The sequence below is a fragment of the Camelina sativa genome, chromosome 1, assembly GCF_030686135.1.
Source record: "Camelina sativa cultivar CO46 ecotype springtype chromosome 1, ASM3068613v1".
Lineage (NCBI taxonomy): Eukaryota > Viridiplantae > Streptophyta > Magnoliopsida > Brassicales > Brassicaceae > Camelina > Camelina sativa.
The window spans coordinates 9671529-9951534 of record NC_141880.1 but is presented as its reverse complement, the minus strand read 5'-3'; the positions used below and the strand labels follow the sequence as shown (position 1 = coordinate 9951534).

Genomic DNA, 280006 nt, shown 5'->3' with positions numbered 1-280006 from the left:
GAAAAAATCTCTCCACCCGAGCAACCCAACCGTAAACGCCAGCTCCATCAAAGATTGGCATTTCCACATTCTTGATCAAGTTTTCTCTAAGTCCTGGCCTAATGTTGCTAAGGCATGGTTCCGAGTTCAAGGAACGTACCTGATTGCGAAGATCTTGTGTTTGTAAATGCATCGATTGACTCGTACTTCCCACCTCACGAGTTGTTGCGATTCCTGGTAACGAGTTGAGCACCAAATCTAATTTCCTCGTCAATTCTTCCAACTTCTGGTCTTGCGATCGCATTTCGTTGCCCAAAGATTCCATCTTTGATTCGATTCGAGATTCGAATTTGGTCTCCGATTTACGCATCTCACCTAATTGATCGTAGACGTCAGCTAGGGATTCTTGGCGCTGCTCCGCCTCTGATAATTCACGAACCGGCGATAGTCCGATCTCCATCACCATCATTATACTCGTCTTCTCCGATGACTGTAAAATCCTCAATCTCCAATGAAACTTCTCACCGCGGCGTTAGATTCAACCCAGATTCACGACGCACCAATTGATAAGAACCTGAATACTCCTTTATTGATATGAACAGAATCAATTACAAACTGTAACCGAGAGGTATCTAGTCGCAGCTAGATAACAACCTCCTCTCTCCAAGAAATCTCATACGACTATCTTTTTACAACAAACAATATAACAGCCTCATTCTCTTTTCTCTGTTTATATACAAAATCTCCTTTCTTTTTACTCGCATGTGTCTTTATTCTTCCACACGTGCTGCAGCTACCTTGTTATTCCTCCTGGTATAAACCTGAAGAGGCTTATCAGAAAAACTACTGTTTGAAGTTTGGTGACTACGTTAAATATATCGACAAGTTTGATGCACTAACTAGGGCACTAAAGAAGTGGGGAGGTCAATGTGTCTAGGTAAAAAATTGGAAGAAAATATGCAATTGAAACAAGTTGACAGAGAATGACTCCATCCTATGCGAAATTCTTCAAGACAGCGACAAACTCGTTTATGCAATCAAGATTCACATCATCCCTGATGGAGGTCATACCTAACTATGTTTCAGATTTGTAAGGATCAAACTCTACTATGTTTCAGCTAAGATAAGATTAAAGAGTTTTGATATAGACTACAATAACCACCTCTATATTCAATTTTAAAAATTCCGGTTTAGAAAACAAACCGGGAAATCACACTAAACACAATACGTTACTTTGAATTATTGGTAAAGAGTTTTAAACTTTTAATGGACCAAAAAAAACTCAGTCTAGTAGAATAAACTCGTTTTCAATTATGAAGCCAAGGGATTTTAGTAATCAATCGGTCGTAGCTACTACATATACCAGCTTAATTTTTTTTTTTTTTTTCCTTCTTCTCGGCATGTATCTATCATTTTTTCATCACCAATTTAAACAAGCAACTTTATGATTTCAAAATTAGAATAAATTCAGTCGCATCGGTGGAGAAAATATCCAGTTTCAGTAAACATCTGCGGTATTTTGTAAACAATAAAAGAAATGTGGTTTCTTCAAATCCTCAAAAAGTTGTCATACTTGGTAAATAACAAAAGTTCTGAGCTTAGGTCAAAAAACAAACTAAAACCGACCATGCAAATTAAACTTAACTTTTTGTTGGTGTTAAGATATATCTTAGTATCATAATTAGTTTTGTTTGTAATCTTAACACCAACAAAAAGTTAAGTTTAATTTGCATGATCGGTTTTAGTTTGTTTTTTGACCTAAGCTCAGAACTTTTGTGAAGACATCATCGCATAATCATATTTATGATATATTTTTAGTGATTGTTTAGTTTGTTTTGTTGAAAAACAGGCATGTGATAATGTGATAAACGAAACAGTTTTAAATGTTTTTAAATTATGAATGAGCGTTAAGATGAATATTTGGAATGATATTTTTACTTTTCTAATAGAATCTTCATTTCACTTAAAAATTATGACCTCCATGATTCACCTTTTTGGCTCTGCTAGCTGAAAAGAATTACAAGTTTAATGAGATTTTTTCCCTTCAAAACACTTAATCGGTTTAAAATCGATTTGTTTTTTATTATAATATAATTGAGGACAATCATATATATTTAGATATAATTCTTATAAAAAAAAAGAGTTGGAATAATCATAAAATTTGTTTTCACATCATTTATACTTACGACAATTCATTTATTTTAAATATAATTTTTAATAAAAAGTAAAATAAAATTTGATATTAATCAACATTTAATTTAGATACATAATCCCAATATTAGAAGAAAACAAAACTCATAAGAATGTGTATTTGATAAACTCACACCAAGTTGGCAAGTTAAAAAATATAAGAAAATATTAAAATTATAGCTTACGAAGGAAAAAGATAGTAACCTACAGTTTTATAATTTCTCATGTCCTACTCTTTTTCTTTTATTTCACAACTATTGTATTATGAGGTGTTATTGGTTTGTGATTTAAAAAAAATATTAATAACTTTAATGTTATGTAAAATTTGTTGTTATTCAATCTAGACTTTGTTAAATTCTGTTTGGTGTTATTAGTTTGTGACTTGTGAAAAACCATTTAAATAAAATTATTAGGTTCAGAATTTTATAAAATGAGTAAAAGTTTTGTGTTATTCAACTAAAAAATATATATATAATTGTTAATAAATTCAATTATTATGTTATTAGTTTATGATTTTATATGCTTTTAAATAAAAATAAAATGATGAAAAATATTATTGAACTAGAGAGATTGTTTGGGATACTTTACAAAATTATAAAAAAACTAATCAACAAAAAATTCGGAGGAGACACTCCTTATAGATGCTTTAAATGGCTTTTTACAGCAAATATCCTAGTGTACAACATGCTATTGTATAGCAAATTGGCTCATGACCGAGCTAACCCAATTACCAAAACATCATCAAAAACAAAAATTCAGATTCAGATTCAAAAAACCTCATCCCAAATAAATAAATTGAAGAATCTATCTTTCTTTACCAAAATGTGAGAATGACAATTCTTCCTCCTTCCTCTAGGCACCACGTCTCATTCATATTCATCACAGTAAAGACTCGCATTAAAGAAGAACAAACCTTCCTCTCTGGGTAAAGGCCCAAGATGCTAGCCGTCGATCCTTGAAAAGAGCAGAGGATGGCGCAGAGGATGGCGCAGGTAGAAGCGGTATATCTTCAGAACTTCACTGGCAGTCAGAAATCTTCGAATAGATCATTGGATGACGTGTCTTATTGTAATTCCTAAATCTTGAAGATTCACCATAGTTTCCGAAGTAGAACCAAACCCCTAATTTTTTAAACTCTTTAGCAAATTTTTAAAATTTTTCACTTATTCGCTTTCTATGATATTATTGAAATCATCAAAATTCTTTAAATTAGAATCCAATAAAAGTAAGGGTAAAAATTACAATATTCTCAAACTTATAAGAGTAAGCTACCTCTATACACTGTAATTACTAATTATTACAAAACAACTGAGTTTTACAATTTTAGTACATAACAAATATGCATGGAAAGGGAAAATATGATCTCCTTCTTTAACTATCTATTATGTATATTTGATAGATGCTTCTACCAAAAAAGTATATATATTTGATAGATGCAGAACTTGTAACTAAGAAAGAGGAGAAAGATTATGTAGTTCCTATTATACGTATAACCTATCACCACGACGTCAAATCAGATTATGGTTTTCTTTGAAATTTCTCATTAGCTTCCTCTTCGGTCGTCTCTTAATTCAAAAGTCACCTACCCATCAATTAATTATATATATAGTGCGTAAATGATACTTGTCAATTATGCAAACACTAGTAGTAATTTCCTTAGTTTATCATCACAGTGGATTTAAAGAATCATTATCTTAACTACTCAATCTCCCCATAAGAGGATTAAGAAAAGCATATATCATACTAAACGTACTTGTACCTCATACGACATATCTTGAATTTCCTACGAAACTTAATATTAGAGACACTTTTCTTTACATCATATGGTTACATTTTAACCATTATTAGCTGCAAGTTCTTGAAACTTTATTTTATAATGACCTTATATAAGTTATAATGTCTTGACTATCATAGAAATTATTCCTTAATAATCGGCTAATCATTTTCGCTGATTAAAAACAGTCTATGTAGACTTCCCATATGTTATATATGGGCTGAACGAAACATTCAGTGTATCATATTTTATTTTACGTCGATCGATATTTAAATATTATACACATGTATATTATAGTTTATAACAAATGTCATGTAAACCATTATTATTATCGTACGACAGTCGTTATTTTTAATTCATGCCATATAATACGGCTACTACACTAACTCACTAAGCATACATTAAGTATCTAGTGTGCTATATAAAACGGCTACTACACTATTTAGCACTAACCAGGCAAGAGGCAACGTGATTATGAATATCTTTAACGTTTCATTTGGAAATCTATGCCGTCACCTTTGTGACGATTATATAAAGTGAGGGACTTGTTAAGTATTTAATAAAAGAATAATACACACAGTGAAATGGGCCAATGTCGTCAACTTCTTGAGAAAGTAGCCAATACCAAACTAAACTCTAGTTTATTGGTAATTCAACTAACTGTAACTTCGTAAGGCCAATTATTATTACTTTTTATATTTATGATATTATCGAATCATATCAAACCTTATTAATAAAAGTACCTAAGGAATTACAATTTTTTTTTTGTTTTTGCAATTTTAGGAGGAATGAAATGTAAAGCCAAACAAATCCACGTGTAATTAGAAAAATAAACGGTCATGATTGATTTAGAATAGTCTTCCTTTGACTAAGTCTTAATCAAAAAACACAATCAAATAAATATATAAAGAACTAAACGAAGGCAAATGCTTTTTTCTTTCTTACAATCCTTGAGAGTCTTGTCTTTAGACACGGAAATGGCTAACCCCAACGAGTGGTCTCAGTTCTACAACACCAACCAAACCTTCTTCACAACTTCCACCACCGTTTCAACCGCTGTCACAACCACCACCACCGGTGGTGATACCACCTCTATAGACTCTCGTCTGAGTCCAGAGACCGGCCGTGTAACCAAGCCAGCACGTAGAAGATCAAGAGCCTCACGTAGAACACCAACAACGCTTCTCAACACCGACACTTCCAACTTCCGTGCCATGGTTCAGCAATACACTGGCGGTCCATCCGCTATGGCTTTCGGGTCTGGTAATACTACTTCTGGTTTCAGCCTCACTTCTTCGTCTGATCCATCCGCTGGATCTTCTCAACAAGTTCCTTGGCAATACAATTTTCAGCCTCACGCGCCGTTGCAACAGCAGCCTCAACGGCCTTATATGTTCTCGTTGAACAACGTGAACCCTATGGTCGGGTATAGTAACATGAACAACCCTAATACGGTTGTTTCGGGTATGTTTGGGACGGTGGATGGTTCTAGTGGAGGAGGTTCTGCTCCGTCGCTTAAGGAGGCTACGAATAGTAATACTTCTTCGTCGAGGTTGCAATGAGAAAACGATTGGATTCTTTTTGAATTTTTTCTTCTTCTTTTTTTTTTGGGTTTTCGCATAAAGGCAGAAATGTTAGGTACTGACTTTCTTTGTCATAGAATGAAAACTTTGACTTTTTTTTTTTTTTGTATATTTCAGTTTTAATTTTTCTTTCATATTTGAGATTTATCTTTCTCTTAGGCTTTTAGATAAGTTTATGGCATTATCATGGACCTTGCATAGACAAATATTCAATTCTGAAGTTGCTCCCTTGCAATTCAAATTGCAAACTGTCATATAGAAAAAGTATGTTTTCCAAACAAATCCATATATGTTTAACAAATTATCATATTCATAAACTTTTACTAGACTTAATTAGAACAATATGCTCGAATGCCAATATTATCACATATACCAGACATCAAATATTTTCACGTGTAAAGTTCTCACGTGCATGTGTAAAGAAGCTAGAATTCTCAAGTTTTCTTGGTCAAAGAATGCATATAAAACGTGCATAGAATGGAGAAAATAGCCAACTAGCTTAACTCCAACATTTGGATAGTATACATTCGAACATGAAACCAATGTTGGATTTAACTATACCAAATTAGCGCTAATAATTGAGAATATGAATCCTTTTAATATATTTTTCTTATGGCTCTTAATAGATAGTTTCATTTCATCATTTCATATGACTTGTCGAAAGGAGAAAACAGTGGATAGCTGTTTCCTTTGCACAATTTGATCGGCTTAAAGTTTTAAAACTTGTTTGCCTTTTAATATTTTTATATTAAGATTATAATTGAAATATAGTGACGGATAACTTTCTTAAAGACCAGAATAAATCTATAACAATAAAATATGGAGAAAAGAGTCGCATTGTATCATATAGAGACCCGAACTTGCAATTCGTTCGGAAACAAAGAGAATAGTGTTTTGGTGAAGGTAGGCTACCAACATGCCTAGATTCTTACGTTATCGTTTTTTCCTATTTTTTTTCCAACCCGTCGCGTTAATATTAATTACGATTGTAATTTGTAATTATGACTTAGACGGTTCTTTTGACGTAGATCGATCGATGTAATATATAGAGTTAGGCTAATATACCAAAGCCTCGCATTCACAAGAGATGATAACTTAGATTTTAGATTCTTACGATAAATCCTTATTTTTAATGAAAGAGAATAATTTATCATGCCGTAGGCGTGTTTCTTTTAGACCAAAAACAAAAACAAAAAAAAATCTTATTATATAAAAGGGAATAATACATTGACGATTGTGACAAATATGAGTGAGAAATGGTTTGGGAAGAGGGGATGAATCTAAACACATTGTGGGTCCAATTTATATTCTGCCTAACAGTGAAATTTCACTTCTTTTTTTATTTTCTTAATATTGTATACATTTTCTTAGTTCAATCACCAACTTACAAAGAGCAAGTCCAATAAAATAATATAATTTTGAGATTCTTATATTTTTTTAATATTAAATTATGTATTTTTTTAAATAAGAACTTTTAGAAAATTAACTAAAATTATCCTCCTCTAATAGAATTTTAATTGGGGTTCTTATTTTTTTTTAAAAATATTTTTCTAAATAAAATTATCCTCCTCTAGTAGTAGAACATAATTAGTTTAAATCATTTAGATTTTATAAAAATAGGAAATTATTGCATTTCATAAATTTTTAAACATACAAAACATAAAAAATATATTAAAAATAGAAGTACAAATCATAAATAGGGAAAAAAATTAGTTGTAATCTTGAGTTATGCCAATTTTTTTCCAAATATATTTCAACCAAATCAGCTTTCAAATGTTGATGCAAAAAGACAGAATTATATTAAACCGTTCATCTCGTCACAACCTCTTATACACTAACACTACTGAGCTTACTAAATAAAAGGCAACTCTTATTAATTACACAATTTTTTAATTTGTTTTTTTTCCTTCTTTTCTATTCGGAGCTTAAAATCTACTTTTGGAGATGGTCTAAGTATATTTATATATATAATTAAGTTCTATCTCTATCCACATCATATATGTTTTTTTTTTTTTGATATATTTTTTTTTTTTTCAATAAAAAGGGAAATATATTATTCTGGTTTCAATTGCAATCATTTTTTCCATATGAGAGGGAGATATTGGATAGCAGCCTTTCAAAACCGAATTTTAATGCACTAAAATGAAAGAGAAACTAGGAAGAGAAGAGACCGACATCGAAACAAAAGTAAGAAAATAACCCTGAGTAGCTCCACAATTTTTCTCTGCATATATAGACTTCAGGGCTACGCAATGAGAGACACCTTATGAACTACTTGCACTAGAAGAATTGTCAACACCTTGTGAACTTTCGCTTTGGGCAGCATCAAGATGGTCTCCTTCAGTTGATAGGCTTTTCCAAAGCCATTTCGTTACCGCATAATCCATCACTACAGACTTTTGAGGCTGTGCCAAGAGACACGTGTAACGTTTCAAGGTGACAAATGCCCTGACGAACTCCCTGTAATCATTATCTCCCACGAAGATGTCCCCAAGGATAAGCATATAATTTGCAGGTGGACGATTTTTAAGGTCCACTAGAAGCATCTCAAGTCTAGCATCTCTATCTCCTGAATATATATATATATATATATATATATATAAACCGATCGATATCAAGAAGAAGCGAGTATTAAAAGAGATTCAAGGAATTAACAACCTGGTGGAGCAAGTATGATCTTGAATCCCGGGTCGGTAGAAGCATACTCGTTAAAATCATCATTGGTCTGATTCACATGAGCATTGATGGATACCTCACCCTTGTAACCGGATTTCTTAAGGGACTGTCTAATGTTGTGCGAAACATCCCTCACACCACCGTAACCTTCAGGCATCCGGCAATCCACGACGTCCCAGAAAACACATGTCTTCTTACTGTCTGCGTTCTTACAGGACAAGTCGATATGCCTCGCAAGGCCCACATTTGGAAAGGGAGAGAAAAAACGAGGAGTTCCTCCCAGCGATAGGCTTTTTCCAAAGCCAAAACCCACTTACTGTATCAAGGACCTCCTCGATCGGATGATGGAACATGAGGCAGTGCCAAAAAAACATTGTGGAAATTCTGATTTTTCAAAAAGATGAGAGCCCTTCTGAACTGGTGATGTTCTGAGATGTCTCCAACGATGAGCATTATGTTTACTGGTGTGTAATAGCATCTGACTACAAATCCTAACAATTCCACTAAAATCTTTTTACGTCTCTCATCTTTAGCTTCTGAAGGTACGTGTATAATTTCTACAGTACTACCTCCAATTTCACCAATGAACTTAAAAAAGTCCAAGTATGCCCTGATTAGAACATAACCCTCACCCTGATGAAGCGACTCATTTACGTTTTCTACAAACATCGGAAGCATCTAGACCTTCTGGGATCGGGCATTCCTCCAAGTCCCAGATGACTACTGTTGAACTGGAGAGCTTGACGGGGACATCAGACATGGTTTCGATCTGAGAGAGAAAGGAAAATTTAGGTTTTAGATCTGTTTGGAGCGGCGGAGAGACGTTTAGGTGTCACATCATATATGTTATTAGTTAATGTTTTTTGAATGGTTTAATGAATCCCGTAAAAATAAATTTAATTCTAAATATTCTTAGAAATAGAAATTTCATATATTCTCAAATCTCAATGATAACAATGCTTTTATAAATTAAATTATGTATGTCTTAAACGTAAAATTAGTTTATAAATATTTTGAAGTTACGAATTTTGTTTTTAACTCAATTTTTTATATATATAATTTGACTAAAGGTAATTTAAAACACATGGACAGATTGAATTGAACTTTCTAATATTCTTTCACCTACCAGTTTTTGTAGTAATATTAAAAATGTAGTGGTGGACTAGTGGTTGAGTTATAGTGTTTTAGATGATCATGTAATTTTCAAAACTCCATGCATATATGGGTATGACTGTTTCTCATATCTAATGACTAAACAATTTTTTTTTTGATAGACCTCATCGGCTGATCCGGTCAGCGTTGGGGGAACACACCAAAATGCTATCATGTGGACTCATCGCCAACACCTAGATGTTAGGACTACCACACTGCCTAACCCAAGTTTGGAATGCTTTCCGACTAATACCCGAGGGTAATCAGACCGCCTGTATTTCTGACTACCAGATAAACCAAGTGGGCTTGACAGACTTCCCAACAAAGTGTTGATAACAGCAACAGAGGAAGATAGAACTTGGGTATGGGAGTTTCACCCATTCCCCACGCTGGTCCTACCACTCGCCCACCACTTCTTGGGCACATGTAAACAAATTAAAAACTCTCATTTCACCATAGTATAATGAATATAAATATATATCTATATAAATATATTAAGTATAAGTTTTAGATTTGGCCAAAAAACTGTTTGTATATATATTTAATATGATTATTTCATGAAAATAAAGCAGGTAACAAATATTAGCTCTAGTTTTTTTACATGAAATTTTAGATAAACATGACATTCATGATTTGTTTTAATTATGAAAATAAAAATAATTATACCAATAAAGTTTTACAAGTGAAGAGGCCTAGAATGAAGATGAGAGCAAGGAAACTACAATGATCTTGGTTTAAATATACATCTTTGTTTCCCCCAGTTTCTCCTATGCTGTCTTCATGATCGGCTTGTAACACAATCAGTATTATACCAAAAACAAAACTGCACAGTGTCTGTCTTTTTGAATATTACAGGGTTTGGATCCAGACATGGCTAATGGTGTTAGAAAATTTGCAGAAGACAATGATTAACAAGCGTGTTTATGACAAAAGATTTGCTTCAATGTCACCAACAAAGAGCTTCAGAAAGCAAAGAAATGAGAATTTTGCGCCGCTTACTCACTTTTATTCATCTCTTGCTTTGATTTCCATGTGTCTGTGAGAGTTACTGGCATTCTTTTTCACTCATCCAATTCTAAACTTGGCGTTACATTTGGCAATGTCGTCAGAAACGAATCGCCTCTCATATCTTTAGCCAAACCGTCGATTACATCATAAATCTCACCAGACTGAGGATGCTCTTGATCTCTAGACACAAAACAGTTTACATAACCTGCAACCTCAATATCACTACGACCAACTTCTTTCCTTAAACCCTTTTCTCTCATTCCTCTCCTCACCCTATCAACGCTCTTCCAATTTTGTTCCTCAGCATACATATTCGAGAGCAAAACCTGATACCCGGAAAAGTTCTTTCCTTTATCTAATTCAGCTAACCTCTCTGAAACAGTTTCAGCAAGCTCAAGCTCACCGTGCAGTCTACAAGCCCCAAGAAGTGAACCCCATAGCTCAGCTATGTTTCCATCTTCACCAAGTTCTTTAACAAACTCATATGCTTCATTGACCCGTCCAACTCTCCCCAACATGTCTGTAATGCAGCAATAGTGCTCACTTGAAGGCTGAATGTTATAAAGTTCTCTCATCTCCTCGAATATTTTGAGACCTTCGTCCACTAGACCTGAGTAGCTGCAAGCTGATAACACTGCAACAAAGGTGATAGCGTCGGGTTTGATTCCAGAATCTTGCATTGAGCGAAACAGCGAGATAGCTCTCTCTCCCATCCCATGTTGACCATACCCCAATATCATTGTGGTGTATGTCACAGAGTTTCTCTCTTTCGTTTGAGAAAACATGTTTTCTGCATACTTTATGGCTCCTGACTTTGAATACATATCAACTAACGCAGAAGCGAAAAATACGTTATCATCCAAGTATTGCCTAATAGAAAAACCATGGAGCTGTTTACCTAAGTCAACACTACCTATATGGCTACAAGCAGGGAGAATTGATGCCACAGTTACAGCATTGGGTTGAATACTCTGTTCTAACATCCTCCTGAACACAACAAATGTTTCCTCTGTGAGTCCATTCTGTGTGAACCCCGAAATCATTGAATTCCAGGTAGCTTGGTCTCTTTCAGCATAACCACTTCTTTCAAAAAGTTTCTGTGATATCCTAATTAGACCTGCCTTAGCATACATGTCGATAAGGTAACTGTTCATTCCCTCGAACTGAATTCCATGCCTGATAAGAAAACCATGAGTCTGCTTCCCGATCTCCTTGTTTCTAAGATTTGATGCAGCTGAAAGCAAACACGTCACAGTTATGTAATCAACCTTAAACCCTTGCTTCTGCATCTCGTAAACCAGCATCAATCCTTCATCATCTAGGCCATTTTGGACAAATGCAGAGATCATACTGTTCCACGATACAACATCTCTCTCTTGCATTGAATGAAAGACTCCAAACGACTCGTGCACAGAACCACACCTTGAGTACATCACCATCAACGAATTAAATATCACAACCGGTAGCTCTCGGAATTTTTTACTTACAAAACCATGAAACTGCCTTCCTAGTTCCACTTGCTGCAGTGCTGAAACTGCACTGGCTGCTAAAAGAAACGTTACTTCATCAGACACTATCTCTTTCGACCCTACTGCTTCAAGAAAAAGCTCAATACTTTCAACCAGGAATTCATTCTGAACATAGACACCTATCATTGTATTCCACACCTCAATGTTTCTCTCAACACAAGAATCAAACACTCTCCGTGATGATACAAAATCGCCAAGCTCAGCATACATAGAAATAGCCGAACTAACCACAAACAAGTCCTTAACATATTCATCTCCCAATTTAAGCATCAAACCATAAAAAACATTAGCTTTCTTAATACTTTTAGAAGTCGACACCGCAGGGAAAACATTGACAAAGCTAACAGGGCTCGGCTTTATCTCCATTCTCATCATTATAGAGAACTGCCTACATGCTTCAGCATTTCTCCCTGTTCTCACGTACCAAGAAATCAAAGTATTCCAAGCCACAACGTTCTTCCTACGCATATGATCGAAAACTTTACGGACCACATCATACTCATAAGAATCCAATTCACTACCAGGACCGTTCAAGCAAGAAACATACATATTCATCAGAGAGTTATGCACAACCCTGCTTGAGTTCTGTAAACAACGGATCAAATGACAATGCACAGCTTTACCAGCTTTCAAGTTCTTAGTCTCAGCACACGCCTTGAGTGTAGAAGAGTAAGTGTAAGGATCACATTTGGTGAAAGGTGCAGTCTTTTTCATCCGGGAATAGAAAAGAAGAGCTTCGTGTGGCAGATTGTTGCAAATAAACCCAATGATGATGGTGTTCCAAAGAACAGTTGTTGGTTTAGGAATTGCGTCGAACAGTTGGCGTGCGAGTTGTGGGTTTCCATCTTGGCAGATTTTGCTGAGACGGGAACGGATTGAAGGTGTTTGAGGAGTGAGGGTTGGTGGAGAAAAGGTGGAAGAAGGACGGGTTTGATTTTGTGACGGAGATTGTAATGATAATGGTGGAGGTGGTGGTAGTGGTAGAGCTGATCCAGCCATTAACAAGGAGTTGATGATGAAGAAGAAGAAAAAAAGAAAGGAAGAGCCTTTATTGGCTCTGTTCTCTCTATCTATATGCTTATCATCTTTTAAGGTTTAGTGATAACTGATAAGTGTTTGTTTTGTTTGTTTCGTTTTTTTTTTTTTTTAATCTCTCTTTACAAAAATTTCTCTTATATTATCCGGAAAATGTCAAATCTTGAAGTAATTTGATTGTATATATGCATATTTGAAGAAATTAAATCACAAAAAAAATTGGTAGAGACAGAAAAAAATCAGTGTATACAAAATAAAAATATGATGGGAAAAATTTTCTTGGCACTGAAAATTCATAAATTGATAAAAAAACATATTCTTATTACGAAAGTAAATTTACTCAACCAAACACGCATACAAATTAAAGTTTTTATGACTTTAAGAAAAAGATAGCTTTTATTGTATATTCAATACTAATTTAACTAAGTGTGTTTATACTTCAGCGAGTAAAAATTTCAGGTAAAACGTAAAAATCGTTGGTCATAGTTGCATTTGAGAAAGAACCATATACTAAACGTAGATTCTAATGTTGATCTGATTATAAGAACATTGCATGTCATATTTGATTATTAACGTTGCTTTTAAGACCGAACTAGGTGATACCGTGTTACAGTATAGATTATATATTTTGTTAGTTAGTTTTTTTTTGTAATTTGCATTTTTGTAAGTTAGTTTTTTATTTTGACTTATTTTCTTTGTTTATATAGTGTTTATTTGTATATTTGGGGTTATACAGTAAATTGGAAATCCTAATAGAGTAAGTAGTTTGTAGAATGTAGTTTGTAAAATGTAGTTTTTCACAAAAACAGACACACCGCAATATTGGATAGTATTTTTGTAAGAAAATAGACACTCCGCAATATCAGATAGTAGTTTTGTAAAAGGATAGACACACGCAATATCAGATAGTAGTTTTGTAAAAGAACGAGTTTTTCTTTATTTTGGTTTGTTGTCAAAAGAGGAGAAGTTGCTTGTTAAATTTTAGTCTGAGATATTTCAATGGTTAAGAAACCATTGTATTTATAGTGAGATTAAATATATTTATGTTATTATTTAGAAGTTAATATTTGATATATCAAATCTCAGCAAAATTGTAAAAAACCCAATTTAATTTATAGTTTGATAAAAATACCTGTTTTAACGGGTTTAACTCAAACTTTTTAAATATTTTAAAATTTTTAAGAGTAAAATATTAATATTACTTAAATATTTTATAGACTTTCAATATATTATAATATTTAAAAATTTCAACGGAGTTCAAATATTTATAATAATTTAAACATTCTATAAAATTTAAATATTTATAATATCTTAAAAAAATTTTAAAAAACGTAAATATCTTATTTTATGTTTACTTTTAAAAGTTTAAATATGCTCAAATATAGAACCAAATTAAATTGTTAAATTTGGATACCTGATAAATCAAACTTCCTGCTCATTTGTACTCAAAACATATTAGTCATATATTTATAGTGATTATCAACCATATTCCAAAATAATTCGTCGATGTGGGATATACAATACACTTTTTCTGTAAATTAGTTTACAATTTTACATATATATAATTTCTGTGTTTTTTATTCTTTCCATCTATACTAATCATAATTAATTACTATAATTTCATTAAGTAAATATTGAAAATCTAAACTAAATGATGATTTGTTTTTATTTAATTGTATTAAGTTGATTTGTTGTTTCCGTAATATCTCACAATATAAAAGCAAATCAAATTAGTTTACATATATATACAATTTCGTATTTAATCTATTGATTATTTTGGAAGCAACAAAGTCACAATTGATAAGTATTAAAGATTTATCATTATTATTAATTTTCGTAATAATTATAGGGATTAAGTATGGTAATAGTTAATATTTGATATTACTGAAGCCATTAAATAATCTAATACCAGTTTCCTTATTTATAGGGATTATACTTCTGTTTGATTGTGTGTTTAACTATTCTTGAATCAAATAATATACAGGATCCAAAATTATTAATCTGGAGAACAAACAGATCCGCAAATTTTTTTTCTTCTATTTTCGGGTCAGAGAGGATCCGCGTCCCGACCCGGTTAGTTTTAAGTGATCGACCCAATGGTATAATGGTCATTTAGATAAATCGAAACTATAGATTAATTTAATTAAATTAAATGATTCTCTAATTATTTTTAATGAAAAACGTACCAAAACAAAGTCATGATATAATTTGAGTCTAGTGACTACTTCAACTTTAATAATAGAATAGATTCTTCAAATCTACAGATTTAAGTCCTATTCATTGTCGTGTTCAACTGTTCAAGTTCAATTAAAGCTTTCTTCTATCTCTAAAGAACTTGTTTATCTATTTGAATTAAGGCCCTCAATTGAATTTACAAGACTAAAAAGAAAGTAAAAAACCATAAGGAAAAAAAAAGAAGCTCTGTCCTCTATTTTGGGCCTCTGGAATGGCGTATCTAAAGCCATAAATTGCAAAATTAATGGGCTTTAAGTTGCTTCCTTTTCTCAACGGCCTAATAGGTTGCTTTAACTTCTTTGATTCGACCATTAAAAAAAAATTCTTAAGACTTAAAGGGAAGCTTTTAACCCTAACAAAATTTATCTACTACAATAGATCAATAAATTTTAAAAATAATTACATAAATGATTAGATGTTAACTAAAACATCATTAACTATATAACGGCATGAGTTCATTTTGTTAGTGTCTGTTGATACATATGTGATATGTCATGATGTTAAAGCAAAAAAGTTTGTCTCATCCAAAACGACTTGTTTTTGCCGTCTATATATAGATAATAGTATATGTATATATATAATCATAGCAATGTTTTTTTTAGTTGGTGGATTTTACTAAAATGTATGGGTTGTTATAATTATAGTGGAATATAGAGGATATGCACTGATTTTTTTTACTATTCAAAGAAGAATTAATTCAATTTGTTTTAAGAGTTGATTAATGCTTCGACACCGGGAAATTTGGGGTTCGAATTCCAAGTAATGCAATTTGTTAATTATGCAGACAATTATAATCGTTCGTCAGGATTATACATACAATGGAAGATGAAGGATGGAGAATAAACATAGAAAAAAATATGTGTTTGTAGTGAAAATCTAATCAGGCCCAAAAGAATTTTAAATTTTCCATAATAAAATTTTATTTATAACCGTACTCATAATTTGCAATAAATAATAATCTAGACGATTGAAAAAAAGAAAAGTGAATAATGTTATTATGAAATCCATTTAATGGTTTTGAGTGAGTTTTTCACGTAAATAACATGTTATACTATATATACATATAGTTCGATCACATTTGTTTCTATAGGTTTGATAGTTTGTTCGATACATTTAACATTTGTACAAGTTATATTAGAAGACGCCATTATATACGAAAAACTAACATTTTTAAGCATACAAATTGAAGAGAAAAATATTCAGCAAGAATACTGAAAACAACACTCTTTGTATTATGCTTTCTATTATTATGTCGAAGTCAATCATGATAATTCACAATGGGATTAATGATTGTATATATTCGTATATACGATGACAAAATGTACCATACATAGTGATTATAGGCTCCACGTTAATGCAAGTGTGAACTGTATTCAGTTCTTGAACATGAACTACATTGTATTTTCTTTGTTTGTCAACAAACAGCTAGCGTATGCCAACAAACAGTGTATGTGTATTATTTCATCTCTATATGAAACGTACAGATGGATTGTGACAAAAATATAACTTGGATATGTTACTTTTATGCTGGAAATATAGCTAACGTTATTTAGCCAGTCTGTAGACATTGCAATTTCAAAACACTACACCGTTATGATTACGAAAAGAAAAAAACTAAATAAATATGTGTTTGTCGGGTTATCTGTTATCAAACCCTAATTTCGAAGTTTTAACTAAATAAAGCAAAGTAAATTTCAGTCGAGAAAAATCATGTAGCAGAAAATATACGTCAAAGGATCATTTTCCAAAAAATGATTAAGACTTGATAGATATATAGTTTCTTTACATACAAGCATGTCACAATTATAGAGATATTTTTGTGCTTTGCAAAAATAAGATTCGGAGTATATTATACTAGTAATGCTTTTTTGGCATTTTCAGACGCTACACGATTATATTGGGATCCCTTGCAGAGTTGTAGAATAGACGTCTCGAATTCAATAATACAGTACTAAGAAATAAGACAAAAGATCAGTAAAACTGATTGATAAAGATCTTGAAAATCAATAATACATTACTAAGAGATAAATAAATTTATTAAAGCAGAAAATATTTTTATCTTCTTTATTTTAAATTATGTGTCGTTTTATCATTAGTTTTATTTTCAAAACCAATGTAATTTTGAATTTTTAATATAAAAATTTGGCCAAGTTTCTAATAACTTCACATTAAGATTAATAACATGTAAAACATGAAATCTAAAGTCAATGTGCCATTGTAGAGCATGTATACTAGAATTTTTCTACTTTTTAAATTTGTGTGAAAAATATAAAATGATATGTATCATTTATCATAAAATGTTGGGAGTACAATATTAAATCATGCATTCTGCAATGCTAATATCCAAAAACCATCACAATCATAATGAACGTAACTAAGCAAAGTAAATGCCCTCTCTATCAAATTCAGCAGGTAGAATAATATCTCTTTGTAGAGTTTTGAATAATATCAAACTAATTCGAAAACTGATTCGTTCAACCGATTAGAGATGAATAGTTTTGGTTCTGCCAAATCCAAATTCGAATACTACATATAATGTTTGAGAATAATTAAATTTTTCAAAATATGTTAAAACTGATAATATTGTTTAAGCATGATGTCATTTTCACTCGCAAAATTATGTATTAGAATAATCACTTGCTCATACACAAATTACGTCAATATTTTGGATAATTTTGGTTGTGATAAGATTTACTTTTTTTTTTCATAACCAAAGCAATTGTCTCAACGTAAATATTTTGAAAGTACAATATAAATAATTTGGTATGCTTACTACGATCGTTATGTTTAAAGTGTTATGTGTTATTTTCTTTGTTATTGTTAATCGAGAAGTTCTTGTCCAACCACATGCATCGATCTCTTCGTTATATCTAAACAGTTTCTCTCAAACAAGAATCAAACTAAGAAAACCAGACTTCACTACTCTCACCACTATTCCAACTATATATTTTGACCATAAATTTTTTTAAATATACTATAGCATGCAATAGTCTTTAAAAGTTTCAAACAATCTTTTTTCCATATGATGTCCGAATCTAAACAAAAGATAATTAATTGCCACATTGAAAACTAAACAGTTAGGTTAGTCAACCTTTTGTCTTCCCAGTAAATATATAAAATCGCTAATATAGGACCAAACCAAAATTAATGAGCAAAATAGATTCTGATTAACTCTTATTTGTTCCGACTCGTAAATATGGCAAGTCGGCAACATTTTAGAAGTGGAATGGAAATATCCAAACGATGATCGTTGTCTGATGTTCTAGTTTTTTGCTCTCTTCTGCTGGTGATGGACCGACGTGTCTAAACGACAATGTGCTCATGAGTATCCCGACGACCACTAGTTTTTTTTAATTCTTGTCGCGGTTTGGGGAGGAATCAAATGAGACGAATGGTGGAGTCACATGGAAGCATGAGATTCTATCACAAAGTCACATTATCTATCTCTCTTTTTATTTAATTTTTGAAGGGCAATTAAATTCTAAAAGTGACATATACTTCACGGGTTACATTATTCTAACTATTCAGCTGAATCGTACACGCGACCTTGTAACCGCGTCCAACGAAGGGCAGATGTGAAGATGTTCTTTTCATTTGGATCCCAAGAACTTCGAGTAGGTCGGCTGATATATATGTTAGCTAAATGCCTAAAAAGGCTAAATTCCAACTATCAAGGTTTTATTTTCAACTTTTATATCTCCCCTTTCCTAATTCACCTTCACTCTGTACATTAATTGTTTAAATTAATAAAGTTGCGTATGTTAAGCTAGAAAATGATGATCGGAAGTACCTAATTTTGATTTTTTAGGTTTATGGTTTTATCAGACAACAGGTTAATAGCTCTGAACATGTTAGTTTTGGTTGGACAGTATATTTTTGAACAAAATTTAGAAGGTAAATGTAGGATATCTAACATGTTCCCTCGAAATGATATCTTGATTATGAATTATTGTTTCAGCTCAAGAAACGGATATACTGCGTGTACTTACAAAACTTGAACTCAAGAGACCAATATTTTTTTCATCATTAATCAGTGTAACTTTTATCTGTAAACAAATTTATAACCATTGGAAACCTAACAAATTGCTTTAGTATGATGTAATTCTTGTATATTCGTTAATTGCCATAGAACTTGATCAACTTCAGCTTCTTGATCTCTTTCTTACACTCAATATCTTTTGTCCCATTCATGAAATCAACCGGAAGAACTTGAAAGAAGAAACAAAATGAATGATGAAAAAGAAGAAAAATAATGTATTGCGAATCACGTTCACGAGTTTAGATTCGATGTAGAATGCCTATGTTTCAGCTAGGCAACACTAGCTAGTACGTACTTAAAGTTACAGATAGTGCACAAGCTTGATCTCACTCTAACAACCCGAAAGATCAATCCTAGCTTTGCTTTTATAGACCTCTCTATTAAAACAATCCTTGTTTCACTTTTGACCGCTAAACAAATATTTAACCAAACCAATGCTTGAACTCTCAATTAATTTGATTCAAGGCTCAATTACCATGAACCAGTCCTAGAGATTTATTGGTTTTAATAATATAAAAAAAAATCAACAAATACAAAACTTCAACGATATCATACATTTACAATGGAGGAAGTATTTCATTAATTAGTGAAACTTTCACACATGTACACATATTTATCTAGCTAGCTAGCTAGTAGCCACTGAAACCTAATAACATGGTTCTATACTTATCAACGAATAGATTTGTGTCAACTCAAATTGATGATCCATTTCTATAGGTAGAGACACAAACTAAAACACAAAAAAGTTGCAAAGAATCCTTATAAGAAAAGTGGACCTAAATGAGAGAAAAGGATGGGTTAATTATATCTTCCAACTTTAAAAAATAGAGAATGAGAGATGCCTCTGAAGTCATATAAAATAATGATAAAATAGAGAATGGGAGATGCCTCTACGTTACACTGTCTGCACACTGGCCATTACCCTACAAAAACCTTCGCTTGCTCCCATCGTTTTCATTTCACCCCAATAATTACAAAATATGATTGATTAATTCCAAGTTTTTTTTAAAATATTTTCTATGTCGATCACCCTATAGCAAACGTTAATTTCGTAACTTCTAAAAATTTACGGACTAGGTCTTATCTTAGGTTAATAGACTTATGCAACGCGATCGATCTGGAATTTAGAATAAAAGATAGGATGCAGGACATGATTCCTTAAACTATATTGCACTCTTTTGACCATGATATTTTAATGATAGTGGATATCGTTTAATCGCTTATATATTACAATTTACAAACCATTCATATGTAGAACAATATTTTTATAAAGCGTTAAAATGTTCAAATATGTTTAGAAAAAAACTAATAATTACAGCAGAAAATCTATTGGTTTTTAAAACCCACAAATGAGTCCTAATCAACCTAAGTAGCGAATGTTTTTTTTTTTTTTTTTTTTTTTTTTTTTTTTTTTTTTTTATTATAGTAGCGAATGTTATTCCTAATATTTCCGAAAGAAGATAAGAATCTACAACACATAATATAGGCCAATTTAGGAAAAGTGAGACAAAAACCTTTACTGTCTTTTAGTAATTAAGTGACCTGATGCGTGTGCTTTAATCAAATCAAGTTTCAATTGCCTAATCCCAACTTGTCCTTGCACCATGATATGAACAAAAATATCCTAGAATATTTTTCTATAAATGGGAACATACTCATTCATATTCCTACGTACTCACTGAACTCCACTCGTTCTCAAAAAATGAGGTTTCGCACTCGAAACCACTCCTTTCTAATTCTCATCCTCCTTGGCTTCCTTGCTGCCTCATACGCTCGTGAATGTAGCCCTCCAAAACCATCACCTAACCCCCACAAACCACCAAAACATTCTGTCGTCCCACCTACACCACCGGCAGTAAAACCGCCTAAACCACCCACCGTGAAACCACATCCCTACCCTAAACCCCCCACCAAACCTCACCCTCACCCGAAACCTCCCACTACAAAACCAACTCCGCCATCCCACAAACCACCTAAACCACACCCCCACCCTAAACCCCCCACCAAACCTCACCCTCACCCTAAACCTCCCACTAAAAAACCACCACCGCCAGCCCACAAACCGCCTAAACCACACCCCCACCCTAAACCACCCACCGTCAAACCACACCCTCACCCTAAACCCCCTAAAAAACATCACTCCCCACCGAAACCTCCCACCATAAAACCACCTCCGTCCACTCCAAAACCACCCCCGATGAAGCCTCCGCCATCGACTCCTAAACCTCCTACCACGACGCCTCCTCCGTCAACTCCCAAACCACCTACCCTTAAGCCTCCACCATGTGCACCAACACCGCCAGTCGCAACGCCACCAGTGGCAGCCCCACCAGTCGCAACACCACCCGTTGCAACTCCGCCTATTGCAACACCTCCTATCCCAACACCACCTATCACAACACCACCTGTAGCAACTCCGCCGGTTGCAACACCTCCTATCGCAAAACCACCAGTTGCAACTCCACCAATCGCAAAACCCCCAGTTGCAACTCCACCTGTGGCAACACCACCAGCTGCTGCCCCACCCATTGCCACACCACCTGTGGCAACTCCTCCTATTGCAACACCGCCCATTGCAACTCCACCAGTCACAACACCTCCTGTCGCAACACCACCCATCGCTAAACCACCAGTTGCTACCCCACCCGTTGCCACACCACCTGTGACAACTCCTCCTATTGCAACACCGCCCGCGGCAACACCTCCTATTGCAACACCACCTCCAGTTGCAACACCACCCGTTGCCACACCACCAGTTGCAACTCCTCCTATTGCAACACCACCTGTTACAACTCCGCCAGTTGCAACTCCCCCTATTACAACTCCGCCTGTCTCAACACCTCCTATTGCAACACCACCAATCGCAAAACAACCAGTTACAACACCACCAGTTGCTTCCCCACCAGTTGCCACACCACCAGTGGCAACACCACCTGTCGCAACACCACCTGTTGCAACTCCGCCCATTGCAACGCCTCCTATCGCTACACCACCCATCGCAAAACCACCAGTTGCAGCACCACCAGTGGCAACTCCTCCTATTGCAAAACCACCAGTGGCAACTCCTCCTATTTCAACTCCACCGTTGCAACGCCACCAATAGCTTCCCCACCCGTTGCTACACCACCAGTGGCAACTCCTCCTATTGCAACTCCCCCAATCGCAAAACCACCCGTCGCAACGCCACCTATTGCAACTCCACCCGTCGCAACGCCCCCTATTGCAATACCACCAGTGGCAACACCTCCTATTGCAACTCCACCCATTGCAATGCCACCAGTAGCTTCCCCACCTGTTGCCACACCACCAGTGGCAACTCCTCCAATTGCAACACCACCAGTGGCAACTCCTCCTATTGCAACTCCACCCGCTGCAACGCCACCAGTAGCTTTCCCACCCGTTGCCACACCACCAGTGACAACTCCTCCAATTGCAACACCACCAATCGCAAAACCACCTGTTGCAGCACCACCAATGGCAACTCCTCCTATTGCAACACCACCAGTGGCAACTCCTCCTATTACAACTCCTCCTATTACAACTCCACCCGTTGCAACGCCACCCGTTGCCACACCACCAATGGCAACTCCTCCAATTGCAACACCACCAATTGCAAAACCACCCGCAACGCCACCTGTTGCAACTCCACCCGTCGCAACACCTCCTGTTGCAACACCACCCACCAAAAAACCACCAGTTGCTGCACCACCAGTGGTAACTCCTCCTATTGCAACACCACCAGTGGCAACTCCTCCTATTGCAACTCCACCCGTTGCAACGCCACCAATAGCTTTCCCACCCATTGCCACACCACCAGTGGCAACTCCTCCTATTGCAACACCACCAATTGCAAAACCACCAGTCGCAACGCCACCTATTGCAACTCCACCCGTCGCAACGCCCCCTATTGCAACTCCTCCCATCGCAACACCCCCTGTTGCAACTCCTCCTGTTGCCACACCACCAGTGGCAACTCCTCCTATTGCAACACCACCCATCGCAAAACCGCCAGTTGCAACACCACCTGTTGCAACCCCGCCAATTGCAAAACCACCAGTGGCAACACCTCCCACAACCACACCACCAGTAGCAACTCCTCCTATCGCTAAGCCGCCAGTCGCAACACCACCTATAGCAAAACCACCTGTAGCATCCCCACCTATTGTATAACCGCCCATCGCAACTCCTCCTGTCGTAATCCCACCTATTGCAAAGCCACCCGTTGCAACACCACCTGTTGCATCACCGCCTGTTGCAACACCGCCTGTTGCATCACCGCCTGTTGCAACACCGCCTGTTGCATCACCTCCTGTTGCAACACCGCCTGTCGCAACTCCGCCTATCGCAAAACCACCGGTTGCAACACCGCCTACCGTAACTCCTCCAGTTGCAACACCACCTATAGCAAAACCACCAGTAGCAATGCCTCCAATCGCCACTCCTCCGATTTCAAAGCCACCCATCGCAGCTCCTCCCACATCAAAACCGCCCGTTGCAACTCCACCGGTATCAAAGCCACCAGTAGCATCTCCTCCTATTGCAATTCCTCCTATCGCAAAGCCGCCCGTCACAACACCACCTATTGCAACTCCACCTGTTGCAAAACCACCAGTAGCAACGCCGCCCATTGCATCTCCGCCTATAGCAAAGCCACCCATATCTACCCCGCCCGTTGCAACCCCGCCTATAGCAAAGCCACCTGTAACAACTCCGCCTGTCGCCACTCCACCTGTTGCATCTCCACCTATGGCAAAGCCCCCAACCGCAACTCCTCCTGTCGCAAAACCACCTGTTGCAACTCCTCCTACTGCAACTCCTCCCACTGCAATGCCGCCCACTGCAACACCTCCCACATCTATGTCTAAACCAAAGACTTGTCCAATTGACACTTTGAAGCTAGGTGCATGCGTTGACGTTCTTGGAGGTTTGGTTCACATTGGAATCGGAAAAAGTGCCAAAGAAAAGTGTTGTCCACTTTTAGAAGGTTTAGTTGACCTAGACGCAGCTGTTTGTCTATGTACCACTATTAAAGCTAAGCTTCTCAACGTTGAACTCGTTTTCCCCATAGCTCTTGAGGTTCTCCTTGGTTGTGGAAAGAAACCACCACCTGGATTTCAGTGTCCTGCCGAAATGTCGCCTGCCGCATCACCTCCCGTAGCAAAGCCTCCTATGGCAAGTCCACCCATGGAAAAGCCCCCAACCGCAACTCCTCCTGTCGCAAAACCACCTGTTGCAACTCCTCCTACTGCAACTCCTCCCACTACAATGCCGCCCATTGCAACACCGCCCACATCTATGTCTAATCCAAAGACTTGTCCAATTGACACTTTGAAGCTAGGCGCATGCGTTGACGTTCTTGGAGGTTTGGTTCACATCGGAATCGGAAAAAGTGCCAAAGAAAAGTGTTGTCCACTTTTAGAAGGTTTAGTTGACCTAGACGCAGCTGCTTGTCTATGTACCACTATTAAAGCTAAGCTTCTCAACATCGAACTCGTTTTCCCCATAGCTCTTGAGGTTCTCCTTGGTTGTGGAAAGAAACCACCACCTGGCTTTCAGTGTCCCGCCGAAATGTCTCCTGTCGCATCACCTCCCGTAGGAAAGCCTCCTATGGCAACTCCACCCATGACAAAACCGCCAACCGCATCACCGCCGGTTGCAAAACCTCCTACGGCAACTCCACCTATTGCAAAACCGCCAGGCGCAACACCTCCTATCGCAAAGCCACCTAGTGCAACTCCTCCCATTGCGACACCTCCAACATCTATGCCTAAGCCAAATACTTGTCCAATTAACCCACTAAAGCTAGGCGCGTGCGTTGACGTTCTTGGGGGTTTGATTCACATTGGAATCGGGAATAACGCTAAAGAGAAGTGTTGTCCTGTTTTGGAAGGTTTAGTTGATCTAGACGCAGCCGTTTGTTTATGTACTACTATTAAAGCCAAACTTCTCAACATCAACCTCATTCTTCCTATAGCTCTTGAGGTTCTCCTAGATTGTGGTAAAAAGCCACCATCTGGCTTCAAATGTCCTGCCTGATCAATATAGAGTGATGAGTCTGTCAGTGAGTCTAAAGTTTCGTTATTTAAGAATTTGTTGGTTTCATATTTTCTTTGGTAACAGGGGTTACTTGCATGTGTGCAACCTTTAATTACTTGTATCATTTACTACAATAAAAGGTTCGTTTGTGTTTGAGATCTCAAATTCTTTGGGTTTTCATATTGTATCTCTAAGAAAGAAGAAAAAGCTATAGAACGAGATAGCTCTTATTATCAAAGAAAAGGTTTATCTGCACAAGCTTATTTTAGTGACACAACCTCATTTATTTGTTCGCATCACTTGTTTATATCATCGTGAATGATGTTTTCGAATTATTTGATATTTGTAGTATGACACTAAAAATTAACACAATTTAAGCAAATTATAAAGAAATCTATATTAGTTATGTAATACATCGCTACAAGCTTCTGGTCATACGATGTATGTACTTCGTTATAAACATGACAAACCTTTCAGTGGAACGGACTCTGATTATGTTTTCTGTTTCTCTAAATCTGCTCTGTTTTTTTTTTCTAATTATTATTATGGTTACTAGTTTGTAAATAAAACTCCTTTTGGTCTGAATAATAAATGTAATAATTTACCAAATCATACACACACATATATATATATATATGTATATTCTATAGTATCTAACGATTGCTAGTTTTATTGTGTATCACTATCATGGTCCTGGACGTTTTGGGTCCTGTTACTGTATGGCTATCATATAACTCATTTCTTTTAAAAAACAAAACAGACACGAAAAATTATTCGTTCATTTTATGAGATATAACTATAAATGACGACGTTCACTTGTGAATTAGTTGGCTTTGGTATATTGCCTAGATCATTAATTTTAAATATACAGTGTTACATATGTTATTATAACTTAACTTAAAAATAAATTAATTATGTAACTTACATAATCATGATCTTATACTACTGTACGTGTAATTAGTCATAATATATGCTTGTTAAATATGTCTAGATCCGACCAATTATCATACCAAAAAGAAACATTTTTACTCTGTATCTCATACCTGACAAGACCATAAGCTAGAACCCCGATACTTGAGCAACTTTCTCCACATCCATAGCCTAATGTGGTATTTTCCTTTAGACCAGAATGAGCCCTTTTGTAGCAAGTAAACTCGAAGCCATTTGACCCATAGACAATTTGATGAGAGGATTCTCCATATGAGTTTTAAGCAGCTCACCTTGTTTGCCTCTTTTAGAGAACGAAACCCAAGACTTCCTTCTTCATTAGGTAGACAAACATCGTTCCATGACACGTAAGCTTTTTTTTGTGTTCGAAGTAGGGACTGACCACAAGAAAGCAGAGCATATACTGTCTATCTCTTTAATACAAGCATTCAGCAAACAAATTGCAGACATCAAAAAATTTGTACGACTACGGATTACTAAGTTAATGATTTATAGGTGCCCCACAAACGACAAATGTCGAGCCGTCCCACTTCCTATTCTCTCACGAATTCGTTCAATAAGTGGTGTATAATCATTTCTCGTCATTCTCTTAGTGAGAATCGGCAAACCAAGGTAGCACACATGAAGAGTTCCCGCTGAAAACGGAAAATTTCTCAGTATAAAATCCTTTTCAATCTCTTGTATCCCTACCATGTATAGTGTTGGTTTTTGAAGTCTAATATTCAGTGCAAAAACTCTGAAAAAGTTTAAAAAATCTGAACATCTACCTCAATAGATCTTTTGGTGCCATCGGTAAATACCAGCAAGTCATCTGCAAAACACAAATGGATTGAGGTGTTATCACTTAGGGTGATCGCCTATCCTTCTTTCCATAGCAGCTTTGTTAAGCATTTCCGACAACACTTGCATACAAACAACCAAAAGATAGGGCAATAGTGAGCAAAATTGCCGTAATATTCGATTACTATGAAATAAACCAGATAACTCTCTGTTGAATTGAACCGAGAAAGAAGCCATTGTAAATACTAGTTCAATCCATCTCACGAATTGGGGTGGGAAATTTAGCACTGAGAGTAAGGTAAGGATAAAAGGAATTGTACAAAGTCGAACGCTTTCAAAATATGAATCTTTATTGCACTTAGAGAAGAAACTACATATTTGTGATAATCTTTAACTAGCTCGGATGCCAAAAAAACATTTTTCATCAGCAGCCGATCCTTAACAAAAGCAGATTGATTTGGAGAGATGAAATCCGGAAGAAGACGTGTGAACCTATGAGCAATAAGCTTGGAGATAGCCTTATAAGTGACATTACTGTAGAAGGATATTATATATTTGCAATTATTATAGTTTAGGAAACTCTTGTACTATATAATTCTATGTAACCTAAAGTTTATCATTATGAGAGTCAATATACTATTTCCTAAACACTAAGGTGTTCTTCACTCATCACATCTCTTACATGGTATCAAAGCTACAATGATCTAACGATCGGCTCCGTTGCTGTTTCTAAGCTATATGCTTCTTTCTTTTATATAGTTTTTTTTTGTTAAGCCAAATGCTTCCACATTCAAGTTCATCATGAACCTTTGAATCTAAGCCATCGAGCTTCTCTTATTCAAATCTATTATCTTAGACCTCTGAATCTATAGCCAAATGCTTCTCTTTTATAATTTTTATTTTCAAGCCAAAAGTGCTTATATTATTCAAGCTTTTTATGAGCCTCTGAATCAAAGCCATAGTGCTTCTTTAAATTATTAAATTAAAAAAAAAACCATCTTATTTTCCAATTTTCAAGCCATGGATGCTTCTTCAAAATTTTTATTTGTTCTTTTTCATCAAAAAAAAAAAACATCTGCTTACAGCCATCTAACATACATATGTTCATCGAATCTATCCAAGATATGAATTAGTCACCACCAAGACGTCGGAGCAAGCTTCGATATTGTTGTTCAAGCACGAGCTCTACCATTCTCCTGAGATCAATCTCAAGCCATTAATTCCACATTTGCTCCATTACCACCTTGAGATTGAGGGGGCGTGTAGAAGGATATTATATATTTGCAATTATTATAGTTTAGGAAACTCTTGTACTATATAATTATATGTAACCTAAAGTTTATGATTATGAGAGTCAATATACTATTTCCTAAATACTAACGTGTTCTTCTCTCATCACATCTCTTACAATTACAACATGAGATCAGGCGCTAATCTTTCATCTCCTTTACGTCTTCTTTTTTTGGTATAAGCGCTAGAATTTTTGTGTTAACTACTTTGGGAATAAAGCAATATTGAAAGAAAGATTGAATTTTGACTACGGAATCTTTCTTTACAATTGGCCATATCTTCTTTAAGAACTCCATAGTGTATCAATTAGGTCTCGGGATTTTATCCTTTAGCATTGAGAATATCACGTTTTATATTTTTGCCTCGGTGACCTCATGTTCTAATTGTGCTATATCCAGGTCTGAACAGCGATACGTCACTACTTTTGCAGCTCCTCATCTGATATACTTTGATAGTGAGCTGGTTTGTGACCAAGAAAGTTATGAAAAAACCTTTCAGACTCTTTCTTTATCTCCTCTTGAGGATCTACTATGGAACCATCTGGACATTTAAATTCCTTTATCGCATTCTTTACCTCCCAAAACTTTGCAACTTTAAAGAAAACTTTATTATTACTATCTCCCTCCCGTAACAAATGGAGCTTGGATTTCTGCTTCAAATTTTTTTCTTTGACTCTCGAAACCAGCAACCATCGACTATAAGGTACAGACTCTCTACTCATCAACAAACCCAAGGGATTGTTGAGTGTTTACATTTGACATTGACACAAATGTGCAAAAGCTTCTCTCGTTATTTTTATAGATCACCTAGCTTATCACGAAGTGTTTTATTTTTGGCTTCAGAGCTTTCAACTTCTTTGAGAATCGGAACATTGCAGAAGTAGAGAGATATAGACTCTCAATACCTTCACAGTAATCCTTCACCATGGGCAGGAAGTTGGTGTCCTGAATCAAAGCATTTGTCAATTTGAAAGGCTTGCACAAACAAGGTGAAAAAGGATATATGCGATTACATGAAATATACTAATGGATGCGATCATACCAGCACTAATGCACCAGATCACATCAGAAATCCACAGTTAAGTGTGCTTGGGCGAGAGTAGTACTTGGATTGGTGGCCTCCAAAGAAGCCCTCATGTTGCATCCCTCCTTTTTTCTATTTTTGGTTGATTCGCAAGACGATATTTACATACACAACGTCATAATTTTCACATTGTAAGGACCTATGCGACCCATAATACCTTTTTGAAACTCTCCAAGAGAAATTTTGGCAAGATAAAATCTCCATAATACCGTAACGTTGGACTATTTTTGTGACCAAAATTTTGGCAATTAAATACTTTAAGGGTTTTTTGTGATAGCGACACGATTACAAGAAAAAAATGTTCTGAAACATGATTATGGATTGTTTATCTAGTTTGGAAGCACGTCCAAGGTGACTTAACCGGTCCACATATCAAGTGGGAGCTACATTGAATGATCTTTTGAGTCTTCGTAAAAGGATATATGCGATTGCATGGGATATACTAAGAGATGCGATCATACTAGCAATAATGCACATGATACCATCAGAACTCTACAGTTAAGTGCGCTTGGACGAGAGTAGTACTAGGATGGGTGACCTCCCAGGAAGTCCTTGTGGTGCATCTCTCCCCTTTTTTTTCTTTTTTTTTGTTGTTGTTTTGCAAGACGATACGACATTGTTGTTTCACACCGTTAGGACCTACGCGACCCATAATACTTTTTTGAAAAGCCGCAAGAGAGCTTCTGGCAAAGCAATGGATCACCGTACCATTAGACTATTTTCGGGACTAAATTTCCAAGCTTAAAGGCTTTTCGGGTTATTTTGTGATTGCGACATGATTTCAAGCAAAAAATCATTTTGGGACATGGTTATGGCTTGCTTTTCTATTTTCGAAGCATGTCCAATGTGACTTAACCGGTCCACATATCAATTGGGACCCACATTAAATGATCCTCTGAGTCTTCAGAAAAAGATATATGTTATTGCATAAAATATACTAATTGATGTGATCATACCAGCACTAATGCACCATATCCCATCAGAAATTTGCAGTTAATTGTGCTTGGGCGAAAGTAGTACTACGATGGGTGGCCTCCGGGGAAGTCCTTGTGTTGCATCCCTCCCTTTTTTTCTCTGATTGGGCGACACAATTTTGGGATAAAAAAATGTGTTCAGACATGGTTATAACTTGTTTTTCGTGTTTGGAAGCACATCCAATGTGATTTAACCGGTCTACATATCAAGTGGGACCTACATCGAATGATCCTTTGAGTCTTTGTAAAATGATATATGCGTTTGCATGGGATATAATGAAAATAGTACTAAGATGGGTGACCTCCCAGGAAATTCTCGTGTTGCATCCCTCCATTTTTTTTTGTGGTTGTTTCGCATGATGCTAGGACATACACAACGTCATAACTTTTACATTGTGAGGATCTACACGACCGAGAATACTTTTTTGAAATGCCCTAAGAGAGCTTCTGGCAAGGCAATGGGCCTTCGTACCATTGGATTATTTTTGGAACCAAATTTTGACGTTTAAAGGCTTTTAGGGTTTTTTTATCCCGACAAAATTTCGGGATCAAAAAATGTTTCGAACATGGTTATGGTTTGTTTTTCAAATTTGGAAACACTTCTAAGGTGACTAAACCGGTACACATATGATATAGGAACCCAGATGAGGAGAACCTATGTGGATAGATGGGAATAGGAAAATGGTTGATAACACTGTTCTGCCTACTTGTTGGATGATAGATGCAATGCAGTGAAGAGATGGTGAATAGAAAAATGGTTGAAAACACTGTTCTGTCTATTCGGTAGCAGTGGAAGATGAAGAGATAGATGGGTGGATTGAAGGACGCCACACAGATCTGTGAAATGATCTATGATAAGTCAAATCTCAGTCTTCAAGGATTCAATCACAAGAAGAGAGAGAAAATGGTGGTTGCTTCTATCTTAGAAGAAAACCTAAGAAAACTCTCATATTATTTCATAAAAACTTGAAAGGTTACAATTCTGAGAAGGGACATTATATAACGATCCAGCAGCGGGAGACCTTCTAAGGTTGAAATTATTACAAATAAAAAGGACTAAACTTGCAAAATAACAGACTCAATTTTAGGACCTAAATAAAATAAAAGACTCAATAAAGACCCAACGGTCGATTCCTGCAAAACAAGAAAAGAGACATCATTTATTATTTGAATTCAAACACTTACCTTGGTCATAGCTCTCATGCACGCTCCAGCCCTTCATTGATTGCTTCGGAAATGATGAAAAGAACGGGTTATTTAATTCCTTGTAAAACCAGTAGAAATGATGCTTTTGGAGTCTTCTCTTTGGAATCTTCTAGCTCAATGAGAGTAATCAGACTTTCAATGGACTTGTTGAATTGTTCCCTTAAGGTCCTTGCTCCCAACCTTGTCATAGGTTTGTGTAACATTGTTGGCAGAACGGGTTCTTCAGGAAATGGTAGAACGGGTTCTTCCAGAAATGGTAGAACGGGTTCTTCCGGAAATGGCAGAACGGGTTCTTCTGGAAGTTGAATACTGATGTCCTCATCATTCCCTCCCTCTTGAGAAAGTTCTGTCTGCAGAACTATTTCATCTGCATGGAAAGGAGATAAATCAGCAACATTAAAGGTTGGAGAAATGTTCAACTCACCTGGTAGCTCAATCTTGTAGGCATTGTCAATGATTTTCTCTAAGACCTGAAATGGTCCATATCCTCTTAGTAACAGCTTGGACTTTCTTTCCTTGGAAAATCTTTCTTTTCTCTGTGTCACCAGATCCAATCACCGAGTTCAAACTTCAGCTCCTTGCGGTGCTTATCCGCATGCTCTTTGTTCTTTGCGCTTTTCTTCTCAAGATTCTGTTTAACTCTTTGGTGAAGTTTCTTGATGTGCGTGGTTTTTCACTTCAATCTTTTACCTTAAAAAGACCACACAATGGCTACAAGTTCACAGCTAATCGGTAGTAGTATTTAAGGATCGATCCCACAGAGAGAGAGTTGTTGTTCAGAGAATCCGTCGGAAGAGATGTAAGGCTAGGACTCAATAAAAAGGAGGTTTTGGTTGTCACGGTTGTAGCAAGCAAATAAACGTAAATAAAAGCAAGTAAAAATCATAAAACAAGCGTTTGGCATCAAGGGGAATCGCAGGGGTTCAATGATCTATCTATCTAGGAAAGTTTAGGGTTAGTTTGTTTATCTATAACTCGGACTATGAAACACTAATGAACCGTTAACTTAAAGTTCTCAAGCTAGCTGTCTAAGATCACTACACTCCGTTACTCAACTGTCGCAGGCAATGACGCATAGATCAAAGCTTTTAAAACTAGTTCGATTCTAATCCATAGAATTCCATAGGTAAGGGGTATGTGCTTCCTATGTCTCCCCACACATCTAATCTAGGTCAAGCACACACACTTTAGATCATAGTTAGTTCATGAGGCTAACTTAAAGCATTAAGAAAAGACTTAGAATTAAAGCATAGAATAAACAGAATTTAAATCTAACAAACCCTAAAAATTGCCACCTAAACTAAGATCATCTCCCCCCTTTGATAATCCCTTTAAACCCAACTAGAAAACGACTCTAGCATGTTTAAGGGAATCATCAAAGCAAGGTTTAAACAATTCATAAACATAAAAGAATAAATAGAGAAAAGAGATTTAGATATTACTTCAATGGTTGTCAAACAAAGTTGTAAGATCTTCTTCCTTTAGAAAACTAGAACAAAATAAATAGAATAGAAAAGAGTTTGGTGAACTTCAAAGCTTCAAGAGATGGACGAGAGAGGGCTGCTGTTCGTGGCTGCTCTTCTGGTCGTGATCTCCTTGGAGGCAGGTGAAGGCACATTCTAAACCCTAAGGCTTAGAAGAGTATTTATAGGGTTTTGTCTAGGTTTAGGGTTTTGTAAGGATAGAAACGTCTTCTCTTGTTAAGTGCATGGCAAGGGGCGGCGTAGAAAACTTCTAGAACGTGGTGAAGACTTGAAATGGGCCGCCATGGTGGTAGCTGGTCTGGACTTCAATAAAAAGCCCATTGGCTTGATGATTCTCCTTACGTCGGTTTAAGATACGTCTCAGAATATCGAGAATAACTTCCAGATGAGTGAATTGATTGACTTGATTCCACTTCAAGGAGAAAGATAACTCTTCCAGCTTTCCATAGACACTAAGTACGTCGAAATGTGAGTTCTGGAAGTTCTTCAAATGTTGCCCGTACTGTAAAGCTGTGAATCTTTCCTAAAACATATTTTCCTTGCCTTTTGGTCCTTTTTGCTATAAAACCTGTAAAACCTTCTTGAAACCTAAAATACTTGATAATAGATATTAAAGCATTGAAATTATACTAAACTCTTCCTAAATGCATAGTAAAACTATAGCTAAAATGGGTAAAATAATGATGTTATCATTTCTTCACAAAGTCAGCTTTGGTGACTCCTTCTGCACTAGAATAAACAGCTTGGGGCAGAGGTGTGATGTCTAATGGGGTTAGAGGATTAAAACCATAGACAACTTCAAATGGAGAGAATTTGGTACCAGAATGCTTAGCATGATTTTAAGCAAATTCAATATAGGGTAAACAAGATAACCAGTTTCAGAGCTTCTTACCTATCGTAGCTCTCAAAAGAGTGGAGAGAGTACGATTAACTACCTCAGTTTGGCCATCAGTTTGAGGATGACAAATGGTGGAGAAGAGTAGCTTAGTGCCTAGCTTTTTCCACAAAGTCTTCCAAAAGTGGCTAAAAAATTTGGTGTCTCGATCTGAAACAATGGTCCTTGAGATTCCATGCAAACGCACAACTTCTTTGAAAAAGAGTCAGCAGTTTGAGAAGCATCATTTGTCTTGTTACATGGAATGAAATGCGCCATTTTGGAGAACCGATCAACCACAGCAAAGATAAAATCTCGGTTGTTGATCTTAGGCAGCCCTAAAACAAAATCCATAGAAATATCTACCCATGGTAGGTTAGGGATACAAAGGCATATATGGATGTGACCTGGATTTTTCTTTCAAGCAGGTGATGCGCTTTCCGCAGAACCTTTCCACATCTCTTTTCAAATGCGGCCAAAAGAAATGTTCTATAAGAACACTTAGAGTTTTGTCTCGCCCAAAATGTCTCATAAGTCCTCTTCCATGTGCTTCTCCTATCAGCAGCTCTCTCATGGATCCTTGAGGAATGCACAGCCTTTTGTCCTTAAAGAGAAATCCATCATGTTGGTAGTATGACCCATAACGGCTTTGCTTGTTTCCTTAAAAGCTTCTTTGAAATCTGGATCCTCCACATATAGACCTTTGATATGATCAAATCCCATGAATTTGGCCTCCATTGTGGTGATTAAAGCATGTCTCCTTGATAAAGCATCATCTACAATGTTCTCTTTTCCCTTCTTGTACTTAATCACATATGGAAATGTCTCCACAAATTCAAGCCACCGTGCATGTCTCTTCTTAAGTGTAGTTTGTCCTCTTAGGTGCTTGAGTGTCTCATGATCTGTATGAATAACAAACTCTTTAGATAACAAATAATGTTGCCAAGTTTCTAAAGATCTTACCAAAGTATAGAGCTCTTTATCATAGGTTGGATAATTAAGTGCAGCTCCACTGAGTTTCTCACTGAAGTATGCTACTGGTTTTCCTCCTTGAGTTAGAACAGCACCTATTCCTGTACCAGAAGCATCACATTCAATCTCAAACATTTTATCAAAGTTAGGAAGTACCAAAACGAATGCATTTGTGCTGCTATTTTTGAGCAGCTTGAATGCATCCTCTTGTGCTTGACCCCATTTGAATTCCACATGTTTTTTAATCACCGATGTCAAGAGTGCAGCAATGGTACTGAAATCCTTCGCAAATCTCCTATAGAAGCTAGCCAGCCCATGGAAGCTCCTAACATGTCCAATGGTTGTTGGAGTTGGTCAGTCTTGTATAGCCTTGATTTTTTCCTCATCGACCTTTAGTTCCTGCGAACTCACAACAAATCCTAGAAACACAACTTGATCAGTGCAAAACGTGCATTTCTTAAGATTAGAATAGAGATGTTCAGCCTTAAGCGCTTTTATCACCATTTCAAGATGCTTTACCTGATCTGCAAGACTTGTGCTATAAATCAAGATATCATCAAAATAAACAACCACAAACTTACAGATGTACTCCCTTAAGACTTGATTTATTAACCTCATGAAGGTGCTTGGAGCGTTGGTGAGTCCGAATGGCATGACTAACCACTCATATAGTCCTTGTTTTGTCTTGAAAGCCGTTTTCCATTCATCACATTCTTTCATCCTCACTTGATGATAACCACTGCTTAGATCAATTTTGGAAAAGATAGTAGCTCCATTAAGCTCATCTAGCATGTCATCAAGCCTTGGAATGAGATGTCTATATTTGACAGTGATGTTGTTGATTGCTCTGCAGTCTACACACATTCTCCAAGTTCCATCTTTCTTAGGCACTAGAAGAACCGGTGCAGCACAAGGGCTTAGGCTTTCACGAATGTAGCCCTTTGACATTAGATCTTGAACTTGCTTTTCCAGCTCTTTTGCTTCCTCGGGGTTTACTCAGTAGGCTGGTCTATTAGGCAGTGGTGCTCCCAGAACTAGATCAATATCATGTTCGATTCCTCTTATAGGCGGTAGTCCAGGTGGTATCTCCTCAGGAAAGACTTCTTTAAACCTTCCTAATAGTTCAATCACTTCTGGTGGTAAGTCTTTCTCTTCTTGACCTGAAAACAAACCTTCCTTAAAGATCATTAGTAGCACCTTTTTCTATGAATTAATTGATTTCAAAACAGTAGAAGGTGTTATGTAGAGATTAGTTTTGTTTGACTTAGCTCCCTTTGACATGGTTTGTTGCATTTTATGCACTTCTTGAGGGGTGAGTGGAGCTAGAGTATGCTTCTTGTTGTTGTGTAAGAAAGTGTAGTAGTTGATGCTTCTTGTTGTTGTGTAAGAAAGTGTAGTAGTTGGTTCGGCCATTGTGTAAAGTCTCCTTATCAAATTGCCATGGTCGTCCTAGAAGAAGGTGTCCAGCTTGCATAGGAACCACATCACACACAACTTGATTTGAATATTTAGCTATGGTGAATGGTATGGTGACTTGCTCAGAGATCCTTAATTCAGCCTCGTCATTGAGCCACTTAAGTCGATATGGATAGGGATGCTTTGTCTTTTGGAGACCTAGCTTATCAACCAAATACTTGCTGGCTACATTAGTACATGAACCCATCAATGATTAAGCTACATACCTTGGAGTTTATGGAGCAGCGAGAGTGGAAGATATTTTCTCTTTGAATTGTTTCAGGATTAAAAAGAGTGCTAAGAGCCCTCCTTATGACTAGAACCTCTCCCATCTCTAGATAGTCCACAATATCCTCCTCAGATTCATCACGTTCTTCTTCCTCATCTTGTGATTCATACTCTCCATTGGCTTTAAGGATCATTACTAGCTGGTTTGGGCACTCCCTTGCATAGTGTCCTTTTCCCTGACATTTAAAGCAAGTAATATCACGAGCTCTTTGGTTAGTAGGCTTACCTTGCTCTGGTTTGGTTATTTTTGATGCCTCAGGTGCAGCTCTTTTAAATCTCTGGTCCACATCAAGAGATTTTCCTTTGTCTAAAGCTTTTTGAGGTGGTGGTGTCCATGGAGCCTTACTGCGGTTAGTAGAAGCTGTCTTCCTCTTGATGTGTTGTTCGGCTTGGACTGCTAGGTGCAACAAATCTTCAACATCATGATATGTTTGTCTTTCCACCTTTCTAGCAATCCGATCATGAAGAACATCTAGAAACTGTGCCATCAAGTTCTCCTCAGACTCTTCTACCTCCAATATGTTCTTAAAAGATTCAAACTCTTCAAAGTACTCCTCAATAGATTTGGTTCCTTGTGAGAGCTTGTGGAACTTCTTTTGTAGCTCCCGGTGGTAATAAGCTGGGACATATCTCATTCTTAGCTGAAACCTCATATCATCCCAAGTGGTCATTGGTATATGTCTATGCCTCCTCCTCTCAGACACATCTCTATCCCACCAAGCTAAGGCATTGTCGGTAAGTTGAGCAGCAGCTAGGGATACCTTTCTCTGTTCAGAATAGTTGTAGTAGCCAAAGATATGCTCCATACGTCTTTCCCAATCAATGTAAGCTTCAAGATTAACCTTTCCAGCAACTGTTGGTGGATTGAGCTTAAGATCATAGCCTCCTTCTCTTATGTTGCCTTCATCTCGTCCCCTACCTTGTTGGTAGTGTCTCCTTGGCCTTTGGTGTTGATTAAGATATATCAACCTCATTGTTTCCTCTTGGCAAGTTACGAACTGGTGCTCTTGGTGCAAGTGGGGGTTGTTCAATTCGTGTCATGCGATCACCAAGCGTTTGGAGCTGGGCTTGAATAGTTGTAATCATCTCAGCCATGTTCACCTCTCCTCCTTGTTCTCCCATGGTTCAAAACGTTTCTGTAAAAATAAGGACAAGAGATCAAGTGCACAGGAAGTCGAAAGGTCCAAATATGGAAAACTTCCCAAAACTGACAGATCTAGAATTGGGGGGGGGGGGGTTTAAGGCAAACAAATAAACAGATCTGAAACGAAATTTTTTTAGGGTTTTCTTTTTAGAAGATGAACAATCAAAATAGAGCAAAGACACACGAAAATAGCAGATCTACAAGGGGTGAAACGAAAAGAAACAAAACAAACTGAAACAGACACAAACTGAAGCAAACAAAGGGAAACAAACTGAAACAAAAGGGATAGATAAAACTTGATTTGGAGTGTTTAGCTCTGATACCACATGATATAGGAACACAGATGAGGGGAACCTATGTGAATAGGCAAATGGTTGATAACACTGTTCTTCCTACTCGTTGGATGATAGATGGAATGCAGTGAAGAGATGATGAATAGACAAATGGTTAAAAACATTGTTCTGTCTATTCGGTAGCAGTGGAAGATGAAGAGATAGATGGGTGGATTGAAGGATGCCACACAGATCTGTGAAAGGATCTATGATAAGTCAAATCTCAGTCTTCCAGGATTCACACACAAGAAGAAGGAGAAAAGGGTGGTTGCTTCTATCTCAAAAAAAAACCTAAGAAAACTCTCATTTTATTTCATAAAAACTTGAAAGGTTACAATGCTGTGAATGGACCTTATATAACGATCCAACAGCGGGGGACCTTCTAGGGTCGAAATTATTACAAATAAAAAGGACTAAACTTGCAAAATAACAGACTCAATTTTAGGACCTAAATAAAATAAAAGACTCAATAAAGATCCAACGGTCGATTCCTGCAAAACAAGAAAAGAACCATCATTTATTATTTGAATTCAAACACTTACCTTGGTCATAGCTCTCATACACGCTCCAGCCCTTCATTGCTTCGGAAATGATGAAAAGAACGGGTTCTTTAATTCCTTGTAAAACCGACAGAAATGATGCTTTTGGAGTCTTCTCTTTGGAATCTTCTAGCTCAATGAGAGTAATCAGACTTTCAATGGACTTGTTGAATTGTTCCCTTAAGGTCATTGCTTCCAACTTTGTCATAGATTTGTGTACCATTGTTGGCATAACGGGTTCTTCAGGAAATGGTAGAACGGGTTCTTCGGAAAATGGTAGAACGGATTCTTCCGGAAATGGCAGAATGTGTTCTTCTGGAAGTTGAATACTGATGTCCTCATCAACATATCAAGTGAGACCCACATCAAATGATCCTCGAGTTCGGAAAATGGTATATGCGGTTTTATGGGATATATTAATGGATATGATCATAGCAGCACTAATGCACTAGATCTTGTCAGAATTCTTCAATTAAGCGTATTTAGACAAGAATAGTAAGTATTAGGATGAGGGACCTCCCACAAAAGTACTAGATCTTGTCAGAATTCTTCAATTAAACGTATTTAGACAAGAATAGTAAGTATTAGGATAAGGGACCTCCCACAAAATTCTTTTGTTGCATCCCTACATAAATGACCAATCTCATGCGCAAATTCACTCTAAAGCATATCGAATTAGATTCAGGCCCAACTTTAACATCTCATCAAGCCCAAACAATCAGCAATACAAAGACAAAACCCAAGCAAATGCTCAGCAACGTCACTTTCCTCTATGTCGCCTCACACCTCAAAGCATGTGAAGTTCTGATTGCCCCTTAGAAGAAAAGATTTAAGAAAACTAAACCTCGTGCTTAGCAATCGATTTGATTCTTTGCAATACCTAGCCCTATGATATGATGACAAGGTAGACAAGTTTCGAATTCGAATATCGATCGTGTTGCATAAAATAAGCCCATGGGCAGACGTTGTAAATGTGTGAAAAAGGAGAAATACAAAGAAGAAAGTTTATTCTCGTCTTCTTTCTCTACTACTCAGTACGCAGACGACCATTAGTATATATTTTCTTTTTACAATTATTGTCGTGGTTGTGAGAGGAAACAAAGAGACAAATGGTGAGAGTCACATGCATGCATGAGATTCATTCATAACGTCACATTATCCATTCCTTTTTTTTTTTTCTTTTAAGACTAAATCTTCAAAAGTGACAGAGTTCACGGGTTACACTGTTTTTACTACCAGCCAAATTCTACCCGCCAGCTTATAATTTGCGTCCCATAACTTTATTTTGTTTTCTTCACCATATATAAAAATAAATTTGAAGGAAAAAATTATGGTACATTTAGTTTTATTATTTAATCATACAATAATAATATGAACAAAACTACAAAGAGAATCATCTATCACATTCACACGTGATTCAATCATTTCAAGAGTTGATAATTACAGCACTAAGTTAATATCTTCTATACATATAGTTTCGGTCGGAAAGTATGGGTATAGTTTTTTTCCATCAGTTAGTGAAAACTTACCAGCATACTAATGATATTTACAGTTTAGCAAAAAAACACGTAATCTAATATATCTAATGAAACCCAACAACTTGGTTGAAGATTTATCAATCTTTTATATATTTTTGGGGATTTTTACCAAAACTGATTCTCTTTTCTTATTTGTATAGGTAGAGACACAAACTAGCACCCAAAAGAAATTGCCTAAAATCCTTATTAAAAAAAAATGGACCTACCTCGCAAGGAACAAGAAAAAAAGAGTGAGAACGATGTGTTTAATTATATCTTGTCTTGTTTCAAAAGAAAAAATATATATATATATATATATATATATATATCTTGTGACTACAGAAATTATCAAAATTGAGAAATGGGAGGTGTCTTTTAAGTCAAATAATAATGACAAAGTCCCTTCTTAAATTGTCGACCCAATTGGCCATTACATTACAAAAACCTTTGGTTGTTCCCATTGTTTTCATCAATTAATTACAAATATGACTATGTCTAAGTTTTCTAAAACATTTGTATATCAATAATAATGTACTGACTATACTAAACGCTTAATTATAGAGTAGGCATTCTCTAATGTTAATAGACTAGAGCTTATGTACGTATGTCGGGACAGTTCTCTAGCTGATTCACGCGTTGATTTCACGATGTTTTATATTTTAGCCAAATTTGATCTGAGATGTAGGAGGAAAAAAAAAAATAGGTGCAAGATATGATTCTTAAAAATTGATTGCAGTTTTCAAAAAAAGCTAACTTTTGACCATATAGGCAAATACGAACAATATTTTTTTTTGGTATACATGAGATTATCACAATCGAGATCTTTCTGTCGTTAACATGCACTATATTGATAAATGCTTCTTTCGAAACAAATAATTATATGAGCCAATAATTAAACAAATAATTATTGACTTAATTAACCATACAGTATATGAGTATGCCGCGAAGAAATTCAAATAAAACTAACACTTAGTATGAAATTATCTATGGTGGATGGACAAAGCGTGAATTTTCTTTTTCTAAACAAAAGGTTATGGATTCGAAGGTATAGTAGAGCTGAACTTGCACACTTCTGACTAGCTACTTGATTAATTACGTACCGGAGTATTACACTAAATGATCATTGTGACATGTGTAAGTGGACGAAGCATATAAAACTATCTTTAAAACATTAACACAGCACTTTGTATTTATAAATTTACAATGCAAAACAATTCCCTGACAAAAATCAAATTTTTGTAGGAAAGAATACTGTTGAGTATATAAATTCATCTTTCGTTAAAGCCCAACAGAAATTTAAAAATATGGAGAAGACAAATATAATGCCAATTGAGGAATGTGATGAGTACAACCCTTTGTTTTCTTTTTGTAACCAAGTGACATAACGTGCTTAATCAGATTTAATATCAATCAACTAAATCACAGTTGCTTACATACAGTATTATTTGTAAAAATAAATATCTTATATGAGATTTTCTATAAAAGAGTACACGTACACTCATGTATCTTACTTACTCACTCCTTTCACAAACCCAAACCCTCATTCTAAAAAAAATGGGGTCTCGCACTCAGAACCTCTCCTTTCTCGTTCTCCTCCTCCTCGGCTTCGTTGCCGTCTCCTATGCTTGCGACTGTAGCCCTCCTAAACCATCACCAGCTCCTCACAAACCGCCAAAACATCCCGTCAAACCTCCTAAACCACCTGCCGTCAAGCCACCTAAACCACCGGCAGTGAAACCGCCCACCGTTAAACCCCACCCTAAACCACCAACCGTCAAACCCCATCCTAAACCCCCGACCGTCAAACCCCATCCTAAACCACCGGCAGTAAAACCACCTACCCCAAAACCGCCCACCGTCAAACCCCACCCCCACCCTAAACCGCCCACCAAACCTCACCCTTACCCGAAACCTCCCATCGTGAAACCACCTACCAAGCCTCCTCCGTCCACTCCTAAACCGCCCACCAAGCCTCCTCCGTCCACACCTAAACCGCCTACGACCAAGCCTCCTCCGTCCACACCTAAACCTCCTACGACCAAGCCTCCACCCGTTGTAACGCCACCGTGCCCGCCAACACCGACTCCACCTGTCGTAACGCCACCAACACCAACCCCACCCGTCGTAACACCACCAACACCAACTCCACCAGTCGTAACACCGCCAACACCAACTCCACCCGTTGTAACACCGCCAACACCAACTCCACCAGTCGTAACACCGCCAACACCAACTCCACCTGTTGTAACACCGCCAACACCAACACCACCCGTCGTGACACCACCAATACCAACACCACCCGTCGTGACACCGCCAACACCAACCCCACCTGTGGTAACGCCGCCAACACCAACTCCTCCTATTCCCGAGACTTGCCCAATTGACACGTTGAAGCTAGGAGCGTGTGTGGACGTTCTTGGAGGTTTGATTCACATCGGGCTAGGGAAAAGCCACGCCAAGGAAGAGTGTTGTCCAGTTTTGGGAGGCTTACTTGACCTAGACGCAGCCGTTTGTTTATGTACCACTATTAAAGCCAAACTTCTCAACATCAACCTCATTCTCCCCATTGCTCTTGAGCTTCTTCTCGACTGTGGAAAAACTCCACCCCCTGGCTTCAAGTGTCCCGCTTAATCAATGTAAAGAGTTGAATCTCAGAAGGTTTCGTTTTTTTTTCAAAAATTTGTTTCATTATCTCTTTTGGTAATGGGAGATTTAAATGCGTGTGTGCGACCTTGAGTTTCATGTTTCATTTGATACAATAAAATTAGGGGTTTGTAATTTGGGTTTGAGATCTCAATTTCTTTGCGTTTTCATGTTATGTTATGCTGTACTTTTAAGAAGAAGAAAAAAACTGTAAAACGATATAACTTTTTTTCTAATATAAACGAGTTTGTATCTGTGAGTCTGTCTAATTTTGTTTTATATACATATGTACGTACGTAGTAGAGTACGTAGAAAAATGTGATTTTTATTGACATGATCCATACTCCATACGCATTGCACTGATGCATAGGCGCCGCACAGCGCAGCTACTGACCAAGTACACATGTACGTATAAATAGAGACACGTATATTTCATGCTAATAAAAATATATATCATAGTTTTGTTTTCAAAACATTTGATAAATAAGATGAACCGTGAAAAAAAAAAAAAAAGATAAAGAAAAGCTTAAAATTTCGAGTTTATAATATCTTGGACAAATTGTAACATGTATTGTCGACAATTATTATCATACATAACAAAATTCAATATGATAAAACGATACAGCATATTTTACGTATTTTTATACAAAACAAAAACTACTTAGAGTGCAGCCTTTCTTGAGGTAACTAATTCAATACATTTATGCCATTTCAGTCTTTCTATGTACTTCTTGATTGACTTGGATAACATAAAGTTCGATGATGCCAGAGGATAACAAGGTTGGAGTCCCCACGTCTACTCGATCCAGTTCGTGTTCAAGTCGAACTCATCAGGCAAGAAGAAGAAGACTTCAATGTAAATTAATCTCCTCCCCACTCTCTCTCTCTCTCTCTCTCTCTCTGATCTCTCTCTCTCTCTAATGTTTTGATGAAGTGAGGTAGTAGAGTGAAAGCTCTTGTTCTTGTATCTTATATCAAACAAGAACAAGATACAGCTCTTGCAGGATCACAAGCTTTAGCCGGCTCATTATCACCATCCGAGGCGTCTCGGTCTCTCCTACACCACTACCTGCCTTTGACCAAACCATTGAGAAAGCTGGCATCGCCAACTCTGTGTCATCCAAATCTCTACTTTTTTGTCCGAAGTAACAAAGAAAATGACTTTTATTACATTTGGTAACTAAAAGAGGGGTATTGTGATTCACAAGATTTTAGAAATTTCTTATTATTCTCTCTCAGATAAAGTGAAGAGGTTTATTCGATTTCGATCACCTGAACTGTTTCTATTTATATAGTTTTACATTAAGCCTAACCGTTTGTAATTACCATACGATAGATCCCGCAGAGTATCTAGCTATTGTTTTCGATATGTATGAAATCTTTACACTATATATTCCCATACCAAGGTTAAAAAACATGGAATTATTCAAACAAAAACTTAAATGATAGAAGAAATATGGAATTATTCAAACAAAAACTAGAATGATAGAAGAAACATGGAATTATTCAAACAAAAACTAGAATGATAGAACAAAGATAGAATGTTGATATAATTGACGACGGCTCAAACGACGGCTCGGCGGTAGTGGACCAACACCAACCAGCCAAACCTGTAAAAAATTTCCGTATATATTAATAGAAAAACACACTCTTAAAAAAGCAGATGTGTCGCCACCAGAGAGCTTTGTGCACCTTTTAACAAAATACCTTTAAATTTTCTATTTAATTACATTAACATGCCATTATATTTAAAAAACAATTAACTGAATAATTATTTCTCACACAAATTTAAATATCACATATTAAAACTGATTAAATAATTACATACTATTTTCAGACAAAATTTCACTAAAAATTATTTACAAATATACAAGTCAACGTTATATTAATTTCTTAAAATCAATATAAATATTAATTTCTTAAAATCAATATAAATATTGATTTCTTAAAATCGATATAAGTAAAATATTCCAAAAAAGCTATAAAACATATCAATTAATATAAAATTAATAAAAATAAAGAACATATAACTTATTAACATAATCATATAAACACAAAATGTTATTTTTTATGTTAGTATTATTACCATAGTAATATAAATAACAAACTTTCAATAATTATTATAATTGATAATAAAAAGATGTATATTACCCCAGAATTATCTCCAACTTATTGAAAGAAACTTAATTCCCAATAAATGAGTTGGAGATAATTCAGGGGTAATATGGGATATCATGATATGTGATTATTTATATATCTAAGTATGTAAAATTAATTAATCTCAACATTTAGTGTGATTATTCATTTAAAAATGAAAATATTGATAATTGAATAGGAATGTAAGTTCTAATTCTATATTCATTTATTTGCTATTAAAAAAGAATGAGACAATAACCCTTATCATTATAAATAAACTTAGTACCTAACAAATATTATAATATATTTAAAATGAATGATTATTAGATTATACAAAATTGTTATAGTTACTCGATAAACCATAAATATAAATTTGATTTTTAAAACACACAAAAATATATATTACCATAAATTGTAACATTTTATAAATATTTAATATATTCTTTAACACGTTCACATATTTCAAGGGTGCAACAAATACGTTGATTTTGGAATTTCATTAAATTTTTCAAAATGTTTTTTGGGTAATAATCCCTCATTTATAGAAAATATTAACCTAACTCAAAAAAAAAATAGCCTAATCAAAAATATTAAATCAATAAATTAGATTAACTTCAGAAAATTTAGTTTAGAATCCGATTGTTACTAAAATATAATATTATTAAATAATTAAACTACAAAATAATTTAATATATGTTGTTATGGTTACATAAAAAACATGCAAAACTGTTATGATTACAAAATAAAAATAGAAATTACTCACTTGTAATCATAGTATAGGCTCACAATAATAAAGATAAAGACCCACTGAACCGTTGGGTGGAATGGTAATCGAGACTGTGAGCTGATCCCAAACATTCATGATCTGGATAATCTCCGGGCCCTGAAGCCACCTAGTGGTGAACTGAAAAATAGAAGTGCCAACCAAATCTTAATTTGGTTGGTGGAAATAAGAAGCTAATAAATCAAACAAACCAGAGCAATTTCAAATTATCTTCAAATTAAGCTTTCACATGCAATTGAAATTACTTACTTCGGTATCACGGTACTGGCTCACGCTGTAGAGATAGAGTCATGTAATGGGAATAGAGAGAGTAAGTTGTGATTAGAGAGAATTCACAAAACTAAGAAGTTTAAGTTCTGCACAAATCTAGAAACCTGATAAGAACTAAATCATATTCTCCCTAATTAGCCTAAAAGAATTCACAAACTAATTAGAGAGAATTCATAAAACTAATAAGAGAGAAGTTCAAGTTCTTTACAAATCCAGAAACTTAATAAAAGCTAAATCACATTTTCCCTAATTAGCCTAAAATAATTCACAAACTAATAAGAGAGAACTCACATGTCAACCAAAAAAAAAACCATTTAGTCTAATTCAATACATTTATGACTTGCACGTATATTTCATGCTAATAAATATATATATATATATATATCATGTTTTGTCTTCAAACATTTGATTAATAAGATGAAACCGTAAAAAAAAAGACAAAGAAAAGCTTAAAATTTCGAGTTTATAATATCTTGTACAAATTGTAACATGTAGTGTCGACAATTATTATCATACATACCAAAATTCAATATGATATAACTATACAGCATATTTTACGTATTTTTATACAAAACAAAAAGTACTTAAGAGTGTATACTGTATGTATCGGGAATTTTAAGGTTTTTTGTTTGTTTTGTTTTGTTTCAAGGTATATATTCTTTAACGATGCGTATATAATTGGAATTTGTGTTGAATATCAAAATAAGACAAATAAAAATACAAATATATCATCAGCATATGAAGATAAATAAAGTATTTTTAAAGTATCATCAGCATATGTATCAGTATTTTTGTTTTGTTTTTTTGTTTTGCCACCAAGCTAACGTGGATATGAAGTGATGTATCTTATATTGGGCTTAATTTTCTAAATTTGGGTTTGATCCTTATCCATTAAGTATATATGGGCCTAATCGAAAAGGCCCAAACCAATTTTTTTTTTTTTTTTCTGTCTTGTCGAACAAGCTCGCATCTCAGAGGTCGTGTGTATTTTGTTCTAGAGAGAGAGCAAAGTTCTCAGCAAAGATCAAAGAAGAACCCAAAACGAGAGAGAAGCTAATTCTTCTCAGGTAAGAAATTTCTCTCAAGTTCCAATTTCTTTGATTCTTCTTTTACTTACTCATTAGTTTCTCGGAATCTGCGTATCTTCGTTACCTGTATGAATTTGAGTTTGCTGGATCTGTACTGAGCGAAGTATTTTTGCTACGAAATCTTCAAAATTTCGATGGAATTAGATAAAACCCTAACTAGATGCGATTCCTAGGCATGAGATTCTGTTTAGTTTTTTGGGTTTTCATAGATGGGCATCAGTGATTGTCTTTGATTTTGCCTCATCGTTCCTTTGATTTCATTTCTAAGGGTTGTGGTTGATCTTAAAGGAACAGAGATTGATAAAGCTAGTTCTTTTTTAACGATTCTATAGTAGAAACTTGACCTATGATTAGTCTAGTTTTATTCTGAATTTGATCTGTTGAGCTGATCGTTGTGATGTCAAAAACCCTAATTTTGGGGTACTTAGAACAGGCCCTGTGTCTAAGGGAGTATGAATTAGTGTTAAAGCTTCTTGTTTTCCTCAGTTTTGTTTATTCGAAACCATTGAGTTTATTGCTTTCTGTTCAGTTAACTAGTAGGCTCAGAGTCTTGTGAGAACGGGATTTGACCATTGCTTTTGTTGTTCTTACTGGTGTAGTTGTTAGAAGATGTCTCGGAGATATGATAGCCGTACTACAATCTTCTCGCCTGAAGGTCGTCTCTACCAAGTTGAGTATGCTATGGAGGCCATTGGAAACGCTGGTTCTGCAATTGGAATCTTATCCAAAGACGGAGTTGTGTTGATTGGTGAGAAGAAAGTCACCTCAAAACTTCTTCAAACCTCAACCTCTGCTGAAAAAATGTACAAGATTGATGACCATGTTGCTTGTGCCGTGGCTGGTATAATGTCTGATGCCAACATTCTCATCAACACGGCTCGAGTCCAAGCTCAACGCTACACCTTCATGTACCAAGAGCCCATGCCTGTTGAGCAGCTGGTTCAGTCTCTTTGTGACACGAAGCAGGGCTACACACAATTCGGTGGTCTTCGTCCGTTTGGAGTCTCTTTTCTTTTTGCAGGATGGGACAAGAACTTTGGGTTCCAACTATATATGAGTGACCCGAGTGGCAACTATGGTGGTTGGAAAGCTGCAGCTGTTGGAGCAAACAATCAGGCTGCTCAGTCGATTCTGAAACAAGACTACAAGGATGATGCAACTAGGGAAGAGGCTGTCGAGCTTGCATTGAAGGTTCTGACCAAGACAATGGACAGCACGAGCTTAACATCTGAGAAGCTAGAGCTTGCTGAGGTGTATCTGACTCCATCTGGGAACGTCAAGTACCATGTTCACTCTCCTGAGTCTCTCACCAAGCTGTTGGTCAAGCATGGTGTGACTCAACCCGCTGCTGAAACATCCTGAGCCCAAAAGTATCTCTAGTGTTATTCGCTTGGTATGGTGTCTCGGGTCTTATGTTTGTAGTAAGTCTGTTTTACAGCTTTCCTTTTGAGTTTGAACTTTGAAGTTAACTATGGCGATGAAAATTTGGCAATGTTATGAATTTATCTTCAATGCGTTTAGAGAAGTTTTATCGTTTTACTAGTGACTGACGACGAGCAAAGGAACAAATATATTATAGGTTAGTCTTAATTTCTTCAATTCATTACTTGAATACTAAGCATTCATTATTGTCGTGCAATGTTTTACACGTAACGGCAATGCCTCGGGTTCAACTGTTAAATTGAAGTTTTGATTTCGTCCAAAAAAAACTGTTTTCTTTTCTAAGTACACGCAACTTCACATTGAGAATCTTGGAATCACAAAAGAGTAACGTTTAAGGAAGATTAAAATCAAATCTTGAGTTTTCTTGGATTTAATACAAGTAAACTTTATAAACTAAGTTTGTATAAGAACCCATAGAAAACGAATCTTTTCTTTACTTTTCGTTACGCACAACTTTGTGACAGTAAACAACACTAGGAAAGATACATACTTTGAAACATGAGAAACAGATTGTAACTATAATTGACTCCTTATGCTCTCTATCACTATATGTACATATATCATTGTAAGCTACAGCTTCAGTAATCAAGAACAGAGCTTAGGAAGCAATCTGTTGCTTCCTTTGCTAGTGTTCTTGGATCTCTTCTTGATAACTTCCATTTGATTCTGCATTTTCAAACATGCTCTCTCTAACTCCATAACCCTCCACTGAATCCCTTCAATATGTTCTTTCAGCTTCTCGTTATCTCCTGAAACCTCAACCTTCTCCATTCTTAGTATGAGCTGCTTCTGTTCTCGTTGTTCATCTGGTGTCTCAATCACCTGAAACTTCGGGTTACGTGAAATTTTACTTCTTGATTCTCCAGAAAGCTTCTCATAACTTAATGTTCGTATCACGCTGAGTTTTTCACCATTGGTTAATCCAGTATGGGCCTGAACAAGCCATAAAAACCGTTCATTCGTGTGACAAAGATTGAAACTTTCTTTTTTACACTTTGAGTTTGAGATGAGTATTGAAAACGTACCTCGAGATACATATCGATAGCACGGTATATTTCTTCGTGTGATTCTCTGGCTGAATCTGGAACAAGTGTGAGGAGAGACAGAAACTTTGAAGGTTTCAAGGAATGATCAGGTGCTACTTCAGCTGTGTACTGATCAATCAAGCTTGCCACTTTCTTCAACTGCAATCCTCCTCTTGCTCCGTCGAGGAAAGCTTTTGTGAATCTAATAACAAGATTCACATAGTACAAGTGACTAGACTTCGATGGAGATGGAACAAGAAGATTGTCTAGTGTTGCTTGATCCAGTTGGTTACCTATCATCAGCTCCAGTTTGTTCATGCTGCTATTGTTTATATTCAATCCAAGAGCAACCTCAAAAATCCGAAAAGGCCCTTGCAAGGGACACAGCTTTGATCTAAGACGCAAAGAGTATCAATGATGGTTTCAAGAATCTTTCTTTTCTCATGAGAAGACGCTGAGCAAAACTTGACCTTCTGGTAATAGAACAAGAACCTACTTATGATGAGATTATCAAATTTCCTCGATACCATCAGCTTCAAGAACGTCTGAACCAAACCAGGACTTAAAACAAGAACCTCATCAAACCACCAGGTTAACCGAATAGAGCTGTTCTTGAAACTCTCTGTGCTTTTACTATCACAAGAAAACCGAAACAAGCTGCTATCTGGTGAACAAGCAGAAGCAGCACTAGAAGGACTCATTTCAACGGCTAAACACAGCTTCTCCACTAACGCATTCATCAGTTTCGCGGCTAAAGACTCAGCTTCAGACGATGTTTCAACTTCTTGACACTGTTTTAGACTTAGAAGAAGCTCTGGCCAAGACCAATACCTAATCTCTTCCATACACTTCTCTGTTCGTTCCAAGACTTTAGAGACTTCCATGAACTTAGCAGCACAATGCATAAGGACTACATTCGAGGGCATCACAGCGAATCGACCTTTACCGTAGCAAAACCTCGATACAAGCTCGAAACTCTCCGCTCCACCGGGGAAATCATTAAAGATCACCTTGAGATTCCCATTGGAAGAAGTTGATTTCCCAAGAAGCTTCCTGAACGTTGCAGAGTAAGCACATATGATTTGCTGCAGATGAAAATTACAAACAAACTCATAAGTCATATATAACACAAAACAGATTTGAGTAAGTTGAAACTTTAAGCCATGTTACTGTTTTGTGATATAGAATAGGGTAAGGTAACAGTTATTACAACTTAATTACAAGAGAGTAAAGGAATTAAATATCAACTACACAGAGAGGTCTCTCTGTGTGTCTCCCAATCATTAAAGATCAACTCATAAATCAGTCACACAGAACAAAAAGGGAAGTGAATAGTAACCAAGAAAAATCCAAACTGAGCCTCTTATCTTCTTCCCTCTCTAGAGGTGCAGTGCAACAAACATCTCGTTTGATTTAACAGAGAGAGGAACATGGGAGAAAGTCAAAGAGGAAAGGTAAAGAACAAGAAAAAATGCAAGAAATGGTGATGGAGACATCATGCTTCATTACTCTCTTTAAGTCTTAACTAAATAAGATTTGAATCTAGTGAGATTAATGTTAACTCAGACAAATCAGTTTACTGAAACAAAAAAGAGAGATTTGTGGTTCCCTCATTTTAAGGTAATTCCTTGAGTGGAACATTAAATGCTGGATGTAGCAGAGTCACACACAATACGTGAGCCGTCATAATGTTATCACAAGCTCAAAAACAAAACACACACACCCAAAAAAAACAAAAAAGAAGTTGTTTTTTTCAAGTCACAGTTTTGATTCAAGTTAGAACATTTGAAATGAAAGAACGAGAATTTAACTATACCCAGATAAGAAAAAGTGGAAATTAACACTGAGAAACGGTTAAAGTTTGGATTTTTGGTCTTACCTTATTAAGAAAGAGAGATTCTTCTCCATTGATGTCAACTTCAAGATCAGAGCAACAAGCTTCCATAGTAGCCACCTCTCGGTAACCAAATATACTCTCTAGCTTTTCTTGATTTTTTCCCCCCAAAAGGTAACGAAGTGAGGAAACAGTAGAGAGAGAGAGAGATGTGGATTTTATGCTGAGAAGTGAAAGAAGACAAAGAGCAAAGAAGCAAGAAAACTTTTGTTGGTTTTCTGATTGTCAGATTTCTGATAGATAAGTAAAGTCTTCTCTTCTCTTTAGATGTGTCTGTCAAGTCAATCGGTGAAGCACCCACGAAATTAGTGGTGGGTTCTTTTAGAGAGAGTTAATAAAAAAAGAAAGAGACCAAGAGCAACAAAGGCGTGTTCAAACAAACACCACTCTGTTCACTGTGTGTTATAATGTACAAAGACCAAAGATAGAGAGAGAGAGAGAGAGGGAGACCTATTCTGACACATTCTTGCTAATAAATTTGTTAGTAAAAGAGAGTAATGACAACGCATTTTATTACCTTTTTGATCATCAGCTGATCAATCAGTAATTAATCATGTATTTTATTTTTCATGTATTTGTTTAATCAAAAATAATGAAGCTTTTGAGGGTACTGTATGTTCTTCCCCTTTTTCTCATCATGCTGTATTTTTTAATCTACCTCTAATCAACTTAATAAATTTTGATTATTTTACTTCATTGACCATCGTGGACCAAGACTTTAGCAAGAATCGTTCAGTGGTTTAAGTATATTGGATTCGATAGAAATCAGAATTAATTATTTATATAAGATGCATCCAATCAAAGTTATCTTTTTAATTAAAACACTAATACTTTGTTTTAGTTCTACAATCAAAAAGATAATAATAGTTTCCAAGAAAGGTTATTTATTTGGTGGTGTATAATCGAGCGTCTAGAGGAATATGATTCGGTGATATATAACTTTGTAAAGATTAGTAGTTCTCAAATCTCTCATTCAGCATAATCTTTTATTTCCGTTAAATACCAATATAGAAAAAATATTAATTATTGGACCCCGACCATAACAAAATTGGTACTATGTGGACCAAGCTAAAAATTGATTTATCTATCCTACTACTATTTCTTGATTTTAATAATTAAAAAGGAAAACCAAATTGGTTACATCGAGACGTTTATCAAAAAAGATACAAAAAATCATGGATATATATAATTATTATCTTTGTTGATGATGACATGCAATGCAACTATGTATGACAATCAATAATTCTTTATATATATATATACTATAATACTACTAATATAATGTATATACAAATGATGTAATATCAATTTCCATAGATAAAATAAAAATCATGTATTATTACGTTAGATGGCATAACAAATAGTTGAAAAATACTAGTCAGAAAAATACAAGAAAAAGTCGTTAATAAACGAGGCACCGCCACAGTAGAAAAAGATATAAGACTAAAAATAGCATTCGTTAGACGTGACATACAATAATATAAAAGAGACTCAAAATGTGAGGTGTTTTTAATGAAAAATAAAATGATAAACAAATACTCTATAAATTAAAAGTGTGATTTGGTTTCAACTGCTCATGCACTAAGCTATCCTAACGTGGTGGGCAAAAAAGCCATGGAACGGGGCTCACGTGACTTACACACTCTGCAGAGACAGTTTTATCCCTCATATCAAATGGTATTTATATCTACACAATATGTAAATTACTGTTGTAAATTAGAGAAATCGATGAAAGTTTCTTTTATCTTATTGATTCAATCGAACAGAGGTTACATATATATAGTAAAGACATATGTTAAACCTAAAACGATAAGGAAATAGGAAATAGGCCACGGGCCATTGGTCATGGGCCTTACACACCATGACAAGTAATGGGCTGGTTATAGAAGTCCACTCCATGTCTTTTACAACACTCCTCCTTGGATGACATAACCGTGCCAATGCTAAGGGATCAATACAATACGCTTGGGGGAACTGCCTCATTAAAAACTTATTAGGAAAACCCATTGGGACAAAACCATAGTGAAGGAAAAAGAGTACAACACGCATTGCTCCCCCTGTTCTAAGCATCACTGTAAATCCTTAAGCCTCTGCATTCCAATCTGGTGCGCGAGCTTCTTGAACGTTGATGTCGGTAATGACTTGGTGAAGAAATCGGCTGAGTTGTCGCATAATTGAACTTGTACCACTTAAACTTCTCTGACCTTCTGTAACTCGTGTGTGAAGAAGAACTTGGGTAAAATATGCTTCGTCCGATCTCTCTTGATGTAGCCTTCCTTAAGTTGTGCGATTCAAGCTGTATTATCTTCATATATCACGGTTGGTTCCTTTTCATCGACCATACCGCAGTCCGACCTGATATGTTGAGTCATCGACCTCAACCATACGCATTCTCTGCTGGCTTCATGCATGGCTAGGATCTCCGCATGGTTAGATGATGTGGCCGCAATAGTCTGCTTCATAGAACGCCAAGAAATTGCTGTACCATCTTGTGTAAACACATAACCGGTTTGAGACCTAGCATTATGTGGATCGGACAAATAACCTGCATCAGCAAAACCAACTAAACCTTCTTTGTTACGGTTAGTATAAAATAAACCCAAATCTAATGTTCCTTGTAGGTAACGTAGTACATGCTTAATACCGTCCCAGTGCCTTTGAGTTGGACAAGAGCTAAATCTAGCTAGGAGGTTCATGACAAAACATATGTCTGGTCTAGTGTGGCTAGCCAAGAACATTAACGCTCCTATTGCACTGAGATATGACACTTCCGGATCGAGAACTTCTTCATCGGCCTTCTTAGGACCAAATGGATCTTTATCCAAATCAAGGCTCCTCACAACCATCAGGCTAGTCAATGGGTGAGCTTGGTCCATATTAAATCTCTTGAGTACCTTTTCTGTATATGCCATTTGATGCACAAGGATTCCATCATTAATGTACTCAAGTTGCAACCCCAAACAGAATCTTGTCTTGCCTAGGTCTTTCATCTCGAATTCTTTCTTTAGATATTCGACTGTTTGGGCGATTTCCCCAGAGGTTCCTAGGATGTTCAAATCATCCACATATACTGCTATTATGACAAACCCTTTGTTTGCAAACTTCTTTATAAATATACATGGACTGATGGGATCATTCTTATAGCCCTCTTTGGCTAGGTATTCACTTAACCTATTGTACCACATTCGCCCACTTTGTTTCAGTCTATAAAGGGATTTGTTTAGCCTTATGCAGTATTGTTCTCGAGAACCGCTCTTATCCTTGAGCTCAATACCCTCTGGTAATCTCATATAAATCTCATTATCCAGTGGACCATATAAGTATGCAAGTACAACATCCATTAACCGCAAATCCAGTTTTTCTCTTATAGCCAGACTTATTAGATATCTAAAAGTCGTTGCATCCATCACAGGGGAGTAAGTCTCCTTATAATCTATTCCTGGTCTTTGAGAGAATCCTTGTGCTACAAGCCGGGCCTTATATCTCACGATTTCATTATTCTCATTTCTCTTCCTTACAAAGACCCATTTTTGTCCAACTGGCTTTATATTGAATGGTGTCCTTAAGATCGGACCAAACACATTCCTCTTCTTTAAAGAGTTTAACTACACGTCAATGGCTTCTTTCCATTTTAACCAATCTTTACTTTGAGTGCACTCTAATATAGACGTGGGTTCATGATCCTCATTTATCTCAAGTGCTACCTTATATGCAAATATTTCATCAATGTCGACATCTTTACGGTTCCATTGTATTCCAGACATGATATAATTGATTGAGATCTCATTATTATCAATACCTTCAGGACCTTGAGGTTCGGCGTCACAAACCTCATTCGGTGCCTTAGGATTTGCCGCGGCCATGTCTATTATTTCCCTATCCTCGGTTTGATTTGCACCTTTCTTAGATTTCCGAGGGTTCTTATCTTTGTAACCTAATGGTCTACCTCGTTTCAAACGGGTCTTAGACTTTGTAGCAACTTGCTTATTGTGTTCCTTCTGAACATCAATACGTACTGGTGCATTACAAGTTGGTATGTACGATTTAGTTACTCTCTTTGGGTCAGCAAAGGAATCTGACAATTGTATAGCTAGCTTTTGCAAATGTATAATCTTTTGGACCTCTGCATCACAGGCTAGAGTCCGAGGATCTTGCCAATTCAAGGATGTTTGATTCCAAGTTATTTCTTTAACCAGCTTTTTATTCTCTCCACCTAACATAGGAAATTCGGATTCAGCAAACTGACAATCCGCGTATCTGGCCTTAAATAAACCACCCGTAATTGGCTCAGGATACTTAATAATGGTGGAAGAATCATATCCAACATATATTCCCATCCTCCTTTGAGGTCCCATCTTAGTTCTCTGTGGTGGAGAAATCGGTACATAAACGGCACACCCGAATGTTTTGAGATGGGATATGTCTGGCTCATGACCCGTTAATAGTTGGGATGGTGAATACTTATGTTCACTAGATGGCCTGATGTGTATTAATTCAGCTGCATGTAATACTGTGTGTCCCCAAGCCGACACAGGAAGCTTCGACCTCATAAGCAATGGTCGAGCAATCAATTGTAGGCCTGAGCATTCGGGTATCCGATCGGATTCGGGTTCGGATGTTCGGGTTTTCGGATTTTTGGATGTAGATATATAAAACCCGATCGGGTATTTTCTAATATCGGGTCGGGTTCGGATCGGGTGTCTTCGGGTTCGGGTAATTTCGGGTTACCCGAAGTCATAAAAAAAAAATACTTTCTATCTTCCTCTTCTTGTCTCCTTCTTCTTCATCTCTCTTTTCCAACAAAAAAACCCTAGATTTGATTATCCATAGCCATTACTTCAAAAATTAAATCATTAAAATTCCCTACCAAATCTAATATTTATAGCAAATTATATGATATGATTCATATTTATCTTTTAACCTCACTCACTCTTCAAACCCCACAAACTATATTTTTTTTTGTAGATTTGCTTGTCATGTTTCTACTAAAATTGATCTGGGTAATAAAAAAAATAAAACAATTATGGGTTCTGTTGATTGAGAAAGAAAAAATAAATCAATTTTAGAATACATAATTATATATATATATATATATAAATAATTAACGTTTTCATACTATGACATAAAACTAAGGTGGCAAAATGGTTTATGATAAACTTGTAAATGCCTAAGGTACTGGGTTCAAATACCCGAACCCGATCGAATATCCGAATTTCAAAGAAACTAAATCCGATCGGATATTTAGTACTATCCGAATCCGAACCGAACTGCCTATTTTGGGTCAGGTTCGGGTTCGGGTTTCGGATTCGGTTAAAATGCCTAGGCATAATCAATTGAATACGTTTAATGAAGGATTCAGCTAATCCATTTTGTGTATGGACATGTGCCAAAGGATGTTCCACACTTATCCCCATGGACATACAGTATTCATTAAATGCTTGGGATGTTAATTCACCAGCATTATCTAGACGTATAGTCTTAAGTGGAAAATCTGGATAGTGGACTCTTAGCCGTATTATCTGGGCCAGCAATCTAGCAAACACAAGGTTTCTAGTTGACAATAGACAAACATGCGACCATCTGGTCGATGCGTTGATTAGAACCATAAAGTATCTAAACGTCCCACATGGTGGGTGTATTTGTCCACAGATATCTCCTTGTATCCTTTCCAGAAAATGCAAAGTTTCTTTATTTACTTTTGCTGGTGATGGCCTTATAATAAGTTTCCCTTGTGCACATGCTACACACGTGAGATGTTTAGGGATAACTTTCCTCTCTTTAAGAGTGTGCCCATTAGAATTCATTATTAATTTACGCATCATGTTCGAACCCGGATGGCCAAGCCGATCATGCCATAAGGTGAACTGTTCATTGAACATCTTGTTCATTGCCAAGTTAGCTTCTATCATATCAATCTTAGCATGGTAAATACCAGTAGCTAGTGCAGGTATAGTTTCTAGGACTTTCTTATGTCCTTGGGTGATTTCTGTAATTTCTAGAAACTCTTTGTCTCCTTCACCCTTTGTCTCAACATGGTAACCATTCAAACGAATGTCCTTAAAGCTCAATAAATTTGTCCTTGAGCTGGGTGAATACAAGGCATCACATATTTCAAGATGTGTGTCGTTAGGTAGCAAAATATTAGCATGGCTGTAGCCTTCAATTAGGCTTGCTATACCCGCAATTGAACCAACATTGGCACTTTTCATAATGAGATTAATAAAATATCTCTTATCCTTCAAAATTGTGTGGCTGGATCCACTATCCACCACAAGTTTGTTCTTGTCCTCAGCCATTTCTAATATAGACAAGAATTTATGTTTTAAACTTTAAAGTAATAAAACAAGCAAATATATTGAAGGAAATAAATAATTTGAATTTAAACCAAAATAATTATCCAAAATAATAATCCAATCAAATGCAAAACATAAAACACAAAATTAAATTAAAACAACATTTGAGTTTAATTATCCTCCCCTAAACAATCAGAAGTCTCATAATCTAGTCGGTCATCATTCTCATAGTCGAAATCCCCTTCACCATCGAGATGAACCAAGTTAGCTTCCAGATTTTTCTTTAGACTTTCTTGATAGAGATCAACAAGGTGCTTAGGAGTTCTGCATGTCTTAAGCCAGTGGTTCTCCATACAACATCTATGGCAAGTGGACTTGGTCTTAAATTAGGGTTTAAATTGCCCACAGCCTCTTCCCCGACCACGGCCGAAACCGAATCGGTTTCCACGGCCAGGACCACCACGTCCTTGATAGGTCCCACGACCAGGACCACCACGTCCACCTCCTCCACGGCCACGGCCATACTTGTCCCTGGACATAGTTGGACTCTTTAGTCTCTTTCTGCTCTTTAGGCTCTTGAGGGTTTTTCTTTGCCAAGTCAACTTTGTGAGCTTCTGGTAGTGGAGCAGTACTAGGAGGTCTCAATGCACTATTCATCATCAATAGCTCATTGTTCTGCTCAGCAAGCAGCAAACAATAGATGAGGTCCGCATATGTCTTAAACCCCTTTTCACGATACTGTTGTTGAAGCAGTATGTTATTGGAGTGAAAGATAGAGAATGTCTTCTCTAGCAGATCCTTCTCCGTAACCTCAGTACCACACAACCTTAAAATCGAGACTATCTTAAATAGTGCTGAATTATACTCGTCCACGGATTTAAAATCCTGGATCCTTAGGTTTTTCCAATCAAATTGAGCCTTTGGTAGGAGCACCGTCTTTTGGTGTCCATATCTGCTTTTCAGCTCTGTCCAAAGGTCAAGAGGATCTTCAATAGTGAGGTACTGGTCCTTGAGACTCTCAGCAAGGTGGTGGCGTATATGCATAATCGCCTTATACTTGTTCTTCTCAGAACACTCAACATCTTCCTCAATGCATTCACATAAATCTTTTGATTTTAGATGGATCTTAGTATCCAAAGCCCATCGCAAGTAGTTGTCTCCAGAAACATTAAGGGCAGCATAGGAGAGATTTTTGAGCTTTGCCATCTACAAAACAGAACATGCAACCGTTTATTAGCATGCGGTATTTAAGACCGAACTATGCAACATATTTTAGAGCATGCGGTATTTGAGACCGAACCATGTCAATCACTTAAGAGCATGCGATATTTGAGACCGAACCATGCAACAATAATTTTAGGACATGCGGTATTTGAGATCGAACCATGTCAATCACTTAAGGCCATGCGGTATTTGAGACCGATCCATGCCATTCAATTTATACTCAAATTTTCATGGTTTGTATCTTTTTTTATCTCTTAATTTTGTGGATTAATATGCATGAGATAACAATCCTAGACAACAATTTTAATCTAGCATGCAATGATTTCCTTTTACTAAATTTTCCTTTTCCTTAAATTTCCTTTTTTCTAGATTTAGGATTAAGACAAAGTTTTAGGAAATACTTTTCTAGAATTTTAGGATAATTTCTAGAATTAATTTAGGGGTTATCCTAATTTTATTTTCTCATGCAAACATGCTATAATTTCCGATTTTAATTTCTTAGTTTTAGGGTTTGAATTTCTTAAACACCTAAATTGGATTTAACAACCTAGAACAATTGGTTTAATATTCTCTCTAAGAAATTCGGATTTTTGGTTTCTAGTTTTAGGGTTCTCATGCAACATGTAAACAATAATCAACCAGATTTTAAACATATCATGATTAGTTCAATTGCAATCAATCTAAGCAATCCTAAACCTCAATCAACCGAATTTTAAAGTTTTAGGATTTTAGGGTTATAGGAAAAACATAGCTTAGGGATTTGTTTGTTGGTTGTGTACTTGTAGATTTTAGGGTTCCGATAGGGTTTAAGTTTAGTTTCGGTACATGTGTTCTTATAAGGATTGATCGTTTACCTTAACACCTTTGGGGGTTGACTGGATATGAACCGAGAGCTAAAGACCTCGGTTTTACTCTTCTCTCGATCACGAACCTCGGCATAGATAGCAGGAAGGACCGATCACGAACTTGGACTGCTGCTCCGAACAGAACTCACCCCGGACAAAGTCAGACCACGAACTCGGACTGGTTGCAGACGAGAATCTGGTCACGAACGGTAGCCGTCGACGAACTTGGACGAACTCGGACGGATCTCGCCGATCTTGGACGAACAAGGAATTTTGTGCGGCGGCGGTTTAGGGGTTTTCTCAGTTGGAGTTTTAGGGCAAACTTGTGCTGATAACGTGTTGTAAACTAGAGAAATCGAAGGAAGTTTCTCTTGTCATATTGATTCAATCGAATAGAGGTTACATATATATAGTAAAGACAAAGGCTAAACCTAAAACGATTAGGAAATAGGAAATAGGCCATGGGCCATCGGCTATGGACCATCGACTATGGGCCTTCGATTATGGGCCTTACACACCAAGACAAGTAATTGGCCGGTTATGGAAGTCCACTCCAAGTGTTTTACAACAATTACTTCTTTTTTTTTCTTTTTTTTCAATATTGGTTTGGTTCGAATTGAATGTATATGTTATCAACTAATTCACATTAACCAAGAGGCTAAACGAAAACCAAACTGATGATATCTAAATACAATAAGGTATTAAGGTTACTAGGTATAGTAGACAGAGTGGAGTTTAAAATGTTTAAGGTGCTTAATTACGTGAGACACCAATATTGCTCCCGTGGTGTGGAACCTAATAAAGTAACTGCAATCATACCATTTTTACGTTAGAGAAAAAGGTTCATCAACAAATATATATACTTTATAAATTCATTTAACAAAACTATTAATTCACTTGGTCACTTGGTAAGGTTATATAGCACTATACACAATAATGCCAACATAAATATATATATATATATATATATATATATATATATATATATATATATGGAACCACGACAACCACCAATGCATTGCAAATGACTCACAATTCACAAAGTTTTCTGCCTAACTAAACTAATGAACCATTGCGTTGTATGTAATTCACTACCATATGTGTGTGTTGCGGGCTAAATTGGTCGATCGGTCCATATGCATTATATTTTTTTTATGGTATAAACAAATCCCTGAGTTTTGGGTCATGTGGTCATCTCCTACCTTTTGCTTGAATATGCTTTGGAGGGATTCCTACTTTTGTTTTCTTTTCTTTTTTAAGGTTATAAAATTGTACGTATGATCATTTCTCGAACGATCACTTGTAAGATTTAAAACACACCTTCACTAACTTATATGTTATTGTATTAAAACATTGATAGTAAAAACATGCGACATTGAGAATCTTCCCCCTCCATGTATTGCTCATGAATCATGTGAAATTGTGACATGGTATAACTCGATCGGTATTGAAGAAGTCAAGCTGATTTTGGATAGCATCATAGAAAAAACCATTTGAGTTAGTTATTAGTTTCCGTCGAGCATATTTGCAGTAGATATAGTCGTGTACTTAACATCTCCTAATATGTCATGATCACACTTTACTTGGTTTAAGAATGTTACATGGATCGAATATTCTTTAAAAAAATTTTGTCAAAGGTTTTGGGATATGCGACAAAAAAATAAAATGTTTTGGGGAAATGTATTTCTTTCTCCTTTTAAACCGGCGGAAATGGACGACACGGACAAAAAAAGAAACCCGGAGAAAATGCTTTTAGTAACGCTCAAAATACAAATTTGAAAAACGTCTAGATTTAATGGGCCTTTTGGCCCAAAAAAACATTATTACTCGGATTAAAATTTATTTTTACCGCCAAGGTAGAATTGTTACTCGGGTCAAGTTCTTCTGTTGAAGACATTTCTTCGTTTCCAATCCAAACTCTGTCCAAAGCTCTTTTCAACCAAAAAAAAAAAAAGGAACAACCCGTAACCTCAACCTGTGAAAAGACACATGACTCTAATAAGTATGACGCATCTAAAGCTCACACACAATCTTTAAATAAAGAAAGAAGTAAACATCGGGTCCAAAATAACAAGAATGTAAATAACATTACAGACGCCTAAGCTAAAGAAAATGCATCGAGTACATTGAAAATAACATTGTCAATCTCAAAGCCAAAGGTTTTGAAATATTTTTCATCATCGTGCATAGATATATTTTGTGGGCCTCTTCGCCCAAATAGAAACAACCTACACATTCGGGTTTCATATATCAAATTTTGCCATCATATCGTGTGTCATACCTTTTAATATGTGTGCAACTTGCACATTCACGTCAATCTTGAACACACACACACACATGTGCAATCGCTTTCTCCAAATTATTGTGTTACATGCCTAGTTTTTAAATGTAGCATCTCATAACGTTCAAGAGTAACGCTTTTAACAAAGGTTCATTCTATAATTCTTTCCATTCTCTATAACACACTCAAGATATTTTGTTTTTTAATGCAACAAACAAAAAAAAACATTTCAAATTTGATTTACCAGAAACTTTGGCATTCACGGTTAAAGAAACAGTACACGTGCCTTTGCCTCCCAAAAAAAAAGAAAAAAAAAAGCTTTACAAAAACATCATTACGAATGGCACAAATCCGTAGATCATGTTTCACTACCTGACAAAAATCCCTGTCCCTAGGATCAGAGTCTCATCTGATCTAACGGTTCATATTTTATTCAGTACAATACCCTGAAACCGCCTGACCATTTTGTACCACAGCGACAAACAGTCGACAATAAAAACATATAACAGAATCGCCTTCGTTCCTCGTGTCGCCGCCTATTCCAATTAACCCAATCAATTAACGTCACGTGGATAACTCTCTTTTTTATTTTCTCCTTCTCACCCAATCATAAAAAGCCACGTGGATATCTCTCTGTTCTTATTCCCACACACGCTTCGTTCTCATCTTCTCCTCCTCTCTCACATTTTTTTTTGCTTCCACCGGCGAAAAAAAAAAAATGGAGTCTTCAGCTTACGAGTTCGACTCGCTCACTGACTTACCACCGCTTCCAGAAGAGTACAAACCAACCGTCGTGGACTACTCACCAAGCTTCGATTCCTTACCACCGTTCCCACCTTCCGATTTTACTTTCTCCGACCACCACCACCAACACTACCTCGACTCGTCTCTCTCGCTTTCAGACTCGTTATTCCTCGACTCAACTCTCTCTCTCCTCAACCTTCACCACCTCTCTGAGTCACCTCGTTTGGAGCAGAACCTCTTTTACGAGCAGCTCTTTCCCAACAACGACTCCGCCGCCGCACCGTTTCTTCACTTGCCAGATCTCAAATCCATCGAACAGACAACAACCACCGTGGAAGAGCCGACACTAAAGACGATGAAGCTCTTTCCATCTCTCTCTCCTCCTCCTCCCGCGAAACGTCACAAGAAGCTTCACTCTTCTACTTCGTCAACAGCCTCCGGTTCTCCGACGGCGTCTTCGTCACACAACACCAACTACGGCGGTCACAACCAACGTAAGAAGATCTCTAACAAGATCAGAACACTGGAGAAACTCATGCCGTGGGAGAGAAAAATGAGTTTAGCGGTGATTCTAGAAGAAGCTCACAAGTACATTAAGTTTCTCCAATCTCAAATCGATTCACTACTTTGGATGCCTCTTGACTCAGTCTACAACACCGCCGGAGAAGTTGGAGAATCCGATCTGCTTAAATCACTGACACGTCAACAGATTCTACAGGTTCTCGCGAACTCGCCAGGTTCACGAAACGTGCTCTCCACTCACGGTCTTTGCGTCTTCTCTTACGAACAGCTTCTTAAGGCTATGTCCAGAAACCTCTGAACACACACCAAAAAAAAACTCTGTTTTTGTTTTCATTTTCTTCTAGAATGATCATAGAAAGCTACATAGCGTTTTTAATGGCGATGGAACTCAAGAGTTTTGATATAGAAAGTTTAGTATTACGCGATTGTTTTGAGTAAATGAAAACTTTAGCTGAATGTTTCATAATTAAAAAAGTTCATAAACCAAAACATAAACGAACATGTCAAAAGATCAAAGTTGTCACACAGATCACAAAAACAGATAATTTAAAACCAAAGTTGCTTCATTTCATGGTGGAAGCAAGTAGAGCAAGCATCTCGTTACCCAAATCTTGCTCGATACACAAAGCTTTCCACCCATCATTCAACTCTTTAGCCTTGTCATCACCAATAAGCTTCACTCTCTCAAAAGCATCGTCTTCAGAAATCAAACCTTGAGATACAATGATCTCCACTAACTCCTTCAGATACGGATACTTAACCCAAAACTCATCTTCCTCAATACTACCACCGTTAGCCTCAGTTTCTGTAAAAAAAACGCGTACTCAAAAAAACATTGATACGAACAGATTACACAAGATTCCCAATATCAAATCTACCAAAAATAGTATCAGTTTACGATACAACAACCTCACAGAACTCGACATAACCAGACTCGATCGAGGTTTTTTTTTTTTTTTTTCCTAAGAGTAGAAACAGAATGATGAGTGTAAGTACCTTCGTCATGTTCGAGGTTGGAGAGAGGAGAAGAGAGAGATCCTGCGTTTGTGTTGACTAACTCGGACGATTCGACTTCTTCCATGGACTCGTCGTCATCAGATGAATAGGAAATCTCGGAAAGGTTGAACTCGTCGTCAGATGATTCATGTGGAGAGTTGATGAGGAAGTGAATCGGAACCGCCATTTTTGTTTGAGATTTGAGCTTAGAAAAGACTCGATTTTTTTTTTGTGAAGAAGGAGAAGCAAAAGGTGCGTGCTTGTGTTGTTGTGTGTGTCTCGTCAATTTTTATATACTTGTCAATTTTATTTTAAAGGGAGTAATTTTCTATAATGAAAAATACATAATATGAAATTTTTTGTTGAGCTGACGTGGGTTTGATAACCGGTTCTAGAAGAATATGGAAACCCAATAACCAAACTGAACCGAAAATGGCTAAATCCACAAAGAAAGAAGTGGTCTCATACGTAGTAATGCTCTTCCAACATAGAGAATTTGTTGACCGTCTAAGAGAACTTTGGATCAAAGGGTTCATGAGAGAAAGAGACAACTTCCCAATCAATTGGTAAGTGGAACCATCACCATCAATAACAAACTCACATATTTGTATGGGTTTGTTTGCATACTAGTACATTTTCGAAACTTAATTGGCAAACTAATATATTTACTATTTAAAATTGGAAAACTAGGTGTTGTGTAATAGATAATGTGTGAGATAGGAGAGATTGTGAGATATAGGCTTAGATAAGAAGATTACCAAAAGGTGTATGTGTGTGTTGGTGTGAAATAAAGTTTTTTTTTTCTTTCAATCATAATTATTCAAATAATTGTTAAAATAATTTTTTTTAGAAATTTTTTAGATACAAAAAAATCTATATTTTTTCTTTACAATTTGATAAGAATTTTATTTCATAATTTTTATATATATTATATGCATCTTATGTATCCGTACACTTTATTAAGTTTACAAACACACAATATTAAGTGTACATATGTAATTTGAACAAAACCATTGTGATACAAATATCTCAAACCCTAAGAATTAAACAAATTACACAAATTACATATGTACACTTAATAATGTGTACGGACATCTGTACACTTAATTATGTGTACGGACATATGTACACTTAATAATGTATACATACATCTGTATACTTATTAATGTGTACGGATACAAAATTTGTAAAAAATATTTAACGTTATCAAATAAAATTATCAAACAGAAAATATATCAAATTATAAAGAAAAAAAAACAGATATTTTTATACATTTTTAAAATTTTCAAAAATCAATTTTAACTACCCAGCATTTTGTTTTTAAGATTGTAGGGAGCATATATTAAAAAAAAAAAAAATCAAAGACTCAATGGCATTGTTGTAAATATAAAATATTGATGAGGGTTGAAATGTCATGTGAACAGTAGAAAACAGTAAAAATGTGGAATTTGCTAATTGTAAATAGTGATTGTACTAATTTTACAATTATGTTTTGAAAAGTGTCTGTTTTTCCAAATAACTCTATTTGTATTCGGATTTGGGGAAGAGTTTCTTGAGTTGAGAGAGTGAAAGGCTTTGGATCTTCATGGTATAGGTGAGAGGGATCCTTGATTTTTTATACATCAAAATCAGGTTTTAAAGTGTTAAACTCTATGGTGAAAAATGGAAGCCACCAGACCAAGGATGGGTTAAATGTAACTACGACACCTCCCACCATGAAGGTGACAGAGATTCAGGCTTAGGTTGGATCCTCCGCAATACAGCTGGTGCATTCCTTGAAGCTGGTATGGAAAATTTTCAGGGACGCGCTACCATTGAAGAATGAGAATGTAAAGCACTTATTTGGTCAATTCAATCATCATGGGGTCTGGGATATCGTACTGTAGAATTCGAAGGCGATAATTCCACTATTATCAGGTTAATCAACACTGAGATGACAAATCCTCGCCTGCAACACTATCTGGCTACAATTATGGAGTGGTGTTCAAGTTTTACCGCCATACATTTCTCCTTCAAATATCGAGAGCAGACTATATGTGCAGATATTCTAAGTAAAGCGACAGTCGCTAGTAACCAACTATATGCTCTGTATAATGTATGTCCAATGTTTTTGTATTCAGTTGTAAACTCAAACCTTAATTTTGGTCCTTAATAAAGTCATTGGAAGGAAAAAAAAGTGTTAAACTCTAATTGTTGTGTAATTGGGCTCATGGCCGCCAGCCATAAAAGCCCGTTTCTGTAACCAATTTTATATGCACGTCATCAACGATTTGAATTTCAATACGCCTTTTCTTCGTTTTGTTTTTTCTCTGTTAAATGTGAGATTAATGAATGTAGGAGATATTTGGTTATCCCCTGTTGATTTCGTTAAATGTAAATGTGAATTTGTGTTCAAATATTTTTATATGAAATTGTGTTGTCTTTCTTAGATTTCCTAATTAAGTGGTGAATTGTTTTTGTGTTCGTAGTTGTATTTTTTTTCCGTTTGTCCTCTGAGTGATTTTTTCGATTCGATGTGAGTTGTGTTTTGGGAAAAATTAATTTTCTTGTTTATCTATCTGTTATTTTATACAGTCCGGATTGTTTTTTGTTGGCTCAGTTTTTATTTTCATATAATTTAGTGCTACGGTTATCTGATTTGGGCATTCGTATTTCTAAATCTCTTTAGTTTACTAAAGGTGTGTGCATCTCTTACCTTCTTTGTCTTTGGTGATGGTTTTGTGAAGTGCTGCCAAATAATGCTAATTGGTTTCTAGTTGTGTTTCCCTGATCCTCTAAAAGTGTTGCTTGTGTTGCCTTGCTGTGATTCGGTTATTCTTTTTGATTTTTGTATAGCCCAGTTTTTCTAAGCCGAGTTTTTCTATGATGTAGTTGTCCCTGAAGGTAAAGACCTCTTCGCATATATCTATGTCTTGTTGGTCGTAATACTTGAAGACGTTTTTCTTGAGATGGATTGTGGGAAGTTTTTTCAACATATTTTGATATTCTATGTTCTGATTTTGATGTGATAGTAAGCAGCGGACTTTAACTTTTTTTTTTTATTATATATCTTTAGTTTAATTGCTATACTTTCATGTTTGTTCCTTGTTTCTCTTGTTTTCATTCTTTTGGAGGCGTCGCTATTGTTTAAGAAGGAGAAAAACATAGATTTCTATTTTGAATTGTGGAATTTATTTAAGGTTGATAACATTGGTAAACCATATTGTTGTTCCTTAAGCTAAATGAAAAAGACAAACTTGAGCATTTGTTTGTAGTAGTAGTAGTGTGCGCATCTATTTTCCATGTCATTGACGGTGCAATAAATAGTTGGTCTGATTGTTCCCAATGTAGTGTAGTAGCATTGTAGGCTTTGTACATTGACTCTGTGTAACGCCTTTTTGATATCTTTCCAGCATTGGTCACCATTTGCTTTGTTTTGTTTCCAACCGAGCTTGTCGAGCCAAAATTTTCCTTCCGTTGTGTCACCCCCGCACAACTTCACAATTCCGTAAAGGTACATACCATTCTCATAACTACCTTCTGCCGCCTTCTTCAAGTGTTCCTGCTCTGTTTCTGTGTTGTTCGTTTGAAAATAATCTTGGATCCGTTTGATATAGTGAGCCTGAACATTTCCACTTGCAATGCATTTTTCCATGAGGTCTTGGTATCTCGTTAGTGCTGCTAGTGGATTCATCGCCAGGGGCCTTAGGTTGATATTCTTGTAGACTCGGTGATCTTGGGCTGCCTTGGCTAGATGTGGTGATGATTGCATAACATGTCTCACGGTTGTGCGTGAAATCTTAGCAACTTGAGAGATTATATGTCCGAGGACGTCGTTTGGTAGTTCTTCAAGGGAATAGTGTGTGTTTCGCAGCATTTTTTGCAAGTTGTGTGTGATTTTTAGGTTCATACTTATTTCTACTGTTGTTTATAGGCTGGACGATATGCCGCGCTACGCGCGGATTAATTTTTCAAATTTATAAGACAATGCTAAAGTGTTAATAAATTTTTCTGTAGCTATTTTATTTTGTAGATTTTTTTTTGAACAATATCTAATGTAGTTTGAATATTTTCTTTTACTTTTGTTAATGATATTAGTTAGGTGAGTTTTTGAATTGTTAATCTTGATGTCTATATTCATTCTAGATGTTCGTAAGAAAATATTCTTTATAAGCTTATATATAGAGTGAAGATATTTTTTTTAATGATAAGAAATGGCAGCAAATTCATGTTTTATTTTCTTTGGATAGTACTGTGAATGAATTAAAAGTATAAGTAACATAAATCATTATGATGAAATTTTAAAGTATGAAATCTTAACTTTGTACAATAAAACTATAATTTGTCGGCCTGAAATGCTATTATCTATCTTTCATGACAACAATTAGTCAGTAATACATGTTTTCACGCGATAATTTATAGCTAAGCGTGTTTGTTACTTGTCAATTATTTTCCATCAAAGTAAAAGTTGATTTGATTTTGTATCTAGAACTGGTAGAGCACACAAAAGATTACGCGACAGAATTCATGCCAATCACTTAAGCTTTTCCACTTATTATATGCAATGGATTATGGACACATACACACCCATATACATACCCATTTACATTATTTGCATTGGAGGTGCAACAATCTAAGCGAAAACAGAATTTTGGCCTCTACTTTAACTGGTTTTTCCGACCAAACTACAAACAGAACTTACAACACTTTCATTCTCTCCACTCTTGCACTAACACACCACCTCCCTCACATTCTTCGTCTCTTTATGTGAACAACGAATTGATCATCATCAGCATAGACATCATGGTGTTGTATTTTCTCCTGTCAATGCATCTTCAAGGGATGATACTTTGGGATTCTTGAGAAATATGTATAGTGAGGATATACTATGTTCAATGTAGTACGTATATATGTTCCAATCATGCAATAGCAGGAAGTTTATAAAATAGCTAATATACAAAAGTGTAAGTTCTATACCTTTGACAAAAATAAAAATTTTAAACTGATCAGATTTGTATTTAATTGCCATGACAGTCTTACAAATTATATTAGAGTATTGAATAAGAGAATGTCTATTAGCCTAACCTTAATTTGAGGCAGTTACGTTGTGGAAGCTTAGCATTTATAACTTTCAAACTCTTTCGCAGTGACGTTTCTTTTTCTTAACTTCCTAAATGAAAAACGCAAACAAAAGTACAGAAAATAATCAAATCATGATATGTAGTTCAATTATTTTAACCCCATATATAGATGAAGCATATTATTAATAAGAGTACATACGAACAGTTAAATAAACACAAAATGGTTTGACCAACGAAGAAAAAAAGTGTTTGATCGGCATAGGAAAAGCCCAACAAAATCACTCTTCCTAATGTAAGTCGTACCTATGATTTAGCAATTGGAGGAGTCTTCGTATGTAGGTCTCTGGATTTTTCTCCTCATCCAAAGCTTTTCACCTGCAAGAAATCAACAAATTTACTATATCTAAAAAGGTTTAGATAAGCAACATAAGTTTTTATAGATTGGACATATTCCACATGCGTCAGACTATATCCATATCAAACGAAGATAATACTAAACTTTAATATAAGTTCTCCAAATACAAAATTTTACTATAAATTCTTAAGAAAGAGCAGCTACTTGACGTTTTTGGCTACGTGATTGATAAATCAAACTGAAACCATCAGTCAAGGTATTTAAATCTGGGAAAAAAGATCAGAAACCTAATCATCATAAAATAGATATATAAATCTATTGTGAGAAGTTAATCTATTATAAAGGATAGAAAATATAAAGAAAATGAATCACCAATCGGAGGAAGCAAAAGAAATACGGAGTGGATGTTTTTTTTTTTGGTTAGACACTTACATTCCGAAATGAGTTACACTTCCCCGAACAATATGTCATTATCACCATGATTTGAATCGTTTAAGCCCTAATTCTAATTAACGTCCATGAGACCAGTTTCATCTCTGGAACTTGCACATACCCGAGAAAACAATGAAATAAGAAAGGGTGAAACCCTCAGATAGGATGTGAAGCGATTGGAAGTAGAAGAAGGGACGTTTCGTTTTTAAATGTGAAGAAAGAGCCTTCAAGAAGGTGAGGTCAAACTTCTCTCGAAATCCTACATATATATATATATATAGTCATAGAAAGCAACCTAAAATCAAGCTGACGTGTCATAGAGTGGCTTTAAGAGTCTCAAATAATTAAGGGCTTCAAAGAAATTTGGTCAAAAAAACAATAGAAAATTGTTAGTTGGTAGTTTATAAAATTTGGCCTCATTACATAGAAGGAGTAGCTGAGGAGGAATGAGAAAATGGAACTTTATATATATATAGATTTATTTTATTTTTGTTTTTATTCCCTTTATTTCTTTTTTTTGGGTTCCTTACAGTTTGAAATAATAATATATATAAATCGAAGATTGATATCGTTATCAAGGAACCCTAATTAAGTTTGTAAGTCTTTTTTCTTTTAAGATTCCCTTGTGGTTTATCAAAAGGATGGGCAACGCAGTACTGGACGCAAAAACGTCATCGTTAAGAGAACGTCCTCCTACTTCATATTCCATCAAGTTTGAGAATCTCACAGAACTCAACGATGACAAATACGAATCAAGTCTTTTCGCGGTGGGCGGGTACAACTGGTATGTATGGTCACCAAAAAAGTTCTTCTCTTTTCACTTCTTGTATACTTAACTAATTGTATAGTTTCCAAGAAACATGAAGAAGAGCTGGATATACAAAAGAGTTCACTTTAGTGAGTAGTTTGGAGATAAGAATTTGACTGAAATTGTGGTTTGTGTTTTTATTGATATACTTGTAAAACATATATAGAACTCTAAATATTCATGTATATGTGATGATATGTATTCACATATTTCATGAAGCACAGAGAATTATTTGCCCTATATATAATTTTGTTCGAATTGTTTTTAGGAGATTGGTCATATATCCAAAAGGAAACGCAAAAGACGAATGAAGTGGATTTATTTCAATGTATGTGGAGATTGATAGCACAAAACTCTTGGCAACACCACTAACTGATGTGTTTGCATATTTCATATTCTTTGTCTACAACAAGAAAGCAGACAAATACTTTACTATTAAAGGTATCTAATTAATACTCCATGTTTCACATATACATTGGTCATTCGCTTCTCTTTTACTTTACTCATCAACAACAGATATGATCTCACTAGTATTATAGATACAGAATTGAAGCGGTTCAATGCATTGCGAACGGTGTGGGGAATGTCTCAAGTGCTTTCTCTTGAAACTTTCAACGACCCTAAAGCCGGATATATCTTCGAGGGAGAACAATGTGAATTTGGTGTTGATGTCTTGGTTACTCCATCCCTTGCTAAATGGGAAGTCGTGTCCTTTAATCAGAAAATCCGTAATCCCAAGTTCTCGTGGACTCTCAAGAAATTTAAAGAGTTGAAAGAGGATTTTTACAACTCAGATAAGTTTTTGGTAGGAGGAAGAGAATGGTGAGGAGTCTAAGAAAAATTTGGTTGCTTTTTCCATATTATTAATTTGTACACATACATATGCATCTGTGCATGTTAACAAGGGCAGCAAATTGTTATATAGGTTTCTAAAACTGTACCCGAACGGCGATGCTAGAGCCAAAGGCAAGTCCACATCCATTTATTTGACTCTAAGGGATGCTGAGACACTCAACGCAGAGGAGAAAATCTACACGCGAGCACATCTCGGAATTGTAGATTCTCGTGGAACCACTCATCACATGTCTTGGACTTGTATGTTGAACACTATTTACATCATCATCTTCTAGTTTCTTTGATTTTTTTTTTGTTTACTCTTCGTTGATTCATGAAACTAATTAATAATGTTCATTCATTATTCTTTTTCGTCCCTTGTTGACTATTTTTATTAATAAGCCTGCTTATATATATTCTAACTATATTTGCAGTGAACTACTGGTACACAAAGCTAAACCCAAGCGTTGGTTGGTCTACATATGCGTCTTTAGATAAACTTCGGGAGGCGTACTTGGACAACGAGGGCTCTTTGAATGTAGAAATTGAATTTGCAGTTGTTTCTTCCACCAAATACTGTCCCAGTATCTAAATTCTGCTTTAGAAAAACATGTGTTAACTTATTTTATTGATATTTTTTTTAGGTTTTATATTAGTTTATTTTTTTTAGGTTTTATATTAGTTTATTTTATTGATATTTTTTTTAGGTTTTATATTAGTTTATTTTATTTTTCGTACCTATATATGGCCAAATACAAATTGAAGAAAGAGAACTTGAATACATACTTCATAAAAGAAACTAGTGGTGAAATATATATCATTTACAACAAGATGAGCTTACCTTTGGTAAGAATTACTGCTTTTTGTGTCCAAAAACGCAAAGACCCGCTCCCTTTAATAAAGATTCACTATAAGGTTATTGGCGGACTATGCTGTGCAAAAAGAATCGAACCAAACCAACTAAACCAAAATTATTCACTCTATATTTAAAAGCGAATTATCTAATATAACTCGCATTAGAATTTTTTATACCATTGCTCATGTTTACCCAAATATGTCGCAACAAAACCATCAAACAGTTATGGAAAGCATCATTTAAGAAAAGGGTCGAGTATATATAACTACGATGTAAGTTACCTGCAAAATAACTAAAAGTTGATGCAGAACAGACCACCCGGGATCACTAGATCTTTTAAATGCATTAATTACATACAGTATTGAGATTTCTCGGTGCTTAAAGAGAAATTTTACTTGTCAAATAGCTTTCAATCTGAGAAAGAAAATGGTGAGCCCAATTTTTTATTTTTTATTTGGAATGCATACACATGTCCATCAGTGGTAACCGGGCACAATAATGTTTTTTAGGCGTCTTCAGTTGCATCCAAAGGGAGACGATAGAGCAAATAATTGTGGCAAGTGGCTATCCATTTTTTTGTATTTAGATGGCACTGAAGTAGTTAAGGCGGATGAGAAGATTTACGTGCGAGCGCTTGTGAAGGTTATAGATCCCCGTGGATCCAATCATGTCACAAAAACAAGTATGTCAAATTTTTTCAGTAGATGCTGATAGGTGATCAATAGCCGTTCGTTTATGATGAATATAAATTTCCTACTAAGTCATTAACTAATTTGCTTTACATACACTCCTTGTTCTTGTAGTTGACAATTGGTTCACGAAACCGGGCAGTGGGTGGGGTGTTTTAAAGTTCTTGACTTTAGCTAAACTTCGGGAGGCATACTTGGACGTAGAAGATATATACATTGATCGTAGAAGTCGAATTTAAAGTTCTCTCTGTCACTAAACACTCAGATTAAATCTAAGGTCGACCTATTTAGGATCATCTGTTCCATGTGTACTACTGTTTTCTACGTCTATTAGTTACTCGTTTTAGAAGTTGAGTTTTGTTACAAATCATTTGTTATTTTCTGTCTTCAATACAGTTTTTTTTACAAGTTTTCCAATTTTATCCATATTCTTTTAGCTTATGAATTGATGATATCAAATAAAATATTATATTAATTAAAGATAAAAAAAATTAAACATCTTTTTTAATATGTGCGAAAAAAACTTAAATAAGAACTAATTTAAAAGGGAGAGAATATCGTATTAACTACTTAATTTTGCTACGATTTGTGTTTATTTCCTAATTTGATTTGTTACAGAAAAATATTTTCTGTTTGTCAACGTTAGCACTCAGCAAATAACTATAGATAAAAAATATTACTTTTGTTATATTGTATTATCTATAATATGGTAAGAGTAACTATGTCACTTTATTAAATATATAATACGATTAGTAAAAATATCCTAACCTACCACAAAAAAAAAAGTGTAAGAAATATAATTTAATTGTACTATTATATTTTAACCCGCGGTACACCGTGTGCATATAATTTTTATTATTATTTATATTTTATATTTTATTTGTTGGTTAAATATTATATGTTTTCCAAATAGACGAATAACTAAATATTATGATCGTTTGTGCGGCTGAATGTTTATATTAAATATTTGTTTGTTATATTTAGTTTGAGATTCTATTTTGATTTTTAATTATTATAACAAAATATAAGGGATCTAAATACATAGTAAGTCATTTTATACGATATGATTAAGTCACATTTTTCCTGACGATTTAATTATTTTACATAATTTTAGTTAAATCAACTTAATTTTTATATGTCAAATATTCTAATATTAATAGTGATGACAAATAATAAAATGAGGATTTAATCCGTGTTAGCATAAATTTAATGATATTTTATTAATTCCAACATCTCCTCTTTATAATTCATCTACTATATAACCATATTTTATAGTATTTTAAAAAATTTTAGTTTACATATTTGTAATATTTTAAAAAAAATTTAAGTTTATAGATATTAGTTATAACATTTAAATAAATGTGAATCGAAGTTCTTTTTACATTAAGAATTAAAGCTCACACGTTTTCGAAAACAAAATAGGAATCAAATTGTTGTTTCTTTTGTTTGTAAAGAATTGAGAGATAGAATATCTTCAATATACAATAGAAAGTGTGGTTAAATATATCATAGTTTTGGTTTCCATATTGATTATGCTGTATTTTTTAAGTTGGAATGATATGTAAAATATTTAGGAAACAAAATATGAAGTAGTGTTATTTTTGTAAATTATTTAGGGATTAACTTTGTAAATAAGTACAAATAAAAGGGTAAAACCCAAAATGTACTTCAAAAATGTATATATATATATATTGTGTGGGGGTCTCCTTGTTAGTATAATTATCCAACTTTTGTGATGATAATTTTAAAAAATAAACATAAAAATGTGGTACTTTGACAATTGCCCATACAGTATGATACTTGTTTAGGATAGAAAAACAAATAATCAAATATACATAAGGGCCAAAAACAAATATACACTAGGGAATGGTTTACTTGTTGTGATTCTTGTGAGTCTTGTGACACTTGATATAACCTGCCAAAATTAAAAAGAAATAAATAATAAATAATTAAGCCGTAGTTCGAACCTATTAACCCGTGCATTAGTACATATTTTTGTCCTACTAAGTTAAGGATTAGCTAGAGATGTGTATGGGAATATTTATTTATATGCTTGTAGTTATCTCTCCTTCTCTTGTTAGGAGTCCTTCCTATATCTAACAGAGAGGGGACATTAATTTGGCAGTTCCCTAATTTTATCTCTGTCACATACGTTTCTTGGGATAGATTCTTCTGTTCTCTACTCGCTTCAGATTCCATAATGAGGTCAAACGTATCGTCAACAACCATGCAAAGCTGGAGAGAACGTAGTCCTTCTTCCTACTCACTCAAGATCCGAAATTTCTCCCAATTCGAGAACTCAAGTCTCTCCTCTAAATCTAATGGAAAATATTCAACTAGTGCCAAATATTCGCACCTTCCTCATTATTCATAATTAAAATAATCTATAGTTCAAATCGTTTATTTTTCTTTTTCTTTTAATAGTATAAAGATTGTATCATATTAACTTATGCAGTATTGAAAAATTCAGGTCAATGATCATATATCTAAAGGGAACGACAAGGACAACGGTAGCGGGTTTTTTTATCAATGTATGTGGAAATAGATAGCACAAGCCTCATGTCCAAACCCCAAACTGAGGTGTTTGAAAATGTTCGGTTTTTCGTCTTCAACAAAAACGTAAACAAATACATTACTATTCAAGGTACGTATCTAAATGTCTTAAACTACATATATATTTGTTTGTTTTCTAGATATTTTAGTCATTAATATGTGTATATGTAAATATCCAGAATCAAAGCGGTTCAATACACTTAAAACGGTGTGGGGTTTGCCGCAAGTGCTACCGCTTGATACATTCAATAATGGATATGTCTTTGAAGGAGATCAATGCGAGTTTGGTGTTGATATCATTGTTTCTCCAACCCCTGCCAATGGGGATATCCTATCTTTTAATGAAAAATTCCCTTGTCCTAAGTTCCATTGGATTCTTAAGAATTTCTCTGAGCTGAAAGAACTTGTTTACACATCAAGCATTTTACCAGTGGGAGGAAGGAAATATGTATGTGTGCATTCACGCGTTTAGTTGAATGTTAACATGTGCGAATTTATTGATAACTAGGTCTTTAAGTTTGTATCCCAATGGCGAAAGTGCAAAAACAGATGGCGAAAGTGCAAAAACAGATGGCGAAAGTGCAAAAGTAGATGACGAAAGGGTATCCATTTATCTGATTTTGGCTGACAATGAAACACTAAGAGAAGATGAGAAGGTCTTTGCACAAGCTCAACTACGACTTCTATACCCATTTGGGCACGATCACGTCACAGTGGAACGTAATTAAGTCATAACGCTGTTTATATTATATTGTTATTTGTCTTAACAGTGTTTATATTAACCTGATTATTTGTAGAGATATATATTCATTTGGAATTCAGCAGCCTCAAAATAACCATGCTTGGATTTTCTTGTTGTGTTCTGTACGCAGTTAAGGATTGGCACATCAATGAGTTGATTTTGCAAGTATTAAAACAAAGTGCAGAATTTTATGTAACATACCTTGGCAACTCAAAATTCAACCCAAACAACCTTGACTTGATCGAAATTTGTTTCAAATTTGACCATAACAAACTCTAAATAGAAAACCCCCAAATCTGGCATTTAGAATCTTAATCTTGATACTTAGAGTTAGAGGGCAGCTCAAGATTATTTTCTGAGAGGTCTGGTCGATTTACTTAGAGAGTCAAGTCAGTCGTGTCTGATCTGTTTCATTGTTTTGGTTTTGGTTTTTGTTCAAACTATTTAAATTACAATATATATAAACCCTTAATTATCGAAATCTATTAATAAATGACTGAAAAGAAGTACAAAACATAATATGAAGTTCTTTGGGTATGTCACTATGCATTATTCGTTTTTGGGTGTTGTTGGTGTAGTTAAAATGACATTTGGGTAGTTTGTATATGTTGCTATGTAGTTAGAAATCATGTATATTAACATTTTCAAAATATATTTTAAAGAGAATCTTTATTTTCTAAGATATTATATAAAATACAGTACTATTGATTTAAATAATAGATTAGGAAGTTTATCAGATGTAAATATGGAATATGAAAAATACTTATATACAGTACATATATGTAAACAATATCTTCAATTAATTATCTACTATCCTCATAACAAAACATAACTAAAAGATTTTGTTTGAAATATAAAATAATATTTTTTAATTATAATAACGATTTTCCTATCATCTTTGTTTGATTTATTTAGTTTACTTGCTTTAAATCATCATAAAACTAATGTAACTACATTTTTTTTTGTATGTTTTGTTATTTGGATTTTGAAAAACGTGCATATAGTACTTAAGCAAAAAATAAAAATTGTGTTTAGATATCTTGCGAGATGGATTTGGGTATTAAAATAAATTGAAAATTATATCATTGACTGTTTGTAAATCATCAGTTCATTATTTTGTTAACACCATCGACATTAGAATATTAGGCTTATCTAATTGAATTTAGGGCAATTGTCATAAATAACACTAAAATAGATTTTTATTCCAAAAATACCACAATTTAGTTTTTTTCCAAAAATACCACTAAAATGTATTTTTTTCCAAAAATACCACATAATTGAATTAAAGTTCTAATACTAAAAACTAATTCCTAAATACTAAATACTAAACCCTACCCCTAAAAACTATACCCTAAAACTAAATGTGTCAACCCAAACCTAAAAAAAAAGAATTCTACATCCTTAAAAATCAATTTTTTGTGTTTGTGGTAATTTTGGAAAAAAAAAACTTTTGTGGTATTTTTGGAAAAAAAAAACTAAAATGTGGTATTTTTGGGAAAAAAAACTTTTTAGTGGTATTTAAAGGAATTTTTCTTGCGGTTATTAAATTACGATTATTTAAAATAAACAAACAATACTACTGTATAATACATGTAATATTCTGAATTTAACAATTTAAACCGGTAAACCTAAATAATCTATAGATATAAGGGATATATATTTAAAATTACATTAGTCATATATATAATTAATTTACTAAAAATTATATTTTTAAAAATATAGTCCCGTATCGTGGGTTAATATCTAATTGGTTTTAATAATCAATACTAATAAAAAGTAGGAGCTATAAAATATTAACCCACGATACGGGACTATATTTTTAAATCACCAATAGGGATTAGACACTTCACTAATTAACTTTTTAAAAATTTCCAGAATTTTCTATATTAAAAATTATTTTAAACAACATATCAGGATTTGACATGTCATTCACTAACATTTTTTAAATTTCCAGAATTTTTTAGAAAAAGGAAAATTTTAAATTTATGAAAACAAACGAACTATGTGCAATATCCCACATCCGCTATAAAAATTTTAGACAATGATTCAGAACCAGTATAAATAAGATTAATATGCTTCCAACAACGAATGAGCAGGAAAACTTGATTTATCAGGAGTCCAAGTTTAAAAGTATACTCGGTTTGATCCAGTTTTTTATTTAATCAAATTAAAAATTTAAAAAGTTTCAAAAAAATATATTATAATATTTAAAAATTTTAAAAGTTTTAATATTATAAAAAGTTTTTAAATATGATAATTTTTAAATTTTAAAAGTTTAAAATATTGAAACTTTTTAAAAGTTTAAATATTGAAACTTTATAAATATTGAAACATTTAAAAGTTCTAAGCTTTTAAAAAGTTTTTAAATATTATAATTTTTAAATTTTAAAAGTTTAAAATATTAGAAATATTGAAACTTTTTAGAAGGTTCAAATTTTATATTTCGAAACCTTTTAAAAGTTTAAAATATTATAAGTATTGATGTAAAACATAAATTATCTTATTTATTTACGTTTGTGCTTTTTATTTCTTATGAGCTGTAAAACATATTTTTGTGTATGATTTTAAAGATGAGTTGATATTTTTTCATTAATTTTTTATTTTTTTATCTTATTTTTTATTTTTATGAGAAAATAAATGATTTTGTTCTTGGAGTTTGATGGATTAACAAGTTGTGTGGTAGTCTAAAAAAGGTTTTTTAGTGGAAGAATGTGAAGAAGTTGATGAGGATGAAGAAGAAAAAGAGTATAGCGAAGAACCAGATGATAAAAGTAATGATGACGATTACCACAAAATTTGACAATAGAAATGACAAGAAAAAATATGAAGAATAAGAAAACATTGAATAAAAAACACGAAAACATAGGTGGTAGCGATCAATTAAATATGAAAACGAGTTAAATTCATGATGATAAAATTGTTTTGTTTTTCTGGTGGTCAAAGAAATGGTTTAGGATATGTGAGGTCATCAGTTTTAATCGCCTCGCCTGGATGTCGAGTTAAATTTATGATTTTTTTTATCAGATTTGATTTTATAACACAACTGATTTTTATATTTCAAAAAATTGTGTATCTGAAATTTATCTTTTTCTTAATACTAATTTAAATTTTTATAAGATAATATTTTACTATCATCATCAATCATATATAGTTTTTATCAAAATATATCAAATATACCTACACATAACGTGGGTTCAAAACCTAGTTATATTAAAAATAGATGGTATAACCTTTCATTATATTCCCTCTGTTTCAAAATATAAGATGTTTTGGCTAAAAGTACGCATAATAATGAATGTCTACTTTTAAAAATTTTAACCAATGAAAAACAAGACTGCATAAAACAACTAATAAATAAATATAAAATTAATCTAAAAGTTGCCTATAAACTTGAAAACATCTTATATTATGAAACAAACCAAAACCTCTAAAACATTTTATATTTTGAAACGGAAGAAGTATCGTATTAATAACCAACTCAAAAATTAGCCGGACCAAAGATAAAAATTAATTAACCCAGGGGCCACGGGTTGACTTTTTGTTTTTGTCAATTAGGGTTTACTACTTTGTTTCTTTTCTTTTATGTACGTGTTCATCTTAGGGATGTAGATTAGCAACAAATATTTTCCTATGATGATAAAGATTAGGTATATAGAAATATTCCATTACGAAAAGATATACAGAATATTCTATTATGCTTGCAGTTTATATAATATCTTTACGACTTCAGCCTACATATCTTCCCTTCTGTCATATACATTTTCTAGGGTAAATTCTTCTGCTTGTCTTTCTACTCGCTTCAGCTTCAATAATATGTGTTCAAGCGTATCTTCTACAACTGTGCAAAGCTGGAGACAACGTACTCCTTCTTCTTTCTCACTCAAGATCCAAAACTTCTCCCATGTCGAGAAATCAACTCTCTTCTCTGATGGAAAGTATGAATCCAGTCTTTTCTCCTCTGGTGGATACAACTGGTACGGATTGCATATTCACTTCTACACGATCCAAAAGACTCGCACCTTCCTGATTCCTCATCATTCCATATTTCCATCAAAATAATCAATATTTTAATCCTTTTTTTTTGTACTTATGCGGTACTGTTTATAAACAATGCAGGAGAATGATCCTATACCCCAAAGGGAACAACAAAGACGATGGAAACGGATTTATTTCAATGTATGTTGAAATAGATGGCACAAGCCTTTCGACTACACCCCCTTATGAGGTGTTTGCAGATCTACGGTTTTTCGTCTTTAACATAACAGAAAACAAGTACTATACCATTCAATGTACGTGTCTCTACATGTCTTGCTATACACGTATGCCTGCTTTTTTTCCTATATACATAATTAAATAATGTGTACATATATATATATATATATATATATCTAGATGTAGAGTCGAAGCTATTCAATACAATCAGAACAGTATGGGGATTGGCTCAAGTGCTTCCGCTTGATACATTCAATGATCCTAACAACGGATATATTTTTGGAGGAGATCAATGCGAGTTTCTACACCCCCTACTAATTGGGAAATCCACTCTTTACATGAAGAACTATCTCAACCCAAGTTTTCTTGGACGATCAAAAATTTCTCAAAGCTGAATGAAAGTTGTAAGGAATCATGCAATTTTTCGATGGGAGGACGGAAATGGTGAGTACATCATCATCTGACACAAGATTTTTTTTCTGACACAAGATTTAATTTTTGTTTTTTTGGTTTTGTTTTCGGATTAATGAATATGTGTGTGTTTACATGTGCAAGTTATTGATATCTATAGGGTTCTGAAGTTGTATCCCAAAGGGGACGCAAGTGCAGAAGGCAAATGGTTATCCCTTTATCTGCATCTCGCTCAGTGTGAAAAACTAAGGGAAACTGAAAAGATTTTTGTGCAAGCTCAATTGCGAATTTTAGACCCACGTGGATCTAATCACGTTACAAACACAAGTGTTATAACAAACATTTTATAATACGTAGTATAGATTCTAATTTCCTAACGTTTTGTTAAATGACGAGCTTGGACGTTTTCTATACATATACTGAGCTATATAACCATGCTTGCATATATCTTGGTTGCAGTTGCGTATTGGCACATCAGCTCAAATTTGGATTGGGGATACCGGAAATTTGTGTCTCTAGCTGAACTTCCAAACGCATACTTGGACAAGGACACTTTAAATGTAGAGATCGAGTTTGAAGTTGTTTCTGAAGCAGAGTACTCTTCTTCCATGATTTAAGCTTTACTTTTAAAACTTCAGTAGTGATCTGCTTCACACGCTTCTTAATTATCTTTTATGATCTCTAGAGATTCTATTAATTAGAGACTGAGATTTTCATTTTTCCTACCTTTGATCCAAATGCATGCATGCTTATTTGCTAGCACGATAAATAAAAAAAGGTCTAATGCCTACCATCACAATTTCAAGATGCAGCATTTAAAAGAGCTAGAGTGTCTCTGTTTCAACTTTCAAGGACATGCATGGTCAAAAGACAAGATTAACATATGTCTCCGTGTGACATTAGTTGCAACAAAAAAAATTAATGGATTCTTTTTTTTTTTTTTTTTTTTTTACTCAACCGATTTAGGTTCAAGGATACTACTACTGATCAAGTGATCATAAAGTTGTTGCACATCCGATTAGGTTTTTAAAAACCCGTGACAAATTGGCGTCCAGTGATTTGGTCTAAGTCTGTTTTCTGTGCATGTTTTTAACAATTTACCACCTTTTAGAGAGGAATACTATTAACCTTGTAAATTAAATTAGCCGAATGTTTGTTGAAAAAAAAAATGGTTGTTGCACATTTATGCAGAGCTGGCCTTGAGAAAAACTAGTTGAAACAATATTGGTCTGTGACCCACTAATTTTTGTTGGCCCTCTTTACTAAAAAAAAAAAAGACTCCAAGCCGACAATAAAATTTAATTTTCGCAAAAGATTAACAATGGGAAGAAAAAATAATCCGGCACTACTAAATTACACCGTTTAAAGTAAAGAAAAAATACATTTTAAAATAGCTAAACTAATTATCTTATATGAATTCTAACAAACTATACATTTTATGGACTCAAACCAGTTAAAATAACAAATATTTTTTTTAATGAAAATATGATACAGTATAGATATAATATTTTAATGAAAATATACTAGAGTTTAACTTGCCCACCCGCGAAACTATAATGTTTTAGAGGAATTTAAAAAAAAAAACTTTTTTTAATATCACTTTTTAAAAAGTACTTTTTTATGGTGTCTATTTTTTTTAAATACCCCTTTCGAATATATAAAATAACAAAATTCTAAACCCTAAACCCCAAATACTAAATCCTAACCCATAAAACTGTACCCTAAATATAAAATAGAGAATCCAAATCTAAAAAAATATTCTAAAAATTAATTTATTGTGTAAAATAGGACAAAAATGAAAACTGTTCAAAAAGAGTATTTGTGAAAATGGGTATCTCAAAAAGAGCAGGATTTAATTCTCTTGTGTCTCTATACCAGAAAAAAATTTCTGCACTACCCCCACTTATTCTCACTACCCACTTAGTCTTTCTTTATTTTCCAGTATACACTCGTCATCTCTTCTCTTGCATCTACTCTTTTTTCACATTCTTTTAGCTCACTTACATTATATTGATTATGAAGGCAGATCATCACTATTTTCATATTTAATTACTAACATAAAAGTAAAAAACTCTTAGGGAATGTACCCACTCTTTGTTGTGAAGTTTCTTTGAGAGTGTTGTATTACACGTAAAGTTTGCTTCATATTAATGAATCTCATAATTGAACTCATTTCTATCCATAAACATCACATTATACATCAAATAGTACATTTTATCTTAATTGTTTGACAAAAAAAAATTTATGTTCAGGTATATCAAATTTTTCTACTTAAATATGTATAGTCTACTATGTTTCTACACAATGTTTTTTTTTGTTTTGGTTTTTCCTAAATCTACAAACTCCTAAGATTATTCTAACTTTTAAATATGTGTATTTATCCAAAAATAGAATACTTTATAAATTTTTAATTAAAATTCTACAATCTACCAACTACATTTGTAATTATTTCTATTACAAATGGATTTCTCCAATTTCTTCTTAGTATGTTTTCACTATTTTTTTTTGGTATTTGTGATGTTCAGAATAAGTTTCTTTAATATGTTTTATTTCAAGTAACCTTATACATTTCTCTTAAATATATACATTATTTTAATTTTTGAGCACTTGACTAATATATATATATATATATATATATATGGAAATAACTTTGCTTAACAAATTTTACCATTTTGAAAACGATAAGTGACATAGATCAACTTTAATTATTTATATTATTTATAATTCAAAATAATAACATGCACAAAATCGTTCTATTTTTAATCGGTAACATGAATTTATAATTTAACATTAACAATCATAATCTCAAATTTATATTACTAATTATATTATACTATAAATGAAAATAATAAACTGACTTTTAATCGATAACATGAATTTATATTTTAACACCAAGAATTGAATAATCTTTTGATTTGAAAACCTTTAAATTTCTGTGTTTTTTTTATTATAAAACTCTTATTTTCTTTACCCTAATAGTTGTAACTATTGATAGTAATTGTTGTTCTATTAAATATATGATAGCTTTATTTTTCTCCTATTTCTAGTCATTTTACAAATATTTACACAATTATTATATGTTATGCTAAAAGTATCTAATTTTTTATTTATTTAATTTTTATTCATATTTTCCTTTGATATTTTTTTCATTTAGTTTTGGGTTTATATTTTAGTTTAAATGGTAAATTATTATTTTTAATAATCATAAAACTGTTATAAAATGAGTGAATTATTGATGCATTAAATTTAGATTTTATGTTTCTTTAATGATGTAAATTAATTTGTTAAAATTGAAAATAAGAAGTGATGAGGTGGAGAAAAGAAAATAGAGAAAAACCAACTTTATATATATATATATATATATAAAGACTTCAGTTGTCTTGGTAAGAGATTTATTATTATTATTATTTTTGCAGTTTCCTTTAGAACGATCCTAGCATATATGAAACTAATCATATACTACTTTTGTAGTTTGCTATATGGCATCCATGATCCATACAAAAAAATATTGCTAATGGCAAAAAAAAACTACTAAAGATACAACAAAACAAATGTTATAATAATTACGTGCCAATGTTGGCTTTCACGTGGCCCATCCTAGCTTTTCATTACCACCACCATCCTCATCATGTCTCTCTCATTATACCCCCGAAGTTAAAAAAAAAAGTAATTATCTTTAAAACACACAAATAAAAAACAAATTCACTGTGTAAACTAAAGAAGACGAAAGAGAAGAGATCCAAATCTCTCATCTCATCTTGTTATCTAAAAAAAATTCAGTTCACACCAAAATAAAATAAAAGATAAAAAAACCCAAAAACATCCAAAAAAAAAAAAAAACAATGCTCTGCTATGTCGGTAAAGCCACCAAGATTTTCATTTTCATCGTTACCGTCGCCGTCGTCATTGGCCTCGTCGTAGTCTTCGGTGTTCTCCGACGTCACTCTCACCATTGCTCCGGTGACTATTGCTCATCCGATCCTCCTCCTTCTTCTTCTTCCTCTTCACCTTCCTCCCCTTTTATAACTCCATTCCCAAACCCAAACCCGAACCCGAACACGCCTGTTCTCGGATCTTCACCTCCCACTCCACCAGATTCATCATCAACACCAAACCCATCTACTCCAATCTCCCCAAATCCGCCTGCACCGATCGTAACAAACCCGAATCCACCTCCTCCGCCTGATTCTGATACAACCACCACCGCTCCTCCTCCACCAACAACGGAAACAGCAATCCCACCACCGCCTCCAGCACCAGTATCGGCATCTCCGCCTTTAACTCCGCCGAGCGCCGTCGTCAACACTCCTGCTCCCGTGCATGCTAAACTGGTCAACGACTAAAAAGACCAAACCTTTGTACATTCCGACCATTTTTTCCAGTTTCTTCAACTTTGATTCGTTTGTTTCTTTTTTGATTCTAATTAGATATTTTTTTTAAAATTTTTATTCGCATTTTCATTAATATTTATGTTATACACTTCACTATATAGCAAGAGATCTCGATCGAATGTTATAAACAGATTTTTTTTTTTGTGTTCTTGTTAATTGCAATGATCTTATAAGGGTGAGTGAGTTGTCTATATCTATCGATATCAAAGGCTTTTAATGATTACATTTTGTTTTAAGTTAAGTCTTTTGTGTGTGTTTTAACTTTGAAGTTAATTAAAAGAGTATCATTGTCTTAATGCTCACCAGTCAAATCTACTTTTTTTTTTTTTTTTTGCTGGCACACTATGCATATAATTGTTACATTGAAATAATTAAAATGTGTGATATTGTGAAAACACTAGTGAAGACGGAGCAGAGGAGACATGAGGTGGGTCAATGAGTTAAGAATCCCATGAATTTTGCCTGACTAATTTTGACTACTTGAATCTCTTGCAAAATTTTGAGGTCTTTGCTCCGTACCATACTTAATTTTGGTTAATTCTTGCTTTACCAGTATACTTTATCTTTACTGATGTTGTTTCGGTTTCCATAATTTATTAAGAACTAGTTGGGTACTTGGTGTTACTTTTTGACGTTTATGAGTTATATATATTACAGCCACATGTTAATTGTACATCAAAAAATATTTTCGTATTTGGCAATCCCATTTATTTATGATTATGCAGAGGCATCTGGTTGATGTTAATGCAATAATACATTTAACTATTATGCAAAATTGTCTCTCAAAGCCATTTATTTCGTGAAACTAACATTTTCTGGTAAACGAAGCAAACACTTTTTTTGGTAAATGTAGCGAACATTAATGGTTTATCCTCATTTTGTGTGCAGGTGTATAAAAATACTAAATTATACTTTACATCCAGGTTAAGAGGGAGTATTAAATTTAGATTTTAAAGAATTTGGTAGGATTTTAAAACTTTAGAATTTTAAAAGATTTGAGTGAGTTTTTAGCAGATATGATTATTTTTTAGAGTTTTTATATTTAAAAAAAGAAAATGAAATGGGATTGTGGGAGATTTTATCATTAAACTTTGGATGATTTTATTAGAATATTTATCAACAAAGGATTTAACTTCTTTACATGGTAGTTGGTTGCTTAATTGTTCTCTATCGTGACTTTTACTTGGTCCTTCTAATGCCATACCTCTTTCAATTGCACTAATGTTTGAACGTAGGAGTTACTGTATGTTTTCAACTTTTAGTAGTTAAAAGGTTCATCAAAACTGTTGTGTTTTTCTTGGCAATGAAGTTCGTGGAGTTGTTGAATGCCCTGGAATGGACTTTTCTGAACCGAAAGACTCTTTCTTTGTTGCTAAGGTATCGTTCTGTGCCCATTCGTATGCCTAATTGTGACTATAGACAACTCTGCACTGCAGTCATATTGATTCTTTTCCCCGTCCTCTTAAACTTCTCTCATTATAAAAACATACATCAGATATACATCTTTTTCATACAAGCTTATATTCAAAAGCAAGCTAACAACTCTATGACACACGACATGTCTTTCTTACACACTAAAAAGGCACTTCTACTAGACAAGTTTACCTTCATATAGTCAAGTTTCACACCTAAAGCAAAAGGTTTAATCATGAATTTTACCAACCACATTGACTTGTAACTACTAGTTTTCTCACTTGGTTTCTCAAATTCCTTTAGTTTGGTTTGCGTTGAAAAAGGCATCATTCCCCATTAAGAGCTGTGTTTGCTGGAAAGAAGAAAACTTGTTCAATGAATTGATCAAGCGAAAACAACAGAGGGAGATTGCAAAGAAAACATGTCATGAATTGACGAAGAAATTCGCAAAAGCAGAAGCTGAGTCTGCAGGAGATTCAAATTAAGAGGGAGGAGCGAGCTTACCAAACTTTGAGGTCTCTAAGTTCATTATTATACAGATTCAAACTGAACCAAACTGTGTCTAAGCAAAACCATATCCACTCAACATCACTTTCATTTTATTTAAATGATATATGTACCTCTATAGTACGATGCCAATCCGACCCGTGGTGGCAGAGCGAGGATCAGTTCTCTGGCCTCGGGTTTGTGTTACCTAGACGGCGTGGCGTCACACATGTTTGGTTTAAAAGGTATCCTTCGACTCACGTCTCTGTTTCATGCTGAATTTGAAGCTCTCTCATGGACGATGGAAACTGATCTTTTTATAGGCTATACTTCTATCCGTTTTGAAACAGATTGTTCGGAAATCTTGAAAGTGACAGATGCGAAGAAGGACGAAAAGTGCTCAAGTACGAGTTAATATATTCTCCCATGTACGCTATCAGGTTTTAGAGTGACTGCCTCGTAAGGCAAGCATTTCCGAACAAGCTTGATATAATATATGGTGTTTTTAACGTAAAAAAGAAAAAAAAAATCGAAAAAGATAACTGTGGAAAAAAAAAGATCGAACTTGAAAAGCTTATCTTTGCTGATCATGGCGCATATCCTTATATGATGATGGTGGTGGTTTGATTCACAGGAGACTTAAGGTTCGTGGGAAAGGAGACTGAGATCAAGTTTCAGATTGATTGCTGATGGAGAAAGAGATGCTGGCTCGAGAAGGAGGATGAGATCACCAAATAGGTCCTCCTGGTTGAAATCGGCGGCAGAGACTTCACCGGTGGAGAAGTGGCTGGTGATCAGCGAGAGTTGTGGCATTGAGGTATCTCTTGCCCTTTCTATCCGATGGTTTTTTTTGTTTTTCTAAAATCTTTCAAAATTCTACCGTATACCCTATGATTTTACTAGTCATATTTTTCAACTAAAAAATCAAAAAAAGTCTTCTAAAATCATTTAAAGTAGCATTCTAAAAATATTTCTAAAAATCCTATGTTTTATAAATTGTTGATTGAATAACAAGAGATTCTGAATTATTTTAAAGGATTTTACATAAATCTTAAATTTGATAACATAGGATTTCATAAGATTTTTTAAAATTGAATAACAAGTAATTTTAAAAACACTCTAAAATCTTCTAAAATATCTGTCTCTAATTGTGTAGTTGTTTTGAATATGGGCCGTTCCATGTCAAAGAAAATAATTTATTATGGGCTTTAAATTAAATGGGTCCAAGTCAAAACTCTACTTTAGTTTACAAGTACAAGCGCATCCTACGATGATGTGATACTGATTAATGTGGGACACCGCTCAGTGCACACTCACTGTTAGTAGAGTACAATGAACTGAACTGTTATCATAGAAATGGAAACGAAACTGCAGAAAAGTAAAGACAAAAGTTTAAAGAATTATACCTGTTGTCGATGTGCGGACGCTTTTATCGTTAGAATCGGTATACTGTATACACATGGACTATTCGTAACACTCTGAATCTTCATCCTAATTCCTCCAAACAATTTTTTTTTTTTACAAAGTTCTTACAAACATTTGAGGCTTTGAGCTGACCTTTATTACATTGTTGTCACGTGTAATTCCTAACTATATAATATTCACACTAACGTTTCTTTCTCGTATAATATTCTTCTTGTCCCTATGGTTTATATGTATTATCTGTGAGTCCAAATTATATATATTTAATCGGTTTCCTTATAATATCTTTAATTTTTAAAAATTTGCTAATCACTAATCATTATATAAAATTATTCTCTTAACTTGAACTTTTAATCTTCTAATTCAAAATCCAAGATAGGTTATTAGTTTAAAGTTTGAACAATATCAATAATTAGATATTAAACGAATTATTTATATTATTTTAGTTATATCTATGAAAATTTACGTACATAATTGATGAAGATATAGAATAAAAATACATACATATAATATAATTGGCGCTCGATAAATTTGCTTTAAATCTTTAAAACAGTTGAACTGTCTATAGCTATGAGTTCTAGGAGGGAGAAAAGACTAATAAATATAATAACTTCCTCTGATCTCTAACTTGAGATTATGGTTCAGACATTAAGAAAAGAAAATAGTCTGCCTCTCTAAACCACTTAAAATATATAGCTCTAGAGAACAAATCATTGAGTTTTTAATTCGATGGATACTAATCATACGATTTTACCTTCTATAAGAGTTTTACATCTGATTATCACTAGCCCTGTTGACCGATCCATATGCTTCTGACCCGCGGGGTGGCATCAACCATATTAGTTGAACATGATTGTATAGTTATCAAGTCAAACTTTTAGTATATGAAAGTGCGTATATATATGATTATCTTTGATTTGACCAATAATAGGGAACAAACATTTGTTTTTTCCTTTAGTTTTATTTGAGCAAAAATCTGAATGAGAAGTCCTTTAAACGCCATTCATCTTATGTGAAACACTTACAACATATGTCCTTGATCTCGATACAGTTAGAATGAATTTTAAGTTTGCTTTGATTATATATAGTTTCTAACTTTGTATCTTGTATCTCGACACAGTTAAAATTACTAGTGTATTATTTTATCCGAAAACTATGAGATTTTTTTTCAAGCTATTTTATTATGCATATATAGGATTGGGGTGGTGGTGGACCTGGTGGTGGTCGCCGCTTACGCCAAACAAAGGAGTTGGGAGAAAGCGAAGAAGCGACGTGGTTCTCCTCCTTCGTTGACTTGTCTTCATCACACTGACTCAGCATACCACATGATGTGACCACTATGCAATATCTACTCCTAGTTATCCGTTGACGTTTCAAATCCTTAGTCAACAAACCAATCAGCACCTCATAATTTATCGTATAAATTGTTTTGATCCAATAATTGATAAATTTTACATTTTTTATCCGAAAACATATATACATCTAGGATATATATGTCACCTGCTGTACATCTTGAGATATATATGTAATATAATTCTTACAATTTCCATTTGAAAACGCTTAAATCTTTCATCTCATGTGCACAAAGTCTTATTGGTTTAGACTTTATTATAGTGCTTGCAATCAGATTCTAAATGAAATCGGCTTCTGTAGGTTGAAAACCATTACATAAAGTGGCAATAATATGTAAGCCTACATGTGATATATCCTCAAGTCTAGAACCGTTAGAAGAAGCTTTAAATACATTGGCGAACCGAATGTTTTATTATAGTAGTCGAACAAGCCTCTATATATGCCCATTGTACAAAACAATCAGCAAAGAGAAGATTACAATTTATTGGCTCAACACATTATAGAAACAACAACATACAATACATTTTCATACATATATATCACATAGACTCTAATAACAAACTAAATAAGACCATGTTTGGCTCTGGACCCGTTTCAACTTGGACCTCTAATCAAGCAGTGTTCACAAAAGGGTAAATCTCATACCTAAAGTTACAGCTCCCACCCACAACTCTCCCTCCTTCTTTACCATCACAACAGTTAGGAAGCTCCCCAATAATCCCATTTAAACACGCCTTACAACTCTCACTCCTCAAGTCTCTCGTACACTGCACTAGTCCGTACAACTTCTTCTTTCCGATATTTTTCTCTCCTGTCGCAAACAGCTTCTGGTTGCCTCTAGTAGTCGCATTCTTAGTCAGCTCGATTAAAAGAGCTCTCGTCTGCGTGTTGAAGGATGTTGGATCGCTCACATTGTTGACGTTGTACAAGTAAAACCTGTTCTCGTAATCGATTTTCCCAAAGAATTTGGTCGAGGAATACTTGAGAAGACAGTTGTCGTACCATATTATTCCCGCCTTGTTGTTCGGACATCTTTGACGTATCTGTTACATAACAACGACGTTAAGAACAATCCTCGAGCTTGATACTATTTATAATACACTCTTTCCATTTCAAACTTAAATTGTTTTTTATTTCTATCAATAGAAATGATAGAATAGTGTTTTTCCAAGTATTAATTAAATATCTGCATTAGAAATGTAGAGTATATCCTATGCCGTTCAATATACATCTCTAAGATAGAGAAATATTTGGTATATGATATATGTAAATATTAATTGTGTGGTTACCTCGGGGATGGCGGTTGCAAGACAGGAGCTACAGTCAGAAGATGAGGCATCGCCGCGGCAAAGGGCCAAACCGTTGACGTTGTCTAGAGTGTTACCAGAGGAGGAGGCGGCGAAACCGGTGGATGGAACTATGTAAGAGAGCTGAGGAAAGAGATTGTTGAGATTTGACTGGTAGAGACTTTTCGAGGTGAAGCTTCCTTCAATGTCAGAGCACTTGTGGTAGAGAAACGCATTGTTCTGGCTTTGTGACAAAACGCTATGTATAGATAGAAGTTGTATGGCTAATGCCAAGATGGGGAACCAAACCGTGCGTTTTGATGAAAAGAGTGAAGACATTGTTAATTTGATATTTTTTTTTGGAGGGTGTCTTTCTTTGGTAGAAGAAGTGTTGAGGTAGGGATGTTTTTATAGAGGCTAGCTGATTTTGGTCTTCGGGTTGTTTATTTATTTAATATGTTTATTACAAGAGTTGAAATTTTCATTTTTATACGGTCCAGATTTGGGTATTTTCAAATGTTGAATGTTTCATTTCATTACAAAAAAGAAGTCAATTTAGCTGATTGGCTAAGATTAAGTCAATTATATCAAAACAGCATTTCTTTTGTCCCTTTCGTTTATTGGTCATTTTCATTTAAAGGCTTCAAGATGAAATTAGAATGTAACGGTGAGGGGGAGAAGAGTTGGGAGACTTGGTATTGCGGGTTGCGGCGAGAGATAAGCCAGTGAAAAAGTCAACATTCAAAGGTTTGACTGAGTGAAACTTTTAAGATCCAATGAAAAAGTCAACATGAAAATGATTGCATTTATTAATATAAGATGTTTGTAAAAAACGTCCTATATTTAAAAACTTACAAGATAAAAGAATAGAGATATTGATTAAATAATTAATAGGCTTTAAAACGTACAAATATTAGCTAAAAATATCAAAAAACTATATCTTATCAAGATCATGGGTTAAGCATAATTATCAAACAACATTTTAACTCCTAAGAAAAGGGTATAGTTCATACCTTAGATTACACTCTGTTCCCAAGACTCTTGCTCCTTGTTTACCATCACAACACTTGGGAAGCTCCCTGATACTCCATTCCAAACAACCTTTACAATCCAATATGTCTTGTGCACACTGCACCAATGCATACAATTTTTTTTTCGCCCCGAGCCTTTTCTCCCCCGCTGCGTAAAGGTACATGTTTTTGTTTGGCCTGTTGGGTGTATTGGCTTCCAACATTAGCTCGTTGAGGAAATCTCTTGTTTTCTTATTGAACGATTCCATGCCCTCAATCATGTTTATTGGGTTGTGCATGGAGAAAACGTTCTTGTAGTCATTTCTCCTTGGGCCTGGGGCTCATTTGGCCGAAGTAATAAAGAGAAAACATTGGCCGTACCATACTTTTCCTCCTTTGTTCCTCTGACATCTCCTACGAAGCTGTCATACACACATACATTAACGTTATGTTTCATTTTGAACTAGGATTTAATTTTTAAACGATAAAATACGTTAAGATACCAATTTGATACCATATAGTAATCTCATTCAACATAATTGACTACTAGGCTCTTAAGGATTAAAATCAAATTAAATATTATTATATTCCAATGGGGTTTTAGATATGTGACGGCTAATTAATTATGTTGAAGTGACATTACTTACCCCGGAAAGGGCTGTGTTAAAGCAGGAGAGGCACTTGCAATCGTAGGAGTCCCCACGGCACTGTAATATTATGGTTACGAGATTGGGAACGTCGCCATGAGAGATGTGTATGAAACCGCTGGGATAATCATAGGTTAAGACTTGTCGGATGAGAAAGTTGAGGTTTTCCTCGTACTCACCTCCAGTCCTATATTTCCCTTCACTGACGAGGCATTTGTGGTTGAGATAGTCATTGGTAAGGTTCAGAGACGAAACGCTGCATATGAGAAGGAGTTGTATAGCCAAGATAGGGATAGAAACTAGGCGTTTGGATAGAGAATAGGAAGAGTGCATTCTCTTAAATTTTGATTCCTTATCCGGAGGTGGTCTCTTTTTGATAGATGAAACGTTGAGATTGAGATGTTTATATAGGAGAATATCGGAAGAATGTTAGCTGATTGGTCTCATTAGTAACTAGCTAGATGATTAACTATTTGTCTCAAAACAGTATTCTTATTTGGCTACCTTATACAAAAATTTGATTTATCACTTCAGATTGTAGAAGAAATGTTTTTCCTTGTTTGTAACAGACATGAGAGAGGGGTTATGTATTTTTCGGCAAAAGATGGGGAAGGGCCATTGAAAAAGTCAAAGTTCAAATGTTTACTAAGTTAAGATTCAAAGAAAATAGAATCACATGCAAGATACAAACCTTGTCGTACACGGTACACCACTTGTTTTTGAGCAAAGAGCAAGATGATTTTGGCTCTCGAGATTTGTCAAAAATGTATCATACATTGGGCACTCTCTGGAAAAGGGTATGACAATCCATAGCAAAATGTATCATGCCCTTCACTGAGATTGTAGAGAACAAGCGCTTCTTCGATGTTTTCCCATCAAGACCTCATAAATATTGAGCTCCAATAGTAACAGTTTCATTAGCTTTTGACTGCTGGCAAAAATCACCAGGCAAAAAAGTATATAAGTTAAGCTGCTCTTAAACATTACAAAAGTAAAGCAACCAACAACAGATGGAAAAACGTCATTCATCTTACCCCTCTAATGGCATTGCTTGTGTTGTTAGTGCCCAAATCAATACCGATGACATCACTACCACCAGAACCAGAAACATAAGCAAGATATTGGCAGCGCTGGCAAATAGATGGATGGAGAAATCAATACCTAAATGCTCTGGCTAAATTCTGACAGATATATGAATTTTTCAACGACGTTTTCCCACTGCTCGACAGCTGCAAAAAAAATGGTGTAGACCAGATCAGGACGACGAGATTCCAGAAAGTAATTACCAAACACTCTCCATATATATAACCCTCTTCCCAATTTGATCTTGCAAGCTTTATTGAATTTCAGCACTTTACTTTTATCATCAGTAAGCCAAGATGAAGAATACAAATTCCCATAAGCAATGAGATCAGCCGAACACATTCTTAACAATTGTAATATAAAGACAACGACCAAGTGTTGATAGCTCAACTGGTAATGACTCTCTGGCAAAGTCTAGAAGTCGCTGGTTCGAAAGACGGTCTTTGAAAGGAGACCATATAAAATGTTCTGGTTTCTGTCACGAGGGAATATACGGACGTAGGCCCGTAATTTCTTAGTAATTCAAAATATATATATATAGAGACAATGAAATCATTCACTGATGAATGGCATGAGGGACATGCTCAGATTAAACCTAGGCGTTTTGACCGAGAGAACATGAAGAATGAGGGGGTTTCTTTTTGATAGATAAAGCGTTAGATTGAGATGTTTATATATATAGGAGAGTCGGAAGAATGTTAGCTGATTGGTCTCATGAAAGGGGATGTACGGTCCTAGAGCCGGAACTTCTTAGTTATATATATATATATATATATATATATATATATATATATATATATATAGAAACAATGAAATCATTCACTAATGAATGGTATAAGGGACATGCTCAGATTAAAACTAGGCTTGATCGAGAATAGGAAGAATGAGGGGGTTTCTTTTTGATAGATAAAGCGTTGAGATTGAGATGTTTTTATATATAAGAGAGTCGGAAGAATGTTAGCTGATTGGTCTCATTACATGAATTTGTGTATTATATTTTTTGGGTGATAGAAAGACTCTCTATAAGGGGTAAATACAAATTAAGGGGTAAATACAAAAGCTGAATTAGTTGTATTTTATTTTTTCCTAAAATATTTTAATGAATGCAACAGCTAAAATGAACTGAAACTTAATATATTATATGTAAATAAGGTTTTTTTTGGCAAAATATCCAAAATACTAATATGGTTCATGCATGTCACATACATCAGAAAAATTTCTAAATTTTTTGTTTTTGTTTTTTTATACAGTGAAAGAGACACATAAACAAACCAATAGTCAGAGGAAACTGAAGCTAAAAAAGAAGCAATCATAGAATAAGTAAAAGCTCAGAAAAGCAGAATAAGAAAGTAAATAAAACCAAAATGAAAATTGTAAAATGGTCAGGAGACTGTCCTCATCATCAAATAGTCTTAAGTCCGTAGAAAAGGGTATAGCTCATACCTAATATTACAGCTCGTACCCAAAAATCTTGCTCCTTGTTTACTGTAGCAGCACTTGGAGAGCTCATTAATACTCCATTCCAAACAAACTTTACATTGAAATATGTCTAGAGCGCACTGTACCATTGCATACAATTTTTTTGCCCCAAGCCTCATCTCACCCGCCGCATAACTACCCGCTTTGGGTTTATCAGCTCTCAGCATCAGATTGTAAAGGAAATCCCTAGTCTTTTTGTTGAACGACTCTGCATCCTCGTCCACGGTCTTTTGGTTGTGCACAGCGAAAGTATTCTTGTAATCAATCATCGTTGGGGATGAATCGAACGAACTAACATCGAGAAAACATTGGTCGTACCATATTATTGCTCCTTTGTATCTCTGACATCTCTTGCGAAGTTGTCACATACATATCCATATACTTTTTGTTTCATTTTAAACGTTGATTCATTTTTTCAATACATCTATGCTATGCGTTTCATTAAAAATTAAAAAAACTAAGGTTTTCGTTTCTTAAATGTTTATAGTAAAACTTCAATGTTTTAATATTTAACATATGTTATATATGTAATTATATGACCACTAATTAATAATGTTGAAGTGACATTACCCCAGCGACCGCGGTGGCATAGCAAGAACTGCACTTAGACCCGTAGGAGTCGCCACGACATTGAAATACAATGGTAATGAAAGTCGGAGCATCGCCACGAGATGTGTGTGTGAAACCGTCCGGAAATTTTTGAGTAGAGATATGATTGATGAGATAGTTAAGGTTTTCCTCGTACTCACTTCCCGGTTTATATTTCCCTTGATCGACAAGGCAATTGTGGTGCAAATATGCATTGGTAAGATTCAGGGATGAAACGTAGCGCACGAAGAGTTGTATAGCCAAGATCTGGAAACAAACGAGGTATTTGGATAAAGAATATAATGAGTGCATTTCTTCGTATTTATTTCTTTCTCTGTCTCCGATGAATACTCAGGATTCAGGAAGTATTTTAGCTGGTTGGCTCCACCAGTAACTAGATTAATTAACTGTTTATCTCAAAAACGATATTCTTTTGTGGTGACCTAATTACAATATTTTTTTTGGTGTTTGTACTGAGAAAAAGAGAGAGAGAGAGAGAGAGGAGTTTGAGTATTTTCGGCGAGGGATGGGGAGGGCCAATGAAAAAGTCAAAAGTTTAAATGTTTTACTAAGCTGAAACAAAATAATCTAATCACAAGGTTCGTACACCACTTGTTTTGAGCAAGATGCCATTGGATTTTTGGCTCTCAAGATTTTGCTATAAACTGTATGATATATGGATCCCCTCTGGAAAAGGACTGATATCCCATGCATGGCAATTTAGCGTCATGCACTGTGATAGATTTGTGGTCATGGCCTGAAAACCGCGGATCGAACGAGGTAATAATGTGAAATTACGTGTTCAATATGCTATAAATAAATTGTTTTCAAACGGCTGACTCGTTTAGTTTTAACTGTGGGAAAATGTTTTAGTCTAAATTCTTTTCTTTCAAAAACGATGAATGATATGGTTACCAACTGGTTAAGTTCTTTATTATTAGATAGCGCGACTGTGATATCAATCTAGTAAAGGAGACACTAATGATTGAGTAGTACAGCTAGAACACAACATCGTTCTTTTACCAAGAGGGAAATATGGAGGGCCACCTCGATCGAGCTATATTCTTATTAAATGATGTTGCAAACGAATTAATAATGTGGGTGAATATTGTATATATATATATATTTTTTTTTTTTTCTATATGATTTTAATTAGTATTTTACTAGTAGAGTATATTATATATCTGTTTGTCAAAAAAAAAGAAGAGTATATTATATATCTTAAAAGATTATATGAAAATGAGAAAGAGAAGAGAGGAGAAGAAACCATGAGTCTCATTATTTATAAATCAAGTCAAAAGATGAGGGAGAATGAGGTTTCAGACTTTCCTCGTCATAATTCATAGGTATATATTGCTTGGACCTTAGAAAAAAACAAATAAAGAAAACAAAGGTAAAAGTTCAAAAACAGAATTGGAAAAAAACAAAGTGTGTGCAACATCATCTTCAAACAGTCTTTAAAGTCCTAAGAAAAGGGTACAGCTCATACCTAACATTACAACTCGTACTCAAAAACCTCGCTCCTTGTTTACCGTTACAGCACTTGGGAAGTTCCATGATATTCCATTCCAAACATTTTCGACATTGCAATGTGTCTTGGGCACACTGCACCATTGCATATAATTTCTTCGTCCCAAGAATCTTCTCCCCCGAAGCATAATATACAAGGTTGACGCCATCTGGTTTAATGGCTTTCAGCACCAACTCGTTGAGGAAATCCCTTGTCTTCTTGTTGAACGACTCTGAATCCTCGTTTCACGTTTTTTGGGTTGTGCATAGAGAAACTATTCTTGTAATCTATCTTCCTTGAATTTTCATTATTGATCGAAGAAATAATGAGTAAACATTGGTCGTACCATATTATTCCCCCTTTGTGTCTGTGACATTTCCTTCGAAACTGTTATATAAATATACTGAATTTAGTTACGGTAACTTCAGGTTTCTATGTGCATAATATATTGATGTGTTGACGTTTTTTAAAATATATACTGCGATTGCGATATTGTGTTTATCGTTTTATTTCACATTTTTGTAAATCATATAATTACGTCGACATTAGTAAGAGTATGTATTAAATCTATTTGACCATGATATATGTGTATATTTGAAAACTATACCTACTAAAATCGAAATATTATGTTTTACCAATGGTCGATTAGATTGTGACGTCACGACCAATTAATAATGTTGAAGTGAAATTACCCCAGCAAGGGCGGTGACAAAGCAGGAGCGGCACTTAGACTCGTAGGAGTCGCCACGGCACTGTAATATGATGGTGACGGAATCGGGAGCATCGCCACGTGATATGCGTATGAAACCGTCCGGCAATCATAGGTAGACACGGATTTGGTGAGAAAATTGAGGTTTTCCTCGTACTTACCTCCAGGCTTATAGTTCCCTTCACTGACAACGCATTTGTGGTTGAGATAGTCATTGGTAAGGTTCAGGGACGAAACACTGTGTATGAGGAGGAGTTGTATGACGAAAATAGGAACAGAAACAAGGCGTTTGGGTAAAGAAAATGAAGAGGACATTGTTTTTGATTTGTATCCTCTTTCAAGAAAAGAGGGATTTAGAGAAAAGAAAAATATGAAGCATTTGAGACTCTGAAGAATTTTATCTTTTTGGTCTTATTGTGTACTGGATTAACTAATTATCTCAAAACGATTTTCTTTTTTTCGGTTACTTAAGGAAGTATTCAACTGATCATCTGAGTTTGTAAAAGAAAAGTTATTTTTTATCTTTTGATTAATGTTTCTTCTTTATTTGTAACAAATATGAGAGAGGGGTTGTGTATTTTTCGGCTAGGGATGGGGAGGGCCAGTGAAAAATTCAATATATACTAAGTTAAAACTCTTAGAATACATAATCACACGTTTCGGACCTTGTAATTTTGTTAAACTGTATTATTCATGGATTTCTTAATATTCTCTATGCAATTTAGCTCATCGTCCATGCAATGTGCATTTGTGATTGGGGTTGTTGTTGTGAATATGAAAAGCGCAGGTCTAAACGAGCTAATAATGATGTGGACATTTTTTTGAACATTTTTACTATTACCTTTTTTTTTACACAAATTCAATAAATTAAATTAATTTTTAGAATTTTTATTTTAAGTTTGAGTTCTCTATTTTACGTATAGGATATAATTTTGAGGGGTTAGGGTTTAGTATTTTGAGTTTATGGTTTAGAATTTAGTGATTTTATATATAGAAAAAGGATATTTTTGAAAATGACAAACATGGAAAAGTATTTTTAAAAACTAACATAGGAAAAGATGTAATTTTTAAAATCCCTCTAGTTTCAATACTAAAAATAACATATTATAAAAAGGTATAGTCCACAAAATGACATATTACGCAGGGGATTTTATTTTTCCTTGGAGTAAACATTGTTGGTATTGTTTACTGATTTGTGAGTGTGAGAGAGACTGCAATGCTTGTACGTATTTTTTACTTATTGTAGCAGTCTTTTCTTGTCTTGGTTAGAAAGATTTCTTGTCTTGGTTAGAAAGAATAAATGTTGTGTACATTGTAAAACTAAATCGGAATGGTAATGACACGTAAACTTGAAAAAGAAAGAGATACAGTAAAACCTCTATAAATTAATAATGTTGGGACTAAGACATTTTATTAATTTATAGTGATATTAATTTATCTATAAATTAATAATTATTATTTTATAGTGTAAATTAATAATTATTAATTTATAGATATATTTTTAATTGTTTATTTTTTAAAAAATTCTGAATTGGAACAACTATAGCAAAATAAGATTAAACTTTCGGATGTTATAAATTTTATGGTTTAGGAATTGAATTTGTAATATTTAGAAAGCACTATTTACAATAAATTACAAATATTATAGACAAATTGACTTATACACATGAGACACATAAATTCAAATCTATGAATAATAATATCAATTCTCCTATTTTAATAATCTGTTAAATTATCAAATTGTAAATGATGCATATCTAAAAATTAAACTTTAAATTTTAATTATTTGTATGACATGTTATAAAATATTTTAGAGATATTATTATAGGTTGAAAATACAACATTACAATTGTTCTATAGAATTGAGCTTTAGGAGAAACATACACTATTATATCAGTATATATATATATATATATATATTTACATAATTATTAATTTATGATATTATTGGGATCATATTTTATAAGGAGATTTCGAAAAAATTATTATCTTATTATCTTATCGAATATTGTTAATTTTTACACTGGCCCGACTTGGGACCAGCAAAATTTATTAATTTATAGTGTTTATTAATTTATAGAGTATTAATTTATAGAGGTTTTACTGTATTTTTGTTATACCAATTTCTCAAATATTATAGAACGGATAATAATATTAATTAGTTGTTATTTACTAACTTATTTTGTTATACTAACGTCTCAATTATTATATTAGACTAAGATAAAAGTTCATTAATGGCTGCAGATCAAAACAAGATTTTCTCTACGAAAGCAAAATACATAATAATGAAGCAAACAAAACAATTTTTTGGTTTGAAAGATATCAAGAGATCATGTGTTTCGCATTAACATCAAAACGGTCTGTTAATTCCTAAGAAAAGGGTATAGCTCATACCTAAGATTACAGCTCATACCTAAAACTCTCTCTTCTTGTTTACCATTGCAGCACTTTGGAAGCTCTCTGATACACCATTCCAAACAAACCTTACATTGCAATATGTCTGATGCACATTGCATCATTGCACAAATTTTATTCGCCCCGAGCTTTTTCTCCCCCGCAGCATAATATGTAGACTGGTGTTCGACCACAGTGGGATAAGAGGGTTTCCGCACCAGCTCGTAAAGGAAATCCCTTGTCATCTTGTCAAACGATCTTGCTTCCTTGCTCACATTTTTTGGATTGTGCATTGAAAAAGTGTTTTTGAAATCTATCTTTCTTGGGACTTGGGGTTTGATCTTAGAAATAACGAGAAAACATTGGTCGTACCATATTATTCCTGCCTTGTCTCCCTGGCATCTCCTGTGAAACTGTCAAATGTGCATAGATGTTTTGTTACATTTTATATGATGATTTAATTTCTCAATGAAAGATATGTTTTATTTTTCCTGGTTATATATATTTTTCACCTGATGATTTTAGAAATAGAATGTACGTAGAGAGATTCTATAATTTTTACAATTTAGAAAAAGACATTAGTTACTATGTATAGAAACTGACATGTATATGCGTACTGGCACGTAGCCCTATTAAATTAAATAAGATGTTTGCATTTTTTTTCTTTTATGCTGAAGTGTTGTAATGAAAATAAGTTTGAAAGGTTTTTTTTTCTAATGCTAATTTATATTTATTATGACTAAAAATCTTAAGATTTTACTTGATATGAAACTGGACTAATATTCAATCACTATGACAAACTTTGTAATCATATAAATTATAGATACACAAATTAAACAATTGTTTTTAAATTATCTTACCAAAAATAAAGATATATTTCATACCACAAATAAATAAAATTAATAATGTCATCTTCAATATATATTTTTTTTAATTAGCCAAAAAAATAAAATAATAATAAAGATATATATCAGATGGTATTATTAGTTAACTTATGTTTCGTGCCATTACCTCGTCGACGGCGGTGGCATAGCAAGAGTGGCAATTGGACCTGAAGGAGTCGCCACGACATTGTAATATGATGGTGACAGAATCTGGAGCCTGGCCATGAGAAACATGCACGTATCCGCTCGCAAGATCATTATCAGAGACATAACGGTTGAGAACGTTGAGGTTTTTCTCATATTTACCACCATGCTTATATTTCCCTTCACTAACGAAGCATTTGTGGTTGAGATACTCATTAGTAAGGTTTAGTGATGAAACGCTGCGTACGAGGAGTAGGATTGCCAAGATAGGGACATAGACTAGGTGTTTGGATAGATAATATATGAAGAATACATTGTTTTGGATTTGATTCTTTTTCAAGAGGTTGTATTTTTTTTTTTGTTTTTTTTGATAAATGAAATGTTGGAGACTCGGAAGGATTTTAGCTGATTGGTCTCATTAGTAACTTGATTAACTAATATTCTATCTCAAAACGATATTCTTTTCTAGCACCCTAATTTCTTGAGGGAGATAAAACAATTAAGATATGATACCATTTTTTTAGTACATATGTTTTAAAGACAGTCAAATTGTAGCTTATAGAATACTATTAAAAACAAATTTGAGTTGTGTCTTAAATAAATTATATTTGATTATTGAATATAATATGATTTATATATATATATATATATATAGTTAAAAATCTTCTATATTTTTAAATTAGTCTATCATAAATTAATTTGGTTTCAATTTTTACTTTAAAACTATGAAACCATTTTCTATTTTTATTTGGCTTCAATTTGTTTATATTTTTTAGTTGGGTTGATCAGTATTTTTTTAGGTTCTATGGTGTATGATTTCATTATGAAATATATAAGATGCTAAAACTAAAAAAATAGAAGGAAGATATTTTTGTAACAATGTTGAAATTCAAAAAGCAAACTATACAACAATTATCTTTTTTTTTAACAAACTCTACACCATATAAGATACAAATAAAATAAAGTCAAATAAAAAAATAAAATGTTAAATTTAAAATTAATGAGAATGACATGTATCACAAAAGTAGAGTGCCAAATGTCACATAGTTAGGTAAAGTAAAAAAAACATTCTCTTATCAAAAGTAGAGTGCCAAATGTCACATTATTAGGCAAAGTAAAAAAAACCTTTTCTTATTATATAATATAAGATTATATAAAGCTTTACTTTATAATAAAAACTTCATCCCATAGTTTCATCCCATAGTTTCATTTGTTCTGTGTTGATGGATATGCTTCTACATGGTGTCGACTGACACCCACCAGGTGTCGATCGACATTGACTCCGCAGTAGCCGAGAGTCAAACCTCGCTTCTCATAACTTCCAATCCGTCCAAAACTCGATCAAAATTCATAAGAAACCATATGAACCCTATATCAATTATAACAAGCAGGAAAACACCACAACAACACAAAACAAGCAAGACAAAAGGAAATATCAAGCTTAGATCAGACATGGTCATGCACTCACCTCTTTGCAGGAAGTTTCTGACCCAAACTGACGCCCAAACACTCCTAGCAAGCTTCTATCACCCTCCTAGCTTCAGATCTCTTAAGAATATCCAGCAATGTTTGCAAAAAAGCACTAAACTCTCAAGCCATTTTTCTTTGTCTCTCTTTCTCTATGGAACGATGACAAAATAAGCTATCCAAAACCTTTTTCGTCGACTTCCCACTTAAATAGTCCGGTTATAAGGTTTTCCTTAAACCAAACCGACCCAAATCGATACTTAAAACAATCTTGTTGAACCAGAAATTTTTGGTGTCGACCAACACCACCCTTGGGTTTTTCCTGCTCTGGCAATGGCAATACTGACGTAGTAGTCAACATCTCCTTTAGACTCGTGAAACCCTACTCACACTCCCGTGAAAAAACAAAAGGAACCTCCTTCCCTGTCAACTTAATCATCGGTCGTGCCTTGCTCGCAAAGCCCTGCACAAATCTCCTGTAATAACCTGCCAACAAAAGAAAACTCCTGATCTCTGTAGCATTTTGCGGTCTAGGCCAATCTCTGATAGCCTAAATCTTCTCTGGATCTATAGAAACTCCCTCTGCATAAACAATATGACCTAGAAATCCCATTTCCCGCTGCCATAAACTACACTTGCTCAACTTAGCAAATAACTTCTGCTCCTGCAGCTTCTCCAGAACTGCCCTCAAACGCATTGCATGCTCCTCTGGACTCTTGCAATAAACCAGGATATCGTCGATGAAGATGATGACTGATATATCATAGTTTTTAGGTGTTTTTAGCCATGATATAAGTCATATTTCTAGAGTATTTTTGGTATTTTTAGAGTCTTTTGAGTCTTTATAGGATTTTGGCACGGCTGTGGCGAAATGGAGCAATTTGGACTGTTTTGGAGCATTTAACCAGAGGAAATCAATTTGGAGTCTGATTTTATGAAGAGCGTCGATCGACACCACATGAGCATCGGTCAACACCCATGCAAGTCGAGACAAGTCTTCAAATTTGGAAGTTTTACAAATCTGCCCCACAGTTTTCCATATTTGCATCATTAGTCCCTGGATGTGTTTTAGGAATATAAATAGGATTTTTATGGTCATTGTTTAAACCTAAGCTTTATTTTTCCCTACAAATTTTGAGAGAAAACCCTGAGATATTTTTAGAGAGCTTTTGGAGAGAAGAATCAAGACTGCTTCAAAGAAGATTCAGAACTCCTTTACTTCTTCCTTTAATCTCTTAATGATATCTATTTTATTCATGATTTTTGTTTCATTGATCATGTCTGAGTAGATCTCTTGTTAGGTTCAGGATTTTTCATAGGGTCTTTATGGTTTATTAGGTCTGTTATTATTTACGATTCATTATCTTCTTTGATCTTCATCTTTGGTTGTTCTTAATGCTAGATCTTTGATTAATCATCTGGATTTAGATATTAGGATTATTGATTGATATGAGAACATAATTGATTTTCCTGATAAAACCTTTTGATGAGCAAAATTACTTCTTGCAAAGAGATTTGATTTAGTAATTTTGTGAACTTATCTAAACTTGATTTTATTGCTGGTTTTTAACTTGAATTTTGCAAAGAGATTTGGATTTTCGGGTTTTGCAACTTAGATAATATTTCCAGTGAAAACTGATTTATTTTACAAAATTGTTTAGAGTTCTAGATCTGATCTTAATTGCTTGAATCCTAATTAATTTATTGATTTAATATTCCATAATTTCCTGAGAAATTCCCTAGGCCTATCGTTTTTAATTCCTGAATTTACAACACTTCTTAATTCTGTTTCTGCATTGTTTTTAAATTAATATTTTGATTTAGCATAATTAAAAGATTAGTAAGTCTACTGTGTGATCTAGAGTTTCTGTGGATTCGACCCTTAAAATACTACAACTGCAAAGACTGTTAGTACCATTAGGGTATTACAATTTGAGCATATCAATGACAGACACGTCCAGAAACTCCTAAAACACAATGTTCATCAACCTCATAAACGCTGCTGGAGTGTTATTAACCCCAAACGACATCACCACGAACTCATAAAGCCGATACTTTGTCCTGAATGCAGTCTTTCTCACATCTGTCTCATCTATCAGAATCTGATGGTAATCCGACGCCAGATCTATCTTAGAGAACCAAGTAGCACCTTTCAGCTGATCCAACAACTCATCGATCTTAGGAAGAGGGCACTTGTTCTTTAGAATGACCCGGTTCAACCCCCGACGATCAATATACAAGCAGAAACTCTCATCCTTCTTCTTCACAAACAACACCAGCGCCCCCCACGGTGATACACTAGGACGAATAACTCCCTTGTTTAATAGATCTTCTAACTGCTTCTTCAGCTCTGCCATCTCTGCTGGAGCCATCTTGTATGGAGCCTTAGATAACGGCGCTATCCCTAGTTCCAGTTCAATCGTAAAAGGATAACACTGAGATGGTGCTAACCCCTCCTATGACTGGAACACATCCTCAAACTCATCAACAACCTGAATACCACTAACCGTAGACTGGCCTATTGACTTTGGCATCGATATCATAACCAAGTAAGCCTCTAGTCCCTTCTTGATCATCATCCCAGCCTGCATGGCCGAGATCACGAGACTCCCCGAAGTTGCTCTAACTCCCTTAAAAACCAACTTCCCTCTTGGACGCTCAAACTACACTCTACCCCGATGACAATCCATATGAACCATGTGACGGTGTAACCAATCCATCCCCAAGATAACATCATACAACTCTACCATGCTGATAAGCAAATCTGTTGGCCATGACTCTCCTATGATATTAATATAAACTCCCCTCGCCCGTCCAATGACTCTCAGAAACTTGCCTCCCGCAACTCTGACAACTCCCGCTCGCTCTCTCGGGTATCCTTTGATATTAGCGCTCTCCGCGCACTCCAGGGTAATGAAGCTATGAGTTTCTCCAGAATCAAACATAATGTGGGACTTAAACCCGTCTACCAACAAGGTCCCTACAAAAATCTCATGTGCTAAGAACCCTAACGCTCATCATAGGCAATTTATAAAATTTGAAACTACTAAAAATTCACAAAGCTTTGTTTCCAAAAATTATACTTGTGATCGCCCTGACACTAGTTACACCAGTCCACAGTCATGTACACCTGTGGCGCCTACTCAATTCACTGCCATCTGCTGCAACTTGGGACACTTGCGCTTGATGTGCCCAGGCTTCCTGCAATAATATCATACACAAACCGCTGACTGTGCCGCTGCCGTAGCACTCCTCTGGGGACAGCTAGCAACCTTGTGATCCATGCTCCCACACCCGAAGCACCCTGCACCACTTGGCCTCTGCGTAGCCTCCCACTTCCTCTTGCTTTCCTGCGCAGGCTTGCCCCCCTTGCCAAAACCTCCAGGATGCTCTGCCTTCCTAGTCTGAACTGATGGACTAACCGTCACTACATGTTCCTGAATGTCCTGTTCAATCTCTGTTGCAGTCTCAACTAGCTCTGCACGCATCACATAACTCCCCCTGTGCAGTGGACCCTCAAATCATCACGAAGGACCCTTATAAACTTCCTAATCTGAGCCTTCTAAGACTCCATCGGCCAACCCCTATACATCAGAAGTCGACTGAATACAAGACTAGCTCCCGCACTGACCAAGTCTCCTGAGATAATTGTAGGAATTGCACCTCCAACCGGTCTAATGCCTCTCTAGAAAAATACTTGCGGTTGAACTCCTCGACGAAGTCAGCCCAAGACATCTCCCTCTGCACCCTCCTAGCAGCCATTGATCTCCACCACAACTAAGCATCACAACCAAAAAATCCTGAGGATACCTGAGAGACTAAAAGTTACGTTCCATTCTTGTTCTCCATGCATCTACCATAGTAGAGTAAGTACCACCCGAAAAACACTTAGTACCGATGTAGTTCATCTCCCTCAGCAGACTGAAATAACGAGAATGAGCTCCCACATCCGCAGCCACTGGCAGATGCACCTCCGCTGCCACTGGCTGATGCACCTCCGCTGCCACTGGCGATACTACATGTGCTTGAGACAGTACCACTGCTGGCAACCGTTCCAGCACCCGCGCCAACAAGTCCACAAGGTCAACACCTCCCCAAGGTCTCCACCTCCCCAGGGGCTCTAACCGTTCCTGCACCCGAAACCCTAGCATCACCGGACAACCATGCACCGAGCCCGCCCACACCGACTCCCTCAGCGCATGTGGTCCTATAAATACCCTCACCGGACACACTCACATACTCCTGCTGAAAGTCCTGCGAATAACCAACACCCTCTGCTGTCACACTATGATCCACGGTATCACTAACCTTTGGGCCTCTGCCCTTACCACGATCATGTCCACGTCCACGACCAGCAACAACACCACTTCTAACCATCTGCACTACCATGAACATAAGGCTAAGCAAACAATCTAAACCGAAACACAAAAAAATAACTCACTCTGGAATCATGTTGTAGGCTCGAGGAGGATGTTCTAGGAATCCATGCCACACACAATTGACTGTGATACATGCTGTAGACCGACACCCACCTGGTGTCGATCGACTCTGACTCCGCAGACGCGATCTGCTCCAAGTCGAGAGTCGAATCTCGCTTCTCATCACCTCCAATCCATCCAAAACTCGATCAAAAGTCATAAAGAAACCGTAGGAGCCCTATAACAACCATAAGAAGCAAGAAAAACACCACAATAACACAAATTAAGCAAGACAAAAGGAAATCTCAGGCTTAGATCATCCATGGTAATGCACTCACCTCTTTGCAGGAAGTTTCTGACCAAACTGACGCCCAAAGACTCCTAGCAAGCTTCTATCACCCTCCTAGCTTCAGATTGCTCAAGAATAGCCAGAAATCTTCCCAAAAAATCACCAAACTCTCAAGCCTTTCTTTTGTTCTCTCTTTTTCTCTATGGAACAGCGACAAAATAAGCTATCCAAAACCTTTTTTTTCGACTTCCTACTTAAATATCCATGTTATAATGTTTTCCTCGATAATTAAAACAATCTCGTCGAACTAGAAGTTGCTGGTGTCGACCGACACAACCCTTGGTGTCGACCGACACAACCCTTGGTGTCGATCAACATCCATCCCCAAAACCCATTATTTGGTTCGCGGATGTTACAAAAACAAGCTGCTATGAGAGGAGTACGTTATGGATTGATCAATCCATAAACTGGATATGTTGATTAAAAGAGGTCAACCAATCACCATGCTTTTGTTGGTTACGCTCCATCCAAATCTTATTAACCGCTGCTTAAAAGAGTAGTTGGAGCAGCTAGTGAGTTGTACTATTGATGATGGAGCTTGAGAGAAGGTATAAATTATGAGTGAAACAGGTAGTGAAGTGTCTGTGAACATAACTTGTTATTTTTCACATTAAGTTTCAGCTCCGGCCAGAGAAATGGAGTGCAAATCCTCTCCAACTCCGTAATGTAACACTCGGTAGCCTAAATGCTGAAATTCAAAAGTTGGTTAAGCTCTCAAAGACCGAAACAAGGAGCTGCAGCTGCTCTGCAAATCATTGAAACCAATGCTGTCAAGCAGAGGGAGACAATCATGCATCGTCATCCCCTTGGTGAGCAAAGGTAAAATCAATTAGCAAACAGGAAGGGAGCCAATTGCAAAAGGAATTCTTGAGAGTATCGTGTCACGTATGGGATCCGAGATGCCTACCATGGAAAAAGTAGACTTCTCCAAGCTTAAACTGAGTCCAGAGTCTTTAAAAACCTCTAAGATCCCTTCCATCGAGGCTGGTTTACCATTCGAAAATACCATGATGTCATCCGCAAAACAGAGACGGTGAGCTGCAAGATTTTGCATCGAGGGTGGTAACCAAACCTCCGTGATACAGCAGCTTTGTCAAGAAGATCCGAGAGAACATTCATATAAATGACAAAGAGATACATGGAGAGTGAACAACCTTGTCGCAAGTCTTTTTCACTCTTAAAAAACCAGCTAATTCCCCATTCACTTTCACCGAAAACGTGGTTGTTGATATACACAAACTTATCCAATGAATGAACTTATCCGATAAATTCAACACTGCAAGCACATTTAACAAGAACGAACACTGTAAAGAATCAAAAGCCTTGGAGATGTTAATCTTCATGGCACATGAAGAAGAGTCGCCCTCTTTGTGATACTCTTTAACAAATTTCGTGACCAACAATAAGTTCTCCATTAGTAACAAGTCCTTGATAAAAGTAGATTGATTTGGAGAAACAAACTCAGGTAAAATAGTTTTAAGATGATCTTTTATAAAATATTACAGCAGGAGATAAGCCTATAATCCTTCATGGCCTGTGCATTAGCAATCTTACATATGAGAATGACAATCATGGCATTCACCCTCGTAGGCTAGAAACCAAACCAGAAAAATGATTGAATAGATGTGACAAGATCATTACCAACTATAGACCATGCGCTCTAGAAAAACTCAATTGTGTAACCATCGGGTCTCGACGATTTATTCAATGGCATAGACAAAAGAATTTTTTCACTTATGTCCCTAAGAATACGAGTGTGCTCCTGCAAAGTACACCAGTAAGGGAGCAACTCCCGCAAACTATCAACAGAGATGCAAATAAACTCTAGGTGATGTATGTGTTAACAAGTGCGAGAAGAACCAAACCCTCTTAGCTTTGATGTCCTCCAACATTGTAATTTTGTTCCCATTTTGATCATTGATGGCAGGAATAAAATTTTGAGATTTTCTTTCTTTAATAGCATTATGAATAACCCGATTGTAAAATTCTGAGAGTGTTGTTCATGAAATCACCCACTTTAAACCATTGCAACTTAGCCTTTGGCTTCAAATATTTCTCCTCTAACCCTGAAACTCTCTTCCATTGAGCATAAGCCAACGCTTCAACTTGCAATTTCTAGAGGAGAAGGACTCGAACGTGTGGCAAGCTGCTTAGCACATAGAACCGTATAAGCTTCAGAGGCTCTCCGAGAAATATTCGATAGCTTACTGCGGCTGAGTGCGCGTAGCCCCCCCCCCCCCCCCCCCCCTCTTCCATAACATATAGTATGATTGTGCATATAAGAATTAGGCCAATCCACATTCTGCAGCACTCTATCCAGCTTATTGCATATGAGGCCAGTTTCTTACTTATTAGACCATGTAAAAAGCGGCCCTAGTACCCACATATCCAAAAGAGAACAATATCTCATAACCTCGTGAAAGTCCCTCATACCACAAGAGACCAACAATGCAGCATCGAAATTTGAATGCTCCTCCACATCAATTGTCTCATTAAAGTCACCAAATATGGCCCATGGTTTTTCCCCGTATAGATGAAAGATCATGCTGCTGTTTAATATCTTGCCATAGTTCTTTATGCGTATTGAGTGCATAGACAAAGGAGCACCAAAACTCTTCATCAGCGTTCGCTAGCTTTACAAAACAAGTGATCAGCTGACAGCTCTTAAACACCACCTGCTTATTCCAGGTAACCCAAATCCTACCCAAGTCATAGTTAAATACCAAAATCCAATCTCCAGATATCTTATGCATCACTCTACCAACATTTTTCTCTTTTACCTTTGTTTAGAAAACACAACCAGACTGAAAATTGTTCTGCCGCATCCATTCTCTAATTACATCGTGCTTATTCGATCTACTCAAGCCTCTAATATTTCAAAAAAAAAAATCTGTTATTAATATTTTGGCTAAGGGGCCTTCTTGCTAATCTTGCTAGGGAGAGAGTCCTTAACTTTCTGAGAATAGTCTGATAGGAATTTGTGGGCATTTTGGCTTATTGTCCTTCTTACATTTACTTTTAACATGTGTAAAAAATGTTTTTTCGGAAAACTTATAACTAAATTAACTAACTTTAAAATATCAACTGTCAAGTATAAATCGGCGGTTGTCCGAACTAATTCTTAGGAAATGAAAAAAAAAATATTTTTTAGTAAACACATATACAAGACCAAAAAGTAATTTATAAACATTTGTGGGCCAAATATTTGTTATGAATTATAAAATTGTACACTTAGAGGGGGTATTGAAGTTGACATTTTAAAAGGTTTGGTAAGATTTTAATATTTTAGAATTTTGAAAGATTTCGGAGATTTTTAGGAGCTTTGATTGTGTTTTAGATTTTTATTTTATTTTTCTTTTTAGAAAATGAAATGTGATTCTACGAGATTCTATGAGATTTTATTAGTAAATTTTGTGATTTTAAAATATTTTACAACACAAAAGAAAGAAAGAAAATCTGTCGCTTATTTTGTGAAGTTGTAGGAGAAGACATAAATTTGTGGAGACACCATCACGCCACCATGGAGCCTAAATCATGCAAGAAAGAAAAATAAGCTTTTGAGTGAGAAGAAGAACAAAGGAAGAAACTAAGCGAAGAAGATGAGCAAAAGGAAGAAGAAGAAGGTGAATGACACTTGAGGAGAAGAAGGAACAAGTCAACAAGGAAGTTGGAGTTAATGGTTTTCTATGTGTTGTAAGAAAAAATCCACGTGATCCTATATTTCAATGGTTCTTCGTAGACAATAACCAAGAAAGAGTGAGAGAGAGAGAGAGAGAAGCAAAGTTGAATGTGAGAAAAAAATAGAAACAAAGAGTTGATCTGCGGAGACTAGAGTTGATGGGGTTGACGGAATTGTCGGAGTTGATCTGCAAGAAAACTTACCGAAGAGATAGTGGTGGTTTTATGACTGTGTTTTTTTTTTGTTTTTTTTTTATTGAAATCCTTTAAGATTCTACCTCAAAGGGTATGATTTTGATATGAGTATTTTTTAACTATAAAAACAAAAAAAAAGTCTCTTAGAATCATTCAAAGTAGCATTCTAAAAGAAAGTTGTGATATTTGAATAACAAGAGATTTAAATTTGGTTTTATAAACTATTGATTGAATAATAAGAGATTCTTGATCTCGATCCTTGATTTCCCCTTGATTTGCTTATTTTTAACAATTTATGTAGATGATTACGGGGATGGAAACAGAGATCGAAGATGCAACTGAGCAAGTGATGGCTGGGGCTGTTCCTGAGGTCGCAGGTCGACTCCAAAGGGAGATTGAGCTAAAGGTCAACTGATAGTTGTCTACAAAAACAGGTAGCTAGTAATTTTCTTTGTCTAATTTTTTTTGGAGACCGAAGATAATGGTAAATTATTTCATTTTTTATTAAAAAATTACGTCAATGAAATTATTCCTAAAATAACTTTTAATGCAGATTAGGCAGATGAACGCTGGAGGTACATCAAATGAAATTGTATACACGATGAACGTGGCTAGGAATGTAAAAAATGTAGGAAGGAATTAAAACTTATTATGAAAGGGTGTAAATGATTGAAGCTCTGTAATTCTTTGTCTTATTCTGCTGTAGTATGAATTAGTCTAATCTTCTTTTAACCTTTCATGTTTAAGAGAATAAAAACACAGTTTTTATTAGTTTTCTAATCAACACTTGTGTAATTGATAAGAAAATCTTCAAGACTCAAAGTTCTCTAATTACCTCCAATGCCTTGGTAGATTTTATTTAACATCTTTTCATAACCTTTGAGTCCAATATTCACACCAAAACCACATGTTTGTTCATCAAGTTAAGTTGGAAATATTAGAGGAGGATCAAGAAAAGTATAAACTATTAATTGAATAACAAGAGATTTTGAACTATTTTAAAGTATTTTATATAAATCTTAGTCGAATAACATAGGATTTTATAAGATTTTTAAAAATTCTCAATTGAAAAACAGATACTCTAAAAATCCTTTAAAATGTAAGGTTCAATACCGCCCCCCCTCCCGCCTCTTATTTTTCGGTTATGTGATGGGTCAAAATTATTCAGTAGTGCAAATTATGTTCAGCCGTAACGATAAGATCCATAATTATAAACATGAAAATACCAAACTGAGAGACGCATAACATATGCTATAGACTAATTCCTAGTCTAGTCTTCTTTTAACCTAGGTACATTTATTGCCTAAGCTTAGTAATCAAAGTTAAAAATGAGAAGTAATACAAAAAAATGAAAATTGAGGAAAATAGTGGGTATAAGGCAATGCATAAAATGATGTTATTGTTTCAAATCAAAACATAACTGCTTATGTTCATAATTTATTTTGAAATTCCTAATATGAAAACTTATAAATTTTATTGTATTCAAAAATACCATGACGTTTGAAATAATAAGTGTGAATCGACCAAAATAATTATAGAATTAGATCAAAACCATCTCACAATCTTACATAATTTTCCAGAAAGTAAGCTCAAAACTTTAATTTTATATAAACAATTTTTTAAAAATTTAAACTAATTTACTTAAATAATACCTACCCACCATCTTACTTAACTTTGATTTTGTTTGTGCCCATGAAAATTATATAAGATTTAAACACAGAAATTAAACGCAACAATTCAAACTTATAAATTTAATTTAATGTTGGTATTGTTCTGAAATGAATCTAACCACAACTAATATAAGGTTGCTTTAGATTTTTAGGAGGATGCATATATTTCTGTTTAAAGAAGGGAGGAAGAAAATGTAGATGATTTTTTTTTTTATGGGTCTGTAGTTAATTAGGTCTAAATTATATTAAATTAGGTCCAAACAAAACAAATAAAAAAAAGTAGAAGTGTAAGAAATATAGTAAGCCAAATGTCATCTTCTTAGCAAAAATTGAGAAAAACCTTCTTATATTATATAAAATATTATGATTCAATGTTTATGTCTAGTAAAATTTCTCTTTCAACTCCAAAAACACGAATTCACGTTTTCTTTTTTGGTTTTTTTGGCAAAATGCCAAAACCATAAAATCGTATTTTCACCAATTTGTGGATTCACTTTTCTTTTTGCCGAAGCCACATAACCCGCCAACATATTTGTCTAGTCAAAATTGTAAAATTACTTCTTCTTTTTTTTTTGTTGCCAAAATTACAAAATCATGCTTTCCAATCAAAACTGTAAATCAAAATTTCCCACTAAAACCACAAAATCACCGGTTCTTGCCAAATTTATGGATACACAATTTTTCTCACAAACACCGCCATCAAGCATTTTTAGCTAAACTCATAAAATGCGTTTTTCATTGACCCTTAAGATATAATCACAGTTATTTATTTATTTATTTATAAATTTTACTCATTCATCCTGAGTTTCTTGCAATTTATTTTCGTATGTAGCCTTAACCCAAGTTTTGGAACTATTTGTTGTGAATTTGGCGCAACCTAAAAGTTGATCTTTTAGGTGAATGGTTTTTTAGTTAACTAACAACCTAGTCTATTTGGATATTTCATGATAATGAAACAGCTTTCATGACTCAAAAGACCATACATATAAATACATACTGTGAATTAATTAAGATTTTTATCAATGTAGATCACATCAAATGACGTTGCGGCAAAGTACTGCGGGAAAATGTTAAGCTTGCCATATTTTCAAAAGTTATCAGGAAATAATAAAGAAAAAGTGGAGAAGATAGCTATTGTTTCTTAATCACTAATTTTAAAAACAATTAAAATGTGAAGTTTTGGTCCCCTATTCTCATATGTATAGGTGTATAGCTGAGACTTAAACAAACACATGTGAAGTGCATACAGCGGATAGATAAATTCTTTTTTTTTTTTGGTTGTAAAAATGTTAAAATGAAAGCATTATAAAATATATATAACCAAAACAAAATAGAAAGTTGTCAAAATAATGTTGTTCGATCAGCACCAACATATATAAGAATCATTTAAGTCCTAAGAAAAGGATATAGCTCATACCTAAGATTACAACTCGTACCCAAAACTCTTGCTCCTTTTTTACCATCACAACACTTCGAAAGTTGATTGATACTCCATTCCAAACAAGGCTGGCAGTCAGCTACGTCTTTTGCACACTGCACCATTGCATACACTTTTTGTGTCCCGATTCTCTCCTCTGCTGCCGCATAATATAAAAACTCGACGCCGTCCGGGCCCGTTTTATCAGCTTTCACAACCAGCTGTTGTAGGAATTCCTTCGTCTTCTTGTTGAACAACTTTGTATCCCCCCTCACATTGTTTGGATTATGCATTGAGAAAGCATTCTTGTAATTCATCTTCCTTGGGGCTTGGTCATTGATCATACTAATATCGAGAAAACACTGGTCGTACCATATTATCCCCCCTTTATTTCTCGGACATCTCTTACGAAACTGTCAAATAAATATACGTACATGTTATGGTTCATCTCAAATGATACTTTAAACTTTCAATACAAAGAATGACTCAATAATGCTTTGCAACTTTATATAATTATTTTCGTAAGATAATAAACTAGAATATTTCGATAATAAGATGTAAATATGTGACCCCGGCTCAAAACTTTTTTTTTTTTTAAACTCCAATCTGAGTTTTGGTTTCCAGTTATCATTTATCTTTTAGCTCTAATGCGATGTTATACTTATACACGACACCGCAATATATATCGTATATGCAATAATGTTGAAGTGGCCTTACCCCGGCAACGGCTGTGTCGTAGCAGTCGCCACGACACTGGAATATGATGGTAGTGGAATTGCGACCCTCAGTATTAGAGCTGTGTACGAACCCCTGTCTAGTATCGTCGGCGACGAAACGGATGAGAGAGTTGAGGTCTTTCTCGTATTTACTTCCCGGCTGGTATTTTCCTTGGTTAACCCGACATTTGTGGTTGAGATACTCATTCGTAATATTCAGGGATGAAACGCTGCATATGAGGAGTTGTATAGCCAATATATAAAAAGAAATGAGGCATTTGCATAGGGAATATGACGAGTACATTGTATTGTATTCTTTTAGTGGGTGTTTTTTTGAGTATCAAGGGTTGGGATTAAGATGTTTTTAGGAGACTCAGAACGATTTTAGCTTATTGACACACATCAGTAACAATATTCTCTCTTTTGGCTACTTTATACAAAATGCTATTGTATCATTTGAGTTTGTAGAAGAAATGTTTTTTTCTCCCCCTCAAAAGTAGAAGAAATGTCCTTTCTTCCTTTTTTTTGGTCTGTAACAGACAGAAGAGAGGGGTCGGGTATTTTACGGCGAAGGGTGAGGATGGCCAATGGAAAAGTCAAAATTTTACTTCAAGTTAAATTTTTTTAGGGAAAAAGAATCACCACAAGTTTTGATGAAGGAACAAAGGGATTTCGGGATTGGGGATTTGTTAAAGTGAGGTAGACTGTATCATCTTGTTGAAATATCTCTATCTAATTATTTAATCAATGTTGTTAGAAGTTTAACCTTACTATCATGTGACATATTAAAGAAAATGTCATTACATTTAAATTATATTTAAATTAATTTAATAACTAACAAAATAAAAGTTTATATTAACTTATAGAATAATAAAACAATAATTTTAAAAATTATTTAACAATTTGTTTCAGAAATCTTAGGAAACAATAAAATTAAGAATAATTATAAAATTTAATTTTATTTATAAAAATTATTTTTATAAAATATATGCAATCGTTTAATAAAGACATATATATTTTAACACTAACATGCAACATTGCTTATATTTTAAAAACATAAAATAATATATCTTATTTATTAATATTTTTTTGCACCAAGATTATAAAATATAAAAAGTACACCAAAGCAAACTTTTACTATTACTAGGTTTTTGAACCCACGCTACGCGTCGATGTATTTGATATAGTTTGGTTAAAAATATATATGATTGATAATAATTATTATATATTATCTTTAAAAAATTAAAATTACTATTAAGGTAAAAAATTCAATTCAAATATACAATTTTTAAAATTATTAAAGTCAATAGTATCTAAGAATCAAATATGATGAAAAGAATCATGAATCAATCTTTTTTTCTCATATTCAATTGGAAGCCAACACACATATATCTACGTTCACCGTCTCAATATATTCTTTCTCGTCGATCATATTCAATTTTTCATGGTCATTGTCATTGTTACTTTTACAATCTAATTATTCGTAATACTCTTCTTCTTCCTCTTCCTTACGTTCTTCCTAATCCTCTCCATCTTTTTCTATGTAAAATATTCCTTATTATGTGGTTGAAAACAGAGCAAGAAATTTATAGCTCTAACTAAACATAGCTTCATAAGCCTATGAATTAACTACCCAAAACAACATTGTTCATTTGATATATTGAACTCGAAATTCAGTTCTCTTCTACCATAACTTAGTCTTCAATGACTCTTGTTGTCGATATTCTTCTTAATACCCAAAATTCTTACACAGGCAACATCAAATCATCTACAACGTCATACACAAACAAATGTTTTAGGCTATAAGCTCATATAATGTATGAAATAGTGGCAAAAGAAAAATTGATTCATAGAATAAAAAGGTGTAATATTTCAAATATTAAATATAAAATTATAGCTGCTTGAAAGATACGTACTTGCTTGTTATCAAAATACAAATATAAAATAGTATACAATACAACAAAGAATGTACTTGCTTGTTATCAAAATATAAATATAAAATAAGGAGCTGCTTGAAAGTTTTTTTTTGTTTGTCTTGTTTGCATTAAGTTTTGGACTTGTTTGCCATATAACCAAATTTAGTCAAAACTGACTAAAACATGATGTAAACACGTACATAACTGATGTGTGTTCTTCTATTACCAATGCAATTGGACGATCACAATCACTATTACTTCCTCCGTTTATTTTTTTGTCCTCTTTGCAACAAAGGGTTCCTGGAAGAATACATAGACCCTAACTCTAATCCAACCCTAATCTAATTCTTTAGATGTCAGATCCAATCTCATCTTGAAATCAATAAAGCCACAATCTACTACTCAGCAATAGCTTGATGCGTATGATCCGGTTAGAATTATTCATAACCATCTCCTCCAACTAATCAACTTTCGAACGAATTGATCAAAACTGTGAGTTTTTTTCACTGAACGACAATAGTGCTTCCAAAAACCTATGAATACCAATAAAGCATATACATAATATTTATAGTAAATTAAGAGGCGCCTAGGTTTCATAAAGAATAGCAAGTTGACAATAATATATTACAATATAAATAGAAATATTACATTATCATACGTTATAAACAAATTTCACTGTTTAGATTTAGAAAATATACATATCAATCGATTTTTGGTATTTAAAAAATAGCCAAAATTATGTCTCAAGATTTAACGTTTATTTCCAAATTTTCTTAAGGAACTTAATATAGAAAATTTTGAAAATTGTTAATTAATGAGATTTCTAATTACTATTGGTTCTTTAAAATCCTATGTGGACAGACTTATAAGCTTATAGCTTCTACTTTTATTTAGTATAGATTTTATAACTAACAAATTACACGAAAATTTATGTAAATATTTCTCCAAACAGGAATAACTATCTAGTTGCATAATTATTTGGTCAATGATCTAATTATCACTTGTAGGGCCAAATTCAAAAGTTGATGAAAGTTGTAGAGTTTTTTTAGAAATATTTTTCCGATTTCTCTACCTCTTTAAATATTTCAGAGGATAAAAACTAAGTCGTGGTCGGATTTGGGCCAATCGTTTTTGTTCGGTTTGTTTGAAATCTGTTTGTCTTCCTTTAAAGGTAAAAATGTTTGTGCTTTACACGCATAGTCGTTGAACCTTTCAAGATGGGACTGAATTAAGACTTTTGTTCTTCCCCCTTCCTTACAAAATTAGGGCTGCCCACTTTTACTATAATTATTTCTAATTAATTTTCTAATCTATATAATAATAGTAATATGAATAAATTCAAAAAACAGTTACTTCTTTTTGTTGTATTTTTTATAAAAGATTTTATTTTTAATTTTTTTAACAGAAAATTGTTACATTGTGTATGTTGAATATAGAGGTGTGTCTCTTAGAAACAACTATGTCTATTCAAATATTCACATAGTGTGGATCTGGCGACTCCACATCAAAAAGTTTGTTGCGGTGAGTTTCGTCACATTTGACATGTTGACATTCACGAGAGAAGAGTCATCAGATTAGACAATGACTTCATTGGGAGCAGCCATGGCTAAGGAGAAGACGAACAAAAAGAAGAAGAGGAAGAAAAAGAAGAACGTAGAAGGCGGTCGAAAAAAAAAAATTTAGGTCTTTTGGATCTTTATCTACTCTGCTACCATATACCAGAATACTGAATGTTGTATTAAGGTAAATGATTACAAAGTATATATACAGCTAAGTAGTAGGGTTTAGGTAAATACTAATTACAAGTATACCCTCATTATATACATATCCTAATACACATATGTAAGAATTTATATATTTGTTCTTCTTTTTAGAAATTTTGAAACTTTCTTTTCATTTCAAATGTAAACATCTTTAGAAATCTAGCTATATATTTTTTATTCTTTTGGAAATTTTTCAAACTTTATTTTCAACACAGATTTTTCATAATCGAACGAATGAAATAGTTTTAGGTTCAGTTTTCAAGGTCACAATTTTAACATTGTGATGTTAAAATGACTTCTCACCACTGTAAAAAATCTATTGCAGTTTTGATTTATTTTATAAATTGTTTTAATATTTAAGTATATTCAGTCTTTGAGTATAATTCTTTCATAATATTATTTTATTTATTAAATATAATTAACGAATGTTTTCTGACCATTTAATTGAACCGCTGCAACATTTAGCATATTTAATATGTAAAATCACATCACTTGGATGAACTCTTCATAAATTATTCTTTATTAGTTTTTAATTATTAAATATATTTAAATGAATTGTTGTAACCTTTTAGTTAATTAAACCACGGAAATTTTAATTTATTGATGAACCATTAAAACTTTTGATTTATTATATGAACCATTGCAACTTTTGGTAAATTTGATATGATTGTTTCTACAATACGAAAATATATTTAATAATTTTTTTTTAATTAAATTTGATTTATTTGTCGAATCATTGTAAGTTTGTAACTTTTGACTTTTTTTTATCGTATCTTTTGGTTGTGTATTGTTTATATTTACATCCATTAAAACAGTTTCTAAATGTCATATTTTTCATTACAACTCTTCTTTATATATATATATATATATATATATATATATATATTTTCATTTAGTATTACACTCTTTACCATATTTTCCCTTTTCTAGTTTTTACTATATTTTTTTTTTCCAATCATCTCTCCATTTCATATAGTTGTATATTTTACTTACAGTTGTGTATGTCTAACATTTATAGATTTATAATTTTCTTTAAATAGATAACTATCAATTTTTTTATCAATTTCTTTTCAAGATATAGATGAAAAATGTTTTCAAAGGCCAAATTTTTTTATTAACTTTTTATTTTGTATTTTTCACTATGGGTTATATATATATATATATATTTTAAGTCTTCTTTATGTACATTTTCACTAACATATATATAGATATATATATATATATACCACTCATGTCCTTACAAATATATTTGTTTCTTTAAAAACTTTCAGGATTCCACACTTTATTCCATAGGCATCCAACTCGGAGGATATACCCAAAGAAAAAACTGTTCAGGTTCTTTCACCAGGTGGCCTTTCATTTGCTTACATGTGAAGAAGGTAAGAATGCTCCTAACGGTTGCTTGGAGCTTGATCCAACAGTTATGTCACATGAACCTTTAGGAGCCTTCTTAACTTCCTCACCTGTAAGTAAATAAGGAGCAACCTGATGCTATTACCCGAACAGTTTCTTCCTTGGAGTATATTCTCAAAGTTGGATGCCGACGAAATATAGTTTAAAATTATCGTACCTAAACTAGTGGTGCAACCATCACACCTCCTTCATCAAAATCTTGGGCACTTTTACCACTTCATACTTGTTCATAACTTCTAATGAAGTGAAAAATATCCTAAGGTGGTGATCAGATTGCAAATAGACCCCAAATTATGTCTTGTCAGTCTAACAACCGGTGAAAAAAAATTTAGTCACGAAAAACTAGAAATATAGCAAAACCAAGCAGTAAAGAAAAAAAAAATGGAAAATAGCTCAGAAAAGAAAACTAGAAATATAGCAAAACCAAATCATATTTGGAAAGTCGTCAAGATTCTGCATCATCATCAAAGAGTCTTTTAAGTCCTAAGAAAAGGGTATAGCTCATACCTAAGATTACAATTCGTACTTAAAACTCTCCCTCCTTGTTTACCATCACAGCACTTAGAAAGCTCCCTGATACTCCACTCCAAACAATTCTTACAACTTAATATGTCTTATGTTAAACATATTTTGTTAAACATATCTTTTGACATAATTATATATATATAATGTTTTATGTTGTAAACGCCTAAACCGCCTAAAAACTGTATAGGTCCCGACTAAGCGTTCTAGGCGCTAGGCGCTAGGTCACCGCCCATATACCCCTTAGCGCTTTCTTGAACACTGACACTAGTTAGCTAATTAGTTCAATCATATTTCAACTAACTTACAAGGATTAAATATATTTTTTCAAACATAATAATGCAATATATTTCTTTTTTACTTATGGTTTCCTTGATTACTATCTATAAATTTCATTAGATTTTAGAAATTTACAGAAAATTAATTTTACACGTTCAAAAATACATTATTAGAATATATCTCTAGAGCATTATAAAAATATTTCAACTACATAATATTGTTTTTTCTAAACAACTAAAAAGAATGACCATATCAAATAAAATTTAAAGTATACAGAAAAAAAAAAAAAAAAAAATTATATTTCCTTAGATTTGAAGATTAGGACCGGACTTGATACTACTTACAAAAGGGTAAAGCTCAAACCTAAAGTTACAGCTACTACCCAAAACTCTAGCTCCTTGTTTACCATGCCAGCAATCTTGAAATTTCACAGCTAAATATCCAACACATTTGGCACAAGTATTATTATATAAGTCACTCCTACACTGCACCATCCCGTACAACTTCTTCGTCCCGAACCTTATATCCCCAGCCCCATACAGATACTTATCGTTGTTGGCTTTACCTACCAGCTTTGCGAGGAAAGACAGCCACTTCTCACCAAACGAATCTACTTTCATTTTCTTCGCGTTGGACATACAGAAGTCGTTATCTTTCTCGATCTTCCCTGGAGTATCGAACGAAGAAATCTCGAGAGTACATTGGTCGTACCATATCATTGCCCCCTTATTACGCGGACATCTCCTACGAAGCTGTCATATACTACATTATTACATGTATAAATGGTGCACACACACATACATGCCAAGTTCGTTAGAGAGAATATATGCGTATCTTATATTTATGTATATCCTATGTAGATTTGACCTTATCTCGTGTAAACATTATATATACATCATGAATGCATAACTCTCCTTTCACGGAGTTTTACATAATTACATGGTATCAGAGCTAAGCTAATCTCGAAAAGCTTTCGTCGATCCTACTCCGCTCTCTTTCATATCTTCGTCATTAGCTCCTCTGTTTTTTGTTTTTTTTTTCTCTTTTCTTCCGTTGTTTATTGAAACACTCGTGATTGGTGAAGATGACTGGCTCCTCTCTAACCGCCGTTATTCCCAACACCGATAAGCCCTTTGGAATCACACAGATTCGAGGCTACATCCCCATCCAGCTTGACATGAACAAGCTGAACTACGACGTCTGGCGCGAGCTGTTCGAGACCCACTGCAGCAGCTTTGGTGTTTTGGGACATCTCGATGGCTCTTCCGTGCCAACTGCTGATGATGAAAAGCAGTGGAAAGAACGTGATGGGCTTGTAAAAATGTGGATCTATGGCACCGTGTCGAAACAACTCCTCGACACCATCCTCAAGGCCAAGTCCAAAGCGCGTGACATATGGCTCACGCTTGAAGAGTTATTTCGTGACAACAAGGAGGCACGGTCACTTCAGTATGACAACGAACTCCGTACTCTTGAGATCGGTGATATGAGTATCACCGACTACAGTCACAAATTGAAATCCCTATCCGATCTGCTGGCCAACCATGACTCACCCGTCACCGATCGCGCGTTGGTGATGCATATGCTGAATGGCTTGTCCGACAAGTTTGACAGCATTATCAATGTCATTCAACACCAGACTCCCTTTCCGTCATTCACCAAGGCCCGCTCAATGCTACTGATGGAAGAAAAGCGACCTGACAAGCAAGTTCGCCCTGCTCCACAACACACCACCAACCTCACCAACAGTCCTGTTCACCAACTCGGATCACCAACAACATTCCAACTCGCAGAACTATCACCATAACAACACCAACAACAACAACTCGGGACGCGGCTACAACACCAACAACCAGAACAGAGGACGTGGTCAAACCAACCGTGGTCGTGGTCGTAACAACTGGAACTCCAATCAGTTTGGTTATCCACCTCCATGGGGGTACAACCTGCCTCCTTGGGCGTACCAACCACCATATGGCAGACAACCATCGTATGCACCTCCACCATTACACCATGTCTACTCCACACTGTATGCTGCACCGGGAGGATCTCCGGTTCACTACTCTCCTTCCCCTTGCTCACATAATGAAGCTCACTTCCTTCAACCAGCTTCCACGCCACAACTCACTGCTTTGCCGCAGGATTCGACGGGTCAGTCATGGATTATGGACACCAGTGCTACTGATCATGTTGCCACAAAGCCAGGTATGCTATGTTCCCTTTTTAATAAAAGCATTGTACCTTCTCTTATTGTTGGAAATGGATCCTCTGCCCCTGTTACCCATACTGGTTCGACAACCCTACCATCCTCCTCTCGTCCCCTTCATTTGAAAAATGTTCTCGTAAGCCCGTCCATAATCAAGAACCTTATCTCGGTTCGCCGTTTTGTTACTGACAACATGTGTTCTGTGGAATTTGATCCATTTGGGTTTTATGTTAAGGATCTATGGACCCGGACCAAGCTCCTGCGCTGCAACAGTGATGGCCCGTTGTACACCATCACGCCACCAGTTTCACCTGCTTACGCCTTCTCCATTCAAGCGCCTACAGGGGACTTGTGGCATCGCCGTCTCGGCCACACGGGCATCTCTGCTCTGCAATCTCTTGCTTCTTCGGGTTTTATTTCTTTTTCAAAGACAAACCTGACGAATTTGTGTCATGCGTGTCAACTAGGAAAACACGTCCGTTTACCGTTTTTTAATTCAAATTCGATTGTCTCCACCCCTTTTGAGTTGATTCATTCCGATTTGTGGACATCCCCTGTTTCGAGTATTAGTGGTGTTAAATACAATCTTATTTTTCTTGATGATTTTAGTCATTATGTGTGGGTCTACCCTCTCAAACGAAAGAGTGATGCGTTCAGTCGGTTTCTTCATTTCTCGGCTATCGTCCGCACACAGTTTCACCGCGGCATCTCCTTCTTGCAATGTGACAACGGTGGTGAGTTCAACAACCGCCACTTTCGTGACCATCTTGCTGCTACCGGTACTGGTTTCCGGTTCTCGTGTCCTCACACATCTCAACAGAATGGCAAGGCTGAACGGATGCTACGTACGATCAATAATCTCATTCGCAGTCTCCTTATTCATGCTCACATGCCACTCGGTTACTGGGTGGAAGCACTACACACCGCGACACACATCCTCAACCTATTACAATCCGCTGCCATCAATAATGAGATCCCATTTACTCGCATTTTCAATCAAACACCTCGCTACGACCACCTCCGCGTGTTCGGGTCTCTTTGCTACCCTAACCTTCTCGCCACCTCCGTCCACAAACTAGCTCCACGGTCTACTGCATGTGTCTTCCTCGGCTATCCCTCTGATCATTGCGGGTTTCGTTGCCTTGATATACACTCCAAGCGTATTATCCTATCCCGCCATGTGGTGTTTGACGAGAATGTTTTCCCATTCGCTCACTCTCCGGCACCGCGACCACCAGAGGAAATCTTTGTCCACATGACACCAATTCCTCGGATTCCTCCACTTCCTCTCTCTCTCTGTCGTCTCCCTCGGTGGTCACTCCGCCCGTTGAACCACCTCCTGCTCCCGCTCCTTCTCATCCCATGCAGACACGCGGCAAATCTGGCATTACGAAACCGGTTCATAAACTTTGTCTCCACACCTCTACCGTATCCCCTCTACCTTTGAATCATATACAGGCGGCTCGGGATCCTAATTGGAATCCGGCAATGGGAGAGGAATATAGTGCTCTTACTAAAACGGGGACGTGGTGCCTTGTGCCACGGCCCAAGAATACTAATATCATTCGCTCCATGTGGTTATACAGGCACAAGTTTGACTCAAACGGCAGATTGTCTCGCTACAAGGCTCGCCTGGTTGCGAATGGCAAGTCTCAACTCCCTGGCGTTGACTGTGATGAGACTTTTAGTCCGGTGGTCAAACCAGCAACAATCCGCGCTGTCTTACACATGGCTACGGCGTATGATTGACCGCTCCGTCAGCTTGATGTGAAGAATGCATTCCTCCATGGTGATCTCAAGGAAACGGTGTACATGCATCAACCTCCGGGATTCAAGGACCACACCAAACCTGATCATGTATGTCTCTTACGACGTTCCCTCTATGGCCTTAAACAAGCACCATGGGCTTGGTACACTCGGTTCTCCGCGTTTGCAACACGGTTTGGCTTCTTTCAGAGTCTCTCGGACTCATCGTTGTTCATATGTCATCGCGGCAAGGATGTGGCTTATCTCCTTCTTTATGTCGACGATATTGGTCTCACGGCATCCTCGATGAGTCTTCTTAATGATATCATTGTGGCGTTGCACTCTGCCTTTGCCATGACCGATCTTGGGCCGCTTCACCATTTTCTTGGCATCTCTATTGTCCGCAATGCCAAAGGCACATTTCTTCATCAGCAGAACTATGCGGCGGACATTCTCCATCGCGCAAACATGACCGAGTGCAACCCCTGTCTTACTCCGGTGGATACCAAGCCAAAGCTTGCTGAGCTTCCCTCCGACAGTCCTCCTGTTAAGGATCCCACTCTCTACCGGAGTCTTGCTGGGGCATTGCAATATCTTACATTTACTCGGCCGGATATCTCGTACGCTGTTCAGCAGGTGTGTCTTTTTATGCATGATCCATGTGAGGTTCACTTCAATGCCTTGAAGCGCATTCTTCGCTACGTCAAGGCTACCATTTCTCATGGTCTCCAGCTCTATCGGTCCTCTCCTACGGCTATGGTTGCTTATTCTGATGCAGATTGGGCGGGATGTCCTTCGACACGTCGTTCCACGTCCGGATATTGTGTGTTTATCGGTCCCAACCTCATCTCCTGGTTTGCGAAACGACAACACACTGTCTCCCAGTCCAGTGCTGAGGCTGAGTACAGAGGTGTCGCCAATGTCATTGCCGAGCTTGCGTGGCTACGTAATCTGTTTGTGGAAATGCGGGTTCCGATACCAAAGACTTCCCTTGTCTTTTGTGACAACGTCAGTGCCGTCTATCTTGCGACCAACCCGGTCCAGCATCAATGCACCAAACATGTCGAGATCGATATTCATTTTGTTCGCGAACGTGTTGCCCTTGGATACATTAAGGTCTTTCATGTTCCTTCTACCCTCCAGTACGCAGATATCTTCACCAAAGGCCTTCCTACTACACTATTTCAAGAATTTCGTTCCAGCCTGAGCGTTCGGTCACCTCCGGCTCTGATTGGGGGTGTTAGAGAGAATATATGCGTATCTTATATTTATGTATATCCTATGTAGATTTGACCTTATCTCGTGTAAACATTATATATACATCATGAATGCATAACTCTCCTTTCACGAAGTTTTATATAATTACAAAGTTTTGGTTACATCTTAGTGATAAATGTATAATAGACAAGAAAAACTATATCTTATATGTAAATTAGTCCATTGAACGTTGATATTGGTTTTGGCGTTAATATAAAATCAATAATGAAATGGCGTTACCCCTGCAATGGCGGTGGCAAAGCAGGAGCGGCACTTAGACCCGAAGGAGTCGCCACGGCACTGGTTGGTGACGCCGACGTAATCAGAATCAGAATCCTTACTAAGGGCCATCATGTCGTAACCGTGGATAAAACCATCACCGCTCGCGATGGACTCCATGATTTTTTCAAGTTGTCTCTCATACCAACTTCCCGGGTTGTACTTCCCTTGTTTGGTTAAGCATTTGTGGTTCAAATAGGCATTGGTCATGTTCAAGGACAAAACAGTGCGCATAAGAAGCAGTTGTGTGGCCACCACGACCAAAATAGGAATCAAAAAGAAGCATGTTGATACCCCGGATGAAGAGTACATTGTTTTGGATTTTTGTGTGAGACTCGGAGGGATTTGAATATTGAATGGAGATAAGTTTCAGAAAATATATGTAGTTTACACTTTTTGGTTACCTTATACGAAAATCTATTTGATAAAATTCAGTTTTTAGAAGAGATGTTTAGAGTTTGTAACGGAGATGAGAGAGATGTTTGGTATATGCGACAAGAGAGCCGAAGAAAAAGTAAAAGTTCAAAAGTGTGACTGAGTTCAAACTCTTTTCAATCACAGGATTTGTACGTTGACGACCTGAAATGAAGGCATTACTCATTACTTTCTAATTTTCTAATTACAAGATTCTCTGTAATTATAAACAAGTCTCCGCAATTAGGTCATATTTATAAAAAATTTAACTTTCATGTTCATCTACAATTAAAATTTATACATATAAATAGATTAATAGTTTAACTTGGAAAGCTTAATAACAAGAGAAGAAAAGCCATACTGCTTAAACGTGATTGCATACTACACAACAACGACCAAACCCATCGACAAATATTGTCACTATGTCAAGAGAGTTCCGGATACAAACTGATTGATTTGGAGGGAACTAAACCATGCATCAAGATTCATCTGTCAGCATTCATCTACATGTGTACGTTGATGCGTGAAGCGGAAGGGACGTTAAGAAAGAGATTATTAAGCTTTTAATAATAAATGAATAAAAATTTAAAGTTTTGATTCCAATTATTTCAGACCTGTGTCTCTGCCCAAACTAATTATTAGATACTCAGAAACACCTAACTTGTCAATACTGAATTTGTTTCATTTTTTTTTTTTGGCCCTTTTTCTTCATTTGCTTCCATTTCTCTCGATACATACAAGGAACACACTCTGCTTCGCAAATCGATTTCTTAAAATCAATTTCTAGATTTTGAATAATCAACATCGACGAGAACAAACCAATCGACATTCTGATTGGAAATTGCAGCCGAAGGCACTGTAGTTAAGCAAAGAAACATCTTCTTTTCGTCATATTCATTGGTAGTTTTCTTATTTGAGAAAAGCCCTTTGTTAATTGGATCGAGGGTTCCAATCTGTGGTCGAATTTGATTATGTGAACAAAATCTAGGATTGGATATCTTGGCCTAATGTTCTTCTCGATGAGAGACAAGAAGCGTTGATGCATGTCACCAATTCATTAAAACAGTATCCTTACTAACTCTTTAGTATTAATCTTAATACCTTGTCCTTTGTATGGATTATTTTCCATTGTTTAGCGGAAAAAGATAAAACAATTGTTTTTTAATCCAGTTTCGTGACCCTAAAATCCGAAAGAAGGTGAAGTGTTTTCTAGTTCATATACAGTTTCTGCTGGAGACGGAGTTTAGTAGCTGTTGTTTTTGTTCCTTCCTCGCTTTTACCATGCATATATGTTGTATTATTATATGCAGGCAGCGCTTTGCTCTACTACAATAGTAAGGAAAGTTCCAGATCTTGTAGAAAATTATGTTAACACTGCTGCTTCCTAGCTTAAAGAAAAGCACCATGGGGTTCTTATAACAGGAGTTCAAAGTGTTATTTTGACGAACAAAAACAGTGTTAATATATTAACTCATTAAATAAAAAACTTTGTTGTTAAGTCCTAAATGGAGGTTTCTAATGTTAAAAGTGTTATTTTAACTAACAAAAACACTTGATAAATAAAGTAAAAAAAGGAAACTTTGGGTAGGATTTATATATATTAACTTATAGGTTTATGTTTATTGAAGTACTTGTGCCGTCCCCGTTTCTATAAATTTTTGCTTTGCCATTTCCCGTCCCCGTACTTGTACCAGTTTCTAGTCCCCGTACAAGTTTCAGTGCTGCTTAGATTATGAATTATGGTTGATTAATGAAGAAGCCTTAATTAATGAAGAAGCCTTAGAGCATTTTCATCCCACATCTTTAATTGAGTATCAGTATATTAAAAAATTAAAAATAATAAAAGGTTTGAAACAGTTTAGATATTTGTATTTCTGCCCAAATAATTTAGGATACTATGGTAATGGGTGTCAACCACGTCTTTTTTTAGGATACTATGGTAATTGGGTCATGTCTTTTTTTATTAGTTAAAACTTAAACAAATCATTTATTTACTATAAAAATTATTTAATTAATGTTTTCAAATACTCATATACAGTAATGTCCAATGGGAATGCCCTTAGAGTACTTCAGAAAGGTACTACACAAACCAATTAACTTATGCATACAGGAGCATCGGCTTTATGTAATTGAATATGCTTCATTGAACTTGCGTACATGAGCTTGCTATGTTACATGTATGAAGCTTTTGTCTATTATATTTCTCTTGTAATAAAGTTAGATATCTGTGGTAATCACTTATAAATAGATCACTATGCTAAAATATGGCTGATAGTCAGATTGTTTTTTTTGTTTTTTGTTTTCAGACAGTCAGTTTTTGAAAAACCCTTTTCTTTGTTTTGTCTCTGCAGAAATGCACGGAGGGAATGATAAAAACTTTGAGGATATTACTAATAGGGCATATCAGCCTGAGTATGATGTTGCAGGGATCACAGACTCTTTTCTTCACATACAGATACAGTTATTCAGACGTGTGTTATAGGCCAAGGTGGCGATGATGCTAGTGATTTGATGACAGATATACTTGCCCAGGTTAGTCATAGTTTAGCACGTGATTCTGGATATGGTTGACTATCTTCACATCTGCGATGTAATTATTTTGTTAAACATCAAAGTTTTTTGTTTTTTTTTTTGTTTCAGTTGCCTTACATATACTTTTTTGAAAAAAATGTCGTAATAAAACTATACTCATGTGTTGTGATCTCCTTGCTGTTATGCTGAAAGATATCTTTATTCTAGTTGGTTTCATGCTATTATAGGTGGCAACAAAAACGCATGGAATGTTGTAATCTATATGTGGCATGCACTTATTGTAGTCATACGTAATGCATCAGAGCTTCATGGATACACAGTTAGGGCATACAAAGTAGTCTTGATATATTCGGAACAGGTAGCTACTATCAAATCCTTCAAAAATATCAAAAGATTAGCTCTTGTTTTGGTTCTCTTTTAAGTCTTGTTTGGTAATGTTTTAAGTCTTCTAAAAATATATTTTTGATATAAATTATATCATACATGGTGAAAACATCCATGTTTGAGGATGATTAATGGAAGGAAAAAAAATAAAAACAAGCTAGTAGAGATCTAAAACTAGACAGACTCGACTTTATATCCTCATAAGTTCAGACGGAATTCTGGACTTTATTTGCGACATGTCCTCATAAGTTCAGACGGAATTCTGGAGAGAACGGTCTTCCCGGGTCGATAAGCCATGGAACTATCTTCTTCAATTTACAAGAATTGGGTTTTCACCGATCAAGCTCTCCCTAAAGATCTCCTCAAAAGGTAAGAAGCATCTAGTCTCCTACACGATTCTTGAGTCATAAGTAAACCTAGATTCTTGTGGGACACGTAACCTTAACATGCCCTGTTTCTGCAGAGGACTTGCCGTGGAAGATCCAAACATCGACAATGGTGTTAAGCTTTTGATCGAGGATTACCCTTATGCGGTCGACGGTTTAGAGATTTGGTCAGCGATCAAAACTTGGGTCACTGAGTACTGCTCATTCTATTACAAGAATGACAAAACCGTTCAAACCGATATAGAGATCCAGTCATGGTGGACCGAGCTCCGAACAAAAGGCCACGGGGACAAACAACACGAATCATGGTGGCCATCGATGCAAACCCGCGACGACCTCATCGAATCCTGCACGATCATCATTTGGATCGCCTCTGCTCTTCACGCAGCAGTCAATTTTGGACAGTATCCTTACGCCGGGTTTCTCCTTAACCGACCTACGATCAACCGCCGATTTATGCCTGAGCCAGGCACCGTTGAGTACACTGAGCTGGCTGAAGACACTGACGTAGCGTTCTTGAAGACGATCACGCCGCAGTTACAGACTCTTCTTGGGATCTCCATCATAGAGACCTTGTCTATGCATTCAACGGATGAGATCTACTTAGGGCAAAGAGAGTCACCGAACTGGACAGCTGATGATGAGGCTTTGGAGGCGTTTAAACGGTTTGGTAAAGAACTGGAGCTGATAGAGAACAATATTATAAAAAGAAACAATGACAAGAGATTCAAGAACAGGACCGGACCAGTTAACATACCATACACTCTGTTATACCCAAATACTACGAATTACAGAAGAGAAGGTGAGTTTACTGGGAAGGGAATCCCTAACAGTGTCTCAATCTAGAATTTCTTTTCTTGGTTATGTGAGTATTTACTTTAACTTAATATTTTCTTTTCTTTTGGGTTTTGCTTGATATTTTCATATGATTTACATTGTCGCTCAAAGTGAATATATTATATGATTCGTACATATAAGTAGAAACGTTTATAAAATGATGTAGAAACGTTTATAAAAATTTTTGTCGATTACAATATGTTCCATTACAAAGAAACCAATTAAAAAAGTACATATTATATGATTCGTATTCAAGTATAAAATGATTCCAAGAGACAGAAATCGTACCCCGGATATTCTGGCTAAAAGGGCACTTCTGCTTTGTAATAAACCCATCCGGGTTTAATGAAAGTAGTTGGTTGTTAAAAAAAAAATATATATTCGTATATAAGTATAAAATTACATAATCCAATAGAGGCTCTCTTATACATATTAGATGATTCATATATAAGTATAAAATTACATAATCTAAAAGAGTTCTCTTATAATAGGCACAAAAACATTGACAACTTCGGGTGTCCCCTAATCCAATAGAGGTTATATTATAAGAATTAAATGGGTTAATTTTATCTTTAGTTAACTAATTGACTTCGTATGTTCAAAAGCTACATAAATGTTGGACTGTCGATCATTAATTAAGGTAATCTGCAAAATCTTTGACTATCTATAGTATTTTTAAGCAAGTTCATTAGTAAATTAATTTACTCCATAAGTTCAAAGGCTATATGTTAAACGCAAAGGGTGCCAATACGATCGAGTAGGTGAGTATGTATGTTATACGGGGTTAAACATTTTCTATTCGATTTATACAGTAATATGTACCTGCAAAAGCAAATTGAACCATGTCTTTCCAATTAATAGGTTCAAAAAAAAAATGCATACGAGAGCTTCCACGCAAAATGTACACTGAACGAAATTTACATTTCAATGTCGTAAAAATGGAAGCATATATTCAGTTATATTGATTAATGCGAAGTAGTACATTTAAACTTCAGAGCGAACATCGTAAAAATCTAATAGTATGCATATGTTTGTAGTTAATATTCACAAAAAGAACATACTTAAAAATGTTCTATCAACTGTTTCAACGTAACGACTACGCTGTCTTAATTCTAACAACTGACTTCGAATTCCTAACAAGCGTCGCACGTCCGCATTTTTCAGGTTTTAAATTTTTTTTTGTTATGCAAGTTGAGATTCTACATGAAGTTAATGATTCTTGGGAGCAGAATTTGATCTCCACAAAGTTAATGATCCTTCGTCAGAATCAACGTCAATGCCCTAACCCATAAAATGTACTACTAGTACATTATAAGATTGAAATAACTAGTTTTCATAAGCTTATTTATTGGTTAATATCACGGTAATTACAAAACTGCTAAGGGCTAACAGTCTAGAAAAAGAGTATTCATAACAGGTCCAATCATCAATGATGTTATATACTCTCAGTTCAATTTATAATCTAGAAAGTTGAGATAAATACATGTGACGACATCTTCAGTGCGAAGACACGACTGACACAAACCCACATCAATATGTATGTTGTTGATAATAAGATAAAGGGTCTGATTCGTAACGTAGCCAAAACTGTATAGAAAAGCCGTAAGCTTTTAATGAATAGTGCAAAACTGTAAGAAAAAACTGTAAACGAAAACTGTACAAAAAAGCTGAAAATAAAGTTTTTGTAAAGGTTTTGTGATTGGTAAACTTTAAAACTGTATGTTGGTACATCTTTGTACCACTTTGTAAAGTGGTTACCAATCACTCCCAAAGTTTGATATATGTTTTACATATATATAACCACATAGTTTTTTTTTTTTTTTGGGTCAAATATAACCACATCGTTTTATGAAGTAGGTATAGAAGACTAGAACCACATCGTTTTATGGAGTCTATGTGAAGAAGATAATAAGTACTTTTATGACCTTGACTTAGGAAAAAGGCATGCAATATGCAAAGATAGGAATGACTGTACTTGAGACAGGAAATTGCTAAATATAATTAATTTGGAGCACCTGCACCGTACGGATCATGTTATTCCAGATGTATGTTCTAAGTTGTAACATTTTTACGTAGATGATAGACATAATCGATTCTCAGACCATTAGCTATTTAGTGTGTACGTACGATATATACGACTGATTTATTCGTAAGATTATTGCAGTATATTTTTGTATATTGTTTTCATTAAATTTGAATTAAGGGGGGAAAACATGCAAACAGACCAAATATTAATATATTGAAACCAAAAATTACATTACTCCCAAATAAATTTATCATCTTAGTTCTATTACTCGGTTTTGATCATTTATTATAATTGACTAAAACTAGTAAATGAACCTAGATAGTCTCATTAAAAAATCGTAAAAGGCTAATTCAAATTGAAATGCATTTGACTAAAACTATTGAATGAATCTATATAGACTAATATATATTCATGAATAACATGAATATTTATGTCAATACACAGTACTTGGTGTAATTCCGAGAAACGCTTTTACCGAAATTGAATAAATAATTTATTGTAGAACAAGAATGTAAAACTAAAACCCTATCGTATTCAGTCTTAGATTCAATATAAATATGCCAAAAAGAAGAACATTCTGATAATCTCATACATCTTTCTCTATTATCTTCATTCCATAACCCTAAGCTTAGAATCTCTCTACTCTCTCTCTCTCTCTCTTCACCTTTTCTTCAACCTCACTCTAAGACGATGGAGATACAAGGAGAAGTGGTTGTGATGAAGAAGAACCTTCTTGATTTCAAAGACGTCATGGCTTCTCTTCTTGATCGAATCCATGAACTTGTTGGTCGTCGCGTCTCTCTTCACCTTATCAGCTCTCTCCAACCCGACCCGGGTATTCATTCTTTCTTTTACCCGACCCGTTTACATTTTGCATTCAGTTCCACCTCTTAAAGTTATCCTCTCATTTTTTTCGATGACACTAAAGTTTCCATCTTTTATTAAAATAGTTGGCTCGATTCTTAAAACAGAGGATTACTCGAATTTGAGAATAAACTAAGACTAGTAGTCATTATAGTAGTTTCATTGTTCTTATAAACCAAAGTTTCTGTGTGTTTTACTTAAAAATAAAATAATATTTTGGTTATTATGTATCAGCCAATGAGAAGAGAGGTAGACTTGGGAAAGCAGCACATCTGGAGAATTGGGTAACAAAAATAAAAACGTCAGTAACCGCTGAGGAAACCACGTTTGGAGTCACGTTTGATTGGGATGAGTCAATGGGACCACCGGCTGCGTTTGTGATCAAGAACCACCACCATAGCCAATTCTACCTTAAGTCTCTCACCCTTCGCGGCTTCCCTGAAGGCGAAGGCGGTCCGATACATTTCCTATGCAATTCTTGGATCTACCCGAGTCACCGATACCGTTCCGACCGCGTTTTCTTCTCTAACAAGGTAACACGCTAAAACGAATTGGGACAAGTGGGCAAGTCATAATATTACAATACACAAACTGACCTAGAAGTACTAACTTTTTGGTTTTTTACATTCGACTTGGAACTCTATATAATTATATTCTATAACTAATACTGATAATATTCTTGAACCGCATCTCATCCTTTCTAACTAATATTTGAGAATCTAATCTGATAAGTAGAGGGGATCAAATTAACTATTTAAGGGGGTACTGTGAAGTAATAGGAAACATCTGAATCCATATGACATTATATATCTTTATAGTTAAAAATTTATTTTAGCTAGAGTTTTGGAATATTCAGTGTACTTGTGTGTATAACAACAAAACATATTATTGTACAAAAGAATGAAACCGGATTTACAAATCACCTTCTTCCTTTATTCCTAATAATTTTCTGTAACGTGATAACGACAACTATATTATTATGTTATTGATATTTACATTTTTTTCTCGTTTTTTAATTCTTACCACACAACCTTGATTTGGTAGTATATTAAATTTGATTTTATCTTTAGTATTCAACCAAATTACTAAACTTTTTTTTGTTTTTTTGAATTGCATTTAAAAAAGGCATATCTTCCAAGTAATATGCCGGAGCTACTAAAAGAACTGAGAGAAGAAGAGCTAATGAATCTAAGAGGTAACCAGAAAGAAGGAGAACTCAAAGAATGGGACAGAGTTTACGACTACGCTTATTACAACGACTTAGGTGCTCCGGAGAAAGGTCCTAACTCAGTCCGTCCGGTTCTCGGTGGTTCATCTGATCTTCCTTATCCCCGTCGTGGAAAAACTGGCCGTAAACCAAATATAGCAGGTTAGTCAACTCAAACTTTTTAATTAATATATATATATGTTTACTTGACATATACGCATTGTTTGATTAGACCCTAAGTCGGAGAGCAGGCTCGCTCTCCTCAACCTTAACATATACGTGCCACGGGATGAGCGGTTTAGCCATGTGAAGTTCTCTGATGTCCTCGTTTACGCACTTAAAGCGGTGACTCAAGTGCTTGTCCCTGAGATCGCCTCTGTTTGCAACAAGACCATCAACGAGTTTGACTCCTATGAAGATGTTTTTCATCTCTATGACGGTGGTATTAAGCTTGCCAATGGTCACACAATTTTTAAGCTTCGTGACATTATTCCATGGGAGATATTTAGAGAGCTCATTCGTAATGATGGAGAACGATTCTTGAAGTTTCCATTGCCTGACATCCTTAAAGGTAACGTATAAACAGTTAGATAATCGATTTAGACCTAAACTTTTTTATAGATTTTGACATACAATGATCCTATATTTGTTACAGAGAGTAGGTCTGCCTGGAGAACTGATGAAGAGTTTGCAAGGGAAATGTTGGCTGGTCTCAATCCAGTGGTGATTAGTCGTCTCCAGGTTTATATGTTATCATTTAACTTCTTCTTAATTTGAAATAATTGAAATTCATCGATTGATCTCGCTTGATTACTAAATAATATATACAAAAATGCAGGAGTTTCCACCAAAGAGCAATCTGGACTTTGCGAAGTATGGAAATCAAGATAGCTCAATACGCGAAGAGCACATAGAAGCAAACATGAACGGCCTCAATGTCCAAGACGTAAGTATATATAATATACATGTACTTGTTTGACAAGTAACAGCTCTATAGTCATTGTAGTTAACTGCAATTGGTTCTATTTGGTTTTGTGTTTGTATAAAAAATAGGCTTTGGAACAGAATAAGCTATACATATTGGATCACCATGACGCATTAATGCCTTACTTGGTGCGGATAAACACAACAAACACTAAAACCTACGCGACTCGAACCCTTTTGTTGCTTCAAGAAGACGGAACTTTGAAGCCTCTTGCAATAGAGCTGAGTCTTCCACACGCACAAGGTGAAGCACATGGATCCGTGAGCAAAGTTTTCACACCAGCAGAGACAGGAGTAGAGGGATCGATTTGGCAGCTTGCAAAGGCTTATGCGGCGGTTAATGATTCTGGTTATCACCAGCTTATAAGCCATTGGTAAATAAATGGTGACAACATTGTGGACTAGCTAGAAAGATTTGGTTTTTTGGTTTGAAGTAACTGGTTTGTTTATGGTTTCTGCAGGTTGCAGACGCATGCGGTGATTGAACCGTTTATAATAGCGTCGAATAGGCAACTCAGTGTGGTCCATCCGATCTATAAGCTTCTACATCCTCATTTCCGTGACACGATGAACATCAATGCTTTGGCGCGACATGTCCTCATAAACTCAGACGGGATTCTGGAGATAACGGTCTTTCCTGGTCGATATGCCATGGAGCTGTCTTCTTCAATTTACAAGAATTGGGTTTTCACCGATCAAGCTCTCCCCAAAGATCTTGTCAAAAGGTAAAACATCAAGTCTTTTCTACACAATTCTTGAGTCATAAGTAAACCTAGAGTCTTTTGGGACACGTAACCTTAAAATGCTTTGTTTCCGCAGAGGAGTTGCCGTGGAAGATCCAAATAGTGATAGTGGTGTTAAGCTTTTGATCGAGGATTATCCTTATGCTGTTGACGGTTTAGAGATTTGGTCAGCGATCAAAAAGTGGGTCACAGAGTACTGCTCATTCTATTACAAGAACGACAAAACCGTCCAAACCGATACAGAGATCCAGTCATGGTGGACCGAGCTCCGAACCAAAGGCCACGGGGACAAACAACACGAATCATGGTGGCCATCGATGCAAACCCGCGACGACCTCATCGAATCCTGCACGATTATCATTTGGATCGCTTCTGCTCTTCACGCAGCTGTCAACTTTGGACAGTATCCTTATGCCGGATTTCTCCCTAACCGGCCTACGGTCAGTCGTCGGTATATGCCAGAGCCAGGAACTGTTGAATACACTGAGTTGGCAGAAGACACTGATGTAGCGTTCTTGAAGACGATAACGCCGCAGCTACAAACTCTTCTTGGGATCTCAATCATAGAGACCTTGTCTCTGCATTCAACGGACGAGGTCTACTTAGGGCAGAGAGAATCACTGAATTGGACGGCTGATGATGAGGCTTTGGAGGCGTTTAAACGGTTTGGGAAAGAACTGGAGCTGATAAAGAACAACATTATAAAGAGAAACAATAACAAGAGATTCAAGAACAGGACCGGACCGGTTAACATACCGTACACTCTCTTATACCCGAATACTACGGATTACACAAAAGAAGGTGGGCTTACTGGAAAAGGGATCCCCAACAGTGTCTCAATCTAGAGTTGCTCTTCTTGATTTCGTGATATGTCTCTTTTTATAACTTATTATCATTTTTTTGGGTTTTGCTTGCTATTATGAACTCTTCTACGTTACTATCCATTCTTTTGGGTCGTTCAAATTTAATATATTTTCCCCCTTGGTTTTATTTACTTCTCTAACTATAAGTATTTATATAACTATTTAGTCTATTTTTCTCTAACTATATGGATCTTGATTGATCTCCACCTATTTTGTGTGCTAGTATTATATAAAAAAGTTTTGGAAATGTATGTCAAGTTTATAGTGGAGGATTAAAATATGTTCCACTACAACGAAACCAATTAAAGAGTACATATTAGATGATTGGAATATAACACAGAATTATTTATTTTCTATCAATGTTCAGATTACCACAGAATTAAAACACATATCACTCCGAAGTCCTAAATAAAGAAGAAGCTAAAAAGCTGTGTAAATTCAACATTTATCTATGATCAATCACGTTTTCACCAAGTTATATAACATATACCGCAGCCACTACCGCTTGTTTTGTGTCATAAACAAAAATGATAGACGAAGTCGTTAATTAAAATAATAAACAAGCGTCATAAAAATATAAATAAAAATTTTTATCAAGGTAAACGGCCTTGACCATATTCATTCGTGATCTTCTTCTTTACCCTGTTCTTGTGGGATACCCAAAGTCAACAAGATAGTACTTTCCACTAGGCAGATGTTGGAAAAAAGGTTCATATCTCGCACAATGAGTCAGGACCTTTGTATCATGTGCTCTACCAAGTACACTGACATATGCGTATATGAACTTCATATCGAGGTTATATATAGCAAGAACCTTTATTGTTGGTTCTTGCTTTCTACCTTTATATGCTTCAGCAGATCGATTTGGAGGGCGAACCGGGATATGAATTCCATCGAGTGTTCCAACACAAACTTTAAAAAATGGCCAATATCAATCATCATTCCTCAAAGCAGGGTTTACTCTTGTAAATTCACCTTCTTGTGGCTTTAGTGTATCTGCTGCAAACTTGATGAGAGCACTCAAAACATCATCAACCTTCCTTTTCACTGTATCCAATGACCGTTGATAACTTGCAGCTATATCTCGGATAGTTTTATCCTGACCAACGACCTCAAGAAACATGGCAATAGATTCCTCAATGTAGACATTTTGGGACTCTTGTAATCCATGTCGCGTATTTAGCATCTTACATAAAGCCTCAAAAGTTCTTTGGTTCATTCGGAGAATTTCATAACAACGAATCTTAACCCACTGGGTATCGATTGATTTTAGTGGTCTCAGGAGATAATTGGTGACTGAACGGTGAAAGTGAACTAAATCATGCTAACCCAATGAATCTTAACCCTTATCATGCTAACCCAACAATTCAAATCCCAAATTAAGTCGTGTAGTGAAGCAAAAAACCAATATATATGGAGAGGAATTAGGGAGAGACAAAGAAACTCACAGATTGGGAGAGAGATATGGAGACTGGAGAGAGTTAGAGCAGATTATAGTTTTGTCGTAAAGAAGGAGCTCACGTTGAGCTTTGCTGAGCTTCGCCGTGTAGAGAGACAGAGAAGGAGCTTCGCCGTCACCGTGAAGAGAGACTGAGAAAAAGGAGCGATGAAGATTAAAATTTAGGATTAGGTTTATTTGTGATTTCTCAAAAATAATAAGGATATGCATTTTTCCGTTGCGTTTTGACGTAAGTACTTGCGGCTACAAAACGAACAACGATACATGCGTTTAGAGCAGCCGCAAATACTTGCGGCAACAAAACCAACAACCCCAGAGTCATGGACGGGAAGTCAAAAATATACTGATAGAGATGAGAGGGAGGACACACAATTGTAAACAAGAGAAAATACAACCACTTGTCAAGCATTTTATTCATTTGATCAATATTAATCCGTTTCGTTAATCGATCTAATCGTGCAAACTTTTCTTAGCTAGCTAAGAGCGTAACCCGAAGTCCTCATGTTTTTGTAGTTAATTTTCACAAAAGAACTTAGGAGTAGTATTTAAAAAATGTTCTATAAACTAGATTTTAACCTGTGGTGTACCGCGGGATAATTTTTTATAATTAAAATATTTAAATTGTAAGTTACATTTGTTTTTTTTGGTCGACTTATATTTGTTTGTTTGTTAATATTGTTTGTTTTGTTTAGTGTCTAAGATTGTAAAAATTTATTTTGATTATTAAACTCTAGAATTTCACCTATTGTTTAATATTTGTTTACATAATCGTAATTAATCAACTTAATTAGATATGTCTAATATTCTAAAATTGATTATACTAATAAAAATAATCAGATGACGATTTAACCCGTGTAGTGTAGGACTAATGATATTTTTAAAATTTATACTAATGCTAATCTAAACCGTCTTTTCTTATAATCCGTTATGCAAAATAACTCCGTTTTATAATATTTTTAACATATATTAGTTTACATATACATAATATTCTATTTTTTATTAATTTTAATTATATCAATAATCATACTCAAAAAATTTTGAAATGATGTTAAAATATATATTTTTTTTTAATGATAAACCAAGTAAAATATAGAAAATATTATTTTTGAAAAGATAATGTTACTGTAAAAAAAAAGATAAGTGTTTTTTTTTCCTTGGTGATCTTAGTTATTTTGTTGTCTTTTTAAAGAAAAAAAATGTATAAGAATCTCATATAACTTGATTAGTATCGACATGTATGTATTATAGAGCTCAAATGTCTTTCCACTTAGAGATAACATGTTTTAAACAGTAAATCAAGTTAATCAATAGCTGTAAAAAAATTAGTTAATAATATAAAAAATGATAATAAAAGATAAATTAACAAAGTCTATCAAAAGTTGTTTATAAGTGGGTGAGATTGAATTCTATGTGTCTACTATGTCCTCTAAGTGAGTCTTCGGCGGAAAGCTGTGCTCATGAATCATCTTGTCTCTTATATGGTTGTGACTTGTGAGTATGTGACTTATTATCTTAATCGTTGTTGCTCTATTATTTGTTAGTCATCCGTCATCCTCTTCGTCTTTTCGTGTGGCCAATTCATTGGTTAGTTTTCTAGAGAGTCTTGGCTAGATTTGAATCTAGGTTAGCAGAGTTTTAGTGAAATAATTAATTTTAAAGGGATTCATACAATCACATGTATGTTTAAAATAAAACTTATGCAACGTTTCCGTAAAACTGGGAGAGATGAAGGGAGTTATCAACGAAACAATTGGCATATAGTGCATATTAGTTAATGAAAAACATAGACATGAGAAAAGAGACGGTGGTTAGTCATGAGTGGAAACTGAAAACTTAATTTTATTGATATGATAAGCAAAACAATATATAATACGATGAAAACATACACATTGAATCGTTAGTGATGAGTAGGATTCATGTCTTAAAGCAGAGTGACTAATTTACAACGGAAAATAAACATCAAAAGCAAGAGAAGAAATCAAGAAAATATAAAGCAATTTCCATCGATTTTAATATAGTTTTTTTGCTGGTTGTAAGTATGTTTGGTGCATTCATTTAGCTAGCGAGAGGTTATTTATACTGCTTTAAGGCTGATTGAATTAGGTATAATATGAAATTGAGAATAAATTGGTGATCAAGCAAAAAAATCTTTAAAAATATGACATTTACGTTTCAAAGTAAAAGGATTTATGATTTAGGTAAAGAATATTCCAATAATCTCTTTTTTTTTTTACAACAATAGAATCAAACAAAACATGTTGTGCTGACAAAACATGTTGTGCTGACAGTCGCGCTTGGCGTGCCAGAGAATCCGCTTTGACATTCGCATTACGTGGAACCAGAGATAGAGAGAAGGAAGAGAACTCCGCTTGATCTATCTTGATGTCGTCGAGGTAGGGTGTGAAAGCCGGCCATTCATGAGGAGAAAACACCATCTTCACCAAATCAGAACAGTCCATATGTCATCGAGGTAGGGTGTAATAATCTCATATGTATAGTTATTTAGTTTCCATTAGATATATTATCACGATTTCATCTATATTAATTAGTAGAGATAATTTAGGAATCTAAATAATTTCTCGATTTTTAAGATATATTATTAGAGTAATTAGTTTTGTTTTACCATATATTACTTATTGTTTTTTATGCAATATTTTAGGGATTAGTTTTGTAAATACCTTTTTAAATTACTGTTACTAAAAAGGTAAAATTCAAAATGTACTTAAAAATGTATATATTTATATATAGATATTTCACTTTCTTTTGTTTGTATTCTACGAATTATCTAGCATGGACCATGGTGGGCACACTTTAACAAAGCAAAATACTATCATTAGATTTCAACTGTTTATTCTTATTTCAAAGACCAATGTGGATATTATTTTTTGAAAAAATATTTAAAATCTTAAGGAATATTTATTTCTTTAGGCTGCCAAAAATACTTAATAAAAAATATCTTCTTAGCAAAAAAACTTAATTCGAAGAGCAAGTTGTACGCTACAAAATTATTGCGAAGGAACAGCGCACAAAGACTTTGTCGCGCGCTTATTCATTGTCGTCATTTTCTGGGTCGTATTTTGCGTCTTGAAATCTTCCATAGCGCAACTAGGCCCAAACCTCTTAGGCCAAGCAACATCACCAGTAGCTTTGATCTTGGGGAACCACATGGGTGGTCCATCTTCCAGCGAGTTATGCGTGAGCCTCGTCAAACCAGAGCCGTCCAAATTCACAGTGAAGATCTCACTACTCGGGACGTTGAAATGAGGAGTTCCAATTGGCTCCGCGGAGAGTCCAGCATAAATAGAAGTAAACACGATTCTCTTACTGTCGGGACTAAACATAGGATGCATTGACACCCCACCGGTCAAGTTCTGCGCCAGCTTCCTTAAACCGGTTCCATCCGGGTGAACCACATACAAATTCATCAACAACGTACCGGGAAATTCCCGGTTCGATGCAAACACAATCCAATTGTTATCTGGTGACCAAGTAGCAATCGTGTCGTTCCAGTTCCCATTAGTTAACCGGAACAAACCACCAGCTTCACCTTTCTCCGCGTCCATAATATAAAGGTTTTTAGTACCGGACCGAGCAGAACGGAACACGATCCTTTTCCCGTCAGGTGACGGCCATGGAAACGCGTTGTTCTCTCCCTTAGTCGTGAGCTTCTTAACGGCGGTTAACGGGTTCGTTGCGTCGACGTTAATGGCGAGAACATCGATTTGAGATTTCCCTGGTGCTAAAGCCGGACCTGAGCTTGTGTACAGTATCCCACGTCGAACTGGATCCCAAACTGTTCCAAATCCCATCTGCGGAAGCACTTGACGTAGACCTGAACCGTCTTGTTTCACCACGAACACGCCTGTGAAGGAGAGAAACGCGAACCGATCACCTTCCGGCGAGATTGTCGGAAACGCGCCGTCGAATCTGAAGAGAGAGAGGTCGTCGGAAGTTGTTTTGATGTTCTGGAGGAGATTCCGGGGAGTGTTACGGCCAGTTGCGTCGCCTCTGCAAGTATGGTACCCAACCCGGGACGAGTCAGGGGAAAGAAACGGGTTAAAATGATGACTCATCGGCGATACGAGACGAGTCAAATCGACGAACGCGTTCTTCTTCAAATCGAAGAGCTCCACGTGGCGGATGTCTGATCCTGGCCTCCTTGTGGCAACAGCGATGAAGTTGGTGTTGTTCGGTGACGCGGCGGGTGTGAACGCATGAATACCCGGTGGTGTGACTCGTTGAACCGTAACAGATTTGATGTCAACCGGACCGGTTTTGGGTAAAACCGCTCGGTACACGCTGATCCAACCGTCGTCGCTTTCCCGGTGGAAATAAAGAGTAGAATCATCGACCCAACTCGGCCAGCCGCCTTGCTCAACGACCTTGACTCGCTGAGTCCCGTCACGAGTTAGGAAAACGTAGATGTCTGTACTAATCGGTTTCGCAACCAAGCTCCAAGCCGATCCTTTCTCTCCGAACGAAGCCACGGCGGTCCATTTTCCAGACGGAGACACCGCCGGAGAAAAATCAGCGATTCCAGGTGGTGTCAAACGCCGAGTCGACTTAGATCGTAACTCGGTAGAGTAAACAGCGGCCCAGCTCGCCATCGGCTTACCCGGATCCTCATGTGTTGACACGTAGACGAGATACTCGTTAGTCAAAACAGGCTTATCTTGCATCCAGTTCACAGCCATGCCACTCTTATCGCCGGAAAATAACTGAGCACGAACTCTTGACCCGGAGTTAGAAACGACGTCGTAGTTTAAGCTAGGTGTTCCGTCTCTCTCGGTGACGTAGATGAGATGTACAAGAGACGAGTCTTGTAGTTGAATACGAGAGTTGTTGGGAAGAAGTGAGATAAGCGCCGGAGAAGGAGAAGCGAAATGGCCGTTGAAATTAATGGACGTGCCATCGGTGAGACGGTGCTCATCGGCGGGAGAAGGTGGACGTTTGTTTGTTGGGAGGGTGAAGATGTCGAATTCAAAAGTGGGTCTCCCTATCGTCGTGAACAAGATGGTCGAGCCATTGCTCGATGAAGCTGACGACGATAAAGAGAAAAGAGAGATGAGAAAGAAGAAGAAGACGAGATTGGTGTTGCTTAATTTCATGGTGGACTCCTCTGTTGTTTTTGGGACTTTGCTAGTGGTGGCGGGGACATTTTATAGGTGCAAGTAGTGATGTGGATGATGATATTGATTTGTTTACCATTTTGGGAAGTTTCTTTTTTTCTTTATTAATTAAAAGCAAAATTATCAAGCTATATGATATGGTTTGTTTCCATTTTGTTAATTGTTTTTATAATTGATCTTAATTTGTTTACCATTTTGGGAAGTTTCTTTTTTTTTCTTTATTAATTAAAGGGAAAATTATAAATAAAGGATATTTTTCTAAAAATTTGGCCATCTACATTTTTTTTTTAAGATTGTCAATTGTGACGAAAATGCCCCTACTAATAGAAATAGTGAAGTTTTTAGGAGTTTGAACCAATAAACAAACAGAAAACCCATGTTAGTATACAACTGTGTAAAAAAAAAAAATTTTAAAATGTTTTGGATGTCAAAAAACAGTTTGTAATTTGCTGATTTCTGGTCTAAATTGTTTAGAATAGACTTTCTACGATTTTTTCTCTTTCTGAAACATTTAGATTGTTCATTCTACAGTTTGTACATGTTCTACGAAGTTTAGACGGAAAATTTGTTCTAAAAATTTCAGATTCTGAATTTTGTATGTTCTACAAAATTTAGAATATGAATTCTACGTTTTTCTTCATTCTACTTCAATTCAGAATTCGTTTTCTACGTTTTACCCTATATACTAAAAGAAGTAGAAGATATATCATAGAAATTTTAGAATTTGTAATCTGTAAACCTTAGAATATCCTTAAAATAGAAAGAAAATAAATTAAATAAGGAAAGTGAATATTTTTTAAATATTTTTTAAATATTCTTAATTTATGGTTAAGATTTCGTAATTATTGTTTAGATTTGTTCTAATAAATTTTAGAATACATATTCTAAATTATTTAGAAGCTAAACAAATTAAGAAAAATCGACATTATACCTTAACGTGATCGGTCACTATCTCTTCCACCTTCCACAAAAGCTTTCACTTACCTCTTTATGATGCAAATCTATGTTACTTGTGGTGTATGGACACTGGATGCCAAGAAGGAGTGGAGATTTATTGATGATGAAGAAAAACATGCTAGATTACTGACTTTGCAACCCACTACATCTCTTGAAGAGTTGAAGGTGATGGTTTCAGAAGACTATGAAATAGAGCAAAATATGTTTGATGTGGAATTCAGTTATCTACCCATAGAGGTTAAAGTTGATTGTCCTCCTGTTGTATTGACAAATAATAGAGGTATGAATAACTTTCTTGCATATCTGAAAAAGATAAACATGATTCGGTTGTGTGTTACATTCAAAAGAGTAGTTGATGGCGATAGGAGTAAAGTCCAGTTCGATCTGAATAAGTTGTCAGTTGATAGTAGCGATGGTTGTAATGTGGAAGTTGATGTGGGAAAATCAGTAGGTATTATTTCAAGGAATTCACCTAAGCCGACTAATGATGTATTAGAAAAGGAAGATTCAATGGTAAAAAATGGTGAATATTTCAGCAGTAAGGAAGCTTACAGGCTACTATGGAAATGTATGCAATGAAATATAACTGCGACTATAGGATTACAAAATCTGATAAGAGATGGTGGTGTATAAGCTGCATTGATAGTGCTTGTAATTGGCGTCTCCGGGCTGAGTGTTTACAAGCGTCTACATATTTCAAAATCAACAAGTTTGTGGGTAACCATACATGTGCACCTTCAAAAAAAAACTCATTTTGTAGGACTCCATCTGCAAGAACAATTGGACATCTCATTAAGCAAAGCTATGAGGGCGTAAAGGAAGGTCCTAAACCGAATGATATAGTTAATATTATTCGTTCAAGGTACGGCTGCGAGCTAACATATCACCAAGCTTGGGAGTCTCGGGAGTATGCAGTTAACGAAGTTAGAGGAATTCCTGAGAAAAGTTATGCTAAGATTCCAAAATACTTGCACATGCTACAAGAAGCGAATCCTCGTACGTTCACGAATTATGAAATTGACTTTGATGGAAGATTTAAATATCTATTTATTTATTTTGGTCAATCAACAAGAGGGTTTTACAAGTCAATGCGGAAAGTGATAGTAGTTGATGGTACATTTTTGAAGAATAAATACAAAGAGGTTCTCCTAGTTGCTACAGCTGTAGATGGTAACTCCAATTTGTATCCAATCGCATTTGGAATTGCTGATTCTGAGAATGATTGTTCATGGGAGTGGTTTTTTATGCAACTTAAGATGGTTATAGCTGATGAAGAAGGTTTATCATTTGTGTCAGATAGACATACATCGATTGCTAAATCAATTGGAAACATCTATCCATTGGCTAAACATGGTATTTGCATCCACCACTTGCTTAGCAATGTGATAACATATCATAAGGGAAGAGGTGTCACTGGTAAGGTTGCAAAAGCATCAAAAGCTTATAGAGTTGCTGAGTTTGAGAAAGAGTTTGGGCAAATTAACAATATTAGTCCTGCTATTGGAAGTTATCTAGAGGAAGCCGATGTGACAAAATGGGCTCGCTGTCATTTTCCGGGTTATAGGTATGATATTAACACCAACAATGCAGCTGAATCAATTAATGCTGCTTTGAGGACACCCAGAGAGTATCCAATAATTCCTTTGTTAGACAGCATCAGAGAAATGATGACACGCTGGTTTTATGAGAGTAGAGAGTTAAGTGCAAAGCATAAAGATCCTTTAACTGTTGAGGTGGAGAAAAAGATTTCAAGAAGAATAGAGAAAGGTAAATTCATGAACGGTTTTTTGATGAGCAGATCGCAGATCCAGGTTAAAGGTAATGGAGTAGACTACATTGTTGACTTAGAAAGAAGGACTTGTTCATGTGGAAAGTTCAGCATCCAAAAACTCCCTTGTAGACATGCTATAAAAGGAGCTTTTGATATAGGCAAGGATCTATATCCTTATGCTGATGATGTGTATACCACTACTGCATGGAGATCGCAATATGAGGAAACTGTTAATCCAATAGGTGTTCCTGAAGAAGAATGGCGAGTCCCACAGTATGTTGAAGATGCAAAAGTTCGACCACCTGAAACAAGAAGACATCCAGGACGGCGAAGTAAAAGAAGATATGAATCCGCTGAAGACAAGATAAAATCATCACAAAACTCACAAGGGTCAAAGAGACATAAGTGTGCGCGGTGTGGCAAAAAAGGGCATAACAGAACGACCTGTGATATCGTGATATAACAATGGTTTGTGCATCAACTTAAATTCCTGTTTTTGAATTTTTGATTTCACGGCAGCTGCTTTGTGATGAATGATGGTGTTTGATGGTTTTTATTTTCGATTAATAGACTCATTTTTTTTGAAATTCGTTGATGGTGTTGATTTAAGACTTTTGAAGTACTCATGTGTTTTGAAATTCCTTGATGGTGTTTTCTTTCAATCAAACTTTCATTAAAACCAGAGTACAAAAAACAAGACTAACAAAAAGTGTTAAGCATAACAACAAAATACAGAAAGCAAAGACATCATATCATCTTCTTATAAAGCCATGCCATTGAAACTGCCAATACGAATAGTACACAAATCCTCTGCTTGTTCGACTTCTCCATACTCTCTTTCGCAACCATTAGCTCTTGCCTGATGATCTCAATCATATTCTTCTCCATCTTTTCTTCCATCTCCTTCACCATCTCCTTTTGGAGCTCCACATTGTTTGTTACCATCTTTTTTAGGTCCTCTAAGAGTTGGTTTTGTTTGCTTTCAACCATCCTAATCTCCTCTAGAACAACATCATCAACCCAACGGAACATGTGTTTCTCCTTCTTCTCCTAAAATCATTGTTTCGATAACAATATTTAATAAATTTCAGCTATTGTGATGAATAAGGACTGATAAAAGTAAATTACCTTCACGCCAACAACACATCTGTAAAATCTCCTACAGGGATTCTCTTCCGTCTTTGAGGTGTAGGTTCTAATCTCTCCACCACACCAGCATCTACACGGAACTCCAACCTGAGAACTTCTCGATGGTAACCCTGACGATCCAGCCGAAGAACGTTGGCTCATGGCTCCTATCAGTTTTTACGATGAAGAAGAAGAAAGTATCGGGAAAGAAGAAGAAGAGAGTATTGGAGAGGAAGATCAATTATTGGAAAAGAAGATCCCTAATTTTAAGAAGAAGAAAGTATCGGGAAAGAAGAAGAAGAGTGTATTGGAGAGGAAGATCAATTATTGGAAAAGAAGATCCCTAATTTTAAGAAGAAGAAAGTATCGGGAAAGAAGAAGAAGAGAGTATTGGAGAGGAAGATCAATTATTGGAAAAGAAGATCCCTAATTTTATTTTTTTTCCTTAATATTGAATTAAAAACCGGGTCATCGGTATGCTTACATCGGGTCAACATTTAAATTTCGGTCAATAGCTGGTTTAAATCTGATATGTTTAAATTATGGCAAATCGGATATGTTTTTGTGTTGTTATGTTAACATTTAAATCGGATATGTTTTTGTGTTCTTTGTGTACTTATGCTTATGACCTTATGTTATTGAGTCTCATATTAGTCAGTCCTAAATCAACACCATCGAGGATTAATACTAATGAGTCTAATATTGGTCTGACAAGCAAAAGCATCAAAAACCATCATTTACAAAACAATCATAAAGACACTTAAAAATTAGGCAAGGTCTACAAACTCAGCCGCATACACTGGACGCACATAAGTTTTCATTCGTTCCACTAGCACAGGATCCTTTGCTGCTGACCAAAGATCGACTGCCAACTTCAAACGAGCTTGCTTGATGTTTTCATCGTCAATCAACTCATAAGATAGATCACGCATGTGACACTCGATATACTTCAGGGCATAAACTCCACAATCACAACTTGACCGATTTAATTTAGGTGGCATACGAACCTGGATGATCTCGTATGGAGTCAACAAGGGAGCTTTTCCATCAACCTTTTTGTGAATCTCCTTCACAAGACGAGGGATGACATTAGCGAATGGCTCAACGTGTCTTCTGTTTTGGTATTGATTACAGTCGAAGACTTCAATTGTTCTTAGTCTGAAGTTAATGCAAACTGAGATCCAGTGATTACTGTTAATGAAGACCGGTGCATAAATTCTATCCAAATCTACAGTCCAACTTTTTCCTGTCTTTCCATGAGATGGCAGTTCACCTTTGGCATACTCTAACAAAAGGTGATTCCAAGTGTGGGTTCGTCCTGCCGATCTAAACTTATTGTAGTCGGCCTTGACGTGCTCGCTAAACTGACAATTCATGAAACCTACACGATCCAACTCTGTGCGGCCTAAAGATGTATGCTCCCGAAAAATATACATCATTGCATCCATTTCCTCTATATATTTAAAGACTCAGGTTTGTCTTACTTTAAGAAAATATGGTTATAATATTTAAAAAGATTGACACGTACCTCGTTTCCAAGCCATTTGAAGCCCATCATGACTCGGTTAAACAATTCTTGATCAAGTAAAGTTGGACCCAGTTGAATGCTTTTGTAAACGTAAAACAATTGTAAGATTACAAAAGAAAAATTGATAAATCATAACATGTATATAAAAATATTTGAACCACCTACTCGAGATGCCTACTCCACTCTTCGAAACCATTCCATAGATCATCAGAAACTAAAGTCAACACCGCATCCGGTTCATCTTTACCCGCGACTTTGGGACTAAGTGTAGGATCAAATTAGGTCACAACAGACTTTTGAGATAAGTGTCCTACTGTGTTCTTTAGATAGTCTTGTGTATCTACATTGAGGTCTATCAACAGATTATCTAAATCAAACAGTTCAACCTGTCAAAAAAAAAAATTATGAAAGGCTTTAGTTAAAGTTACAACACATAAATTATGACACATAAGTTTACGACACATAAGTTACAACACATAATTTATGTTTACAACATACACATACAAACAAGGATACAACAAAAAGGAAAGACCACACAACATATTACAATCGAACAAGTCATTGAGCTACTTCTTACGTACCGAAGTTTTGGGCTTCACTCGTGATGGACTAGGATCCACTACTGCTGGCTTAGGATCCACTTCTGCTGGCTTAGGATCCACTTCTGCTGGTCTGGATATCAAGGCCTTGATATCTGATACATCTTTCTCCATTGTTAGCAATCGTTCCCCAAAGGTCTCTGTGAAGCTCTTGAAAGAAGAGTCAATCAACTCCTTAAAGAACCGCTTCATATCATCTCCACATGAACAATGTGAAGTTGATGCTCTCTGAGATAGCACCATTCTTTTTCGTGTCTCTGCTCCATGGTCAACTTGCTTCTTCTTCCTCTTCTTCAAGCTAGACACTTCTGGGATATTAGCTTGCTTCTCATCACTCTCCTCTCCAACCGAAACTTCATTGTCCCCTCCAATAGTCTGAGATTGTTCCACACCAACATCCTCAATGTTATCATCTTCCACACCATATCCTTCGCCACTCTCCCAAATATGATCTCCAAGATCAAAAAAAGAAATCAAGTTTTTTAAAAATTACATAACCTGTTAAACGATAAAACTTGAAAAGAAATTTGTAATAGAATTCTACGTACCTGTTAAGCGGTGAAGATGCAAAATATGTTATGATGTGACAAGCTAAGAAGCAGTGAGAGAAGGAAACACCTCTGAAATCATAACAACAATCAACAAAGACATGAGAAAATTATATACTAAAAGTTCAATTTCGAAATGAAATTAATACAGATTCTAGAAACTATGACTTAAGAGCAAAAATACTTAGATCATTAATCATTTAGATGCAAAACAAGAATTTAAAGTATGCAATGATGAAAAAAGGTCCCAAAGAAAGAGATGATGATTACACGTACTGTTCTGGAAGACACTTTAGTTTCTTAATAGCAACCTAACTCAACCAACCATATGTATATGCCAAACTGTTTGTTTAAAAGATGATGAGAAAAAAATATATCCTAGATTCCTCTGATCCGATTTTCGAAAAAAAAATCTACAAACAAGAAGGGATTAGATGCAAAACGGATCTAAAACTTTGATTCTTTTGAATTCTGGATTGAAATCGAGTTTACAAAAGAATAAAAGTTAAACACTCCCAAAAAAATTCCACAATTATACATACCAAATTCTATAAACATGGATAAATGGTTAAGAGAAATCCCAAACTGAAAATTTGATAATTAACTTATAATTATACAATTCTAGGTTGAAATCGAGATTAAACAAGGAAAAAATTTAAACATGCAAAAAAAAATACACAAATTAAAATACCTAATTCGATTGACAAGGAGCAATGGAGAAGAGAAATCCAACCGGATTTTCCTTGAGCTAGTGAAGAGGAGACCACCTACTAAGCCGCCGATGGATAGAAGGCGGAAGACAATGAAGATGGAAAAACGGCGGAAGACGGTGAACAAATCGAACCGGCGGAAGATGGTGAAGATGGAGAGAGATGTCGACGATGGAGAGAGCCGACGGTGAGATGCTGACGATGGTGAGAGACGAGAGATGGTGACGACGAGATGGTGACGACGGTGAGATACGGCGGAAGGGTTTTTCTCGATTAACCCTATCAGAAATTTCTCGATCCCTTTTGTTTTTTTACTTTGTCGGGACAAAGTCACAATTTCCTTATTTTCTCAAGACCTATTACGGAAAATTAGGCCCACTAGATTGACATAATAATTTTACTTATTTTCTCAGTTTTCCTTAATTCGATTTAATTTTACTGTTTTAAAAATTTCAGGAGACAAAAAATCAACAAATTTAATCTGAAAATATAACTAAGGGTATAATTGGCTATTTTTATATCCTAAATCCTATTTAACCAAACTTTAAAAAAAAAAGTGTAGATGGCCAAATTTTTGAAAAAATATCCTTTATTTATAATTTTCCCGTTAATTAAAAGCAAAAATATCAAGCTATGATATGGTTTGTTTCCATTTTGTTAATTGTTTTTATAATTGATATTAATTGATAAACATATTGTCTTTCTTTTTTCTTTTTTGGAAATGGGAAAATATCAATCAGAATTGAAGGTGATGGATGAGAGAATACACTTGTCTAACCATTCCGAGACAGTAGTATCTTGACACTATCTTGATATGATTTGAGGCAAATAAATAAAATCTTGGACTCTTGATGGAAATTAGATATTTGCATTTTTAATATGGCTAATAACTGATCATCAGATTGTTGGAAAGTAGATCTTAGCATTTTCAATATCACTTTCTCAAGTAATATAAGATTTTAGGAGATATGTTACTTCCTGACTTCTAGTATATCTCGTTCCTCACAATCTAGTACTTGGTTATCATTTTCCTTGTTGGTTTCTTTATTAAGGATCTGTTCTCACATTATTCATCAAAATTGGCATATTTTTACTTCTTTAATCATTTCCTACTATATTAATTGGGAAGTATAAATATGAAACTAACTTTAAAAAATAAAAAAATTACAAATACTTAATTAAGATTAATTAATTAATTTAATAAAGATAATTAATTAAAAATTAAAGATTTATGACAGATCACATAAAATAAAATTATCTAATCAAATAAAATCTAATCGAATCAAATCTAATTCGTATTTGATAAAAAAAAATAATGAAAAACTAACAGCTTAGATTTTAAAAATATAATCGAATAAAATCTAGAGTTAAAAATTTTCTTAATTTTTTTTCAGCACAGGCTACAAATTTTATCAAAAATTTAATTGAAATTTTTTTTATCAGTTCTGTTTAACCGTTTAGATTTTAAAAATTAATAAATAAAAAAATAAAATATATAGATATAATATCATATCTATTTTAAAAAGTTATATTTATCTTTTAACCACCTTTCTTTATGAAAATAAAAATAAATTACGAGTATAAAGTAAGTTACGAAAATAAAAATATATTATGAAAATAAAATAAATTATGAAAATAAAAATAAGTTGTCAAAACACCATGAAAACCTAAATTTTGGTGCAAGATTGGTAACAACTACTCTAAGTTTGTTGCTCCTAAGTAAATCATCAAATATTTTCTAGAACTATAGCAAGCCTAGCTATATTTAATTGTTGTTTTTACATGTTAGTTATATATTTTTACTTATTTCGTAGTTATACGTTTAATAGACAAAAGTTTAAACCATTTTATTCATTACATGCAAATGTTTTATTGACAGGTTTTCAATAAACATTTTTATAATATAAAAATTATTATATAAACAAACTGAATTTTTAATCATATACAATTATAAATTCATAATAACAAAATAATTTATTACAAATTTCTATTAAAAAAAGTTCAGTTTACTGTTTACTGTGGATTAGTACCTAGTTGCTTAACATAAAAAAAAGTACCACATTATTCAGTTACGAGTTATCCTTTTTTAGTTATATTTATTTTTGAACAAAGTTACGAGTTATATCCTAATTTTTTTATTCATAATTTGGGGCCCAATTATAAGGTAAGACTTCACTCTTACGTGCATTTTATTAGTGCATTTTATTAATTTGTGTGAAAATAAGTTTCGTTGTGAATAGCTATGATCTTTGTGAAATTTTTATATTCCTAAATATCTTTTTCTCCAATTATTAGTGTCTGATGCGGCGAAGTCGTACTTGTCTACTTGGTTTCATGGACTTTTATGGTTTGGTTATATTATTATCTTCTAAACTACTTGTCACAGTTTGGAGTTGTCTTGCTGCTACTTCTCTTTATGTTTTTTTATGCCTTTATCGATCTTAAGGTCCTTTCAAACCTACCCTCAAAACATTTCTTTTTTGCATAAGATTGTTTATCATGTTCGATCCAACCAAAATAATTATGGACTAACAAGCTATAAAGATAATTATGAACCAACATATTCATATCCATGAAGATACCAACAAAAGCATTTTGGTAAGTTATGAGAAATTGGGAATGAAATAAAACATCAGTGGATCATCTCGACGGTATAGCTATTATAATATAAGAACACTAGGGATCCAACCCGTACGTACCTGGATGTTTTTTCTAAATATTTTTTTTCAAGATTTTGGATCTGCACTTATGTGTTTTGATTTATAACACATGAGTCTTATAGTAGCTTTATATTTTAAATTTAGTATAGTATTTATAATCCAAATTTATATTGGTTTGATTTTAATATAGTTTGCAAATGTTTGAAATAAGACTGATTTCACATGGAACTTAGAGTGACATAATGATGAATCTGGATGAGTTGTTAACCAGAATGACCATTTAAATTTCTATCATACTTATAAACTATCAAACGGGAAAAAAACAATCGCGAAAATGAATTAAAACATCGTGAACAAAAATAACCTAAATAGAGATATAAAAGGGATAAACTCCAACATGTTATACCGGTCGGGTTTAAAATCTTTTGACCTTATAAAAACCCGTTCCGCGAGATTTACAGGAGTAAATAGTTCCACATACTTGAATTGAAGACATGATTATAATATCGACTTTTGTTCGGACCGTAACCCGTTTTTCAAGTAGCTACGAATATCTTTTTTTTTTTAAAACAAAATACTCGAATTTAGAGTCAAAATTAGGCCTGAGCAATATATATGGATCCAAAAATCTGATCCGAACCCGATCCAACAAAATTAGGCATGAACAAATCTGATTCAAATCCGTATTCAAAATGTTAGAATATCCCAACGGGTTCCAAATCTCTAAATTTGAAAAACTCGAACCCAAACCGATCCAAACCGGAATCTAAACGGATATCCAAATATACCCGATCCAAACCCAAAGTTTAGATATACCCGAACGGATCCTATACCTCTAAATCTAAAAATCCGAAATATCCGATCCGAACTCGAACGGTACCCGAACGCCCGGGCGTAGTGAAAATTAGGCTTGGACATTCAGTTAACTGTTTGGTTTTGGTTTGCTTTCATTTGGTTTCGGTTGGTTTGGATATACAGTAATATAATAAATATTCATATATTTTGGAAGTTTTGGTTTGGTTTGGTTATTTAGTAGATAACCATAACTAACCAAAGTTAACCAAATATAGCAAAAAAAATAGTTTTCGTGTAGGTGTAATTGTTCAAACCTGTCACGTTACTCTCGTCCTGCAACAGATTTAAAAAAATTTAAACCTGCATAAAACCATCCTATAGTAGTACAGTAAAACCTCTATAAATTAATAATATTGGAACCAGAAAAATCTATTAATTTATAGAGGTTTTAATTTCTAGATAAATTAATAATTATTAATTTATAGAGAGACTTTCCTAATTTGGTAAAAAACATTAAAAATAAGATTTAATGGTTATAACTAATATTTTTATAAAATCAATTACAATGAAAATAACAATTATCATGTTTTGACAATAGCACTCAAAGATTTTTATATAGTAAAAATATCAAAACTGAACTCTAATAAAAATTAATGTGTCGATATATACATATAGTTGGATAATTCTATATAATTATTAATTTATATTATTGATGGGACTATATATTTACAAAAGATTTTCAAAAAAAATATTCTTTTATTATATTATCGAATAGTGTCTAAAATTACACTAATCCCAATTTGGGACCGAAGAAATTTATTAATTTATAGAGGTTATTAATTTATCGAGTATTAATTTATAGAGGTTCTACTGTATATAGTATATTTGCATCTGCCATGTTTGACTTTATATGATTACTCACGTTTTACTAGATCACTTTCTCTTAATTTGTTTGAACAGTATCACTCTTATAATTTATAAAATATATTTAACGCCAAAAAAATCTAATATTAATAATAAATAAATTTAATCATAAACAAACTTTTCTTAGAGAAACTTAAATTTTGATAATTAATTTACATATATTGTAAACTATATAACATGTTAATACTATATATAAGATACTTTTGTAATTAGCAGTGTTCAAGAAAGCGGTCTAGGCGGCCGTCTAGGCGCTAGGCGCTCAGCAAAAGCCTAGATGACCGCCTAACCCGCTTAAAATTACATACATTTTATTTTAATATTTATTTTTGATTTTTAAATTACATATAATTAAATTATTATGTTTTATATCTATATACGTAATTATAAACATTTATATGTTGTTAATATAACTTAAATAAATGTATTTTTCTTACCGTTGTTTATAATTTTTTATTTTTATAACATATATTTTAATATAATTATATATATATAATGTTTTTTTGTTGTAAACGCCTAAACCGCCTCAAAACCGTCTAGACCCCGACTAAGCGTTCTAGGCGCTAGGCGTTGGTCACCGCCCAGATACCGCCTAGCGTTTTCTTGAACATTGATAATTAATTGTTAAATATTTTCCAAAAAATAGAAATAACTCATAAATCCGTTATATTTACTAAAAACCTTCGGATTTGTGAACCATCATGATAATATCATACAAACTAAAAACCCTTGGTCGCATATGTTAAGCGAGTTTTGGGTTTTTTTGATAAGCCAAAATATAGATACTAATAAACCTGCGATACATTACAACAATTTTTTTTGGTTAAAACATAATTTATTACTTAAATGTTTAATTTAATTTATAATTTATTAGACAAAACAATTTAATATGATCAGCGGAAAACAACATTCCTACATGCTAAAGAGTCATATAATTTATATGATTATAATATATGATTTATTATATTTTGTGTTGGGAAAAAAAAAATCACCCAAACAGAATTGTAACCTCCGTCATTGTAAAAGTCATTTGTCTTTTTTTTTTTTCCTCCTCCTCCGCCTCCTCACTTCCTCCTCAGTAGCCTCAAAATTGGTACCTTAACCAATCTCCTCCTCTGATTTTGTCTCATCTCATCACGAAGACTGCTTAGTCCTCTGGTTCTAATTCTATTTAGGAAAGCGATTTCTTATGGGTTTTTCAGATTACCGACCAGAATTTCTTGGGTAAATTGTAAATTTATCTCTTTAAACATTTCGTAGGTTCTCTTCCATTCCTTGATTGATTTTGCATTCCTTTGTCAAAGTGGTGGTGCAGAATACAAAGTCAGTTTTATCTTTTCTTGAAGAAATCAATTTTTTTGGGTTTTCGTCGATTTGATCTGGTTTTTTTTTTTTTTTTTTTTGACTTGATCGGTTTCGTATCGTCGATAACCTTCAATCTTTTTTATATCTTAAGATCTTGTGTTGAATTTCTCTCACCTCAAATCCCTAGCTGCCTATGTCACCGATGCTTCACCTTGTCAATTGATTCTCCACCGCCAAACCCATCGGATTCTATCTCGCGCGGCAATTGGGAGACCCAATTGGCTTCAATATTGCCACTGATTGATCAGCTGGGCTTCTTCTATCGTTGTCCCTCTCAATTTCATCTCCAGATCAGGTGATAGATTAGTTGCTATATATTTTTGGGACTCTTTGATTTAGATTCAAAAAAATAATTGAATAATTTTTTTAGCTTCTCAGAGTAGTTCACTAGCACAAGAGTCTATCAAGTGTGGGAGTTGATGTTTTCGTACTATAAGGTGAGTTTGTAATGTTTCCAAACACCTTGTTGCATAGTGTTCTGAATGCCCCTTTGCATAGTGTTCTAAATAAAACGATCACCACTCATACGCCGCTGTTTTGGTGAATTGTGAGATTTTCTAAGTTACAGAAACAAAAATACACAGTTAGTTTTATACGTTTAAAAACTGTTGAAGGAAGAACTGAACGTACGTGTAAACGGTATTAATCTATTTGACCCACGAAGTTTACACATTTCAGTTTTAAAAATAAAACAAAACAAAAATCTGGTATAAGTTATTTCTTATAACGAAGAAAAAGTAACATGTTAGAATTAGGACCAGTGAAAACGTATCAATCCTATGTAAATGTTGAAAGAATAATTAGATTCTTAGATTAAGATGTAAATAAATCCTTACCAGTTGTTGATTGTTTGAAGAACTTGTAGTGGAGAATTCTGATTTATAGAATTATCAATTGCTCTAGATGGTTGTCTTTCACCTGCAAAATTATTAGAAGTAAAAATTAGAAAACTTGTTGATGTTCCACATATGAAATCAACAAACATTAGTAGCGCATCTATACTATATTTTTAGAGATTTAATGATTCATATAAATTATGTTTTGTGAATTGCTTCCATGTTTGGAGGAACTTGTAATTGTGATCTGTTTATAATAGAAGAACTCTATTAGAAAGCTAAAATCATAAAAACTTAAGGATTAGTTCAAAAACGAACAGAAATTACTTATATGAAATAAACAAACATTAGTAGCTCAACTATAATATATTTTTAGAGACTTACATATTCATATCTGGTATGTTTTGTTAATTGCTTCCATGACTGGAGGATCTTATAATTTTGATATGTAAGAACACTTTTAGAATGCTAAAATATAAAATTTAAAGATTAGTTCAAAACCAAACATAAACGACTTATAAGCATAGATTTTTGAACCCTGTAAAAATACATGCAAACACAAATTAGTTCCATATTAAGAAGAAACTTTTACAAATAGAAAAACGTAAGGATACTGAAAATCTACTTACTGTTAAAACCTTAGCATTGTTTATAAGTGATGATCTACTTACTTTTGAGTGATATTGCTTGTAGGAATGCAGAATCTTCACTTGGATGCACATGCACTCACTGGTTCGAAAAGCTTCACATCACCAAGGTTAGTGATTTGATTCGGAGCTGCTTATAACGTTTTATGAACTTTTAGGTTTTATGACTTTTTTATAAGCTAAAGAGAGTCGGTAGAAATTTTAGATTTGGTAAAATGAAATCTAAAATATTTATTTTCAAATTAAAATTTTAATCAAATATTCGTGGAATATGCTAAAATTTAAACGATGATAATATTTAATGAAGATCACGTTTGGATAGTATCCATATTGTTTTCGTACTATATGCATAAACTAATTATATATGGTAATATGATAAATATTGTCTAAAATAAATTCTTAACTTAAAAGTATCCATATTCCGTTGTTCTATATTTTGAAAGTTTTGAACGATGATTCGGAGATTATGGAGATGATAGAGTCTAATTTGTTGTTAGTTTTGGAAAGGTTTAAGTTTAGGGTTTTTAATATTCTTGATTTGGGATTTTAATATAATGATTAATGATTGATATTTTATTTAAAGACCGGTTAGTTGCTGTAAACGGCATTTTTCTAGTAATCAGATTTTTTGGGGTTTTAATGTCAAAGAGTGTTAATATGGTTGTTTCCTAATTTTCCGTAATACAATATTTATTATGATAAATTAGCATATTTTATCTTTCTAATTATTGTATTTACTAATTTTGCTCGCAGGTATAAGAGGAAAAATATGTTTGGATACACTTGTATCTTAAAGGTAATACCAAGTTTTTAAAGATCCGCGTGTTTTTGTTTAGTTAGTTTACCTTTTTGTCCTTGATTTGGTTTTTTTTTGTCTTCGTTTTCTGTTTTCGTGGGAGTATGTAATGGTTAAACTAGCAAGAGAAGAGAAGCCACCTGGTTAAACCGTTATTGCATATTACACAAAAACGACCAATCACCTATTTCAGGCTTTGATCATAAGATCTCAAAACCTGTGGCATATTCACAATTTTCTATTTCAAAACAATAAGAGAAGCCACCTTTGGGCTATGAATCAATGCATCGCCCAACATAGCCGTTTCTCAGGTGACTCCCATTGGAAACATCGGTTGATCGAGAAGTGGGTGCTCATAATGTTTTAAAAGGCTTTAATTTAACGAGGATGAGGCCCATTCAAATATTGTAGCCTAGGCATATCTAAAGTTTTTTTAATTTTTTTTTTTTACAAGTTTTTTAAATTTAAAATCGGTTAAAAAACTGATTTTCAAGCGTGATCGGTCAACAACTAACTAGACTGATTTGCTCAACCGTGGCGGGTGTATCCCGATCAACGACTAAGTGACCGTCTAGGTGGTTAGGCTGCCACGTTGTTAACAAGGAATACTCCTAAACAGAACTATACAATAATACACATTTAAGTTTGAAAGTCAATTGGGTAAAAGCCCAACCAAAGAAAAAATAAAACTAGTCTTCAAACAACAGTTCAGCTAGGAGGGTGGGTGTGGACAGCGGAGGCATTAACGTCATTCACTTGTTGCATTTTTCTTTTTCTTTTTTTCCTATAAGCTATATATATCTAATCAGTAGAAGTACTTTAGTTAAATTATGATCATTTAAGCAGTGGTTAACCATTTGGTCCATCCGTAGCCACACGTTCGTAATTCGTCATTTTGAAACTTATAGTTTAACTAACGCAATCGTCTAGACTCCCAACAAAATGCTTTAAACATAATAGACCATCGATCGTACCACCGTCCAAAGTAACTTCTCCTACATTTTCTTCAACAACGGGTCAAAAGACTCAAAAACTCTCGAAAAGATATTTTATAAAACTAGCCAAGGTTTGTAGTGACGCGTATACATGCATAAGTATGGTAATAATATATCCTACGTACCAACTATATAATAAATAAATAGAAAAATATCTGAATAATAAAACTCCCAAAAAAATAATGGTCACATACTTCGGGAAGATTGGACGGCTAAGGTCTCGTACCAACAGGCAACAATAGACATTAGCAGACAGAAAAATCTGAGGACAAAATTAGAAAATCAAAAAAGCTTCGGATTTTGAATCAATATGATCCACACAAGTGGACTTACGCATCAACACTGAATCAACTTGTGGACAACAACATCTCTTTTTCTCTATAACGTATCAAACACACAAAATATAATATTCTACGTCCGTCATTATTATATCAGTCCGTCTAATAAGTGTTCATAATTTTTGATATTACATACCACCCAAGTTATCTTATAATATTTAGTAGATGAATATCGTGGCGTTTGTCTAATTTAGTAGCGTGACCGTAGATATGAGATATTATTTGTAGATGTAGAAAGTTTTTCAAAAACTATATATTCTTGTCATTCACTATATTACCATCTTATTGCGATTTGTGAATGTGAATCTGGTCATATTTTTGAGCTATGTGCGTCAAATGCCGATCCCAACATTTTATTCTTACATCGCATATATGTGAATTATTTGTTTAAGGTAAAGTTATGGACTGTTTGGATTATTTTATTCAATTATGTCATTCTGCATTAGTATTGCTTTTGGCACTATGAATGTGGTTGTGAGCCGTTGATGGGGAAAAAAGAAATTAAACGGTTATATTAAAGGGAACCTCTGTTTTAAAAGATTAGAAGAATAAAAAGGCTTTTATTTCTCTTCTATATGTCATTTTTCCTTTTTTGTTCAAAGGCTTTATATATTATATATTTTGTATAATGTATTCTCATTGTTTTGTTGCTAAATAATAGATCGTTTTGGTCTTTCCCTTATGTTTGAGAGATTTCTAAGCATTCTTCCTTCAGACCATCTAAAAAACTCAAGATTTCAAGGTGGGAACATATGTTTTTGTATTTTTGCTTCACCTAAAATTTATTTTATTTTTGCCTCGGTCATAAAATATCATTTGTCAAAAAAAACGCCGTCAATTTGATTCATTATTTCCAAAATTTAACCGTATCAAAGCAAGATTAAAGGCATAAAAACAAACAGTTGAACAAGCATGGGAAATACCCACCGCACTATATGGTCCGTCTCTAATTAATAATCAACGTTTTGATTTGTTCGGATTAGTCTTTAATATCGAACATGTGGTGTGGAAGAATCTAAATAACATTAAATATCATTCAAGATATTTAATTTGTGATTATTATATACTTTACACTTATCTCTATCTTCACGTAAAAATTTTAGTAGTTTATAGAATTTAAGTTAACGAAATGTATAACTCCGTCGTCAGTACATGTGTACACGATGGCGACGGATATCATATGTTGCCTATGTTTCATATTTAAACGATAAAATATATTTTAGCAAGCTAATTTATGTTAACACTAAACATTTGTAATAGCTATCTTATTATTTTGATTAGAGAGATGTAATGATATATATTTCGAAAATGGATGAACTCTCACTACTTTGCCTAATGAAGGATTCAAACGAGTGGTCTTCAAATAATTATTTTATCTTCTCTTTTAAGAATTGTCGTATGTGTTAGTTAAGTTGTTTTCACAGTGGATTAATAAACTTACTATATATGAGATGCAACAAAGGGGACTTCACTTGTATGGTTCACATCCAAAGCTTTTTCAGGATGTATATTGTAGTACAATTTTAACCCAAAAAAAAAGGTAACATTTTTGTGGTGTATAATTCACACGCACACATCTAAATTTGAATACAAGCCATACCATAGTATACAAAAGCATGGTTTACGAATAATGTGATGTTAACTACAAAACCGAACATTGTGATGTTAAAATGCTTTTTGAGTACTAACTTATATATATACATACTTTAAATCCTTACTCTCCATTGGTAACTTTTTTAACAAGTTTGTTAGAAATATTATAATCACCAAAAATACAAATTTACTTACTAAAACTTTTTAAAGATTTTGTAAAATTTATCCCTCCAATGGTAAGTTTCTTAACAAGTTTCTTAGCATTACATTTAAAAAAAACAGAACTTGTTTTACAAGCAAAACAGAATTTGAAAGGCGAAATGGACAGAAGTGAGGCTTTCCCCTTCTGTTTGTGAATGGGATCGTCCTCCTAATGTGAATGAGAAGAGCATTGTTTGCCTTCTCTTGGGACATAAACGAACCTGCACGTATATAGATGTGGACTCATATATAAATTGATGAAACCAAACTTTCAATTTCTCTAATAAACACAATTCGCTGCAAACTAAAAAAGACACCGAAACAAAAACATAACACAGACTTAAAAGAAGAACTCAAACCAAACTCAAACTGAAACAAGAACACAACACAAACTAAAACAAGAACATATTCATTCAAGAACACACAAACATACAACCGATCTTGTCAAAGTACAAAAACTGAAAGAAACAACATACTATAGTGACTCTAAACTGATTAGTGTGACAACATGTCATTAATTAACTTGTCCTTTAGAGCCTTTTCTGTTTCACTTAGTGTTTCTGTTTTTGAAATTAGGTTTTCAAGCATAGTATGCTTGGTTTTCTTCTCATGCATAGCAAAAGCCTTCTTTTGCAAAGCAAAATCCTTTTATCTCATACATCCTTTGGAGCTCCAACATCTGAAATTCCAAGAGAGCCTTCTGTTCATCGCAAGTGTTTGTTGTGCTTGTTGTGTTGTTTTTTTTTTTTCCTTTTCCCTTTGCAGCCTTAACACCAGGAGAACGACTAAGCGATTCATCCTCTCCATGAGTTTTCCCTTTGGAGCTTGTATCTTGTGCAGAACCGTCGTTGCACTTCCTTCTTTTTGTCCCTGCAGTACCTTTAGTCAAAGATGCAATCCATTTCTGATCATGTCGAAACTCTCTCCAAGCATGCTCAAGGGTGAACTTTATCTTGTAATCATTAGAGAAGATTTGGTATGCCAATTTCATGACATCATCCTCATTCTGGCCAGAAGCTCTCTGTCTTGTTGGAGCCTCATAGCTTCCTACAAACTTGCAAACGTGTTCATTGATCTTCTGCCACCTTTGCTTACAGTGAGTAGATTCTCTTTTGTCTGCACCAGCTAGCTTAAGACTTGCAGCATAATAAGCTGCAATGTGCGCCCAAAAACGACCACCTTTTTGATCATTTGCAGTTATAGCATCCTTACTAGTATTGAGCGAAGCGCTGATCTTGTGCTCTCATACATTGGATTCTCATCTTCTCACCTTTAAGATCAAATTTGATATCATTTGTGGGGTTAATAATCCAAAAAGTCAAAACAAAAATAATACTACAAGAATCGAACAAATAAACCAGATTTATGCATCAATCAATCCACAACAACATCGAGCAAAAAAATCCTACAAAATTTACAGAGGAACCCCTAAAAATAAAAACTCCTTAGCTAAGGATTGATTCTACGCTTAATTAACATTTTTGATTTTTTTTTTTTTTTGCTTTATACCCTAAGAAATTTATTAACATCTCCCCAATGGAGATGACCTAAATCAATCACACGCAATGTATAGCACTTCTAATAAATTAATAATAATCCAACCATTTAAAATTAACAGTATTATTTGGAATTCGTGGGGTAGCTTTCACTAATTAAAAAAAAATCAAAAAAATCTTTAAATGTGAACCATACAAGATAAGTGAAGTCCTTTTGCTTCTTGTGATAGTAAGCTAATATAATTAAATAAACGTTGACTGATTAACCACCACACAATGGCCCCCAAAGACAACTAATAACACAGATATTGATACCACCCCTAAATTCTAGCCGTTTCTTATGCTTTACCCCCTTATCCTCCACTAATCTCACTTGTACTATCTTTAATTTTTCTTCTTACATCTTTTTTGATAAAATTTTCTCACAATTCTTAAACATAAGAACAGATGGTGCACAAAAATAACAGCAGATTTTTGGTCAGACTATTTTTTTTTAATATAATGTTAAATTAGATTCAAAGAAAAATAACCTTGGTATGCATAATTTATTTGATTGCAAAAGCTAAATGATTAAAAAGAAAAAAAAAATCGTAAATCACAGTCTAGTGTTCAGCTATAACCCATAGTAGTAAGCCTTTGTCATAAAGTCTGTCTCCCATCTAATTCTAGAACCTTAAATATAATGCAAATGCCTCAAATTGTATATTGTTTACCTTGGAAAAAGAAAAAACTGAGATAACTACACGATTAGCTATGTTTTGGCTTTGGAAATCATAATAGATTGATGGTTAGTCAACTTTTTTGTACCTTTCGGTGCTTCTATTTAAATTTATAAATCCTCAATAACTTGGTTTTTCTCGTACATCGTAATCATTTTACAGACATTACAATATAATACTACAAACTAACATCATATCAATGATTCATATTGAAGTGGTGGGTGATGAGAGAGTACATGAGTTTTGTTTCGAAACTTGAATATGCATGATGCATCCAAAAAAAATATGAGGACGATAAAATTGCTTGGAGGAGAAACGTTTTCATCATGACTATGTTACCCCTATTAAGGGCATTTACGTCAAAATAAAAGGGCAATATTCATCCACGTGTACAACAAACAACAACAACACCACATTACAAACCATTTAATCCCCTATATAAAATGTGCAACGTTTCTCCTACTTACAAATCTTTCCTTCCACAACCACAAGAACAAACAAGAGAGAGAGAGAGAAAGAGCAAAGGTTGAGAAAAAAATGTGTAGAGGTTTGAATGAAGAAGAGAGCAGAAGAAGAAGCGACGGAGGAGGAGGAGGTTGCCGGAATCTATGCACGACACCGAGTGTTCCGGTTAGGTGTGAGCTTTGTAGCGGAGACGCCTACGTGTTCTGTGAGGCTGACTCGGCGTTTCTTTGTAGGAAATGTGACCGGTGGGTTCACGGAGCGAATTTTCTAGCTTGGAGACACGTGAGGCGCGTGCTATGTACTTCTTGTCAGAAACTCACGCGCCGGTGCCTTGTCGGAGATCACGACATCCACGTTGTTTTAACGTCGGCGACGACAACCCTGGAGGATAATAGAAGTGAACAAGTTAGTAGCAATCATGATGAGGTTCCGTTTGTGTTTCTCTAATTTTTAGTTTTTTTTTTTTGGTGTAAGATATAAATATTCCTAGGGTTTTAATGCAATTTTCTATAAGAAAAAGTCTCGGAAATTTATAATTTATGAAGCTTAGAATTTTATGAAAAATGGGTATTGGCTAAAAATAGCAACAAAAAAAATCTGCAATAGAAAGGAAAGAAAGAAGGATCGTTAGTTATTGAGTTTATTCTTCGAATCTTTTGTTATTTCTGTATGCAAGTGTTTGTAACCAAAAATAACAAAACTGTTCCATACAAAATTGCTGCAAAAAAAAATAATTATAATAATCAGAGCGGCATATGGAATCACTTGTTAGAATTAAGGAAGGATATATATATATATACAAGAACTATAATAACTAAACTTTTTTGCAAGGGAAACATCTTCTTAATACAATGATAGAAATTGGTGTTATGGCTTCTTTGATCAGCCTTCAGGCTAACTCACTAATCAAGTAATTTTAGGAAAGATTGGACAAAGATGATGCGATTAAGAACTAGTTTCCCTTATAGCCTTGAAGCACGGTAAGCGCGTGCTATGTATACAGCCTTTATACAGACAAAAGAATGAAGCAGGTTGTAATCACTGCTACTTTATTCATGAAAAAAATCATCTGGGGAACTTATTTGTAAAATATGAACTAGGACTTTTCCTATTATTAAAGGGCAAAAAAAAATCCCATAAACGGGTAAAAGATTCAAAAAAACAGAAGAGATTTGTTATTTACGATATATTAACCATCTTCGTTCTGTTTCTTCTCCAACGTTCCCATGCCTCAACATGTTGATTTCTTCGATTAATAAAACTGTACACAATAAGACAAAATGTTACATTACTTTACCGACAAGAAACTGTTTTTACCAACCTTATCATCATCATGATGAAGCATGATTTGCTCTGTTTGAGGAAAGAAGTAGCAACTTTACATTTCTATTTTTGTATAGTATTCATTTGGTTATTAGACGGGAGATGATGGGTCATAGTCATAATTGTCGCCAGCTTTCACAAATCTTCCTTTCACTCTTTTTCTCGTGTCAGCTCTAGCTTTGCGAGATGCATATCGAATCTGTTTCCCAAAACTACAATTCAAAACAAATATATAAAACATGATTTAAAAAACATCCTATCTAATTAAGTTTGGTATGAACTCTGTTTTTGTAACCATTTTTTAATAAATGAATAAAACTTACGTGCGCTTTAATCTCTTCTCCTTGTATCTTAACTTAGCCTGGTTTCTTGCTTGTGGACAACGAAGTTCAAGATTTGATTCCCATGGCGCTTCAGTCATTATAAACCCTGGATTCATCCCACAATCCTGGTAATCCGCTGCGCTGGTTTCACCTGTGACGTTGGAGATGGTAAGAGACATGGTCGGATGGATTTGTCCGAACAAGACAGGTGATGGAGGAAGAGGAAGTCCAGTAGTGTTGATGTTCATTTGAAACGGACCTGTCTGATAGCTCGTGTAATCTTGTTGTCCTGGTGATGTTGTCTGAAAACAGAATATAACTCAATTTTCATAAGAAAGTTTTCTTGAGGTATTCGAAACTCCAACAACAAAATGCTAAAGAGACCTCTAAAGCCTTGTCTATAGTAGTAAAGTTTGAGGCGGTAAGGGATGTGTTATCCTTGTCGATCAATAAGCAATTTGGTACCGTATGGTCTGGTTCAATGTGTTCTTCTGATGAGCATCCGATGATATCATCTCCAACGTCAAAGTTTAACGGCGCATTATCCAGGTTTAGATCTTCGCATAGATCTTCTTCAAGTTTAAGAAACAAATCAGGACATCCCTGGAAACACACACACATAAATGAGAACTGCATTGTCCATCAAGAACCTATAAAACGAGTTCAATTCCTCTATATAGTACCTTAGATTCCATGCAAAAGAAAGATGACTGATCACTGAGATTCTCAGTGTAACTGATGTTGTGTGGCACCATGGAATAAGAGGAAGCGATCAAACCATCTAATTCGTTGATTTTCGCCATTCCAAACACGTCATTGTTGGGGCCATTCAAGGGAAAAGAACCAACGAAAGGACTAACCAAACCAGACACAGAAGGTTCAAGAATTGAAGACCACATTCTGACAAAATCTGTCGGAGAAGGACAACCAGAGAAAGGGTTCAAGGTCTGAAGTTTAGGTCCTAACGCGGAGCAGTTGCTTGCATGCCAGTGACATCCTTGGCAGTACGAAACCTTATCGTCAAGACAGCGAATCACGGCTGGCTGTGAGTAGCATTTCTGGCAGATCAAAGAGCGTGTGTGCCTGTGAGACAGAGGATTCGCAGAGTGTATGTGGACGTCGCAGTTTAGGCATAGTTTAGCCAAATCGGATTTGCAGTAAATCACTGCTTGTGCGGTTGCACAGTGGTCACACTTTGGCTCCATACTTAGAGACATGATGATTGATGAACAAAATAATTTTTTTAAATTAAGGAAAATGTATAGAGAATCAGACGTTTATTTTTTTTTTGGTATTTACCGATCAGCAAACACACGTAAGATCCTGCACGTACGATAAAGATTATTCATGAAACATTTCAGAGCTAGCTCAGAATTAAATCTTGGAAAAAAAATGATCAATTTGGGATTTTAGGTCGTAGCAATATGGATGCATGATGGGGTTTTGTGTTTTAAATTTAACAATAAATGTCGTATAATAATTTGTTACGTTTCAAAGATAAGCACATGTAAAGTTGTGTGTGTGTTTTTGTAGTTAGATGTGAATTGTAATAATTGTTACGCTTTTGATAGCCTCTTTGGAGGAAGAAGCACTCACTTGATTGGTAAACCGAGATCGATTAGTCCGATTCACAACCTTGGTAAAAATGTAGAAAAACTCGAAAGCCGATAAGGGAAGATTACAAAAAGAAACAGATTACAATCTATGAACAATTTTTTTTTTACGAATCGAATGAGAATGCAAATAACGAAGGAGAGTTGTTACAGTGGTGTGCGAATCACGTAGAAGAAGGTGTGTGTGAGAGAAGAAAGAGAGGTAGGGTTGATCTGTATTTATACCTAGTGAAAACGTGTGCTCACGCGGTGGAAAAATCCACGTGGTGTAGTAACGAGCCGTCATGTGAATTTTATATGAAGGCATGCATATTTATTATAATTCGATCGTCGTCATTCGTCAAGGCTTATCCGATTTTTTCTTTGCTCGATAGATTTTGTTCTCTCTGTGGCAAACCTTAAAACTCGTTCTTTCGGGTCGATACTATTATTAATTACTATAATTAGTTACTCGTGTGATATCTAAGAAATTTCTTGATATCGTTTTAAACGCGTAACTAATGCTTTATTACATGTCTTAATTACTTAATATTAAGGCACGTTTTTATTTATTTAAATCATCGGTATTAGATAGTTAGGGTACATTTTCTTAACTAGTTTGAAAGATACTATCAATTGTTCTGAGTTGTAACTTGTAAGATGCCTTTTGGTATCCCTAAGGACCCTAACATTTGATATGTATTGATGTAGTTGTGACATGTGAGTTAATGAATTCGGCCATATCAACATCTATATTATTATTGATCTAAACAGTTTAACACATGTTTTAATTATTGATATAAGTGATGGGTTAACTGCACTCACACCCACTTTGGGTTTAACTTGTTGCATCCACACCCACTTTACAAACTTGGTATACTTTGTTAAGTTTTTAGCTTAGATGTCATTGTTAGTTGGACAATTTTGCCCCTCTCCTCTTTCTCTCTACATTTTCTCTATTTTTCTCTTTTTAGTTATTAACACTTTAAATAGTCATCATAAAACAAATTATATATATAACATGTTATGATTATATATTTTTTACATTTTAAGATACATATTGCTATATTTTTTACAAATAATGTATCTACAATATTGTATCCACAAATAGTTATCCATGTGGACAAATATCGTATCCACAAATTGCACTATAACCCCATATGTTTCGATATGGATATGTTGTCATAGTCACCTAAATTGATGTGTATTACTTCTATTCTGTATGAAGAAACACAAGTAACTATCTATTAACAATACTGCAATTGACTATCTAGTTATCATTGAACAAATGTTCAACGACAAATGGATACGATATTTGTCCACATGGATAACAATTTGTGGATACAATATTTGTGGATACATTATTTGTCAAACTTATCCAAATAGATAACCCAGATCGAATTTCATATAATCTAAAGTGATAAGGAAAAAGATCTAAAGATTTCACCTTCTCTAGATTTCCACCATTATTGGAATGGTTTTTAAAAACTTTAGAAAAGGAATGTGAGAGAGAAAGAGAGTGAAACATAAATAAGTTTTTCTCTTTCAATGGATGAGCAAAAGCAAAACAATGAAGAAGAAGATATATTGTTTGGTTGAATAATTGAGAGAGAGATAGAGAGAGATAGAAAGAGAGAAAAAATAGAAGGTGTTATAAGGAGCGAAGGATAATATGTAATTAAACTTGAGAAAAGTATATGAGTAATAAAAAGTGGATGTGAGTGTTAATACTTTTGGAGAAAGTGAGTATGAGTGCAAAATTCCCTTGATATAATCAGCCATGTATGGTAACTATTAATATATTTTCCTAACTAGTTTGAAGGATTCTATAGGTGACTCTTGAATAGAGAAAATTGTTTTTTTTTAAATAGAATTTCTAACTTTTGATCAAGCCGTCCTGGAATTTTGGGATCCCAACCCTTAAAGAAATCACAATCTATTTCATAAGAAGTTGATTTTAAAAGAAGAATTGTGAAATCTGAACTAGCTAGTGATCTTATTACATAATTAATCCTCAAAGACCTAACTATTTAACGTATGCCTTTTTTTACATAATTAATCCTCAGTAACGCGTATGCCTTTTTCAAATATGTAGGTATCTAACATTAGTATATATCTAATCTATATTTAGTGTTTACGTCAAGATAATAATAGGATTATAAAATACTTTTTCAAAAAAAAAAAAAATAGGATTATAATGCCAGTATCTATAATACAGTTTGTGTACTTCCCCAACGAGAAAATTATGGACGAAGACTCGCAAAATCTTTTGGTAAAAAAAAGAAAGAATATGAATAGGAATATCGAATGTGAATCTGTTATTTGTTTGCGAAAATAAAGCTATTTGTTTTACAACATATTTAATAATTTCTCAAGGTGTATACAAAAATCATCAGAATCCTATCTTCTCGCGAAGAGACACGTGTCAAACCAAACTCACAAGCTGGTCCAAAGTCAGACGAAACATGATAATTTCCCCACGTAACATCTTAAGCTCATCGTATCTCCACCACCCAATCAAGAAGACATACCCAAAACGAACGATACAAAATATGGCCCATTAACGAAATAATTAAAGGCGAACCCATGTTAACCGCAGCCGGAGACGATGAACTTGACCCGGTCGTGGGACCAGAGCCGCCAACGGAAGCAGCCACTCCAAGAGTGCTGACTATAATCTCCCACGTGATGGAGAAGCTCGTGGCACGGAACGAGTGGTTAGCTAAGCAAACGAAGGGATTCGGGAAGAGCTTGGAGGCGTTTCATGGCGTGAGAGCACCGAGCATAACTATAGCAAAGTACCTTGAGAGGATATATAAGTACACAAAATGTAGCCCGTCGTGTTTCGTTGTCGGGTATGTGTACATAGACCGGTTGGCTCATAAGTATCCTGGTTCTTTGGTTGTATCCTTGAATGTTCATAGACTCCTCGTCACTTGTGTCATGATTGCTTCCAAGATACTAGACGACGTGTAAGTCATTAACCCTTTCTTGATTTTTTTGTAGTTGTAGGTCTTAATTAATTTACAAAATTGTAAAGATACATTTCATATCTAACCAACATAAACTAATGACAAACTTTGTTACCTAGGTTAAGTGCCACTTTTAACTACCTAATTTCATCTTCACAGGCATTACAACAATGAGTTCTATGCTCGGGTTGGAGGCGTGACCAATGCGGACTTAAACAAAATGGAGTTGGAGCTTCTCTTCCTCCTTGACTTCAGAGTGACAGTGAGTTTTAGAGTTTTTGAAAGCTATTGTTTCCACCTCGAAAAAGAGATGCTACTAAACAGCGATGCTTCTTCCCTCAAAGATAGCAGACCAATGCAAGACAGTCTCTCCCCTACATCATCTTTATCAACTTTATATGTTTGATATATGTATACAAACTTTTTTATATATCTTTTAACTGAACACGTCTGGTTGTCGGAAAAAGTTTACCAACTGGATTACAGATTTATATTTTTCATTTTTAAAAGAAAACGTTTCAAATTCGTGCTACGAAACCTAATCTGTACAACACATTGATGTATACTACACCAGGACTAAGATTCATAATGTAAAACGCTTAAATTTGAATAGTTTGTAAAATTTCAACTAAAGGAAACAAGCTTTTTCTTCACTTTTCACATATGGTTTTCGTTCTACATATTCATGTCTTTGCTACATTCTATTCACGTATAAAGCTATACTACTTGATGGCTTAAGTATCAATCAACAACAAATCGAAACCCAATTCTAGTTTCCTAATTTCCTTACTCCTCAGATTGCCTCTTTGGTTCATCGTGTGAAACAAACTTCAAAAAATTCAAATCACAAGAAAACAAAAACGCATCGTTTCGTTCCTTTTAACGCTAGATGATCAAATCCATCGCACCCTACGTTACAAACCATGGTCTCACATTCCTATCTACCGCCACGTGTAAACACATACACGTGTCATTACAGTTTTGACTTAGCCTAGTTGTGTTGTGTTCTTCTTCTTTCTCCTATGCTCGTCGAGAACAGTGCCTCCTTTCGTTTCTTCTGCGATATCTAAAAAAGCTTCAAGCTTTAATAAGAATCAAATCTCATAGTTTCGGATTCTCGTGTTCAAAACGACGACGTATTTTTGCTAATCTGGCGTTTTGAAGGAAACGTGAGAGACTACTACTAATGGCGGAATCGTCGTCGCCGTCGCCTACTGAAGAGATCGTTCGGTTGATTAAGCGTTTAAGCGCTTACGTTGCTTTCAAAATGTCAAGCCTTTTCTCAACTACATCGATTCGAAATCTGGTTTTTTAATTTCTCGATCCCTCTCTCTCTCTCTCTCATTTACTCTGTTTCTGTATCGGATCTGGGTTTGGGAATTGAATCCAATTTCGACTCTGATTAGTTGAATTAGGGAAGTGATTGTTCAATTGAATCTTCAAAATTGATTAAACTGAGTGATTTAGCTGATTGGGTAGAAGAAAGTATCCAACTTTGGAGTTAATTGGCAATTGGGTATGGTTGGAGTTGAAAAAAGTATCGAACTTTTGAATTTGTTATGTAAGTTGATATGTTATCATTGTTGATGTTTTTTTTGTGTGTGATTAGGATTCAAGATCGATTGGTGCGATTGTGGGGCTTGCGATTGCAGTGATATTTACATGGAGGGCGATAAGAACGCCAGGGGAACAACGGCAAAGAAGGCAGCCTAAGCGGAGGATGCAATCTGCGGAAACGTCTAGTGCTGCTGCTGCTCAGTCGAATCTAGGTTCGGTACCTCCTGAAGTTACTTCGCCTCATGAGGATGATAATGCGGTGCAAGATGTTGTTGATCAGTTCTTTCAACCTGTTAAAGTATCAATTCTTTTTTTTATCTACACAGTTCGGAAATATTGTGTTTACACTTTTACAGTATTGTTTACTTTGTTCTGTGTTAATTTAGAATTCATGGTTTGTTTTTGCAGCCTACTTTGGGGCAAATAGTTAGGCAGAAGCTTAGTGAAGGAAGGAAGGTAATTTGCATTTCAGCATTGATAGAATTTATCTTCTGATGATGTAATTTCTCGGAGTTGCGGATAGGCTTTGACGATGTTTTAGCACCGTATTATTGAAGCACTAGGTCAGGTTCATTATTGTGTTGAGGTTCACCCTTTTCTAATATGTATTTGTAGGTTACATGCCGTCTTCTTGGAGTAATTCTTGAGGAAACAAGTCCAGAAGAACTCCAAGTAATGATGTTTCCGTTTTTTTGACATTCGTTTTCATATTGCATTATGCGTCTGTTCTGTATCTGACTCAAACGCAATTTTTTGCAGAAACAAGCAACCGTGAGGTCATCTGTTTTGGAAGTTCTCCTAGAGATTACAAAGTTTAGTGATTTATATCTCATGGAAAGAGTTCTTGACGATGAAAGCGAAGTGAGCAGTAACTTCTTTTTCAGTCAATGTTCCCTCTTATTCGTGTTCTTTTGTTGGTCTTCGTGTTGGTAGCATGTCATAGCATACTGATTGTGGTTATCACTAAACATGGTTTGCTTAAACTTAGGGAAATGGGTCATAACATGGATATTTGTGTAGATAAGAATTGAGAAATGGATACTGTTTGATTAGAAGGATTCTTAATCACATGTCTTTTACATTATGAGAGGAAGGGAGCTGAGCTCACTGGTGCAACTAAATGCTCAAGACGTTTGTGCTTTTTAGTAATATTTTCCGGTTGGAACAAGTGGTTTTATCATCAGTATTTTCTGAAACTCACATTTTGAGCTCTATTATGCAGGCCAAAGTTCTAGAGGCTTTAGAAAGTGCAGGCGTTTTCACATCTGGTGGTTTGGTCAAAGAAAAGGTATTCAATTCAGCCTTTCTTCGACAGTCTTGTTTGTATCAAAGCATGGTTTATCAAAATTTATCTGTCCTCAACCATGCAAACACTAGTGGAATTGGTTTTGACAAAGTGCCAAGAATAACAATTCTGTAAACATGAAACTGCAGGTCCTCTTTTGTAGTACAGAGATCGGAAGAACTTCATTTGTCAGACAGCTAGAACCTGACTGGCATATCGATACAAACCCAGAAATCAGCACACAACTAGCTGTAAAGTCTTTTGCTTGTTTACTCATTTTTACATTCTCATGTTGCTTCTTTAGTTGACTGATATATATCTCTCTTAATTTCAGAGGTTCATCAAATATCAGCTTCATGTCGCTGCACTGAAACCAGAGCGAATAGCTCCGAATGTGTTCACCTCGCAGTCGATAGAACAGTTCTTTGGATGCGTTTGATGTCAAAGGAAAAGAGAGGTGAAAGATATACGTTGTCTTGAGTCCTGACTTCAGCATCACCGATCGACTGTGTCTCTTAGGCTGAAACTTGTTTTTTTTTTTTTTACTTCTTTTATTGTGTCTAAATTAAAAATTTGACATATTTGCGAGTTAGATATTACTGAGTGCCTCTGTGAAAGTATCCATCCAAGTTTGTAATTTTTGTATTAGCAACTTAGCTCACGTCTCTTAAACAAAAAGTCGCGTTATTTGACAAGTGTTTTATGATTATTTCTACACAAATATTGCTTGAAGACAGTAACACATTTTCTTGGCTTTGATTCTTTTGGATTTTAATTTTTTATTATTAAGTAAAACTTCATATAATTGATATGTGAAAAAAGTGGATTTGTGGGTATTAAGAAAAGGCAGAACCAAAGACTACATATATCCGTGTCATACGAACAAGTGGGTAAGAAGACGTGATCCTTTATGTTAGAAGACGCGTATGTGTGTGCATACAACAACAACATCATAGTGCATTTCTAATGAAAAAGTTTATTGAAATTTGAGTCGGTGGTTAGTCCAATTGACAAAATTGCTATTACAAACAAACTTATAAAACACGAAATTTCTAATTTGAAAGGTTGTGGTCCTAATCAAAAATACACATAAAAAGATACAATGTATCAAAGAATTTAGTGGAAGAGCAACATAGACATGAGTAGACATACAACTTCATGCTTTTGTTTGTGACTTGACGCAATACATCTACGAAATTTTTTGGCTTATAAATAAACAGACGCATAGGTTCACAACCTTACATCAATCATCATCACCTTTCTATTCTATCGTTCTCTCAATTCTTAAAATCTTTTTCATCAAATTGCTTCCAGAGAAAGATAAAAAATTGTCGACGAAGATGATCATGTTGAAGAGCTCCGATGGTATCACGTTTGAGATCGAAGAAGCTGCCGCAAAGCGAAGCCAGTACCTAGCTCATATGATTGAAGACGATTGCAACAACAATATCCCGGTTCTAAACGTGAAAGGCAAGATTCTTGCTGCGAATCACCTATGCATCGATAGCCTTATTGACCTAGCGTGCCAAGCTGTTGCGGATATGATCAAAGACAAAACTCCATACCAGATTCGTAAAGACTTCAACATTAAGGGGGATTACACATCGGCAGAAGAAAATGATATCATTGAGAAGAATAAATGGGCTTTTCAATGAGAAGCGGATTATCAAAAAACAAACTATAAGCAGCGTTCTATATTCTTTAGTGTGTGTGTGTTTTTTTCAGTTTCTTGATTAATATAGATGATGATGACTTCATCTACGTTCTATAATGATCCAATAATGAACGTACGTAAACATATACTCCGTTTGTTGTGATACTAAAAAAGATTTACGCGATAAATAAAAAGTATTCCTCTTGTTGTTTAAAAAAAAAAAAATTGAAATTCTGATATGGCTTGTTTCACCCTGTAGAATGTATTAGATAGTATGCATAATTCAGTCAAAATATTTAATACTATATACATTTAATTTAATTAAGAAAGCTATATAGACATTTGTTATTCGAAAAATGTATATATAAAAATATATATAATATTATTTAACAAATAAAAATCGTGGATAAATAAATGCGTAGGACCGTGGAGTTAGACAAACACTGTCTCTGTTCTAATTATACCTGCCAAATAGATTTCTTGAAATGTATATTAACTTTGTTATTTTATGGAAAAAGATCTGCCTGTTAATTTCAGAGGAAGAAGAACTGGTAGTATGATAGATCATCATCTTCATGGAAATAATATCTTATTGTATGGATAATTTGGGGTTTGTTTCAGTAATTAAGGAACTCATATCGTTTATCTTACTTTAATCTAAATTAATTATTAAGTTTAACAAACTCGAGTTCTCAAGCTTTTTCTCTTGACATCGATTCAATGACGTAGAACCTATGGAACATATATGCAGGTATACACGCTCATTGGCAAGTGTTTGTTAATTCGATACTCCAATAAGAACCTAGACATATATTTCGTTAATTCTATATACTAAAAAACTTTTTGATTAAAATTTTGATAGATTCTTTTTTTTTAAAACTCTTCAGATTAAAATTTTAATAGGTCCTATTATATACTGTTTAATCCAATAAAATGTATTTAAAACAATACTTATAAGTATTGAAATTACCATGTTTAACAAAAACAACGAATAATTGTTGAAACTTGAAATATTTAAAATTTCAACTAAAAGTGATAGATTATAAAACACGGTGTCAATGCATGTCTTCGAAAAAATACTAGACTGATTTGACAGACTCGATTTTTATGAGTATATATATGTGAAAAGTAAATGTGTCTGAGATGATAGAATCGAAATTTTTATGTCTAGGTTCTTACTGGAATTCGGAAGGTGAACATTGAACAATATGTCTTAAGCCACTTTAATTTTTTATGTAAATCGAACGTGCACATGGCAGTCAGTAACAGTTCTTTGGATGTGTTTTATGTCAAACAAAAAGAGAGGTGAAAGATATATATTAGGCCAGAACTTGTTTTTTTTTTTTTTTATTATGTCTAAATTAAAAACTTTGAGATATTTGACGTTAGATAATACTGCGACCGCCTCGGGGAAAGTTTAGATCCATCCAAGTTTGTAAATTTTGTATGAGAAACTTGAACAAAGTCTTTGAGGAGATAAAAAAAAGTCTCATTATTTGACAAGTGTTTATTATAATTAGTCATGCAAAAATGCTTATAGAGAGAATAAGACATTTTCTTTGCATATAATTTTTTTGGATTTTATTTTTATTATATAGTAAAACTTCATATAATTGATTATGTGAAAAGAGTGGTTCATTGTACAAACGAAACTGTGGGATAAATTTTCCTAATCGGAACATTTGTGGTATTAAGAAAAGGTAGAACCAAAAGACTTGTATATATATTGCCGTGTAGTTTATACGATCAAGTGCGTATGCATACGCGTAAACAACATCATAGTGCATTTCTAATGAAAAAGTTAAATTTGAAAAATTTGAGTCGGTGTGTTAGCTAGTCCAATGGATAGAATTGGTATTACAAACAAAACTTAGGAGTAAATTTTATAAAACACGAATTTCCTAATTTTAAAAAAGTTATGGCTTTAATAAAAAAGGAACATAAAAAACGTAACTAGATCAAAGACTTTAGTGGAAGAACAACATGAATATGAGTAGACATACAACTTCATGCTTTTGTTTGTGACTTACTTGACGCAACACATCTACGAAATAATTTGGCTTATAAATAAACAGACGCATAGGTTCATAACCTTCATCAATCATCATCACCTTTCTATTCTATCGTTCTCTCAATTCTTAAAATATTTTTCATCAAATTGCTTCCAGAGAAAGATAAAAAAAATGTCGACGAAGATGATCTTGTTGAAGAGCTCCGATGGTATCACGTTTGAGATCGAAGAAGCTGTCGCACGTCGAAGCCAGGTCATAGCTAACATGATTAAGGACGATTGCGTGGGCGGAGGTGTCCCACTTCCAAACGTAAAAGGCAAGATTCTTGCGTTGGTGACCGAGTACTGCAAGAAGCACCCCGTCGTTGATGCTAATCCTACCTCCGTCGTTGATGCTAAACCTACCTCTGTCGATGATGCTAAACCTACCTATGTCGATGATGCTAATCCTACCTCCGTCGATGATGCTAAACCTACCTCCGTTGATGATGCTAATCCTACCTCCGTTGAAGATCTTAAGAAGTGGGATGAGCAGTTCTTGCTGGAAATTGATCCATCCACCCTCTTTGATCTCATTCATGCTGCGAATTACCTAAGCATCAAAAGCCTTCTTGACCTAACTAGCCAAGCTGCCGCGGATATGATCAAAGACAAAACTCCTGTCCAGATTCGTAAAGACTTCGGCATTGAGATTGGTTACACACTGAGGAAGAAAAAGATGTTCTTGAGAAGAATAAATGGGCTTTTGATTGAGCGGATATCCAAAAACTATACGCAGCTTTCTATCTTCTTTAATGTGTGTTTTTTTTTTCAGTTTCTTGATAAATAATGTAGATGATGATGACTTCATCTACGTTCTATATAGTAATCGTACGTAAAATATATATATATTTCGTTTATTATGATACTAAAAAGATACTCTTTCTTACTTGATCAATAAAAAGTATTCCTCTAGTTGTTCTTTTGATTAAAATTCTGATATGTTATGGCTTGTTTAACCCTCTCAAATGTATTTAACATTATAATTAATTCAGTCAAAAATATCTTTAACTAAGCAGATTAATTAAGAAAATTACATACAATATTGCTTAAGAAATAAAAATTGCATAAGTAAAAATGTACGTGTGGGACTGTGGAGGCTTACTTAACCTGTTAACCATATCATTAGTGGTGATTATTTCCCCAAATTTTTTAATAAAAACTAATAAAAAAATACAAACAGGAGAGAAGGACGGTTGCTGAAATTACTAAGGGAAGAATTTACTTAGTATTTTTCAACACATGTCAATTTTTTACTAGTTATATATTAAATATTAATTTTTTTTTTCTTTGAGCAACGATGACATGTTCTCTTTAGTAATGATGCTCTAATGTCTCTTTTGGAATTAAACCTGTGGAATATGTATTTTACGGTAGATATGATGGTCATTTATCTTACTTTTTTCGTAAAAGGATTCACATATTTATTTATTAACTTTAACAGACTCCAGTTCTCGGACTTTTTCTCATGGTCCCGATTCGATGACTTAGAACGTAACACAGTTATACACACGGTCATTGGCAAGTGCTTATCAATTTCAATTCAATATGATTGTAGACAATATGTGTTGACTAAGATTTTTTGTATTCATTTAATTCTTACGATTAAATTAGGTGAATGGCTTGTTGAACCCTATAAAACGTATTTAAAATGAGACTTACTTGTTTTTTTTAAAAAATATAAGTTTGATTTCGTTCAAGTCAATGAAAACTTTTGATGTACTTTTTATGAGACTGCTAAATGGATATAAATTTTGAAGACGCGTAGTATGCATGAGCATGTGTATATACATTAACGTCATAGTGCACTTTTTTTGGAAGAAAACAATATTATTTTAGTCGATCGGTGGTTATAACTCAATGGATAAAAAAAGAAATTACACATGAAATCAGAAGGAAACACTGTAAGGAAGAATTTCCTAGGTAAGTACCAAAAGAAAAAAGAGTTGTAGTTCTAACCAAAAAGACAGAAAACGTTAAAAAAAAAAAAATCAAAGACTTACTAATACCTTATGCTTTTGCATCAACTTAATGCTTTTTGTGACTTACTAATACATCTATAAATCGAGGAAATCTTTAACAAGAACAAAACATATTTATTCAGAAGTCTATTTCTCTTGTTAGATATACTACCAAAAAAAAAAAACAATAAATCAAGAAATGGTGTTGACAGAGGCTGAGATTGAAGCCGAATTGAACCGTATTATGGAAGCACCAGAAGTAGATGAAGAGAAAGTGAAGGTACGTAACATGTTCTTTTTTTATATGTTTTTGCAACTTTTTAATATGATGTAAGCTTGTAAACATATCTCTTGGTAACTAAAATGTAGGATTTGGAGAAGAGAATGATGGAGGTGGTTGAAAAAAACAAAGGAGGTATAGATCCCAAGTACACGAAGACGATTGAGTATCTAAAGATGGATAAGCGACTCAAATCTATGATCAAAACTACAGGAAGTACTTCTATTGTGAAGAAGAAGAACTCTTCCTCCTCATCTCATTAGATATATGAGAATATGAGATCATCAATTCATCATCAGATCATATTCATGCACTTACTAATCTCTTACGTTAAATCTATTATTGAATAATTTGGAGTTTGTTTGTACTCCAAAATGTAGTTTACCTTAATTCTCTTGGTAAATGAATTCTCATAATTAATTATTTAGTTTTTCTTTTTTAATACTATTTAATATTTTTCCTCTGCTCAATTCTATTTTCCACCTATAGTACATATACGTGGCTGACTCATCTCTGTGTTAACAAAGCCCAATTCTCTAGCTTTTCTCGATTTGGATAACTTCGATGACTTAGAACGTAATCATATATATTTTTGAGCCATAATTTCAATAATCCAATAATGAGGCGTAAACATATAAATTTTTCGTTTATTGTTTTGTTGTGATACTAAAAAACTCTTTTTTTCCTTTTTTTTTTTTTTTGTATTCGTAATTTTTTTTTTTAACACTAGAACTGCATTAGCTAATATAATGTTGTTACAGAGTTGAAAAGGGGTTGTTGTATTCGTAAATTTATACTAAAATATACGTGCTATAATTATTATGAAACATTTATGAGTTATTGTGGGTAATTTCCCTAAAAATAAAATATAGGTTAAAAAAATTAGTATCTTTAACATTTTTAAAAAATATTTTAATAGAGAGAATCTAACGATTATGTGTGTCTTAAAATTATATATTAGGAAACCCTTTGTTCTTCGTCCTTCTTCTGCGCTCGATTAGTCTTTTTCGTCTTTGGATATCGCTTTCGCATCCGTCAGGTTTGTCTCCATCTTGAATTACTTCGTCTTAGGATCCTTAAACTGAATGGTTACCCTACTCTGTTTTGGCGTCGAGACCACCTAATTAATTGGGTTAAAGTTTTGAACTTTTTTATGCGAAATTTGATTTTTTTTTTTTTTTTGAATTTTGGGCAGAGAAGATACTTGCTATGTTCGTGAATAGGCGGAACCCGAAGAAGAAGATCAAAGCTCTTCAAAAAGCAATAGACCACTTTAACAAAGTATGAGTCTCTGTCTCATTTGAGAATTTGTCTGCTTTATTTTGAATGATTTATTTTCTTTCTCATTGTTAGTATATTTCCATTCTCAGGGGCTTGAGCGAGTACGACAAATTGAGACTTATCACCTGGATCGGGCTGCCGAAGACCTTTAGGATGCAAGCTTATACGGGGAAAAAGACAAATCATGTATGACCAAATCTTTTTTACTTGCTCTAATAACAGTTATGACCATTTGGCAGTCGCAGGTTCCTTTATCAAACGAACAGGGCTCATGTGTTATGTTTTGATTTTAACTCTCTCTTAAATTATCTTGTAACTGAATCAGATTATCTGCAAAGTAGGGAGTTTCACCTACAAGATGCTAAGTACTATACCGACTTTGGGCTGCGTTATCTAGAAGAAGTGAGAACTTTTCTAAAGCATTTTTTTTTTTTTTGTAATAAGTTTGCTTACATTGAACTGAACTTGGTTTTGTGCTCTCACCCATTTTTGTCAAACAGATTGCGAGCCTCCAAAGTCTCCAAGATAGAGAGATTGAAGCACTGCAGCATGGAGCTTCCACCAAACAAAAGACGTGGCTGCATTTTTGTCTCTTCTTTTAGTTTCATGTTCTGTTTCTATTTTCTCGCCCAAACAATGAATAAATTATGAATAGGGGTTTCTAGGTTGATTCAGATTAATCCTAGACAGGAATTAGATTTTTCCCATTGTAGGAGTCATCGTAAACGGTTCTCTCATTTGATGGAGTTCTGGTTAGTGTAAATCTCGCAGTCTGAGATTTTTCCCAATTTTGCTCTCCTTGTTTTATTCTTTTTGCCAAGGAGTCAAAAGCCACAGGCTATTTTGTAATAGCCAAACTTTTCATTAAATTTATAATGATATTTACAGTTAAGCAAAAAAAAAAAAAAAAAAAATTAGATTTGGTCATTCTTCTCGATGCTTTTGAAAGTATGTATACAAACTCCCTATTCAGGGGATACCATCGCTTTGTTTCCAGTTGGTAAAGACGACAGATTATGCTGCTACGCGATGAGACCTGAAACCGTGTCCTCTAACTGTTTGATGTTTATGGTAGTTCAAACTTGTGGAACACAAAACATTTTCGGATTCTTCACCAAAGTTATCACATGGACAATGCCACCGGACTATTCTTCACTGGCCAAAAACAAAGCAAAGGATTTTTTTACTCTCAAATCACAAACAGCCTCTAAGTCGCTTCATTCTTATCGCCGCCGAGGACCCGAGTTTACTCCGAGCATCTTCATCGTAGATTTTGGTTTTTGGAAAAAAAATAAAAAATAAAATCGAAACGACGCTAGCTAATGGATTCGAACTCGGAACTGTTGGGTTTCAAAACAAAACTAATTACCCCTAGACTACGTCGATATATATGTATTATTTAACAGCTTGTATATATATATCAATGAGAGAAAAGAAAAACTAAATAACTTTAAAGATATAGATAGATTAGACAATTTGTGTTCACAAATTTTTTTTTGTATTACGATTAAATTAGATAAATGGCTTGTTGAACCCTATAAAACGTATTTAAAAATGATACTTACTTTTTCCTTTTACAATATAAGTTTGATTTGTTTTGATAAACGTTCAAAACAATATTAATTAGTTTATATTTATCTAAATATTATGTATTGTTGTATTTTTTCAACCAAAAAAAATGTATTTTTGTATTTATTGCAAACAACCAACAACTACTAATAATTATGGTCAATCTACAATTGTTGATTTTGTAAATTATGTCTATAATAATAATTAGTCTCTAGTTTTGAGATTTGAATAATCTTGTTAGTGGGTTGCAGAGTTAGAAATTCATTTTTTTTGTTTTTGTTACAATTAAATTGTTATCTTTCTTTCCAAACTCAAAATCTTCATCCAAGATAGACTTTGTTTGATGATAATATATCCTCTTTTGCCAAATCGACGGAGGCTCACCAAAAAAGAAAAGTCATATTCTATTTGTATGGTAAAAAAATTGGAAAGCTTTTGTATATAGAATATTTCTAGTTTATGACTTTGATTACTAAGCTTAGGCAGGAAATCTTGTTCCAATTATCATCCAACAGCACAATAAGACAAAGAAACTTTAAAAGACTAGCGTTCTTGAAATCAATACAGAGTATTCTTTAATCATTTACAACATAAACTAGTTATTTGCATCCCTAGCCATCTCCAAAGACTGCACGGAATTCGTAGATGTCTGTCATTCGTCCAAGAGGTTCATCTGCAATGAAAAGTTATTTGTTAAAACAAATTTGAGAGAGGAAAAAAAAAAGACAAATTCTTACCTCGTGATCGTAGATTGCTATATTTGCATGTGCTACTTCAATCTCATTTCGGAGTTGAAATTGCCTCTCAACATCAACTCCACCTTCTGCCAATATCTCGGTATGAAGTTGTACTAGCCTCTTCAACGCTTGAACACTCTGCACACATAGTTAAAATCTGTGTTAACAAGGGTCAATGGGAAATCAAATATTCAAAGTAGAAACGTACCAATTGAAGATTTTCTGCGGTTGCAGCCAGGGTAGGAAGAAGAGGAGGAGGAGGAGTTCTCTTAAAACAAGAAAAGATTTCTCTCATTTCTCCGCCGCCGCTCTCTCTACGTAATTAATTTCAATTTCAAAAGCTGTAATCCAAGATAATCAAAGTATTACGGGTTACCTTTTCAAACCGCTCTAGATTCTCTCCTAAAACAGGAAATCGTTTCTCTCCAAACCCTAACTCCATCAGATCTGATGACGCGCAAAAAATAAAAAATATGAGAATAATATATAAAAATGTAGTATATATATATATATATATATATAACCGTAGTAAAGTAAGGGTTTGTATTGTTTAATATCTTGATACGATTGATTTGCATTTTACTTAAAACACATAAATTCATCAATAGTCAACTAACGATGACATTTGAGTAATTAACTACCATGAAAACCCAAATAATTTTGATTTTTTTTTTCTTGTTACAAAAATATTATTAGATAACAATATAATTTACTACTTTAAAAAAAGAAGCTAAACTAAAAGTTCCAAATAAATAATTTGGTAAATACGAAAACTGGAGGACGGGTATGGGTCCGGTTCGGGTCGGGTAATCCATCTCCACTCCAAAGAGTCTCTATAGTCTTTGAAAACCCAAACAGTTCAAAATAGCACCAAAAATTAAAATACAGACGCGCCGCCGTGCGAGAAAATCTCCGGCCACTTGAATGGATTCCGTTTACAAAACCGACGAGAATAGCACCGCTGATGCCGCCGCTCTTCTTTCTCCGCTTCCAACTCCCCAACTGCAGGCAAATTCCCTCTCTCCCTCTCTCTCTATATATAAAAGCATCCATGGAAACGTATAGTGACTGAGCTCGATTCTGGTTTCTCAATTTTGTTGTTCAGGAGTACTTCAAGAAGCTTATAACTAGTAGAGGATGCAATGGAATTGAAGTGAAACACAATGGAACCACTGGGAAAGGTTGATTTCTTGGTTTTGATTTTTGTATAGATTTTTAAGAATCTCAATGTTGGTGTATATTGAATCTCTGATCTTGGAATCGGTTAGGTGTTTATGCGAATTCAGAGTTTCAAGAAGATGAACTCATTATGAAAGATGAGATTCTTGTTGGCATCCAGCACTCATCCAACAAGATGGACTGTTTGGTTTGCAGTTTTTGTTTCCGGTTCGTCGGAACGATCGAGGAACAAATTGGCCGGAAACTCTATTTTAAGAACCTTGGTCTTTCTTATTGTTGCGACGGTGATTCATCTTGAAGCGAAGATTATCAAAATGAATACATTGAGTACAATGAAAATGAGGAACAATGTGGTGGAAGCAGCTCATGCCCTCATAAACTTCCTGAAGAAGTTGTTCTTACTCATGCCCTTTGCCTTCTCCTCTTTCGTGTCCTGGAGGATGTCAGGAGGCTTTCTACTGTAGGTAATTGAGATTTTTGATGTCTTCAACTTTAGTTTCTACATGTGTAACATTATGCGTTCTAATACTAATGTGATGTTTCATTATGATACAGTGAATCATGCGCAGAGGCAGATTGGGAAAGTTCTCACTCTTTACTTTGCACTGGTGAGAGGTCTGAGTCAGTATCTAGAGAGGCGCTTGGAGAGTTTATAAAACATGCTAATGGTAAAGTAATTCTTAGTCTCTTTGAAATTGACTTTTCAGTCTTACGGTAACTTTGTTTATAACTTATCATTTCTTAATTTGCAGAGACAAATGATATTTTTCTTCTGGCTGCCAAGGTATATCCTGTATCAGTTGTTATCTCTACCCTACCTTTTGAATATCTTTGATAAAATGACAAATGATATTAGTTTACAGTGAGATCTGTGGAGCTTATGCAAGTTTCGACCTTTTATATCTCTAGTATATACCCTTTCCTTACTATATAAAGAAAAGAAACTAAACAGTTCTGGATATGTGTTATGGCTAGGCGATTTCCTTTACCATTCTAAGGTACAGGAGATTGAAAGGAGAACACGTGAACAAAAAAGCAAAACTGAGTGAGCCAAATCGGTCGCTACTCTTGGAGGCATGGAAACCAGTATCTCTTGGATACAAAATAAGGTATATAATGATGTCCCATTAGATAGTCTTGACTCTTGAATAAGAACTTTAATCACTTTGTTTTTTTATTTCTCTATGTTTCTAAATAAATGTGATGGAATTGATCCAAATTACGTACTGTAACTCATGATTATTATACATAACAGGTTCCTCGTGTGATGGATGTATGCCACATATGAATAATCTAAAACTCTATTCTTATGATTGGTAGGTGGTGGGACTGCATCGCATTGCCAGATGATGTTGATCCTTCTGATGAAGGAGCCTTCAGGATGCAAATAAAGAATCTTGCATGTACGGTAGGTATTTTGGTTGTATATATCGCTTGAAGGTTGAGTTTACTTGCCTTATTTTGTGTAGAGATCAAACTTGCATCAACTGCGCCTCCACTGTTTTGCCAACCCAATTACATTTTTTTATCTGCAGTCTTTGGAGCTCCTGAAGACAGCCATATTTGATAAAGAATGTGAAGCCCGTATCCCCCCCTCGTCAGTTTGATATATTATCTGTACCGTTGTGTCCTTGTTTATATATTTTACTCACAGAGGGTCATCCCTTAACGCTGGAAAGTTTTCTCCCTTGAAATCTATGGGAACATCATCGGCATGTTTGAGCTGAATAACCTGTAAGAATCGTCAGTTCCTGTTTATATCCTTACATTTACAATGAATTTACCCACAATATGTTTGATCTTTGGCAGAGACTTGGTGGTAGCATCACCAGTAGAGGACTATTTCTTGTATTTTGATGATCTTCCTGATGCAGAAAAGGTCTGGATAGAATATTCCACCCATTGTTGTTGTTCTTTGACCAAAATCTATATTGACTCTTACCAGTTTCTTATTCTCATTATCGTAGGAAGAAGCCGAGGAAATCACAAAACCGTTTCTATATGCTATTGGTGATGGCTATTCGGACTGTTGCCAAGGTTAGAAATGCAGGGACCACTGTGGTCATAAAACAGAAGAGTTATGTAACTTGTAGCCAAGATTTGACATTATTGCATCATCCGTAATTGTGTTTAGGAACGGCCTTCTTCCCTCTGCAGAGCTGTATAAACCATTCTTGTTGCCCTAATGCAAAAGCCTTCAAACGAGAAGAGGTATCTTTCTTAAATCGTCTTCCTCTTTATGAATCTATAATACATCTAAAGGTTGAGGACTTTGTTTTCATCAACACTTTGGGACAGAACTTGATTCATCCATGCATGTGGAACTAATTTTGTCTTGTGTGGTTTGCAGGATAGAGACGGACAAGCAGTTATATTCGCTTTAAGACGCATCAGCAAGAACGAAGAGGTATGCATCTTCTCTCCAATCGTAGAAATTGATTATTTTGGAAAAGAGAACTTGTTTTTGACATTTATATTCCACATGTAAAAACAACAGGTGACGATTTCATATATAGACCAGGAGCTTCCGTACAAAGAGAGACAAGCATTACTTGCAGACTATGGTTTCAGCTGCAAGTGCTCCAAGTGTCTGGAAGATTCTTCATCAGTTTGAAGCCTAATTTATGTTTTCAAAAGAACAGAGAAACTGTCAGCCTTTATAGTGATCAGATCACTGATTAATCAAAATTATGCGCGTAGGGAATTTTTTTCACCATACAGTACTATGTTGGAGCACGCTGTCGAAGAACCGCTCTTTCCTCGGCAATTTATCTCTCTTTCCTAGTTAATTAGTTGAATTCAACTCAGTTTATACACATCACATACGTCAACCATAAAAATATGGTCATTAGTGGTCGTTAATGGACGCGGACAGCCCTAGTTCTGCATAATAGTACAGATTAGTAGTCAATATGTGTTACTTTCATGCATACCGTGGAAGAACAGCTCTCCAATTTAGACACGGCATTGTAACAATTTACATGCATGCCGTGGATTGTCATTATGTGCACATCCAGTGACACCCCTGTGACTCATAAATTCAATAAACTGAAGCTGTGGGCTCCTTGATGTAGCTCACTATCTCTTTTCCTATTTAAAATTCTGATACTGTCGCCACTCTCTCACATTCTCTCTCTTCCTCTCTCTAGCTATGACAGTCCCTCCCTTTGTCAGTTCTCTAGGTGTTTCTTTGGCTCTCCATCTCGTTAAATGTTTATACAAGAAATGTAGGTTAATGCTCGACATACCCAATATGATACTGGAACTGGAGAAAACCATGGGAGAGCTCAAGGCCAAGCGAAATGATGTGCAGCGAAGGGTCAAAACAGAGGAGGAAATGAAAGGTCATCAGCCGTATGAAGAAGTCCAGCTATGGCTCCAAGACGTCGGTCGAGAGTGTCCAAAGCGATGTCGATGATTTTTCCTTAAACATGAAGTTGAATTTGGAAAGGCTCTTTGTTCTGGGAATCGACAGATCTACAAATATGCCAAAAGGGTTTTGAAGATGATCTCAAGTTCATCGAATTTCAAATAAGAATTTCCAAAGCATCAGATATTTAGATGATATTGGTGGTGACAGCTAAGGGAGTAAATAAGTTGAAGCAAAAAGGTGTTTCGTTAAAACTATCTCCCCTCCTTTCCCCGACATCGGCCTCACGCCGACGGTCGGAAATTTCTCCATGATTCCCAAAAAGAAGAAAAAAGCCTTGCGTGGGGTTGTTCCAGGATCATCAAAGTATGCCCGGATCTCTGCCCTTGTTGCTTCCGGCTCTCAAAAACCGTCGTCGTTGCCTGTTGTGACCGCTGGTTCTGAGCCTCTTATGCCTCCTACCGCAGTTGCGTCTGATTTCCCACCCGCTCCGGCAACACCAGCTGCTCCCACTCTAAATCTTTCTTTGGCAGATGCCTTGGTTTCTGTTCCCGAAGTAGATCTGAGATCTTCCTTGACGAGCCCCTCAGTCCTCACCGTCGAAGGTTCACCCTCCGGTGCTACAGGTCCAGCCTCCGGTAATGGCTCTTCCCCTGGCCCCCGTTCATACTCGACAGTGGCTCGAGATCCTTCCTGTTTGGAAGAGATTGGTACTCCTTCTCAGCACATTTCTGGAGTCCCTTTCGTATTCATCCCGGATGAGAATATCCAAGCCGCAAAGATTGAGTTTCAGGACTTTGTCTTTGCACAAATCCACGGCCCCCCTCCGCCAATGGGTAGGATAATTGGGGTAGTCAATGCTATATGGACCCGTGCTGGTCCGAGAATCTTTGTTCATCGCATTGGGGATGGAATCTTCTTGCTAAAGGTGACGAATCCACGGGTCAGAGAAATGATTCTCAGCCGTAATATGTGGAGTATTGCGGGTCATCCAATGTTTGTTTCCCTTGGTCACCTGACTTCAACCCCGATACACCTCCAATCTCCTCCGCTGTTGTGACAGTGGAATTTAGGGGAGTTCCATACCTGTTGTTTAACAGAGAGAGCCTTGGTCGCATCGCAACTGCAGTAGGAAAGCCAATAGCCCTTGCACCTGAAACAACCAGAAAGGAAAGTTTTGAGGTTGCAAAGATTTTGGTTAGGGTGAATCTGCTTAGAGAGCTCCCTACCCGTGTCGTCTCTGGATTTAGTGATGGTCGTGAGATCGACATTGATGTCTCCTATCCCTGGCTTCCCCCGAAATGTGTCTCTTGCGACCAATTTGGACACACTACGACTCTGTGCCCACAGAATGCTCCTACGGTCTCAGTGCGAAGAGTGCCTAGGAGATCTCCTAGCAGTAGGGGAAGACCATCACAAAGGGAGAGGCTGTCTCGTCAGGGCTCTCTTCCTAGTAGGGTGCGTTCGAAAACAGTCTTAGGCTCGCGGTTTCTCACCCCTGTTGCACCAGAACGAGAAGCCGCCAACTCCAACACCACCTCAAATTTGGGATCAGATCAGGAGAAGACTGCTGCTGAGATCCCTACCCAAGGCTTGGTCAGTTGCAGTCATATTCAATCAGTTACGGGGGAGTTTGACATCCCCTTCATTTTGGTGTCTCGTCGTAGGTCCAGCCGCAAAGCTGCCTCGATTCATTAATAACCCATTACCACTATGTTTTTTTGTGTGGAACGTAAGAGGATTGAACAGCGGTTCGCGTCAGACTATGACGAAGGATTGGATTAATATCCGTAAGCCTCTTTTTGGCGCTTTTTTGGAGACTCATATTAGAGAAGTAAACTTAAGGAGAATTGAGAGTGTTATTCCGATTGGTTAGAAATTTTTTGGTAACTTTGATCATCACAACTCTGCTAGAATTGTGGTTGTTTGGGATCCGCATATCTCTCTGGTGGTTTACCATGCCTCGGCCCAAATGGTAACATGCGGTGTCTTTCTGCCTACGGATAACCTAAGTCTCACTGTCTCATTTGTCTACGGCTTCAATCTGGTTGAGCAAAGAACGTCTCTCTGGGAGGATTTGGTCAGCATTAGTGCCACCACACCTGTCTCTCATTCACCGTGGGCAGTTCTTGGTGACTTTAACCAAATTCTGCGTGTTTCGCAGCATTCAGATCATCTTAACTCGGAGGTTGATTTGTCAGGAATGGAGGACATGAATTTGGCTCTCCAGGATGCACTTATTTGAAGCTCAGGCCAAGGGGCTTCTTTTCTCTTGGTGGAACTGTAGTGACGGGCATAAGATTTCTAAGAAGATTGATCACGCCTTGATTAACCAAGAATGGGCCTCTACCTTTCTGGAGGCGTTTGCAGAGTGGCTAGACCCAAAACAATCTGACCACACTCCTATTTGGTTCAGTGTTCCACAATCAAGACGCTTTATTCTGAAGCCTTTTCAATTCTTCCACCATGTCATCGACCACCCGGAGTATACAGAAGTGGTAAGTCAATCTTGGAACTGTAATGCTGTGAGTGGTTCCAATCAATTCAAGGTTTACAAGACCTTGAAAGCACTAAAGCCGGCTCTCCGCAGACTGAACAAGCGGCATTTTAGTGGTATTTCTGAAAGAGTGAAAGTTGAAGAATCCAGATTGGATGAGTTACACAGAGCTATCCTCACAGCCTCCACCCCAGAGCTAGCAAGGGAGGAACATCTTGTTCGCACTCGTTGGAAAATGTTAAGCTAGGCTGAGGAAAATTTTTATCGCCAGAGATCTCGCGCTAAATGGATGCACCTTGGTGACCGGAATACTAAGTTCTTCCATAAAACGCTCTCAGCAAGGTTAAATAAAAACCATATTCATTTTCTTCAGGATCAAAGTGGAAGGAGATTATCTGACATATCTGAGATTAAGTCTCACGCTTCTGCTTATTTTGAGGAGATCTTAGGGACCACCACTTTGGCTCAATCCCCATGCTCTTCATCCTCCCTTGCTGAGCTGCTCCCCTTCAGATGCTCCGAAGCCCACAAATCTTCCTTGGAGGCTGCGGTTTCTGAGGAGGAGATAATTCGCACAGTATTTGCTCTGCCTTTGGACAAATATCCTGGTCCGGATGGTTATTCCGTGGAGTTCCTCAGAGCCTCTTGGAGTACAGTAGGCAGTGACATTGTTGGGGCGGTGCAGGAATTTTTTCGAAATGGGAGGCTCCTTAAAGATTTCAACACTACAAAGATTGCTCTGATTCCCAAATTCCCTGAAGCTTGCAAGCTAGGAGACTACAGACCCATCAGTTGCTGCAATTTGGTTTACAAGATCATTTCTAAGATAATTGCTAACCGGCTCAAGCCCATTCTGCAGGTCTGTGTTTCTCCTAATCAAGCAGCTTTCCTGAAGGGTAGGCTACTTGGGGAGAATGTTCTTCTTGCATCTGAATTCATAAGGCACTACAACTGACCTTCCTCTCCCCATAGTTGTATGCTTAAGGTGGATATTAGAAAATCGTTTGATACCGTCTGCTGGGACTTTGTTCTCAAGTTACTAGATGCACATGGTTTCCCGCCTCTATTCTCCTGTTGGATTAGGGAGTGTATATCTTCTCCAAGATTCTCGATCGCTATAAATGGTGAACTTGCGGGTTTTTTCAAAGGAAAGAAAGGTCTAAGGCAGGGAGACCCTTTGTCTCCTTACCTCTTCATTATGGTGATGGAGGCTCTTTCTAAACTTCTGGAAAAAGCTGTGGATAATGGCCAAATTGAGTTGCATCCAAGGTGCTCTACACCTAGAATTACCCACTTATTGTTTGCGGACGATCTCTTGGTATTCTCTAATGGCTCAAGACGATCCCTTACTGGAATTGCGGAGGTTATGAGCAGGTTCAAGGAGATGTCCGGTCTTGATATGAATCTGTCCAAGTCGGAAATCTTTTTTGGTGGTTATTTGGAGGATGATGCTCAATCCTTGGCTGTGCTCTCTGGTATCCGGCGAAGTTCTTTTCCCACTCGGTACCTCGGCTTGCCTCTCAGTACAACAAGGATCACCTTTGCCATGCTACAACCCTTTCTGGAGCGAATCACGAGTAAGCTTCACTCTTGGACCGCCAAATTTCTATCCTTTGCCGGAAAAATCAGGCTGATATCATCGGTTATATATGGTATGGTGAACTTCTGGAGCAGTGTTTTTGTGATGCCAAAACGCTTCTACGTTAAAGTGGATTCTTTATGCTCTGCTTTTCTCTGGAAAAACAAGACTGGCTCGGCGTCAGGGGCTTGAGTAGCTTGGGCAGATGTGTGTAGACCTAAGCTTGAAGGGGGATTGGGCATCAGACTCCTGGAAGATTTTCAGCTGGTCTTCAGGCTCAAGTTAGTCTAGAACTTCTTTTCCCGTTCTGGTTCATTATGGGTTGTCTGGCTTACAGGAAATATCTTTTCGAAAAGGAGTTATTGACTGACAAAGGAGGCTAATCGTTTCTCTAAAACGGTGAACAGCATATTGCAGCTCAAACCCATTATCACTGAGTATCTCAAGTGTGAAGTGGGTGATGGGCGTTCTGCCTCATTCTGGTTTGACTCATGGACTGAGTTTGGTCAGCTTATTACCTTCCTAGGTGAATCTGGTCCAAGACAACTCCGTATTAGTAAGGATGCGCATATTATCACCGCTTCGAGAAATGGGGATTGGGTACTACCGCCTGCTCGATCAGATAACTTTCAAGCGCTTTTGATTGCTCTTACTGAACTCCCTGCTCCCTTGGATAGTAAAGGTTGGGATTCCTACCTTTGGCGTAACGCTGCAGGATTATATCGCCCCTGTTTCTCTGCCAAAGAGACATGGGAGCAGCTAAGGATTCATTATTCGGTCGTCCCTTGGGCTAAGGCTGTGTGGTTCAAAGAGCATGTGCCAAGGTTTGCCTTTATTACATGGTTGGCTATTCTCTCTCGCCTTCCAACAAGAGATAGGCTGCGTAGTTGGGGGTTGAATATCCCTGCATCTTGTGTTCTTTGTCCCAATGGGATTGAGACACACGAGCACCTTTTCTTCACTTGTCCATTCTCCACAAACCTCTGGGGGTTCTTTGCTGCTAAGTTCTTTCCCAATCCTCCTCTTACTCTTTCAGATATTCCTGCATGGATTCTCAATCTCCGTCAACCGCATGTCGCCAAGGCAATCACCATCATCAAGCTTCTGTTTCAGACCGTGGTTTATCACATCTGGAAGGAACGAAATGCCAGGATCTTCTCATCTGCCGAATGCTCTGCCACATATCTCCGCCTCTCTATTGATCGTACGTTGCGAAGTCGCCTCCTCTCATTTCCTGGAATCGTCTCGCAGCCAACCTCTCTCCTGGAAGTTTACTTTAGCCGTCTCTCTTATCCCTTTTAGTAAAATTTTATGTTAGTTTTTCATGGTAATGGGTTATTTTTTATAATCGGTATCTAACTATGTAAACTCTAATTTGACATGGAATCTTCACGTTAAGACCAAAAAAAAAAAAAAAAGGTCTAGAGGGTCCTTTGTTGTCTTGGCTGGGCCAGCTACCCACCCAACCTACTGTCGATGGTGCTGTCCAAGGTGCAGGGGAGTGCCTTAATTCATTCATTCATACCGAAAGTATTTAAATATCCTGTGTGTTTTGTGGTCTATGTTTGAACTTTGAACCACTGTTTCTTTACTATTTTCTACTTAATTTATCTTTTATCTATGTTTGAACCAGATCTACTTATTTTATCTACTTATTTTATCATTTGTCGTTATATTATCACGTCGTCTCTGTGGAAGTAAAGGTTTGGATTCTCGCCGTCGACTTGTTGCGCATCATAAGGCACTGCAATGACGTCGTCCGGGAAAATCTCCGTGTTGACTTGGACGTCTTCGGACTGAGTCAACTCAGAGAAGCGGAGGCAGGCTTCATGGACGACGTCATCGGTGACTGCGATCAAAACAACACTTTCTAGAGTTTTCACTTATTTGACTACCATCAAAACCCAAATCATTTTGAAATTTTTTTTTTTACACAATGATTATTAATTAGACAACAATTTTTTTTAAAAAAGTAAACTAAAATTTCCAAATAAATAATTTGGTGAATACGAAAAACGGAGGACGGGTATGGGTCCGGTCCGGGTCAATCCATCTCCACTCCGAAGAGTCTCTCTCTCGTCTTTGGACCCAAACAGTTTCAAAATAACACCAAAAATTAAATTACAGACGCGCCGCCGCGCGAGAAAAATCTCCAGCCACTTTAATGGATCCCGTTTACAAAACCGACGAGAATAGCACCGCTGATGCCGCCGCTCTTCTTGCTCCGCTTCCAACTCCCCAACTGCAGGCAAATTCCCTCTCTCTCTCTCTCTTTATATATATATATATATAAGCATGTTCGACGATGCTAATCTCCGATGAAACTTATAGTGACCGAGTCCGATTCTGGTTTCTCAATTTTGTTGTTCAGGAGTATTTTAACAAGCTTATAACTAGTAGAGGATGCAATGAAATTGAAGTGAAACACAATGGTACCACTGGGAAAGGTTGATTTCTTGGTTTTGATTCTTGTATAGATTTTAAGAATCTCGATCTTTGTTTATAGTGAATCTCTGATTTATTTCTTGGAATCGGTTAGGTGTTTATGCAAGTTCAGAGTTTCAAGAAAATGAACTCATTCTGAAAGATGAGATTCTTGTTGGCATCCAGCATTCATCCAACAAGATGGACTGTTTGGTTTGCAGTTTTTGTTTCCGGTTCGTTGGATCAATCGAGAAACAAATTGGCCGGAAACTCTATTTTAAGAACCTTGGTCTTTCTGGTTGTTGCGACGGTGATTCATCATCTGGAAGCGAAGAAGATGAAGACAATGGAAACGAGGAACAATGTGGTGGAAGCAGTTCAAGCCATCATACTCTTCCAAAAGGAGTTGTTAGCTCTCTGATGAGTGGCGAATTGACATTGCCGCTAACTGATAAGTTCCCTTTGCCTTCGCCTCTTTCGTGTCCTGGAGGATGTCAAGAGGCTTTCTACTGTAGGTAATTGAGATTTTTGATGTCTTCAATCAGTATTGTTTCCACATGTGTCGTAATACTAGTGTGCTGTTTCAATATGACACAGTGAATCATGCGCTGAGGCAGATTGGGAAAGTTCTCACTCTTTACTTTGCACTGGTGAGAGGTCTGAATCAATATCTAGAGAGGCGCTTGGAGATTTTATAAGACATGCTAATGGTAAAAATTATTCTTAGACTCTTTGAAATTGGCTTTTTCAGTCTTGCGGTGGTAACTTTATTTATATCTTCTCATTTCTTAATTTGCAGATACGAACGATATTTTTGTCCTGGCTGCCAAGGTATATCTTGTATCAGTTGTTATGTATATATACCCTTTCCTTTTCATTATAATGAAACGAAACCAACCAGTTCTGGATAATGTATTATGGCTAGGCGATTGCCTTTACCATTCTAAGGTACAGGAAGTTGAAAGCAGCGCACGTGAACAAAAAAGCAAAACAGAGTGAGCCAAATCAGTCGCTACTCTTGGAGGCATGGAAACCAGTATCTCTTGGATACAAAAGAAGGTACAACATGATGTGCCATTAGATATAGTCTTTCACTATTGATGAAGAACGTTAAATCACTTTGTTTTTCTTTCTCTATGTTTCTAAATGTGATGGAACTGATCCAAATTACATACAGTAACTCGTGACCATATATAACACAGGTTCCTTGTGTGATATATCTATGCCTCATATGAAATATCTAAAACTCTATTCTTATGTTTGGTAGGTGGTGGGACTGCATCGCATTGCCAGATGATGTTGATCCTTCTGATGAAGGAGCCTTCAGGATGCAGATAAAGAATCTTGCATATACGGTAGGTATTGCAGTTGTACATATCGCTCGAGTGTTCGTTTTACTTGCTGTGCTTTGTGTAGAGATCACAATTGCAGTTTCATCAGCTGCGCATCCTGACTGTTTTGCCAACCAAATTGCATTTTTTTATCTGCAGTCTTTGGAGCTCCTGAAGTCGGCCATATTTGACAAAGAATGTGAAGCCCGTATCCCCCCCTCGTCAAGTTTTATATATTACATGTACCGTCGTTTTGTTTATATATTATACTCACAGAGGTGTCATTCCTTAACGCTGGAAAGTTTTCTCCCTTGAAATCTACGGGAATATCATCGGCATGTTTGAGCTGAATAACCTGTAAGAGTTGTCCCTTGTCAGTTCCTGTTTATATCCTTACATTTACAATGATTTTACCCACAAGATGTTTGATCTTTGGCAGAGACTTGGTGGTAGCATCACCAGTAGAGGACTATTTCTTGTACATTGATGATCTTCCTGATGCAGAAAAGGTCTGAAAAGAATAACGCATTCGACCCATTGTTGTTGTTCTTTGACCAAAATCTGTTGACTCTTACCAGTTTGTTATTCTCATTATCATAGGAAGAAGCGGAGGAAGTCACGAGACCGTTTCTAGATGCTCTTGGCGATGAGTACTCTGACTGTTGCCAAGGTTAGAAATGAAAGAAACATTGTTATCATAAAACATAGGAGTTATGTAACTTGTAACCAAGATTTGACATTGTTTGTGTTTAGGAACGGCCTTCTTCCCTCTGCAGAGCTGTATGAACCATTCTTGTTGCCCTAATGCAAAAGCCTTCAAACGAGAAGAGGTATCTTTCTTACATCCTCTTTATGGTCTACAAATCTAAAGATTGAGAATTTTCATCGACACTTTTTGGGACTGAGCTCGATTCCTCCATGTGGAACTCTTTGTCTTGTGTGTTTCGCAGGACAGAGACGGACAAGCAGTTATAATTGCTTTAAGACGCATCAGCAAGAACGAAGAGGTATGCATCTTCTCTCTAATCGTAGATATTTTGGAAAAGAGAACTTGTTTTTGACATTTGAGTTCCACATGTAAAAAAAACAACAGGTGACGATTTCATATATAGACGAGGAGCTTCCGTACAAAGAGAGACAAACATTACTTGCAGACTATGGTTTCAGTTGCAAGTGCTCTAAGTGTGTGGAAGATTCTTCATCAGTTTGAAGACTAAATTTTTATGTTTTTAAAAGAACAGAGAAACTGTCAATTTTGCCTTTATAGTGATCAGATCACTGTTTAATCAAATTATGCGCGTTAGGGAAATTTTTCTGACGGTTGAAGGAACTCGCTACTGAAAGAAAAAGTATGCTTAGCAATAGTTGATACTATTTTTTATAAATTACCGAAGTCAAAGGTCATATATATATATATATATATATATCTAAAGATGATGAACAGAAGCAGAAGCATGTTACCGATTCTAATCATTGTTAATATTGCACCGAATAAAATGTAAAGCTCGCCTATAAAACCCCAGAAGATTACTTTAAAACAACAGGCTTTTTTTCAGTGTTCAAATTTTAGCGGTTATTATGATCAGATGGAATCATCAAGGTCATTGGCTTTCCCCTGTTCCATCACATCAACGTTTTCGTCATCCTCGTCTCCCTGAACACAAAGCACACGAGATTTTGTGAAGATCATCATATCCGGATAATTATATTCCGGTGGAAGTTAGTTTACGAGCATAAGTTTTCGAGAATCTACTTACGTTTACCTGAACATGGGTTTCTCTGAAAGGTGGGGGTGGAGGAAGGGATATGAGGGGAGAGCTTTTGGCTGCTTCAGGATTATCTTCCTCAAATTCTGCAACATCATCAAATGCTTGAGCTGCCATGCTTGTAGACGATATTACCTGCAGCACCGGAACAATGCAGCAAGTCTATTATTATCTTCGCTTTTAACAAAAAAAACATCTTTAACGTGAAAGATTATCAGAAGCTTTAAGAATCAACTTGAGCCCCAATGTCGATCTCCTTACAGTTCAGGTGAACACCATTTCTGAGGAAGAAGAAGAAGAACGTCGTACCTTGTCAGTAGATGAGGTGCCAATAGAAAACCTTCTTCTTTTCCAGTTGTCTTCCTTTGATGAGGACTTGTTAATTGTGTCTTCATCGTTCCACGCTCCACTTTCTTCTTTGGAATATGATTTTGATGAACCCATATTCCAACGAGAAGGTCTCTTCTTCTCCTTCTCCTTCTCCATCTTCTCTTCTTCACCTCTTCCTATGAAGCCTGAAACACATGGAGAAAGTTTATAGCGTCTCTATGAACTGCTGTTCCAAGAATTAGTTTAAACACAGATGAAAGTACAGATAAGTTTTACCATCTTCAACAGTTTCTTTCGTAGTATACTGATCCACATAACGCTTTTTCCTAGGCATATTCTGCAACTCATTCTGTGGATCACAAACGGTTCTCAAATTTCGACCATTGTTCTCTTCATCGCTCACAATATCCACATTTACATCCCTATTAATGCCTTCACTTTCAGCAAGATATGTACTAAGTTGGTTTCCCAATTTTTGAAGACGGGCTTCTGACCTATATAGATTTGACAAAGCATCGTATTAGTGGATGAAATTTATTCATACTTATATAAGACACAATCAGAAATAGGGATTAAATGCCTTGCCTCTTTAGATCATCTTGTGCCCTCAAGAAGCGGTTATACTCTTTCACAAATTTCTTCGTGCTTGAAGTAATCCTGACATACAAAAGAATTGGAACAACACTTGTCACTACAAGAGTAAGCTCAGATTTTGCCAAATATCGTCATTGCAAGAATATCGCGTCACAATTGATTTCAAGCAAACATCAAGGAGGAAATAGTCATTACCTCCTACATTCCTCTTTCTCTCTGTCTAACTGGGTCTCAAGCTCCTCAATCCTAGAAGTAAGAATGTCTACTTCATGTGCCTTCCTTTCAACGGAAGCCTTTGAGACAAATAAATGTGCCAATCATATGTCAATTAAATCGTGTGTACCATGCAATCAAACAAAATTGTGGAATGGAGAAATTTACCTCCAACCGTAGTTTGTCATCAGTAAGCGTTTTAACATCCATCTCTACATCTTTTAACTGCCAATAGACAAATCGGACTCTGGTCATTTAGCAAGTCTTTACAAAAATTATCCACTAAACATTAGGACTAAGATAAAACGAGAATCAAGTCCTCAACAAAATCCCAACCAAGAAAATGAAAGTTTCAAACCTGCTCTTCCAGAACGTTACTGTAACCCTGAAACTTATTTCTTCCATCTTCAACGTTATTGTAACCCTGAAACTTATTTCTTCCATCTTCAACGTTATTGTAACCCTGAAACTTACTTCTTCCATCTTCTGCCCTGCCTTCAATCCTATTCCCGACTTTCAAACCACCAGCATAATCACGTCGTTCATCAAATCTATGGTTCTCCCTGTAGTCTTTATCTCTGTGATAATAAGAGATAAAAAGTCGCACTTTTAAAGCATGACCATCAAATTACCACTGAAATTTCAAATAGCATGAGCATAACCAAAAAGGAGGGAAGAAATACCTCCGGAACTCAAATGGCCTAGCATTTTCATGTCCTGAATATTTGAATTACATCGGTAATAATCATAAGAAAGTAATACAGAACGAGAAGTTGACAGAGAATTTTAACTGTGTCTAATGACAACAGAACTCCAAAAACCTAAAGTTGCAGATCTTACCACTAAATCTTTGTAGCCTTCTTCCACTTCTGTCTAAAGAAGGTCTCCGCTCTGGAGAAAACTGTCTACCAAGTCTATCTCTTAAGTCACTATCCATATTGTGACGTCTGCCTGCATTAGACGAAACAGACTTTGCTGTAAAGCGTACTTGTAGTACATATGTGAACTCCATTTCAAACAGTCAGAATCATGCCATGCCAGTCAACAACACTTGGATAAGATACAGAAACTACAAGTAACATAAACGTAGTGGTGCTTACTAGCCAGTTCAAAGAGACTACAAAATAATGTCCTCTTCTTACCAGCAGTTGGAGAAAAAACCACACTGGGCACTAAATAAGTGGGAAGTCACAGTATCTCATCAATAAATAATAGGTTGAGAATGCTTCAGATTATGTTGAACATGAGAAAATAAGAACCAATCTTGAAGATCCATATAATATCACAAACAAAATCCACCAAAATTTGATGTTCAATTCCTTCTGACAATCAAACCCCCATATTCTGCATATTCCTTGATCCAAGAAACCACTTGAGAGACCATTATACATAACTGGCAGCATGAAAATTGCCAGAAGTCATAACAACAGGAATTGATAAATCCTAACAACAAGCATTGCTTGCCACCAAATGTTGGAAGTCTGAGAACCATGGTTGTAGAATACCCCCGGAAAGCCCATACTAGATTTTCTTGAAAAAGAATGGTGCTTTCAAGATCAATAAGAAAACCAATATAGATAACAGCTAAGAAAAAACCAGCAGACTCCCACTCCAAAAGAAAACCAATATAAATATCATCCAGAAAGACCAGCAGTACTAATCCCTTTCTGCAAATGGAACAACATCCAATATTCCCGAATGATTCCGTAGAACAAAACTAGTCAGCAAAAACGAGTACAAAACTTTATATGGAGAATAAACCAAATCGAAAGCAAAGTATAACACTGATACCACTGTAAACAGAGCACGTTTTATCCAATCATATCACTAAAAAGGTGCATTGAACCACATAAGCTCCAAGAGAAAGATTACTTCACAGAATCATCAAAGAATGATACAAAACTCCAAGCAAAGAGACCTAATCTACTGAAAGTTCATGAATCCTTCCACAGATTAACCCGAATATGTAAAACAATAGCTTATTCAGAAAGCATAAAAACGAAACCATTACCAGGAAATGAAGAGTCCCCAGGACGACGGAGCTCAACAGTACCATGAGCAAACGAACAATTAGGCCTCGAACAGTTACCAGTCTTCTTAAACAAGTTACAAAGCTTCGTCTTATACATACTCGACCCAGACATCATTGATTTAAACAAAGCTTCAGATCAAAAACCACCTCAAAAGTCAAGCAAAATCTCAAAAGTCAAGCAAAGCTCCTATAAACAAATAAAGATCAACCCCAGCGTTCTCGTTCCTGAAACCAAAGCAAACGCTTCAATCTCACTGGAATTTAATTTTCCCTAGAATTCATTATAGACGAGCGAGAGTATGAAGATCATCAGTATATAACAAAACCGAGCTATGTACGAATATGCGACGAAGAAGAAGAAGAAGAAGAAGAAGAGACTAAGAGAAAATTCAAAAACCTACCATGGCGATTCTACGCGATTTTTGTCGTCTTCTTCTTCTTTGGAAATTAAACGGCAACGAAGCAGAAAACAGAAGAAATGAACAATTTTAGGATCGATCCTCCTGAGTATTTATATATTTTAAAGCAGAGAGATATGTACTTATAAGTTTGTATTTGACAATTACAACTCTTATTATAATTTTGTACATTCATCTCCATTTTATCTTTTAGTGTTTAGATTTACTTCCTCAAATTGTTCTCTTTGGTATTTTTTTCTTTTCACAAAAGAACATTTCAGTTTCCATCTATAAACATTAATAAAATTAAAAAAATAATAATAATAATAACAGTTTTTTTTACTTATATTATGAACATATTCCTCTTTTTATTAATTTTTTTTTATCAATAATATGGAATGAGAAATGAGGAAAATGCTAAAGATTTATTTGGGGGATTAGAGATATGAGTCATGATTTTTGAAAAGACTTAGAGATATTAGACCTTTTTTTCATATGAAAATACATTCAAACTCTTATGGAATTATGAAAATCAAAACAGAGCCAAAATAAATTTAAACCAAGTGATACAACTAAGTCAATGAATGAAGAGCCCAGAAGTCTTCTCAACTTGTAGCCGACAATCACAATGCTTTCAATCTTTGTCCACCACCTCTTTACAATGTACGATTTGTGTTACACGATCCCACTTAGTATTACTAGTCTCTCTCTGGTTAATTTGTAAAACTCGACATGAGATTTGCATTCCACAACGAAATGTTGCAAGAAGATCCCAACACAAGTCCCTTACACTTTTATCAGAATTATTGCGTCAATGCCATTCTTTAACAAGAAGTGTTAGGAACTTGTGTTGGGATTATTTGACAAAACTATTGTTACAAGAACGTTCTTTACTTTGTCACAATTACCGACTAAATCACCCATAGATAAAACAACGATGCATTTGACAAATATTAATAATAGCTCTCATTAGCTGAGAGTTTTCACCACCTTCAACTTAAGAAACTCAAAGACTGAAACTACTTATCACCTCTCATTTTAAGGGTAATCTGCCTATGGTTTCATAACTCCAGAACTTTGATCTTCCATACCGTATGATTACAATTCGTAAAACTTGCAATCCTAGGATTCATAATCGTTGTGAGCCATCTATGATCTTATCCTCCTCCATATTCAACTAGTAGAAACAAAAGCCATCATCATTCATCTCACAACTGATCAACACTCTCCCAAATAAGGTCGTGACATGATCCACAGACAAATCTCATTAAACCGAACAATGCATCATCCCAAGTCTACTAATGTATAGTCTATGGTTAATTCGAAAATTGCATCCTTCAAAGGAAACATTACAACAGTATCCCCAAACAGTTGGCGAGTTTGAACAGAAAATTCCATCCAAATATAGGTTTTTAGATCTTCGACAAACGTATTTAACACAAACAGATCAAAGAATTCATCATCCAGGATGAAATCTGCAATTTGACTAAGTTAAAAGGCAAAGGGCATTTACGAGGATTTTAATGGGTAACATAACAAAATAAACAAACTCAAAGGTAATCTTAAGCCTCAAGCTGGCATAACATTAGTCTTTATGATATTGTATAACACTTTTATTTGTACACCAACATCCAACGGTGGAAGTTTTCCAAAAGGAATAGTTTTTAAAATCCCTCGTGCTATTTTATCATCATCGCAAACTTATTAAAGTTTCCCCCCCCCCAATAGATAACAACTAAACAAACAACGTAATAATAATAATAAAAAAAGCCTCAGTGTGTGTAACAAATTCAGATCATTGATTCAAAAGAACCTCACTGAAATCCGCTAAGATAATTGATTTTTATCATCATTGGCTAAATTCAAAAACCAAAAAAAAAAATCAATCAATAAAAGAGAGAAAGAGAGGGGAATACTCAGACAGCCAAGGGTTGTTTCTTCAAATTCTGGGTGAAGAGCCCAGATCTGAAACTCTAGTCCACGAAATATTCGTTTCATCACCATATCCCCCAACTCTCTCTCTCTCTCTCTTTTACGCCCCATATAAAAACCAAAACTCTATCAATCAATGTAATCTTTAAACTAAACCCTAAATTGCATATTGTAAAATCAAAGAGAAGACAGAAGCAGTTGCTGTTGTTGTAGAAAAAGATGAAGACGAAGCGTATATATACTCATACGGACGCTGACGGATGCTTTGGGAAATTAGGGTTTTTTTCTTATTGCATTGCGGCGACGAGATGGGTTTAGGGTTTTTTGGTTTAGAAGATAAGCCCATTAATACGAAACGGCCCGAATGTCCAGCCCTATCTACAACGCATTGGATTAACACCTAACCGAGATTTTCGGTTTTTGATTCGAATTCCGTTAAGAGAACATACAGCTGTTGTTGATCTTCAAATTTTATATTGATGTTCAATTAAACTTCCCTTTTGAATTTTCTTCATTTTTATTGCACTAAACGATTTTTTCAAAAAAAAAAACATAAATTATAGATAAATTTATTGAGTTAAAAAATATAGGTAAATATATTCAAGCCACAAATGTTCACTAATTTACGTAAGGGTTGACTATGCGACATGTAATGATCCAATTTGGGTATTCTAAGAATTATAGGTAGAACAGTACTCTGAGAATTTTGGGTATTTTTAAAATTAATTAGATAGTTTTTGAATATTATTATTTGTTTTTGTATAATTTCAACTAACTAACTAAAAATTAAACATTCATAGGATAGTTCAAGTTTTCTGTCTAAATTAATAAACATTGGCTAATGAGTAATAATTTAAAGAGAACGATCATAGGACAAAACAAATTATGATGGATACGAGACAAGACAAGACAAGATGGGACAAGACAAGACAAGACGGGACAATATGAGATGGGATAGGATGAGACGAGACGGAAAATATTTCATGTTATAAAGAAGATATGTCTAGGTTATATATGTACAATAATTTAAAATAAAACCGAATTAAAATTCATTATTTAGATTTGAAATCAATTTTGTACCAAATACTTATTTTATATATTTAAAATAATACAATTCTAACTCATTTTTCAAATTTAAAATTTATATGAGAAATAAAATTAAGAAATAATTTTAATTAGCTGATTTATGTGATTATGAGATGGATATTTTGAGACATATAAAGACAAAATATTATGTGACATATAAATAAATAATATGAGATGGATATTTTGAGAATTTTGGATATGTTTAAATATATATTGAGAGGTTTTGAAAAGTATAATTTCCACTAACTATATAAACTAAATATTCAAATGGAGACTTTATAGATTCCGTGAAGTAATTAGCCACTTTAGAAAGGGGTTAGAAAGTTTGTTAAAATTTTAATTATAACTAACTAAAGAAAAATTTAATATTCAAGAAGAATTCAGGTATCACGTCTAAATTTCTTACCTAATCTCAATTAAAAATATTGCTTAATAAGTAATTATGTAAAAGAGAACGATCATAAGTGTGACATCCCGGTTTGCATAAAGATTTAAAAGAATTGATTTGACCACATATGTCACCAAAGTACAGTTATCTTTTGTCAATGGTCCTGAAAGAACTCTAGAGTTAAGCATACTTGAGCTGGAGTAGTTTCAGGAGGGCTGGCCTTCTGAAAGTGATTGTCGGAACTGTGCGAGTGAAGACAAACACAGTGAAATATCATGTGGTGATTTGTAGGAACGAAAAAAAAAATCTTTAAAGCCTCCTGAACGTAGCAAATCGGCCGTCAGATATGGGTTGACACACGGGCCGGAAGTGGACATGAGCCCATTAAGCAAGATGGGCACATCGCCGAAAGTAGACATGGGATCCACTAAACAAGGTGACAGTCGATTTGTTTAGAAGATGGATTTAGGGTTTTTTTGTTTAGAAGATAAGCCCAATAATACGAAACGGCCCGTTATATATATCACAGTTAAAGGCCCATATAACAAAAATAAGTTGGATAATCTGAATGATGATGTTCCAGATTATCATATTATGTAAATTCTGAATCTTTGTCACCCTCATAAAATGTTTACACACACAAAAAAAAAAGATTCGATCAAAATTTCTTCTAGAAGCAGGAAAAAAATGTCTACAACGCATTGGATTAACACCTAACCGAGATTTTCGGTTTTTGATTCGAATTCGGTTAAGAGAACATACAGCTGTTGTTGATCTTCAAGTTCAGGTCAGGTATATCTAGTTTCGGTTCGGATGGGTTCTTCCTTTTATACGACATAATTCATGGATTAGTGACATCATTAGTCCATTTAAATAGGTCTAAGCAAATAGATTCATAAATATAGTCTTGTAATAAACATCAATGGTATTAATCTTGAGGGTTGCGCCTATCCGCTTTCCATTTAATTTTATCTTGATGTTCAATTAAGCTTCCCTTTTGAATTTTCTTCATTTTTATTGCACTAAACAAAGCCCCCATAAAACCCCATTTGATTTGAGCATGAATCTATATCTTTTCTTGGAACTATACTACTCACACCTAGAAAATATATGATCTCTTTCTAGTTTAAATTATTTCACACCATGAATCTATTTTTAGTATATCAGTTGTAATTATTAAAAGTATATATTGTTGGCAACATTATATTTATGTGAAAAATTGATGTCAATGAAAGTGATTGAAGACCCGAAACTTGGAAGACACGTTCGAAGTTTGATTCGTTTGTTGTGGTGGAGCGACTTTTTCTCGGTCTCGTAGTAATAGAGAATATCATCACTTCACAAAATATCTAGGGAACTAAAACGCATGCAATTGAAAAACTCTATGAATATTCGTATATGGTCACAACAATAATACATTATTATTACTATAATCTTCTAGTTAGTTTGCATGTTTTATACGTGTATACCCTGTGATCAGAGTTTGAGATTAACTGTTCGTTAATTTATTTTTTTATTATCGACAACTAATTGGAGAAAACTTAGGAACAAGTAAATCCATCGATGCCTTGAAAATTTCAAACGTAGATATTATTTTATTTTTATTTTTATTCCTATAAACAGAGCTAACGAAATAAGCTTATAAAAGATAACTTCTCATCAGCTTTATCACTTACGATTGAAACAAAGCAACCGAAAAAAAAAATAAGAAAAGAGAGAATTAAGAAGAAATAAACATGAAATTTGAGCTAATCTTCGTACCGTATCCTGTTATTGGTCATCTCAGATCAACAGTGGAGATGGCGAAGCTACTAACGGAGCGAGAAACTCGCCTCTCTATCTCCGTTATCATCCTTCCTCTTCTTTCAGCAGACGACACCAATGCTTCCGCTTATATCTCAGCCCTCGTCGCCGCATCCAACGACCGCCTTCACTACGAAGTGATCTCTTGCGAAGATCAAACAACCACCGAGTTACATGTCGAGAACCACATCCCGAGGGTGAAACGTGCCGTTGAGAAACTCGTCGATGGCTACTCAAGGTTACCGGACTCGCCGAGGCTCGCTGGTGTAGTCGTGGACATGTTTTGTACCTCGGTGATAGACGTGGCTAACGAGTTTGGTGTTCCGTGTTACTTGTTTTACACCTCGAACGTTGGGGTTCTCGCACTTGGACTTCACGTCCAGATGTTGCACGATAAGAAGGAATACAATGCCACCGAAACTGATTTTGAGGACTCGGAAGCCTTGTTGGACGTTCCAAGTTTGTCTCGTCCTTATCCGGTGAAGTGTCTTCCTTACGGTTTGGGAACGAAAGAGTGGCTTCCTATGTTTGTAAACCAAGCGAGAAGGTTCAGAGAGATGAAAGGCTTTTTGGTAAATACTTTTGCTGAGCTTGAACCTTATGCGTTGGAGTCTCTCCTCTCGAGTGGTGATACTCCTCGTGCTTACACAGTGGGACCAATATTGCATCTCGAGAACCATGTTGGCAGTTCAAAAGAAGAGAAAGGTTCGGAGATATTACGGTGGCTTGACGAGCAACTACCTAGGTCGGTAGTGTTCCTCTGTTTCGGAAGCATAGGAGGCTTTCGTGAGGAACAAGCAAGAGAAATCGCTATCGCCCTTGAGCGAAGCGGTCACCGTTTCTTGTGGTCTCTCCGCCGTGCATCTCCCCATATAGAAAAGGAACTTCCCGGGGAATTCAAGAATCTTGAAGAGATTCTCCCTGAAGGATTCTTTGAGCGGACAAAGGATATAGGAAAAGTGATTGGATGGGCGCCACAGGTGGCCGTGCTAGCTAAGCCAGCGATAGGAGGTTTTGTCACTCACGGCGGGTGGAACTCGATCCTCGAGAGTCTTTGGTTCGGTGTTCCGATGACACCATGGCCGTTATACGCAGAGCAAAAATTCAACGCTTTCATGATGGTGGAGGAGCTTGGCTTAGCCGTGAGGATAAGAAAGTATTGGCGAGGCGATCAGATGGTGGGAGCCGCCACGGTCATGGTGACGGCAGAGGAGGTAGAGAGAGGAATCAGGTGTCTGATGGAGCAGGATAGTGACGTGAGGAAGAGAGTGATGGAGATGAGTGAGAAATGTCACGTGGCGTTATCGGATCGTGGTTCGTCTCAGTCAGCTTTGAAATTATTTATCCAAGACGTTACGAAGAATATTGTTTGATGAAAGTTGAAACTAGCTAATAAACCGGAGCATGAAACGCTCTTGGGAATGGCAATGTGGCATGTCTCCTACGTGTGTTGCTTTTATTTGAATGATCATGGTATAATAATACCAAACCATCCCTCCCTACTATTATTTCTATTATTTGTAAACTCATTTAACTAATAAAAAATTACATTATAATGTCATTGGAAACAAGACTAAAGAATAGATTTTCATTAAGGGTAAAACGTCGATATCCTATATTTTAATCGGATAAACCCGCGGGTTACCGGGTCGGATCTTAATTTCAATTATTTTTTCCAGTTTTGCGGTACTAATAAAACCAATTACTCCGATTTACTTTGAAAAAATAAGTCATGGTCGAGTGGTCAAATGGATGGGCTTTGAGTGAGGGTATCTCAAGTTCGATCGATTCACCTGCATGAAGCATCATATATTTTTATTTTATAGAGAAATTAATTTAATTTTCTTTCTCAGTTAATTTTTATTTTATTCTATTTTTTATTCATAATTTATTCTATTTAAAAGAAAGAACTTTTTTTTTAATTATTTAAGACTACCAAATTTCAAAAATCCTAATATTTCAGATTATATAAATCTCGAAAATTTACATTAAATCTCGAAAATTCACATATTTTTATTTTATAGAGAAATTAATTTAATTTTCTTTCTCAGTTAATTTTTATTTTATTCTATTTTTTATTCATAATTTATTCTATTTAAAAGAAAGAACTTTTTTTTTAATTATTTAAGACTACCAAATTTCGTAAATCCTAATATTTCAGATTATATAAATCTCGAAAATTTACATTAAATCGGAGAAATTTTCTTAAATTTGGTAACAAAGTTTTAAAAAATTCAAAAATATTTAAAAATTTACTAGAATATTCCTTTTTTATCTGAAATTTAAGCTGATAATAATTTAGTAAATTTTAATTGGATATTTAATTACTTCACAATAAAAAATTTCTAAACAAAATACTTAAAATCGAGTCAACCATTTTCCTTTATTAGAACCCTATAAATCATTTCGAAACAATTTTGTATATGCGTCATTACTCACCATATTCAATTCAGAAAATTCCGAATAAGATTTGGTATATTCCTAATTTATCTTAACATTTTTGGAGTACAAATTTGTCTCATCCTATATTTTCCAAACAATTTCCATACACTGCCCTTATGTTAGAACATTTAACCAAAGCTCATTAAGGTTAATTATGTAAACTTAATTCTTGGGTCGGTTTTAAATCAAAAGTTGAAACCCGATTTCACTAATCGAATCTTCTAAAAATCAATACAAAACCCGGACAAAATATTCTCACAATCATTTAATATATCAAATTGAAACCCAACATACAACCTTCCTATAATACATTTTCACATATAGAAAATGGAAATGTACATTTCATTCGCTTCATAATCGAACTAAATTTACTATAACCGAGCATATTTGACATATATACCTAATCAATCTTCTCTAAATCAAAACAAATCGAATCTTAGAATATCTTATAAACTTGCGAAATCCGGTGAGTAAGTTATTTCAATATCTTCAAAACTTTCTCATCAAGATTAATTGTATCAACTCACGATGAAAAAAACCCTAACATCATCTCAAACACTATATAAATGTGTCATTCGCACAACCAATAAGCACCCGCTACACCACAATTGAAAACTATCATAAGCAAAAAAAAACAAACCTATTTTAACCTTAATGGCCCCTTATATGCAGTATGACTCATGTATGGTTTGTCAGGCAACTAACGGAATTATGGTAAACCGTATGATCAGGTTAGCGACTTACAAAAAAGGAGAGAAGAACAAAACCATACAGCTCCAACCGTCAACACTTTTCTTCTGCAAACCATTCAGGAAGTGAAAGAGGTGAGTAACACTGACTCCTTTACTGTAAATAAGAGAATTAATTTGCAGCTTACGAATTCTAATAAATAGACACGAGAGACATAAATTGCTACTTTACCACATATAGTCACTTACTTATTTTCTGGATTTTTTCAGTCTTAAAGACAACTCTCAGTTAACTTCCATTTTGCAGAAAAGCTCTGAATGACATGAATGGTCACCTCCTTCTGACACCAGTTTATTCTACAAGACCACACAAATAAAGCGACCCCTTGGTTTACATGGTCCGAGGTAACAATGTTCTTTTGTTTCACATTCTTTACAAACCTATCAAGCATATTCTATCATTAAACAAGATTTTCTAATATTTCAGACTTATCCGTGCTAATATTAGATATTTTAAAATAAATAACTTAATCTTATTCATTATTTTGTAGATGTTGTTGGCAAAATTGTGACAATTGGGGAGTTGGAGAATCTTGAAGCCAACAATAAGCCAACACCAATAAAGATTTTAAACTTATAAATGAAACGGGAGAGTTGTACATTATGTTGATAGTCTATATATCGATGTTATTTTATTATCATGTTACAATTACTTTCCACATGCCATGCATAGACTATGGTGTGTGCCTTGTGGGATGCCACATTAATCTTGATAGGAAAAACTTTGACGAATGCAAAACCAACCAAATTTAAGGCAAATCTCTATTAAGACACTTTCATCAAATTCATGATAATAGACACTTTCATCAAACAGACGAACTTGGTTACAAAGTATAAAAAGAAATGTGATATTTTAACCTATTTAGAATATATGTTACAGGAGTAATAAATTACTAAATTACTGGAAGAATATATTACATGTACTTACTAGATGGATACTTACTAAATTTTGATCTATTTAAAATGATTATTTCTTAATAAATTACCCTATTAAATTTTAAAAATCATAATCTTGCAGTTTTCATAAATCTCAAAAATTTAAATTAAATCGGACCAATTTTCTTAAATTTTTGGTAACAAACTTTTTTAAAAATAAAGGACATTTTAAAATTAATACTAATATGTTTTTTTTTCAAATCAATTTTTTTTTATCAAATTCAAATTTTTGGATTCGATTTTTGATATGTACTAATCTTATAATCAAAAATCTTTGAATATAGACTAAAAACTAATATAGAAAACGGATCTGTAGCAAATTCAAAAGATTAACTTTAATAATTTTAATTTATTATATTCAAAGATTTATCTACAAATTTAGCAATAGACAAAATAGAAATTAAATTTATTTGATTCATAATAAATGTTACCACCATTAGCGGCTATATTAACAAAATCATTCCTTAAAATTAGTTACCAAAATCCAGATCTATGCATAAAAAAAGGAACAAAACCAATTTTATCATAAATGTTGCGTATCTTGAGCGAATTTAAACTAATAAATCCCTTAAAAATAGTTACCAAAACCGCATAGAAACTAATTTGGAAAATACATAATTGATTTATTATGTTGGCGAGATGGAACAAATAACCATCTAATTTACTAAGCACATACACTTTTAGAATCCATAACTAATCTTTGATTAAAGTCCAATTTATTTATGGTATTAGGATGAGAAATAGTATATGCCAACTAAAACGGGTAAATCAAATAATTAATTTATGTTATACTCAAACGATTTTTTCAAAAAAACATAAATTATAGATAAATTTACTAAGTTAAAAAATATAGGTAAATATATTCAAGTCACAAATGTTCACTAATTTACGTAAGGGTTGACTATGCGACAGTTAATGATCCAATTTGGGTACTCTGAGAATTATAGGTAGAACGAGTATTCTGAGAATTTTGGGTATTTTTAAAATTAATTAGATAGTTTTTGAGTATTATTATTTGTTTTTGTATAATTTCAACTAACTAACTAAAAATTAAATATTCATAGGATAGTTCAAGTTTCGTGTCTAAATTAATAAACATTGGCTAATGAGTAATAATTTAAAGAGAACGATCATAGGACAAAACAAATTATGATGGATACGAGACAAGACAAGACAAGTCGGGACAAGACAAGACGGAACAATATGAGATGGTATAGGATGAGACGAGACGGAAAATATTTCATGTTATAAAGAAGATATGTCTAGGTTATATATGTACAATAATTTAAAATAAAACCGAATTGAAATCCATTATTTAGATTTAAAATCGATATTGTACCAAATACTTATTTTCTATATTTAAAATAATACGATTCTAACTCATTTTTCAAATTTAAAATTTATATGAAAAATAAAATTAAGAAATAATTTTAATTAGCTGATTTATGTGATTATGAGATGGATATTTTGGGACATATAAAGACAAAATATTATGTGACATATAAATAAATAATATGAGATAGATATTTTGAGAATTTTGGATATGTTTAAATATATATTGAGAGGTTTTGAGAAGTATAATTTCCACTAACTATATAAACTAAATATTCAAATGGAGACTTTATAGATTCCGTGAAGTAATTAGCCACATTAGAAAGGGGTTAGAAAGTTTGTTAAAATTTTAATTATAACTAACTAAAGATCGTGGATCGTGGATCGTCTCAGTCAGCTTTGAAATTATTTATCCAAGACGTTACGAAGAATATTGTTTGATGAAAGTTGAAACTAGCTAATAAACCGGAGCATGCAACGCTCTTGGAAATGGCAATGTGGCATGTCTCCTACGTGTGTTGCTTTTATTTGAATGATCATGAGATAATAATACCAAACCATCCTTCCCTACTATTATTTGTAAAGTCATTTAACTAATAAAAAATTATATTATAATGCCATTGGAAACAAGACTAAAGAATAGATTTTCATTAAGGATAAAACTTTATATATAAAGTTTGAAACTTACATGAATGATTATAGCTATCATTAAAAGTAGACTGATTATCTATCATGAATGATTAAAAGTCTCTAAAAAAGATGAGATAGTAGCGACTTGGATGCTTTCATAGCTCTACAAAACTGCATAAAACAACTAACAAAAAAATGACTGCATAAAATAATTAATAAAAAATGTAAAATTATTTTGTCTCGAAAATAAATTAAAAACATGTTATATCATGAAACAAACAAAAATCTCTAAAACATCTTATATTATTTTAATTTAATTTAATTATTTTTTTATTTATCCAACTAATACAATGAAAATAGCTCTAGACTATGTGTCTTAGGAGTAATATCTTTCCATCTTTTTCATTTTTTTTTCTGACTCTCTATGGAATATGTGAGCCCGATGAAGTTGTTTTCATAGTTTCTCATTTGAAAGACTCTCTCACATTTTCTACAAAAGCTCTCTCACATTTTCTACAAAAGCTCATCTTATTAAATATTATTATTTATTTATTTATTTTTAAATATATGGGTGAGAGACTCTCATGAGAGAGATTGCCATTATACATGCTCTAACAATAAATTATGTGATTTGGTTTCAATAGATATATAAATATTTCAAATAAGGTTTCAAATAAGGACAAATACTCTCCAAAGTGCGTGCAAGTTGTATAAGACCATCATGAACTCATAAACGTTTCTCAAAAGAAAAAAATTAATAATATTTTAATTAAAGCAAGTATAAACTAATGATAAGTCGCCATGTGTAAGAATAATATAGTAATCGTTTCTTTCGGCAGTAATTTGAGAAGCGCTTCTCTTCTCTCTTGTCTTTTTAATATTTTTTATTATTTATTTATTAAATTTTTGGTAAAGCAACGATATGAATAACCACCGCTTATGATGCTGTAAGATTCTAGAAGAGATTAGAAAGTATAGCATATACATTTGTCTTACATGAATGATTATGTGGCAGTTGAGTGTTGCGGGTGATTAAAATGATTGGGACTTGAAAAAAAGTACTTAACTAGTATTTGTGCCGTGCATATGCACAGAATTATTATTTGATTACAAATAATATATAACTAATTATTGCTTTGTAATATAGTAAATATATCCTTAAATACTTTATAATATAATTTGTTGGTTGACTCATTAAAAATGTTAGTAAAAACATATATTTTAATTGTTTATTTTTGGTGTAAGTATATGAATAACAAAAATATAAATGTTACTTACACTATGGTGTTTTGTGATCAAATAATATATATTATTCATCTTCACATTTTTCTCCATTTCCTCTGGTGCTTCCTCTCTTTCCTTCAATGTTGTGGTGCTACTGTTAACTATACATGAAACTGTTTACTCACACAAACTCCGGAATCATCTACAGCAGAAAAACATAAATAATTAGGAATATGTTTTCCAACTTATCATCCACAAGCAATATATATGATGACTTCTTTTACGATTCATTGTTATCTCACCAATAACGCCAAAACAAAGAACTTCAAATGTATTTTTGTAGCATATGCACCACGTGACATCAAGCTTCATGTAGCAAACAACCACAATCGTACCTGCAATTCAATTGACAAAACGACTTTCAAAATTACAAATCAACAGTAATTCCAGATTCTATAGTTATCTTAAGAAAGTGTAGGTGAACAAAAGAATCACTTTCTGAATAAAGAAAGAAGACAATGGAAACGGTGGGAAGCTTCAAGGGCGGTGAGGATGCAATGGGATATTTTTAATGTTCGGGCTCAGTGGTCGAGCGAAAAGGACGATTCCGAGAGGTGATTGAAAAAGTAGCTTCAGTTTTTGCAGATTTAGTGAAACTGAGAGGAGAATAGTGATATATAAAGTGATTTGAAAAAGATCAGTTGAGAAAAGTGATGAAAGTGGGAAGTTTATTTGAGGATCGTGGAAAACAAAGAACTCTAGATCGTGGTGTTTTTTATTTAAAGAAAAAATTGTCAATAAAAGCCAAGGGTTTTATATTTTCCTAAAACTTTAATTTGGTTCAGTTTTTTTTTTTTTTTTTTTTTTTCTCTTTCTACACTGATTGTGTAAAAGTTTTTGTTATTTTCATTAAAAAAAAAAAGAAAATCTGATGTGGCTTGATTTTATTGGACAGCTTTATATGATAAAGGATTACAAATTAGAATTTCATACTCCCTATTAAAATTTTACTATTAATTTTGATTTCACAAATTCTAAAAGACAAAAGTAGATTATATATAAACTTTACATTTGACCATAGTTTAAGTCGACTTAAAATTTAACGATATTACTAAAAGCAAGTGTACTAGTGAAGTGGTTCAGTAAGTGGAGAAACTCATTTTGGTTTTACATATGACGACAATGATATCCATCAAAAACCAAAAAAGTCTACAAAAGTTGAAACCGATAGAAAGGGACTTATACGGCACAAAACAGAGAGCTAATTAAGCAAAAGAAACCGAAACTATTTAGTGGAGCTTACCTTCTCGTTGATTCAGACAAATCACAGAAAAAGAGGAGACAGAAGAAAAAAAAAAGAAAAATATGAAGTTTGAGCTTGTCTTCATCCCTTTCCTAGGAACCGGTCATCTCAGATCAACCGTGGAGATGGCGAAGCTACTAGTTGAGCGAGAGACCCGCCTCTCTATCTCGTTAATCATACTTCCCGGAGGTAAAGTGAATGCTCTCTCCGCCTTACCTAACGACCGTCTCCGCTACGAAGTTATTACAAACGAAGATCAACCAAACTTCGATCCGGCGAGGCCTGAGTTCAATATAGAGTACAACGTACCAAAGGTGAGAGACCTCGTTGCGAAACTCATCAACGACTGCTCAACGAAACCGGATTCGCCGAGGATCGCTGGGTTGGTCGTCGACATGTTTTACACGTCGATGGTTGATGTGGCTAAGGAGTTTAGTCTTCCGAGCTACTTGTTTTACACGTCGAACGCAGGGGTTCTCGCACTTCAATTTCACATCCAGATGTTGTACGATGACAACAAGTACGATATAACCGAAAGTGATTTTGAAGACTCAGAAGCTGTGCTGGACGTTCTTAGTTTGACTCGTCCGTTTCCGGTGAAGTGCCTTCCTCACGCTTACGCATCTAAACAATGGCTCCCAACGGTTGTTAACCAAGCCAGAAAATTCAGAGAGATGAAGGGTATTTTGGTAAATACTGTGGCTCAGTTGGAACCATGTGCGTTAAAGTTCCTATCGAGTGGTTGTGATACTCCTCCTCCTTATCCAGTAGGACCACTGTTGCAACTCGAGAACGGAGTTGGAGTTGGTGATTCCGTGGACGAGAAACAATCAGAGATTTTAGGGTGGCTTGATAAGCAACCAAACAGATCAGTAGTGTTCCTCTGCTTCGGAAGCATGGGAGGCTTCCGTGAGGAACAAGCAAGAGAAATCGCCATCGCCCTAGAACAAAGCGGCCACCGTTTCTTGTGGTCTCTCCGTCGCGCATCTCCCAATATATTCAAAGAACCTCCAAGCGAGTTTACGAATCTTGAAGAAGTTCTCCCGGAAGGGTTCTTTGATCGGACAAAGGAGAGAGGGAAAGTGATCGGATGGGCTCCGCAGGTGGCCGTGCTTGCTAATCCGGCGGTTGGAGGTTTCATCACTCACGGTGGGTGGAATTCGATCCTTGAGAGTCTTTGGTTTGGTGTTCCAATAGCACCATGGCCGTTATACGCGGAACAGAAGTTCAATGCATTCGAGATGGTGGAGGAGCTTGGTCTAGCTGTGGAGATAAGAAAGTATTGGCGAGGTGATCTTATTGCGGGATCGGGAAAGGAAACGGTTTTGGTGACAGCAGAGGAGATAGAGAGGGGAATCATGTGTCTAATGGAGCAGGATAGTGAGGTGAGGAAGAGAGTGAAAGAGATGAGTGAGAAATGCCAAGTGGCTTTGATGGATGCTGGATCGTCTCAAACTGCGTTGCAAACGTTTATTCAAGACGTGATGAAGAATATTTGCTTAACATGATCATAGCTAGGGAAATGGCTCATGCAACGCTCTTGAATGATAGGCATGTGTTTTATGAATGGTCATGATAAATATAATGTTTCTAGAGTTTGTGATTTCTTATGTGTTCAGTAAGAATGCACCTGAATGGTTTAACTGTTTATTGAAATTAGATCTAAGTTGAGTCAGTATTAAAATTGTACAAACAATTCAATATGTCAAATAATTTACTTTTGCACAAACTAAAAAAAACACTATTTACCTCAGTTACGTTGCTTAATTATTAAAATTTCATACACTATGTCAACCTCTTGACTGAGCTACAACAATTACTCGAAAACATGAATTGTTACCACAAAAATAATGCCAAAACACCCATTACGCAAACGTTAGTTAAAATGTCTCGATGTGGCGTACATGCGCTACAATGTAACATGCTCCTACATCACCATGTGATTGCTTGTTTCAGATGCGTTTAAAGATTCGCAAGTAAAAAACCAAAATCCTATCTTGGGGCACAAGAACCTATCGTTTTCATGGTCACTTGTCTGACGCAACATTTAGGCGCGCGTCAATTGTCATGGTTTGATAATATTTCGACAAAAAAAAAAATGATCAACAATTAAAGAAAATTAACAATCACACTAAACAGATAAATTAACAATCACCCCCGAACCTGTTGAAGGATTCTTAATTTTTTTCTGCTGACGTGGCAGGCGATTTTTAGAGCGATTAGGGTTTGTTACGGGTTCTGCACGCATGCCACTGCCGCCGGCTCCTCCAGAGCACTCCGGTGAGGCTCTGGTGCCGGAAAAGGTTATTTCAAAACCGGTTTTAGTTGAGAATGATCAGACTATTACGTTGGATGGTTTAGAGGGAGAGCAGGAACAGGGTGCCCTGCTTCTGCAGAAGGAATCAGGGGAGGGTTCATCGGAGCAAAGGATGGGTTCGAGTCAAGGGGTATCCTCCGCAACTACAGTTCCTCCTTTGGCCAAAAATTCGTGGGTCCAAGTTGCGAAGAAACACGTTTTCACTCAGCAGAGGTTTGTGGTTGATGCAGTTGATGGCAAGGAGAAAGTCACCGTCCCAAAGGAGGGTTTTGCGGATGCAAAACCTTTATGGGAAGATTTTGTTATTGATAATTTTTTAACAGAGAAAGCATCCCATGTCGGAAAAATTCACATGATTATGAACAAGATCTGGCGTTTGGGAGACAAAACAAATTTGATTGATGTTTTTGAGGTCAATGCTAACACTATCAAGTTCCGTATTAAGAATGAGGGAATTCGCAGAAGGGTTTTGAATAGGGGTATGTGGAACATCATGGATATCCCGATGGTAGTTTCGAAATGAACTCCTTTTGCAGAGGAGGTTCAACCTGCTATGAAATCCATACAATTGTGGGTCACTCTAACGGGTGTCCCTCCATCATTGTTCTCTGAGAAAGGTTTGGAGTTCTTAGCCAGTGCTGTGGGGAGGCCTATTCGGCTCCACCCGAAGACAGAAGCATGTGAGAGATTTGATGAGGCAAAGATTTTTGTTGAAACAAATTTGAAAAAGGACTTACCATCGGAGTATGTTATTACAGGTGAAAAAGAGGGGGAACTTGATGCTGTTGTCAAGTACTCTTACCCGTGGTTACCGCCACGATGTAGTTGTTGTCAGAAATTGGGTCATCTACGAGAAACTTGTCTTTCTGTACCTCGTTCCACACCTTCGGTTCAACCCTCTATAGATTCGCCTGTTCAGGATACTATAGTGGGGGATATTTCTTCACCTGTGGTGGATGAAAAAGCTCTAGCTGATCAACCTGATCAGGCAGAGCATTCAATGGAAATTGTTGCAACAGAGGTCATTCCTCCGGGTGTTGGTAGTGGGGAGCTCGGGGGTGAGGAAGCTGGTTGGACTACTCCATCAAAGTCAGCCCGCAGTCCAGGGCAGCGTAGTAGTGTGGAGAAGTTGAAGTTTGGTGAGGTTTCCATTCTCTCAAATGCTTTTTCTGCCCTAAGTGGTCAGGATGAGATGGCTGAAAAAGTGAGTGCTGAGGAGGAGGAGGGGACGTCTGTGGAGGACGAGACTACTGATGCGCCTTTGGAGGCTTCTGTAAAGCTTCCAAACGCACAGGTTGCTTCTCAACAGGTTGGTATTCAACTGTGCCAATCGCTTCCGCGAGAATCAAAGACTGCTCATAAGGTACTATCTGCTACTTCTACTCAATCCTCTAGGCTCCCTCCTAGAGATCAAAGTAAGAGGGCCACTACCAAACTCCATTAATGTATGGTTTTTTTGGAATGTGCGTGGGTTAAACAAATCAGCAAAACATTCCATCATTCAAAAATGGATTGTCGATCAGAAGTTTCAGTTTGGTTGTCTCCTTGAGACTCGAGTTAAAGAAACTAAGGTGCATGTTCTTTGTGACAGGTTGTTTAAAGGTTGGACTGTATTGACTAATTATGAATTTAATAGGCGTGGTCGGCTCTGGATTGTTTGGCGTAATGATGCTCGTCTCACACCTTTCTATAAGAGTGGCCAACTGATCACATGTTCTGTTATGCTTGATGGACTTGAGAGTGAGTTTTTCTGCTCCTTTGTTTATGCGTCAAATTCTGCTCGAGATCGAAAGGAGCTTTGGGCTGATTTACGAGATCATTCTGACTCTCCTATTATTCGGAGTAAGCTGTGGTTGATAGTGGGTGACTTTAATGAGACTTTGGACATGTCGGAACACTCTAGTGTTGATGATCACCCTGCAATCACTTTGGGAATGCAGGATTTTCAGCAGGCGGTTAATTACTGTGCTTTGTCGGATTTAACTTCTCATGGTCCACTCTATACGTGGTGCAATAAGAGGAAGGATGATCTCATTCTAAAGAAGCTGGATCGAGTGCTTGTGAACGATGTTTGGTCTCAAGTGTTTCCGCTCTCTTATAATGTTTTTGAGGCTGGAGGGTGCTCAGACCATTTGCGATGTCGGATCCACTTAAACATGTCTAATGAGGTGCAATCCAATACTCGTAAACCGTTTAAATTTGTCAACGCCATCGCTGAGTTGGAGGCTTTTAAGCCAATGGTTGAAGAGTTTTGGAAGGAAACAGAGCCCATTTTCATGTCCACTTCTTCTCTGTTTAGGCTCACGAAGAAGTTAAAGGCTCTTAAGCCGTTGATCCGTAGATTGGCGACTGAACGGATGGGCAATCTGGTAAAACGGGCAAAGGATGCATATCTTATGCTTTGTCAGAAGCAGGAAGCAAACCAACTAAATCCTTCTCCACAAGCTATGCATGAAGAAGCGGAGGCATATACCAAATGGGAACAGATTGCCGGCTTAGAGGAGAAATACTTGAAGCAAAAATCAAAACTGCATTTGTTGCAGATTGGGGATCAGAACAGCAAAACTTTCCACCGAGCAGTCGTGGCTCGTTTTGCGCAGAATTCAATAAGGGAGGTTCGTATGCAGGATGGTAGTGTAACGGCTAAAGCCGAGGAGATAAAGGCAGAGGCGGAGAGGTTCTTTTGAGAATTTCTGCAGCATAAACCAGATGATTATGTTGGAGCTTCAGTTGTTGAGCTTCAAGACCTACTCTCGTACCGGTGCTCCGTAGAGGATAAGCAAAAACTTACTCGCCAAGTTAGTGCTATAGAAATCAAACAAGTGCTCTTCTCGATGCCAAAGGATAAGTCCCCGGGACCGGATGGGTACACTGTCGAGTTTTACAAATCGATTTGGGAGTTTGTAGTGGCGGTTCAATTTTTCTTTGAAAAAGGGTTTCTGCCAAAAGGGGTAAATTCTACAATACTTGCTCTTATTCCAAAGAAGTTGGACGCCATAGAAATGAAGGATTATAGGCTGATCTCATGTTGCAACATGCTTTATAAAGTCATATCCAAGCTCCTTGCCAATCGACTTAAACTGATTTTGCCTCTATTCATCTCGGAAAACCAGTCCGCTTTTGTTCAAGACAGACTCCTTATTGAAAATCTGCTTCTTGACACGAAGTTGGTTAGTGGATACCATCTAGATTCTATTTCCAGCCGATGTGCAATCAAAATAGATATCTCCAAAGCTTTTGATTCAGTTCAATGGTCTTTTCTCGAAAATGTGCTGCTCTCTTTGGACATCCCCTTCGAATTTATTCACTGGATTATGCTATGTGTTACCACAACATCTTTCTCGGTTCAGGTCAATGGAGAATTGGCTGGTTATTTCTGCAGTTCTAGGGGTTTGAGACAAGGTTGCTCTCTCTCACCATACTTGTTTGTTATTACTATGGATGTACTATCAAAGATGCTTGATAGAGCGGCAGGTTTGAGGAGATTTGCATATCACCCGCAATGCAAGAATCTCAATCTAACTCATTTAAGTTTTGCTGATGATCTAATGGTTCTCTCTGATGGTAAGCTGCGGTCTATTGAGGGGATTCTGGAAGTATTTGATAGCTTTAAAAACGATCAGGGCTTCGTATCAGTATGGAAAAGTCTACTGTCTACCTTGCGGGTGTTACAGATTCTTGTAAACAAGAGATTATGGACCGTTTTCAGTTTGGTGTTACTCAGTTTCCTGTACGTTACCTTGGGCTACCGCTAGTAACTAAGCGCCTCTCTTCTGGGGACTATAGTCCTTTATTGGAGCATATAAAAAAAAATAGGATCCATGACGGCTCGCTTCCTTTCCTATGCTGGTCGCCTTAATCTTCTCTCTTCGGTCCTCTGGAGTATCTGCAATTTTTGGTTGTCAGCTTTTCGTTTGCTACGCCAATGTATTCGAGAGATTGATAAGATTTGCTCTGCATTCCTCTGGTCTGGACCGGCCCTCAACTGTCACAAGGCTAAGCTTGCTTGGGAAGATGTTTGCACACAAAAGACTGAAGAAGGACTTGGTTTACGATCTTTGAAGGAGGCTAATGATGTTTGTTGCTTGAAGTTAGTTTGGAGGCTTGTGTCGAATGGAGACTCCTTGTGGGTCCGGTGGTGCCGACACTACTTACTACGGAAGGAGTCGTTCTGGTCTATCAACCACACTGTCTCCAGGGGATCCTGGATGTGGCGTAAACTCCTTAAATATCGTGATCTTGCCAAACAGTTTAGTAGTGTTGAGGTGAAGAACGGTGCACATGCTTCTTTTTGGTATGATGCGTGGTCTCCAATGGGGCGTCTGATTGATGTTGCAGGTGAGCGAAGGTTCATTGATCTTGGGATAAGCGAACATATGACGGTCGCTGAGGCATGGACTCATCGTCGTCGGAGACGGCATCGAGTAGAACATCTAAACCAAATAGAAGACGCACTAGCTCTAAAGTTTCAAACACGCACAGATGCAGAGGATATCCCCTTATGGAAAGGAAAAAACGATACCTATCGCACGAGGTTCTCAACCAAGGAAATATGGCTCCATATACGTACCACACCCGACCTGGTATCCTGGCACAAAGGAGTCTGGTTTGCCCATGCAACACCTATGTTCTCCTTCTGTGTTTGGTTGGCTACGAGGGACAAACTCTCAACTGGGGATAGAATGATTCTCTGGAACAGGGGACTCTCCCCGACCTGTGTTTTCTGCAATCAGTCCATCGAAACTCGGGATCATCTTTTTTTTACTTGTGGTTTCACCTCAGGTATCTGGGATAATCTCGCAAAAAAAATATACAAGACACGATTCTCTTTGAATTGGCACACTCTCCTTGGGACAGTCTCTGCTCCTTGGACGACTACGGAAGAAGGTTTTCTAGCACAGTACATTTTTCAGGCAACGGTTTATGCACTCTGGTGTGAACATAATAGGCGGCGGCATGGTGAGCACCCGATCACAGAAGTTCAGTTGATCAAGTGCCTTGATAGACAAGTCCGAGATCAGCTCTTAGCGATCCAAAGGAGTGGTGATAGTCGTTATGCTAATGCCTTACACCTTTGGCTAGCATCAAGATTTTAGCTATTAACAATTTTGACCACATTTTAAATTTCTCTTTTGAATACAATTTTGGCTAAAAGTTGCACTAGTTGTAAACACGTATTTTTCTTTTGAATTTAATTTGACATTTTATTAAAAAAAAAAAAAGATAAAATAACTACATATTTTATTTATTTGTTTTATTTTACTAATATTTGCAAAATATTTTACTTTTAAATAACCTAATCTCACTTTCTTTTCCTAACTTTTTGTTTTCGACTCGACGTAAGTAAAAACATCAAAAGGGGTTTAAATTTTCATAATGGGCCTGAACTATTCGGTCCAACGAACAGAGTTATACGAATGAAGACGAAACAGTTACGGGAGCTTTTGTACGTATCTATTTGTTGTTGGCTTCATTCGTATTACACAGTCAGCTAGCGTTATTTTATCTCTTCGAAGAATCAGACAAAAGCACCGGGAAAGAAAGAAAAAAAGAGGGAGAAGAACAAAACATGAAATTTGAGCTTGTCTTCATCCCCTATCCTGGAATTGGTCATCTTGGAGCAACTGTGGAGATGGCGAAGCTACTAGTTGACCGTGAAACCCACCTTTCTATCTCCGTATTCATCCTTCCTTTCATTTCCGGGGGCGAAGTCGGTGCTTCCGATTACGTTGCAGCACTCTCCGCCGCATCCAACAACCGCCTCCGCTACGAAGTCATCTCCGCAGGAGATGAACTAACCTCCGAGCTGACGAGTAATTATGTCCATGTCGAGAAGCAAGTGCCAAAGGTTAAACGCGCCGTCACAAAACTTGTCAACGAGTACTCGACGCTACCGGACTCCCCGAGGATTGTGGGGTTCGTCCTAGACGTGTTTTGCACCTCAATGATAGATGTGGCTAACGAGTTTGGTTTTCCGAGTTATATGTTTTACATATCCAGTGCAGGGATACTCGCACTTGGATATCATATTCAGATGTTGTACGATGAGAACAAATACGATGTGATTGAAAGTGATTATTTAGACTCGGAAGCTGTGTTGAACGTTCCGAGTTTGAGTCGTCCTTATCCGGTGATGTGTCTTCCTCATGCTCTTGCATCTAAAGTGTGGCTCCCCTTGTATGTATACCAAGCGAGAAAATTTAGAGAGCTGAAGGGTATTTTGATTAATACTGTTGCTGAGCTTGAACCTTATGTGTTGAAGTCTCTTTCGAGTGGTGATAGTGATACTCCTCCTGTTTATCCTGTTGGACCATTGTTGCATCTGGAGAACCATGCTGATGGTTCCAAGGACAAGAAACAATCGGATATTTTACGGTGGTTAGACAAGCAACCACCTAGTTCGGTTGTGTTCCTCTGCTTTGGGAGCATGGGAGGCTTAAGTGAGGAACAAGTAAGAGAAATCGCAATCGCCCTAGAGAGAAGTGGCCACCGGTTTATCTGGTCTCTCCGTCGTGAATCTACTAATATATTTAAAGAACCTCCTAGGGAGTTTACGAATCTAGAAGAAGTTCTTCCGAAAGGATTCTTTGATCGGACGAAAGATCTAGGAAAAGTGATCGGATGGGCTCCTCAAGTGGTCGTGCTTGCGAATCCGGCTATTGGAGGATTCATCACTCATTGTGGGTGGAATTCGACGCTAGAGAGCCTTTGGTTCGGTGTTCCAACGGCTGCATGGCCATTATATGCAGAGCAGAAGTTTAACCTTTTGTGATGGTGGAGGAGCTTGGATTGGCCGTGGAGATAAGGAAATACTGGCGAGGCAATCATTTATCGGGGCCGGCAACGATTACGGTGGAAGCGGAGGAGATAGAGATAGCAATCAAGTGTCTGATGGAGCAGGATAGTAAGGTGAGGAAGAGAGTGAAAGAGATAAGTGAGAAATGCCATATGGCTTTAACGGATGGTGGATCGTCTCAAACTGCATTGCAAACGTTTATTCAAGACGTTATGAAGAACATTTGAGGTTGTTAAACGTTGAGCTATAGAACTTGTTAAGGTTGAGGTGCAAGATGCTGAGAGTGAGGGCAGTCCAAGCCGGTTAACCACAGCCGGAAAACAATTTGGATTAATTTCTCCAATGATTTGAGCTGTGATGCTTGTAAGATAGCAATTGATTTAGAGGACAATTTGGATTTCTCTAATGATTAGACGACAATGCGTAAAATGGTTTTTATATTACGTGTAATTGATGGATATGAAACGAAAATCTAAAGAGAGGTAAACAAAGAAATAAGCAATGGTACTATTAAATGAACATAAGTGCAAACAACACGAAGCATCGAATCAATGTACAAACAGCATATAATTTGTATGCAATTAGTATAATTGACACTCTAATGTTTTCTTGGTTTCTTCCACCTACCTACTTAGCTACTCTCACGAATTCATAGATACTAAAAGTTAAAATCGTTTTAAACTCCTCTAGCATATTTTTCAAGCACATAAGTATTATTTATGTTCAAGAGTGATATCGAAAACCATTATTTTTTTGCTAAACTTGGAAACATGTTTAAATAATCAATTACTCTAACTATCAAAATCATCTAAACAAGGATAACAAAAAATTACTCTAATATGTCAAAAAGGTTGTATAGATTATCTAATATCTCAACTAGATGCTCTTTACCTACTCAGTTGCCTAAAACTAAAATTAAACTTCATCTTTACTTTTTCAAGAGAAATGCAATCTTGTCATATTCAATAGGGGAAAACGACTCAAAACTACATTATGTTTGAAAAATGGACTATTCGTGGTTATTCCTACACCATGAGACTCCCTGCCTTGATATTTTCACCACAAAGAAAACAATCCAAAAACACCCAAAACTTTCCTTACGTCCGTCATCAATATGTGGTTCCTTCTTTGATTAAATGGAATGCATTTAATGAAAAGTACTCAAGTAGTTAAGACCGCGACACAAACTCATAATTCTGTTTACGTGGGGGAGAAAGAACCTAAACGTTTTTTTTTTTTTTTTTTGATAACTAGATTAACAATAAAAATTTCAGCAGATAAATATATATGTTTTACTAATTTTTTTTTTTGTTTAGATAAATGATTTTGATATGCAACTAATTGATATTTTCTTAAGTTTTAGTTTATATTATTTACGTAAAAGATACTTTTTTCCTATATAGATATTTTTCTTTGTGCAACATATTTTTACTTATATACAAATGATGCTTTTAATTAGTTGAAAAAGCAAAAATTAAAATATCTATTTAAATTTTTATAAAAAGCAAAAGTGAGAAAATGGTAAAAAAAAATTAATAGATATGTTACCTACATTTTAATTTTTACTTATATAAAAATGATGCTTTTAATTTTCTTATTTTCAAAATTAGTTACTTCAAGTGAATACAATTTAATTTTTAAATTAATATATTTGAGAAAACAAACTTTTTTTTTCTTATGAGAAAACAAACTTGTTCTAGTTTCTCTTCTTAACTTTGTTATCAATTAAAGAAGAAAACATCATAAAGAAAATATGCTTTCAAAGCTATAAAATGAGGCTTCTATTTTCAAACATCAAAAACAGAGCTAATGAAATGAATCTATAGAGCTTACGTAATAATAACACTGTTCTGTTTTTTTTTTGCTATTATGTAAGATGTTTAGAAGTTTTCTTTTTTTTGTAAGATATATTTAAGTTTATATGCTTTATTTAGTTTAATTTAAGGTTTATAATTTTTAATATTCTACAATATTTTTTTATTAGTTGAAATATTTTTACCTAAATACAGATGATGCTTTTAATGCACAAAATAAAAAAACTTTATATAGTGGAACGGATGGATTCTTTGTACCGACAAGAATAACAGAAAAAGAAAAAAGAGAGAGACGAAGAAGAACAAAACATGAATTTTGAGCTTGTCTTCATCCCTTCTCCTGGAGCCGGTCATCTCCGATCAGCGGTGGATATGGCGAAGTTACTAGTGGACCGTGAAACCAGCCTTTCTATCACCGTCATCATCCTTCCTATCATTTCCGAAGGCGAAGTCGGTGCTTCAGATTACGTTGCAGCCCTCTCCGCTGCATCAAACAGCCGCCTACGTTACAAAGTGATCACCTCCGACTCCGCCGAAGATGAACCAACCTCCGAGCTAACAAGTTTTGAGAAGCATGTCGAGAACCAGGCGCCAAAGGTTAAACGCGTCGTTGCGAAACTCGTCAAAGACTACTCGACGCTACCGGACTCGCCGAGGATTGTTGGGTTCGTCCTTGACATATTCTCCTACTCGATGATAGATGTGGCTAAAGAGTTTGGTGTTCCGAGTTATTTGTTTAATACGTCGAATGCAGGAATGCTCGCACTTGGATATCATATTCAGATGTTGTACGATGAGAACAAATACGATGTGAGTGAAAGTGATTATGTAGACTCGGAAGCTGTGTTGAACGTTCCAAGTTTGAGTCGTCCTTATCCGGTGAAGTGTATTCCTGACATTCTCGCATCTAAAGTGACGCTCCCCATGTTTGTAAATCAAGCGAGAAAATTTAGAGAGATGAAGGGTATTTTGATAAATACTGTTGCTGAGCTTGAACCTTATGTGTTGAAGTTTCTTTCGAGTAGTGATACTCCTCCTGTTTATACTTATGGACCATTGCTACATCTCACGAACCAAGTTGATGATTCCAAGGAAGAGAAACAATCAGATATTTTACGGTGGTTAGACGAGCAACCACCTAGTTCGGTTGTGTTCCTCTGCTTCGGGAGCAAGGGAGGCTTCAGTGACGAACAAGCAAGAGAAATCGCAATGGCGCTAGAGCGTAGTGGCCAACGGTTTCTCTGGTCTCTTCGTCGTGCATCTCCGAATATATTTAGGGAAGCTCCTAAAGAGTTTAGGAATTTAGAAGTTCTTCCGGAAGGATTCTTTGATCGGACGAAAGATATAGGAAGAGTGGTCGGTTGGGCTCCGCAGGTGGCCGTGCTTGCAAAGCCGGCTATTGGAGGATTCTTCACTCATTGCGGGTGGAACTCGATGCTAGAGAGTCTTTGGTTCGGCGTTCCGATGGCTGCATGGCCGTTATACGCAGAGCAGAAGTTTAACGCATTTATGATGGTGGATGAGCTTGGATTAGCTGTGGAGATAAAGAAATACTGGCAAGACGATCATTTAACGGGAGTGGGGACGGTTACTGTGACAGCGGAGGAGATAGAGACATCAATTAAGTGTCTGATGGACCAGGATAGTGACGTGAGGAAAAAAGTGAAGGACATGAGCAAGAAATGTCACGTAGCTCTAGTGGACGGTGGGTCGTCACGGATTGCGTTGCAAAAGTTTATTGAAGACGTTATGAAGAATTACCGTTTCAATGAATAAGGAATACGAGTCTGTACCCAAATGCGGCATAATTAATTAAGTTTTAAAATATCATATTAGTCAATGCATGCCCTCTTTAAATAGAAACTCATATATGTACTACTTTAATTTGAGGTAACAAATTAAAGAGAAGTAAAATATGGTTGTAAGTTTCTTTTTAACCAAATATTAATTGGAATATTCAAACCTTAAATGATTGTCTCAACGATTAGGGTAGCAAAATAAAGAAAAGATATTAAGAAGCTAATTAAGAAATAATGTAAAACATAAAAGAACATAAAGACTGAAACTTACGGTCCACAAATGTCTAAGGTTGTATTGGAGTAGACATTTACGTCTAACCATGAGAGGACATGACTATGGACAATGAGTGTTACTTTTGAAAAATATATGTATGTACAAGTGAACAAGTCAAACATTACTTGATTTTATTTTTCTTATCTGTTTTTTAAGTTATCTTCCTCTACAACTCAAAAAACAGCACCACCAAATATAGTGAAAAACAGATAGAGAGGATTTTCAAAAGATGAAAATCGAGCTGGTGTTCATCCTTCTCCGACTATCAGTCATCTCATGGTGACAGTGGAGATGGCCAAGCAACTAGTTGATCAAAACGACCACCTCTCTATCACCGTGATCATCATATCTTTCAATTCTAAAAACACCTCGCCCCCACCGGATCCACTAAACGAATCCGCTACGAAATAATCTATGGAGGAGATCAACAACCAACCGAGTTGAAGGCGACTGATTCTCACATCAAAAGTCTAAAACCACGGGTGAGAGACGCCGTTGCGAAACTCTTAGATCCCACTCGACCAGACTCATCACGTCTAGCTGGATTCGTCGTTGATATGTACTGCACCTCGATGATCGATGTCGGTAACGAATTCGGTGTCCCGAGTTACTTGTTTTACACTTCCAACGCTGGATTTCTTGGACTCTTGTTTCACATTCAGTTCATGTACGACGCAGATGATACCTATGACATGAGCGAGTTGGAAGAATCGGACGCAGAATTAGTGGTTCCGAGTTTGACTTGTCCTTATCCGTTGAAATGTCTTCCTTACATTTTCAAATCAAAGGAGTGGCTCTCCTTTTTTGTAACTCAAGCGAGAAGATTCAGAGAGACTAAGGGCATTTTAGTAAATACGGTTCCTGAGCTGGAACCTCAAGCGTTGAAGTTTCTCTCCAGTGGTGATACTCCACGTGTTTACCTAGTAGGACCATTGTTGCATCTCAAAAACGAAGCTAGGGGTGATTCCGTGGACAAGAAGCAATCGGAGATTTTACAGTGGTTAGACGAGCAACCCCCTAGATCGGTAGTGTTCCTTTGCTTCGGGAGTATGGGAGGTTTCAGTGAGGACCAAGCAAGAGAAATCGCTGTAGCTCTCGAACGAAGCGGCCACCGTTTTCTCTGGTCTCTCCGCCGTGCATCTCCGAATATAATGAAGGAGCCTCCCGGTGAATTCACAAACCTAGAGGAGATACTTCCGGAAGGGTTTCTTGATCGGACGGTGGAGAGAGGAAAGGTGATTGGTTGGGCACCACAGGTAGCCGTGATGGAGAAGCCGGCGATCGGAGGTTTTGTTTCTCACGGAGGATGGAACTCGACGTTGGAGAGTTTGTGGTTCGGTGTTCCGATGGCGATTTGGCCACTTTACGCCGAGCAGAAGTTTAACGCTTTTGAGATGGTGGAGGAGCTTGGTTTGGCGGTAGAGATCAAGATGCATTGGCTAGGTGATCTTTTGTTGGGGAGGTCGGAGATGGAGATTGTGACTGCGGAGGAGATTGAGAGAGGGATCAAGTGTTTGATGGACCAAGATAGTGACGTGAGGAAGAGAGTGAATGAGATGAGCGAGAAGTTCCACGTAGCTTTAATGGGCGGTGGATCGTCTGAAACTGGTTTGAAAAGTTTTGTTGAAGACGTAACGGAGAATATTACTTGATCGTCTTATAATCTCGAACGTTTTAGAATATTTCTTGTATTATGGGTTTAGTTGCATGGCTAAATAATGGGCCTTTTATGTCAAGTTTTATTTTTACTTGAGTGTATAATAAGAACATTAAAAGCTTTGTGACTTTGTGTGTTTATAAAGTGTGTAGTTCTCAAAAATTCTAAACAAGTCAAGGAGAAAAGTGGTGTGCATGTATTTCATTGTGAAAACAAAATAAATTTCTTACGGTTTTAAATGCACTCGAGTTGTATTTATAAGTTAAGATTGGATACAGGATAATGAGAATTATTGTAAATTTATAATGATTCGCTTATTATTTGAACGTTAGCAAACAATTCTTGGGTACATAAACACATTTTTCAAACAACATATCAAAATTAAATTAACAAACACATCGCCCCAAACGTTAAACATAACAAAAACGAATAGAGCACACACCACTATCCGACATGGTTACATATATATAACTAACTTCCGGCGACAGAACACCTTGTCCTGATCACGCCGGAAGAGCCCGTCTTAACTTTAACTCTCCCCATCTTCTCCATTGACTTAGCGAAAGCTTTGTAAAACGTCTGTTCAGAACCGTTGACCAAGTCGTTGATCATCTTCAACGTGGCTGAGTTCGTAGTCAAGGCAGAATCAGATTGAAACAAACCTCTCCTCTTAAGGACAAGCCTGTAATAACTGAGATCAAAGCTTCTGCGGCTGCCAGGATCCATCTCTAGGATGGTGGAGTTGTCATTAAGGCTCTTACATTTCGTAGCCTTCAAAATAGTTGCGTACTCGCTGTCTAGAGATGGATCTTGTTTGACTGTCGTCGAGAAGTTGTAGAGACGAGTGTTCATGGAAGAACAATGCGAGACACCAATCGTGTGAGCCCCTAAACAAAAAACCAAAAAAAATGGTCAATAAACAGCCGTAACGACTAATATAGTAATATGACTATTTTGAGTTTAATGAATGGACTTACCGGAGAGCAGAACAAGGTCTTTGAGATTAAGGCCTTGGTTAGCGAAAAGCCGCTGTAACGTCGTGAAATTACTCGTTGGCGGAGGAATGTTGTTTAAAGCCTCCGTAGAATTTGAGATTCTACCGTCTCTTCTTCCCGTTGGGACTCTCCATGAAGGACCTCCCTGTACAAAAAGATCATATTATTATTTTCATAATTAACGAATTGTGTTGCAATTTTTTTTTTGTTAATAAATATAAATAGACTAAAAAGAATCACTACTTTATAATTTGAAACACTTACGGTGGCGACTACTGCGTCCCTAGCGGTCAGAGCAATGATATCAGCGCAAGAAACAGTCTTAGGACACTCTTTTTCAAGAATAGACTTGATCCTCTCTACGAAACCGAATCCTCTAAGTGTTAGATTCGGTTGTGAATCTTTCTCTGCGTTCCCAGATGTCGAATTTATCAACACAGATCCATCACATCCCTTCATTACATTTTTTTCCAAAATCAATACGAATATATAAGGAAAATCAAAATTATGCTATAGCTCAAAGTTACTATCAAATGCACATTTCTATTTACATTATGATGATATTTTTTTTCTTTCTTTTGAACATAAATAAATTAATATGATGATACATCTTTTGGAGTACCTCAGCGTTTTTAGTAAGCTATTTAACTAGATGTGTGTAGTAGATATCAATATGTGAATATCAATGTAAATATGTTATGAACTTATATTTATCGAGAAAAAAAACATATGAACATATATGCTATCTAAACACTTGCAAGTATGTATGTGTGGTTAAATACATACCCTAACGAAGCAATCATGGAAGTGCATTCTGATGAGAGGAGCTGCAAGAGAAGGACCATTATGGATATGCTTTTGAATATGATCCGAAATGATTTTCTCTGCGTTTGGACAGCTTTTTGCGTAGAAGTTCATTTGAAGTTGAGCCTCCGATAATCCCAACACCCCAATAAGAACCGTCACTGCAACCGCAACCGCGAAATTCAATCGATTCATCGTCTTATAGAGTGGTTTCCTAGATCTTGTTTCTCACTATTCTTTGGTTTTGTGTCACTGAAGAGAGACAGGGGATATATAGAGCAATAATGGAGTCGGTCTATTTATAATAGGAGTGTTCATTTATCATTATGGTAAAAGTAAACATAAGAGACTTGTGTAAGCCGGAAACACTTATATAAAACCAAGTGAAAACATAGAAACATATTCTTTTACTTTATTTCTACATATATATATATATTCTTTTACTTTATATATATATATATATATCAATAAATTGAAACAAAAACAAATTACATTATGTGGTTTTATAATATATCTATATATATTAATATATGTGTGTGTGTGGCAATTTTGTGCTTTTTAATAAATTTGTTGATATTAACAAAATAAAAACTAAAAGCCTCAAAAACTAAAGTGATACCGGAATAAAACACAGTTGTTTATAGTTGTTACCCTTATATAAGTTCCATGATTAGCTGTCCAAGAATTTGTTTTTGAGGTAATCTAAATGAAGTAAAGAACTAAAGTTATATACTTTTAATTAGTAGAGGTTATTTTCTATAGTAAAGAAATCAAAAGGGTAAAGTTGAAAAACTAGCAGGTCTTAAATAATTATTTTCACATGTGAACAGTATACGAAAATGTATTTTTTATTATAAAGAAGGTCTATTATAATATAAGTAGAACTTATTAAATTATTTCTTTGGCTAAAGACGTTAATATCTTTATCTACACGCACATAACAAGGTATTATGTACATAATTGTGCGTCTCTGCTTTGGTCCATTGATAATTATGGTTTCTTAAAAAAAATTGTTATCAAGGTTAAAAAGTTAACATATGTCAGTTGATATACAAAATCACGGAGAAATTGCTAAAACTGGCTTAAAATAGGATAAAATTCATTAAAAGATTAAAAAACCATAAATTTAACTAATCAATATAAATATACCTTTTCATCTTTCAATCACACACGTAAATATAACACAATTACTATATTTTAATGATAGAACAAAAGTAAAATGCTAAACACAAAACAAAGTATACTATGTTTTAATTCATTTTTTTTTTTAATTACCCATCTCTTTTTCGTAATAAGATTTACGCAGAGACAAAAAAGCAAATCAATATCTTCATCGTGGAGACATTGAATAGTAAACTAAAAACATCTTACTTTTTTCCACATGATTTATTCTGGATGTCGGGTCAATATATATATAGGACATCAATTATTATATGGAGAAGAAAATATTGAACCCCAATTATAGCGAGTGACTTAAGGAAGCGAAGGATGATTCCTAGCCTATAGACATATATTATTGTCCACAACCTGCAAGTCTTATTTTTATTGCTAAGAAGCTCAATGCTGCTAGGCAGCTGTAATCGTTTAATATACCCTAAATATACTTTTTCACTTTGATTAAATGAACAAATAAAAATGACAACAGGAAAAAAAAAGAAGGAACACTGAAAAGGAAAGATACCGACGCACAATCACCTAAACCCATTAACACATTCTTTCCCACTTATACAAATAAAATAATTTTACGCATATTTGATTATCGAATATACACGTATATATGAAAATATAATAACGAAAAACCATAAGAGAAATAATTATTATACACACAAAAGATAGAACACATGGAAAACATTGGGTCTAAAAAATATTATTCTGTTCTTTCTAATAATACCGTAAAAAAAGTAAAAATGTAACATATAATATAAAATATATACAAGCGTATAATATGTATGGAAGAAGTATGGACACATTAAGCCAAAGTTGACGACACACTATTTGGTCACCGATGATATAAACAAGTTCTTTAAGTTAGACTATTGATATCCATCGTGTCTTATACGGTCAAAAGTAAAATTATATGTAGCTTTAAGGAACGAGAAACTGAAGAGCCAAAAGATCATAAGTTATCTTTATTAATTTTGATTAGAAAAATACATGATTAATTATAATATGTTTGTGTATCTTAGATCACCTGTCTTGTTTTATTGCCAAAACGTTGCCGTTGTCTCTCTTATATGTTGTCATCTTCTTTAATCTGGCATTTCTTAGAAAATTTCTTTTGAGTCATTAGTAGAAACAATTATGAAGGTTGCTAACGAATTGAAGTTTCATCAAAAACCAAAAATTAAATCGTGCAAGACACCACTAAATAATGAAGAAGGATTCCAAATATAAGATGGCACAATATTGTTTGGAAGTCACTTTAACATATTATTTTTTTTCATCTTTTTTTTATCTTTTTCTAAATTATAAAACCGATATAACTTCTTGAAAAGTAAAATATCTAATGATTTGTATATATATGCAATTGTGTTTACTGACTTAAATGGTTCGATTGATCAAGAAATTCAAAGGGTGCGCTAGAGATATTTGACCTAATATAATACCAAATAAAGCTTCCATATCTACTTCCTCTTGTTTGGCAGATAGTTGTTGGCAGGTCCCCTTTACAGAGTTTTCGAAATTGGTTAATTCCCTGAGGCTTTTTATTTCCTTCAAAAAGTTTTAAGGCATTCATTTCTTTAACTAAGAAAACCTAATTGAACCAAAAAAGGTTTTAAAAATAAATAAAAAGCTATATTAATGCCAATTAACTTAAATAAAAAAATGTCAGCGTTCAATGCTTAGCACGTTTTTTTTAAAGAAGAGATGATTAAAACGAAGATAAAAAAGGATATAAAGGTTATAAATCCTATTTTTTGGCATATTAACCTAGATTTTATGACTGTCGCCTGTGGGTTAAGATTTTAATTGATTTACTAAATAGTTCCATTTTTAATAGTAAAATTAATGAACGTGTACGAAATCATCATCCTTACAAAAGTCCATTAATCACTGAATCTTTCTAACAACTGTGATCACCACGGGTACTGGCGTAGAAATAATATCTTGCTTCGCTTAAGAGTCTTGTGTGATTTTGTGATTCATCTCTTTTTAATCATTCACTATCTTTATCTTTTACGTTTTAAACTATTATTTCCTACTATTAAAAAATTGAACCCTAAGTGCCCACATTTCTATTAAGTCTAGCTAAAGGCTACTTACTTCTCCACTAAGTATGTGAGAGACTATTTTTGTTAAACTATTTCAAATTGTAATGTTCTCATCAGGCCTGGTTCTCATAATTCCATTTGAAAGCTTCAACTCCCATAACAAGCGGAAAACATAACTATTTTTAAGATATAGTAAAGTGGACATGAAACATGGCCATGGCCCATAACTAAGGCCATGATAATAAGGGTTTGTTCTGGCATAATCTAGAAGACTATAGCTAGCTAGAACTAACGTTTAGCAACTAATGTGATCAAAAGGTAATCAGTTCAATTGCGATTCTGGCATATATATCACAAATTTTGTTTTGTAAAGTCGAAGCTAACTTGTATTGGAGGAAGAGTTTTTACTCATACGATCGCAGGATTCGCTAGTATGGCGCTTTGTGGAGTCCAACCTATAATCTATCTGATCTCCGCCGTTCGTTCTACGAATCCCTCCGGGAGAACCTCATCAAGATTTGTAAATTCTCCCGGAGGTCCCATCGTTCCTTCTGGTTGAGCACGACGAAGAGACCAGACAAATCTGTGACCGCTACGCTCTAACGCGATTGCTATCTCCTTTGCTTGTTCCTCACGGGATCCTCCCATGCTCCCAAAACAGAGGAACACAACGGATTTACGTGGATGCTCATCGAGCCACTTTAGAATATCCGGTTGCTTATCCTCTCCTGATTTTGTACTGTTGATCTTGATATTCAAAACCGGTCCAACTGTGTACACCGTAGGAAGAGAATGATCTCCACTAGAGAAAAACTTCATTGCTTGAGGCTCAAGCTCTGCAAACGTATTTATCAAAATACCCTTTGAGACACTATCTGTAACCTCTCCTCGGATAACATCAAAGAGGGGAAACACTTAACCGGTAAAGAACGAGTCAAACTCGGGACCTCCAACTCGGTGACCTTCGAATCCTTCAACTCGCTGACGTCGTATTTCTTAACGTCGTAAAGGTACTGAACATGAAGCTGTAATCCTAGAAACGTAGCGTTAGATGGAAAGAACAAGTAACTCGGAACACCAAATTCATTGGCGACATCGATCATCGTAGTGTAGAGCATGTCCACCACGAATCCAGCAAGCCGCCTCGAGTCAGGTCGGGATGGGTCAGTGACTTTAGCCACCGTGGCTTTCACCACCGGTTTGTAACTCTCTAAGTAGGATTCAAAATCCGGCTTAGTGTCAACGGAGTTTAATATATCCGCCATGGCTACTGGCTAGGACATAATCTGTGGACGCGGTGGAGAGATAAGAGATGTAGGAGGAAGAGCTTTCGGTACCGACTCCTTGCATTGAAGGGATGATGACGACGGTGATGGAGAGATGGCCATCGCCGTCGACAAGGAGCTTAGCCAGCTCCACTAATGGCCGGAGGTGTCCGTCACCAGGTGATGGTACGAAGATTCAGTTCTAGTTTCATTTCAAATAGTTATGTACTTTTTACCACAGTTACAGAGTCATACAATGACTTTATCGATACAACCAAACGGTGCAATCATAATTGAGGCTGCTCGGATACGTTGAGTACTGTTGCTACGTTGATACCATTTTGTCACAGACGATTCTCTTCCCACTTTGATGAGCTTTGTGATATTGAGTTTGACATTTTGAGCATATGATGTACATACACTATGTTTTTTTCTTCTTTTTGGGCACCACATACAGTGTGACGTTTTCGGGTTTTTAATTATTAGTATGCAAATCATTTTTTAATTTTATGTTCACAGCAAATTCCCATCGAAATTGTCAACATGGTAGGCGTGATACAATACAAAAAAAAGGAGGTGCCGAGTTATATAAAATTACAATTAGGTGGGAAAGGGAAGTTTGCTAATTTATCTGCAACATTCTTAATATGAAAGATTCAACTAATATTTTACTATAAACACTTCATACGTAAATAGAAAAATAAAGAATTTATGCATATAAATTTAAATTGTGTTTTTGTAATTTTTTTTTAGAATTTCATAATTATTCATTAATAATTAATATCTAACGTTAATGATTTTTTTGGTAGAAATATTTAACGTGAATAATTATGACTAAAAAAAAGTAACACGGCAGTATATAATCACTACTGTACATGTACGATTATATATTCAAAAGAGAATTACTGATTTAGACTAGAATATATTTTCATTTAGATACTCAATTCATTCAAAAGAGCTATCTTATCCATAAATGATATACAACATATTGTATCATTTATTTAAAGACCCAGTTTGGTTTCTTCTTCTACAACTTTCATCTTCTCCTTTAGTTTATTGAGGTAGAATTTACGTTGTAAAATTTCCCACTTTAGTTTTCGGATCGTTTCAAATCCACCTTTCGCTGGATAATCTTTCCAAGCCTTACCTTCCGTGAGTATAGATGATGCCAACATGCATTTTTCTTCTGTTGTGGGTGCGAATCGCATCATCTTCATAATACTTGGGATACCAAATAATTCATGTGCATTTTTATACTCTAGTTTTCTGTAAAAAATAATCAATATTGATTAGTATTAATAACTAACTTAGCTGATCATATTTACAATAATAAGTATAGCAAAAAATTATAGATAAGATAATATAATACTTTTCTGCAGGGAAATAAAGTGTAAATTCGCAATTTTGAGAGCAGGTTTTGTTTGTGGTGGTACACAAAGCACATGGTTCACGAATAACAACATTATTTATTTGGACGTCCATTATGATTTTCTGTGTAAACAAAAATAGTTTAAAAAATTGTAATTACAATAGATGAATAAAAATATTTTTGAAGCAAATTTATAGATAAAACTTTGGAAAATAAAGTCAAAACTTTTGCTAAATATCTTGAAAAGATAAGCCTAAAAACTTACCAACTCCTTCTTTTTTAGATTTTGTTTGACTTCAACTTCTTTTTGTTATATATATATTTCTGTAGTTATATATATATATATATATATATATATGTATAGAATATTTTTCCAATCATTGAAACTAATATTTTTTATTAATGACTTAAATAAAGAACCTATATTAGGCTGATAAATATTTCATAATAATTAATACCATTTAATAATAATAAAAGTTGTTCACATAATCTTTTATATATATTAATAACATAATATTTTTATATATAGACTACTTATCCAGTCATAGAAACTGAACTATTTTTAATCAATTATATGAGTAAAAAACACATATTACATTGACAAATGTTTGCATAACAGTTAGTACTATGTAGTAATAATAATAATAGTAGCTTTCACATAATCTTTTACTTTATGTTGCTTTAATTCTTTATATATATGGTAACATACTTTTAAAACTTTAAAAATGTTTAAAATATTAACATCTTTTATTTTTTTTGCCCATCACACTTTTTTTGCTTTTTTTTTATTAAGTTTGAAAGCTACTTTTTTTTCTTCCTTCCTTTCTCATTTTATTTTAAAGCTTCAAAAAACTAAACAATTATAAAAGCATTCTTTTTTTTCTCTCTCCCCATTATATTTAAAAGCCCTCCAAAAGTACATATACGTTTTACATATTTTCTATTTATAAATAAATTATTCTCATTTTTTTCTAAGTCTTTTAAAATCCATTTCAAATTTCAATAATAATTTTTATTTTTTCATCATCATCATTAATAATGAGAGTGAAATTATCATCGAGTATTAAATCCATCGTTAATAAGAGAAAACCATTGTCATATGTTTTGGTTAAATCCAATGATTTGTTCGTTTTGCAAAAGTGGTGATATTAAATCCTTGGTCAGTTGCCAACCTATTGTTGTGAGTATTTTTTTTTTTTTTGGTTAGTAAGTTGATAACTTGATACTTGCAATTGTTTAACTGGTGGTGAGTATGATAATCGTATATATATATTGGTCAGTAGATGTGCCATGACTTTTATCATGAAGGCATACAATAACGAGAGTTTATACAAAACATATTTCTTATATATATATATATATATATATAACATGTTATCCAATCTCAAACATATACGTTTATAAGAGACAAAAACACTAGTAACTCAAATAGAGAGAGAGATAGATATTCAAGGGAAGTAGCTGCGACTTTGTCATGACGAGTAACTTATCTGCAACATTCTTAATATGAAAGATTCAACTAATATTTTACTATAAACACTTCATACGTAAATAAAAAAATAAAGAATTTATGCATATAAATTTAAGTTGTGTTTTTGTAATTCTTTTTTAGAATTTCATAATTATACATTAATAATTAATATCTAACGTTAATGATTTTTTTGGTAGAAATATTTAATGTTAATAATTATGACTAAAAAAAGTAACACGGCAGTATATAATTACTACTGTACATGTACGATTATATAGTCATAAAGAGAATTACTGATTTAGACTAAAATATATTTTCATTTAGATACTCAATTCATTCAAAAGAGCTATCTTGTCTTCCATAATAACAAACAACAATCAATGGGAATTTATAGTTGAAATCATGTACCGCATCCTTCAACGTGGGCTAGCCGTGTTCGTTTTGTAATCGATGAGTTAGCGATTAGCGATTCAAAATAATAACTAACTTAGCTGTTAAGTATGTGGAGAGTAACACGAACAATATCTGCATCACCTTTTAATATAGTCGCAGCAATTATAAAAACGATTATTGTTTTTTAGCGACACCAACAACACCGACAACTCCTCTAAAAATAGCTTTGAGACAGACTGTGCAGAATTGGTGGCGATGGTGCAGACGCCTGACGATTGGCCATCTTTTTCGAACCTGTTAGAGGAGTTTCTTGTGCTCAGACCATGCTTTTCCTCGTTCTCCCTGATCAGGATCTCTAGAGAGCTCAATGTAAGGGCAGATTGTCTAGCCCGTTCTTCAAGATTGCTTTCCTCTGAAATTTCCTTTGTAAACTCTTTTCCTCCGGTTTGGGCAACCAATCTTGGAGTTATTTTTTAATTTGATTAATGTTTGGTTGAAAAAAAAAAAAAAAAAAAATAGTCGTAACGACACAAACTCTATTCCTTAACTGGTTTTTTCTGTTGTTGTTAACTTTTAATTTTCTGTCGCTGATCACTGACGATTATAAAACGAACAAGACTCCATCCTTTCTCATATTTAAAATATAGTACATATAAAAAGTGAATAATTATTTTGGTGTTTGGGTATCTTCAAATCAGGTTTTACGTATCCGTTTGATTCGGTATAAGTTTTATTTCTTTCTACCTTTTAGTTTATATGTCAAGGAAAGAAAAGAATAAACATATATCATATATTAAGTTGTATGGGAGTCTTTTCATTATTAATTCGTACGTGGTAACTAAACCTAAAATTAATAAATAATTATCTCAAATAAAACTCAAATATATAAGGGCACCATAAATATGGTATAAATATATAACTTTGAGTGATTCTGCCACATGTTCACCTAGCAATTTCAAATACAACATAATAGACAAAAGTTTGAGTGTTTTTGGCTTAATGTCATATTTTTCATATGTTCACGCATTAGATACCATATATTAGTTTATATATTTGATTTCAGACATAAAATTACATGTGTACAAGTTCGAGGGTTTCCCCCATATGTTGACTTCGTAATTTCAAAATTTTAAAATTTAATAACGTTGGCTTTTATGTGTACAATATGTATTTCTAGGTTTTGAATTAAAGTTTTCATTTTACATTTTGAATTTATGCACAAAAACTAAATCACATCAATTATCCATTAGAAATAATCATATTAGTCATATATATCAATATCAATACATTTTATTCTGATTCACATAATCATAAATATTTAACAAATAAAAAAAGATAGATAAATGATATAAGATATGTGATATCCATAAATGATATACAACATATTGTATCATTTATTTAAAGACCCAGTTTGGTTTCTTCTTCTACAACTTTCATCTTCTCCTTTAGTTTATTGAGGTAGAATTTACGTTGTAAAATTTCCCACTTTAGTTTTCGGATCGTTTCAAATCCACCTTTCGCTGGATAATCTTTCCAAACCTTACCTTCTGTGAGTATAGATGATGCCAACATGCATTTTTCTTCTGTTGTGGGTGCGAATCGCATCATCTTCATAATACTTGGGGTACCAAATAATTCATGTGCATTTTTATACTCTAGTTTTCTGTAAACAATAATCAATATTGATTAGTATTAATAACTAACTTAGCTGATCATATTTACAATAATAAGTATAGCAAAAAGTTATAGATAAGATAATATAATACTTTTCTGCAGGGAAATAAGGTGCAAATTCGCAATTTTGAGAGCAGGTTTTGTTTGTGGTGGTACACAAAGCACATGGTTCACGAATAACAACATTGATTATTTGGACGTCCATTATGATTTTCTGTGTAAACAAAAAAAGTTCAAAAAATTGTAATTACAATAGATGAATAAAAATATTTTTGAAGCAAATTTATAGATAAAACTTTGGAAAATAAAGTCAAAACTTTTGCTAAATATCTTGAAAAGATAAGCCTAAAAACTTACCAACTCCTTCTTTTTTAGATTTTGTTTGACTTCAACTTCTTTTTGTTATATATATATTTCTGTTGTTATATATATATATATATGTATAGAATATTTTTCCAATCATTGAAACTAATATTTTTTATTAATGACTTAAATAAAGAACCTATATTAGGCTGATAAATATTTCATAATAATTAATACCATTTAATAATAATAAAAGTTTTTCACATAATCTTTTATATATATTAATAACATAATATTTTTATATATAGACTACTTTTCCAGTCATAGAAACTGAACTATTTTTAATCAATTATATGAGTAAAAAACACATATTACATTGACAAATGTTTGCATAACAGTTAGTACTATGTAGTAATAATAATAATAATAGCTTTCACATAATCTTTTACTTTATGTTGCTTTAATTCTTTATATATATGGTAACATACTTTTAAAACTTTAAAAATGTTTAAAATCTTAACATCTTTTTTTTTTGCCCATCACACTTTTTTTGCTTTTGCTTTTTATTAAGTTTGAAAGCTACTTTTTTTTTCCTTGCTTTCTCATTTTATTTTAAAGCTTCAAAAAACTAAACAATTATAAAAGCATTCTTTTTTTTTTCTCTCCCCATTATATTTAAAAGCCCTCCAAAAGTACATATACATTTTACATATTTTCTATTTATAAATTAATTATTCTCATTTTTTTCTCTTTCTTTTAAAATCCATTTCAAATTTCAATAATAATTTTTATTTTTTCATCGTCATCATTAATAATGAGAGTGAAATTATCATACAGTATTAAATGCATCTTTAATAAGAGAAAACCGTTGTCATATGTTTTGGTTAAATCCAATGATTTGTTCGTTTTGCAAAAGTGGTGATATTAAATCCTTGGTCAGTTGCCAACCTATTGTTGTGAGTATTTTTTTTTTTTTTTTTACTAGTAAGTTGATAACTTGATACTTGCAATTGTTTAACTGGTGGTGAGTATGATAATCGTATAAATATATTGGTCAGTAGATGTGCCATGACTTTTATCATGAAGGCATACAATAACGAGAGTTTATACAAAACATATTTGTTCTATATATATATATATATATATATATATATAACATGTTATCCAATCTCAAACATATACGTTTATAAGAGACAAAAACACTAGTAACTCAAATAGAGAGAGAGATAGATATTCAAGGAAAGTAGCTGCGACTTTGTCATGACGAGTAACTTATCTGCAACATTCTTAATATGAAAGATTCAACTAATATTTTACTATAAACACTTCATACGTAAATAGAAAAATAAAGAATTTATGCATATAAATTTAAGTTGTGTTTTTGTAATTTTTTTTTAGAATTTCATAATTATACATTAATAATTAATATCTAACGTTAATGATTTTTTTGGTAGAAATATTTAACGTTAATGATTTTTTTGGTAGAAATATTTAACGTTAATAATTATGACTAAAAAAAGTAACACGGCAGTATATAATTACTACTGTACATGTACGATTATATAGTCAAAAGAAAATTACTGATTTAGACTAAAATATATTTTCATTTAGATACTCAATTCATTCAAAAGAGCTATCTTATCTTCCATAATAACAAACAACAATCAATAGAAGTTTATAGTTGAAATCATGTACCGCATCCTTCAACGTGGGCTAGCCGTGTTCGTTTTGTAATCGATGAGTTAGCGATTAGCGATTCAAAATAATAACTAACTTAGCTGTTAAGTATGTGGAGAGTAACACGAACAATATCTGCATCACCTTTTAATATAGTCGCAGCAATTATAAAAACGATTATTGTTTTTTAGCGACACCAACAACACCGACAACTCCTCTAAAAATAGTCGTAACGACACAAACTCTATTTCTTAACTGGTTTTTTCTGTTGTTGTTAACGTTTAATTTTCTGTCGCTGATCACTGACGATCATAAAACGAACAAGGCTCCATCCTTTCTCATATTTAAAATATAGTATATATAAAAAGTGAATAATTATTTTGGTGTTTGGATATCTTCAAATCAGGTTTTACGTATCCGTTTGGTTCCGTATAAGTTTTATTTCTTTCTACCTTTTAGTTTTTATGTCAAGGAAAGAAAAGAATAAACATATATCATATATTAAGTTGTATGGGAGTCTTTTCATTATTAATTCGTACATGGTAACTAAACCTAAAATTAATAAATAATTATCTCAAATAAAACTCAAATATATATGGGCACCATAAATATGGTATAAATATATAACTTTGAGTGATTCTGCCACATGTTCACCTAGCAATTTCAAATACAACATAATAGACAAAAGTTTGAGTGTTTTTGGCTTAATGTCATATTTTTCATATGTTCACGCATTAGATACCATATATTTGATTTCAGACATAAAATTACATGTGTACAAGTTCGAGCGTTTCCCCAATATGTTCACTTCGTAATTTCAAAATTTTAAAATTTAATAACGTTGGCTTTTATGTGTACAATATGTATTTCTAGGTTTTGAATTAAAGTTTTCATTTTAGATTTTGAATTTATGCACAAAAACTAAATCACATCAATTATCCATTAGAAATAATCATATTAGTCATATATATCAATATCAATACATTTTATTCTGATTCACATAATCCTAAATATTTAACAAATAAAAAAAGATAGATAAATGATATAAGATATGTGATATCCATAAATGATATACAACATATTATATCATTTATTTAAAGACCGAGTTTGGTTTCTTCTTCTACAACTTTCATCTTCTCCTTTAGTTTATTGAGATAGAGTTTACGTTGTAAAATTTCCCACTTTAGTTTTCGGATCGTTTCAAATCCACCTTTCGCTGGATAATCTTTCCAAGCCTTACCTTCCGTGAGTATAGATGATGCCAATATGCATTTTTCTTCTGTTGTGGGTGCGAATCGCATCATCTTCATAATACTTGGGGTACCAAATAATTCATGTGCATTTTTATACTCTAGTTTTCTGTAAACAATAATCAATATTGATTAGTATTAATAACTAACTTAGCTGATCATATTTACAATAATAAGTATAGCAAAAAGTTATAGATAAAATAATATAATACTTTTCAGCAGGGAAATAAGGTGCAAATTCGCAATTTTGAGAGCATGTTTTGTTTGTGGTGGTACACAAAGCACATGGTTCACGAATAACAACATTGATTATTTGGACGTCCATTATGATTTTCTGTGTAAACAAAAGAAGTTCCAAAAAATTGTAATTACAATAGATGAACAAAAATATTTTTGAAGCAAATTTATAGATAAAACTTTGGAAAATAAAGTCAAAACTTTTGCTAAATATCTTGAAAAGATAAGCCTAAAAACTTACCAACTCCTTCTTTTTTAGATTTTGTTTGACTTCAACTTCTTTTTGTTATATATATATTTCTGTTGTTATATATATATATATATATATGTATAGAATATTTTTCCAATCATTGAAACTAATATTTTTTATTAATGACTTAAATAAAGAACCTATATTAGGCTGATAAATATTTCATAATAATTAATACCATTTAATAATAATAAAAGTTTTTCACATAATCTTTTATATATATTAATAACATAATATTTTTATATATAGACTACTTTTCCAGTCATAGAAACTGAACTATTTTTAATCAATTATATGAGTAAAAAACACATATTACATTGACAAATGTTTGCATAACAGTTAGTACTATGTAGTAATAATAATAATAGCTTTCACATAATCTTTTACTTTATGTTGCTTTAATTCTTTATATATATGGTAACATACTTTTAAAACTTTAAAAATGTTTAAAATCTTAACATCTTTTTTTTTTTGCCCATCACACTTTTTTGCTTTTTTTTTTTATTAAGTTTGAAAGCTACTTTTTTTTTTCCTTCCTTTCTCATTTTATTTTAAAGCTTCAAAAAACTAAACAATTATAAAAGCATTCTTTTTTTTTCTCTCCCCATTATATTTAAAAGCCCTCCAAAAGTACATATACATTTTACATATTTTCTATTTATAAATTAATTATTCTCATTTTTTTCTCTTTCTTTTAAAATCCATTTCAAATTTCAATAATAATTTTTATTTTTTCATCATCATCATTAATAATGAGAGTGAAATTATCATAGTGTATTAAATCCATCCTTAATAAGAGAAAACCGTTGTCATATGTTTTGGTTAAATCCAATGATTTGTTCGTTTTGCAAAAGTGGTGATATTAAATCCTTGGTCAGTTGCCAACCTATTGTTGTGAGTATTTTTTTTTTTTTGGTTAGTAAGTTGATAACTTGATACTTGCAATTGTTTAACTGGTGGTGAGTATGATAATCGTATATATATATTGGTCAGTAGATGTGCCATGACTTTTATCATGAAGGCATACAATAACGAGAGTTTATACAAAACATATTTCTTATATATATATATATATATAACATGTTATCCAATCTCAAACATATACGTTTATAAGAGACAAAAACACTAGTAACTCAAATAGAGAGAGAGATAGATATTCAAGGGAAGTAGCTGCGACTTTGTCATGACGAGTAACAACAACAAACCACTGATGGTACGGTCTTGTTTTGTTTTCCAATAAAAAAAATAATTTATTACTTGTTCGATTTCTTGTACTGAAATCATGAGTGAAGAAATTTCAAGTCTTAAATAAGAAATTGATTACTAAACCAACTTGCAGATTTTTTTTTTCAGAGGGAGAGAGTAATACTGACTGAGTCCGCTAAAGGAAGATCCCAACAAGGACAAAGTATAGACCAATTTACTTCAATTGTTATTATAATTGGAAGTGTGAACACAACATTCGATCATGGACAATTGTGTAAGCTCTCGTGGATGTATATGTCGCAGTCCAGACAGAAATAGTGCTTGCATTTACGACATGTTGCGCATGGACCGGGCATATTCCCTGCGCATAACAAACACACCAATGAGCCTTTGTATTCAAAGTGAATGGCTCGGTTGCTGCAATATATAGCATACACAAGTTCCTCTATACATACCTCAACAAGGGTGAACTATGCGCAGTTACGGGTTCAGTAGTGACCAATTATTGACTAGTGGTACTACTAAGAAACATGTATGAAAAGCCTGCATAAACCTGCACCGATTACGCTCTGTTGGCAACCAAAGCAACTCTTCCCCAATTTTCTCCGAGAATCATTCGGACTTGAAAGAGAAGGCACCTCATGAAGACATAATATTATATATGTATTTTTACACTAAATAATGTTTATAAGACTCGGTATACTCGCGTCTTATATGGAAGGATGTTATGTTTGTATAAGTATAATCAAAAAATATATCAACTTATTAGGTCAACAATAGATAATTAACTTCGAAGATGTTAAAGAAATGTTTTCATATAATGTGATTAAGAAAAAATCTTTCTTACATATGTTTCACACCCCGGTTTCAGAGACTTGCGGAGAGGTTTAAAAGAATTAATTTGGCTACCTATATCACCAAAGTGCACTTATCTTTTCGGTCAAGGATCCTAAAAGAATTCCACTTGAGCTGGAGTAGTCTCAAGATGGGTGACCTTCCGGGAAGTGAAATTGTGCGAGTGAGGACAAAATACAGTGAAAGATCATGTGGTGATTTGTAGGGATAGTAACAAATCTTTAAAATCTCTCGGACGTAGCAAACGGACCGTCGGATATGGATGGGCTCACTGGCCATGAAAGGACGTGAGACCCATTAAGAAAAGTGGGTCCATAGACTGAGATTGGAAATGGGGCCCACTAAAAGGTGGCGGTCGGGCGAATTAATTCTTTCTGCCAATTTCTCAAATCATTTATTTGTCAATGAAATATCATCATCAACAATATATATGTTTTATATTGCTTATTTTATTTTATTTTGACAACTGTTTTATATGGTTTAGTAAAATAAGTTTTGTGTTCATCTAAATTTATATCTAAAGATTATTTTCAATAATTTGAATGATCATTTTTAGGCTTAAGAATATTTATATTGATAGAAAATTTTAAAAATTAAATCAAAATCTAGTACAAAAAAAAATACGGGAAAATGATGTCTTAGAAAACTCTATTTCATCAAATTGTGGACTGTCCGCAGTGGACATTTAATTCCAGAGTTCTCGTAAATTATCATTTATGTGTAAATCCTTTATTGTTGTGAGTGTTTTTTTTTTCTGGTAAGTTTATAAGTTGATACTAACAATTGTTTAATTGGTGAGTATAATAACATATTGGTTAGTAGTAGATGTGCCATAACTTTTATCATGAAGGCATACAATAACGAAAGTTTACACGAAATACATTCTGAATAATGGATATAGGATAATGTTCTATAAGATTTGTATAGATTTCAAGATATATTTTTTGTGACGTCTTGAATGAACTTTAGAAGAGCAACATGCGAAGATCCACCGTCCGTTAATGCAACGTGGCTCTTCTCACTAATCTCCTTCACTCTATTCCTCACGTCACTATCCTGCTCCATCAAACAATTGATTCCGCTCTCTATCTCCTCCGCCGTCATCAACTCCGACTCCACCGCCATAAAACCCAACCGGAAACTATTTCGGATCTCCACAGCTAGACCTAACTCATCAACCATCTCGAACGCGTTAACTTGTTGCTCAGCGTAAAGAGGCCACGTGGCTATTGGAATTCCGAACCAAAGACTCTCTAGTGTCGAGTTCCATCCACAGTGCGACACGAATCCTCCGACCGCAGGTTTTGCAAGTATGGCGCTCTGTGGTGCCCAACCTATAATCTTACCTATCTCTGCCGTGCGTTCTAAGAATCCCTCCGGGAGAATCTCCTCAAGATTCGTGAATTCTTCGGGAGGTCCCATTGTTCCCGGTGGCTGAGCACGACGAAGAGACCAGACAAATCGGTAACCACTTCGCTCAAGCGCGATTGCGATTTCCCTAGCTTGGTCCTCACGGAAACTACCCATGCTTCCAAAACAGAGGAACACAACAGATTTACATGGCTGCTCGTCGAGCCACTGTAAGATCTCCGATTGCTTATCATCTGCTGAAGTTGGACTGTTGATTTTAAGATTCATAACCGGTCCAACTGTGTACACCGGAGGAAGAGAATGATCTCCACCGGAAAAAAACTTCATAGCTTGAGGCTCGAGCTCTGCGAACGTATTTACCAAAATTCCCTTAGTGTCTTTGAACCTTCTGGTTTGGCTAATGATTTTATGTAACCACTCTTTGTTGAACATCACGGAGGGGAAACACTTAACCGGTAAAGGACGAGTCAAAGTTGGGATCTCTAACTCAGTGGTGTCCGAGTCCTTCAAATCACTGACGTCAAAATTCTTAACGTCATTAAGGTACTGAATATGAATTTGCAATCCAAGAAACGTAGCGTTGGAAGTGAAGAACATGTAACTCGGAACGCCTAACTCGTTGGCGACATCAATCATACTCGTGCAGAACATATCCACCACGAATCCAGCAAGTTGAGCCGGGTCAATAAGTTTTTTTGTGGTGGCTATTACCTCTGGCGCGAAGCTATCGATGTAAGCGAGAAAATTAGGTTTGGAGTCATCGGAGTTTGGTTGATCGGCTACGGAGAGAACGTGATAGCGAAGGCGGTCCTCAGACGCGGAGGAGAGAGAAGAGATGTAAGAGGAAGAGCCGCTACTGAAGCCAAGCATCTGAGGGATGATGAGGATGGTGATGGAGAGATGATCATCGCGGTCGACAAGAAGCTTAGCCACCTCCACTAGTGGCCGGATGTGTCCTTCCCCAGGTGATGGTATGAAGATGAGCTCCATTTTCATTTCGAGAAATTATTTATTAATCTGTCAGTCGCTTTTTTTTCTAACAACACAAAAATTGGTTTCTAAGTGGTTTTTGAAATTGAAGGCGTTACAATGAAGCGATAAGACTCGTCATGTGCATACATGTAGTGGATCTGAGACAAACGAAAGTTTCTTCTTTTTTAACTTTTGTGCAATGCAACCATACAATCTTTATCTTCAATGTTGGGGCCTAAATTAGTCTGTGAGCATTGGAAAAATTAGTTTTTATTTCTTTTTTTTTGGCTTTTTTTCTTCCACAAGTTTAAATTTTTTATTTTGCTTTAAATAAAGGGTAAACTTTGCTTCTAAAGATGCTGTACGATGTATTTTTTTTTCTGGCAGGAATAAAGTCTTAATTTCTTATCATACATTAAGGGAAATACTTATTTGTTTCATTGACATTTTGTCAGCATTCTATATTTTATTATATGATTGGCTCTGGAAATATCAAGCTTGTGGTGGGGTGATAATGGACAAGACATACTCCCACTCTACCACCTTCTTGATTACTGATGCTAATATAACAAACAAATAATTTACATGTAAGTCTTGAAAATTATAATTTGGTGCGTGATAGAAGCAAGCGTAGCTTTCCGGTAGGCATGACCAAAATTAAATGGTAACCATATTTTGAACCGTAACCACACCGTATATGAACCGTAACCAGATCATAATCATAAAAAATAGTTTAAAACTGTAACCGTTAACTATAAATATATGGTTAAATTATATTAACATAACCGTTAATTAACTGTAACCATATCAAAACTGTTGGTTAACTGCATAGTTAAACCGTAATTTGTTAACCGTAACCATTTCAAAAACATAATAAAACAAAATAATAATTAATTATTTAATATGAATCATATGATATGACGAAATATGAGTATACTAAAAAAACATATTAATTATAAATAAATAATATCAATTATATTATATCATCAAATAATATCAACTATATCATATAATCAAATAACTGTAACCGTATATAACTGTAACTGCTTCAATTGGAACCAAATTTAACAGTAACTATTTAACTGTTTATTGAACGATTATGGTTAAGGTTAAACAAAATTTCTAATCGTAACCGGTAGTTAATTAACCGTAAGAGTGACCGTAACCGTGGTGATGAACTGTTTTATATTATGAATTATTACGTCTAAGAAATTATGATGTAATATAATTGTTCTTTTTTTTTTTTTTGTGGGTTGATACCAGCATTGAACGTTAAGGTGGGATCAAGATTCAGTACCCAACTAAAGCACTTTTCGAGTCGTGAACAGAATCCCTACACAGCCCCGACTTTGTAGTTTTTGACATATAATCGTATATTGAAAGATTGCAGTTCTTTCACTGTTAGATAGTTTGATACATGCAGAAATTTTCATGCTCAATGTTGTGGTGTGATTATTCTTTGCAGATAACAATAAGAGATCAATGAGACATAAACTGAATTTATTGTACTTTGACTTTTCAGATTATGTCATTTTTGTGGTCTTCAATTATTTCATCATAAAGACTTTTTATAGGACCACTAGACCACACACTTCTATGGAACATTTTCGACCACGTCTTGAACAAACTTCTTTAAAGCACAGTTCGAAGATCCACCGTCCAACAACGCCACGTGGAGTTTATCCTTCATCTCCATCACCCTCTTCCTCATATTGCTATCCTCCTCCATGGCACACTTGATCCCTCTCTCAATCTCTTCTGCCGTCACAATCTCCGACACCCCAACCACAAAATCTCTCCGATACTCTTTCCTCACATCCGCCGCTAAACCAAGCTCCTCCACCATATGAAACGCGTTAAACTGTTGTTCCGCTAAGATAGGCCACGCCGCCATCGGAACACCGAACCATAGACTCTCAAGAATCGAGTTCCATCCACAATGTGTTACGAACGCTCCTATCGCAGGACTCTTCAACACATCTACTTGTGGTGCCCAGCTTATGATCTTTCCAATCTCCACCGTCCTATCCAAGAAACCTTTTGGAAGAACGTCCTCCAAGTTAGTGAATTCTCCGGGAGGAGAACTGATAATGTCTTCCACCATCGGAGAAGCCCGACGGAGCGACCACAAGAACCTATGCCCGCTCCGCTCTAGCGCCACGGCTATTTCTCGTGTTTGTTCTTCACTGAAACCTCCCATGCTCCCGAAGCAGAGGAACACTACTGATTTAGTTGGTTGCTCTCTTAACCAACTCAAAATCTCCCTTGCCTTCTCATCGTCGCCGTTGGTTTTGAAGTCTATAATGGGTCCAACCGCGTATACCGGAGGAGTATTTGTATTCTCGCCGGAAAAGAACTCTAACGCCTGAGGTTCCATCTCAGCCACTGAATTCACCAAAATACCCTTTGTTTTTCTATAACTTTTAAATCGACCCAAAGCGTAAGGAAACAGTTTCTTGTTTAGCATCACGGAAGGCAAACACTTTGCTGAAAATGGTCGAGTCAGAGTTGGAACGTCAAACTTTATGTCAGAGTCTCTCAGCTCACTTACATCAAGCTCTTTTTTGTCGTAAAGAGATTGAACATGGAACTGTAGCCCAAGATATGAAGCGTTCGATGAGTAGAAGATATAGGTCGGGAGGCTAAACTCGTCGGCGACAGCTAACATCGACATGCAGAACATGTCCACTACAATCCCAGCGAGCCGCGAGTCTGGACGTGTCGAGACCTCCCGGGCGAGTTCGGACACGGCGGATCTTACGTATGGTTTCTTGCTCTCGATGTAAGATATGTACGTTTGGTTTGGATCTTGATCAACGGTGGGGAGGAGGCAGTAGCGGAGACGGTCTTCGGAGTTAGTGTAGACGGAGGACGAAGCGTGGCCAGAGAATTTTGAAGGGATGACGATGAGAGTGACGGAGACGCGGTCGTCGCTGTCTACGAGAAGCTTCGCTAACGCCGTTGTTGATCGGATATGGCCAACCCCCGGCGATGGTATGAAGACAAGCTCGATTTGCATGATGTCCAGACGTTGGTTTTGCACTTCCAGAATTTGAACGTGTGGCTTGTCTAAAAGAGTAATGGTAAATATAGTGTGTGGTGTGTATTTAACATTTTTGTGCTTTCCGAACTATATAGTAAAAAATCTCATGTAAATTTATACCTGATTTATTCCAATTTGAGATCATCTATAAATGGTACAAGATCCACGTAGTACATGTTTCTATGAAAGCAGTTGTTCATAGTGAATCTTTGGCTATTGAATTTCTTGACCAAATAATGGTTATTGAAGTTAATTATGGTACAAAATAATAATTTTTTTTTTGAACAATTACTTGAAAACAATCATCAAACATTAAAAAAAAAGATTATCATTAAATTTTTTTTTTACTAAAGTAGGATTTAATTAGTAAATAAAAATTCTAAAATTGAATACAAAAAAAAAAAAAAAAAAAGTTACTGAATGTACAAAACAAATAAATAAATGGAAACAATTACGTTAGAATAAAAAACAAATTCATCAAAGCCGAACAAGGTCTCGTTAGAGAAGTATAGGCCCATAATGTATGGCCCAAATAAGGCCGTTGAATCAATTTCAGATTTATGGCGAATCCTCAGATCTTCCATCTCGTCCAGAGGTTCCTCTTCGTCGCCGTCGCTCGGAAAAAGTTCCGATTCGTTTGGCCGGGAAATGCTTTGCTCCCTAGAAACTTTCAAGTGATCGCGTTGCGTGTATAAATCAGGTATAAATTTAGCGATGATTCTGCTTACGCCCATTTGTTGCATCTCTCCATTTGAAATTGAGCATAAGGTGCTCGACGAAATGTCTCGCTTGTTTTTTTTTATTCCCCTGTTCGTGACGTATGTATAAAAAAATCAGCACTTTGAGAATCATTGGAATCCATAGTTATGCTTTTGTGCTTTTGCTTATTAGTCTCAGAGGAATCGAATACATCACTGATTCATTTTGTTCTGTGTCTCTATAGATTAATCCTGATATGTCGAATTGGAGACATAAGGTATTGAGAAATCTGAGCTCAATTCAAAGAGCTAGCTACTCAACTACGTCTTCAAGAACCAACAAACTAAAGCTTGATGACCTTAGAAAACTCCGGCCGATGATTTTAAAAAGAATCGAGAACCGAGCCAAAGATTACCCGGTTAAAGAGATTGTTCCTGTGGCTGAAGATATTCTTATAGCCAGAAAGAATCTAATCAGTAACGTCACTGCCCTTCTTAAAGTGTTTCCTGTCTTGACATGCAAGTAAGTTTAATTCTTTTGAGCTTTTAGATAAAGAAAGGACTCTTACTTTAGATACTGAGGCTTTGTAAATAACTTGGAACGTTTCCAGATTCTGCTCAGAAGTGTTTGTTGGCAAAGAAGGACACTTGATTGAGACATGCCGTAGTTATATACGGCGTGGCAACAATAGACTACATGAATGGGTTCCTGGTTCAATAAACGATATACTTGCCCCCGTCGAATCATATCACTTACACAACATTTCTCAAGGTGTTATCAGACACCAACAGAGGTTTGATTATGACCGTGTTCCCGCAATCTTGGAGCTATGTTGTCAAGCAGGAGCCATTCATCCCGAAGAGATCCTGCAGTATTCCAAGATTCACGATAACCCGCAAATTTCGGATGAGGATGTTAGGAGTTTACCTGCTGGAGATCTTAAATATGTTGGTGCAAACGCTCTAATGGCGTGGGAGAAACTGAGAGCAGGTGTGAAGAAACTCTTGTTGGTTTATCCTTCAAAAGTTTGCAAACGGTGCAAGGAGGTTCACGTTGGACCGAGCGGTCATAAAGCTCGGCTATGTGGTGTGTTTAAATATGAGAGCTGGCACGGCACTCATTACTGGGAAAAAGCAGGTGTGAATGATCTGGTACCTGAGAAAGTGGTGTGGCACCGGAGGCCTCAGGATCCGATGGTTCTTTTGAACGATGGGAGAAATCATTATGGACATGCCCCTGCAATCGTGAGGCTTTGTAGCCATGCTGGTGCCATTGTTCCTGTTAAATACGCTCGCAAAATGAAGCCTCAAGGTTTATCTTTTCCTTTCAGTAGTTATTCAGTTTCAAATCACGAAACGTAGGGACTAGCTATAACCAGTGGTTTTGACCAAGCTACACTAAATCGAAGCTTTTGGTAGTCTACTCGTCTTTATGTCTATTGGTATTCACTGTACTATATAACTCCACATGATGTCTGTTTTGGCGTTTTAGGAATAAACTTCACATAAAATTAATACACTTCAGACCTTTTAAACCCATATGTGATACATAGTTAATGATAAATTACATGCTCATTAGTACAAGTTATTAAAAGCCATGTGAATTATCATAACAATATGAATTCAAGATTTCTCGATAATCTGTCTCTCCCTTGAAACTGTGCATAATGTGATGCAAGGTTTATGATATAATTCAGTAGGTCCAATATTTATATATATACCCAATAGTAATCTCAATAAATAACCTATAATCATAGTAGAAAAGTAATATTGTTGGGCATAATTTTATCATCATAAATAAATAAATATAATTTATAAAGTCAACGCATATTTTGTTGGATAAAGTCAACCTACATATGAATTTATCTTATAAAAGGATAGCCTTTCTGATTGGTTCAGTGAACCAAGAATCTCGTGACTGACTTTATCACAAGACCGAGAATCTCGCGACTGGTTGGCCCAAAGTCACATGACTGGATCTGTTAATGGGCCAAGAGTCTTGTGACCGACCCTATCATAGATAGACTCGACGAGCCCAAGACATATCCTAAGGGATTAGGGTTGAGAGATCTCTATATAAAGGAGAGAGGCCTTCACGAGAGGGGGCATCAAGAGACAAAGCAAGAGACCTAAAAACACAAGACACACGACTCAACTCTAGAACGCGGCTAGGGTTTATAGATTGATTCGTTGTGCCTTGAATTCTTGTATTTGAGCTCGAGACTTTGATCAATAAAACGAACTGTTCGACATCGGTTTCTTGTTTCTTTCTGTAGTCTTTAAACGAATCGATTATTTTTGCCCAAACAAATATGTAACCCAGTTGAAAGCAAACAAAAGATATAAAGAAAAAAAAGAACAATACGTATGTATTTTAAAGTAAATAACCCACCATATGATCATCGTAGACTCGTAATCTCAATAAATATATAACCCAATTTAAAGCAAACAAAAGAGATAAAGAAAGAAGAACAATACATATATTTAAAGTAAAATAATTCACCATCTGGTAATCGTAAACTCAATAAATATAACCCAATAGAGTCAAACAAAAGAGATGAAGAAAGAAGAACCATATATATATTTTTAAAGTAAATACCCTAAATAAGTGTAACCAACCATATGATAATCACAATCTCAATAAATATAACTCAATTCAAAGTAAAAAAAAACACACTAAAATTTGTAACTCAATTCAAAGTAAACTTTTTCTGTCTTAAATTTAAGTGTAATTATTTTAGGATAGTTTTTTAATATTTGTTTTGGATTAAATGTCGTTTTAGGTTTTCTATACATATTTTTGATAATTTTTTTCATTTTAATCATTTTTAACCAATTAAAAATTTGTAAAGTGTATAAATTATGAGTAGAATGAATTTTTTTTTTCTAACATGTCTGAATTTATTTTAAACGAATGAAGTGCATCTTTTTTTCTGGACAAAAACGGATGGGATGCTAAGTAGCAACAATCAAATTGTTTTTTACCCGTTAGTAATAAATATTTTAAATTGACAATTTGATTGTTGTTACTTAGCACTCCATCTGTTTAAGTGCCTAGACCGCTTTTTAATAACTATCTTATTAAGTTTTTACGTATTCTAATGGATAGTGATTTATATTTTTAGGAAAATAATGTACAAAACGTAATTTTATATATAAACATGTATCAGCTGGAACTATTACATATCCCCAAATTGTTATCTACTTAATTTTGAGAAAAAAAAATAAATGTTCTTAGGCCTATAAATAGGACAACTTCTTCGTCCTTCAAATTTAAACCGATTTCTTCCCATCACTTATTACCACCTTTCATCTAATCTTAATATAGTTAAAACTATTACTGCCCTCGGAGAGATGGAAAATGCTTTACTGCTTCTAACCAATGTATTCTTAGTGTTAGCAGGTTGTTTAGCGAAAACAACAGCTCTAGCAACGTTGGAACAACGAGGTATATATATCCTACAAAAATGATCGTTTTGAAAGTCGATTTATTGTTTAAACATACTCTTGCTTTGTAATTAAACTGTTGATGGACAGAATCATCAGAGCCAATGCTTGAGGATAAACTGATACTGAGAGGTTTGAAATTCTACGGTTTCCATGGAGTGCGTCCGGAAGAGAAGAAACTGGGGCATACATTTATTGTTGACCTTGATGTGTGGCTGAATTTGAAACCGGCCATTAAATCAGACAACTTGGCAGATACAGTCAGCTATGCCGAAACTTTCAGGTTTGCATTTAATTACCAATATCACTTACATAGGATATACGCATGAGATTTATTGAATCAGAATGTCTCAATTTTTTTTTCTTGTCAACTTGTATCTCACTCAATTTTGATATCCAAATCCGTATTGATATCATTTTTGATTATGTATATAGGTATATTAATCATGATTTTTTTTTCTAAATAACCCCAGCTTTGATTTTTTTTTTTTTTGGTATTTTAACTTTGGCGCCAAATAGTTGCACTTCTAGAGAAAAAGAATTGGACGAAAAATAGATTCATGTCAAATATTACCATTTTATTTGAGTAAAATCAATTCATTAATTTATTTTTGAATTTTCGTATTAATACTTTTTTGCGGATTAGAATTTGGATCTTAATTTGGTATCATGATTTATTGGGCAGAATCTTGAACATCAGTTTTGTGTCCAACCTTTGAATTATGGCTTACTTTTATCTTTAATATGTATATTTGTGATTTCATTGGTGAAAGAATGATACCTTTGGCAGACTAGTTAAGAAAATTGTTGAAGGGCCACCGAAAAATCTTGTGGAGACGGTTGCGGATCTCATCGCATCTCAAATGCTTGAGACGTTTCCTAAGATAAACGTTATTCGAGTGAAGCTTGGAACACCGAACCCCACACTACTTGAGTGCACCGATTACGCAGGGGCCGAGATTTTCAGGAAGCGAAAGCATTAACTGAAGACACTGCATAACCCCAATAGCTTGACATCATTATGTTTTCGATAACTATTTTAAATATTAAAGGAAAAAAACGTAAGTGTGAAAGCTATAATATGGATTGATTTCTATCATTATATGATATATATAACCTATTGTGTGTGAAAGTTATAAATGTATTATAAATGTACACTATTATCATGATATATATTTCTATTACGTTGGTTCATAAAAATCGATACGGGTGAAAATAATAAAAAGACAATTATAAATTTGTAATATTGTAGTATTGTTCGAACAAATATAATTTCAAGTATTTAACTAAAATATATATATTAGTCTTTTGAATATTCTCGGTATTTGGCACTACCGCTTTTTGAGAACCATACCAAACTAAAATAAACCGAGGCTTTGTAGTCTATCAGTGATTCAGTATTCTCCGTACTATCGATCGCCTCGTTTAAATTTTGTCATAGCAAATGGATTTGTCACTTGAAATTAACATAGTACTAGTAGACTAGTAGTACAGACCTTAACTCGAGATGTGATACAAGGTTGAAGGTAATTTACAGGCTCATGTGTACATGTAATCATAAGTCATGCATTACCCAAGGTCGTTTGATGTGTTTCACATTTTCGAACTTGGATTTTCACGTCCCTTTGTTGTTTCCACTTTCTACCATATGATATCAATTTTCTGAATAATGTGGCTCTCCGTTTAAAAACTTTTGAAGTTGAGCCTAATGAAATACAAGGTTCACGCTAATTCAATCGGCCCATTTGGTCCAATCGTAGTGTAAGTTGTCTATCATTTATTCATTTATTTTACATTTGTTTGCATTTCATGACAAATTTTTACAATGTCATCAAAAGAGCAATGAATTAATACAACGAGGTGGGTAAAAGTGAACCATGGAAGAAAACAATTGAATTATTATTAGCCTCCCTAACAAGACCATCTGCAATGTTATCCTTTCCCTTTTGCACAAGTTGGAATTGTATTTCAAGTTGCAATTTTATCATGTCGACATCATATCATAAGGTTAAAGCCCATTGGACGATTTTGACTTTGCTTTCTAGTTAACCAGATAATTTTGTTCATCATGAACCGGTTACTTTATTTCTATGTCAAATTTTTTGTCACTGGATGACCTTTTTTTGTCATATTATCATTACGATTATAATTTAGATAAAATATCTAACCAACGCGTTTGAAGTTATTTCTTTGATCTCACAAAGTTTTTGAAACGATGAGTTGAAGTGATATATGAAAATTCCTAGATTGGCTAAATCAAGATTGTGTTATTGATTGAGCTACACCATTGGGAATTTTAATCCTAAGAAAGCACAAAGCCCATCCTACGGCACACGTACCAACGTCCAAGTCTCAATAGAATATCCAAATATTATCGTTTTACAATATTTTAGTTCAGTTTCATCCTTTGGAATCTCAAACAATGAGTTGGAAAATTAAATTATCTGTTTACAAGTGACGTAATTCCGCCACGTTCTTGTAGCTTCCTGATTTCATCGACGAGCTAAGCAAGTAGCATCCTCTTTTGTCCGTTTCTTCGTGACAACTTAACTCCCTCCAACAAATACATTCACCTCCGATCATAGGATATGATCGTAACTGTTATATGCTTTGAATCTAATGATCACATGTTATATGGAACACTAAACACTATTTTCTTATTTGATCTTAGGTTTTTAGTTTGAATTTTTCTATTTGTTGTGACGCAAGTTAGTTTAACTACTAAACTAAGGTAAACAACTTTTGTTCTTTTTCCGCTACCATCATATAATGAATTTTATGGTCCCAATGACAACATTGTTCCTCTTTTGCATGTGGACGTAGAAAACACAACATTCGTGAATCACGAAAATTTTGTATGTTTGTGGAGTGTTTATGAATTTGTTTTCCTACGTTCGTAACGACGCATAGTGGAAAAAGTAAGTTTATACGATTTGTAAGAAAAACTTTAATACATGATGATATAACTATATTATTAGTTAACTGATTGATATATATATATATATGTATATATATTAGAAATTCCACATTTTAAAAAGAAAAGAAAAACGGAGGAACATTTAATTTATTAATATTAAAATATTTTTAGTCAAAAAAAGTTAAAATATTTAAATAGTCTACGAGCACACTGATTTGGGAAAAACTGAACATTGTTTGGTTTATGGACCCATGAAAAATATTTAAATTTTAGTTAAATAATTTTTTTGCATCATTTAGATGCAATATTGGATGGTTCTACCAAAAATATTCGACTGCGTAATTTTTTTTTATGCACTATCAAAATTTACGAGTTTATATATTTACGATGTTCATGATGAAACTTCGACAAAAGGTTTTACATGTACTATACTGATAATCTCTAGTAGATTCGTTTCTATTATTTATTTATCCTCATTATGCGCAAGTCGTATTCAAAATTTAGTGTAAAAATACTAAATTTTTAGTTAGCTGAAACACCAAAAAAAAGGTTCCCTAAAATAATGTTTAGGCGTTAAAAGAAAACAAGATCAAAGGAGGAAACCGACAGCAATAAAATGGAAAGATAGGATTGCCAAGTTGTATGCAATATGCGACACAGCTCAAAGAAAGATAGGGTTTATCTATTTTCCTCGGGAAACATAACTATTTATTTTAAAATTACATAAGAGTTCAAATACGATTTTAAAACTTTATCCACATAAATAATCACTCAATTTTCATACGTAGTTGTTAAAAAAAAAACAGTCACCAACACGCACTTAAAATTTCAAATGATCTATTGAAACTTCAAAAAATCAATATGACAGACAATATCAAAATGTTGAAGTTCTAGCTACATTTAGAAGAACATATTAACTCGTATTTAGCAATGACTAGGCCAAATCATTCAGAAATAAAGGTATGTACCGTTCAAAATACGTCTAAAAATATGCAATGACAATACAAAAAAACGAAAGAGAAGGAAAAACACGAATGAGAAGGAAGTTCTGTAATATCACCATTGAATGCGTATGGATAGTTAATTAAAGGTATAGCAATTGTCTTTCATAGAAAATGTATAGTGATTTTGCTGCTAGCAGTAGCTATATATTGTCTGTCAATAGTTACAGATTTATACCCTTAGTTGAGCTACATTGTGCATCTTAATTGATCAAAAACGTGTGAGGTTGGTAAGATGACACATAATAAACTCGTGTTCTGTCTTAATTGCACCCACTTCCTATATCAGAACGAGACTAGCCTAATATAATATATACCCATTCGGGAGAAACGAAGATATTGCTTAAACCGATTCGTTAAATGGCTAATAGATCGTAGGCCATGCATGCTCACATGGACCGGCACATATATATGGCTGTATCGATCTATTTAAAACCGTAGCATAAATCCTTGTGCAACTCTTGGCTTGTTCGAACCATTCTATATACATCACATTTTTTGACATGAAAAGAAATATACAATATATGAAGGATGTCAAATGATAATTCGTTTCTGCTATAATACCCTCATACGTGTCACAATTATTAATTTCAGGAAAGATATAATTTACAGACATAAAAAATGAAGATAGTTTTTAGGTTTTTAATCCAACTTCGAAAAAAGAAATATAATACATCAGCACAAGTAGTTCTTTTTTGATAAGAAGTATATTTAAAATATTTTAATCTAAAACTTCATAAGAAAGCAATAGTTTACAATGCAGAAATTAGTATATAAGGAGATGATATGTAAGAAGAGAAACATGCTTGAAGCTTCTCTACTTCATAGGGCGTTACAAATCAAAATCATTTCCAATTCATAAAAGTTGAAGCCATGGCTGCATCTTTCTCTGTCCCCTCTATGGTAAATAACAACTCATGAATCTCTTTCTTGTTATTTGATTATGTTGGTTATAACAAATTGTATGTCATTACTAGTTAAGACTAACATGCGAATTGATGATTAAAAAAAAAAAAAATCAGATTATGGAAGAAGAAGGGAGATTCGAGGCGGAGGTTGCGGAAGTGCAGACTTGGTGGAGCTCAGAGAGGTTCAAGCTAACAAGGCGTCCTTACACAGCCCGTGACGTGGTGGCTCTACGTGGCCATCTCAAGCAAGGATATGCTTCGAACGAGATGGCTAAGAAGCTGTGGCGAACGCTTAAAAGTCACCAAGCCAATGGCACGGCGTCTCGCACGTTCGGCGCGTTGGACCCTGTTCAGGTGACCATGATGGCTAAACATTTGGACACCATCTACGTCTCTGGTTGGCAGTGCTCGTCCACTCACACCTCCACTAACGAGCCTGGACCGGATCTTGCTGACTATCCATATGATACCGTTCCTAACAAGGTTGAACACCTCTTCTTCGCTCAGCAGTACCATGACAGGTATATTTAATTACTAATAAATTATTTTATTGCAACTATACTAAGCTTAGTGGTCATTTTGCTTATAATTAGTGGAAATTAGATATCGGCTGCTTACTAGAAGAATGGATTTTGTGCTTAAGAAAAGTAATGGTATCGAAGACCTCATGCGAAAAAATTGAAAAGATATTTATATTATTGCTGATCGGTGTGCTTTATATGATAACGAAATTACATCTTTCGAGGTCTTACGTTGCTACGTGTTCAGAATAATTTAATGGTCTGTCAAACTATAGCTTCTACACGTTATAATTAAGACAAATTTCCTTAAATTAAAGTGAAAGTTTCCGAAAATATATGATAGTTCTTGAACTAAAAAAATAATAATATTTGCACCAATCCCATTGTAAATCCAAAATCATCAATTAATTCTATAAATCATTGGATAATGTGAAACATTTCTATTAGGTTTGCATGCATGCATCCGCTTTTAATCTCCAAAGTCCAAATACACGTTGATAGACCATTAAAGCCAATTATTAGAAATTTTCATTAGGTTCTTTAATAAAAAAGAAAGCGTAATTAATAACAAAATAAAATCCCTATGATAATTTATTACAACCATGAATATGCATCACAGAAAGCAAAGGGAGGCAAGAATGAGCATGAGCAGGGAAGAGAGAACAAAAACTCCGTTCATTGACTACCTGAAGCCCATCATCGCCGATGGAGACACTGGTTTCGGCGGCACTACCGCCACCGTCAAACTTTGCAAGCTCTTCGTCGAGAGAGGCGCCGCTGGGGTCCACATCGAGGACCAGTCCTCCGTGACCAAGAAGTGCGGCCACATGGCTGGAAAAGTCCTGGTGGCAGTTAGCGAACACATCAACCGCCTTGTGGCGGCTAGGCTCCAGTTCGATGTGATGGGCACAGAGACCGTCCTGGTCGCTAGAACAGACGCGGTCGCAGCCACTCTGATCCAGTCGAACATTGACTCGAGGGACCACCAGTTCATCCTCGGTGCCACTAACCCGAGCCTGAGGGGCAAGAGTATGTCCTCGCTTCTCGCCGAGGGAATGGCTGTAGGCAAGAACGGTCCGGCGTTGCAATCCATTGAGGACCAGTGGCTTAACTCTGCCGGTCTTATGACCTTTTCGGAAGCTGTCTTGCAGGCCCTCAAGCGCATGAACCTCAACGAGAATGAGAAGAGTCGGAGAGTGAACGAGTGGCTAAGCCATGCAAGGTGAAGGATTAGACGTAATATATATTTTTTGCAGTTATTTTTAAAGATACTTACCATATATACCATATTAGTTAGATTTATTTTTTGGTTTTATCAATGAGTCATATGGTTTAAGTTATAATCGTAAAAATGGTAGTATATTGATCTAAATTACAATATTCTAAAACTATTTTTTCGCGTGTTTTTTTTATCCCTACAAAACATACTCATATGTTTTACTTTTTTTGTTTTGGTTTGCTTCTGTTAAACACTATTATTTCTGATGTGTATTGAAACCTGTTGGACTAAGCAGGTATGAGAACTGCCTATCAAACGAGAAAGGCCGAGAATTAGCAGCAAAACTTGGCGTCACAGATCTTTTCTGGGACTGGGACTTGCCCAGAACGAGAGAAGGATTTTACCGGTTCCAAGGCTCGGTTGCAGCTGCCGTGGTTCGTGGTTGGGCCTTTGCACAGATAGCAGACATCATCTGGATGGAAACCGCAAGCCCTGACCTTAACGAATGCACCCAATTCGCCGAAGGTGTCAAGTCCAAAACACCGGAGGTCATGCTCGCCTACAATCTCTCGCCGTCCTTCAACTGGGACGCTTCTGGTATGACGGATCAGCAGATGATGGAGTTTATTCCGCGGATTGCTAGGCTTGGATATTGTTGGCAGTTCATAACGCTTGCGGGTTTCCATGCGGATGCTCTTGTGGTTGACACATTTGCAAAGGATTACGCGAGGCGAGGGATGTTGGCTTATGTGGAGAGGATACAGAGAGAAGAAAGGACACATGGGGTTGACACTTTGGCTCATCAGAAATGGTCAGGTGCTAATTACTATGATCGTTATCTTAAGACCGTCCAAGGTGGAATCTCCTCCACTGCAGCCATGGGCAAAGGTATGTTACTTTCGGTTTTAATTTATTTGCACACATAACATTAGTGAAAATAGAGAGTGTTACGAGACTGAATCCACTTATAAGTTATAATTAAGTACAATGAAAAAAGGTTTATATGAGACAAGTGACCGACTCTTCTTTGTTACACTGCTATTAATATAGCTAATGTATAAACTTAGATGCATTGAGTAGTGAAAAAATCTGGTTTAGTTTATCCTATTATCGACTTTATTTTTCTTTCAATTAATGATGTTTTTTTTACATATAGGTGTAACTGAAGAACAGTTCAAGGAGAGTTGGACAAGGCCGGGAGCTGATGGAATGGGCGAAGGGACTAGCCTTGTGGTTGCCAAGTCCAGAATGTAAGACATACGTTCATAGCGGTGGTGCGGCCGATGCGGTTCGGCATCTTCGTAGGAAAACTTGGAAACCACACTATCTTTAATATATCTTTGGACACCCGAGTAAAAGAGAAAAGACAAAAAAACATATAATAAATGTATCTTTGTTATTGTATTCACTTCTTATCTACGTAATAATTGGGTTAAGTTTGGGGAAATATTTTATGGGGTTTGCTTCTTTGTTGGATATTTTGGAATTCGGTAGTTATTGCCGTTCGTTATATAAATGATTTATATTCTTAGATTCGTGATTTGAGTTTCTTGTTTGGTTGAACGGAAATTTGATCTTGTCTAGTTTATACCAGATGATGAAGGTTGCAGCATTTGAAGGGTACTATATTTTGTTTGATTAAACCGGATAGTCTTACCACTATATACATGACCTACACTTAAGGAAACAAATTAAACCAGATCAATATGTGATATGTCACGAGTGGTCTAACTCATGGTACTCTATTAGGTGTTTCGCTTAGTACTGGATACCTATTTTTCCAGTTGTGCCTCCATAATTCAAAGAGTTAAACATAGAATAGGCATATGGGCTAACCAAATCACCCCATTTCTAAATTATTGTAATAGCTAGGATTCAAATTTTTTGGAGCAGTACTTCTTGTCAAAGTTTAAGACTTTAAGTTGTATTAATGTATATAAGGATCACTACTTTATGTTATGCTTTTATATATGTTAAAAGGAAATATATTTTTGATCATCATTTTACCTTCACATTCTATTCAATTAATAATCATTTTAGGTGTAGTATTTTTATCTAATAACTAAGAGCATCATTAGTGGGAGAACAGTTGACCGTTACTCAAAAAAGAAAAAAAAATTAATATTTTAATATTAACTAATAAAAAATTGACATGTGTAAAAGAAGGAAGAGGGACGTTTCTTCCTCTAGTACTTTAAGCAGCGTTCTCTTACATTTCTTTTCTTTTTATATTTTTTCATTTATTTTTAATAAGAAAATTTGGGGGAAGGAACCATGAGTAATGATGCTCTAAGATCATCTCCACTCCAGAAACTCATCTAAGTTACTCAAAATTAAACTAATCATATAATTATTATTAAACTAATCAAAGCAATCCACTAAGAACTTTAAACAAAATCACCTTCCACTAGAGAAACCATATCATGGTTGCTTAATCATTATAATTCAAAATTTGTAAACAATTTCAAATTTCTTAATTATGTAAACCTTTAATTGAATCAAATTGTATGTAAAAAGAGATTACAATATTAGTGAATGAACCTTATCAAGACATCTAATACAAAGAGATTACAATATTAGTGAATGAAGAAACTCACAGGAATTGAAACTTACAAAGATTCAATATCCTCTTTGCCTCTAATTTATTTAATTACTGAAGCAATTCCAGCATTAACACCGGAAGCCACTTCACCATTATGTTCTCTGGCTTCAAATCTCTGTACACTACACCCATCATATGAAGATACTCAAGTGCAAGAAGTACTTCAGAAGCATAAAACCTGCAAATTTGAAAACATAAGAAACAGACTCAGATTCTTGAAAGCTATACAAAACAATCAAATCAACTTGATTTTAAAACTCTCACCCAACAAACACAAAAACGCAACACATATGAATAAAACCAATTTGATATTACTCTCACATCAACACAAAAACATCGCCAAGAAATAAGACAAAACAGAGGATCAATGAATAAATGTTTGCCAGATTCTTAAAGCTACATAGAAGAAATCAAAGCAGTCTGACTTCAAGACGAGTATACCAAAGCACTGACAAGAGAAAAATGTTTAGATGTTGGCATGTTGCTATTGCCGCAAAAGACAAAACTAAAGGCATAGACTAATTTTGACCATTACACATGTTACAAACAGCGCCTTAGTAAATCCACAGATACCCACAATTAGAAAAAATCTCATACCACACCTTGAGATCATCTATACAATAGAGAACATATTACAAAGATGAGAAAGACATCCTTGTCCATATGACTTGGTCTTTAAACTCATAACCTGGATACACGACCTATGTGTAACTTGTTTGATAGACCTATGTGATTCCCGTTTTAGAGCAACAACAAAAAGATACAGGACTATTTCTACTTTAAACAAAACTAGAACCACCAAATAGACAACATGACCCTCTTCGTTACAACTAACTACACACAATAAGGCTGAAAGATCTGAGCTTTTTCATAACATTGCCAATTCACATATCTACCAAAGAGAATTGCTCATAAGAGCAACACAAGAACACAAGTTTCTTAACAATATTTTTCTTCATATCCTCCTCCACCATACAGAGCCTGGACAAACGACATATAAACCTAAATGTGCCAAACAAAAGCATCAAAGTCAAGTCCATGAAACTCCAGATTTACCTTTTCCATATAGAAACAGATACAGCTAGAACTAATTGAAATACACATTTACAATGGTTTTCCATCTCTCACTAAAGTTTACTCAACACGCAGATACTCTCCAACATAGTAAGACAGCTACTTATTCCACCCACGACATCATTGAACAAATGGAAAAGATATATCTGAGACTAAGCATTCAATTTAGAGGACATCGAATCCAGCAGCCATTAAAACGAATAAAAGAGGATACCTGCAATTCTACTACCACAAAGATTACTAGTTGGATCACATTTTCTGGTAAGTAGTTGTGAATGCAAAATACCTGCAATTCTTTAGCAGAGAGGTCAAGTTCTCTATGCACAAGTACTTGACAAATCACATAGAAAGTAAACTATCTAGAGAGAGGTTCTCATATAAGAGCATAAACTAAAGAAGTTCAGTTAGTGTATCAAACCTGCTCAACTCGACCAAAGCCGCAAATAATTATGTGATCCTGCAAATCATCCGTCTGCAAATAAAAACAGACAAGAAAAACTCTTCTCTTAAGCAAGAAATCGACATCATCATTCAATAAAAAAAAAAAAAAGAAGAATTTGGGGAAAATTGCAAAGATTCGAATAACAATCAAGTGTAAAAGTAGGACCTCTTGAGGAGAAGCCCAAATGTGGAGAAGAGAATCGATGACCGGAAAGGAAAAAGAGAAGATGGATTTGAGATTTTGAAGTGTGAATCGATGGAACTTCCGTCGAGGGAGAGAGAGAGAAGAAAATTAGGAAAAATAAAAAAAATATATTTTCTATTTACTCGTTACCCAGTCATAAATCGACACGTATCGTGTCTTATAGAGTTCTTCCGATACCTCCAGAAGAAACGATTCATTCTCTCGTAAATAACAAGATTTTGGGATTTTAGATTTATTTTTAGACCATATATTTTTTAAGTAACGCCTAAAGCAACGCCAGTGGAGATGCTCTAAGATGTGCGATTCATATAATTATTGTGTATGATGAGGTGCCAAGGGATTCATATTATTCAGTGAAATTAATACATTTACATTTGATTTGAAAAATGAGTTACAATATTTGTTGAAATCAAAATCTATAGAAATACCAAAAAAAGTAGAGTTACAGTATTGGTTGAAATCAAAATCTATACAAATACCATTTTGTATTGACATGACAAAAAAAAAAAAAAATGAAAAAAATCAATGCATGATATGACTGAGATATATACATTGATTCGTCGAATGTAAACGGAATCAACCTTTGACAATAAAGCAAGGATTTGGGTACTTAGCACATGGGATTAAAATAACATAATCTGAAATATTAGAGAGATTAACTTTTTGATTGCGAACCAAAAGTGGGTCCTTAATCCCATACGTCATCGGACTATCGTAATCCCAAGTCCCAACTAAATTCCCCACACCCCTGCAATCACGGGTTATATTCCTTTCTTTCTTTCATTCTTTTATGGTTTTGTCCTTTTATTTACCCAATTGTGTTTTTGATACATGCATTATTTTGTTGTATCCTTTAGAACTAAATTTTTAGTTTATGTTTATTTTTAAGAGATATCATTCGTACCTGATATGTCTTGATCTTTCTTCTTGTTCGCTTCTATAAGAATTTTAAATGCGTATACATCTAACAGTAATATATATAATGTCTGTGTATATTATAGTATTTGCTCGCTTCTATAAGAACTTCTTTTGGAGAAAATTTCCAACAACACCAAACATTTATTTTCGTGATTGATGAATTCATGCATTTGAACCTTGAACAAAAAAAAAATTGAATTCATTTTGAAATAGAAAAGTTTGTTTTAGAAAAATCTTCATTTGTATAATAACTAGTTTATAGAACATTTTTACTTAAGGGTTTCTAAATTTGTAAAGTTTTAGTCGCCTAAGATAATCATTAAACATACATCATGCAGCTGCACAGCCTGCAGGCATGTTAGCTTATATCTGTAACGTTTATACTTTAATTTTGAAAAAGTTGCGTATTTATTATTTATTTGTTTTTCTTGTCACGAGCAAATAATATATATATATATATATATATATTAAAGTACATATGTACGTGTTTGTATTGATTGTGTTTATTTATACAAATATATATTTTGAATGGGGTGAATTGGTAGCCAATATACCCATTCTAAACAATAAATTGTCCTTCAACGAAATAAAACGAACCACAATCGTAAAGGACCATTTATATTCGGAATAAAATCACTAGGTCTGGCCATAAAAACCGTATCCGAATATCGAACTCAGAACTCGACCCGAAAAACCGGATTCGGATTGGGTATAGAATTGCCTATAAAATCCTATGGATTCTATTTCTAATATCCGTGGGTTTGGGTTAGGATCGGATAATATCCGGTACCCGTTTGGGTACCCATTAAACCCGATCATATAAACATATTTATAATATTTATCATTAATATAATGCAATTATCCCAAAATTATGATTATAATTTTGAATAATTCATTTAGTTTTATACCTAAATATCAAAAATAATCATATCTAAAATATTTTGTCACATAAGTTAAAATTTAACTAAATTTATTTAAATTTATTTAAATTTAATTAATTTTAATTCTATGTTTTATGGTAACCGGTAGTTCGGGTACTAATCGGGTTCTAAAATTTGTAACCCAAACCGACCCGAACCTGATAGTACCCAAACCGAACCGAACCTATATATATATAAAAATATCCAATGGATTCTATTTTTCTAAACCTGTTTACCCGTACACGAATGGATAATATCCAAATCCGAACGGATTACCCGAATACTCAATCCTAAAAATCACAATCGTAAGAATGAAATATATCAAATTAAGATAGAAAAACAATTCTGCTTGATATATATATATATATATATATATATATATATATATTTGTCTCCGTAACTGACTGCATGCTGCCTTCCTGTTTTTGTATTAGGTGATCTGTGATCCGTTTATACAAAAAAAAAATACACTAAAAGGTTAAAAACAAATGTCAAATAATAAATTTTGTGTCGAAGAACCAATGCTCGAGTTCTTATATTGTGACTCAATAAATGGTCCTTTAACGAAAACAATCATAAATGGTCCTTATGTTCTGAATTTTTTTTTTTTTTCACAAATTTTGAAGATTACTCAAAATTTTGTTTCGATATTATTAACTATCAGTTATGAAATACTATATACATAATCTTTATATATATAATATACATAAACATGAAGCCGGCAAGCTGATGACGTGTCTTTATGTATGCAATGCAACACTCTTGTCATTGACAACGGACATTGCGTCCCAGAAGCAACTTCTCCAAAATGCTATATTGGATTTTTTTTTTAAATTGAGATAGGCATTGTAAGAATCAGGCAACCTTCTTATATAACCAGATTTTACTAAAACTTTCTACATATACATTACATGAGCTAGCGTATATGCATGACTATATATACATATGGATATCACACAAATATTAGCATATCGACAAACGGTTTTATAGTGTTCATGAAAATGTAGCAAGTAAAATCCTCCAAAAACCCTAAATGGCAAACATCAATCATTATATCGATGAACAAAAAAAATGAATGAATCCTTGATGAGATTCTTAAGGATCCGATTTGACATCAAAGATGAGATTTAAGGGTGCTTTCTCCGATAGTTCGTAAATATTCTAATTCTCGTGGAAGTGTATAGGAATCTCTAATCAATAATTCAACATCATCTAATTAATCTTTAATAATATTATAGGACTAGTTTTGATATTTTATCAACTTTGCAGCATCATATTGAGCTTTTGGAGAATGTTAAGCAGCTGGAAATTATAGAATAACACTCAACGAAAATATTTTTTCTATTATATGAAATGAAACCAAAATAATTTAATCATTTAACTGATGTCTTTTTATTTAATTAACCTGCAAAACGATAATTAGAGCTTCATAATCAATACTGAAAGGAACTAATTAAAGATAGAAAATCATTTTAATCAGCAATTTATATAACGACGTCTAGTCATAACCGATTTGATTAGACACTTCATCTAACACGTTTCAGAATTAAACGGACAGCATCTAATATCTTCGATTAAAGACTAAAACGGATTTGTTTCGTATATTCGGATGGATTGGTTTTTGCTTTCTACTAGTTTATTTTAATTTTTAGAATAAGAAATAGCTATTGGTGAGGACTTGATCGATCACCTAACACGAAGGTTTGGCTAACGGATGCAAGAAAAATATATATATTTTAATAATTCTGAATTTGACTTCAATTCTTTTAGCCAAAATCTAGAGATGCCGTTAACCTATAAACAATTTTGAAAATAAAGTAATGAAAAAAATTAAAGAAGAAAGTGTTATCATTTCTTCAAGCAACTCTGATATATACATGACTTATATATATTATGTATATGGATAATGTTATTTGATATGGTTATCAATTACTCTGTGACATATATATTAGCGTCACAATAGATTATACCAAGTAGCTTATTATGTTTGGAGCTGGGACGGCTAAGAGAAATAGTATGCTAAAATTTTCATTAATGCTGTATGTAACACCATAAATATAATTTTAATTAATGCATTTTCAACTAATAAATAAGTGAAACTGATAAATTATATTGTCCCCGAAACTTCTAATTATCAAATAGAAAAATAAAAATCGAATTGTACTAAATTTCTTGGAGGATATTAATTTAATTGGTATATTTTATCATATTTACATGCATGTATAGCTATCCATATAATCTGCCATAACAAGGTATCTGCGTAGAAATAAACTAATCTAGGTATATAACTCTGTCAAACTTTTTAGATATATAAAAGAAAAGTGTGTAATTTGCAAAAGCTCTTATAAGCTATTAAGCTGTATGATATGGTAGCTCTTACAAATGTTTACAAATATCCCACCGATATGTGTTTATATATGTACATAAAAGCTATACATATGTAATTAAGCACATACCCATCAAGATGTACATGCATACACACATCAAGCACATATACAAGATGGGTATGAATATATAAACACCATTAAATTTACAAGGGTTTATATAATTATTATTTAAGGATGTTTATAGAATTGATTATCATTCAGAATCAGAGGCGACCGTTAAAATTAGCCAACATGGATATTGGGACGACGCATAATCCTCTACTCCTCAAATCCATGTTATTGTTGTTTCCTTCTCTGAGATTTCTCATCATCGTCATTTTTTGTTCATCACCTTCATGTATATGGATTTGATGATCCCCCATGCCCCTAATATTTCCCTACCGTAATCGTTTCAGAAATATAATTACGTGTTGTATCCATCGAATACTATAATACAAACATTATTAATACTAAAAGATCATTGAAACTTCCTTATCATCAAACAAATTAATATTGAGGTAATCTAATAATAAAACAAATTAAGTCTGTTTTCATTACATTATTCAAAAAGAAACTTCTCAAGTTTTTCCTTATGGGTTAATGATTTTTTTCTTCTTTCAAGTGGATAGAGAGACAAATAAATTATGTGTCGGAAAGAGGTAGAGAGATTACCATAACGAAACTAGAAGAGACATAGTCCTCAAGTTTTCTAGGAGGCGTCTGAATATGTTCAAACTGACTGACCTGTTCAATATATCATTCATATAAAAAATTACAGATATGCTCTAACTACCACAAAGGGAAATTAATACAAAAACAAAAAAGAAGAAAGGGAAACTAATTATTGGAGTCAACTAGGTGATAATTACACTAATATCTTACAATCTAATATTACTTTTTTTTTGGTTTTCTTAAAGCACTTCTTAACAATCTAAATTAAAAGTTAGAAAGAAACTTATGGATTAGAGTTTTAATTATGGATTAGAGTTTTAATTATGGATTAGGTTTTAGTTTGCTTGTGTTAAGTAGTATCTAACCTTAGGGCTATTGACCGGAGAGCTAGCCGTGTCCTCCAAAGAGTCATCCTCGCAAATCTTTTTGGTTCTTCCTCTCCCAAACTTCAATTTCCCCGGAAAATTAACCGGATAACTCTTGCCGGAGAAGGCGTCAGTGGCAGCGTCGGAGACCAGAGAAGGAGAGACGCCAGAAAGCGAACAAGAACTCTTGTCTTGATGATGATCGCTCTCTTCATGATGATTAGTTCTGTATTGATTGGAGAAATCTTCAAGATAGGTTGTCCATCCACTCTCCTCTTGATGATCACCACCATGATGATCATCATCATGAGCATCAAGATCAACATCATCATTATGGGCATGGTTTTGTTCATAAGAATTACACGAGAATGTATCCATCATGTAGAGAGGGAGGAATAAGCCAAATTAAAATGGAGTAATTTTAAGTGGTTGCGTTGGGTATGTGTATATATATAAGAAAGTCGCTAAATTCTCATGGTCTATATAAAAATGCAAAATAAATATTAATTGGAGAGATAACAATCGGAATCTTGATGTGGTCATCACATGGGTCCCAATGCGTTGATCAAAATTATCTATTGAAAAACAAACTAAAGCCAACGACGGACTTGTAAAGAAGTGTTTCCAACATAGCTGATAATTTCTATGTAAAGTGAAATGTTATTTCGAAAAGAGTATCATTTGCATATTATGCACAAAAGCATGATTGATATGAGTAGATAATATTTAAAAGGTTACAATCTTTTTCTTTGAAAATTAGCATGTTGTTAAACTTAATATTTGTATGGTTTTACTATTTCTATGATGTTTGATCAATTCGTTTTGACCCATTATTAAGCTGACATGGGGTTTGGCCCAATCTAAGGTTGATTTGCAGGCATTTAACTTGCTACTAGTTTTTCGTTTTTGTTAAAACTTAATTATAATTAGTTGAAACATTGCTTTCGACCAAATTTATATCAAAACAAAACAACACTAAATCACTGACAGATATAGACAAAACAACACTAAATTCAAGATAAGTAGAATTACTAAATTAAAATAAAATCTAGAAAGTGTTTGTCAGTGTGAAAAGTAATTACAAACGGTCGGTTGCGCTATGACAAATAGTCCCCTAAAAAACGTCTTTCTGATGTCGCTATATGTTTTACTAGTTTTTTAATTCACTCGAATACAAACCAAAATAAAGAAAAGGGTAGGAGTAATGTATCGTGCGTTGAACTTGACCACTTTTAAATGATGTTGCGTCCTTGGCGTGAAAATGTCAAAGCCTGATAAAAAGAATATTCTTTTTTTTTCTTTATCGTTAGCCGTTACAGAATGATATAACATCCTACTTGAAACCGTTGGATGAGATGAGCACAAACATGACGAAACATTTGAAAATGAACTAGGATGAGATTCTCGGGAAATGCAAAAAGACTACAACTAAACTATAACGGATTGTTTTCCGTTTAAAAATGGAGTAAACTATAAACTTTATTACTTTAATATTGTTTTAATTTTGGAAGGAAGCTACAATGCATTTCCCATTTTTATTTTTCTTCATTAAATTTTGAGTATAATTGTTTCATACTTAAACATTTACAAAAAAAAAAAAGAGAGCACAATGGGACATAATCGTTTTAATATGAATGAAGAACTTGTTGCATACCAAAAAAAAAGGGTATTCTAAATTTTTCGTTTTTGAATCTCCTTTCATTTTAGTTGAATCGACATAATACCGCAAAAGAACACCCATTCTAATATAGAACGGATATCCAAAAAGAAAATAAAGGTTAGAGAGGCATATGTATTTTTAAGTTTGTTCGTGTCAAAATGCTTTCAAAAACTTTATTTTGAAAACTAACATTTTCTTATAAAAGAAACTGATTTATCCTTATTATTCCCAAATTTAAAATGGCGAAAATAGTGGATAATTAATAAACATATATATCAATAGAAACATATAGTTAGTTTTTTTGCATATTCATATAGTTAGTTTTTTTGCATATTTGTGCACATCCAACAGTATTAGTGAACTTTCATGTACCTTTGGTAGACGTACCTTACAAGAAATATGTGTAAGTCAAAGCACGTCACATCGCAACAAATTGTTGCATGTGTTTCTGTTAAAATACTACGATTTTTGGAAATATCAAAACGTAGTAAATGTTGGATATGTGTTGACCAACCGAATATAACGAGTTGGGCTGGCGACACGCATAGATGGCCCATTAACATGCTCAGCCTATTTAAACGACGGTCCGAGTACGAACAACCGTCGCCAGAGTGAGAAGGGACAGAAGTTGTAACTAGAATAAGAGTTAGAAGATTATTTAATTCTGATTCTAAGTGTTTAAATTGTATTAGCGAGTGTACGGTTTTATAAGTAGCCGACCGACTTTTAGTAACATTACTGTAATCTTGCCGATCCTTAACAATCTTAATAAAAAGCCCTATGTTTAGTCTCTTTTGTTACTTGTTCTTTTATTCGACGATCACTCGATCAATAATAAACATTAGAACAAGTAGTATATCCATAAATAAAATCCAAAAATGCTAGTATGGATATCAAAAGGTTAAACATTGCTACTATGCAAATTTTAGACTTTCTCACTTGAGACGTACGCAGAGCTTGAAACTTCTCTATATGTGAATAAAACTCAATCTCAGCTTTAATAATAATACTCAAAAGCGAAATGGTATTTACTCTTTAGAATTTACCGGAACCAAAAATCTCCAGCGACCATCGAAAGTGAAAAAATTACAAAACGAAAAGACATAAAAGAAAATACATTTTCACCATCTCCTCTTTTGCATGTTTTTTTTTTCTTGTTTTTTTCTACCTCTCGAAACCATTTATCTCTCTGTTTTTTTTTTAACTAAAAAAAAAACAGATAATAATGGAGAAAGCGGGCGAAATCTCCGCCGCCTCATCCCTCCATTTCGCTTTAAATACGACTTAGAAACGGTGGTCCGATCAGTCCCACGGCGGCAAGCTTGGCGGTGAATGAAAAAAAAATGAAAAGGTTTCTTTCGGATTCGCTTCTTTTATATCTATATACAAATACGTTTTGGATAAGATTCTAGAAGTCGATGATTGGTTCTCCGATAGTGAGGTTGCGCTCCACTGTCCACGGTAAATCAAAGAGCTTCGCCGTCACAAACTTAAAGATCTTATTCACGTTTATGTTATAAGAAGCACTCGAGAAGAAGAGCGTCGCGTTTAGCGCCTTCGCGTATGTTCTCGCCTGTTATACACAAACATTCACAATCTAATGAGTACTTTATTTGATTCCTTTATATTTATTTGTTACTAGAATCTCTGATTTTATATAGGTTCCAAAACGTTACCTGGCTAGCAATAGTCCATTGTAGATCAATAGGAAGCTGAATAAACTCATCAAACTTGGTTCCTACCATAACTGGAATCGCCGTCTGCATAAAACGTATCAAACATTTGAATCTTATACAAAACACTAAGACACAACAGTTTAACTCTTAGCCTCATAGTTTTGTTCTTTTCTATGCATAAGACCAAAATCCAAAATACACGTCAAATTTTTTTGTCTAAGCCAAAATATACGTTACCGTCGCTATCAATCAAACACCAAATTCCATACAGCAAGACTACTATAGAATGAGACCAAATTTGGCAATATATAGGATAGTGAAATGTTTTTAAAATACATATATATACCTGATTAGACTTCCTAGCTTGTTGATACCAGCTAATCACACTATTAAGCGTGCAACGACTGGTTAGATCAAACATAAAGAGAATCGCTACAGAATCCTTGCAAGCCACTGGGATCTGATCTCTTGATCTCTCAGCCCCTGTGTAACACCAAGTTAAATTAATCTTAATTTCTCTGCTAAATAAATGTGGATTAATAATAACAACAATAATGTTAATTACCTTCTAATTCCCAAATACTATATGAAATGCGAGCCTCTCCCATGTATAACGTCTTATCCGTACAATTAATCCCTTGCTCCAATTCTCTCATTTCTACTACTTCTTTCTCTTCACCAACATATTTCGCCTTCAAAATTAGCAAAATAATTAATTACACAATTTATAGATTATGGTTATGGTTTTGATTTATGAGTTTAATAATGTAAAAACTAACCAGGAAGCTAGTTTTTCCGATTTCTGGATCTCCTAAGAGACTAATCTTTAAAGAAACAAGATCAGAATCCGATCTCCTATGACCCTTATCGTGTTGCTCGTACACCACGGAAGATCGACGAACAAGCTCACCACCAACACCACCACCACCGACGACGACGACATCCACGGCGGGGATCTGAGGAGGAGAAAGAGAAGGACGAGAAACATTCGGAGATGGAAGAGCGCGAGAAAGCAACAAGTATCTCCTGGATTTACCAGGGGTACAAGCGACGATCCTACTCCATAACAAACGAGTGAATCGTCGGAGAATCAATATCCGACGATTCACTCTGTTCCTTAGATTGTTGATCCGAACAATCTTAAGACAAGACTGAGCCATATTGAAAACGAATAAAGAGAATCAAGAAGAAGAATCAAGAAGAAGGAGAAGGAGAAGGAAGAAGCAGCTTCAAGAAGAAGAAGAGATGGCCAAAGAGAAGCTGCTTGGTTCCATATTGGCCATATGGGAGAAAAAGGAAAGGAGAAAGAGAGAGAGAGAGATGTCAATACATAATGCCCTTCCGAACCCGAAGCTTTAGCTTTTCTGTGTTTCTTCCTTTTTTTCGGAAGAGACGACAACACTTATTATTATAACCTTTCTTTAATAATAATTATTATAAATTTAATCTTACTATTTTTGTTTCAATTTATTTGGGTTTTTGAAAATTTGGGCGCAACGAACTTTTCTGATGAGGAGATGTGATGACCACCACACACATAAGGAGAATTTTTTTTTGAAATTTTGGGGTTTAAAAAGTTGACCTGTGAAAATTCGTACTCGAAAAAGACGTATCAATTAGATTATATGTTACTACGTGCTTGCATTGTATGCATTAAGCAGAAGAGTTTCTAGACTTTTTTAGTTGACGAATTCAATTCTATCTTTTTCATATATGTTTGTTTTTTAGTATAGTATATTAGACGAATTCTATGAAGTTATATCAAATATATAAATATATATATATGTATGTTCATATATATGTGAAAGTCTTCTTTTGATTTTTTAGTGTTATACTATTAGTCACAACATTTGTAGTTGTCTCTTAAAATTCAGATCATTTGTTATTGGTAGGACAACCAAAAAAAAGAGTCAAAAATACATTAGTATGATATATTTTTGGAGATTGAATAATAAATGATAAGAATAGAACAAAGTTCAACAAAATCATTGAAATATGTAGTCTAAAAATTCAATTATTTAAAGATGTTTGAGTAAATATGATTTGTAAAAAAATATGGGTTGATGTAATGAGTTGATTTCAGATTTGGCAAGAAAGCATACAAGTGATGATGTGTGTCTTCATGTACCCACCACATGTGAGTCATGTTTTTGGATGATTGCACCAATTTTGGGGTTCTTCCTATTATTTCGATAAAGTTGAAGTGATATTGCAAACAAGGTTTTAATATTTCTCTCGACATAATCAAATATTGTAACAATAAACATATCATATGATATATGGGGAATCAAAATGCTGTTGATTTAATTGGGTTTTAAAAATTGTTGGTTCAAATGATGGTACTTTGATTTAATTATTGAGACCCACGTGAATTTAAAACCCACGTTATAAAGAAATAGGTCTAATAAAGACATGTCTCCGACCACTCTTTCTATAAATTAAAACCAAAATGCACTATCCTGTAAGGGCTGCTAACTTTTTGGTTTTTGAGTGGTTTAACATTATAAGGTCGAGAGATTACATTTACATATGAACTTTCCAAATCAAATAACTACATCACCATCAATGCCAACGTTTATAAGGAATTCAAGTTAGTATTAAAAGATTAAGGCATTATTGCATCTACACTATTACAAAAACTCCAATATATGCGACTATTTTAGGTATAAAAAATTGTTTTTTGATTTTTGTATATATGCGACTATTTTAGATATACAAAATAATAAAGGACTACATTTTTGTATTATTTTAAAATTTATTTCACAAACGATTGCCTAATTGTGTCTGAGTCAACAAAATAATAAATAAGGTTTAAATGTGTTGAGAGAAAAAAAAACACAGATGTAACGTGGCGGCCATTATTGGCTTGTCTCAGTATTTCCTACTATTTATATCCATTTTGGTTGTATAGTTTCAATGAGAATTTGTGAAAAGAAAAAAGTAACCCAAGAAAAAAAACTAAATAAATTTTGTTTATTGAGCGATTCTTTCTCTAATTTTATTGAACACTAAAAGACATATC

The 280006-nt window shown here is 34.9% G+C and overlaps 40 protein-coding genes, 9 long non-coding RNA genes, 2 other non-coding genes and 20 pseudogenes across 70 annotated transcripts; 39 read left to right on the top strand and 32 right to left on the bottom strand.

Moving 5' to 3' along the window:
* The first annotated feature begins 4706 nt into the window (after positions 1 to 4706).
* Positions 4707 to 5808, top strand: LOC104787169 (VQ motif-containing protein 22). Its single transcript, XM_010512700.2, has one exon. The coding sequence runs from the start codon at positions 4870 to 4872 to the stop codon at positions 5503 to 5505; it is 636 nt and encodes a 211-aa protein (XP_010511002.2). The 5' UTR covers positions 4707 to 4869; the 3' UTR covers positions 5506 to 5808.
* Positions 5809 to 7640: 1832 nt separating this feature from the next.
* Positions 7641 to 8704, bottom strand: LOC104787160 (uncharacterized). Its single transcript, XR_015560454.1, has 2 exons — positions 8185 to 8704; positions 7641 to 8095 (listed from the first exon to the last, which is right to left on the bottom strand). It is a non-coding gene; the product is annotated as an uncharacterized LOC104787160 (long non-coding RNA).
* A 1436-nt stretch (positions 8705 to 10140) lies between these two features.
* On the bottom strand, positions 10141 to 13017 carry LOC104787141 (pentatricopeptide repeat-containing protein At3g22150, chloroplastic). Its single transcript, XM_019227448.2, has one exon. The coding sequence runs from the start codon at positions 12888 to 12890 to the stop codon at positions 10416 to 10418; it is 2475 nt and encodes an 824-aa protein (XP_019082993.1). The 5' UTR covers positions 12891 to 13017; the 3' UTR covers positions 10141 to 10415.
* Positions 13018 to 20884: 7867 nt separating this feature from the next.
* Positions 20885 to 25401, top strand: LOC147949717 (uncharacterized). 3 transcript variants are annotated; one of them, XM_087456240.1, is made up of 2 exons: positions 20885 to 21670; positions 23851 to 25401. In XM_087456240.1, the coding sequence occupies exons 1-2, from the start codon at positions 20903 to 20905 to the stop codon at positions 25234 to 25236; spliced, it is 2154 nt and encodes a 717-aa protein (XP_087312366.1). In that variant the 5' UTR covers positions 20885 to 20902; the 3' UTR covers positions 25237 to 25401. The 3 variants fall into 3 exon arrangements, with proteins under 3 accessions (XP_087312366.1, XP_087312367.1, XP_087312365.1); XM_087456241.1 differs by having other exon boundaries at positions 20885 to 21804; positions 23985 to 25401; XM_087456239.1 differs by having other exon boundaries at positions 20885 to 21895; positions 24973 to 25401.
* LOC147949716 (uncharacterized) lies at positions 22300 to 25401 on the top strand. Its single transcript, XM_087456235.1, has one exon. The coding sequence runs from the start codon at positions 22471 to 22473 to the stop codon at positions 23368 to 23370; it is 900 nt and encodes a 299-aa protein (XP_087312361.1). The 5' UTR covers positions 22300 to 22470; the 3' UTR covers positions 23371 to 25401.
* Positions 25402 to 29281: 3880 nt separating this feature from the next.
* Positions 29282 to 29400, top strand: LOC147949715 (5S ribosomal RNA; annotated as a pseudogene).
* An 879-nt stretch (positions 29401 to 30279) lies between these two features.
* Positions 30280 to 30398, top strand: LOC147949714 (5S ribosomal RNA; annotated as a pseudogene).
* An 11126-nt stretch (positions 30399 to 41524) lies between these two features.
* LOC104787131 (uncharacterized) lies at positions 41525 to 43019 on the top strand. The gene has a single exon (XM_010512653.3). The coding sequence runs from the start codon at positions 41623 to 41625 to the stop codon at positions 42751 to 42753; it is 1131 nt and encodes a 376-aa protein (XP_010510955.2). The 5' UTR covers positions 41525 to 41622; the 3' UTR covers positions 42754 to 43019.
* Positions 43020 to 43467: 448 nt separating this feature from the next.
* Positions 43468 to 44036, top strand: LOC147949713 (uncharacterized). The gene is made up of 2 exons (XR_015560451.1): positions 43468 to 43621; positions 43700 to 44036. It is a non-coding gene; the product is annotated as an uncharacterized LOC147949713 (long non-coding RNA).
* Positions 44037 to 46857: 2821 nt separating this feature from the next.
* LOC104787106 (proteasome subunit alpha type-4-A) lies at positions 46858 to 48555 on the top strand. Its single transcript, XM_087456229.1, has 2 exons — positions 46858 to 47022; positions 47643 to 48555. Exon 2 carries the CDS (start codon positions 47653 to 47655, stop codon positions 48403 to 48405), a length of 753 nt encoding a protein of 250 aa, XP_087312355.1. The 5' UTR covers positions 46858 to 47022; positions 47643 to 47652; the 3' UTR covers positions 48406 to 48555.
* Positions 48556 to 48902: 347 nt separating this feature from the next.
* On the bottom strand, positions 48903 to 51595 carry LOC104787092 (BTB/POZ domain-containing protein At3g22104-like; annotated as a pseudogene). The gene is made up of 3 exons (XR_015560448.1): positions 51391 to 51595; positions 49512 to 50596; positions 48903 to 49419 (listed from the first exon to the last, which is right to left on the bottom strand). The product of XR_015560448.1 is annotated as a BTB/POZ domain-containing protein At3g22104-like (transcript).
* A 6273-nt stretch (positions 51596 to 57868) lies between these two features.
* LOC147949712 (uncharacterized) lies at positions 57869 to 58904 on the bottom strand (annotated as a pseudogene).
* Positions 58905 to 62641: 3737 nt separating this feature from the next.
* Positions 62642 to 63739, top strand: LOC104787087 (transcription factor bHLH117-like). Its single transcript, XM_010512598.2, has one exon. It carries the CDS (start codon positions 62767 to 62769, stop codon positions 63610 to 63612), a length of 846 nt encoding a protein of 281 aa, XP_010510900.1. The 5' UTR covers positions 62642 to 62766; the 3' UTR covers positions 63613 to 63739.
* A 3-nt stretch (positions 63740 to 63742) lies between these two features.
* Positions 63743 to 64588, bottom strand: LOC104787086 (uncharacterized). The gene is made up of 2 exons (XM_010512593.2): positions 64311 to 64588; positions 63743 to 64119 (listed from the first exon to the last, which is right to left on the bottom strand). Exons 1-2 carry the CDS (start codon positions 64495 to 64497, stop codon positions 63878 to 63880), a joined length of 429 nt encoding a protein of 142 aa, XP_010510895.1. The 5' UTR covers positions 64498 to 64588; the 3' UTR covers positions 63743 to 63877.
* A 2939-nt stretch (positions 64589 to 67527) lies between these two features.
* LOC147949711 (F-box protein At2g35280-like) lies at positions 67528 to 68166 on the bottom strand. The gene has a single exon (XM_087510192.1). It carries the CDS (start codon positions 68164 to 68166, stop codon positions 67528 to 67530), a length of 639 nt encoding a protein of 212 aa, XP_087366318.1.
* Positions 68167 to 70798: 2632 nt separating this feature from the next.
* LOC109125166 (uncharacterized) lies at positions 70799 to 72391 on the top strand (annotated as a pseudogene).
* An 8364-nt stretch (positions 72392 to 80755) lies between these two features.
* Positions 80756 to 81899, top strand: LOC104787076 (MATH domain and coiled-coil domain-containing protein At3g58250-like; annotated as a pseudogene).
* A 3075-nt stretch (positions 81900 to 84974) lies between these two features.
* On the top strand, positions 84975 to 85894 carry LOC104787069 (uncharacterized). The gene has a single exon (XM_010512576.3). It carries the CDS (start codon positions 85105 to 85107, stop codon positions 85603 to 85605), a length of 501 nt encoding a protein of 166 aa, XP_010510878.2. The 5' UTR covers positions 84975 to 85104; the 3' UTR covers positions 85606 to 85894.
* A 4821-nt stretch (positions 85895 to 90715) lies between these two features.
* Positions 90716 to 92087, bottom strand: LOC104787052 (cysteine-rich repeat secretory protein 38). The gene is made up of 2 exons (XM_010512553.3): positions 91617 to 92087; positions 90716 to 91370 (listed from the first exon to the last, which is right to left on the bottom strand). The coding sequence occupies exons 1-2, from the start codon at positions 91950 to 91952 to the stop codon at positions 90939 to 90941; spliced, it is 768 nt and encodes a 255-aa protein (XP_010510855.2). The 5' UTR covers positions 91953 to 92087; the 3' UTR covers positions 90716 to 90938.
* A 309-nt stretch (positions 92088 to 92396) lies between these two features.
* Positions 92397 to 93806, bottom strand: LOC104706382 (putative cysteine-rich repeat secretory protein 37; annotated as a pseudogene). Its single transcript, XR_015595447.1, has 2 exons — positions 93271 to 93806; positions 92397 to 93045 (listed from the first exon to the last, which is right to left on the bottom strand). The product of XR_015595447.1 is annotated as a putative cysteine-rich repeat secretory protein 37 (transcript).
* Positions 93807 to 95642: 1836 nt separating this feature from the next.
* LOC104706372 (putative cysteine-rich repeat secretory protein 36 pseudogene) lies at positions 95643 to 96885 on the bottom strand (annotated as a pseudogene).
* Positions 96886 to 97866: 981 nt separating this feature from the next.
* On the bottom strand, positions 97867 to 98954 carry LOC109125232 (putative cysteine-rich repeat secretory protein 37 pseudogene; annotated as a pseudogene).
* A 2048-nt stretch (positions 98955 to 101002) lies between these two features.
* Positions 101003 to 107016, bottom strand: LOC104706352 (putative cysteine-rich repeat secretory protein 35). The gene is made up of 5 exons (XM_087510183.1): positions 106908 to 107016; positions 106036 to 106113; positions 105834 to 105932; positions 102045 to 102466; positions 101003 to 101446 (listed from the first exon to the last, which is right to left on the bottom strand). The coding sequence occupies exons 1-5, from the start codon at positions 107014 to 107016 to the stop codon at positions 101003 to 101005; spliced, it is 1152 nt and encodes a 383-aa protein (XP_087366309.1).
* A 7992-nt stretch (positions 107017 to 115008) lies between these two features.
* Positions 115009 to 116487, bottom strand: LOC104787045 (cysteine-rich repeat secretory protein 34-like). The gene is made up of 2 exons (XM_010512541.2): positions 115973 to 116487; positions 115009 to 115668 (listed from the first exon to the last, which is right to left on the bottom strand). The coding sequence occupies exons 1-2, from the start codon at positions 116273 to 116275 to the stop codon at positions 115225 to 115227; spliced, it is 747 nt and encodes a 248-aa protein (XP_010510843.1). The 5' UTR covers positions 116276 to 116487; the 3' UTR covers positions 115009 to 115224.
* A 5537-nt stretch (positions 116488 to 122024) lies between these two features.
* Positions 122025 to 127795, bottom strand: LOC104787036 (putative cysteine-rich repeat secretory protein 16). Its single transcript, XM_019227450.2, has 2 exons — positions 127314 to 127795; positions 122025 to 122616 (listed from the first exon to the last, which is right to left on the bottom strand). The coding sequence occupies exons 1-2, from the start codon at positions 127662 to 127664 to the stop codon at positions 122170 to 122172; spliced, it is 798 nt and encodes a 265-aa protein (XP_019082995.1). The 5' UTR covers positions 127665 to 127795; the 3' UTR covers positions 122025 to 122169.
* A 3122-nt stretch (positions 127796 to 130917) lies between these two features.
* On the top strand, positions 130918 to 131914 carry LOC104706342 (linoleate 9S-lipoxygenase 5-like). Its single transcript, XM_019227413.2, has 2 exons — positions 130918 to 131051; positions 131146 to 131914. The coding sequence occupies exons 1-2, from the start codon at positions 130978 to 130980 to the stop codon at positions 131912 to 131914; spliced, it is 843 nt and encodes a 280-aa protein (XP_019082958.1). The 5' UTR covers positions 130918 to 130977.
* A 2605-nt stretch (positions 131915 to 134519) lies between these two features.
* On the top strand, positions 134520 to 138717 carry LOC104787028 (linoleate 9S-lipoxygenase 5-like). The gene is made up of 9 exons (XM_087456201.1): positions 134520 to 134766; positions 135030 to 135328; positions 135921 to 136164; positions 136235 to 136573; positions 136658 to 136743; positions 136841 to 136948; positions 137056 to 137360; positions 137448 to 137711; positions 137806 to 138717. Exons 1-9 carry the CDS (start codon positions 134622 to 134624, stop codon positions 138572 to 138574), a joined length of 2559 nt encoding a protein of 852 aa, XP_087312327.1. The 5' UTR covers positions 134520 to 134621; the 3' UTR covers positions 138575 to 138717.
* A 512-nt stretch (positions 138718 to 139229) lies between these two features.
* LOC147949710 (uncharacterized) lies at positions 139230 to 139715 on the bottom strand. The gene is made up of 2 exons (XM_087510176.1): positions 139568 to 139715; positions 139230 to 139504 (listed from the first exon to the last, which is right to left on the bottom strand). Exons 1-2 carry the CDS (start codon positions 139713 to 139715, stop codon positions 139230 to 139232), a joined length of 423 nt encoding a protein of 140 aa, XP_087366302.1.
* A 3232-nt stretch (positions 139716 to 142947) lies between these two features.
* On the bottom strand, positions 142948 to 145422 carry LOC104787018 (uncharacterized). Its single transcript, XM_010512513.3, has one exon. The coding sequence runs from the start codon at positions 145157 to 145159 to the stop codon at positions 143057 to 143059; it is 2103 nt and encodes a 700-aa protein (XP_010510815.1). The 5' UTR covers positions 145160 to 145422; the 3' UTR covers positions 142948 to 143056.
* Positions 145423 to 147096: 1674 nt separating this feature from the next.
* Positions 147097 to 148371, top strand: LOC147949709 (uncharacterized). The gene has a single exon (XM_087508786.1). The coding sequence runs from the start codon at positions 147112 to 147114 to the stop codon at positions 148369 to 148371; it is 1260 nt and encodes a 419-aa protein (XP_087364912.1). The 5' UTR covers positions 147097 to 147111.
* A 284-nt stretch (positions 148372 to 148655) lies between these two features.
* Positions 148656 to 149198, bottom strand: LOC104706317 (uncharacterized protein At4g04775 pseudogene; annotated as a pseudogene).
* Positions 149199 to 157767: 8569 nt separating this feature from the next.
* LOC104787011 (uncharacterized) lies at positions 157768 to 160614 on the top strand. 4 transcript variants are annotated; one of them, XR_015560441.1, is made up of 5 exons: positions 157768 to 158021; positions 158254 to 158457; positions 158533 to 158599; positions 159692 to 159755; positions 160399 to 160614. It is a non-coding gene; the product is annotated as an uncharacterized LOC104787011 (long non-coding RNA). The 4 variants fall into 4 exon arrangements; XR_015560442.1 differs by having other exon boundaries at positions 157788 to 158021; positions 158290 to 158457; XR_015560443.1 differs by having other exon boundaries at positions 157792 to 158021; positions 158541 to 158599.
* Positions 160615 to 164175: 3561 nt separating this feature from the next.
* Positions 164176 to 164830, bottom strand: LOC104706306 (glutathione S-transferase T2 pseudogene; annotated as a pseudogene).
* A 1259-nt stretch (positions 164831 to 166089) lies between these two features.
* LOC104786979 (B-box domain protein 31) lies at positions 166090 to 166812 on the top strand. Its single transcript, XM_010512470.3, has one exon. The coding sequence runs from the start codon at positions 166321 to 166323 to the stop codon at positions 166693 to 166695; it is 375 nt and encodes a 124-aa protein (XP_010510772.1). The 5' UTR covers positions 166090 to 166320; the 3' UTR covers positions 166696 to 166812.
* A 736-nt stretch (positions 166813 to 167548) lies between these two features.
* Positions 167549 to 169217, bottom strand: LOC104786991 (zinc finger protein CONSTANS-LIKE 12-like). The gene is made up of 4 exons (XM_019227407.2): positions 168578 to 169217; positions 168279 to 168497; positions 167895 to 168196; positions 167549 to 167783 (listed from the first exon to the last, which is right to left on the bottom strand). The coding sequence occupies exons 1-4, from the start codon at positions 169109 to 169111 to the stop codon at positions 167663 to 167665; spliced, it is 1176 nt and encodes a 391-aa protein (XP_019082952.2). The 5' UTR covers positions 169112 to 169217; the 3' UTR covers positions 167549 to 167662.
* A 2691-nt stretch (positions 169218 to 171908) lies between these two features.
* Positions 171909 to 172972, top strand: LOC104786970 (cyclin-U1-1). Its single transcript, XM_010512458.3, has 2 exons — positions 171909 to 172458; positions 172618 to 172972. The coding sequence occupies exons 1-2, from the start codon at positions 172073 to 172075 to the stop codon at positions 172862 to 172864; spliced, it is 633 nt and encodes a 210-aa protein (XP_010510760.1). The 5' UTR covers positions 171909 to 172072; the 3' UTR covers positions 172865 to 172972.
* Positions 172973 to 173369: 397 nt separating this feature from the next.
* Positions 173370 to 176021, top strand: LOC104786962 (ubiquitin-conjugating enzyme E2 enzyme activator PEX22). The gene is made up of 8 exons (XM_010512446.3): positions 173370 to 173764; positions 174068 to 174313; positions 174424 to 174471; positions 174631 to 174687; positions 174775 to 174876; positions 175238 to 175303; positions 175450 to 175551; positions 175635 to 176021. Exons 1-8 carry the CDS (start codon positions 173645 to 173647, stop codon positions 175737 to 175739), a joined length of 846 nt encoding a protein of 281 aa, XP_010510748.1. The 5' UTR covers positions 173370 to 173644; the 3' UTR covers positions 175740 to 176021.
* A 509-nt stretch (positions 176022 to 176530) lies between these two features.
* On the top strand, positions 176531 to 177275 carry LOC104706297 (SKP1-like protein 11 pseudogene; annotated as a pseudogene).
* Positions 177276 to 179041: 1766 nt separating this feature from the next.
* Positions 179042 to 179919, top strand: LOC104786961 (SKP1-like protein 11 pseudogene; annotated as a pseudogene).
* Positions 179920 to 181066: 1147 nt separating this feature from the next.
* Positions 181067 to 181668, top strand: LOC109125565 (uncharacterized). The gene is made up of 2 exons (XM_019227423.2): positions 181067 to 181245; positions 181335 to 181668. The coding sequence occupies exons 1-2, from the start codon at positions 181165 to 181167 to the stop codon at positions 181506 to 181508; spliced, it is 255 nt and encodes an 84-aa protein (XP_019082968.2). The 5' UTR covers positions 181067 to 181164; the 3' UTR covers positions 181509 to 181668.
* A 246-nt stretch (positions 181669 to 181914) lies between these two features.
* On the top strand, positions 181915 to 183453 carry LOC104786948 (uncharacterized). Its single transcript, XR_767688.2, has 5 exons — positions 181915 to 182284; positions 182441 to 182526; positions 182616 to 182712; positions 182852 to 182928; positions 183027 to 183453. It is a non-coding gene; the product is annotated as an uncharacterized LOC104786948 (long non-coding RNA).
* A 2245-nt stretch (positions 183454 to 185698) lies between these two features.
* On the top strand, positions 185699 to 188800 carry LOC104786940 (histone-lysine N-methyltransferase ATXR2-like). Of its 3 annotated transcripts, XM_019227406.2 has the most exons (14): positions 185699 to 185840; positions 185938 to 186013; positions 186101 to 186471; positions 186567 to 186679; positions 186764 to 186795; positions 186987 to 187120; positions 187332 to 187419; positions 187547 to 187595; positions 187691 to 187745; positions 187821 to 187890; positions 187979 to 188048; positions 188146 to 188222; positions 188362 to 188418; positions 188509 to 188800. In XM_019227406.2, exons 3-14 carry the CDS (start codon positions 186149 to 186151, stop codon positions 188623 to 188625), a joined length of 1185 nt encoding a protein of 394 aa, XP_019082951.1. In that variant the 5' UTR covers positions 185699 to 185840; positions 185938 to 186013; positions 186101 to 186148; the 3' UTR covers positions 188626 to 188800. The 3 variants fall into 3 exon arrangements, with proteins under 3 accessions (XP_019082951.1, XP_087312313.1, XP_087312310.1); XM_087456187.1 differs by lacking the exons at positions 185699 to 185840; positions 185938 to 186013 and having other exon boundaries at positions 186119 to 186475; XM_087456184.1 differs by lacking the exons at positions 185699 to 185840; positions 185938 to 186013; positions 186101 to 186471; positions 186567 to 186679; positions 186764 to 186795 and having other exon boundaries at positions 187267 to 187419.
* An 891-nt stretch (positions 188801 to 189691) lies between these two features.
* On the top strand, positions 189692 to 192833 carry LOC147949708 (uncharacterized). Its single transcript, XM_087510163.1, has 6 exons — positions 189692 to 190377; positions 190482 to 190977; positions 191258 to 191569; positions 191634 to 191879; positions 191931 to 192095; positions 192252 to 192833. The coding sequence occupies exons 1-6, from the start codon at positions 189692 to 189694 to the stop codon at positions 192831 to 192833; spliced, it is 2487 nt and encodes an 828-aa protein (XP_087366289.1).
* A 993-nt stretch (positions 192834 to 193826) lies between these two features.
* Positions 193827 to 194802, top strand: LOC104706278 (uncharacterized; the record flags this gene model as incomplete). The annotated part of the gene is made up of 1 exon (XM_087510155.1): positions 193827 to 194802. A coding segment is annotated over one exon (933 nt), but the record flags the coding sequence as incomplete, so codon positions are not given.
* Positions 194803 to 195024: 222 nt separating this feature from the next.
* On the top strand, positions 195025 to 198597 carry LOC104786923 (histone-lysine N-methyltransferase ATXR2). 2 transcript variants are annotated; one of them, XM_010512402.3, is made up of 14 exons: positions 195025 to 195705; positions 195829 to 195904; positions 195997 to 196396; positions 196479 to 196591; positions 196681 to 196712; positions 196807 to 196940; positions 197149 to 197236; positions 197372 to 197420; positions 197515 to 197569; positions 197652 to 197721; positions 197813 to 197882; positions 197966 to 198042; positions 198163 to 198219; positions 198306 to 198597. In XM_010512402.3, the coding sequence occupies exons 1-14, from the start codon at positions 195622 to 195624 to the stop codon at positions 198420 to 198422; spliced, it is 1422 nt and encodes a 473-aa protein (XP_010510704.1). In that variant the 5' UTR covers positions 195025 to 195621; the 3' UTR covers positions 198423 to 198597. The 2 variants fall into 2 exon arrangements, with proteins under 2 accessions (XP_010510704.1, XP_087312296.1); XM_087456170.1 differs by having other exon boundaries at positions 195078 to 195705; positions 195997 to 196392.
* Positions 198598 to 198649: 52 nt separating this feature from the next.
* Positions 198650 to 203152, bottom strand: LOC104786894 (zinc finger CCCH domain-containing protein 40). Of its 4 annotated transcripts, none has more exons than XM_010512360.3 (12): positions 202549 to 203152; positions 202127 to 202372; positions 200956 to 201066; positions 200799 to 200832; positions 200474 to 200693; positions 200284 to 200340; positions 200098 to 200195; positions 199894 to 199965; positions 199585 to 199802; positions 199288 to 199493; positions 198970 to 199113; positions 198650 to 198866 (listed from the first exon to the last, which is right to left on the bottom strand). In XM_010512360.3, exons 2-12 carry the CDS (start codon positions 202260 to 202262, stop codon positions 198795 to 198797), a joined length of 1368 nt encoding a protein of 455 aa, XP_010510662.2. In that variant the 5' UTR covers positions 202263 to 202372; positions 202549 to 203152; the 3' UTR covers positions 198650 to 198794. The 4 variants fall into 4 exon arrangements, with proteins under 4 accessions (XP_010510662.2, XP_010510678.2, XP_010510686.2 ...); XM_010512376.3 differs by having other exon boundaries at positions 198976 to 199113; positions 202549 to 202778; XM_010512384.2 differs by lacking the exons at positions 202127 to 202372; positions 202549 to 203152 and adding an exon at positions 201258 to 201782.
* Positions 203153 to 204312: 1160 nt separating this feature from the next.
* On the bottom strand, positions 204313 to 204404 carry LOC147949707 (small nucleolar RNA R11/Z151). Its single transcript, XR_015565630.1, has one exon. It is a non-coding gene; the product is annotated as a small nucleolar RNA R11/Z151 (small nucleolar RNA).
* A 49-nt stretch (positions 204405 to 204453) lies between these two features.
* LOC147949706 (small nucleolar RNA Z157/R69/R10) lies at positions 204454 to 204555 on the bottom strand. The gene has a single exon (XR_015565596.1). It is a non-coding gene; the product is annotated as a small nucleolar RNA Z157/R69/R10 (small nucleolar RNA).
* Positions 204556 to 207549: 2994 nt separating this feature from the next.
* Positions 207550 to 209315, top strand: LOC104786888 (UDP-glycosyltransferase 71B8 pseudogene; annotated as a pseudogene). The gene has a single exon (XR_015560435.1). The product of XR_015560435.1 is annotated as a UDP-glycosyltransferase 71B8 pseudogene (transcript).
* Positions 209316 to 210883: 1568 nt separating this feature from the next.
* On the top strand, positions 210884 to 211583 carry LOC104786881 (uncharacterized). Its single transcript, XR_767681.3, has 3 exons — positions 210884 to 211020; positions 211193 to 211290; positions 211437 to 211583. It is a non-coding gene; the product is annotated as an uncharacterized LOC104786881 (long non-coding RNA).
* LOC104786875 (uncharacterized) lies at positions 210885 to 215829 on the bottom strand. Its single transcript, XR_767680.3, has 5 exons — positions 215563 to 215829; positions 215370 to 215462; positions 215122 to 215269; positions 211135 to 211242; positions 210885 to 210993 (listed from the first exon to the last, which is right to left on the bottom strand). It is a non-coding gene; the product is annotated as an uncharacterized LOC104786875 (long non-coding RNA).
* A 472-nt stretch (positions 215830 to 216301) lies between these two features.
* On the top strand, positions 216302 to 218218 carry LOC104786866 (UDP-glycosyltransferase 71B7 pseudogene; annotated as a pseudogene).
* Positions 218219 to 218616: 398 nt separating this feature from the next.
* LOC147949705 (uncharacterized) lies at positions 218617 to 223783 on the top strand (annotated as a pseudogene).
* A 416-nt stretch (positions 223784 to 224199) lies between these two features.
* Positions 224200 to 225921, top strand: LOC104786859 (UDP-glycosyltransferase 71B7-like; annotated as a pseudogene).
* A 1455-nt stretch (positions 225922 to 227376) lies between these two features.
* LOC104786851 (UDP-glycosyltransferase 71B7) lies at positions 227377 to 229266 on the top strand. The gene has a single exon (XM_010512310.3). It carries the CDS (start codon positions 227607 to 227609, stop codon positions 229071 to 229073), a length of 1467 nt encoding a protein of 488 aa, XP_010510612.2. The 5' UTR covers positions 227377 to 227606; the 3' UTR covers positions 229074 to 229266.
* On the top strand, positions 229221 to 231189 carry LOC104786841 (UDP-glycosyltransferase 71B6 pseudogene; annotated as a pseudogene). 2 transcript variants are annotated; one of them, XR_015560430.1, is made up of 2 exons: positions 229468 to 229951; positions 230049 to 231189. The product of XR_015560430.1 is annotated as a UDP-glycosyltransferase 71B6 pseudogene, transcript variant X2 (transcript). The 2 variants fall into 2 exon arrangements; XR_015560428.1 differs by having other exon boundaries at positions 229221 to 231189.
* Positions 231190 to 231316: 127 nt separating this feature from the next.
* On the bottom strand, positions 231317 to 233227 carry LOC104786830 (peroxidase 30). Its single transcript, XM_010512292.3, has 4 exons — positions 232809 to 233227; positions 232287 to 232475; positions 232005 to 232167; positions 231317 to 231914 (listed from the first exon to the last, which is right to left on the bottom strand). Exons 1-4 carry the CDS (start codon positions 233019 to 233021, stop codon positions 231499 to 231501), a joined length of 981 nt encoding a protein of 326 aa, XP_010510594.1. The 5' UTR covers positions 233022 to 233227; the 3' UTR covers positions 231317 to 231498.
* Positions 233228 to 236199: 2972 nt separating this feature from the next.
* LOC104706257 (UDP-glycosyltransferase 71B2 pseudogene) lies at positions 236200 to 237727 on the bottom strand (annotated as a pseudogene).
* A 485-nt stretch (positions 237728 to 238212) lies between these two features.
* Positions 238213 to 239037, bottom strand: LOC104786820 (LOB domain-containing protein 9-like). The gene is made up of 3 exons (XM_010512280.2): positions 238938 to 239037; positions 238673 to 238794; positions 238213 to 238569 (listed from the first exon to the last, which is right to left on the bottom strand). The coding sequence occupies exons 2-3, from the start codon at positions 238783 to 238785 to the stop codon at positions 238305 to 238307; spliced, it is 378 nt and encodes a 125-aa protein (XP_010510582.2). The 5' UTR covers positions 238786 to 238794; positions 238938 to 239037; the 3' UTR covers positions 238213 to 238304.
* Positions 239038 to 239647: 610 nt separating this feature from the next.
* Positions 239648 to 241075, top strand: LOC147949704 (uncharacterized). Its single transcript, XR_015595424.1, has 2 exons — positions 239648 to 239852; positions 240772 to 241075. It is a non-coding gene; the product is annotated as an uncharacterized LOC147949704 (long non-coding RNA).
* Positions 241076 to 241775: 700 nt separating this feature from the next.
* Positions 241776 to 242690, bottom strand: LOC147949703 (LOB domain-containing protein 9-like). Its single transcript, XM_087508773.1, has 3 exons — positions 242568 to 242690; positions 242303 to 242424; positions 241776 to 242199 (listed from the first exon to the last, which is right to left on the bottom strand). Exons 2-3 carry the CDS (start codon positions 242413 to 242415, stop codon positions 241935 to 241937), a joined length of 378 nt encoding a protein of 125 aa, XP_087364899.1. The 5' UTR covers positions 242416 to 242424; positions 242568 to 242690; the 3' UTR covers positions 241776 to 241934.
* Positions 242691 to 245125: 2435 nt separating this feature from the next.
* On the bottom strand, positions 245126 to 246011 carry LOC104706238 (LOB domain-containing protein 9-like). Its single transcript, XM_087456147.1, has 3 exons — positions 245919 to 246011; positions 245653 to 245774; positions 245126 to 245549 (listed from the first exon to the last, which is right to left on the bottom strand). Exons 2-3 carry the CDS (start codon positions 245763 to 245765, stop codon positions 245285 to 245287), a joined length of 378 nt encoding a protein of 125 aa, XP_087312273.1. The 5' UTR covers positions 245766 to 245774; positions 245919 to 246011; the 3' UTR covers positions 245126 to 245284.
* A 599-nt stretch (positions 246012 to 246610) lies between these two features.
* LOC147949702 (uncharacterized) lies at positions 246611 to 247978 on the top strand. 2 transcript variants are annotated; one of them, XR_015560434.1, is made up of 2 exons: positions 246611 to 247140; positions 247281 to 247978. It is a non-coding gene; the product is annotated as an uncharacterized LOC147949702 (long non-coding RNA). The 2 variants fall into 2 exon arrangements; XR_015560433.1 differs by having other exon boundaries at positions 247267 to 247978.
* Positions 247979 to 248803: 825 nt separating this feature from the next.
* Positions 248804 to 250738, bottom strand: LOC104786812 (UDP-glycosyltransferase 71B2). Its single transcript, XM_010512270.3, has one exon. It carries the CDS (start codon positions 250353 to 250355, stop codon positions 248919 to 248921), a length of 1437 nt encoding a protein of 478 aa, XP_010510572.2. The 5' UTR covers positions 250356 to 250738; the 3' UTR covers positions 248804 to 248918.
* Positions 250739 to 251814: 1076 nt separating this feature from the next.
* Positions 251815 to 253634, bottom strand: LOC104786802 (UDP-glycosyltransferase 71B1 pseudogene; annotated as a pseudogene). Its single transcript, XR_015560427.1, has one exon. The product of XR_015560427.1 is annotated as a UDP-glycosyltransferase 71B1 pseudogene (transcript).
* Positions 253635 to 253884: 250 nt separating this feature from the next.
* Positions 253885 to 255611, top strand: LOC104786793 (APO protein 4, mitochondrial-like). Its single transcript, XM_010512248.3, has 3 exons — positions 253885 to 254074; positions 254318 to 254595; positions 254684 to 255611. Exons 2-3 carry the CDS (start codon positions 254330 to 254332, stop codon positions 255432 to 255434), a joined length of 1017 nt encoding a protein of 338 aa, XP_010510550.1. The 5' UTR covers positions 253885 to 254074; positions 254318 to 254329; the 3' UTR covers positions 255435 to 255611.
* Positions 255612 to 257253: 1642 nt separating this feature from the next.
* LOC104786784 (putative dihydroneopterin aldolase 3) lies at positions 257254 to 258811 on the top strand. Its single transcript, XM_010512236.3, has 3 exons — positions 257254 to 257520; positions 257610 to 257802; positions 258310 to 258811. The coding sequence occupies exons 1-3, from the start codon at positions 257427 to 257429 to the stop codon at positions 258500 to 258502; spliced, it is 480 nt and encodes a 159-aa protein (XP_010510538.1). The 5' UTR covers positions 257254 to 257426; the 3' UTR covers positions 258503 to 258811.
* A 2516-nt stretch (positions 258812 to 261327) lies between these two features.
* On the top strand, positions 261328 to 265618 carry LOC104786775 (isocitrate lyase). Its single transcript, XM_010512227.2, has 5 exons — positions 261328 to 262340; positions 262460 to 262866; positions 263486 to 264088; positions 264381 to 264973; positions 265242 to 265618. Exons 1-5 carry the CDS (start codon positions 262311 to 262313, stop codon positions 265337 to 265339), a joined length of 1731 nt encoding a protein of 576 aa, XP_010510529.1. The 5' UTR covers positions 261328 to 262310; the 3' UTR covers positions 265340 to 265618.
* Positions 265619 to 266554: 936 nt separating this feature from the next.
* On the bottom strand, positions 266555 to 268619 carry LOC104786768 (uncharacterized). 2 transcript variants are annotated; one of them, XR_767642.2, is made up of 4 exons: positions 268369 to 268615; positions 268180 to 268233; positions 267976 to 268047; positions 266555 to 266865 (listed from the first exon to the last, which is right to left on the bottom strand). It is a non-coding gene; the product is annotated as an uncharacterized LOC104786768 (long non-coding RNA). The 2 variants fall into 2 exon arrangements; XR_015560425.1 differs by lacking the exon at positions 267976 to 268047 and having other exon boundaries at positions 268369 to 268619.
* A 3952-nt stretch (positions 268620 to 272571) lies between these two features.
* On the bottom strand, positions 272572 to 274344 carry LOC104786761 (vascular-related unknown protein 1). Its single transcript, XM_010512211.3, has 3 exons — positions 273649 to 274344; positions 273284 to 273355; positions 272572 to 273009 (listed from the first exon to the last, which is right to left on the bottom strand). The coding sequence occupies exons 1-3, from the start codon at positions 274027 to 274029 to the stop codon at positions 272836 to 272838; spliced, it is 627 nt and encodes a 208-aa protein (XP_010510513.1). The 5' UTR covers positions 274030 to 274344; the 3' UTR covers positions 272572 to 272835.
* A 1968-nt stretch (positions 274345 to 276312) lies between these two features.
* Positions 276313 to 278523, bottom strand: LOC104786752 (septum-promoting GTP-binding protein 1). The gene is made up of 5 exons (XM_010512202.3): positions 277764 to 278523; positions 277550 to 277676; positions 277331 to 277467; positions 276985 to 277068; positions 276313 to 276881 (listed from the first exon to the last, which is right to left on the bottom strand). Exons 1-5 carry the CDS (start codon positions 278142 to 278144, stop codon positions 276717 to 276719), a joined length of 894 nt encoding a protein of 297 aa, XP_010510504.1. The 5' UTR covers positions 278145 to 278523; the 3' UTR covers positions 276313 to 276716.
* Between the last annotated feature and the right edge of the window lie 1483 nt (positions 278524 to 280006).

Coding starts and splice junctions, on each gene's coding strand:
- LOC104786991 (XM_019227407.2), bottom strand. CDS start 169,111: ATGTCTCTAAGTATGGAGCCAAAGTGTGACCACTGTGCAACCGCACAA. Junction 168,498..168,577: donor TCTTTTGCATGGAATCTAAG/GTACTATATAGA, acceptor GTGTGTTTCCAG/GGATGTCCTGATTTGTTTCT. Junction 167,784..167,894: donor GAGAAGAGATTAAAGCGCAC/GTAAGTTTTATT, acceptor TTTGAATTGTAG/TTTTGGGAAACAGATTCGAT.
- LOC104786962 (XM_010512446.3), top strand. CDS start 173,645: ATGGCGGAATCGTCGTCGCCGTCGCCTACTGAAGAGATCGTTCGGTTG. Junction 173,765..174,067: donor CTACATCGATTCGAAATCTG/GTTTTTTAATTT, acceptor GTGTGTGATTAG/GATTCAAGATCGATTGGTGC. Junction 174,472..174,630: donor AGCTTAGTGAAGGAAGGAAG/GTAATTTGCATT, acceptor ATGTATTTGTAG/GTTACATGCCGTCTTCTTGG.
- LOC104786812 (XM_010512270.3), bottom strand. CDS start 250,355: ATGAAAATGGAGCTCATCTTCATACCATCACCTGGGGAAGGACACATC.
- LOC104787036 (XM_019227450.2), bottom strand. CDS start 127,664: ATGTACTCTTCATCCGGGGTATCAACATGCTTCTTTTTGATTCCTATT. Junction 122,617..127,313: donor TTGCCACCGCCATTGCAGGG/GTAACGCCATTT, acceptor AGTATATGACAG/CTTCGTAGGAGATGTCCGCG.
- LOC104786775 (XM_010512227.2), top strand. CDS start 262,311: ATGGCTGCATCTTTCTCTGTCCCCTCTATG. Junction 262,867..263,485: donor GCTCAGCAGTACCATGACAG/GTATATTTAATT, acceptor TATGCATCACAG/AAAGCAAAGGGAGGCAAGAA. Junction 264,089..264,380: donor GAGTGGCTAAGCCATGCAAG/GTGAAGGATTAG, acceptor TGGACTAAGCAG/GTATGAGAACTGCCTATCAA.
- LOC104786830 (XM_010512292.3), bottom strand. CDS start 233,021: ATGAATCGATTGAATTTCGCGGTTGCGGTTGCAGTGACGGTTCTTATT. Junction 232,168..232,286: donor GGGACGCAGTAGTCGCCACC/GTAAGTGTTTCA, acceptor CTTTTTGTACAG/GGAGGTCCTTCATGGAGAGT. Junction 231,915..232,004: donor AGACCTTGTTCTGCTCTCCG/GTAAGTCCATTC, acceptor TTTTTTGTTTAG/GGGCTCACACGATTGGTGTC.
- LOC109125565 (XM_019227423.2), top strand. CDS start 181,165: ATGGTGTTGACAGAGGCTGAGATTGAAGCCGAATTGAACCGTATTATG. Junction 181,246..181,334: donor TAGATGAAGAGAAAGTGAAG/GTACGTAACATG, acceptor ACTAAAATGTAG/GATTTGGAGAAGAGAATGAT.
- LOC104706238 (XM_087456147.1), bottom strand. CDS start 245,765: ATGGACGTCCAAATAATCAATGTTGTTATTCGTGAACCATGTGCTTTG. Junction 245,550..245,652: donor CCTTATTTCCCTGCTGAAAA/GTATTATATTAT, acceptor TATTGTTTACAG/AAAACTAGAGTATAAAAATG.
- LOC104786970 (XM_010512458.3), top strand. CDS start 172,073: ATGTTAACCGCAGCCGGAGACGATGAACTTGACCCGGTCGTGGGACCA. Junction 172,459..172,617: donor TCCAAGATACTAGACGACGT/GTAAGTCATTAA, acceptor TCATCTTCACAG/GCATTACAACAATGAGTTCT.
- LOC147949709 (XM_087508786.1), top strand. CDS start 147,112: ATGCTACAAGAAGCGAATCCTCGTACGTTCACGAATTATGAAATTGAC.
- LOC147949708 (XM_087510163.1), top strand. CDS start 189,692: ATGATTCCCAAAAAGAAGAAAAAAGCCTTGCGTGGGGTTGTTCCAGGA. Junction 191,880..191,930: donor ACCCGGAGTATACAGAAGTG/GTAAGTCAATCT, acceptor AATCAATTCAAG/GTTTACAAGACCTTGAAAGC. Junction 192,096..192,251: donor TAGCAAGGGAGGAACATCTT/GTTCGCACTCGT, acceptor CATTTTCTTCAG/GATCAAAGTGGAAGGAGATT.
- LOC104786979 (XM_010512470.3), top strand. CDS start 166,321: ATGTGTAGAGGTTTGAATGAAGAAGAGAGCAGAAGAAGAAGCGACGGA.
- LOC104787169 (XM_010512700.2), top strand. CDS start 4,870: ATGCTTTTTTCTTTCTTACAATCCTTGAGAGTCTTGTCTTTAGACACG.
- LOC104786784 (XM_010512236.3), top strand. CDS start 257,427: ATGGAAAATGCTTTACTGCTTCTAACCAATGTATTCTTAGTGTTAGCA. Junction 257,521..257,609: donor AGCAACGTTGGAACAACGAG/GTATATATATCC, acceptor GTTGATGGACAG/AATCATCAGAGCCAATGCTT. Junction 257,803..258,309: donor AGCTATGCCGAAACTTTCAG/GTTTGCATTTAA, acceptor TACCTTTGGCAG/ACTAGTTAAGAAAATTGTTG.
- LOC147949716 (XM_087456235.1), top strand. CDS start 22,471: ATGCCACCAGTAGCTTCCCCACCTGTTGCCACACCACCAGTGGCAACT.
- LOC104786793 (XM_010512248.3), top strand. CDS start 254,330: ATGTCGAATTGGAGACATAAGGTATTGAGAAATCTGAGCTCAATTCAA. Junction 254,596..254,683: donor TTTCCTGTCTTGACATGCAA/GTAAGTTTAATT, acceptor GAACGTTTCCAG/ATTCTGCTCAGAAGTGTTTG.
- LOC104787052 (XM_010512553.3), bottom strand. CDS start 91,952: ATGTCTTCACTCTTTTCATCAAAACGCACGGTTTGGTTCCCCATCTTG. Junction 91,371..91,616: donor TTGCAACCGCCATCCCCGAG/GTAACCACACAA, acceptor GTTATGTAACAG/ATACGTCAAAGATGTCCGAA.
- LOC104787018 (XM_010512513.3), bottom strand. CDS start 145,159: ATGAAATTAAGCAACACCAATCTCGTCTTCTTCTTCTTTCTCATCTCT.
- LOC104786761 (XM_010512211.3), bottom strand. CDS start 274,029: ATGATGGATACATTCTCGTGTAATTCTTATGAACAAAACCATGCCCAT. Junction 273,356..273,648: donor CTCCGGTCAATAGCCCTAAG/GTTAGATACTAC, acceptor TATATTGAACAG/GTCAGTCAGTTTGAACATAT. Junction 273,010..273,283: donor TCTCTTCTAGTTTCGTTATG/GTAATCTCTCTA, acceptor CGATTACGGTAG/GGAAATATTAGGGGCATGGG.
- LOC104787141 (XM_019227448.2), bottom strand. CDS start 12,890: ATGGCTGGATCAGCTCTACCACTACCACCACCTCCACCATTATCATTA.
- LOC104787069 (XM_010512576.3), top strand. CDS start 85,105: ATGCTCTGCTATGTCGGTAAAGCCACCAAGATTTTCATTTTCATCGTT.
- LOC104786940 (XM_019227406.2), top strand. CDS start 186,149: ATGAGATTCTTGTTGGCATCCAGCACTCATCCAACAAGATGGACTGTT. Junction 187,420..187,546: donor TAAAGAATCTTGCATGTACG/GTAGGTATTTTG, acceptor TTTTATCTGCAG/TCTTTGGAGCTCCTGAAGAC. Junction 188,049..188,145: donor CTATTCGGACTGTTGCCAAG/GTTAGAAATGCA, acceptor AATTGTGTTTAG/GAACGGCCTTCTTCCCTCTG.
- LOC104786894 (XM_010512360.3), bottom strand. CDS start 202,262: ATGATGTCTGGGTCGAGTATGTATAAGACGAAGCTTTGTAACTTGTTT. Junction 200,833..200,955: donor AAGGCTACAAAGATTTAGTG/GTAAGATCTGCA, acceptor TCAAATATTCAG/GACATGAAAATGCTAGGCCA. Junction 199,966..200,097: donor GAGAAAGAGGAATGTAGGAG/GTAATGACTATT, acceptor TTTGTATGTCAG/GATTACTTCAAGCACGAAGA.
- LOC104787087 (XM_010512598.2), top strand. CDS start 62,767: ATGGAGTCTTCAGCTTACGAGTTCGACTCGCTCACTGACTTACCACCG.
- LOC147949711 (XM_087510192.1), bottom strand. CDS start 68,166: ATGCTGCGAAACACACACTATTCCCTTGAAGAACTACCAAACGACGTC.
- LOC147949710 (XM_087510176.1), bottom strand. CDS start 139,715: ATGTTTCTTGAGGTCGTTGGTCAGGATAAAACTATCCGAGATATAGCT. Junction 139,505..139,567: donor TACACTAAAGCCACAAGAAG/GTGAATTTACAA, acceptor CATTTTTTAAAG/TTTGTGTTGGAACACTCGAT.
- LOC104786752 (XM_010512202.3), bottom strand. CDS start 278,144: ATGGCTCAGTCTTGTCTTAAGATTGTTCGGATCAACAATCTAAGGAAC. Junction 277,677..277,763: donor TCGGAAAAACTAGCTTCCTG/GTTAGTTTTTAC, acceptor CTAATTTTGAAG/GCGAAATATGTTGGTGAAGA. Junction 276,882..276,984: donor AATGGACTATTGCTAGCCAG/GTAACGTTTTGG, acceptor TGTGTATAACAG/GCGAGAACATACGCGAAGGC.
- LOC104787086 (XM_010512593.2), bottom strand. CDS start 64,497: ATGGCGGTTCCGATTCACTTCCTCATCAACTCTCCACATGAATCATCT. Junction 64,120..64,310: donor CAACCTCGAACATGACGAAG/GTACTTACACTC, acceptor TTTTTTTTACAG/AAACTGAGGCTAACGGTGGT.
- LOC147949717 (XM_087456240.1), top strand. CDS start 20,903: ATGAGGTTTCGCACTCGAAACCACTCCTTTCTAATTCTCATCCTCCTT. Junction 21,671..23,850: donor CAGTTGCAACTCCACCAATC/GCAAAACCCCCA, acceptor CCTATAGCAAAG/CCACCCATATCTACCCCGCC.
- LOC104786820 (XM_010512280.2), bottom strand. CDS start 238,785: ATGGACGTCCAAATAAATAATGTTGTTATTCGTGAACCATGTGCTTTG. Junction 238,570..238,672: donor CTTTATTTCCCTGCAGAAAA/GTATTATATTAT, acceptor TATTTTTTACAG/AAAACTAGAGTATAAAAATG.
- LOC104706352 (XM_087510183.1), bottom strand. CDS start 107,016: ATGCGTGCAGAGCTAGTTGAGACTGCAACAGAGATTGAACAGGACATT. Junction 106,114..106,907: donor GAAGGCAGAGCATCCTGGAG/GTTTTGGCAAGG, acceptor TCGGCCATGCAG/GCTGGGATGATGATCAAGAA. Junction 101,447..102,044: donor ATGCCACCGCCGTCGACGAG/GTAATGGCACGA, acceptor CACATTTGACAG/TTTCACAGGAGATGCCAGGG.
- LOC104787028 (XM_087456201.1), top strand. CDS start 134,622: ATGGAGATACAAGGAGAAGTGGTTGTGATGAAGAAGAACCTTCTTGAT. Junction 135,329..135,920: donor GCGTTTTCTTCTCTAACAAG/GTAACACGCTAA, acceptor CATTTAAAAAAG/GCATATCTTCCAAGTAATAT. Junction 136,574..136,657: donor ATTGCCTGACATCCTTAAAG/GTAACGTATAAA, acceptor TATTTGTTACAG/AGAGTAGGTCTGCCTGGAGA.
- LOC104786851 (XM_010512310.3), top strand. CDS start 227,607: ATGAATTTTGAGCTTGTCTTCATCCCTTCTCCTGGAGCCGGTCATCTC.
- LOC104787045 (XM_010512541.2), bottom strand. CDS start 116,275: ATGTACTCGTCATATTCCCTATGCAAATGCCTCATTTCTTTTTATATA. Junction 115,669..115,972: donor ACGACACAGCCGTTGCCGGG/GTAAGGCCACTT, acceptor TTTATTTGACAG/TTTCGTAAGAGATGTCCGAG.
- LOC104786923 (XM_010512402.3), top strand. CDS start 195,622: ATGGATCCCGTTTACAAAACCGACGAGAATAGCACCGCTGATGCCGCC. Junction 195,905..195,996: donor CAATGGTACCACTGGGAAAG/GTTGATTTCTTG, acceptor GGAATCGGTTAG/GTGTTTATGCAAGTTCAGAG. Junction 196,397..196,478: donor CAAGAGGCTTTCTACTGTAG/GTAATTGAGATT, acceptor AATATGACACAG/TGAATCATGCGCTGAGGCAG.
- LOC104787131 (XM_010512653.3), top strand. CDS start 41,623: ATGTATCTTACTTACTCACTCCTTTCACAAACCCAAACCCTCATTCTA.
- LOC147949703 (XM_087508773.1), bottom strand. CDS start 242,415: ATGGACGTCCAAATAATCAATGTTGTTATTCGTGAACCATGTGCTTTG. Junction 242,200..242,302: donor CCTTATTTCCCTGCAGAAAA/GTATTATATTAT, acceptor TATTGTTTACAG/AAAACTAGAGTATAAAAATG.
- LOC104787106 (XM_087456229.1), top strand. CDS start 47,653: ATGTCTCGGAGATATGATAGCCGTACTACAATCTTCTCGCCTGAAGGT.
- LOC104706342 (XM_019227413.2), top strand. CDS start 130,978: ATGGAACTATCTTCTTCAATTTACAAGAATTGGGTTTTCACCGATCAA. Junction 131,052..131,145: donor CCTAAAGATCTCCTCAAAAG/GTAAGAAGCATC, acceptor CTGTTTCTGCAG/AGGACTTGCCGTGGAAGATC.